The sequence below is a fragment of the Schistocerca nitens genome, chromosome 3, assembly GCF_023898315.1.
Source record: "Schistocerca nitens isolate TAMUIC-IGC-003100 chromosome 3, iqSchNite1.1, whole genome shotgun sequence".
NCBI lineage: Eukaryota > Metazoa > Arthropoda > Insecta > Orthoptera > Acrididae > Schistocerca > Schistocerca nitens.
In genome coordinates, this window is record NC_064616.1 from 791,167,679 (window position 1) to 791,456,036 (window position 288,358).

Consider the following 288,358-nt stretch of genomic DNA (forward strand, 5'->3'; position numbering starts at 1 on the left):
TGAAAAAGCAGTTCCCGTCAATGAACTATGTCAGAAGGGCTATAAATTCAGTTGGGGTCCTTCACAGGAACAGGGCTTTCCAGATGCTAAAGCAAGCATTGCAGTCAGCTCCGGTGTTGGCCATACTCGACTTTTATGATCTATTTATTTTGCAGACTGATTCTCTGGCCCAAGGAATCGTGTTGATTCTATAATAGGAGAAAGTGAGGGATAGGAAGGCAGTGGCCTATGTCTTTAGAGGATTGAATGGATTGGAAAAAACAATACTCCATTTATGGATTGCAAGCCCGTGTGGTGTTATTTGGTATGGAAAAATCTAAATATTATTTGGAAAGCCATAATTTTGCATTAGAAATGCATAACCAAGTCCTCAGCTGTGTGTTGTCTAGGTCACACATAACTGGCTGCATTGCTAGATGGGTGACCAGAATCATGGTTTTGAAGTTTGATGTATGTAATATAAGGGGTTCTCAAAATGTTTTGGTGGATGGGTTAAGCCACATGTTTCAACAGAATAAGGATATTGAAACAAAGGACCCAGATAAATAGGAACAGGAGCACACTGCCTGTATTGCTTCGATCCTTACACAGATTCCTAGTTCGTCTCGGGATATCAGTGTTCCAAACCCATGAACCATGCATTTGAGATCTTAAGCAATGTCTACACAAGGGTGATGTGACACAGTCATAGATATCATGAGATAGGGTGGTTTGTTGCAAATTGCAGCGTCAAGGCCAGCAAAAAATAGTTGCTCCTGATGAGCTGATCCCATTACAATTCAAGTATTTCAATGAATCACCAGTGGGAGGCCTCTTGAGCGTGTATAAGACTCAAGAGAAAATTCAACATCAGTTCGTGTGGCCTAGAATAGATAATGAAATTCGGAAAACAGTGATGAACTCTGAAGCTTGCGTCATTAGCAAACCCATGCAGACCAGTAATATAGGCAATTTAGCATCTCAACTGGTAGATATATCATTCCAATGCATGTTCATTGACATAGTAGGCCCATTGCAAAGGTCAAAGGCAATAAGGGTCCTTTAAAATAAGGAGACTCCGGTCACGGTGTTGTTAGGCTACTAACAAATCAGTGAAGAATTTAGAGCTCATCTCACCCAGATTAAGCTGGGTGCTAAAAGCTAAATGAGTTGCTTCGGCCTAGTGCTGAAATAAAGGGGAGGGGAAGTATGTTCCAGGGTTGGCACTGTGCACAGAGGTTGGCATTACCTTCACCTCCCTGACTCATGATATCACTGGTGAGGCAAGTTGTTTGTCAGAGAAGGGAAAGATGAAAGAGGGATCAGTTATGGAGTGGTGACCGGGAAGCACTGGTTGTTGATGCCCTAGCATTGGAAGCACGGTCCGCAGCTGGTCGGATGGATGATACTGGAGCTGTGAGTTACCTGTGTGTACTGTGGGAGTCAATAGTTCAGCAGGTCATAAGAAGGAAGAGCGTGAATGTAGACAATGTGGAATTAGCTGTGCTCTTCCTACTATCAGTGTTAAAGGTACTGATATTTGTTACATTCTGAGGAACAATAGTGAGCTATAGCCAGTTCACTGAAGAGTTTTTTGGATGTGTGAAGTTCTGTCAGCATTGCTTTAGGAGTTATTATTTGTTAACTAGTTTTGGAAGTCAAGGTAACTCATGAAACTTCCTGGCAGATTAAAACTATGTGCCGGACTGAGACTCGAACTTGGGACCTTTGCCTTTCGCGGACAAGTGCTCTACCACTGAGCTATCCAAGCACGACTCACGACCTGTCCTCACAACTTCAATTCTGCCAGTACCTTGTCTCATACCTCATTCTGGTCAAGTTAACTCATGTTATCCTATGCTCAGTATTGCATGTGAAGCTGTATACTGATTGTTATTATTGTAACTAGAAGAACTGAACTTCCTTGATAATACATTTGTCATTTCTGCATATTAATAATAGACTGTTACAGCTTACTGGTAATAATGTGTTTGAGTTTGAAGTTGCCATGTACTAAAGATCTAACTCATCTGGGAAGCAGTGTAGCACAACACAGTTCACAGTTAACCAGGTAAGCTATGTCTGGCATGTGCTTCACTACTTTTATGGCTGGTGTAGACCTGTATATCAAAAAAAATTACTGTACATCATATGATCATGATATTTTCCAAAGTTGGAATTTCATCTGTTGCCGAGGAAAGGTTTTGAACTCTGCCTTAATCTGGTTTTCAACTTATGTGTTTTAAGTTATTGTTGTAATAATGTACAATTATAAGCAGTTAGTTTTCTTAGTAAGCTGCCATTACAGATTGCTGGCCAGTTTTCTACTTGTAATATAAGGATAATCATGTTATCAGTTCGTACCAAGTTTGTTGGTGTAACTGAATGAACATTTTGGGGAAGCCATGTTAATGGGAAGTTATTATTTCCAGATTGATGCCATTGTAACTAGTGATTATAATCTTGAGCTCCTGTTCTCACATAACATTATGTTTCAGAAATCAATTACAACCTGTGTGATGCCATATTACATATGGAATCTATAGAGAAATTTGTCACTGGTGGTCGTACTCTGACACTGCGTTGGTAAAACTGAATGTCTCACTAAAGTATTCCTGCTTAATATATCCATATGAGATATTGTATTTAAGCATGTTTATTTATTTCTGGTATAGCCAGATGCTCTTGCATAGTAATGATGTATTGTACATCTTATTAATCAAGCTAAATTTAATTGCTCTTAAGAAGCATGAAAGCTAAAAATTTCTTTTAACTTGTAAATCACGTTTTCCCTTGGTGGGACTGAATCCACGAAACTGATTGTGATACAGAAATTTATGTCAATGCTAATTTGGGAAGTATTGTAATAAATGATTTGTTAAAGGTGTAACAACCCCAAGCTCAGTCAGTCACTCCACCCAGGAACCTAATGGTCTAGTTACACTGCTACACAGCTTCTCATATCTTCTAATCAGACAGTTAATATATTTTCACGTTTTGTTACTGAAATAAGGAGAGAGTGTTCCCTTGATGCTACCAGGGGACCACTGTGATGGCGGATTATTTATCGAGTTACTGACCTCCAGATTTAGCAGCCAAGGGTGAGAAGAGTGAATTTTTCTAGAACATTCAGCTGCCCACTACTCCTAATTGGAAAGTTATTCTGGCTTTATGCCACCTTATTGAAGTAAGGAGGGAGCCTTCTCTGGGTGCTGCAAGTAGCATACTGCAACAGCAAATATTTATTTAGTTATTGACCTCAGAGGTTAACAGTTGAAGGTGGTAAGTGCATATATTTGACATATTCAGCTGCAAATCATGCTAGTCCTCCAATAACTAATATAAGTATTCAGAACACAGTAGATGGTTAGGAGAAGAAATGTACTGTTTACATTTTATTTTGTTAGAGATGTGGTTTTCTTCAGATGACGACATCAGAAGAGAAGGATCAAACAATCTTGTAATGCATACTGTATACATTATTTACTGCACTGCAGCGGAACAAGTGATACAGAGCAAGACATCATATGTATCTGAATAAAAAGGCATTTTAGAACACTAGGACATTGTTATTAAAATTCTGCATAAGTGAACTAGTTGCTTTATAAAATTCTAATAATGATCCAATAAACAAGTTGGGTTCATATGAAGATGCTGCAAGTTCCTAGTACAATTATATGATACCAAACTGAGATGTAAAGCAGTAGAAAACCTGAACACCTAAACATAGCAAGAACAATTAAAACAAAGCAATTTTAACAATTCCTTTCGAGACAACATGGAAAGAATGTATAAGCATAAAAATTAAACAAAAAGAATAACTGATAATCTTAAATGCAAAGATACAAACTTCAACAGAAAAGTAAAAACTATGCTTAGGTGGTACGTGCTACAAATAACCAATACATTATATTTAACACAGTGTTGCATTTCAAGATAATGAGCCATAGGACATAAAATTTCAAATTGTCACGAGGCATATAAAAGAGTACTTGGAAACCATACAGTATTCAGACCCAGAGGAAATTGTGAATGAATATTTCAAGTCTTTAGCACATAACCAAATCACTGAGTTGAAGCCAGCTCTGTATTATGGAACCGTGATGCCAGAGAGGAATAAGTGGCCACAAAATACAAGGTTATATCTAAAATGAGAAACTAAGAAAAATCTCAATACCTTATCAACCACTGAAATGAAGAGCACAACGGCAAATGTGTTGATTGGGACCTACAACCAAAGACTGAATGTTTACAAAAGCAATCCTGTAATAGTAACCTAGAAATGTAAGATGTTGGGAAGTAAAGCACAGAGTGGAATGATACTTCTGAACAAGCCTGGAAACTTTATTAAGAAGCCTCACACTACAGGTTCCATGTTTATATTCCTTTGCTCTGTTGCATGTATGCTCCAAATGGTATCTGCACCATTAGTTTCTTTGTCAGCTGGTATAAATTTGTGCACATAATTTAACAGAAATTGTTAAACATCACCTGATTTCAAACAGAGTAATATTAACATACTTTAATTTCCTCCCTGACTTATCACTGCTTACCACCAGCAAACTTGCACCACATTGGTACTTTAAATGGAACATTTGTGTAATCTTTATGTTTTACGATTGTTAACTAATTCATTAGTAAAATGTGTATTTTAAGCAGAGTTGGGGAACTGCTCATTATTGACTAAATAAGTTAGAAAAAAACTGCCTGAAAAGCACACCTATTACACAGACAGTCAGATCGAAAGTAGGCCAAGAGTGCACCCAGTCAGTCTCAGTTAGCTACAGCACTCACACTCTTTTTAATAAATATATAAACCAGTTCTAAGTGACTGTATGGCAACAATATGAAAAGTTCAATATTTACACAACTCTGAGAAAATCACTAGATTCAAAAATTCTGAAAGTAACTCTATACAACACCCTGCAAACTGAAATATATGCTACTATTTTTCAGAAAAGTATGTTTCTCAAATTCATCCACTGTTTCATTTGCACGATGCTAGTAGAAGAGAGTAATTTACTATTAAAGACCAAACAGAACTGATCCATTTACTTTCAATGGCCCATAAATATCTGAACAAAATTTAGATAATATTCTTCAATGAATTTCTCTAGTTTGATTTCAGTATCTAATGTGACGATGAGCAACTGTTTACATGTTTATAAATATGATAAACATCTCTAATAACTCAGTTAGCAGAGACGATTTCATAACATTATACCATGACCATCTGCATAATATACGTGATTCTGAAATGAATATCACTATTGTCTAACAATATCTGGTACATAAACGGTCCAGTCATGTTTGATATCAATGTGCATTAACCACTCACAGATGCCAGAGATGCCAGGTGGCAGTACTGACAGTGTGGGGAGGGGAAGGGAATGGGGTACAGAAAACAGTGTAGCTGTTGTCATAATGCAGGAAAGGTCCGATTTATCTGAAGTCTAAAAGGGCATGACCATTTGCTTACAGGTCAAGGGTGAAAGCATTTCTGAAAAATGCTACGTTTGTTAAATATTTGTGTGCCACCATGGTTAAATTGCAAGGCAAAATGGCCCTACCCAAAACTGGCACCGAAGCAACAGTGGTGCACCACGGGCCGTAGATGACGGGGTGAATGATGGCTACGGAGATGTGTTTGGACAAGTAGATGTGCAACTTTTGAGTACCTGACCACTCAGATGAACCAAGGGGCTACCAACTGTGCCTCCTCAACGATTGTTCAGCGAATGTTGCGACGGGCCTCCGCAGCAGGCGTCTGGTTCATGCACCTGTACCGACTGCTGTCCATTGATGACCGAGGCTGGAATTTGCGTGCCAATGCTACAACTGGACATCCAATGACTGGCAACAGATGGCCTTATCAGATGAATTTTGTTTTATGCTCCACCGGACAGAAGGCCACAAGATCATCAGAAGGGGCCGGAGGAGGGAGCATTATGGTCTGGGGAATGTTCTCATGACATTCCCTGCGTGGTCTCATCATTCTCAAAGGCACAATGGGTTGATACAAGTACACATCTATGCTTAAGGACCATGTCCACCCCCTGTGCAATTTTTTTCCCTCAGCATTATGGCATCTACCAGCAAGACAATGCAATGTCACACACAGCTCTCGGTGTACGTATGTGGCTCAGAGAACACCAGCTGATTTTGCTGTACTCCCCTGGCCACCAAACTCTCTGGATTTAAAGAAAATTGAGAATTTGTGGGACTACCTCAATCAGGCTGTATGTGCCAGAGATCCTCAACTGAGAAACCTTGCAGAGCTGGGCACAGTACTGGAGTCGGCATGGCTCCATCCTTGTTGGTACCTTCCAGAATCTCACTGACACTCTTCCTGCATGTCTCACAGTGGTCCACTTTGCAAAAGGTGATTATTCAGGCTTTTGACAGGTGGTCACATTAATGTCAGACAGTGTAGTTTCATGACTATGGAAAAGTTATACTGAATTTCATGTCTTATCTTGTACTGACAGATTATAATGAAATAAAAAAATTAGCAAAACTACACAGACATTATATATCTGCCTTTCTTCTTCCAAAACCCCCTCTTTCTCACACACACACACACACACACACACACACACACTAATTTGCTACTATACCAAAATGGTCAGTAGTATGCAATAACTTACAAGTCAATGCTAAGGACATGAAATGTGAACACAGCTATACTCACGTGCCTCCACGAGGGCAGAATTTCTTGTAAGTTTGTTTTTGTTAAAAATGGTATGTACTTTTCGTTATAAAAGCACAAGCTGTCATACTTAAGCTTGACTCAAGCCATGATGGAAGTCACTTTTTAAAATTCAATGATAATTTTCCAATGATGAATTAATGTAACGAGAAGTACCCTACAAGGTACATAAAATCATAGTCACTCCACACACACAGGAATCTTAAGCATTCTTCTGTCAGAAGTCATAAGAATATTTTTTGGCTTGTCTGCCATGTACATCCACAGAAAACCAAAACTCAAGTTCTATTATAGTTTCATTTAACAGCAACTATGAAACAACAGAAACAAACACCAGGTATGCACTTCAAAAACTGCAACTAAAATTGGTTTCACCATGAATGGTGCATCACTAATATAACTGACAAGTTTCTGAATTCTGGAAGAAATAAAAATATGTCTCAAATCAGTGCACATACTTTTCACTCCAGAACATACCAGAACACTACATGAACATGTCTTTCAACTGAGAATCTGCTGGAGCAAAAAGCAAAGATACTTAAGAAATTTGCAAACACCACAATTTTTGGGTCCACTTTTTGAGTGTAATATGACTTATTGATCTTTTCAGTTCTGATATCCTTCTCTGCTGGTTACAGAAGTTTTCTTTAATGTGTAACACTCATGGAAAGATCTCTAGGAAATTGAGTTAGTTGTTGGGGAGTACTCGAGAAACTCTTCAAATGCCACAGATGAAAATTGTTAACAAAGTAAATGCCTTATAGGTGCAAGAGCATGACCCTTTCCATAGTGTATGTAGATTGCATAAACTTAAATTTTTGTTAAATTTCATATAAAAATGATTATGAAGACTACACACAAAAAATAAATGAAAACTGACACTGGGATAGTTACAAGATGTGTCAAATATGTTGATCTACAATATAGAATTTCTGAAATGAGAGCTAACAAAGTGGATACATGAAACTTAGTCAATGCAAAATGGTTGTTTATTTTGCATACCTTATACAACAATTTTAGCCAAATATGGTATACACTTGACAGTCTTATTTGATCAATGCAACTTCTGCTTCGTACAAGGACTACACTCAAGGTTCAAATTATACACGCAGAATGCAATGAATGAACTGCTACATGTACCTTAAGGGATTTTTAAACATAGTCATGGAAAAAAGGGGTCATATAACAACACAGTATTGAGTCCAGTTCTCTGAGCAGAATACATTCAACTGCAAAATACTTTTTTGTAATATTTCATAATTAGATTCTTTCCCCTACGCCTCAGCTACCATGTCATATTTTAATACCCATTCCAGTGGGAAAGCATTCTAAGGATGGAGGCTGAAATCAGCAAATGGGTACAACATAGCAATGCATTTTACTAGTGTATGTGGGGCTTGGTCTGGGGAAGAGAGATGCCCATGAAGCGCAAGGAAGTGCTGTAAAAGACATAATTTACACCCACACTGACATATGCACTGAAGTCCTGGACAGGGACAAGAAGAGAAGAGAGTTGAAGTTGAATCCACGCCACAGGAATGAAATTCTTAGCAATTATGTTAGGGAAAAATGAAGGGGCAGAGAGACTGACAACTGCAGATGTTAGGAATGAAATGGAGTGCACAAGCCAAATATTAGAATAGAGAAGAGTAGGTTAAAATGGTTCAGACAGGTAAAGGGAATGGAAGGTGGAAGAATATCAAAAATGAATGCTGGAGGCCAGGAGCAAGATGAATCGACTCAATCGAGACCCAGTTTAAGACGAAGGAACCTGGATTGGAACAACACTTATACAAGAAGAATGATGGAAAACCAAGTGAGAGTGGAGAAGTACCATACATGTGTCAACTCAACTTGATGCTGGATACAAGGGAAATGAAGATGAGAGTCTAGTGTAAAAGTGATGCAATCTTTTCAGCACATGTCCAATAGTACTGTTTAGGGCATATGCCATTTTTCCAATCAATTAATAATACTGACTTGAGAAATTATAGATGATGACCATAAATGACACTGAAAATGTTGGTTTTGGCAAACTGAGAACTCAAATGTAATTTAAGTGGCAGAAAGGGATTTGTATGTACATCTTACCTCAATGCAGAATAGTGTGACTGTTGTTGGTACTTGATAGTGTACTAAAAGGGCCACACTTAAACAGTAATGGAAGACAGAGTATACAACAGATCAGCCACATTTCAGTGAGTTCTGTTCAACTCACAGCAGACTGAAGTTACTTTCAAAATAAGAATTCTACCCGAATCACCAAAAATGGGAGGATAGAAAGGAAATTAAAGTGCTCCACTATTATGTGAATTAAACAGTTGAAATTTAGTGAACAATAAAAAGAAGAAAAAATTGGAGATGGTGAGTAATGAAGAATATGAAACTAAATTTCAGAGCAGAGCACTCACTCAAAAATAATTATGTCCATTTTGTCATTTTTCTTAATGGTAAAGGATGTTGAGAAGTACTGGTTCATCTGTAAGAAGAATAAGAAAAGAAGAAGAAGAAGAAGAAGAAAGTTTTCAATTAAATTGAGAAGGAAAACAGAAAAATAAACATAAAGAAATACAATAAAGTACACACACATGCATAAGAAAACTGATAGGATTAACTCCATTTGCAATGAGTAATATTCCCTGGCCCTATTACAAACACATAAAAGTAGGGATGAGGTCATCATCTTTGAGAATGTAACTAGCTTCTGCTGACTACTTGTCCAGCATCTTTCCAAAACTTGTCACACAGTGAGGAAATATCAGCAGAGACGATGTATAAACAACTCTGTAGGAAGCTGCATACTTTTTGTTTACATTTAATTACAGAATACCATTCCATATGACATGCTTCACAATATTTCACAGCAGAAAAACATACTCTTCTTCAAAAATACAGCACCAGTTAGATGTCGAGTACATTCAGAAAAAAGCTTATCTGTATTAAAAGTTACACACTTCTTTAAGTATACACTGTACTTGTTTTTCCATTAGGCAGAAGCATACTTGAAATTATTCATACAGTCTCTCAAATTATTCTTAATATACTTATGTCAAATAAATAGCAAAAATGCAGTAAATTAAATTGTGCAATACAGCACAGAACACTTGCTGAGAACAGTGTGTTCAAGGTATGCAATAAACACATGAAGCAATACATTCAGTACTTATCCCTCCACGAGTTCTATCAAATACTGATAACAAAGTTAGTTACCTTTAATGTCCATATGTATTAAGCTACTTTTACAGCTTCCTGGACAGCTAATGAGTACTTGTAGTATTTGGTATAAATAGGAAGAAGTAGTACACACTCAACCAACATGAGACACTCAAATATAAAAAATAATTATAACAAAACACAGTGATCTCAAACTCTTAACTCTAAACAAGTAATAATTCCTGAAACAAGCTACATTAAGACACAGCAAAACTTTGCCACTATGAAAAATCAGTCTATCTTTCTATTCTGTTCCATTAACAGTTACACAAGAGTAATGTTTACTATACATGTGCACGAAAGGATAGTATATCTTTGCAGGCTTTAATATAAAATGCCGCACACAAAGATACGAAACAGAGAAATATATATTTACATATTTGCAAAAGCTAAGCACAAAACAGTAAAAACAAAAACAAATTGTTATCTGCATATTTCCTGAAGCAATAATCACTGACAGATAAATTTGACAACAGAATTGGTTTAGCACCTGATGAGAAACAAAACACTTGAGCCTCAAGTACTAAGGAACACAGACAAGTGAAAAGCACAAATAACTACACAGCTCATATGGTAGGATGCAGCACAGATGCTTAAATCTTAGGCTGTCAATGGGCAGACAGTAGCATCTGTTCCTTTTCAGGACATTGAACTGCACGGTAATCGTGGTGACCCCATCTGTGTCAGCACCCTGTCAAGCCACTGCAGTGGTCCATTCAAATGGAGTTCAATCCAGCATGGTGTTGACGTCACTGTTTGGCGTCTGTCAAAATAGTAATTTTATTCTTAGTAAGTGATACTACTTAAATATGATCTGTGACAATATTGTTAGCATTTCTATGTTTTAAATGTTCTATATATTCTTTACAATGACTCACAATAAATAATTGTAACAAATGCGAATAGATGCTGAAAAATGTGATGTTCAGCAAGTTTAAGAACAATATTACTGTTTATGAACAACTGTGACAAAACACACAAATAAAACACTGAAACTTCAATCATAATTAAACTTAGAAGAAATACAGGGAAAAAAGTCATTGCTTTTTCATTGACAACTCATGTGCAATAGATCCTATCATGAAATATAATCTTCTAAACTGGTTAAAATGCCTCAGATTCAAAACGGTATAAAGATTGACAAATTTCATCACTGGGTAATATATCAGTACTGTTCAAAATCAAAATTTTTATTATGGTCTCTCATCTGATTAAAAACACAATTATGTATCAGTTTTTAGTTTCCATTACAATAATTTTGAAAATAATTAATGTAGTGCATATTATTTTCAGTATCTTCCATTTTATAGCCACCTCAACATCTACATCTACACCTTACGATGTGTGGCAGGGGTACTTTTTTACCACCGGCATTTCCTCCACATTCTGTTCCAGTCATCAACAATGTGCAGGAAGAAAGATTGTTGATAAATATATATAGGAGGAGCAATATACTGAATGACTCTTACTGGAACACGCATTCTTGGAATTTTAACAGTCAACCACAGCATGAGGCACAGTGCCCCTCTTGTAGCCTCTGCCACTGCAGTTGCACGAGCATCACTGTGGTGTTTTTGCATTTATTAAATGAACCTCTGATGAAACATGCTATCTTATTTGGATCTTCTCTATTTCCTCTATCAATCCCAATTGATAAGAGTCTAAGACAGATGAGTAATACTCAAGTATTGGTCAAACAATGGTCTTTTAAGTCATCTTTGTGTGTGGACAACTTTTCCTGAGGATCCTTCAAATGAATCACAATTTGTCACCCCCTTTCCTACAATTTGTTTTATGCTGTTGTTCCACTTTCAATTGCTCCATAAACATGCTCCCAGATATTTAATGCATGTGACTGCTTCCAGTGAGTGTTCAACAATTTTGTAATGATATTATAATGGATCTTTCCACTATTTATGGACAACTTTATTTTATTCAACTTGTTTTTTATTCAACACAATCACTGTAATATTGTCACATACCCATGTACTGCATCATTGCATCAATTGTTCAACAATACCAATAATAATAATAATAATAATAATAATAATAACACATACATACATATAGCAACTGTGAAGATATGGGCTGGCAAGAAACTCCCAAACTCCAAGATGGCTGGTCCTATCTGTTACCCCCAAGTCACAAAAAAGGTAACAAAACAGACCCGGGTAACTACAGGGAATATCGCTCCTAGTTTTGTGCATAGAACCACTCTCGTTGGAATATTAATAGAATTAAGACTCCACTAAAAACTCAGTAGGTTGGTGCAGGGCACCCAGTACAACACCAAATCCAACATAAAAGTTTAGAGAACAATACTCAGATAGCCTGAAACGTGGCAATAAGCTACAATTTGTTTTATGCTGCTGTTCCACTTCCAATTGCTCCATAAACATATTCCCAGATATTTAATGCAAGTGACTGCTGCCCGTGATTGTTCAGCAATTTTGTAATCATATTATAATGGATCTTTCCACTATTTATGAACAATTTTATTTTATTCATCTAGTTTTTTATTCAACAGAATCACTGTAATATTGTCACACACCAACATACTGAGTCATTACATCAAGTGTTCAACAAAACCAATAATAATAATAACAACACATACATACAAAATTGTTAAGGCTTTCGTGGCCACTTGTTGACAAACTGCCTATTGGCTTCTGTCTCGGGTTCTTCGGCCGACGTTCATCTAATGATTTTTCTGACGTTTCGCCAGCACGAGTGGCTGGCATTGTCAAAGCTTCACCCTCCATTGCCGGTGGTGAACTGGAGGCGAGCTCGCGGCCGCAGACTATATGTACCTGGCGCGCCAACGTCCGAGGGCTTCTCCGCGGTCATTTCCGGTGCGGTTCTCCTCTTGCTACCTGCGACGGTCGTTCGCTGCAGTACGGGAAGCCAGGATCCGTTTACCTTAAGGCTTTCCTCTTTCTTGTTGAAACTGTTCGCGTGTTTTTGGATTTCTACAGCTTCTCTGAACAAGCGCGTGTGATAGTGCTTCTCTACAGCCAGAACTTCCGTGTCGGCGAATTCTATTACGTGGTCGGTCTCATTCAGTGCGTGCTCTGCCACGGCCGATTTCTCCACCTGCCCCAACCTGCAATGTCGCTTATGCTCTTTGATCCTGGTGTTAATGGATCGTCCAGTCATTCCGACATAAACTTTTCCGCATGTGCAAGGTATACGGTATATTCCCGACATTGCAAGTGGGTCTCTTTTCTCCTTCGCCGATCTAAGACACTCTTTGATCTTCCTTGTCGGTTTGAAAATCGTCTTTACGCCGTGTTTGCGCAATATACGGCCGATTCTGTCCGTCACTCTGGGAATGTATGGCAGAAAGGCCGTACCCGACATTTCTTTTTCTGGTTCCTTACTTCGCCGAGTGTTTGGCTCTGTTACACTTCTAATGTAATTTGTGGAGTACCCATTGCTCCTCAGAACAGTTTCCAGGTGTTGCATTTCTCGTTTGAGGTGTTGAGGCTCACATATTCGTCCTGCTCTCGTTACGAGCGTACTAATCATGCCTCTTTTCTGGCTCGGGTGGTGGTTTGACAGTTTGTGCAGGTATCGGTCCGTGTGTGTCGGTTTTCGATACACGCTGTGTCCCAGGTTTTCGCCGTCCCTTGTGACCAGCACATCTAGAAATGGCAGTTTCTTATCCTTTTCTACTTCCATGGTAAATGTTATGTTGGCATGGAGGCTGTTCAAGTGTCTCAGGAATTCACCGAGCTGTTCTTCACCATGGCTCCACACCACGAAAGTATCATCGACGTACCTGTACCACACCTTAGGTTTGCAAGTCGCCGAGTCCAGTGCCTGTGCTTCGAATTGTTCCATGAAGAAGTTGGCCACCACTGGACTGAGAGGACTACCCATGGCGACGCCTTCCAGCTGTTCGTAGAAATCGCCATTCCACGTGAAATAGCTCGTGGTGAGGCATGCATGGAAGAGCTTTTTGATGTCTTGCGGGAACATGGAACCGATGTGCTCCAGGGCGTCGCTGAGTGGCACTTTCGTAAATAACGAAACAACATCAAAACTGACCAGGATGTCGTTTGGCGCAAGTTTCAGTTTCTTCAGCTTCTCAATGAAATGTCCTGAGTCCTTAATGTATGTGTCGGTCTTTCCCACGTGTGGCTGGAGCAGAGAGGCCAAGTGTTTCGCCAGTTTATACGTTGGTGAGCCAGGAGCGCTAACGATCGGTCTTAGTGGAACGTTGTTCTTATGGATCTTGGGTAATCCATACAGCCGAGGTGGTAGGGCTTCTGTGTTGCGCAGGTTTCTCTGTATGTCCGCCGGCAGAGAGGACGCCTTGATTAATCGATTAATCAAGGCGTCCTCTCTGCCGGCGGACATACAGAGAAACCTGCGCAACACAGAAGCCCTACCACCTCGGCTGTATGGATTACCCAAGATCCATAAGAACAACGTTCCACTAAGACCGATCGTTAGCGCTCCTGGCTCACCAACGTATAAACTGGCGAAACACTTGGCCTCTCTGCTCCAGCCACACGTGGGAAAGACCGACACATACATTAAGGACTCAGGACATTTCATTGAGAAGCTGAAGAAACTGAAACTTGCGCCAAACGACATCCTGGTCAGTTTTGATGTTGTTTCGTTATTTACGAAAGTGCCACTCAGCGACGCCCTGGAGCACATCGGTTCCATGTTCCCGCAAGACATCAAAAAGCTCTTCCATGCATGCCTCACCACGAGCTATTTCACGTGGAATGGCGATTTCTACGAACAGCTGGAAGGCGTCGCCATGGGTAGTCCTCTCAGTCCAGTGGTGGCCAACTTCTTCATGGAACAATTCGAAGCACAGGCACTGGACTCGGCGACTTGCAAACCTAAGGTGTGGTACAGGTACGTCGATGATACTTTCGTGGTGTGGAGCCATGGTGAAGAACAGCTCGGTGAATTCCTGAGACACTTGAACAGCCTCCATGCCAACATAACATTTACCATGGAAGTAGAAAAGGATAAGAAACTGCCATTTCTAGATGTGCTGGTCACAAGGGACGGCGAAAACCTGGGACACAGCGTGTATCGAAAACCGACACACACGGACCGATACCTGCACAAACTGTCAAACCACCACCCGAGCCAGAAAAGAGGCATGATTAGTACGCTCGTAACGAGAGCAGGACGAATATGTGAGCCTCAACACCTCAAACGAGAAATGCAACACCTGGAAACTGTTCTGAGGAGCAATGGGTACTCCACAAATTACATTAGAAGTGTAACAGAGCCAAACACTCGGCGAAGTAAGGAACCAGAAAAAGAAATGTCGGGTACGGCCTTTCTGCCATACATTCCCAGAGTGACGGACAGAATCGGCCGTATATTGCGCAAACACGGCGTAAAGACGATTTTCAAACCGACAAGGAAGATCAAAGAGTGTCTTAGATCGGCGAAGGAGAAAAGAGACCCACTTGCAATGTCGGGAATATACCGTATACCTTGCACATGCGGAAAAGTTTATGTCGGAATGACTGGACGATCCATTAACACCAGGATCAAAGAGCATAAGCGACATTGCAGGTTGGGGCAGGTGGAGAAATCGGCCGTGGCAGAGCACGCACTGAATGAGACCGACCACGTAATAGAATTCGCCGACACGGAAGTTCTGGCTGTAGAGAAGCACTATCACACGCGCTTGTTCAGAGAAGCTGTAGAAATCCAAAAACACGCGAACAGTTTCAACAAGAAAGAGGAAAGCCTTAAGGTAAACGGATCCTGGCTTCCCGTACTGCAGCGAACGACCGTCGCAGGTAGCAAGAGGAGAACCGCACCGGAAATGACCGCGGAGAAGCCCTCGGACGTTGGCGCGCCAGGTACATATAGTCTGCGGCCGCGAGCTCGCCTCCAGTTCACCACCGGCAATGGAGGGTGAAGCTTTGACAATGCCAGCCACTCGTGCTGGCGAAACGTCAGAAAAATCATTAGATGAACGTCGGCCGAAGAACCCGAGACAGAAGCCAATAGGCAGTTTGTCAACACATACATACATATAGCAACTGTGGAGATATGGTCTGGCAAGAAACTCCCAGATGGCTGGCCTTATCTGTTATCCCCCAAGTCACAAAAAAGGAAGCAAAACAGACCCAGGTAACTACAGGGAATATTGCTCCTGGTTTTGTGGATAGAACCACTCTCGTTGGAATATTAAGAGAACTACGACTCAACTAAAAACTCAATAGGTTGGTGCAGGGCACCCAGTACAACACCAAATCCAAGATAAAAGTTTAGAGAACAATTCTCAGAGAGCTTGAAACGTGGCAATGTGCTGTGCACGAATGACCACGCTTCAGATAAGCAATAGTTTTAAGAACTTCATTCAATAGCTAAGAATATGAGGTGGCTTCAGAAAGAAAACTGGTTGTTGTACGGGCAATGAAGCTAAAGTTCTAGCCTTTTTTAACTAAGTGAGTGCCAATTAGAAGGCAGTGGGATGGAACACAGATGGATGGCCACAGCAGAGGTAGTGTGCCAAATGGTTATGATACGTGCCGAGTCAGGCGCTGTAGGCCAACACAGTGACTTGCAAGAATGTGAAGGCGGAATGACACAAAAAAGCCATGGGTCACTTAGAAATACGACGCAGCATTCACAGGTGGGCACCCCTTGGCAATGGAGAAGGTGGACTGTTCCAGCCAGAGGCTGCCGAACGGTAAAAAAAAGTTCATTTGAAAAAACTTTAAATTAGTGCAGAGGGCCAGAGTAAAATTTGCAGAATAATGTAAGTCAAAAGTGTGTATGCACAGAAAGCAACAGGGAAAGTATATGGTAAAATGTGTCTGTTTTCAGGGAAGAGATGGTGGCTGATGTCACAAGCAGTTTAGTGGGGGAGAAGGGCACTCAACACGCCACTGTTGAGGCCTAGCTGTTTGACCAGGGAACAGTACGGATGGCTGGCAGTTGTGCTCCTGCAAGATTACCAACTAAGCTTTGCTTTTTGGCTAAATCTGAATAAGACCATGACAAAGTAACACTCGCATAGGTGGTGAAGTTATTTTGACTGTGAATGAATGTTTATCTTAATATGTGACAATTACTGAGGCATAGATGCAAATAGTTAATAGAGCAAAGCTTACTGCATGCAACAAGACAACAGTCATTGAACACTGTAAGTCAGCTGCTGTGCACACTCCTGCTGTTGCAATTCTGTTTTTGTTTTCTGCCGATGATCATTAGGACCAATTGGTTATGATGATGCTTATTTTTATGTGAGGTATCAAGTGTAAGTAAAGACTGAATTCTGTGCCATCTGGTAACACAAGATCCTGGCCTTGTGCATTAAAAGACCTGTGTGGCAGCAGAGTGAATTATATTAACACGACCACAATTAGGATTAGACTGATTGAGATGACAACCAAATGCAATTGGTATCCACAGTGGTCTTAAACCCACTTAGAGAGGCACATCCACCTGACTGCTATCTGGCTGGATTCTGGTGTGCAAACTATGAATTTGCAATTGGTTTGTAATAAATTGCATCAAAGGACTTTGAGGCCAACTTGTTTCTAGAATATAACTGTTTTTATCAGAGCTGCATTGCATTATTTAGTATCACCAGAATTCCTCCCCAAAACCTTAATTCTACGTATTTGCTAGGTCCAGAATCTGCAGGGTGCCGAATAATGTACGAGTGGCTGAAATGCAGATAAGGGCAGGTAAAATTACAAGTCGAGAAAGTGTGGAGGCTGACTGCTGCCACCGGACAGGTAAGTCAGAGAGAGAACCTGCCCCGCAACCCTGTAAATCTACTGCTCACCATACCAGACAGCGCAAGAGGTCCAGTGCATTATAAGTTAGTGTTTGTCATTCCGCAGAGGGGATGTTACAAAGTGGTACATCGGCCTAGGGAATGTTACAAGCTTCCGAATCAACACAGATGTGAGGCAAGGAAACAGTATTTCATTTAACTGTCGCCTGGAAAAAATTGTGACAGAATGGACCAGATCTATTAACAAATACCAGATTATGGTTGGAATCAAAGCAGACTACCTAAAGATTCAGTGGCTGACTTTTGCTGATGAACTGGTCTTACTGCCAAACAACATGCAAGAGCCTTTTATGCAAATCCAAGCATTGCATTTAATAAGGGAAAACCAGTATCTTGATCAACACTGGAGAGACTGAATTCATTACCAATATTAAAGACACTCCTAGAAATATCACAGTCAGTGCTGCCAAGCATAGTGAAGGAGATTAAACCATAAAGTACCTTGGACACTGGATTTCAGTGATATGGTAGCTCTTGAACACACGAAAATAAAGCTTCATAAGGCATGCTATGATTGCAGAAAAATGTATGACTCGAAACATCTTATGGTGACCGGATTCTGACAAGACTGGGAACAACTCAAGAACCAGTGAAAACTGACCGACTGGCCGAGGGCATCAACAGAGATTTGTCGAGTGTACGCAAGACGGCACAACAAAAGAAAGGCACACAATGGAGATGGTACAGTGGAATATCACGTCCAATGAGTACACCAAGATTGAAAACCCAAGATGTAGCAAATTCAGAACCAAGAACAATGTGCAGCGAGATCAATACAAGAGCATGGTGAAATAATGCCAGTGCTGCAATGGGTGCACCAGCATTCTCATGTTGTAACAGTGCAGTCTCGTGGCTATCATCGAGGTCTGTGCTTTCTGGCAGGCTCTCTGACTATCTGGGTTGGTATACCAGACATCTACTGAAGAATATAAAAATAAGACACTAAAACATAACAGTCACACCATCAGTTGTCTATGCAGCACAGTGTCTTATCTGTAAGCAAGAAGACCTCCAATAAGAATCCTTGAATTACAGGAAAGGAAATTTCTGTCAAAGATAGTGGAACCAAGGATATTACAAGATGGGAAATGATGATGCAAACCAATCATGAGCTCTACTAACACCAAGAAAACATCACTGTTGCCATCAGAAGAAGATGACTAGCTATCCATGGCCACCTGTACAGAATGGACCCCCACTGGCTGTCCTGTCAGATCTTCACAGTAAACAACAAGGGTAAAGCCACTGGATCCCTGTGGATCAAGCAAATAGAGAAAAATGTTGCAGAACTTCATATCAGGCAAGGCGCAGTAACTAACCGAGGTGACTATCATGTAGCTGTTGAGAACCTTCATAACATCCCTTAGACAAGTTAATTGGAATGGAACCAGTAAATGGTACAAGGAATGCAAGACAGAACTCAGTATGAAAATGAAGGAATACAGGAGCAACAGAAAAACTGAAGGTACTGACCAGGAAACAGCTGCTAAACTTAACCAAGAACACCTGCCAAGTAGCAGATGACAACAGGACAGCAAAAACACAATCACCATAGTCAACAGGTGGCCCAAACAAGTTTAAAAAAAAGACTGCACAAGGCAAATTACAAGCATCTGATGATGATGATGATGATGATGATGATGATGATGATTATGATGTCAACAGCCCACAAGTGTGGATGATTTTTGATTATGTCATTTATATACCACTCTTATGATTTTACAACAAATTTATAACTATTTATTCATGACATGGACACTTGCACTTAAAAAGACTTACCATATACAAGATGTTTCTGGGAGGTACACATCCAAAAAAACTAATATACAATCTAAGACGAATAAACAAAAATGATGCACCATGAAGAAGTTATGCAAATTGGTCAGAGATTGATATTCATACAGGCATCAATGTATCCATTGGCCACCAGAGTTTACAATTTTACATTGATACCTGTATGAATATCAATCTCTGACCAATTTGCATAGCTTCTTCAAGGTGTATAGTTTTCGTTTATTTGTTTTAGAGTGTATATTAGTTTTTTCGATGTGTACCTTCCAGAAACATCTTGTATATGGTAAGTCTTTTTAAGTGCAGGTGTCCATGTCATGAATAAATAGTTATAAATTTGTTGTAAAATCATAAGAGTGGTATATAAATGATGCAGCATCACACAGAGTTTACTGTATGATGCTGCAGCCCAATTTCACCACGCAGCTGCCAAGGATAGTAAACAGGGGACATGTTGATGTCAGGGTGTAAAGTCTTTGAGAATTTTATTCCCTGTACTCAGATGGACAGTAATTATGCCTCACAGACAGGCACATGAAGAATATGTGCAGGTGTCAGCATTTGAGAGAGGATTTGTGGTTGGGCTCAAAGAAGCCAGTTGGAGGAGTTGGAGAATTGCTCAACATTTTAATAGGAGCAATGCCATTATTCGACGATGTTGTTGGGAATGGGTGAACTGTGGCCAAACACAGTGTCAAGAAGGAAGTGGTTGACCTAGAGAGACGGCAGACCGTGAGGAATGAGGAATCATCAGAGAGGCACTTGGAGCCCTAGATTCACCATTGTCATCGATCTGACATGCAAAAGGTGCTTCAGTGACTACAATGAATATTATTAGGCCACTCACACAAAGGGGACCGAGCTCACAGTGTCCCTTGCACCAACTACCATTGACCTCTGTACACACACAAACTTGTCTGCGGTGGTGTCTGACACATCAGGCCTGGACCCTCACTGACTGAATTAAAATTTTCTTCAGTGATGTATGTCCTGCCTAGAACTGAACCCCAATGACCAGCGAAGACATGTCTGGAGATGCCCCAGATATCAGTCGTTTGCCATACAGCCTGAAAACCAGGAGTTATGGCCTGGAGAGCCATTTCATTTCATAGTAGGACCCTTCTGGTTGTTGTCTGCAGCCCTTACAGCACAGTGGTATGTTGACGATATTCTAGGCCCATTTTGTTGACCTTCAAGGCAAGCCATCCTGTGCTTACATTTCAGCAAGATAATGCCTGCTCACCCACAGCGAGAGTTTCTACTGCTTGCCCCAACAGAGAGAGATTTTGGAGCATTATGGGCAGGGCCCTCCAACCAGCTCAGTATTCTGATGATCCAATGTGACAATTGAACAGAATTTGGAATTTGGCACGATATCCCTCAGGAGAACATCCAACAACTCTATCAGTCAACGCCAATCTTAATAACTGTTTGCAAAAGGTCCACAGGTGGACCAACACATTATGGACTTGCTCAATTTGTGAAGCTCTTTCTCTTGAATAAATCATCCAATTTTTCTGAAATTGTAATCATTTGTTTGTCTGCATTTGTACATCACGTCTACTAATTTCTGTCCAATTCAGGTAACTCCTCCTTAGCACATCTTTTTGTCTCTGACTGTATTTATAAAACAGACTTTTTTTCCTGTCTTTCATGTGGAAATTGATACATTAGATAGATGAGTGGAAGGATGATGATAATAACTATTTGTAAATCAGCATCTTAGCAGCAGATGTTGTTAGTGCATGCTTACTGTACATTTTCAGCATTCTTTATCATAAAAACACACAGAAATGATGTTAAATATAGTTAATTTGCTTAATAATCATTTGAATTTTGTGGAATTTTATAGCACTAGCAATATGGTGTTTTGATTTTTCCCCATTCTACTGACATGGTGAAATGTTGACAACATCCCTGGATGCAGTATTAACTTCACTGAGCTAAGGTGGAGCAGGGAATCAACTACGTTTGTGATTGAGGAGACCATCCTAAAGTGTTTGAACAGTAGAATTGAAAATATGTTGCTTCAAAACACGTCCAGCACTTGATCGCTATGCAACTTTCCTCAGCATGAAAGGTGTTAGCTCCCCAAGTTTCTCTAGTGGGTATAGCTATCAGATGAAGCCCAGCACTCTCAATTTGAGACCATACTATCATCCCAGCTGACTACTGAATGAGGTAGCACTAAGGTTAACAAACTGGACTTGAATTAAGATGATGCAAAGTTTACAGAAATGTGGCAGCAGCATCTGATTCTGCAACAAGAACGGCATATTCAGAGATAGTTTGAGACACTACAGAAACAGCAGATGGATCAGCTGAAGTGTGTAGCAGAACAGAACAATGTTCCACCAACAGCACTAACACTGTTCATACTTATGTTGTCAGCATCAGTGTTTCCAGAGTTTGATGATTCAAAAATAACTTAGAACACATGGCTCCACTAATTTATGGTGTACTGCAAGGATAATAGCATTTCTGCTACTCATGTACAATCTGCTTTGTTACTGTCTTCTAGTAGTTCCATTTCTGAGTTGGTTCACGAATTATGAGCACTAGTAGAACTTTTTAGCTTGTCATTTGACATCTTGTTAGATTGGTTGGTTGGTTAGTTGGTTTTGGGGAAGGAGACCAGACAGCGTGGTCATCGGTCTCATCGGATTAGGGAAGGATGGGGAAGGAAGTCGGCCGTGCCCTTTCAGAGGAACCATCCCAGCATTTGCCTGTAGTGATTTAGGGAAATTACGGAAAACCTAAATCAGGATGGCCGGACGCGGGATTGAACCGTCGTCCTCCCGAATGCGAGTCCAGTGTCTTACCACTGTGCCACCTCGCTCGGTCTTGTTAGATTGTTTGTTCACTCATTTCGAGATGCAAATTCATGTAGTTGCTATTACACTAAATTTCAACCAGTGTCGTAAGAATGTGGACTGGTCGTATAAATTCCATTTGGCCAACCAACAGGATGTTAGCTGACAGTGGAAATTTCTGCAATCTTTAATTTGCAATACAGTTGCGCATCTAGTTCCTGAGCAGAAGGTTTGGAGCTAATGCTTTTGGCAAGCTGAAACAGAACAAGCTAGAACTATCCCACCTACAATTGTTGCACTCTTATTAATAATTAATGTTTTACCTCATTTTTCATTTTGAGTCTAGTTATACATCTACAGCTAAGTACAGACTCCATAGGCCACAGCATGGTGCATGGCAGAGGGTATCTTGTACTACTACTACTACTACTACTACTACTACTACTACTACTACTACTACTACGTCACTTCCATTCCTGTTCCATTCACAAACAAAGCAGGAAAAACAACTGTTTACATGCCTCCATATGACCCTAATTTATCTTATCTGATCTTCGTGGTCCTATATACGTTGGCGGCAGTAGAATCATTCTGCAGCCAGTTTCAAATGTTGGTTCTCTAAATTTTTGCAGTTGTTTACTACAAAAAGAACGTCATCTTTCCTCCTATTTGAGTTCACATGTATTAATTGAACCAACGCATCATACATACGTAGTGTATGCCCACATCTCTCAAAATGTTGTTCATGCCATATTTCATGCAAATCCATTATTCAGATGATAACTTAATAGAAAGATTATAGTGGTGTATTTAGTTTTTATGGAAACAGCATTAACAGTAATGAATAACTGAAATTCTCATGTTGTTGTTGTTGTGATCATCAGTCCTGAGACTGGTTTGATGCAGCTCTCCACGCTACTCTATCCTGTGCAAGCTTCTTCATCTCCCAGTACCTACTGCAACCTACATCCTTCTGAATCTGCTTAGTGTATTCATCTCTTGGTCTGCCTTTACGATTTTTACCCTCCACGCTGCCCTCCAATACTAAACTGGTGATCCCTTGATGCCTCAGAACATGTCCTACCAACAGATCCCTTCTTCAAATCAAGTTGTGCCACAAACTTCTCTTCTCCCCAATGCTATTCAATACTTCCTCATTAGTTATGTGATCTACCCATCTAATCTTCAGCATTCTTCTGTAACACCACATTTCAAAAGCTTCTATTCTCTTCTTGTCTAAACTACTTATCGTCCATGTTTCACTTACATACATGGCTACACTCCATACAAATACTTTCAGAAACGACTTCCTGACACTTAAACCTACACTCGATGTTAACAAATTTCTATTCTTCAGAAATGCTTTCCTTGCCATTGCCAGTCTACATTTTATATCCTCTCTACTTCGACCATCATCAGTTATTTTTCTCCCCAAATAGCAAAACTCCTTTACTACTTTAAGTGTCTCATTTCCTAATCTAATTCCCTCAGCATCACCCGACTTAATTCGACTACATTCCATTATCCTCGTTTTGCTTTTGTTGATGTTCGTCTTATATCCTCCTTCCAAGACACTGTCCATTCCGTTCAACTGCTCTTCCAAGTCCTTTGCTGTCTCTGACAGAATTACAATGTCTTCGGCGAACCACAAAGTTTTTATTTCTTCTCCCTGGATTTTAATACCTATTCCAAATTTTTCTTTTGTTTCCTTTACTGCTTGCTCAATATACAGATTGAATAACATCGGGGAGAGCCTACAACCCTGTCTCACTCCCTTCCCAACCACTGCTTCCTTTTCATGCCCCTCGACTCTTATAACTGCCATCTGGTTTCTGTACAAATTGTAAATAGCTTTTCGCTCCCTGTATTTTACCCCTGCCACCTTCAGAATTTGAAAGAGAGTATTCCAGTCAACATTGTCAAAAGCTTTCTCCAAGTCTACAAATGCTAGAAAAGTAGCTTTGCCTTTCCTTAATCTAGCTTCTAAGATAAGTCGTAGGGTCAGTATTGCCTCACGTGTTCCAATATTTCTATGGAATCCAAACTGATCTTCCCCAAGGTCGGCTTCTACTAGTTTTTCCATTAGTCTGTAAAGAATTCGCGTTAGTATTTTGCAGCCGTGACTTATTAAACTGATAGTTTGGTAATTTTCACATCTGTCAACACCTGCTTTCTTTGGGATTGGAATTATTATATTCTTCTTGAAGTCTGAGGCTATTTCGCCTGTCTCATACATCTTGCTCACCAGATGGTAGAGTTTTGTCAGGACTGGCTTTCCCAAGGCTGTCAGTAGTTCTAATCGAATGTTGTCTACTCCCGGAGCTTTGTTTCGACTCAGGTCTTTCTGTGCTCTGTCAAACTCTTCACGCAGTATCATATCTCCCATTTCATCTTCATCTACATCCTCTTCCATTTCCATAATATTGTCCTCAAGTACTGGGTGGCCCAAAAAGGATGGTCGGATTTGAACTGCGTAGTACCATTGAAAGGTGAGGAGGGGGTACCACTGCCGGCCGTCTGCAAGTCGGCCATTACACCCAGTTTGCCACGAGATGGCGCAGTGGACGGTCGAGCATCGTGTTTTTGCTGTGGAACAGTTTTTCAGAAATGATGAATCGTTAATTACTGTGCAACGATTGTTTCGACAACGTTTTGGTGTAGCGCGTGATGGACCCATTCCAGATCGCAGATCCATATCACGTTGGGTGACTGCATTCCGGACAACAGGGTCTGTCAAAAGTGGTAAATCTACAGGGCGTACACGTACGGCAGTTACTCCACAGAACATTGATGATGTTAGAGCGTCAGTGCTGCAAAGCCCGCGTCGTTCCACTAGGCGTCGTGCTCAAACTTTAGGCCTCAGCCGTAGTTCGTTGCAGCGTATTTTAAGCCGTGAGTTACAGTTTCACCCATACAAAATTATGATCACGCAAAAGCTGTATGATCGTGATTTTGAGCAGCGAAGACGATTTTGTGAATCAATGCTTGACATCTTGTACTCTAATAATGATGTTGTGCTTCTTATGTCAGATGAAGCCCATTTCCATTTAGACGGCTATGTCAATAAACAAAACTGCAGGTACTGGGCAGCAGATAATCCCAGAGAATTGCACCAAAAGCCTCTTCATAGTGCTAAGGTAACAGTCTGGTGTGGAATTTCAAGATTGGGGATTGTTGGTCCTTATTTTTTTGAGGAGAACAACGCTACAGTCACAGTGACCTCGAAACGTTACGTTAACATGCTACGTAGCTTTTTGGTGCCGAAACTGCGAGAGTTACATGTAAATCGAGATCGAATTTGGTTTCAACAGGACGGGGCCACGGCCCACACAGCCAATGACTCCATGTGTGTTTTAAGGCGGATGTTCCCCCACCACATCATCTCGCGTTTTGGAGATGTCCACTGGCCCGCGAGATCACCTGACCTCTCAGCCTGTGATTTTTTTCTTTGGGGATACCTAAAGTCAAAAGTCTACGTACAGAAGCCCCGAAACTTAATTGATCTGAAGGAGGCAATCAGTGCGGAAATTATGGCAATTCAAGAAGAAACAGTAGTGAAAGTGATGGAAAATTTCGAGGAAAGACTTGTGGAATGCATCACCGAGAAAGGACACCATCTTCCGGAAGTCATTTTCCGTACATGATTTTTTGTGGTTAGTTCTTGTAATTGGGTGCCTGGGAGCATTTAGTTACGTAATTGAATAAAATTAATTTGTAAAACTGATGGAGTTATAGTTATTTAAAATGTGACCATCCTTTTTGGGCCACCCTGTACATCGCCCTTGTATAGACCCTCTATATCGCCTACTCCTTCCATCTTTCTGCTTTCCCTTCTTTGTTAGAACTGGGTTCCCATCTGAGCTCTTGATATTCATACAAGTGGTTCTCTTTCCTCCAAAGGTCTCTTTAATTTTCCTGTAGGCAGTATCTTTAATGGCGTTTAATGGTAGATTTTCACTGAGCTAATTAGCATTTTTGAGAGTATTGGCACTTATTTATCATTAGGCAGCCAGGAATCCAGACTTCACAGTGATACATTCTAATTTTCAGGAAACTAACTAGTTTAAAAGATTATTAGAATTAAAGTTTAGACACTCCTAAAATTACTGTTGTCTTTTGTGCCATTATATCCATTTAATTCCCAAGTTTATCATTATACTTTTGTTGCCTTTGTTAATAAATTAAGCCACTAATTAAAAATTTGCATAATTTATCATAATTTCAAATATGGAAACCAAACTTGTAAACAGGTAATTTCTAGTATAGACATACAAAATATTTCCATAACCTTTTGTATTTTTCTAACTACTCATTACATGAATCAAATTATTGTAGTAAAGTTCATGCTAGAATATGACCATACTAACATCTTTGGGTTGGTATCCACAATTGTGTAGTAAAGTTGGTGCCTAGAAAGTGCTCATTTAACCTTTCAATGCATGTTTGTGCTCTATCGGATCAAGGTAAGTAGTGAAAGATATAAAAGTCCATCTGCCATCATATATGGAACAATTAACATTTCTGTGTTGTTTAGCTTGTTAATGAAGTGGCTGTGTGAAACTACTGCACCTACAATTTGGTTGTTGTGAGTACGACCAGACTCCAATTCGTAAGTGTTTTGATTTGTGTCACAAGCATTTCCGAGGTAGCGATGAAGCGCGGATTTTCCTGTATGACCATTTCACAAGTGTACCGTGAATATCAGGAATCTGGTAAAACATCAAATCTCTGACATTGCTGCGGCTGGAAAATGAGCCTGCAAGAATGAGACCAATGACGACTGAAAAGAATCGTTCAGCGTGACAGAAGTGCAACCCTTCCACAAATTGCTGCAGATTTCAATGCTGGACCATCAACAACTGTCGGGTGTGAATCAGTCAATGAAACATCATCGATATGGGCTTTTGAAGCTGAAGGCCCAGTCATGTGCCCTTGATGACTGCACGAAACAAAGCTTTACGCCTTGTCTGGGCCCGTCAACACCGACACATGACTGTTGATGACTGGAAGCATGTTGCGTGATCGGACAAGTCTCGTTTCAAATTGTATCAAGTGGATGGATGTATACGGGTATTTAAGCAACCTCACGAATCCATGGACCCTACATGTCAGCTGGAGTCTGTTCAAGCTGGTGGAGGCTCTGTAGTGGTATGGGGCATGTGCAGCTGGAATGATATGGGACACTTGATATATCTAGATACGACTGACAGGTGACACCTGTCTGATCACCTGCATACATTCATGTCCATTGTGCATTCCGGGGGACTTTGGCAATACCAGCAGGACAATGCAACACGCCACACGTCCAGAATTTCTGCAGGGTGGGTCCAGGAACACTTTTTTGAGTTTAGACACTTCTGCTGGAATCCAAACTCCCCAGACATGAACATAAATAAGCATATCTGGGATGCTTTGTGTCCTGTTCACAAGAGATCTCCACTCCCTCAAACCATTACGGATTTATGGACAGCCCTCCAGCATTCATGGTGTCAATTCCCTCCAGCACTACCTCGGACATTAGCAGAGTCCATGCCACGTTGTGTTGTGGCACTTCTGCGTGCTCGCTCGCGGGGGCCCTACACTATATTAGGCAGATGTACCAGTTTCTTTGGCTCTTCAGTATAACTACTGACTTAAACTGAATGGTGCTGAACTGTCTGTCTTTCTGTAAACTGTGATTTTATGAAAGGAGGAAGTTCATGACAAGAGTCACTGAATGTGTGGGCTAGCCTGATTTTTGTGCTATGTTAACACCACAATTAGGAAGCAGGTCACTGTGCAACTGATGAGTTTAAAGTTTTTTATTTATTTATTCCATGTGATCTGATGATGCACAGTGTGTTGCAGATGTCGGAGAATATAATTTAACATTGTTAACATATATTAACGTAAGCCTATAGTATCCTAATGTATTATATTGCTCAATGTTTTCAATTTAACATAAACAGCAAGTTAATACATGCATGACCATGTGAAACTAAAAACAGTGATGTTGCATCTGTTATAATTTAAAAAACACATACAAAGTATTAATCATGAAGATCACAAATCAGAGGCACTACCAAGAAGATGAGGCTCAATGATATTAATACTAATCACAAAGTCTGATCTTAATTTAAGCTAGGTTCTTCACATAGATAAGTCATTTGAAATTGCTTTTGTGACACGTGAATTCAACACTGACTCATCAGTAGCTCAATGTGCACCCAACAGACTTATATATGGCAAATGTGTGTCCTACACACTGTTAAATGACCCTTGGGTAGGCATCCGTGGAGTGTGCGATGAGATGTCAAGATGACAGTAGATCTGTTCAATCAATTTCTTTATTCCAGACCTCAGCCGTAGGACATCAAGAACAGCTTGGTGGAGGTGTCCAGTTGCCTCTCATGCAAAAAGGGGACATGTGGCACTGCTGACAGCACAAAAACCATTGCTGAGCATGGCATCATTAGAATGCTTCTGTCAGTGGCATCTGCGACTGTCATGACACCGTGGTGGTGCAGCTGACGATGGCTGTGAATTCCTCCAGCAAGCAGGCGGCTCCCTCGTGACTCGGGGAGGCTTCCCTGTCTCGTGGTCAAATAGTGGACCCCATGATGCATCCTGGGATGTCATTCCAGTGTCACATGGTGTATAGGCCATGATACTAAGACAAGACATGAATTATCTAGTACATGAATGCCTGGGTACATATACTCTCCAGACTACGTTTGTTTAGGGCTTAATGCACATACTCTCGAACACTTCCATAGCGGTGGCATGTGAGGAAAGGCTTTCTGTCCTTCCACTAGCATACTGTAGCATTGACTGTTGCTATACTGCGCCAAGCTGGCTCTGCTTTGCAATGCCAATCAGCCATGTTTTGCTTTGCAACACAAAACACCCTCACCTGCCTGTGACTGTCTCTATTGCAACTCACTTCCACTCTGACGTCATGGTGTAATGTTTTGGATTATAAACGAAATGTGAAACTTTTGTTTTTCTGTGTATAGAATTAGCTGCAAGCCATCCAATGAACTTTCAGATGACGTGATGTACACTGAGGAAAATGGCAACGGAAAAGGCACAGAAAATATGCTGCAAACAGTGACAACAATGCTAAAAAACATGCCATAACATTTAAAGAACCCACTGATGATGACGGTATTTGTCACTGAAACTAGTTTGGGGAATAAATAAGTAAACAAATAAAAAAGTGTTTTGCATCAAGGCCAACTCACAATTCCCATATTATTGTTTTTCTATGCAAACACAGACCAAATGGAAGAATTTCAACAATAAAGTTATTGAATCTGTTAATGATACATCAACTTCATGTTAGTCTCCAAGTTCATGACAGCTGCCTCCTTTGGTGTCCCTTGAGGTCAGTTAAAGCTAAATGGAAGATAACTGAGGGTAGCCAACCCAAGTTAAGTAACTTATATGACTGGTAGCAGAAAGTCTCTTAATTTCCTGTAGGTTTTTCCCCATACTTTATTTGTGAGGTGTAAACCATGTTGGAAATAATGTTCTCTTGGGGAAGTTAACGATGTTACATAGGTTATTAGGGTATCCCCCTTCTGTAGTTGATTAGGTTAAAGGTTGGAACAAGGTATTCAAGTTAATATTGATGTATCTCTTCTGTTTACATCTGTTATCATTCTATAAGCCTAGAAATCCTGATGTGATATGAACTAGAGCCCCTGTGTCTATTTATTGTGAAAGGTTATATGGGTATTGCTTCCGTAATTGTGGTTACGCTATTGCTGCATCTGCCCCTTCAAGTGCTAATACCACTACAGTTCCCACAAGAACTGGCAGAGATTGCCTGTACATAAACTTCCATCCAACCAGTGAACATGTATGTTAATATTACCTTGTGAACTATGTGTGAAAAGTGAGATGGTACCTTGCTCTTTTGCATTTGAAAGATTATTATATTTGTTCCATAGAGAAAATACCACCCTAGCTCTTTAACCTGATAACCGGCCAGCTAGTGAGTGTTGAGAAGTTTGTTCTTGCCCATGGTAAACCCAGAGATACAGGAACAGTTTTGCAATGACACGCTACTGATGAGGCACAATGTACATTCACCTAGTCTGAGAGTGCAACCACGGTGGGCGTTTGTAATTGCATGCCACCACAGTCAATTTTTAAGGCCTCCCCTTTTATTCCTTAGCCTACCACTGTATCTTTTGCTTCTATTCTATTTTTCCTTTTCTGTCACAGAGCAAACAATTGACATCATTCCGACAGTACCAATTCTACCTCTCCATCCTAGTCTACACAATGAGGTATCACCTCTCCCTTGCCACAGCATTCACCTAACTATTCTCCGAGGACCTATGAGATCAGTAGGTATGAACATAATCTTAAACAACTAGCTAGATAGGTGGTCAGTGTTACATTGCATAACATTAGAGAGAAAACCTCTACCTTCCAGTCCACACTAAGGTTTGCCATGAACTAATCTAAACATCATAACTCAGAGCTGTTTCTATCAGTCACTGTCGCTGACCACCCTCCCAATCAAGTATGTGAAGGTCACTCTGATATGTTACTCCTCAAAAACTGTGACCACATACCATTTTCACTTTTACCGTTAACTCTCCTCCAGAGTGTGCACCTAGCACAATGTGAATAGCGACCACAGAGACCCCTCAGTTGTTGGGGGCATTTATTTGATTTTCATCTTCGTGCCCTGAGCTGTCGTAGTACCTTTCCTCTATATACAGGTACACACACATCTCACGTGAACGATGAGTGCACTACTGCCTCAATCGGATGCCATGGCTCCATACACAACAATGCAAACACCTATGTTAACAACGCAGTAAATGTTCTCTTGGTTCTGCACCTTTTTCTGCCCCAATAACAAGTGCTCGTTGTTCTATCTACATCAAGATTTATACTCCGCAAGCCACCCAACGGTGTGTGGCGGAGGGCACTTTACGTGCCACTGTCATTACCTCCCTTTCCTGTTCCACTTGCGTATGGTTCGCGGGAAGAACGACTGCCGGAAAGCCTCCGTGCGCGCTCGAATCTCTCTAATTTTACATTCGTGATCTCCTTGGGAGGAATAAGTAGGGGGAAGGAATATATTCGATACCTCATCCAGAAACGCACCCTCTCGAAACCTGGACAGCAAGCTACACCGCGATGCAGAGCGCCTCTCTTGCAGAGTCTACCACTTGAGTTTGCTAAACATCTCCGAAACGCTATCACGCTTACCAAATAACCCTGTGACAAAATGTGCCGCTCTTCTTTGGCTCTTCTCCATCTCCTCCGTCAACCCGAGCTGGTACAGATCCCACACTGATAATCAATACTCAAGTGTAGGTCGAACGAGTGTTTTGTAAGCCACCTCCTTTGTTGATGGACTACATTTTCTAAGGACTCTCCCAATGAATCTCAACTTGGTACCCGCCTTACCAACAATTAATTTTATATGATCATTCCACTTCAAATCGTTCCGCACGCCTACTCCTAGGTCATTACTGTCAAAGCTATACTGGTTATTAGTGTGGAAACCCCTCCCTACTGTTTATCAATCACACTTCCCCCACCAACATATTCTCTCATCATATACTTATTTGTCCTATGCCTTACTGAGTACTCGACTGTTTCATGTTATCCTGCACAACAGGATGAACATCATTGTTTCCAAATCTTCTGTAATATAAAGCCACAGTGCTTGCTTGGCTGAGTTAATATCCACTTGTACCCAACACTGGGTCAAAACTCCAGTCTCTTTGATAACACCACTTTTCCAGTCACTTTGATAACTACTACTTTTCCAGTCACTGCCTTCCTCTTCCTGTAAGCTCATTATTTTACTGCTGCCTAGCACATGCAATAATGCTCTGCCTGTCTCTGCTCCTACTTAATTGTTGGCTATAGCCACTATTACTCTACATTATACAATCTATGTATCGCGTGTTGTGAATGCAATGATTTTTACACCAGTATCACACTACACCTGTTACAAGTCTACATCAGGCACTGTCCTTTATTGTCAGTTTGCACTGTGTTCTTCACCTTGTGCAAGGGTCAACCCCTACCCCTCGACACGTGACTCCAGGCCTCCTTCAGCTTGATTGCTACTTGGGCTGTCGGCAAGACTGACATGATCATGCCACTTTATACAAGTTACACAAGGCTACCCACTTGCATATGACTTAACAAATACCAATGTAATGTTTCCTGCCATCACTACGTACAGTTTTACCCCTCTTGCAAATCGTGAAAATTATCTACAATACTGCCTTTGTGTCCCTGGATTTGTTACATTAAATTAAAACCATCAAGCCTAGATAGATACTCCATGGAATGCCTGGTGCTCTACCTCACACCTTAGTGGACACAACTACAAATGCACGAAAGTAATATGGGACGGACCTTCTACAATGGCCCATGATCTACTTCATGGTCAAAATGTACTACTGTCACTATCTGAAGTACCCTTCCACAAATTCTCTGTTCAGGACAGTTTCACTGTCGCCATCTCCATACAATTACGTGAGAAATAGTTTATTTTTGAGAATTTTCAGGCACTTACAAACCATATTTTTGTAAGTTACCAGTTCAAGTATTTTGGAGACATAACTTATTCCATAGGAAATCAGTGTTTGTGGTTCACTGTTCTGCCAAAGAATACATCACTCCTGAATTTCATTGTATATCAATGCAAATAAATGTGAATTTTTGAGAATTATCAGAAGCTACCATTGACCTTTTCATAATCTACAAGCAATTAGTAGGCAATCGGAGCTTGTGATTTGGTTACTGTAGCAGATATTCAAACTAACATATTGTGTTACATCTAGTTTTCGCTTAAAGAGGAGTAGCCCTATATATAATCTGAATTTATTGTAAATTAACTAAGTTTTCGGTGTTCGCTAACAAGTATAATTAACCTCAAAACGTTTTAGGAAACTAGTAATTTTTACAACAGGTTTTTGTGTTGCTTTAATAGATATCTCGTTTTGTGTATTTGATTCAATTCTTACAGGAAATTAGCAAATTTTTTTCTCAAGAGATAATCAGCAGGCTTAATTTAAAGGTATTTGTTCACTGCCTAGTAATAGATTGCACCAGCCAAAATGCAGCCCCACTGTGAATGGCATTCTTGAACAAAGGACGAGTTGGTTGATGTTCGTAAGCAGCTGGAAGTCGCCCTAGCTACTGTCAAAGAATTGCCAACTGCTGTGAATCGGTGTGTTGCACGAGCTCCCGAGAGTCATGTACCTGTGATACTGGTACCACAGGTACCTCAAGTATTATTCTCTCCTGTGGATCCGTCTCCACTGCAGGGAGTACAGGATCTGTCATCATTCGTCCACTTCACCGTAAGTGGTGTTTCAATGGTAGATATGGGCATCCTGTACAGGGTGGACGGGGACCAGGAAGGACTCAGGGTGATCTACCTATCCCCTTAACCAATAAGAGTGAGGTGCTGTCTTTCACTGAAACTGAAACTGAGCCAGTGGGACTCACTTTATCTGTTTTGCGGGAACTTGTTTTGTCCAGGAGGCAAACGCAAAGTGGTTGGGGTCTAATAATTGTCAGCAGTTCAAACATATGCCGAATGAAGGTACCCCTTCTACATCTACATCTACATTTATACTCCGCAAGCCACCCAACGGTGTGTGGCGGAGGGCACTTTACGTGCCACTGTCATTACCTCCCTTTCCTGTTCCAGTCGCGTATGGTTCGCGGGAAGAACGACTGTCTGAAAGCCTCCGTGGGCGCTCGAATCTCTCTAATTTTACATTCGTGATCTCCTCGGGAGGTATAAGTAGGGGGAAGCAATATATTCGATACCTCATCCAGAAACGCACCCTCTCGAAACCTGGCGAGCAAGCTACACCACGATGCAGTGCGCCTCTCTTGCAGAGTCTGCCACTTGAGTTTATTAAACATCTCCGTAATGCTATCACGGTTACCAAATAACCCTGTGATGAAACGCGCCGCTGTTCTTTGGATCTTCTCTATCTCCTCCGTCAACCCGATCTGGTACGGATCCCACACTGATGAGCAATACTCAAGTATAGGTCGAACGAGTGTTTTGTAAGCCACCTCCTTTGTTGATGGACTACATTTTCTAAGCACTCTCCCAATGAATCTCAACCTGGTACCCGCCTTACCAACAATTAATTTTATATGATCATTCCACTTCAAATCGTTCCGCACGCATACTCCCAGTTGTGGCAAGGAACAGGAAAGGACATCAGCTGCACACAAATGTGTATGTCTGGGGACCTCATTCAACATAACAGAGAGACTCCAGCAACCCTTAGGAACCAACTGCAGATTTTGCTGTATGTTGGAACAAATGATGCCTGTTATCTGGATTCTGAGGTCATACTTGGGTCATTCCAGAGACTGGCAGAGAAGGTTGGGAAGACCAGCCTGCAGTTTCAACAAAGCTCACAATTTGTATCATTGTCCCCAGAACTGATTGTGGCCCTTTGGTTCTGAGTCGAGTAGAAAGACTGAACCAGGACCTTGAAGGTTCTGTGACAACCTAGGCTGCAACTTCCTAGAACTGCGCCCTAGGGTTGAGAACTGTAGGGCCTCTCTAAATGAATCGGGTGTGCACTACACATCAGAGTACACATAGGGCTTTTAGATTAGGTGACTCTCCATCCAATCCAGATTATGATAGCTGTAGGAAACCCAAAAGTATCAGTGTAAGATTGAAAGAAATGCCTCCCACATGTGAGAGTATTAAAATCCTATTTCTAAAATGCTGAAGCATTTGCAACAAAGTGCCAGAGTTTGAAGCGTTCATGAAAAACAGTGCAGCTCACATAATACTAGGTACAAAAAGCTGGTCGATACCTGAAATTGACAGCAGTGAGATTTTTGGAAGAATTTAAGCACACATCAGAAGGACAGGCAAATGGGAAATGGAGGTGGTGTATCTGTATCAGTAGACAAGAAACTCAAATCCCCTGAGATAGAAATTGAAGCTGCATGTGAGATTGTTTGGGCAAGACTCAGTATGAAGTGCGGGCATAAAATGGTAACTGAATCCTTCTATCGCCCACCAGACTCATCTCCTGATGTAATTGAAAACCTTAGAGAAAACCTAAATTTGCTTGTACATAAGTTCCCCAATCATACCGTAATCATCATTGGAGACTCTAAACATCCAACAATTAAATGAGAAAATTAGTTTTGTTAATGGTGGGAGTGACAAGACATCCCGTTTAATTTTACTAACTGCCTTCTCTGGAAAGTACCTAGAACAAATAGTTAGGAACCTCACTCCTGATGGAAATATATTGGATTCAATGGGAACAAATAGACCTGACCTCTCTGAGGATGTCAACATTGAAACTAGAATCAGTGACCTTGATCTGACTGAGGCAACAATGATTATCAAAGTACACAGGACAAATAAAACAAGCAGAAAGATATATATGTTTAGTAAACTAGATAGGTGTCATATCTCAATGAGAAACTCTAAACATTCAGCACAGGGCAGGAGCACATAGAGGAACTATGGCTCAAGTTCAAAAGAATAGTTGACCATGCACTGGACAGATATGTACCCAGTAGAACAGTTGATAATGAGAGGGAACATCCATGATATAGTCGCTGTTACAAAATTTCTAAAGAAACAGATTACGGCATAATAAGTGTAAAAGGAAGTGTATGGCCATTCTCGTTGTAGGTAAAGACAGTTAGAGGCACCAAAGTTAGTGTCCAGCCCTAGTGAATGAGACAAAAACTGAAATGCTTAACTCCATTTCTCAAATGTTCCTTTACAAAGGAAAACCCAAGAGAATTGCCCCAATTTAATCCAGTTGTACCACTGAAAACATGAACGAAGTAATTATTAGTGTCAGCGGTCTTGAGCAACAGCTGAAAAAATTGAAATTGAGCAAAGCTCCAGAACCTGATGGAATACCCATCAGATTCCATACTGAATTTGCGGCTGAGTTAACCCATCTTCTAACTACAATCTATCATAGAGCCCTCGAACAAAAAACTGTGCCCAGTTCTTGGAATAAAGCACAAGTTAGACCTATCTACAAGAAGGGCAGTAGAAGTGATCCACAAAACTACCATCCAATATCCCTGACAGCGATTTATTGTAGAATCTTAGAACATATTCTGAGCTTATGACTTATCTTGAACAGAATGACCTCCTCAATGCCAACCATTGTGGATTCCGAAAACATCAGTCATGTGAAACCCAATTCACACTTTTCTCAGTTTATATACTGAAAGCTCTGAATGAAGGCAGTCAGGCAGATGCAGTATTTCTTGATTTCTGAACAGCATTTGACTCAGTACCACAACCACACTAACTGTCAACAGTATGATCATATGGGATATCAAGTGAAATTTGTGGCTTGATTGAAGACATTTTGGTAGGGAGGACGCAGTGTGTTACCTCGGATGAAGAGTCATCGTCAGATATGGAAGTAATTTCAGGTGTGCCCCAGAAAGTGTGTTGGGACCCTTGCTATTCATGGTGTATGGGGTGGGACAAATAAAAGTGGCCTGGACAACGGGGTTCCAGGGTACAAAGAAACACAGGCATCACGCTCATTTGCTAGGACTCAGAAGCATTTTCTGGTGAACTACAGCTACATTTTCTGGTGCGTGGGGATGTTTCGAAATGTTTTCCAACTTCTTCAAAATAGAGCCTGTGCGACACCATTTTTGAACTAAGCATTGCATGGTTCTCTTTGCTGCCACTTTCAAACCATTAAATTTCTCAGCAAACAACTTACCACACCATTTCCATTACTTTGCTGTCACATAACTTTCCACAATGAGCACCTGTTGCTCTACTTTGAGTACCATCATCCCCTTTGCACCGCTCCAATACTGACACAGCCCGTAGTATGGATCACTTGGTTGGCATACATGTGGTGTGCAAGTCACTGGGGTGTGATTATATGCATGCATACATTCACGTCCAATTTTATCCACTCATCTGAGCCACTTGTATTTGTCTCACCCTGTATATTAATGACCTCGCAGACAATATTAATAGTCACCTCAGACTTTTTGCAGACGATGTAGTTGTCTATAATGAAGAACTATCTGAAAGAAGGTGCATAAATATTCAGTCATATCTGGATAAGGTTTCAAAGTGGTGCAAAGACTGGCAACTTGCTTTAAATTTTCAGAAATGGAAAACTGTGCACTTCACAAAATCAAATAACGCAGTATCCTATGACTATAATATCAATGAGTCACTGGTGGTATAGGTCAACTCATACAAATATCTGTGTGTAACACTTTGTAGGAGTTTGAAATGGAATGATCACAGAGACTAAGTCATGGGTAAAGCAGGGGGTAGACTTCCTTCCTACTAAGGAGATTTTTTACAAATCACTCATGCGACTGGTTCTAGAATACTGCTCAAGTGTGTGCAACCTGTACCAAATAGGACTAACAGGGGATATTCAACATATACAGAGAAGGGCAGCACAAATAGTCACAGGTTTGTTTGATCTGTGGGAGAGGGTCACAGAGATACAGAAGGAATTGAACTGGAAGACTCTTGGAGACAGGTGTAAACTATCCCGAGAAAGTCGATTAACAAAGTTTCAAGAACCGGTTTTAAATGATGACTCTCAGAATATATTACAATCCCCTATGTATTGCTCATATAGGGCTCGTGAGGACATGATTAAAACAATTACTGCATGCATAGAGGCATTCAAACAATATTCTTCCCATGCTCCATATGTGAATGAAACTGGAAGAAACCCTAATAACTGGTACAATAGAATGTACCCTCCATCCTACAGCTCAAGGTGGTTTGCAGAGTATAAATGTAGATGTAGATATTATGCTACAGTTCTCATGTCACCTCACAGTGCCAGAGTACAGTCAAGCTTAACAGGATCTTCTTTCTCCACTAATTTTTCCAAGCCCACATTCCTGGCAATGTTGTGCCACAACAGTGAATAGGAACTGCATGAATCTTGTTAATTCATTCATGTGTGTCACTCAATAGATGATAATGTACTGCTGCTACAGGCCCCCATGCTTTGGCCCCTTCTGGCGCCAGAATATTAATTAACCTTATTGATTTCTGTGGTAACCTGTTTACAGAAACATTACTTTTTACACGTACAACACACTACACACTCTTCTCCAGTGAATTAAAAGCACACTGGAAGCTGAACTTCTTCTGCTCTTCTCCTGCCACATCATAATCTCCCTGTAAACGCTATTTTTTTATATTTCTGTGCCTATCATTGTACTAATACCTTTTCAATACTGTGTTCTCTCAGAGGTTCTCTTCATCAAATTTAGACAGTGCTGAAGAGATCAGCTTCCACATCATTTTCTGTTGTGAATATCTGTTTCCAGTTTGTCATGTGATGGATAACATGATGGGGTGCGCAATACGTGGGCTAACTCAGCTGAGGTGAGGTAAGCTCAAGCAGGTTATCAAGACTCTTACCTTAGTGTGCCTTTAGATACTCATAATTTCAACTTTCAATCTGTTCGTCATGTTCATAAAGTCTTATACTCAATTATGTCCCCTTACACTAACATTAACACACACATTTTCGTCAATGTATGTGAATTACAAATGATAGAGCCCAGCAATCAGTCATCTTTTTTGCAGGTTTTATTTGGCAAATCTAGATTTTGGCTAGTGCCTAGCCATTATCGATGCTAACAAATACAAGTAGTACATAGTCAGGCATTACTAAAAAAGTTACAACTTGTGGTATAACCTATACAGCCTATACATTAGATTACACACCACTATTTTATAGTATCAATGAATAGGTTCCCAGTTGTTCAGGCATCTGTCACAGTTCTTTCAAGACTACTGTATAATGAAGGTAAACTTTGCGGAGAATTCGCTGTATGGTGCCCTCTGTAAGAACTATGTAATATATAATGCTCAGAGGAAAGCAGTTATGCTCTCTCATAAAAAAATTCAAATTTGTATGGGAATGACATAAAATAAACAAAAGTAAAATCATTTACGTTGCTGTCCGCCTTATTTCCAATTTTAACAGTAAACATACAAAATACAAAAAAATTCCAGATTCACTCCTTGTGAGTCAATTGTTTTGTTATTGTTTAAATCACATATGTAATGTCAGATTGCTTAAACTTTTTTAAAAAATACTTAAAAGGTAGAAGAAGGCATATACTATATGCTGCAACAATTAGAATTGATTTAATTTAAATATTTATATCTTTTGTACTATTTTTCTCTTTATTTAATCATCATGACAGGTATTTTGTTCCTCTTATTTACTGAATAGTTCATAGATGGCACCAAATGTCACCAAGACAGATAGTTGGTGTGATTTGGCACTCTGTTACAGATGTAGAGAGTACATGTCTCTTTGTCACTTCAAACAGATTTTAATTATAGATACAATAAAATCAATGTACTGAATTGCTGTTATTAACAATGTACATGCATCTAAACTAAAGTTCCATGGAGAAAGGTATGTAAGTTCAATGTTATAACCATTACACTTTTACAGTATTATGTTAATGGCTGCTACATATTTACAAGATGGCAGGAGCTAATTCATCCCCCCTGGGTCAAACCCTTCACTCTTTTCCAGCAACAAGGTTTCAAACAGTTCCAAGAACTGCATGTTTTTCATAATGACCTGATCATTAATCAGGTTGCAGTTGACATTTTTGTGATGACGAAAGAACTCCAGCTCTTCGAGGAGCTTCTTTCTCCTCTAATGATCAGGTCATTGTGAAAACTACACAGTTCTAAGAATCGTTTGAAAACTTGTTGCTGGGAATCAGGGGGAATGAATTAGCTCCTGCCGTCTTGACAATAGGTAGCAGACATTAACATAATACTATACAAGAACTATGGATATAACATTGAACATACATAACTTTATCCACGGTACGTTAGTTTAGACGCATGTACATTGTTAATAACAGCAATTCAGAACATTGGTTTTATTGTATCTATAATTAAAATCTGTCTGAAGTGACTCTCTACATCTGTAACAGAATGCCAAATCACACCAACTATCCATCTTGCTGACATTTGGCGCCATCTGTGAACTATTCAGTAAATAAGAGGAACAACATACACGTCACAATCATTAAACAAAGAGAAAAATAGTGCAAAAGATACAAACATTTAAATAAAATCAATAGCATTTGCCTCCTTGTGCCTTGTAAAAATTTTTTAAAAAAGTTTTACCAATCTGACATCACATGCATGTTTTAAAGCATAACAAAACAACTGACTGGAATTTTTTTTTAAATATTTTCTATGTTTACTGTTAAAATTGGAAATAAGTCTGACAGCAAATGTAAATAATTTTACTTGTACTTTATTTTATGTTATTCCCATGCAAATTTGAATTTTTGCTAGAGACCATAACTGCTTCCCTTTGAGTGCTACCAAGCGAGGTAGCACAGTGGTCAGACACTGGACTCGCATTCGGGAGGACGACGGTTCAATCCCGCGTCCGGCCATCCTGATTTAGGTTTTCCGTGATCACTCCAGGCAAATGCCGGGATGGTTCCTCTGAAAGGGCACGGCCGACTTCCTTCCCTAATCTGTTGAGACCGATGACCACGCTGTCTGGTCTCCTTCCCCAAACCAACCAACCAACCAACCTTTGAGTGCTATATATTACATAGTTCATATCGAGGGCACCATACAGCCAATCAATGTATTCTCCACAAAGTCTACCTTCATTATACAGTAGTCTTGAAAGAACTGTGACAGATGCCTGAACAACAGGGAACTGACATGCACTGACACTATGAAATAGTGGTATGTAATGTAATGTATATGCCGTACAGGTTATACCACAAGTTGTAACTTTTATAGTATCACCTGACCATGTACTTCTTGTATTTTTTAACACTGAGAGGCATTAGCCGGAATCTAGATTTGCCAATCAAAACCTGCAAAAAAGGACGACTGATTGCTGTGGTCTATCATTTGTAAATCATATAATAGTTGCTGGTGCACCTGTGTCCCTAATGGAAGGTAACCTAATTTATGTGTGCTTTGAACAAGTTCCATGAACCCACATGAACCACCTTCTATGTGCATAATTTTGACACCCCTCCACAATACCAGTAATTCTGGTGGTCTGTTTCCAAAGTCAAGACTTAACTGGATCACAGTATCCTGTTGCAATATTACTGCGCAAGTGCTGACTCTTACAGACGAAATGCCTATCTGGTGTGACAATGCTCCCTCCGCTATGCTGACTTGTTTCTTCTCCTATAAAGTCTTTGTGATGTTGTGCCAACCTGCTGTGTTATGTGTGTTCTGTTTACTACTGGAGGACCATCGTTAAAGAGTACTTGGTACCCCAGATCAGGCAGATGCCAATTGGTGGAATGAGGCCTCACTTTGCGCTACCTCATCTACTATCGAAAACTGTGACACTCTCATCTGTCAATGTGAGGGACTTACACACAGAGGACAACTTTCTCGCTACCACTAAGAAGGTCTGCAGTGTAGCCTCTGAGTTTGCACAACAATAAGAGAAGGCTAGGAACCCTCTGAGCTAGCACAATAAGAGAAGATTAGGAACCTAGTTCAGCATGATTTACTGGTCAATCGTAAACAAAGAACTAACTTGACTGCTACTTTAGAAACAATAATGACATTGCAAATTTTATCATATAGCATCTATGCAACGCAATTACACATCAGTATGCTACACGCCATAGTACAACCGGGGTATCAGCAGCCCAAATCTGCCACCAGCTGAGTCCTTCTTGAGTGTCCTAATAAATATTTCCATTTCACCTACCCACACCCACACAAATAGTTTACCCTATGAGAGACGCCAGTTTACTACACTATTACGCTACCCCTAAGGTACAATTATCTCGGCTCTCTGACGCTACAAATGCACAAATTTGTTTAACTGTTACCTACACAAATTGTGAATTTGAGTGCTATCGCCTCCACCCATTTCCTGTAGCCTGGACTGCAGTGCGCAAACATGTCAGGTGGCAACCAAGCGATTTTAGTTGTCAGTAAAGATTGTCAGTCTCACATGGCCACGCAATTCAGTGAGTTACAATGAAGTATACACGCGAATGTTTATTCATACCCATCTCTAATATCATGCAGTGGCATCCCCCGAGTGTGAAATGCCTCTATTCCTACTGGCTACACCACCTCCTGCACTCACACAATCTAGGGTTTCTGCCTGTCGGCAACAGCCTCTTGTACACTGTGCCACATCCAACTACAATAGCTCTCCTCTGCTATGATCCTACACAACAGTTCTAACTGTGAGTTAATGACGCCTAGTGTCAAATTACCAGCTCATTTAACATATGTGCAAAATGCCAGTACTAAATCCTTCTTACTGTATCTACCAGAATTACCCACTGTGCTACCACGACCTGACAGCTGGCCTTCACTGCCCAGTCAGTTGAATACCCACCTAATTTGATCAATCAATAAGCTAATGGCTTGTAAGAAGGGTCATGTCACTATTGATTGTGCCGCCTCCCATATGGCTAGTGGCATATGAAAGAATATGTAAATGACATGGTTATACTGAGTACCTTATCTGTTCCCTTTGCCTTGTTCCTATAGGGAATAGCCACATGGTTTGGGTATAAAAAAGGATACTGCAAATGACTAAAGTCGCCCATACCTGTCATCACCAAGTGGCAACCACCCGGCGAATATTGCGCCTAACCTGTGCCGGGATAGCACAAAGAATATGTCACTGTATATGCGTGGCTCTCCCCTAGTTTTAAGTCTTAAAAATACAGCATTCATGGCTGCTCTCTCAATTGTAACTTAATATATTGTGATTTGAGACACCACTTTTCCTAAAATCAATTTGTAATAAAAATAGGGTAGCTCAATACACGACTTACACAGCTGGCATTGTTCACGATAATGTGTAATTTAGATGAAGAATGATTCACTGTGATATCTGTTCAGGTAATAGTAATTACATTAAAATTCACTAATATTTTTACATCTCATTATGATCCTATTTTATTGTTAGGCAGCCAATGAAATTAGTTACTAGTGCGTATAGTGACCCCATAGAAATATTGTTGAAATAATTCCATCCCCATTCCACTGCTGAAACATACCCCTGAGCCTCAACTAATGGGCTCCTTCGACAGTGTTAGTTTTACCTGTCACGGAACTGTGAGGCTTGGCTGCCATGCCTGCCTCCCACACCTGCCAGCTGGCACTGTCACTGGCTGTGCCAGTACTCCGTCACTGCACAGGGCATCCTTGCCATGCCCCTGCACTGCTGCATCACCACAGCTACAGGGCTGCCATTGTAAACCTCAACCTGAACTACAGCCGCAACCATCCTCTACATGATTACTGTCATTCTTACTAATGTTTTACACTCCATTTGAATTACTTCTGTTACGAACCATGAAATTTCCACTTTTAACTTTCTTACCAAATTAGGTCCCATTAGATATTATCCATCTTAAAGGGGCCACTTTAAAAATGTTTTGGGCCAGATACTCGGCTCCTGTGGTAGGGGGTGGAACGTACAAGGTGGACAAGCATAATAGGCATAAAACCGATTTATTTCTTTAAATTTTTGTTCATGGATAGCTTGTAAAGTTTTTTCTAAGCCACACCAGCACTTGGGCTTGCTGATACCAGATATTAGCTGGATGCCAGCCATTTCAAACTCTGTTCACATGATGGAAGTGTGGACGCATGCTAATAATGTAACGCCACGACCTAGAACTGCTGACACTGTGAGACAACAGACTGCACTGGAGAAGCCAATCGCAGGAATGGAATTGGTCACGTGGGGGCTGGAAGTGGGCTGAGGAATGTGAGCAATTGAAGCTCAATCACCCTCTTATCAGCCAGCTTTTGGACTGTTATGACTTACCTTCTGCTCCTCTCTGCCCATGAGACCTCCATCTTGTACGAGAGATTTCAGACTTCATTTCTGTATCCCTTAGAGACAGGCAATAAATTCTGCCATGATTCAGTTTCAGTAGTGAGTTCTGGCATTTCTAATTCCACACCCTGCAACCATCTCCTAAATGCTGGATGCCCATCAGACATTTAGGGCTATTCCTTTCGAAATAATAAAGTTTATTTACTTTTCTCCCATCTGTCTCATTTTCACTTGACTGCCTCTTATTTATTTAAAATACTTCCCATAAATGATAAATATGCAATAATAAATAATTGCTGGTGGTTGGATCTGAGCTGATGACCACAGCATGCAAGCCAGCAAATGTTAACCACCAAGCAGACTGCATGTACTATGGATTGTGACCATCCCCCATCCCCTAGTGCATAGTTTCACCTTCAGCATCATGTGCGGATGGTCGTTAACCCTCTACACAAACAAAATAAGCAGATCATTGGCCACATTGGAAGTTTGAATCTCCTTGAATCTTCTTCCTGAAGTTTCTGTATGATGATTCTGGAATACAATTAGTATCTTGCTTTCTGAAATTGGGCATTGATTCAGAAGTATATGTGATTGTGTGTTGCTGTTTCAGACTTTCTGGCTTTCTGCATATATATAGATTTGAGCTCATGTTACTTGCAGTCAATATGTTCCTTTCTACTTTGGTTTTGGCCACTTATTCAGTGTAAATTTCTGTTTCCACGTGGTATGGGGCTTACGGCAGAGATCTGCCTAATGTATGCCAGGCTACAACACAAAATATAATTTGATTTGAGATGCAGCAGGTTTCCTTTCATATTTTTAAATAACATGTTTCACTTCATGTCTGGCATGGATTGCGTGATTCTTTCCTGTTTTGCTCAAGTGAAGGCAAAAATATTACATGTTGCTTGACTACAGAAGTAAATAGAGGCTGCCACAAACATTCTTGCTAAAATTGGAATCCCTCAAAGGAAATGGGAAGAATGAATGCAAATTTGGAAGATATGTCCAATAATGTATCGGCAGTAAGTGATTCAGATAGCAGAGAGATGGTGTACATGTAGGCCCAACAGTGTCCTCACTTGGGTTAGCGGCAGATTAGCTTCACACAAATCTCATTCAGTGAAGAGCCATTAAATGAAGTGGAAATATAAACACATAAACCAATGACTTATTTACATCACAACCTTATCGCCTACTGCTTCGCACGCATAGACTGTATGGCTTACAAACATTTTTTTTGTTTTCTTTAATGGAATTTTTATGTTGTTTGCAAATTGCCTCACCTTCTAAACTTTTCACACTATTTAAGGCCATAGAAGCATGATCTTTTCCCAATGTACTTCTGGCCGAAACGTGATTCTGGAAGCTGGAGTCCAAAGTGTACTTTAATCGTGTCTTTTGTATTCTTGCAGTGATTTTTCCATGCCAACTTTCATTCCCTAACACATATTTCTTTATATGTAGCCAAGAAATGAAATTTAAATTTTCACAGATTTAGCTCTGAAAATGCTTAATAGGGAAATAATTTCATAAAAGTTTTCATTCCTTATTTCTCTCCCTTAGGGTGTTGAATTTCAAAAAACACTGACACACACATCTATTTTTATTTCTAAGTGAGGTGTCAAACACCAACTTTCATAGCGGTATCTTTAAAAATGTTTTAGTAGTTCTTTCAAAAACACTTTTACCTACTATTTCACCCTATTAGTGGTCGAATTTTGTTTTGTTTTGTTATAACTACCAACTGGCAACACTCAGGTGAATTCTGACCACTCAGTTGTTTTCTCCATGTTTTGTTTGTGAGGGATCCGCAATCAAAATGGGTCTAAATGTTTCCAATCATGAGTCACCATGGAATGAAACTAACCACTCTGCCACAGAATTTATCAGGGAAAAATTTGCCTGAGAAGTAACAAAACAAATAGGAAGTTTTTTCACACATTTCATAAGTATTTGTATGATTTCTATGCCGTAATAAAACAGCAGTAAAAATTTCATTGCTGTGACAGTAGCAATTGTTGAGAAAGGGAACATTTTAGTCAGAAAAACAGAACCTTTTAGTTCTGAAACTCTTTGCCTTTACAAATGTCTGCTTGTGTCTGTATATATATGTGTGTGCGAGAGAGAGAGAGAGAGAGAGAGAGAGAGAGAGAGAGAGAGAGAGAGAGAGAGTGTACCTGTCCTTTTTTCCCCCTAAGGTAAGTCTTTCCGCTCCCGGGATTGGAATGACTCCTTACCCTCTCCCCTAAAAACCCACATCCTTTCGTCTTTCCCTCTCCTTCCCTCTTTCCTGATGAAGCAACCGTGGGTTGCGAAAGCTTGAATTGTGTGTGTGTGTGTGTGTGTGTGTGTGTGTGTGTGTCAACATACCAACGCTTTCGTTTGGTAAGTTAAATCATCTTTGTTTTTAGATATATTTTTCCCACGTGGAATGTTTCCCTCTATTATATTTGAACCTTTTAGTTCTGTTTACAAAACGGTAAAACATTCCATCTCCCATGGTATTAGAGCTGCAACAGTGAAATTTCAATTGAAAACCCATAATTAGGATGTCTAATAACATCATGTAAAACGCTGACCGAAATGCTGTTACTTTAGGGGCACATGCATATTCAACGAAATTTAGGCCTGTCCTTAAATTTTCTGCAACTGCCCCAAATGGAAAGAAGCGGAAACTACTTGCAGATGAAAGTCGTATACTTAAAAACAACAAATTGACTTATTGTTTTTCATGTTCAATGTATCAAGGAAAACCTAGTGGTCACACAGAACCTATTTATTTGGTTTCATTAAGACATTTGATCCTGTTCCAAGCATTCTTTCTCTTCCTCTTCTATTTCTCTGACATGTGTCCTTAAAGTTTTTTTCAAATGTTCTTCAAAATATCACTTAAAATGCCATGCAATATAAGTTTGTTAAAAAAGTGTACTATTTCATTATATTTTTTCAGGTTTTTACCAACAGGAGAATCTTACCCACCCATAGTATTTTCCTTCTGAATCTCTACACAATACGTCAGATGATCCGCAGAAGAAGTACTGTCTGCATTTGTCTACAAACTGTCTTCTATTTATTTCCCAGTTACTTGAACAGAAAAACTTTTGGAAAAAGCAAAGGAATTTTCAGCCAAATGGTAGTTTTCCAACCGGGACAGTGCTAGAAGAGAACACCCTTGTACTTGTGATGCTTCAAATCTAAAGACATTGATGTTGAGAGATTAACTCAGAGAATATTACTTTGTGCGAGTGTCTCATTGCAGTTTTCTTTGGCTAGACATCATGCAGCACACTAGGTAGAGCACCTCAGTCACATGGCTTTCGCTGCAGCACTGTACTGTTGACCAGTGCTGCGACAGCGTCCACACCATCTCAAACTCAAAAAGCGCACAGGTGAGCAGGCAGCTCATTTTGCTGGGTGGGGGGGGGGGGGGGGGGGGTTCTCTCACTGCTATAAGCCACTTTCACACCCTGGATGACGCACCTTTAGGGGTTGAATGTTCAACAACACTGAAACACGTATTCCTTCATTTACAACAAAGAAGTCGAAAACCAATTTTCATAGATGTAGCTTTCAAAAACTTTAGTAGTTTTTTTTAACAATGACTTATATTAAAAAAAAACTTTTTACCCACTATTTCATCCTCATAGGGGTTAAATTGCCAAAAACACAAAAACACTTGTTTCTTTAGTGTTCAGCCAGTGCTCACATTCAATTCAACATAAACTTTCTCTTTTAATCATTTTTGTTTTTATGTCAGTTTGTTGGGGGTGTTGAACCTGGTTAACTTTAGTTATTTTTCAAATTTGTTTAGAAAGTAAGTATTTCTACATTCAGTTCACATTTATCTCATATTTAAACAATGACAGGAGAGAACAGACACTCTGTCACCTACAAGATCTAAACTACACACTTTGCTGATTAAGTGACTATTTAAAATATCACTTCTGTGACCTGAACTGCAGCACTGACCTACATTTTAGTCATGTACCAAAATTTGAAACAAGTAACTCCTGCAATTGATGGTTTTAACAGCTTTTCCAATGTAAAAATTAGCCCTTGAAAACTATGAGTGGTGATAACTTAGAAACTATTACATGATAGAAATCTAATAAATGTATCTTTAATAAGGTCTGGGCCTTTCAAAGTGAAATATGTTTGGTTTAAAATAAAATAAAAATTCCGTTGTAAATGATGGATAACATTTGTTTTTCTCTACTTGCCAAACATAAATGAAGAAGTAGCCGAACAAGAATGGCTGCAAATATTACCAATATCAAAACTATAGTATTAATATGGCACACTTTGATTGAGTCTTTTTTTATTTATTTATTTATTTATTTATTTATTTTTAATATAATGCAAATACCTACATAATAAACTGAATTATGACATGTTGTCAGTAAGAAATGTGGTTGGCTTTCATTCCTTAGAAAGGCACTGGAAACTGATTGGCTATTTTCTCTTTTCCTTGGTGTCTCAAACATGAAATACAATCAAAAACAACTATGATTCCGGACATCAGGTTAAAAGTATATTCATAAAGCCACTACTGAAACAATACTCTTACAAGAAATGTAAACATTCATATGAACTGTTTCCCTTCAGCCTGAAGACAGGCTTACATTTTTTCCTGATATATGGATACAATCAAAGGAATAGCTCATTTCTATCCTGTGCAAACAGATTTTCTATGTCTCCAAAAAGGTAATCAAATGGGGTTTGGATCTTGGTGTCTAATAACACTCATCTAACTATGTGAGAACAAATATTAACATGGGAGACATGAACCACATTTTCATCCAAATACAAAAAATCATCTAATGATTCTGGTAACTTCTGCTGCAGGTATATTACATGATTTGCATGGCCATGCAGGACAAGTTCCTTGTAAATTGTTAGCAATAATTGCAGACCAAATAGTTGTTAGAAGTTGTATGTGATGGTTCTGTTGTTCTGTGAAATTAAGATTTTCTATTAATCAAGTACAAAGCTATACATTTAGAAAAAAAAAAAATGTGTGAAAAAATAGTTTTTGTCAAAGAAAAGGATGAATTTCCAGGAATAAATTATCATCTCACAGTGAAAGTTGGAACCATCCACTTTTCCTTACCATTCTTGACAGTAATATATATTTTGTTAATTTGATTTACTTGTATGGTTAGGTTAGTGTTGTTGAACGTCCCGTCGACAACGAGGTCATTAGAGACGGAGCGCAAGCTTGGATTCGGGAAGGCTGGGGAAGGAAATCGGCCATGCCCTTTCAAAGGAACCATCCCGGCATTTGCCTGAAATGATTTAGGGAAATCACGGAAAACCTAAATCAGGATGGCTGGAGACGGGATTGAACCGTCGTCCTCCCGAATGCGAGTCCAGTGTGTTTACTTGTATGAATATCTCATGCATTGCATAACTGTTACACAAATTAGCTACTTCCTAATTGAAGCAAGAGACTCTTACTGTTTTATTATTCACAGTGTAATTTACCAATAATTACTGATGCTTATAGCCTAACTGATTTACCTGGAAATGATTTTTATGAGTAAATCTCCATAATTTGAGAACTTTTACAAACATGTGGAAATGGGATTTGCAGTGAATTAACAGGCTGTTCAGACTAAAATAATATGCCTCATCTGAAAGCCACATTCATATTTTCCACATGCTATTCAAGAGTGAAACAACTGAGAAATAGTCTTAACGTGGTTCGATGGACACTCCGCCAAACACTTTGAGTGTGAATTGTACAGTAGTCATGTAATTGTAGATGTAGATGTAGATGTACAACAGTGTTGTTCCTTTACGCAAAAATTTCAAAGCCATATTTTACTTTTACAGCTTATACAATGACAAGTCATTACAGTAAAATACTTAAGCTGGTAAAAAATTGTTAAAAATAGTTTAATTGCAGATTAACTACTGGAAAGCACAGTACAAAATAAAAAGAAAAGGAAAAATAGTCATTCCTCTGGAATCGTGTCACAGAAATGATAAGATTACCAATATATTGCGAAATATATAAACCATGATGAAATGTTAAATTTCCACCATCCTGAATCCTGAATGCCTACAGCAGACTCGCACACACTACCCAAGAGAAATTTTGGATATACTGATTTATTTTTAATGTCTCTGGATTGTTAACTGGTCCAGTCATCTTGATTCAGTTTTTTTCCAAATCTCTCTAACATAATGATAAGTGATTTCTGGCAACAGCCCAAGGCCATCGTCTGCCCCATTCCATGCCCATTGTTTGTCATTTGAAATTCAGAAGTTACTGTTGTTGACAATGTTGTTATTGCCGGACTCTTCCTCAGTCCAAAGACTGGTTTGATGCAGTTCTCCACACTTCCAGGTACCATATTGACAATTCCTTGACGGCTAAGCTCCCTTCTTCTCGACAAGCTGTGACGCAAATTTCTTTTTTTTTTCCTATTTGATCCAGTAGCTTCTCATTAGTTATTCAATCTACCCCTGTATTCACATCTTACTTACTTTCCTTGTGTTGATTTACTCAATTTAAATATATTTCATTAATGTAATTTCATGCTTCACAATTGCGTGATTAATTTACAGCACTCCTATGGAACAACAATGTAAAATAAACTTTAAAAAAGAAACTATTTATGCAGCAAAGTAGCTCAACCGTGTGTAGACATTGAGGCTGAATCCAGGATTTTAGACACTGGTATCCCACTAAAATTTCGAAAGCAGAAGTTAACCAGAAATGCACCTACCGACAGATTCAGTTTATGCTAATACACAAGTCAGGAATAAAAAGCTCCCATTTCCTGGAATAACAATGCCTTCCAACTACAAAATGTGAGCTCGAGGGATGAGGGCATAATTCTTGCTGACATATCCCATAACACCAGCAAAGTCTCAACACATATGACAAGGTTCACAAATAAACAACATATAACACTGGCATTTCTACTGCGTGACTACGCAAGATATTCACAATACATATAAAACTTAAAGGTTTTACTTTACAAACATTATTAGCAAATTATCTTCTTTGCTGGGGCTTTCTCAGTCTTAGATGACTTCACAACTTGCAATATTAACTATCAAAATCTAAGAGAATAATGGAGTTGCGCTTCCTACAGTGGGGGTCTGCAAATTAAATGTGACAGATTTAAGGATTTGCTAATCATTTCTTTTATCAATGAGTGATGCAATATATTATCAAAATAAAGCTGCCTTATCACTGACTTCCGCAAGCAACTGTCACAGGTATTATATCACCACCATTTCTACACATTTCTCAGAATTCTAAAAATGGTTCAAATGGCTCTGAGCACTATGGGACTCAACATCTTAGGTCATAAGTCCCCTAGAACTTAGAACTACTTAAACCTAACTAACCTAAGGACATCACACACACCCATGCCCGAGGCAGGATTCGAACCTGCGACCGTAGCAGTCCCGCGGTTCCGGACTGCAGCGCCAGAACCGCACGGCCGGCTTTCCCAGAATTACGAACAACTTAATGTGGATCTGTGAAAAGAACAAACCTGTATTCTGCTCCCCATCCTTTGACAAAACTCATGCGTATAGTGCACATTCGAGTCAGTTGGTAAACTGCCTCAAAGCCCTGGCTCACTGACTGGGAAAGAAGTGCCGCAAATTCTTGGTTATTGAAGATCTTCAAGTTGCAACCTAAAAAACACACACATCATTTGTAACTTATTTAATATTGAGGAATAGCAATAGTTCAAGTTCAACCATACAAACTGCTCTCTCTATTCACAATCGCCAAATAAGAGCCATGTCACTTATGGGGATAGTCAAAGTTTCAATTATCACCTCAAAAATATAAAGGCAGACAGTCAATTTTTTATTTGCTTGCAGAGATATATCAAAATGCCTGTGTCACAGCGGCATAGAATGCTGACAGCGGATAAGGTGGAGACTGACAGCACCCTTTTGTTTAGCTACAGTACTGTGGCATACGGATTTCAATGCAGATATGTACCAGCAAACTAATCAGTAGCATTACTTTCTTGACAAACAATAAACAAAAATCTCTAAATAACATCTTTCATTAGGAAATTACTCTATACAATAAATTGCCCAAAAAGAGAACTAAAACAAACTCATTTAAACAGTCAGTTAATGTATAGCTCTTTAATAATACATACTATGCAGTGAGGCATTTTGTAGATTACAAGATGTAGGGATCAGTCCATACAGAACGTTTCACGTACGACACACACACATGCCTGCAGTTCATATACCTCAGCTCTCATGCTATCGCCATCAGATGAGGTGGCTCTCATATTGGCAGCAGCCCGAGTCTATGTATTGCTCCTAGTTCTGTTTATACGTAAGCACAATCTAATCTTGCATCCAATTCCTCTACTTCTTTATGTCCTCAAAAGAAATGAGTTCATCTATGGAAAACCTCGATCTGGCACCGAATGTTCATCTGATGGTGACTCGTAGGACATATGCAGACCTGGAGCTGTTTTGCAAAGCTAATGGCTGCACGGCTAACCTTGTACTTGTAACGAATAAGCACAAGGTAATGTTTCCTGCTGATAACTAGACAGAGCCTGTGATGTCGCCTCTCCTGCTTGTACAGTGGTTGCCTCTGTCACAATCAGGGTACATACGGAAGGGACAGAAGGTGGTGTCAGTAGTAGGCAGTTTGAATCCTAGGTGGTTTGTGGCCTTCTTAGGGAAATAATGTCAGAAGAGGAAACAAATCAAATATACACCCACTGGGTATCCTGGGAGAAACTGAAAATACAACTGCCTCAAACGACAAGTCCAATAATCCATATGTGAAAGCAATAGTCTAGGCCGTCTAGTTAAAAACAGCCTATCTTTTTGAGAGAGCCACCAATGGGAGGATTACTGACACTGATGTTATTACTGGAACAATGGTCACCAAAAGCAGAAAGTCTTCCTTGGTCCATTAAGGGGGGGGGGGGGGGGGATTGGCAAAAAGGTCACTGACAAAGTTAGGAGGGTATTTGTATTTGATCAAACCGATAAGAGTCTTACCTAAAACACGGGCTGAGACCATTTAGTTTAGAACTGGAAAATGTTGAAACATTGTGATTAAAGTTGAAAGACGTTATAAACTGCAGTCTGGATAGGTGTGTCAAAGTAAAGTAATAGAAGACAGCAAAGACCCATCTGGGCTTAATGGTATCATTCACAGACTGTTGCTAAAACAGAAATTACTAGACTACCGCTCTAAGGGAGATTGCAGGATTGCTGGCAGAGAAAAATTAATAGCAACTCAGGCACCTGTAAGAAGGGTTATACCTGAAGCATACAAAATTTTCACAGTCAGATCCCGGCAAAAAATTTGTCAGAAAAAACTAGGATGTTCTGGTCATTTCCATTCAGTCTTTTATGGTTCCATCTGATGTCGGAAATTGAAAACAGCAGACAGGAACTAGGAATTTTAAATTATATGTTTATAAATGTATTCACTCAAGAGGATACCACTGTACCCATGTCTGATCACCACCGAACCCTCACATCAGCAATATTGATATCAGCACCACAGGTACTGAAAAATAATTGAAACTATTCAAGCACACAAAGCAACAGGCGCTGAAAGAATTTCAGCTACGTTTTATATTGAAGACACCATGGAATTAGCTCATTTCCTAGCTCATATTTATCAAGGATCACTCGCACGGCGAATAGGTCCATGTGATTGGAAACCTACACAGGTTATTCTTGTTTGCAGAAGGGGTAATAAATCAAATACACAGAATTATACACCAAGACTTCTAACATCTATCTGTTACAGGACCCTGGAGCATATTCTAAGCTCACACATTATGATGTTCTTGGAGGAAAATAAGCTTCTTTCAAACACTCAGCACAAATTAAAAAAAAAAAAAAGTCACTAATGTGAAAAAATCTTGCTTTATTCACACGCATCTTGCAAACAAGAGACGCAGAAGAACAGGTAGACTGCATCTTCCCAGATTTCTGTTGTTCATCAACAATGAACTACATCATCAACTACTAATTGAGATACGAGTGTACAGAATATCTTCACAAATATGTGACCGCCTGGAGGAACTCAGTTTATTATACTGGACAGTGAACGTTCACCAGAAACAGAATTAATATAGGGTGTGCCCAGAGAAAGCATAACAGGACCTGTATTATTCTCAGTACACATACATAATATATAACATAGCATTATGAGTGGTGTAAGAGCCTTCACTGACATTGCTTTTGGTTACAGGAAAGTACCATCATTGGATGACTGCAAAGAATTGTAAAAAGACATTGGGCAAAATTTTTGCTTGGTGTAATGAATGGCAGCTGTTCTAACTAATGCCTGTAAGAAAGTGAATGAACAGTACAGCATCTGAATACAAGATTAATGGTGACAGCCTTGAGCACGTCACATTGTATAAATATTTAGGGCAACACTAAAAAGCAATATGAAATGGGACAATCATGTAAAATCAATATTAGGGCATCCGAATGGAAGACTTCGATTTGTTGGAAGGGTTCTGGGCAGGTGCGGTGCATCTGTAATGGAAATCATATAGAAGATGACAGTGTGACTAATTTTAGAATATCATTCCAGTGTTTTGGGTCCTTAACAAATAGGCACAACATCCAATACTGAATGAACTCTGGGACTTGTTGCTACAAATGTACCAGCTCAGAATACCCCATACAAATGTGTAACAGAAATGGTCAGAGAAAAATGGGGATGCTTTGAAGTAAGACTATGTAGTTCTAACAGAATGTTGTTTGGTAAATTTAGAGAACCTGTATTCAAATATGACTGGGACTCATTTACTGTCACCAACATACATCTCACCTAGGGATCATGAGAAATAGATAATAGAGACTATGGTGTGTACAGAGGCATTTAGACATTCATTTCTTCCTCATTCAATATGTGAATGGAATAGGAAATAAAACTGATAATATGGGTATGATGTACCCACTGCCATGCTCTGTTCAGTGGCTTGCAGAGCATTTATGTTGATGTAAATGTGCAAAAATGTTTTGTTACTGTAGTCTGGTACGCTGTATTAAAAACTGAAATATTATGCAACACTGTATGAACATTTACCGAGTTCAAATAACAATACACAATATGCATTTTGATATTGTTCATGCAGACAAAATAACTTCTTACACAATAAATAAGTCTTTAAAACATCATAATGCCTTTCTGTCTTGTTTACTTAAGATGTACTTCATTCAAGTGTTGTTTACAAGGATGGTGACATTACTCTAACATCTTATCAAGGAAACAGTGAGAAAAATTTGCTTATTCTTAGTTTGATGCACTCCAGTGTAACGATGAAGCTACAGAAATGAATACTCCAGAAACAGATGATTTTTTTAACACCACCAAATTTGGCATACGTGAATTATATCAAATGCCATCAAATATGGCGCGCGAGCCATGACGGGGCACTGGTAAGTACTTACTCCTATAACATTCTGCATCTGGCTACAATCAATGCTCACCAACTGTACAAATTTATAACGGATCTATCAGCAGTACTAAATATTTCAACTCCCGTAACACAGTACTTTGACTTCTAAGAGGTGTAAATCCAACTTGGTATCTGCTGTGGTCTGCCTGTGACATAGTAGCTACTGTATTAGTCCAAGCTTGACTTACGTTAAGAAAATCTCATCTACTAGATCCTGCTCTTCACACTTCAATGCTCGGCACTATTAAAACCTGTGTATGACATCACAAAAATAATTACGCTCCATGTTCACAATCACATTTCCGACCCATAGGATAATGGTTTAACTAGCAATCTTCAGCACATGATTCTTCCTGTGTGTGTTTCTTTGAAGTTCCTAGTGAACAAATAATATTCTTGATTGGCTTCAACTAAGTTTCTATCTGAGCAGAGAGACCATGATACTATTTCAAATAACAATTTTACTATGTCGGCAAGAACCCCTCCAACCAATCCCACTTCTTTACATAACAAACAATTCTATGTGACTGGTTTTGCATTCGTGTTCAGTTGTTCTGCTTCCCATGATTGACTTTATCACTGATGATGTTATGGCATGAAATTCCATCTTCAAATCCTTAAAGAAAATTTAGATGGATTTATCATATCAAATGTTGAGGAAAATACAAAATTTTTTAACCCTCAAATACACAAAATTATATATAACACTAAAAATATATATTACTAGCCTCTTACATTCCCTGGTTACAAAGAGGCAAGATAATTTTAGTGCAAACAAAGATCACTTTAGTATGACAGAAAGATAGTGAAAATAATAGTGCCAATGTAAATCATCACCACCACCACCACCACCACCACCAAAATCACAATATCGCTACATTAATATAAAATTGACATATTTGCTACCAACAAAACTTCCAGATATATACCGGTACTATACACACAACATAGTTTGCTATGGAGTAGAGATACTGGTAGAAGCTGACCAGTATCAACTAGTTTCTTCTCAGTGCCAGACTTAGCCAACAATACTATTTGCAACAGCACTTTATAACAAGATTTCACTTTCACCTATACAGAATCATTTCAATGACATTTACCTGTATGTGTCACCTCTGTTTTAATAGAAATGATGATGCACTTTGTTTCATATGCTACTGCCCTGTGAGAAGCAGACATCATTTACACCCACCTCTGGTGTCTAATGTGTCATGTGCCACGTTACACTGTGTGTACAGTAACACATACAAAGACAATAATAATAGTTTTAACATTTCTGTGAATACAGATATAATTACTTTAGTATAAATATGCTTTACAATTCATACCTGGTGGGATTTTGCATACAGTAGCTGGGTGCCAACCATAGCGCTGATTGCAATTTGGGGACTGCACGAAGATTGAAGAATCACTCAGACATTCAGCAAATACCTCTCCTCCAATGTAATAAAGTCGCACACCCTTGCCAATGTGGCGACGTGTCTGCTCCACCACAGTGTTCCGATTCACATTTGAAAGCAGACCAAGGCAAAATCGCTCCGAATTGCTGGGATCTGTGGAAAGGAAAAAACCCAGAATGTACAACACATACAGCAAAAACCAAATTTTCACACATAAAATTAAATCAAATTAACTTCCATTAGGAATGTGGAATGCACTCAATGACTGTGATGTGACTTTCAAAATGATGGGGAGCAGAAATCAGTCGTCCTTTCCTTTTAGGCTTTATTAAAGCACATCTAGATTTCAGCTAGTAACAAGCCTTTATCAATACAATCTTTCAAAGTTTTAATATGTGCACTAGTACATCAATCCCCTGTTGATTGATGTGCTAGGGCATGTATTAAAACTTTGAAAGACTGCACTGCTAATGGCTAGTTACTAGCCAAAATCTAGATGTGCTTTAATAAAGCCTGAAAGGAAAGGATGACTGATTGCTGTACTCCATCATTTTGAAATAAAATTAAAGTTAAAAAGAAATTATTTAGTTTACATTTTCACACAATTTGGGGCTAAACTTTCTGGTCTAAAACAGATTCTATGCAACTTTTTTCCTGCCATAACTGGTTTTTAAGTTTGTTCACAAATTGATCAAAAATTAAAATAAGTTTGTCAGTTTTTCCATAGCCACATAAAAGCTCAAGCATCTATATCTGTAATGAGTGAGTCACTATAAAGGCGCATTTCACAAGGTGTAATCCTTGTCTGTGACAACAATGGGCCAATCTGACACGTGCCATCTGTCTGCGTGTACACAGTTTGAGTTTGGACTGTAACACAGTTGATGCAGCTCCTGTCACAGCAGCATACCAACAAGCAGTGCCACAATAGTGCAATTCAGATTCTGAATGTAGTGTTGCCATGAGAAGTGTAGCCACAAGAAATAAGAAGGAGTGACAATGAGTCACTTGTCGTATGTAACACTTTGTGAGTTACTCTTGCATCAACAGTGCCTTTATTATGACTTAAGTTATCCAAATTTAGCTTTAATGCAGTTCAGGAAAATTGGAATTGCGATGTTGCCAACAACTGACCATGGCAAATCAGTGGTCGGCCACTGAAGAGATGTTGCATGCCCAAGCAGCATCTTTGGGTGTCAATCACGAAGAAGCAATAAGCCACGTCTCCCATAATTAAGAGGTGCCACTGCTTCCACATCACACTCTTCAAATACCACTGCATGGGACATGGGTGGCCAGTTCTGTTTTGTCTACAACTTGTGCCTACAGTTTGGTCCTGAGGGCAGTCATGTGTCAACATTCTACTTCCACCTCTAGAGGACAGTGTCATCATACTTTTACTCAGTCGAGTCTAGTTCAGTATTAAAATGTATGATGTATTGAGTGCTATCAATGGACACATATTCATTGCAGCAATAGTAAACATTGCAGACTTTTAGTTTAACACAGCTGTCTCTTGTGTACCTGAATAGCAAGTCATTTAATAGGATAAATAATTCCACTAGTTTTCACACAGCCAAAGCAGTGCAGAGCTAAAGGTAGGTGTATTCTTTGTGTCAATAAAGTGTTATGTGATTTGACTGTTCATTACCTAACTGTTTCATTTGTTCACTTATATGTGTATTCAAAGCAGAACACAACAGGAATGAGTTATACTGGCAAAAAATACAGGAAACTTAAAGAAAGATAACACACACATCCTATTTTTGAGCTGGTGAGCCTCAAGCAGTTGCAGGTGTAGACAGGGCACAACAAACTTTCAGCAGCAAATTGAAAAGTAAGAATGTAGGGAAATCAGTAAAGAGAAAGAAAGTGTTGTTGTTAGGTAACTCACATGGAAGAGGTGTTGGCCAACTTTTGCACGATGAATTAGGATCAGAATACCAGGTCACCAATTTTTTTAAACCTAGTGCTGGTCTGGAGCAGGTGACAGAGGATTTAGGATCACTTTGCAAAGATTTCAGTAAGGAAGACACCGTGGTTATAGTGAGTGGGCCAGATAATAGTATTGACAGAGATCCTGGGTACAGTATAGAGTGTGACCTGGAAAAGATTGTATCAGCATCAAAGCATACTAGTGTTGAGTTTGTATCTGTCCTTGGGCGCCATGACTGACCTCATTTGAACTCTTCTGTCAAGAGAGTTAATTTGGAGTTGGAACAGCTGCTTATGTCAGGTGCAGGGTGATGTGGTTCCTGTTGATTCTCTCAATAGGTGGGATTATACTAGGCATGGCCTTCACCTCAACAGAAAATGGAAGGTTAAACTGGCTGGGAAAATAGCAGGAAAGTTAAAGGTGGGAGGCACTGTCATGAGTGATAAAATACCAGTGGTTATAGGGTTCAGAAAAGACCCTTTTTTAGGGTAAGGAGGACAGAAATAAACCAAATTTTAAGAGAGGTTAGGACTGAGACAAACATTCAGTTTGAGAAAGAAACCAAAAAACATAATTCTAGCTTATTACATCAGCATAAACAGCTATTGGTTAATAATTTTCAACAGTTAGCAGGTATTTCAACCCTACCCAATTTTAACTCAGTCAATGTGAAATGCCAACTATCTTTACTGTATCAAAATATTCGAGGACTGAGAAATAAAATTAATGAATTAATTATTTGCATAGATGAATTAGAGCCTTCAAACCCAGCTGATATAATCTGCCTCTCTGAACATCATGTGACCACTGGTATAGAACTTTTAAGTGTTACAGGGTTTAGGTTAACATCTCACTTTTGTCGAGCAGAAATGGAGAAAGGAGGAGTTGCCACATTCATCAGGAGCTGTCATAAATTTAAGAACACAGACATTCATAAATTTTGCTTAGAACAGCATATGGAAGCATGTGCAACAGAAGTAGAATTTCACAAAAAATCCTTCATAATTTTAAGTGTATATCGAGCACCTGCAGGTAACTTTAATCTGTTCATAAACCAACTTGAAGCTGTACTGGCCCATTTAACAACCAAAAACAAAGAAATAGTGGTTGCTGGTGATTTCAATGTAGATTTCCTTAAAGACTCTCCCATAAAAACTTATTTGAGTTAATAACACTATCATTCAACTTAATTCCCAGTGTAAGGTTCCCCACTAAGGTAGCCAATTGCTCACAAACGGCCATTGATAATATTTTTATAGAAAAGTCCAATGAACAAAATTATATTACAAAAGCAATAGTCAGTGGCCTCTCAGACCATGACATGCCGTTCCTTCTGTTAAATGTTAATACTGAACAGGATATAAAATGTGTTAAATCTGAGCTCAAGAGGGTAATTAATAATCCAAAAATTGATTATTTTAGGACACTCTTCAGAGACATTCACTGGACTGATGTTTACAGTGCTCATGGCATGAATGAAAAATATAATACTTTTTGTAATAAACTGCTTACCTTATTTGAACACTCTTTTCCCCCAAAACTAACCAAGGTTAGAGCAAAGTCTACACAGAAGCCATGGATTACTCAAGGAATAGAGATATCTTGTAAAACAAAAAGAATACTGCACCTGTCAATCCGAAACAGTTCTGATGTTGATGCTATAGCACATTACAAGAAATACTGCAAAATATTAAAGACTGTAATACAGACATCAAAGCAAATATATTACAAGGAAAAGATAGTCATATCAGATAACAAAATAAAGAAATACAGGATATAGTGAAGGAGGAGACCGATAGAACCAGACATGAAGAGGGACAAATAGCATTGAGAGTAAATGATACATTGGTGACATATGTGTATAGTGTAGCAGAACATTTCAACAAACATTTTATAACTGTTACTGAAAAGATGGGGTTGTCAGGTGCTGCCGATGCTGCTACAGAATACCTCAGACCAGACATTTCAAGTAACTTCCATAATATGAATTTGACCCTCACTACCCCAGCAGAAATAATGTCCATCATAAAATCTTTAAAATCAAAAACATCTAGTGGGTATGATGAAATATCAGCAAAGTTAATTAAAGAATGTGGTTCTGAGTTAAGTAACATATTAAGCTATCTGTGTAACCCGTCGTTTATCAGTGGAATATTTCCTGAATGGTTGAAATATGCTGAAGTTAAGCCACTGTTTCAGAAGGGAGATAAAGAAATAGCATCAAATTTCCGTCCAATTTCACTTTTGCCAGCACTCTCAAAAATTTTAGAAAAAGTAATGTACAACTGGCTTTATAACCACCTTATCTGAAATAACATACTGTCACAGTCGCAGTTCAGATTTGTAAAGGGTTCCGATATTGAGAAGGCTATCTACACTTACAGTGAAAATGTGCTTAATTCATTAGACAAAAAATTGCAGGCAACTGGTATGTTTTGTGATCTGTCAAAGGCATTTGACTGTGCAAATCACAATATCCTTTTACGTAAATTAGAATATTATGGTGCAACAGGAAATACTGCAGAATGGTTCAAATCTTGTATGTCTGGCAGGAAACAAAGGGTGTTATTAGGAAACAGACATGTATTAAGCTATCAGGCATCATCCAACTGGGAACTAATTACATGTGGGGTCTCACAAGGTTCCATTTTAGGGCCCTTACTTTTTCTTGTGTATATCAATGACCTTTCATCAGTAACATTATCAGATGCCAAGTTCGTTTTGTTTACCGATGATACAAACATTGCGATAAATAGCAAATCAAGTATAGTCCTAGAAAGATCGGCTAGTAAAACATTTGTGGACATTAATCACTGGTTCCTAGCCAACTCTCTGTCACTAAACTTTGAAAAAACACACTACATGCAGTTCAGAACTTGTAAGGGGTGTCCCACGAGTATATGCCTAACATACAATGACAAGCAGATAGAAGAAGTGGACAGTGTTAAATTCTTCAGATTACAGCTTGACAATAAATTCAACTGGGAGGAGCACACCACAGAACTGCTGAAGCATCTTAACAAATTCCTATTTGCAATGCGAATTGTGTCAGACAAAGGGGATATAACAATGAAAAAGCTGGCATACTATGCTTACTTTCATTCCATAATGTCATGTGGGATTACTTTTTGGGGTAATTCATCAAGCCAAGCTAAAGTTTTCCGGGCACAAAAACGTGCAGTAAGAGTTATATGTGGTGTGAACTCAAGAACATCCTGCAGAAGCCTGCTTAGGGAACTAGGGATATTAACTACTGCTTCCCAATATATTTCTCCTTAATGAAATTTGTCATTAAATATATATCACTTTTTCAAACCAACAGCTCAATTCACGGAATCAATACTAGAAATAAGAATAATCTTCACAAGGATTTCAAGTCACTTAATCTTGTACAAAAAGGTGTGCATCATTCAGGAACACACATTTTCAATAACTTGCCAGCAGCCATAGAAAGCTTAACAACCAATGAAATTCAGTTTAAGAGAAGCCTAAAGGATTTATTGGTGGCCAGCTCCTGCTACTCAATTGATGAATTTCTCAGTAGGACCAACTGATTTGTGTGTGCGTGTGTGTGTGTGTGTGTGTGTGTGTGTAAGTACAATATAACTTCTGCACCATTTCAGTGCAGTAATGTGTTCATTGTAAGTATTGTAGCAGTTCTATTACATGTTTATTACCTCATAATTAAAAAAAAAACTTTTTTTATTTTAAATTCAGTGCATCAGTGTTTGTAAAATGATTCTTTTATGTAGTGTTCATATAAAAAAATGACGATCATTCCACTTGGACCTGTGGAAGGTACATTAGCTTATTTGTTTCCGTTGTAAATATTTGTCATGTATTATTGTTTTTTTCTGACATGTTCCACATCCTGGAGGGCCTCCTCACTATGGGTGAATTGGAATGAAAGTAAATCTAATCTAATCTAATCTATTTCACAGTATTGTTTTGTTTGTGACAGTATAAAATGGAAAAGACAAGTATTTTATGAAATTAACTTGCTAAGTAAAACAAGATAGTTAAACTTTCAAATTTGAATAACTGTTTTCAATTATCATAGATAGTACTTGTTTATATTTAAACTACTTCGTTCCTATGTCTATTACTGTGAAGCTGTCAATGGTGTCAGGGTTAATGGGTTACAGTATTCCATTGAAATTGCAGCAGAAGTGTCAACTTCTTGTCCTCAGACTTCTTACCTTTTCTACACAGTAGAAGCAGAGGCGAATTTTGAGTAACACCTACATTCATCTTTTGGTTATTTTACCAAAATATAACACAGTTTGTGCAACTTTACCTTACTGACATGCTATTACAGTTGCAATTGCACTGGAATACTGAAAAAGAGTGTTTGTTAAAACAGCTCATTGTTGGTATGAAATTCCACATGAAATTTATTCATTTATGTTGTTGCATACCAACACAAATTCTCTTTTCACCAGCTGTTGATTGCCCTTAACATTACATTACTCAAGTGAAAAAACTACAGTTACTTCTGTATTTCTGTATATTACGAAGGTTTGCACATTAACCACTTTGTATGTTGTTATTTGCCAAAAACGCGCTTCGATATCTTGGACTACTTATGAAATACAATGGATGTTGTGGGTAGTTCATTCCTGCTATATTGTGGTGAGTGTACATGGGACTGGGTGAATTATTTGCAATGCATTTTCTCAAGACTGAAGATACATATCTGTCTCCTATCAAGATAATAACAATATGTTGGATATGTTTCATACATAGCAATGTATGACAAGCATGCACCAAACATAAACTCATGGTGATTCCTATTTACCATAGTAAACTATTTCAATTTTGCACTGTGTGTTTCTGTCATGTGGGGCTATAAAATGCAAAAGAATAAATTAAGACAAACGGGGAAAAAAACATTGTTTGAGGAAATTTGCAAAGCAGGTACCATGTGCACACTGCCATTCTCCCTATGTAGTAATATGGACACAGTGTATTAATTCGGAGACATTGGTACTGCCTTGGTAGTGGGGCTCACGTCACAGTACAGCTGAGGGCCAGCTGCCAGGCAGATATCACCACAGTTGCAGGTCACAGCCACACCTTGGGAAATGCACATTGAAGTGCATGGTAGAGTCCTTTTTATTGCACCATACAATGTTTCTTCACAGTAAGAGTAACTGCTTATATGGCTCTACGAAAAATATTTTTCAACTAAATTCATGTTCATCACTTCTACAGAAACAATACCTGAAGGACTTGAAGAACATTCATATACATTCATGAGATATTAGGAGTCATTCTTAAAATTTCTGCCAGATAAGATTTTTCAGCTTTTCTCTTACATACTCTCACCAGTCAAATAAGCCTGCCAACACTCTTACAGTCCTCCTCTGTATAAGCTTGATGTCTACTGTTCGTTTGCACTCATATGCATCCTAGATACTTGGAGTATTACAATAGTCAGGCATTTTCAATCATGGTACATTAATAATGTAATCTGTCCTATGTGTGATGATGTTGTAATTGCCAACTCAGCTATTTATTACAGCACGTTATATGTTTGTTTACATTTCACAGTCTTTCAAACATACTTAAAGACACGTCAAACTTGTAATTTTGTGTCATCATCAATGAATTACAAATAATTCACTTCCGACGCACAATGCACATCTGCAAATGACTTCCGGTGCACAAAACATGTGCCTACTATGTTTATGAATACTTACACAAAAGAAATCATCGTCATAACGGACCCTACTTGGCAATTCCGAGTAGTGTAGTTGTTCCTTGACAACAGTATCAGAAAGTTGTACTTAGTAAATCAACCAATGTAGTTTGGGGACATTATTCTGACTAGGGAGAAATCACATATGGGGTTCCCGAAGTTTCAGTCTTAGGTCCACTATTGTTCCTCATATATGTAAACAATCTTCTGTCTAACATACAACAAGCACAATTAATTCTTTTTGCAGATGAAATTAGAATTGTAATCAGTCCAAGCATATATACAGAAACACAAGAAATAGTAAACAATGTTCTCAAAAATATCATTGCCTGGTTTTCTGAAAATGGTCTCACACTCCATTTTAAAAAGAGATAACATATTCAGTTCCGCACATCTAGAGGCACTACATCAATGATAAGCATAACACACGGTGAGGAAATAATAAATAGGCTGTAAACTTCAAAATTCTTAAGTGTTCCTATTGATGAGGATTTAAACTGGAGAAGGCACATTTTGGAACTCCTAAAACAACTTAGTTCAGCCAAATTTGCACTAAGAACAACTGCAAATCTTGGCAAAAGATAAATCAGTAAGTTGACATGTTTTACATATTTCCAGTTAATAATGTCATATGGATTAATGTTCTGGAGTAACACATCTTTAAGAAAGAGAGCTTTCATTGCTCAAAAATGTGCTGTTAGAGTAATGTGTGGTGCACACCCATGATTATTTTGTAGACCTCTGCTTAAACAGTTGGGAATTCTAACTACTACTTCCTTCACAGTATATTTATTCCCTCATGAAGTTTGATGCAAATAATCCACTGCAGAAAAGAAGATGTACATAATTACAATACCAGAAGGAAAAATCACATTTATTACGCCACATTAAGGCTGCTTTTAGCATAAAAAGGGTTGCACAATGCTGCAACAAAAATTTTTGATACCTTACCCAGTGATATAAAATGTCTGACAGATACCAAAGTAAAATTTTAAAAAAGCTAAAAATGTTTCTCCTTGCAACTCCTCCTACTCTGTAGAAGAATTTCTATTGCTGTAATGTGTAAAAGGCGGTGGGTAGAGAGAGAGAGAGAGAGAGAGAGAGAGAGAGAGAGAGAGAGTTAATAATTCCTACCCCTCTATAAATGTTCAGCATGTAGTCATATTTAAAAATGACATGTTTGTAAAATGATTCATTCCAAATCATTACAACTCATCATGCAACTGATCGATGGAATATAAAATTAACTATCCAAAGGATAGGCTTGATCTTGTGCATTGGTCATGTTGCACTGACAATAGGCACTCTTTTTATATGACAACATTTCTGACAGAACCTTCTTCTGTAGGTAGGCATATGACAAACTACAGTCCTTCAGACTATTTAATATTTTCTATTACTTGTTTATTGTCATTAAATATTACGTTGCCTGATACTTGCAACTCAGAGCAGAAAAGTAACGTTTTTATAGACCACAAATCATAAATAATTATCAGAACTTAACATAATTACACATTTTGGCAAAAGTAAAAGAAGCAATAAATGGAAGAAAAAAATTGCAGAAGAAACTGAAGATTTAACCCTAAAGCTTTGGATTTGTAGTCTTGATAATTGGACACACTTAGTCATGGGGTTATTGCTGAAGCGAAAATCTGAGTCACAATAAATTATCTCTGCAATAAGCAGGGGTTAAAATTATATTTCTCTCATGATTATTAAATTTGAACTTCTGCAAACGATAAACACACACAGCTGAAAAACTGAGTCTGTAAAATTAATATACTGTTCATTCAAAACATATCACTTAACAAATTTCCATGTAGGGAGCCACAAGCAAAGTGTACAGCTATAGACTCACACATTTTCATCTGAGAAAAAGTTTTCACACTCACCTGTGAAGCCATCAACTGTAATGGATGGCTGAGATGCATGGAAAGTCTCACCAACACGAGTGTTCAATTCATAGTAACTTATGGAGCACCAGAATGCTGGCTCACAATACATTACAGGCTGTGCATCAACAGGAGGGGTGGGCGAGAGACGTGGTAAACCTAAAACATTAATTTCCATAGGGGGCTACTAAGCTTAAAAATTAAATGTCTCTAACAAAGCAATGAGAGTGAACAAAAAAGATACAGAAATCACAAAAGAACATACTTCACATGAATTAAACGAAGCCACTCAACAAAAGGTACCGAGATGTCGATAGGTGCACATAAAAGAAAGAAAACATGCTAGCTTTGCAGATATCCTTCGATGAGCTAGAGTAAAACAAATAAACAACAAACACACACACACACACACACACACACACACACACACATATCCATACATCCCTACACGGTGCCGGTGTGACCAACAGTGGCAAAGCTGTTTTTTTGGCAGGTGAACTGCTTGTGGCAGTAGCAGTGTTGGATGGGGTTGGTAGAGGGAGGTAAATGGTCAGGGGGTAAGTAGCTAGTGGCTTAGCAGGGCATTTTCCTACCCCCCCCCCCCTTAAAGACTTGTTCCATTGCCCACCCAATCTACAGAACATCCTAATCCATCCCTAAGCCACTTCCATTCCCATACCCTTGCCACAGGAATCATATCTCTACAGTAGATCAAGTTGCAAGACCTGCCCTATCCAGCCACCAGGCACCTCCTACTCCAGTCCTGTCAGAGGCTTATTCTACCCCACCAGGGGCCGGGCCACCTGTGAAAGCAGCCATGTCATATACCAACTCTGTTGCAAAGGCCACACAGCTTTTTATGTTGGGATGACCACCACCCAGCTCTCCAACAAGGTGAATGGCCACCATCAAACTATTGTCAAGAACAAAATTGACCACCTAGTGGCACAACATTCAGCTGAGAACAACATGCTCAATTTCAATGGCTACATATCCGCATCCAGTGATGCCTATGGGCTGAGGATGATGTGGCAGCTGGTCAGTACTGTTGGGCCTTAATGGCCTGTTCGGACACAGTTTAGTTTAGTTCATCATGCGATAACTCTGAAAGCTAGCAAGTTTTCTTTCTTTTGTGTTTGTCTATCAACAAATCAATGCTCCTGCATTTTGGTGAGTGGTCTCCTTTAATCTAAAACTATTTACATTTTACAAAAACATTCCTACAACATTCACAGTTCACATGAGTGTTTTATGAGTAATCTTGGTGAAGCTACATATTGCCATCCATTCTTCTCTTTTTCATAGTAAATTATCTGTGATTTTTCTTTGTTCTCTAATTCAAAGACACACGTATAGTGTAAATAGTAGCTTTGTAATTACCAATATGAAAAATATTACTAAAAAACAAAAAGAATGTAGGCAGAAGAATTGCTAACATGAACAGTGATTTGAACTTCACATTTTAGTACAGTTTGCAATTATGTAAAAAGCTGTTGCAAATGAAGTATACTGAAGTCATGTAATGATAAACACAGGGTGTCCCAGCTATCTTGTCCACCCAAAATATATCTGGAACAATAACAGCTATTGGGAAATGACTTTCACCGGTATCAATGTAGGGGTGGGGCCCATGAATGTACATATTTGGAAACATTCTTAACGAAAGCATATGTTTTTTTTAACACAAACTTATGTTTTTTTTTAAATGGACCTCCTATATTTTTTCTTCAGCAATCCATAGCATGCTAAAGCACATACACAATGGCGTTGATTCCATCGCAATATTCCCATTACATCCCGAGATATTGAGACGCGAAGTTGACGCTTGAAACACCCGACATGCGCTGCTAGCGCACGTCCTGAGGCTTCAGGCGTGAACCCCATGCTGCCCGTAATCGCGATGTGATTGACATGCGTAATCACACTTTCATAATTATCAAGAGGTCCGAAACGAATAATATGGTCTGCTGCCATCCTGCATTAACGCCGTACATTCCAGCAGGTATTTATCCCATAGGCTAGGGGTGATGCGGTTCTGTAACATATCTGTGTGCCGCAACGTTAGTCACAAAGTTAACTTCGCTTATCGTTAATCTGTTACTAAAAAGGTAACGCCGTTCAACATTAAAACTTTAATTTACTGTAGATCTAGCGCAAGTGACAGTTAATCATTCACTCGTAATAGTAAAATTCATGTTGATGGTTTTAGTGAAACGAGCAAGTGGACTAAAAGTTTTACCGTTGTTTAGGTAAAAATGTTTTGATTTGGGAAGTTCAGGTAGGACATAGAAGATGAATGTAAACATGTTTAACCAATTAGTTTTATTATCACATAATTATCAATGTTATGTTTATGTAATGCGTTAATGACAAATTGCAAACAAATGTTTCTTAACATCACTGGGTAAAATGGCCCTTTGTAGAAACTTCCACTGTGATACCAGCACTACATACTAAACATAGCGTTCACATCTCATGCTCAAAGTGATGCCCATTGGCTTGCATACATAGGGTCACTCTGCGGATGAAGGATGCCCTACTTCGTGCTACTGTTTCCTCTTTGATGGCTGTAAAAGCATCAATAATGAGTTGCTTCATGTCCTCTGGTGTTGTTGGTTCATGTTGGTAAACAGCATCCTTCACTGCTCCCCAAAGAAAATAATCCAGCGGTGTAAGGTACGGAGATCGGGCAGGCCACCTAACTGGGTCACCTCGTCCGATCCACCTACCAGGGAACTTACAGTTCAAAAGTCGTCGTGCTCGTAAGGCATTATGTGCAGGGCATCCGTCATGCTGATACCACATGACCATTCTCCGGTTCAGAGGTACGGTGTCCAAGAGAACAGGAAGATTGTGTCGTATAAATCTGGAGTATTGTCTGCCATTTTGGATGTCATTTATAAAGAAAGATCCGATAATGGTATCTCCAAGAATCCCACACCAAACGTTAACTTTCCACGAACGTTGATGCTCTACCTGACGGAGCCATTTTGGATTGTCTGTGGACCAATAATGCATATTCCTCATATTGACAATTCCTTTGTTGGAGAATGATGCCTCGTCGGTAAAGAGAACATCTGCAAAAAAATTTGGATTAGTCGGAAGTTTTTGCTGAGCCCACCGACAAAATGTTACCCTATTGCGGAAGTCATTTCCATGAAGATCCTGGTGTAAATGAACATGGTAAGGATGAAATTTATGACGTTTAAGAATACGCTGTGCACTTGATTGTGACACACCAACTTCACGTTCAATTTGACGTGTGCTGATTTGAGGATTCACAGCTATGGTAGCAATCACAGCAACTTCAGCACGTTCATCTGTGCGTGTTCTAGGACGATGTTGAGGTCTTGGATTTAAGCTTCCCGTTTCACGTAGACGAGATGTGAGATGACCAAACATCCAGCGCGAAGGCGATGGCTTGTTAGGGAATCGTCTTCTGTACAGTCGTTCTGCCTGAACAGCATTTCGTCCACCTACAACAGGGTTTGTTGTTGTTGTGGTCTTCAGTCCTGAGACTGGTTTGATGCAGCTCTCCATGCTACTCTATCCTGTGCAAGCTTCTTCATCTCCCAGTACCTACTGCAACCTACATCCTTCTGAATCTGCTTAGTGTATTCATCTCTTGGTCTCCCCCTACGATTTTTACCCTCCATGCTGCCCTCCAATACTAAATTGGTGATCCAGGGTACAGTACAGATATGTAGAGTAGGGTAGAAAACAGACATACACTCCTGGAAATTGAAATAAGAACACCGTGAATTCATTGTCCCAGGAAGGGGAAACTTTATTGACACATTCCTGGGGTCAGATACATCACATGATCACACTGACAGAACCACAGGCACATAGACACAGGCAACAGAGCATGCACAATGTCGGCACTAGTACAGTGTATATCCACCTTTCGCAGCAATGCAGGCTGCTATTCTCCCATGGAGACGATCGTAGAGATGCTGGATGTAGTCCTGTGGAACGGCTTGCCATGCCATTTCCACCTGGCACCTCAGTTGGACCAGCATTCGTGCTGGACGTGCAGACCGCGTGAGACGACGCTTCATCCAGTCCCAAACATGCTCAATGGGGGACAGATCCGGAGATCTTGCTGGCCAGGGTAGTTGACTTACACCCTCTAGAGCACGTTGGGTGGCACGGGATACATGCGGACGTGCATTGTCCTGTTGGAACAGCAAGTTCCCTTGCCGGTCTAGGAATGGTAGAACGATGGGTTCGATGACGGTTTGGATGTACCGTGCACTATTCAGTGTCCCCTCGACGATCACCAGTGGTGTACGGCCAGTGTAGGAGATCGCTCCCCACACCATGATGCCGGGTGTTGGCCCTGTGTGCCTCGGTCGTATGCAGTCCTGATTGTGGCGCTCACCTGCACGGCGCCAAACACGCATACGACCATCATTGGCACCAAGGCAGAAGTGACTCTCATCGCTGAAGACGACACGTCTCCATTCGTCCCTCCATTCACGCCTGTCGCGACACCACTGGAGGCGGGCTGCACGATGTTGGGGCGTGAGCGGAAGACGGCCTAACGGTGTGCAGGACCGTAGCCCAGCTTCATGGAGACGGTTGCGAATGGTCCTCGCCGATACCCCAGGAGCAACAGTGTCCCTAATTTGCTGGGGGAAGTGGCGGTGCGGTCCCCTACGGCACTGCGTAGGATCCTACGGTCTTGGCGTGCATCCGTGCGTCGCTGCGGTCCGGTCCCAGGTCGACGGGCACGTGCACCTTCCGCCGACCACTGGCGACAACATCGATGTACTGTGGAGACCTCCCGCCCCACGTGTTGAGCAATTCGGCGGTACGTCCACCCGGCCTCCCGCATGCCCACTATACGCCCTCGCTCAAAGTCCGTCAACTGCACATACGGTTCACGTCCACGCTGTCGCGGCATGCTACCAGTGTTAAAGACTGCGATGGAGCTCCGTATGCCACGGCAAACTGGCTGACACTGACGGCGGCGGTGCACAAATGCTGCGCAGCTAGCGCCATTCGACGGCCAACACCGCGGTTCCTGGTGTGTCCGCTGTGCCATGCGTGTGATCATTGCTTGTACAGCCCTCTCGCAGTGTCCGGAGCAAGTATGGTGGGTCTGACACACCGGTGTCAATGTGTTCTTTTTTCCATTTCCAGGAGTGTATTAACTTAATAATCATAATGTTCGCTAACAGTACTATCAAAAAACTAGCAATCTCATAACGTATTTCCCGTCAACGTACATTCTCCATAGATCAGCAGCATTTCTACCATATCTTCATGTGTGTACATTATACTGTACAGTATAAGCTCCACAACACAACGTTTATTCACAATGTGTACTACCTCCGTGCCGTCACTAGATTACTCTGATGCACGACTACACTGGCAAGCGGTGTATTGCACGCCAAAGCAACAACAAATGGGATGCTCGGAGGGTGGTGGAGTACAGGAGTTTGCATGTGTCGCAAATCATAAACAAGGCGAAGTGGTAACTGTGGCAGTAGTGGGAACTATGTTGGACACTTGACTAGGTAGAGCCAGGCCCTGCACGACAGGCACAATGGGTCATATAACACATTAGATAAACCTTATTTTGGGTGTGCAGGATAAATAAGACAACCTGTCGGGTGTACACCGATCAGTACTGGTTCATATTGTGTACGTAGATACGTAAAACGTGCAAGAGGGAAACCATTATGTGCTTATGAGAGTTGATGGCAGCAGACCGTATTATTTGTTTCTGACCTCTTGATAAGTATGGAGGTGTGATTACACATGTCAATCACATCGCGATTACGGGCAGCATGGGGTTCACGCCTGACCCTCAGGACGTGTGCTAGCAGTGCATGTCGGGTGTTTCAATCGTCAACTTCGCGTCTCAATATCTCGGGATGTAATGGGAATATTGCGATGCAATCAACGCCATTGTGTATGTGCTTCGTCATGCTATGGATTGCTGAAGAAAAAATATAGGAGGTCCATTTAAAAAAACATAAGTTTGTGTTAAAAAACACATATGCTTTCGTTTTAGAATGTTTCCAAATATGTACATTCATGGGCCCCAGCCCTACATTGATACCGGTGAAAGTCGTTTTCCAATAGCTGTTATTGTTCCAGATATATTTTGGGTGGACAAGATAGATGGGACACCCTGTATATCAAATGAAGAACATTGAAATCACATAATATCATGAAAAAACTTTTTATAGCCAAAATTGTATTAATTAATTTTTATTATTGTTGACTGGTTCTCATATGAGAAACTTCAATCACATAATATCCATGTTTACCAGAAGAATTAATTAAATGATTTATTTATTTTCTCAGTTCCCATGGAACGATCTGAAACAAAGTTACTTAGCTTTGGAACGAGACACTTTATACATAATCCATGGAATAATATGAAGCAAAAGGATCCAAGGAGCTGCAGTGAATCACTGTACAGAATAAAAGGCATGTACCACAAGGAAGCATTTCAATATTATTTTTTAACTGGGTTTTATCACTCATGTATTTCAGTTCTGCTGGGAGCTTAATGAAAATGGAACATGTAGAATAGTATACTGCTTTCAGTGTAATGGTTAATGGAGTGGCATCAAACTGAAAACTGTATTTATACCTATTATCCACTGAGTGAGTCTTGTAGTTTCTTTTGAATGGTTCCATACAATTAACCACAAATGTCATTTGAGGATGCATGTAAAGGATGGCAGAATAAGAATTTTAAGACGCGCAAAGAATTGACTTTGCAATGTTTTTAAACTATGTTACAGATCATTCTGATTGCCCTTTCCTGGGCTACAAATAAAAGTTTTCAATGCAAAATGTAGTCGAAAACTTATTATATGACATAACAGAGTAAAAATAAACAACGATACAGTTTTTGGCATACTACTCTCTAGTAAGTAATATTTTATCATCATAAGATGATTACATAATCAGTACAATAAAAGATTAGATTAGATTCACTTTCCGTTCTATAGACACGAAAAAGAGATGATTCTTTTCAAATTATCTCAGTTGAGGAGAGATAAAAAGCTTTCTTACAAGTATCACATTTAGAATATTGTACAGACAATTATTCACTATGAGAATAATCTTTGTAACCAGTGACACAGAAATCCATAAGCTTGCTTACTTTGTAAATATTTTTGCAAGCAGCCATCCAAAGCTCTTACTTATTTAAAAAATGACACCCTGGAAGATAAAAATGCCCCTGTATAGATAATATTCTTTGCTGGTAACTATTTCCAATCATTGGAATCATCATTTAGTCAATATAGTTATTTCTTAAAAGTATAGTTGCTTGAAGTTAGATACACACACAGACGGTTAGTTTCCCCTCACAATTAAGTACGATGTATCAGTTTAAGTCTGCTGTCTCCAATATGAGCTCACATGATTGATGTCTGCAGTTAATATGAATGTAGAACAACCTGAGTTTATGTTATTATATGAACTTTTTGCTGGATATTCATATGCTAACAAATCCACCATGCTCAAGTAATGCAAAATTACCTTCTAGGTATGTACTTGACATCAAAGAACTTTCTTTTAAGCAATGATGATATTGATAATATTATATCAGGCATATGATGGTCCTAATGAACAAAATTAATTTTCAGTGAATGATATTATCTACATAACAGATTTGAGGTGGTTAAAGATAGAATTTTTAAAACATATTAAAGAGTTGTACTGCTGTCACATGACAATATTAATTCTGTAAACAGTACACTGATGCTATACACAACCTTATTTCCCAAGCAATGTATCTGATAAGACCTCAGATTTTGGAGGATGGAAGCTCACACTCTTCCTGGCATCCTGATTCAGGTTTTCTGTGGTTTTCCTAAATCACTTCAGGTAAACAACAGCACGGTTGATCCTCTTCTCATTGAACACATCTGTATATACCCATATGTTGGTATATACGGCTTATGTATTTCTTTGTCTTAAGCTGACGAGTCCCATATAATTATAAAATGATCCTTGGGCAAATTAATTATTAATAGTTAACTAATTCACAATGAAACTTGTTGCAGTAGCCATCAGAAAGATCGCGGGAGGCGCACATCGGCACGGCGCGTCGTGGACGGTAGTTGCCGCAAGTAGAGTCCCGTCCACCAGAGGGCACGCCATTCCCTCCTCCCTTTCCCCCGTATGACGAGACGGCGGAGGATTGGGACACATACGAACATCGCCGTCGGCAGCATTTCCAGGCGTTTCATGTTGCCGATGCTGAGGTATGTCATGCTCTTTTCTTGTCTTGGATATCTCCCTCGCTGTATCAAGTTTTGCGGCAGCTAGCACCGTTGCAGGAACCCTCGTCCTTGTCTTGGATATCTCCCTCGCTGTATCAAGTTTTGCGGCAGCTAGCACCGTTGCAGGAACCCTCGTCCTTGTCTTTTGACGCATTGTGTTCATTGCTGTCTTCATATTATCGCCGCCGCACGCATGTTGTGGCAGCTAGGGTCGAGTTCTATCAATGCAAGAAACAGCCCCATCAGTCTTACCGGGCATGGGCCGCTACCCTGCACGGTCTTAGTCGCAAGTGTCATTTTGTCACGGAGCAGTCGCGAGAGTCGTCTGCCCACGTTATGGTATGCGACGTCATTGTTCGTTCGGCCCCTGATAGGGAGGTCCGGCAACGGGCCCTGCAGTTAGAAGACCCTTCCCTTGAGGAAGTCCTGTCCATTGCTCAATCGTATGAAGTCTCTCACGCCGCAGGTCAACAGTCGGAAGCGTGGTGCAACATCGCGGCAGTTCAGGGCGGCGCGGCTGCGTCCACTGCTTCTGGGGTGGACGACGTGCGAGCGGTACAATCTGGCCATTACAGCCGCTCCCGCACAGCGCGTAAACAGAGTTCCGGCCGCCGACCCCTGTTACCATCCTGTGTGTCGTGCTATATACATCAAGATCGGTCAGAGTGCCCCCAGCGTTGGGCCGTTTGTCGCAAATGTAATAAAAAAGGACACATTGCTAAGGTTTGCCGCTCAGCCTCAAAAGAATCGAAGGAAGCAGGTACAGAGGACATGGACGTTGACATTCATTCAGGAAGTTTCATCACAAATTCTTTATCGAGGTGTCGGTTCGGTCGCGCCGATTACAACTGCAGGTAGATACGGGCGCGGCAGTTTCTTTGTTGAATGCACAAACTTACTCCGACCTTGGATCGCCCCCATTGGCATCAGTTTACTGGCGTCTACGCGGTTATGGTAAACAGTTCATTCTCCTACTGGGTCAATTCACTACAGACGGGACTTACAAATCGGTCACTCGGCCTATTACTTTTATTGTTGTCAGTGATGCGAGCTCCGCTAACCTTTTTGGCCTGGATGCCTTTCAAGCTTTCGGTTTTTCTATCGCTGACACCATACAGTGGGTCTCCGAAGACGTTCCCTATCAATCATTGGAATCTTTGATCTCAGACTTTCCAGATATCTTTGAGGAGGGCCTGGGGCGTGTTTCGGACTTTGAAGCTCACTTAACATTGAAGGCATCGGCTCGTCACGTTTTCTACGCGCGAGGCAGATCCCCTTGGCTCTCCGCCCTCAGGTAAAAGACGAGCTAGACCGGCTGACAGCCCTAGGAGTCGTTCTTCCCATTTCTTCTAGTGAGTGAGCTTAGCCCCTCGTTGTTGTCGGGAAACCCTCGGGAAAATTACGTCTTTGTGGCGATTTCAAGGCCACCATTAATTCCCAATTGGTGGTGGACACCTATCCTTTGCCTCGTGCTGATGAATTGTTCTCCGCCGTGGCGGAAGGCCAATATTTTTCGAAAATCCATCTTTCGGAGGCTTATCATCAGATACCACTTGATGAGGACTCCAAACGACTGGTGGTCGTCAACACCCCGTTTGGCCTTTACCAATACCAGCGGTTGGCCTTCGGAATATCCAGTGCCCCGGCAATATTCCAGCGTTATCTTGAGCATGTCACGTCGACAATCCCTCATTGCATTAATTACCCGGACGACATAATTGTCACAGGCCGCAGCACGAAGGAACACTTGCACAACCTTCGCACCCTCTTTCTCAAATTCAGGTTCGTGGGCTTGCGTTGCAACCTGCATAAGTTGAACTTCTTCCAACCGTCCATTGAGTATGTGGGCTACACCATCTCTCGGCACGGCGTCCAACTGCTAGGAAGTTTGGTCCAAGGTATCGTCGACCTCCCTCGGCCCGCTTCGCTGAAGGAGTTACAAGCTTTTTTAGGCAAGATTGCCTATTACCACCGGTTCATTCCCAGGGCTTCTACCGTAGCCCGCCCCCTGTACTGCCTTCTGCGCAAGGGTGTTCCTTTTGATTGGTCGCCTGCATGCGAGTGAGCATTCACCTCTTCGAAGGGCCTCCTCACGTCAGCGCCTTGTTTGGCTACTTTTGACCCCCATAAGCCGTTGGTCCTGGCTACAGATGCTTCGCAGTATGGGGTGGGGGCGGTCCTGGCCCATCGCAACACTGATGGTTCCGAGCAACCACTGGCGTTTGTGTTTAAAACTCTTAGTCCTGTGCAGGCCCATTACTCCCAGGTGGAAAAAGAGGCTTTGGCCATTGTCTACGCTGTTACCAAGTTTCACCCTTTCTTGAATGGCACGAAGATTCAGTTAATCACTGACCATAAGCCGTTAATATCGTTATTTGGCCCCGCCTCTCAGATTCCGGATAGGGCAGCACACAGACTACAGCGCTGGGCCTTGTTCCTCTCTAAGTACCATTATGACATTCATTTTCGCCCTACCGGACAGCATGCCAACGCTGACGCTCTTTCCCGTCTTCCGGTGGGCCCGGATCCTACGTTCGATCGAGAGGAGATAATGTGTTTTCATTTGGATGTGGCGTCCCGCCTAGCGGTTGATGGCTTCATGATCACTAGTTCTAGAGTCGCCAGGGAAACGGCAGCTGACCCGGTTCTCCAGCAAGTAGTTCGCCTCATTCAGCAGGGGTGGTCATCCCAACCTCCAGGCCGGGCCTCGGACCCTCTTCGTAATTATTTTGTTCTACGAGACCGCCTCTCGGTGTTGGAAGGAGTTCTCCTTCTGGCTACTGATGATACAGCTCCTCGCGTAGTTGTTCCTGCAAGTTTACGAAGGGAGGTGTTTCCCGTACTAAAACCTTGGCTCATAGACATGCGTACTGGCCTGGTATTGACAGAGAAATTGAGCACATGGTGGCCGCCTGTTCCCAGTGTGCGAGCCAACAGGCATCTCCCAGGGCAGCGTTCTCTTCATGGCCGCCTGCAACCCAAACATGGGAACGTGTTCACATCGATTTTGCGGGCCCGTTTCTCAATGGCTTTTGGCTCATTGTCATTTATGCTTATTCCCGATTCCCATATGTGGTTGCTGCTCCTCAACCACTTCAGAAGTTGTAATCCAGGCACTAGCAAAAAATCTTTTCTGTGGAAGGTCTGCCAGTCACCCTGGTCTCGGACAATGGACCTCAGTTTATTTCGCATACCTTCCAGGATTTTTGTAGGCGCTTTGGTATTCGGCACCTTTGCTCTCCCCCCTTTCATCCACAATCGAATGGGAAAGCCGATCGCATGGTGCGCACATTTAAGACGCAGATGAAAAAGTATGTGCACGAATTTCCTGCGGAGGAGGCATTGACGTTTATCCTGACGGCATACCGGACCACACCAATTGGAGAACGCAGCCCCGCAGAGCTCCTCCACGGGCGCCAACCTAGGACTCTGCTGCACCTCCTCCGGCCTGGTCTTCGCCAGTCTTCGCAAAATGGAGTACCTTGCTTTCCACTGGGTATGTCGGTCTGGGCACGTGGGTTTGGTCGCAATCCACGTTGGATACCGGCGGTGGTCCTGTGCCGGAATGGCAGCTGGCTCTATACCTTTCGGGCGGGGGACCGGGAGGTACGTCGTCACCAAAATCAGCTACGTCCACGTTTGGGCACCCACCCTCCGACTCCTCGGGCACCAGCTTCCCCATTTCCGGCACCTGTGTTGGTTTCTCAGGGGATGTTACCGCCTCTCCCCGCTATGACTCCGCCGCACTGCAATGGTTCTCAGCCTTGGCAGCCTCCAGTAGCTCCAGCACTGGCATCACCATCGTTAGAGATGCCCCAGCGAGAGCCGGCCCCCCTCGCAGGCCCGGTTTCTCAGCAGGCTGGTTCACCTGTGGTCGTCACTTCCCCATCGTCCCCGCCACTGGGTCTTGCCCCTCCCGAGGTGGACCAGGATTGGGAGTTCGACAGCTTGTCTCCCGTTCTGTCCCAGGCTCCAGTGGTGGGACGACGGGGGCCTCTTCGTGTGGGTCACTTGCAGCCGTATTCGAAGGTTCTGGCTCGAGGGTTGGCAGATCCTCTCGACTCCAGCCTTCCGATGGACGTGGAGGTCATCGCTCCTGCCCGACGCTCCACCTTCCGACGCAGTGGATCACAGTGGCTTCACCCCCCGAAGGAGGAGAAGTGCAGTAGCCATCAGAAAGATCGCAGGAGGCGCACATCGGCACGGCGCGTCACGGACGGTAGTTGCCGCAAGTAGAGTCCCGTCCACCAGAGGGCACACGAGAATTCGGACGCGACCTCTGCTAGGTGGAACAACAACAACAACAACAACAACTCAGTCAGCACAAGCCGTGCCCATTCAGTTCACATCGGGCATGCCTAGGACACAGTCCCGGTCTTCGCTAAGTGAAGTGCGACGGAAAATGTGAACAGTGTTACTACACTTGTCATCTAAAAACAAGAACTACTTTTGACTTATCTGCCACATTTTTGTGCCATATTAGTTGAACTGTATGGCAAATTTCTCCTGTCCATCTGTTAGACTAAAACAGAAATATTGATGAACTTTCCCCCTAATTACATAATGCTCCAGTTTATGCAAAAGAATTATATGGTCCAAACTGTATGTTCCACAAAAACACATTATGTTGGGAAATTAAAGAAGCTACTTACTGAGTGTACCACTACAAAGATGCATTAGCACGTTTGTGAAAGTAAACGATGTGTGTCTTATTTCATATTTGTCACCATTCTACTCTGTGGACATGCTCTTCCTGCCTCAACTACACACACTGAACCTATATACCTACACAATATGTTAAGTTTTCCTGACTGTGTTTCTACTAGTTTCACTCAAATTAGCCATTCAAAAAATATGGAAAACCAATTGGAATGTTTCCAGTTAAATGTGCCTTCCTTGGGAAACACTTAAACTAATAGGATTTTTGATTGTTATCTTTAAATTTAGACCACTTGAACTACACTCCAAGCAACAAGTTCAACTCCCAGTAAATTTAAGTTAGTGACAAGCCACAAATGTATTGTAACTGAAATATTAAAGCAGATAATATCATCATCATCTCTAAAACTACCTGTTGCAACAATGTGGTAAGTTACTGTATTCCTGGTCGCTTCTCACACTGAAGAAAAACACTGCACTTAAGCCCACATCTTGTAGATTACAAATGATGTAATACAGTATGTACTGATATAGTGTATGCAGCTGAATCACAGAGTACTGTAGAAATGTCAGCAGTCAGTCTCCCAATATAACATTAGCAATTTTCAATATTGACGATCAACAGATTCTCTACAGAAAAGAGGGATAGAGACTACCTTTACTCATAATTTGATATAAACTCTGGACTTTCCAGGCTAGACTACTATAGAACGTTAAAGAAATATGTCAAATACCGAGGCTCAGATATGAAATCTATAAGGTATTAAGGTGAGCACTAGCAACACAGAGAACACCAAAGGGTCTAGAAATGTAACCACAATTCCACTTATAGAATTTCTAATTAGCGACAGGAAGCTTCCAGAGCAAACACTTACTGGACACTTTAAATTGGTGAATTAATTTGGAGAGACATGTCAAAAGCAAGAAATCTCCAGTAATGTGGAACTAGTCATAATTTACATTTCCATGTTGCCGCAGCACAGATGAACTGCTTTTGTAGTGTGCACTAAAATTATCTACCATCAATGGCATTTCCTATACTCAACATGACTCATAGGAGGACTACAAAAGTTTATATGCTAACAGTTTTCATCAGCAATATAGCTCAGGAAAGTCTACAGTCACACAATGTTTTACTAAATTAGCAAAAATAGCACTACTTAAAATATGTGACCCCTTTTGATCATAACAGTCAGTTGTTGTGCTTCTACAACTAACAGTTACGAGACTATACTGAATAACGTTGAAGAATAATTGTAATATATGAATGCGCTTTTTTCTTTTTTTTTTAATAATGAAAATAGTTCTAGCAGTACTAATGTGGGTTTGCAAATCTAGAATCCCAATATTTTATGGAAGGAATGGTTAGTAATAGCTTTTAGTGTAGTTTTGATTTCCCATTTTTATCCTATGGAAATGTGTTGTTTTTACACTAACACAATAAACTCCATTTACTACCACAGACAAGAGCTATAGAGTCCATATGAGCAACATTCAGTAGTAAATGTAAAGATTATACACACATCAAAAAAAGTTTTCCATCACCCTGATATGTCATGCAGGTACTGATCATAAGGTCACCACTGACATTGTTTGTTGGCGTATGCATAGTCACCACGAGCACAATCTATGGGAGAAACAAGACATGCTAATGGATTGCAGCATTTCAGTTGAAAGAAAAGCAACAATGGGAATGCATTAGAGACGTCTGCAGAATAATAGAGTGAGCATCAATTGTGCAGCAAAGGACAATCATGACCAACAATTGGGCCCATATCACCACATTACACACAGAAGGCTTGTCAACCAGGGAAGTTGCTGGACATGTACGCAGGAGTCAAAGTAATGAGGTGCAGATGTGGAACTGGTTGCAATTGACAGGTAGTGTGGAGGACTTACACCGCATAGGCTGTCCACCTTTGATAGGTGCACAGGATGACATATTGCTTACTTTTGAGTCAAAGGAACCCTGTGCTGAATGTTCCAGAACTGAATTCTGGCATTTGAAAAGCCTACAAAACATCCCATATTGCGTCAAATTGTTAGGAGATGATTGTGTCACAGGAATATCCACCACCGACAACAGTGGCAACCACCACACCATACACTACAACAACATGGGCTCTGTTACAGATAGGCAAGAAATCGTGCATAATGGACACCCTATGACTGGCATCGGGAATAGTTACGGATGAACCTCCATTATGTCTGTACTGCGATAATTACAGACGACATACTGGAAACAACTCGCTAACATCAACCACCTCTGACAATGCATCTCACATGTGCAAGATGGTGGTGGTGGACTGATGTTCTGCCACGGCATATGTGGGGGCCACCATACACCTCTTGTGTTGCTGAGGGCAATCTACCTGCTCTATGGTAGAAGGATGGGATCTTGCAACCAATAGTGAGACCATTTGATCTTTATGGAATCAGGTGCTCATTGTGTTGGTCTCGTGAACATGTTCCTTCAGCATGCTAGGATCACCAGACTGGAGTGGAGTGGCTTGTCTGGTCCATAGATATGAACCAAATTGAACATGTATGGGATTGACTGAAATAAGCTGTTTTGGGACCACTGAAGAGCGGGACAATTCGGATCAGGGCTGAGAGCTGTGGATTCATATCATTTGTGAAAGAGTGAAGTTATAACAGCTAGCACCGTCTCTCAATGCAGTGTGTTACGTCAGAGCGAGTGTGCAGCACAACTACTGCAGAGTGAGACACGAGGGTGAGTGGACATGTGAGCAGTACATATTGTGGAAAATTAGGCCTATGCAAGGCCACATTGTTAACTGTGAGGCACAAAGGCATAACAAGTGTGGGCAGATTCATGAGGGTCTATGAACATTAAGATCCTGCCCCATAACTGGTCGTAGTTGATCAAAGTGTGCCCATATTATATGGAGCAACACGAGTACTGTCAATGACAGTCAAGACAGTGCCTCAATGGAATCATAAGTTCATTTTAGTTTCATTCACATTTTAAACATTGTGAGGCATTACGCAGCAACTATGAGTGAACTTTTAGTTCAATAATATATGATAATTGTCAAAACTTTAGATTCTCAATCTATTTATTATCCCATGACATTGTCACCTTAATAGGGTCCAAATTCTTTTCGATTATCAATTATTCTAGAGTAATTGTTTAAAGCTAAAGGGACATTTGTAAGAAAAAGCAATAACACCAGTTTGTTTCTTGTTGAAAGTATTACTGAGATTAATTATTATAGATGCCGAGCAATTATTAAATATGCCTTAATAAGTTAATTCTTCTGTTCAATAATAATTAGAGGCAAAGTTAATTCTTGCAATCCACATTAGGAGTGAAATAAATTAAATTAACTTCAATTAAAGTAGTCCAGAGCAATTAAAGATTCAAGTAAAGGGGTATCTGTGATTTATACATGAAAGTGAATTCTAAATTAGGTGAGATAGGAAACCCAAAATGAAATTCTTGTGCAAATTACATGAGTTCTGTGCATGTGAGTAGATGCTATTGTGAGTTTACATAATTATTACTAAAACAAAAACAGCATTCACTACTCAGTACTTTTCAGTAGTGAGTGTTCATTACTTCGCCAATTTATCACTTTAGATTTTACTAGCAATTGAAAACCACTGTTTGCATTTCCCATTATTACTTTGCACCATTTTGTGCTGTTGGAACTGTGTGTGTATCTTCTGTTGACACATGCTTGGCTAAATAGATACATAATCACTGTTGTTCTAATTGTCATTTAGGTGGTGAACAGATTGTCCAGTAGAACTGGCAGTTGTTTAATTACTTCTAAATTATTTCATTTAAGTTTTGTTGTGTAATATTCAAATTTCATGATACTCCTTTTTGTTTTGTACTTTAGTGTATGTGACTTGCATTTTTTAAGTATATTAATCACATTTCAAGTAAGCAGGAAGAAAGTGAAGTAACTTGCTTGTAAGGGTAACTTGTTGTCCACTTCTCCCCTAACTGGTAACTGTCTTTGGAAATAATTGCTTTATAAGAATTTCTTGTTACTATTACACTCATGTGAACACTGTTGATAAATTTGCATTAACTGATTAGTAAGAGGGAGATTAAAAGTATCTTAAATCATAACTTTGTATCCACCCGAAAGCCAACAGAACTCTAATAGAGAGAGTGTGTGTGTGTGTGTGTGTGTGTGTGGGTGTGTGTGGGTGTGGGTGGAGGAGGTGGATTGGAGGGGGGGGGGGGGCTTTGTGCACTGTGAAAAAGTATGCAAGTTCATAAGCTGTGTTACCAAATTTATGTTCTTTTTTTTTTTTAGTATTAACAGCTCAGTGCTCCCACTGTACTGTGAGATGATATGTTTGCTCATTTAATTGTTTGTGAGCAATATAACAGATAAGACATGTGAAAAAACACTTATTTGTAAATACTCACTCATATTATCACTTCGGTCAATATTGTCACCATCCTCGGACATGTAGCCAGGTGGTGGTGTTTCAGTTGCTGGTAGAGTTGGTGTAGCAGGCAGACCAGGATGTGACGGTGGAGGTGATGGTGTGAACGATGTATTCTCGGGTACTGATGAACACATCTCACCATGGTCATTTTCTGGACTAGTTACCGACAGTGGTGTAGAAACTGAAAATAATTCATCTGGTGGTGTCGGATGACGTGGTACCAAGATAGCTGGTAGGGCTAAAAAGAGATAATTAGTTATGATTTACTCACAACGCTACTTTAAAAAGAATTTTATTGCTATGTGACGGTTCTACAATGAATTGTGTAGTGCCACAAGAAAATTAGTCTTGAACAACTGTTATTCATGTCTTACTTATTGTGTCATTTTGTTCTTAGAAAAAAAATTATAACAATATCAAACTATCTACATTTCATATTGACAGTACCATGTCCAATGACCTTCCCCCAAGAACCATGGACCTTGCTGTTGGTGGGGAGTCTTGCGTGCCTCAGCGATACAGATAGCCGTACTGTAGGTTGAGAGGCCAGACAAACGTGTGGTTCCTGAAGAGGGGCAGCAGCCTTTTCAGTAGTTGCAGGGGCAACAGTCTGGATGATTGACTGATCTGGCCTTGTAACACTAGCCAAAACGGCCTTGCTGTGCTGGTACTGTGAACGGCTGAAAGCAAGGGGAAACTACAGCCGTAATTTTTCCCTAGGGCATGCAGCTTTACTGTATGGTTTAATGATGATGGCATCCTCTTGGGTAAAATATTCCGGAGGTAAAATAGTACCCCATTCGGATCTCCGGGTAGGGACTACTCAAGAGGACATCGTTATCAGGAGTAAGAAAACTGGCGTTCTACGGATCGGAGCGTGGAATGTCAGATCCCTTAATCGAGCAGGTAGGTTAGAAAACTTAAAAAGGGAAATGGATAGGTTAAAGTTAGATATAGTAGGAATTAGTGAAGTTCGCTGGCAGGAGGAACAAGACTTATGGTCAGGCGAATACAGGGTTATAAATACAAAATCAAATAGGGGTAATGCAGGAGTAGGTTTAATAATGAATAAAAAAATAGGAGTGCGGGTAAGCTACTACAAACAGCATAGTGAACGCATTATTGAGGCCAAGATAGACACGAAGCCCACGCCTACTACAGTAGTACAAGTTTATATGCCAACCAGCTCTGCACATGATGAAGAAATTGAAGAAATGTATGATGAAATAAAAGAAATTATTCAGATAGTGAAGGGAGACGAAAATTTAATAGTCATGCGTGACTGGAATTCAGTAGTAGGAAAAGGGAGAGAAGGAAACGTAGTAGGTGAATATGGATTGGGGCTAAGAAATGAAAGAGGAAGCCGCCTGGTAGAATTTTGCACAGAGCATAACTTAATCATAGCTAACACTTGGTTTATGAATCATGAAAGAAGGTTGTATACATGAAAGAACCCTGGAGATACTGACAGGTTTCAGATAGATTATATAATGGTAAGACAGAGGTTTAGGAACCAGGTTTTAAATTGTAAGACATTTCCAGGGGCAGATGTGGACTCTGACCACAATCTATTGGTTATGAACTGTAGATTAAAACTGAAGAAGCTGCAAAAGGGTGGGAATTCATGGAGATGGGACCTGTATAAACTGACTAAATCAGAGGTTATACAGAGTTACAGGGAGAGCATAACGGAACAATTGACAGGAATGGGGGAGAGAAATACAGTAGAAGAAGAATGGGTAGCTCTGAGGGATGAAGTAGTGAAGGCAGCAGAGGATCAAGTAGGTAAAAAGGTGAGGGCTAGTAGAAATACTTGGGTAACAGAAGAAATATTGAATTTAATTGATGAAAGGAGAAAATATAAAAATGCAGTAAATGAATCAGGCAAAAAGGAATACAAACGTCTCAAAAATGAGATCGAAAGGAAGTGTAAAATGGCTAAGCAGGGATGGCTAGAGGACAAATGTAAGGATGTAGAGGCTTATCTCACTAGGGGTAAGATAGATACTGCCTACAGGAAAATTAAAGAGACCTTTGGAGATAAGAGAACTACTTGTATGAATATCAAGAGCTCAGATGGAAACCCAGTTCAAAGCAAAGAAGGGAAAGCAGAAAGGTGGAAGGAGTATATAGAGGGTCTATACAAGGGTGATATACTTGAGGACAATATTATGGAAATGGAAGAGGATGTGGATGAAGATGAAATGGGAGATACGATACTGCGTGAAGAGTCTGACAGAGCACTGAAAGACCCGAGTCGAAACAAGGCCACAGGAGTAGACAACATTCCATTAGAACTACTGACGGCCTTGGGAGAGCCAATCCTGACAAAACTCTACCATCTGGTGAGCAAGATGTATGAAAGAGGCGAAATACCCTCAGACTTCAAGAAGAATATAATAATTCCAATCCCAAAGAAAACAGGTGCTGACAGATGTGAAAATGACCGAACAATCAGTTTAATAAGTCACGGATGCAAAATACTTACGCAAATTCTTTACAGACGAATGGAAAAACTGGTAGAAGCCGACCTCGGGGAAGATCAGTTTGGTTTCCGCAGAAATATAGGAACAAGTGAGGCAATACTGACCCTACAACTTATCTTAGAAGCTAGATTAAGGAAAGGCAAACTTACGTTTCTAGCATTTGTAGACTTAGAGAAAGCTTTTGACAATGTTGACTGGAATACTCTCTTTCAAATTCTGAAGGTGGCAGGGGTAAAACACAGGGAGCGAAAGGCTATTTAGAATTTGTACAGAAAACAGATGGCTGTTCTAAGAGTCGAGGGTAATGAAAGGGAAGCAGTGGTTGGGAAGGGAGTGAGACAGGGTTGTAGCCTCTCCCCGATGTTATTCAATCTGTATATTGAGCAAGCAGTGAAGGAAACAAAAAAAAAAAAATTCGGAGTAGGTATTAAAATCCATGGAGAAGAAATAAAAACCTTGAGGTTCGCCGATGACATTGTAATTCTGTCAGAGACAGCAAAGGACTTGGAAGAGCAGTTGAACGGACTGGACAGTGTCTTGAAAGGAGGGTATAAGATGAACATCAACAAAAGCAAAATGAGGATAATGGAATGTAGTCAAATTAAGTCGGGTGATGCTGAGGGAATCAGATTAGGAAATGAGACACTTAAAGTAGTAAAGGAGTTTTGCTATTTGGGGAGCAAAATAACTGATGATGGTCAAAGTAGAGAGGATATAAAATGTAGACTGGCAATGGCAAGGAAAGCATTTCTGAAGAAGAGAAATTTGTTAACATCGAGTGTAGATTTAAGTGTCAGGAAGTCGTTTCTGAAAGTATTTGTATGGAGTGTAGCCGTGTATGGAAGTGAAACGTGGACGATAAATAGTTTGGACAAGAAGAGAATAGAAGCTTTCGAAATGTGGTGCTACAGAAGAATGCTGAAGATTAGATGGGTAGATCATATAACTGATGAGGAGGTATTGAATAGGATTGGGGAGAAGAGAAGTTTGTGGCACAACTTGACTAGAAGAAGGGATCGGTTGGTAGGACATGTTCTGAGGCATAAAGGGATCACCAATTTAGTATTGGAGGGCAGCATGGAGGGTAAAAATTGTAGAGGGAGACCAAGAGATGAATACGCTAAGCAGATTCAGAAGGAGGTAGGTTGCAGTAGGTACTGGGAGATGAAGAAGCTTGCACAGGATAGAGTAGCATGGAGAGCTGCATCAAACTAGTCTCAGGACTGAAGACCACAACAACAACATGTCCAATGAATATAGCAGGAAGTCCAGAAGCTGTACTTTCTGCAAATAGTGACACTGGTCTTGTATCAATCAGTTCAATTAGAAATTAGTGTGCAACACATTATTCTCGGGAATCAAATTTTATCACACTCAAACTGAAAGCATTTCTGAATATAGACACCTTATTGCTACATGATCAATAAGTCCTGATCAGAAACATCACAAAATAATAATTTACATCATAATGTGTTTTATTTCAACCAAAACTATGGTAATATTCATAGAGTATGTGTTACAACTGAACTGTACTTGTTTTCAGCATGGTAACTGACTTTCTACATAGTGTCATAAGTTTTTTTTCCATGTGTAATGACCAGTCACAGTGATGAACAATACACCGTTACCTCAAGAGATAAAGGGTTTGAGTGCCTGTAGAAAGTAAAGTCATATGCACACAATAAATCACAGTTATTCCTGTGGTGTCACCGCTAGACACCACACTTACTAGGTGGTAACTTAAATCGGCCGCGGTCCTGTAGTACATGTCGGACCCGCGTGTCGCCACTGTGGGATCGCAAACCTAGCACCACCACAAGGCAGGTCTCGAGAGACTGAGGAGACCTCGTCCCCAGTTGTACGGACAACATAGCTAGCGATTGGATGTGCTAAGCCTTGCTCTCATTTGCCGAGAGATAGACAGTAGAATAGCCCTCTGCTAAGTTAACTGGCGACCACCTAGCAAGGCGCCATTTGCATCAGTGCCTATAGCTTACTAATATTCAAGAGAGATGTATTCCAAGGACTAATTAAAAGTTAAGTAACAAGCATCTACGTACTTTTCTTCTTATTCATTTATAAGTTCTCATGTTCCAGACTTCACGCCCGTCTGCGTTAGCCTTGCGTGCCCTATCGGCTACAGCATTGTGTCTAGGCTGTATGGTCTAGACACAACAATTCCACTCCCTTCCAAAGAAATCTTAGCTTTCATAGGAAGGCTGAAGAAATGTAGCAAGGCAAATTTTAATCATGAATGGCCAATTCTACTGTTTGCCTCTTTTTCTAAGCCACTGGAGACCTAAGAGTCTCTTAACAGAGACAAAGTGACTGGATCAAATGGAATACCTGTACAATTCTAGATTCTACATACATATTCTGCAAGTCACTATATGGTGCATGGCAGAGGGTACCTTATACCATTAATGGTCATTACCTTTCCTGTTCCACTCGCAAATAGAGCAAGGGAAAAATAAGTTTCTATATGCTTCCATATGAACCCTAATTCCTTTCATATTCCCTATGTGGTCCCTACACAAGATGTATATTGGTGGCAGTAGAAACATTTTGCCATCATTTGTAAATGCTGGTTCTTAAACTTTTCTCAACATCAATGACAGAAAACAGCCCCTTGATTTGTATTTTTATCAGAATATAGTCATAATGTCATTCTTAGATAGGACTTCTTGCACGCATAACAAGCAGTCATAGACAGTGAAAGACCAGACTGACTAAGCTATTTCAACAAGCACACATAATTGCTCTGGGTGGTTGCTTGTTGTTGAAGACATTGTTACCCTGCCATCATCAGTGAGGCGAGTTCCTGTCATCAATCCGGGTCGCCAGTTTAACTATGATGCATTTGTCAATGCCCAAAAGCTACTTAGGCTCAAAAAAGATTGGGGTGATCAAGGAGAACTTTGGATCATTATTTGTCATGAACAGACAACTCTACCCTAAAGGTATGCGTGTAGGACCAGCTGAACCAGTCTAGGACAGTCAGCTAAATGCCATCGATTTATAATCATGTTCTGGTACCACTATACACAATGCAGTGAAGGAAGCTACTATCAAACTGCCAATAGCATCTGGCTTGACTGAGGAAGAACTGAAGCAAGTGTTAGCCATTCTGCGCCCATTTTCAAGTGCTTTCAAATCCAGAGTGGAGAAAACACACACCAAGTGACCCAGGGTAAGAAACCATATCAGTAATGGAGATCATCTGCTGATTAGCCAGTGTTCACACACAGTGTTGCCGGCTGAACTACAGATAATCTTTTATAAAGTAGAGAAGATGTTGCAAGATGACATTATTGAACTTTCAAAGAGTCCTCGGTCCTCTGCTGGGATCCTCGTGAAGGATAAGAATGGCAAATGACATTTCTGTTCCAACTGCTGACAACTGAACAAAATCATGAAAAAGATATCTACTGCTGGCCGTACAGCAATGGCATCCTAGACTGCTCGAAAGGAGTAAAGTATTTCTCAGCTACGGACTTATGTTTGCAGTTATGCTATTTAGACTACGGACAACCTGCTCAGACACCTTAAATGGATGATGTCTTTGCTCTCTGGATGATACAGTCACTTTTTTTCCAGACATTTCAAGAAGATTTAAGCTGCTAGACAATCGTGTCGATGTGCATTCAAGACTGCAGGTCTCGACCTCCATCCAAAGGTTTATGCCGCTATATGCCAGCAAGCAGTTAGGATCGGTAGCAATCCCTGTGCAATAAAGCACAGATAGTCACTTAGCACATGAATGTAGATGCAAGCAGGTGCCATACTGTACCAGACGACACACAGAATACGGTGATTCACGTTGTGAAGCTCGGCGGAAAACGCACAACTTCGTTTATTAATATTAACTGTTTAAATGTTAGTATACGACTCCAACTTGACAGTTGACATTATCCACACTGACAGCTTCTTAATCATGATTTCAGTAACGTCGAGATAAAATTCACTTTTTAATTAGAATTTTATTTCATAGAATCGCTGTGAAGGTGGTACAAAACACTAAAGCTAGCTTAGCAGGCAATTTAGAATGAACTTTCAAGATGTTTACATAGACAGTCTTTGACTAGTATTCGGGCTGCCAAAATGTAGCATCTCGGTGGGGTAATATTTTATATTTTTCAAATTGAGTCAGCATCAGGAAACGTTTAACTGGCAGTCTCTGTGTAGTTTTAGGGGCTGGAGGGGACATGGACCTAGACGACAGCCGCTAGGTGAACGGTCGGCAACTGGCAGACAGTGGTCCAGAAAATTGGACAGCCAACAATATTTTTAAAGTGTATTCAAGAAAATTATTTAAAAAATTAATTTTTTGTAGATAACAATACCTTTGAGTGCCACCCTTACCACTTTTAACAGTATTTTACAAGTAACTGAGTGACTCATTTGGTTTGAGTTGTTAATGGTTAGCAGGTATATTAAATACACAGTCGCTATGCTGTGTAGCACAAGAGGGTGCCCTGGAGAGCACGCTGGCCAGCCGTCACAGTCTGTTGCGTTGATTCACACAAAAGTTCTGCACACCCGATGGCAATACAAGAATTTTATTTATTGAAATATGAAATTTTATAAATCGATTTATGACTCTGGCAACCTCAAAAGCCTCTTTTAATTGGAGCAGGCATATTCATTTTAACACAACATGAACGAAAGCTCAACGCTGCTTTACGAAACTTCGATGTGAAATGATAAATCTTTCGGGCAGGTGTACAGGGCGGCAGCGACCTGCGACATGGAAGTGGCTTCTTCCTGGCGCACCGGTAAGTGCTTTGTGCCGGGTGACGGTATCTTTAGGTTTAAATGAAGTAATAGTGTCAGACAACGGCCCTCAGTTCACAGCCCATGAGTTTGAAACATTTTGTGAATACAATGGCATACTGCATCCAACTAGTGCACCATTCCATCCACAGTCAAACAGTGAAGCAGAATGTTTTGTCAGAACATTCAAGCAGCAGATGGCCAAACTTCGCTCTGACAACACCAGGGATCAAGCCTTGCCCCCCCCCCCCCCCTCCCTCAGCATCCAGCATGAAATGAAGGCCGCAAGTATCATGTCGGGCCGCACGATATTGTCGTCTACAGGGTTTTTAGCGGCAGCAGACAATGGGCGTGAGGCGAGATCGTCCATCAACTTGGTGCTTGCATGTATCTTACTTCAGATTCTGATGGTTTGCAGAGCCACCATCAAAATCAACTTCGCCTATGTCATGTACACAATGATCTTTCAGTCTCTCTTCCCCCAGATTCACGGGTCCAGAGGACAGTGTGGCCACAGCAGCCGCCAGACGGTGTTATAACAACATCGCAGGACAATCCCATGGAGACGGAGCCTCTGCCTCCACTCGCCCTACCGATGGAGCTGGACCCGCCCACACCGCAGTAGTCGCCACCCTCTTCATCTGGTTCATGACAGCAAGAGGTGGATGTGTGCCCTCCTGGTCATTTTCTGGGGGACATTTTCACCAGAGTGCAGGCTGGATGGCGGGGTACGGCCAGAAGCTGGACGTCCTCTGCAACCACACCTTCTGGTCCATCAGAGTGGCCATGCTCCTGCATACCCCGCCATAGTCGCACTCCATACATGATCATTCTCAGTCGCTTTGGGGGGGGGGGGGGGGAGTAATGTTCTGGCATAACCACAAACGCCGGAATGAAGATGCAGAATGCAAGAGCAGAGAAGGCAGTGAGGAAACGGCGGCCAATGGTGTGCGGAAATGGACTGCACCGCACCAAGAGTGACACCTGGAAGAAGTGAATATAAACGATACTACTGCTAGCCTCAGCTGCTCAGATCAGCACCGGATTGTGGCCATTAGTTATCAGTGACGTGTGTAAACTTGCCTGAACATTTCACATACCAAGGACTGTAAATTATATTGCATGTCGCCCCTCGTTTGTGACTACTACTTGTAAATCTTCAAAGTTAAGTGTTGTCAATTTCTTTATAGACATAAAACTACTAATGTTATTTGTTTGAATTGTTGTATAGCATTCCAAGACTGCAACATCTCGTAGACACCCTATTAGCGATGAGTGGGCAAGACCCCACATATAAAGTTTGGCTGAAATCGGTCCTGTGGTTTAGAGATGTGGATTATACGTATGTACATCAGTTTTTAGAATATCTGTGGATATCTTGATGTTCTTTATGTAGGAAATTTTGCACTGTTATTTGCAACAGGCAGAAGATGTGCTTTGTTGGTGTTGCACATTTACTCAATTTTGACTGAGATAAACTCATGCTGCATCGTTCATCTTTGGCAAGCAAGTGTAGAAGTTGGCACGGAAACAGTCAAGTAAAAAAGTCCATGAAATTAACAAGTTTATTTAAAGCCAACTTTGGAATTTGCCATTGTGTGTGGCGAGGTATGCAAGATTCATAAAGCTGATCCAAAATTCTAGATTCACGTATTTTACTGTTTGCATCGCTTCTGCATAATCTTTCACAGACTGTATTGTGATACACTCCTGGAAATGGAAAAAAGAACACATTGACACCGGTGTGTCACACCCACCATACTTGCTCCGGACACTGCGAGAGGGCTGTACAAGCAATGATCACACGCACGGCACAGCGGACACACCAGGAACCGCGGTGTTGGCCGTCGAATGGCGCTAGCTGCGCAGCATTTGTGCACCGCCGCCGTCAGTGTCAGCCAGTTTGCCGTGGCATACGGAGCTCCATCGCAGTCTTTAACACTGGTAGCATGCCGCGACAGCGTGGACGTGAACCGTATGTGCAGTTGACGGACTTCGAGCGAGGGCGTATAGTGGGCATGCGGGAGGCCAGGTGGACGTACCGCCGAATTGCTCAACACGTGGGGCGTGAGGTCTCCACAGTACATCGATGTTGTCGCCAGTGGTCGGCGGAAGGTGCACGTGCCCGTCGACCTGGGACCGGACCGCAGCGACGCACGGATGCACGCCAAGACCGTAGGATCCTACGCAGTGCCGTAGGGGACCGCACCGCCACTTCCCAGCAAATTAGGGACACTGTTGCTCCTGGGGTATCGGCGAGGACCATTCGCAACCGTCTCCATGAAGCTGGGCTACGGTCCCGCACACCGTTAGGCCGTCTTCCGCTCACGCCCCAACATCGTGCAGCCCGCCTCCAGTGGTGTCGCGACAGGCGTGAATGGAGGGACGAATGGAGACGTGTCGTCTTCAGCGATGAGAGTCGCTTCTGCCTTGGTGCCAATGATGGTCGTATGCGTGTTTGGCGCCGTGCAGGTGAGCGCCACAATCAGGACTGCATACGACCGAGGCACACAGGGCCAACACCCGGCATCATGGTGTGGGGAGCGATCTCCTACACTGGCCGTACACCACTGGTGATCGTCGAGGGGACACTGAATAGTGCACGGTACATCCAAACCGTCATCGAACCCATCGTTCTACCATTCCTAGACCGGCAAGGGAACTTGCTGTTCCAACAGGACAATGCACGTCCGCATGTATCCCGTGCCACCCAACGTGCTCTAGAAGGTGTGTCAACTACCCTGGCCAGCAAGATCTCCGGATCTGTCCCCCATTGAGCATGTTTGGGACTGGATGAAGCGTCGTCTCACGCGGTCTGCACGTCCAGCACGAATGCTGGTCCAACTGAGGCGCCAGGTGGAAATGGCATGGCAAGCCGTTCCACAGGACTACATCCAGCATCTCTACGATCGTCTCCATGGGATAATAGCAGCCTGCATTGCTGCGAAAGGTGGATATACACTGTACTAGTGCCGACATTGTGCATGCTCTGTTGCCTGTGTCTATGTGCCTGTGGTTCTGTCAGTGTGATCATGTGATGTATCTGACCCCAGGAATGTGTCAATAAAGTTTCCCCTTCCTGGGACAATGAATTCACGGTGTTCTTATTTCAATTTCCAGGAGTGTATATAGTGAAATTTAAAAAAACTTGTGAGTGACGCAATAAACCCGTACTGTTTGTTATCATCAACTGTAGAATTAATCTTCTTTTTGTTCCTTTAAAATTTTTGGGAACAGTGTGGTTATCCTCATTCAAAACAATCATTCTCTAATTTCATAACATAATTACATGAGAAATAGGTTACTTTTTAGAATTTTCAGATGTTTACAAAACTACTTTTTCATAAGTTACCAGTACGAGTGTTTTGGATAACTCATATCGTAGTACATCAGCGTTTGTGGTTCACAGTTACTGCCACAGAATAGATCTCAAATTTCACTGTATATTAACACAAATAAATGTGCATTTTTGAGAATCTTTGGAAATTACTATTGGCCTGTGCATAACCTAATTTTTAGTAAATCAGCATTTGTGATTTAGTCACTGTAGCAGATATTGTAACAAACATATTGTGTTACATTTAGTTTTCTCTTAAAGAGGAGAACATATTATCTCTGCTCCTCTGCAGGAACTACGGAATCTGTCATTACTCGCCCACTTGACTGCGAGTGGTGTTTCAATGGTAGATCTAAGTGTCCTGTACAGTGTGGACAGAGACCACGGAGGACTCAGCGTTATTACGATCCCCCCAATGAACACCAATGACCAAGTTGGAGGTGCTGTCTTTCACTGAAACTGAGACAGTGGGACTCACTTCCACCTGTTTCGGGAAACCTGATTTGTCCAGCGTCAAGAGGTGGCAAATGCAAAATGGTAGGGATCTATTAATCATCAGCAGTTCAAATGTATGGCAAATGATGGCACCCTTTAGGGAAATGGCAGCAAGAGACAGGAAAGGGCACCACTTGCATTCAGTGTGTATGCCTGGGAGCCTCATTCACCTTGTTGAAGAGGCTATTCCAGCAACAACTGAGGAAACATGGTGCAACCAACTGCAGATTGTGGTGCACATCAGAGCAAATTATGCCTGTCGTGTGGGCTCCAAGGTCATACTTGGGTCATTCCAGTGACTGACAGGGAAGATTGAGAAGGCCAGCCTCACGCTTGGAGTTTCAATGAAGCTCACAATTTGCAGCACTGTCCCCAGAACTGATTGTGGCCCCTTGGTTCTGAGTTAACTGGAAGGACAATCAGAGACTTTGAAGGTTCTGTGCCCTTGGTTCTGAGTTAACTGGAAGGACAGTCAGAGACTTTGAAGGTTCTGTGACAAGTTAAGCTGTGACTTCCTGTACTTGCACCATGGAGTTGAGAATTGTAGAGTCCCCATAAATAGATCAAATGTGCACTACAGGTCAGAGGCTGCTACTCAGGTAGGTGACTTCGTGCGGGGTACACACAGGGCTTTTATATTAGGTGACTCTCCATCCAATCCAGATTATGATAGCTGTAGGAAACCCAGAAGTATCAGTGTAAGATCGAAAGAAATGCCTCACACAGCTTAGAGTATTAAGATCCTAGTGGTCAACTATTGAAGCATTCACAACAAAGTCCCAAAGTTCAAAGTGTTCCTGAAAAGCAGTGAAGCTCACATAATAATTGGTACAGAAAGCTGGTTGAAACCTAAAACTGATAGCAGTGAAAATTTTGGGGAAAATTTAAGTGTACATTGAAGGGATATGCTAATGGGAAATGGAGATGGTGTATTTGTCACAACAGACAAGAAACTCAAATCCAACATGATAGAAATTGAAGTTACATGTGAGATTGTTCGGATAAGACTCAGTATGAAGTGTGGGCATAAAATGGTTACTGAATACTTCTACTGTCCACCAGAATCATCTTCTGATATAACAGGAAACTTTAGAGAAAACTTCAGTTCACTTGTAGGTAAGTTCCCCAATCATACTGTAATCATCATTGGAGACTTTAACCATCCATCAATCACATGGGGAAATTACAGTTTTGTTAGTGGTGGGTGTGATAAGACATCTGTGAAACATTACTAAATGCCCTCTCTGAAAGCAACATAGAACAGATAGTTCAGAACACCACTCATGATGGGAATATATTAAATCTAATGACAACAAACAGACCTGACCTCTTTGAGGGTGGGCATATCGAAGCTGGTATCAGTGACCATGAACAGTCGTAGCTTCAATGATTACCAAAGTACAAAGGGCAACTAAAATGAGGAGAAAGATTTATATGTTTGGTAAACTAGATAAAGAAGCAGTAATATCATATCTCAATGAGAAATTTGAAACTTTTAGCTCGGAACAGAAGCAAGTAGTGGAATTATACATAAAATTTAAAAGAACAGTTGACCATTCACTTGATAGTTATGGACCCTACATGGTATAGAGTCACTTACAGAAACTCCCAAAGAAATAGACTACTCCATAATAGACGCAAGGTAAGGTAAAGAGCAGTATATAGAGACATAGTGAATGAAAAGCATTTGTTTATCAAGAGAGCAATGCTTGAGGTTTTCAGTGACGACCACAGCTGAATATTGTCTAATAATCTTTGACAAAACCCAAAGAAATTCTGGTTGTATGCAAAGGCAGTTAGTGGCAACAAAATTAACATTGAGTCACTAAACAGGTGAGACAGGAACTAAAATTGAGGGCAGCAAAGCAAAAGCGGAAATGCTGAACTCGGTTTTCAAATGTTCCTTTACAGAGAAAAACTTACGAGTTTTACCTAAATTTAATTCTTGTACCAGTAAAAAGCTGAGTGAATAGACATTAATGTCAGTGGTGTTGAGAAATAGCAAAATTGTTAAAATTGAACAAAGCCCCAGTGCCTGATAGAATCCTTATCAGATTTTACACTGAATTTGGAACAGAGACAGCCCCTCTTTTAACTATAATCTATTATAGCTCTCTCAAGCAAAAAACCATGCCCAGGGATTAGAAGAGAGCACAGATCACACTTGTCTACAAAAAAGGTAGCAGAAGCGATCACAAAACTACTGTCCAATATTGGGTTGACACCAATTTGTTGTAGAATCTTAGAACATATTCAGATCTCAAACATAATGAAGTATCTTTAACAGAAAGACTTCCTCCATGTCAAACAGCATTGATTTCAAAAACATGGATATTGTGAAGCCCAACTCACACTTTTCTCACATGACATATTGAAAGCTTTGGATCCAAGAAGACAGGTAGATGCAGTATTTTTTGATTTCCAAAAAGCATCTGACTCAGTACCACACCTAGCTTATTGTCAAAAGTATGGTCATATGGGGTATCAAATGAAATTAGTGACTGGATTGAGGACTATTTTGTAGGGAGGACACAGAGAGTTATCTTGGGTAGTCATCGCCAGGTGTAGAAGTAACTGCAGGTGTGCCCCAGGGAAGTGTTTTGTAACACTAGCTGTACATGTTGTATACCACTGACCTCGCAAACAATATTAATAGTAAGCTCAGAATTTTTGCAGATGATGGAGTTATCTATTATGAAATATTGTCTGAAAGAAACTGCATAAATATTCAGTCAGATCTTGATAAGATTTCAGAATCATGTAAAGAGTGGCAATTTGCTTTAAATGTTCAGAAATTTAAAATTGTGCACTTCAAAAAAATTAATAAAAAATTAGTTAATCTGTGATTATAAGTCCGCAGCTCGTGGTCGTGCGGTAGCGTTCTCGCTTCCCACGCCTGGGTTCCCGGGTTCGATTCCCGGCGGGGTCAGGGATTTTCTCTGCCTCGTGATGACTGGGTGTTGTGTGCTGTCCTTAGGTTGGTTAGGTTTAAGTAGTTCTAAGTTCTAGGGGACTGATGACCATGGATGTTAAGTCCCATAGTGCTCAGAGCCATCCATCTGTGATTATAATATCTATGAGTCACAGTTGAAACTGTTCAACTCATACAAGTACCTGGGTGTAACAAACACTGTGTACAGATATAAAATGGAATGATCACACAGCCTAAAGCAAGTGGTAGACTTTGGGTTATTGGTGCAATCAGTCTAAAATGGAGATAGCTTACAAACCACTCGTGCAACCCAAACTACAATATTGGTCAAGTGTGTGGAACCTGTAACCAAATAGGACTAACAGGGGATACTGAACATATACAGAGAAGGTCAGCAAGAATGGTCAAAGGTTTGTTTGACCTGTGTGAGAGTGTCACAGAGATGCTGAAGAAATTGAACTCTCAGACTCTTGAAGATAGATGCAGGCCATACCGAGGAAGTCAACTAACGAAGTTTCACGAGTCAGCTTTGAATGATGAATCTAGGAATACACTACGACCCACTACATATTGCTCACATAGTGATGGTGATTACAAGATTAGAGTAATTACAGCATGCGCTGAGGCTTTCAAACAATCATTCTTTTAATGCTCCATATGTGAATGAAATGGAAAGAAACCCTAGTGACTGGTACAATGGGATGTGCTCTGTGCCATGCACTTCACAGTGGTTTGCAGAGTATGCATGTAGATGTCGATAGTTGTACTACAAGCATAATAAAACAGCATGAAGATGATCTGTATAATACACTTAATTGAAATTGTGCGTTATATGTGCATGGTATGTGTTTATGCTTCATTTCGATGTTTCATTCTAGTTAGAAATATGTTTGACAAAATATTTGTGTGTGTAACTACACTGGCTTTCATTTATCTTTCTGCTTACACTGTTGCTAATATGTTTATGAGACACTTGATAATAAGAGGAGGTCCTAAAATGGGCCATGGAATTAAATAAATATGCACATGACGAAGCTGAGATGGTTTCAATGAAACTTTGATCTCCTTGTAGATATAACAGCCATAGAACTCTAGAATTAACATGCACAAAATTATGCAAAAAATCTGCATCTACATCTATATGGATACTCTGTAAATCACATGTAAGTGCCTTGCAGAGAGTTCATCGAACCACCTTCACAATAAGTCTCTATTATTTCACTCTTGAACAGTGTGCGGAAAAAATGAACACCTATATCTTTCCATGTGAGCTCTTATTTTCCTTATTTTATTATGAGCCTGATCAGTGTTTCCTTAGTGAAGGGCCTTTTAATATTGCAAACAACATTTTGTGACAAGTTTGTGAAGTTAGGAAAACAGGCCAGTACACAGAAGTGAAGCTGTGGTGATGGGTCATGAGACATACATGAATGGCTCAGCCACTTAGAACACTGCCAGCGATGTCGAGGTTCTGGCTTCAAGTCCTGTTTTTAACTTCATTATTAAGGGAGTGACTTATCAACTTACAAGTGTATAAGGAGGTACCTAAAAAAAGCTGTAATAACATTGCCATGGGTGGAGCTTTTGTAGTACACATTTCTGCCACTAGGCGTATACAGCACAACTCATTGCCAGTTCAGTGCCGCCTCTGTTGTCAACCTGGCTTTTTCTGTTTGTCTGCAGTGATTGTTTATGCTAGCACTATTTTTGTTGTTGTTTCATTCTTTATGATTTCAAATTTAAGAGAACAACATGCAGCTGTGAAATTTTGTTTTCTACTCAGTAAAAATGCTCCTGAAACTGTTTTAATATTGAAAACAGTTTACCAAGATGATCCTAAATACTCTCAAGTGTACAAGTGGTTTGCTTGATTTAGAAAAGGTAAAGTGTCGACTTTTGAAAAACCTTGTTCTGGATGTCCAACAAGAGCGTAGTTCATCCAGAGTTTGTTCCCCCAGGTCAGACCGTGATTCAAACCTTTTATTCGTGAGTTTTAAGAAGATTGCGCAACAGTGTTCATAAAAAAAGACCCCATTTGTGGTAGACAGGAGACTGGTTCTTCCACCACGACAATGCACCTGCACACACAGCCATCTCTGTTTGACAGTTTTTGGCTAAAAATGGCATGGCTCCACTGTCCCACACACCTTACTTACCTGACCTGACCTGACTCCATGTGATTTTTTGCTTATTAACACACAGGAAAAGGGGCATGAAAGGACACCGATTTGATAACACTGAAGAAGTCACGAAAAAAATGAGGGAGGAGCTGTCAGCCATATGACGACAGAAAATGTTTCCAACAGTGGAAGCACCAGTGGGACAAATATATTAGTTGTAAAGGAGAATATTTTGAAGGGGATAAGATTGTTTTGTAAACATTTTGAAAATAGATAGCTTTTAAAAAACAATTCCAGTTTTTTGAGTAACCCCCTCATATAAAGAAATACCTTTAACATATTTTTGTAAGGGAAAGTTCAGTTATATTTGACTTTGTAACACAGAGAACGGAATATGAATGGTATCTGATCACTGAGTTTCAGTTTGTTACCAACTTCTAGAGAATGTTGATAAACTACCTGTAACGAATTTATCTTTGTGTACATTAATCCATTAGACTGACATGTTTAAAAATTCTTTTACAGTGTTAAAATAAGTTTATATTACCTGGTGTCTCCACTCGCTGATAGTGATAAGGATTAACACAGACCTCATCACGTTTCAAGTTGAAGGCATATTCACACGATTCAATTGCTCTGAGCTCATGATGCGACTGTAACTCCGGCCAGCGCCACAGTCGGCAATAGATAACGTGAGGTAAACCTTTTCTATGTGATACTTGCAGTCTTCCATCCAATGACCTACAACAGTTTCAAAATTACGATATTAATCACTGCATTCCATCAATAAATGAGTATAAATGCAAATTTGCAGAAAAAATACTACAGAACTTTATCTTTACAGTTTACTATAATGGCATCACATCTGGAACAGTGTATGAATGGCAGGTAACTATTTACCACAGCCAAGTTCTCAAGTTTATCTACATTCTAGGTTCTCATGAAGGTAACTGAAATTGAAAACTTAATAGGAGTTTCATATCATCGCATCTTATAAGTTTTGAACCTAAATTTGAAAACTGAAGCAACTGCCACTAATTGTTACATTTATAATGTAGAATGTAGTAGTTGGGCACCTGGACGTGTATTTCACAGGGGGAGAATATAATTCACATAAGTGGATGACTACCACTCATTAACTTTTACAATTGCCAGGTTTTCTTCAAGTCTATAAATAAGAAAACAAAATGAACTACATATAATAATGTAGGAGGAAAATATTAAAAGTGCCCTACCTACATTGCAAAAAAGAAGCACTGTAACACAGAGGCACATGCATTGTCATAAGCCTCTTCTCCATACATTACAATCTTCAATTTTTTGCATCCAAGTTGGTCCAGTTTGTTTCGCTGTTATCAGTCCATCTTCAGTTGGGTTGTCCTCTAGGTGTTTTCTTATTTCAAGAAGTCCACCACACAATCATCTTTGTCCATTTCTATTGTTCCGTCTCACTGAATGCCCTGCCCACCTCAATTTGTGTTTCGTAATGATCACTATCATGTTCTCAACTTCTGTATTTTCTTTTATCCATTTTAACCCTCTTCTTGTTATGCCCAACATGCATCTATCCATTGCTTGTTGGGAAACACCCAAATTTTTGAACTTTCTTTGGATTTAATGTTGTGTTTCATTTCTGGCAGTTAGTACTGGCAGTATACACTTTCAGTTCAAACTACATTTGTAATTTACTTGTAAATACCACATTCAGTTTCCCGAATTAACTTCAAGTCATTTTTACCTTCATGCTTACTCCTTCAAATGTCCATTCGTTTGTTGTTTTCCTAAGCACTGAAATTTGCCAATTGTTTCTATAGTTTTATTATTAACTCACACTGTTTTCCTATGAGCATATTGATCTTACATTATTTTAGTCATACTGTAATTAATCGTCAGGCCTGGTGTTCTGCCTGCTCTGCTCTGTTCCACAACCCTTTGCTCAAGTACTTCTGGATCCACAGAAAGCAAAACACTGTCATTTGGGAACTGGTGGTGGTTCAAATAACATTTGTTTATGCATGTTCCTTCTTGATCCCAGTTTAATGATTTGAAGATCCCTTCCAAGGTTTCAGAAAACAGCCTTGTTTAACTCCTTATTTCCAAAATTTTCACTTTCTTGATGTAATCAGATGGAATGTGATGCCTTGTTGTACATATTCTTCAGCACACTGATGAAGCTAGATTTTATTCCTTGGTACTATAGGGTTTCCAGAAGACTAACACCGTCAAACAGTCTCACAGTACATAACCTCATAAAAAGTGATAACTCATACTCACTGCTTCTTTCTGCAACTCCTTTGACAACCTGCAACCAGTAGACAGTCCATCACATTACATACACTTCCAAAGCCAGCTTCTCCTCATGCCTGGTTAAAGTTCAAAGTTTATACTATAAGGATTTTGGTAAAAGTCTTGTATACTGCTAACAAAAGATGAAAGGGCATGTAGTTCTTCACATCTTCCATGTTGCCATTTTGCAGATTAGAAAAATTATAGCATTGTTTCATCTATCTGGTATCATTATGTTATGCTAGCATTCTGTGAATAATTGTGGGAGTTCTGCTTCCATTCTGGAGCTAGTAAGTTTGTTCCTCATTGCATCAGTAACAAGTAGAACACTCACTGTAATACTAGCATATGTCAAAGACTATGCCCAATCTTATCATATACTACACTTATAAGTCATAGTGAGGTATTTCCTACAGTTGACACTCTTGTGCAAAGATTTTTAATTTTTATATCTTATTTTATTAAACATTCATTTCATAATTCCTGGCTCACAGGCATTTGTGTTCCAATCTTATTTAAAATTTGAAGCTCTTCCTGAATTTTTAAATGTTGTGACAGAAGATGCACGAGTCTATGCAGCACTAAGTAGAAGTAAATGTAGCTCAATGGATGACTGGACCTTGCAATTACAACAACATTCTTGCATGTGTGTTTTCGGCAAGTCTTGGACACACATTTCCCACCCTTCCTGAAATCATAAGCTCCCTTCCTACTAGAGTAATGCAGTGAATAATATTTTTGAGTAGGATGTATTCATTTTCTGCACTAGTGAAATAACACCTCAGTCTCTTTGAAGCAATGTGATGAACTCGTCAACATATCACTTATAATACATTAATTTTCCCTTACTTCTTCAAAGAATCTTGTTTCTAATCAATTGATAAAATTTTTGCCATCATAACTAATAATTTGCCTCCTGTAATAGTTGTGAAGTAATTATATGCCAACAGGAAATCGAGCATAGCCATATGTTGAAGAGCTTTGCAAGCTGATTTTCACCTAGGAATTACATTTTTTCTTATAGCCTTGATAGCCTCCTTTAGTGAATACCAGTGTACATGGTATTGGTTTTCTATGTTTGGAGAGATTAAGATGGCATTGTTTGGGATTTCAATGTTTTTATTTTCATATGCAAAGCTGGCACTATTTTTAATGTTTAAATATATTAGATGTGTGAAGCATTCAACCAGTCTTTCCTTCCTTAAATTCAGTGCCTAATTTTATGCTGTTCACAACTGCTCTGATGAATTTATCTTCCTTGTGCACTTTTACTTGTGCCCGCAAATTTCTCTCTGTTGGGAATACAGAAGGTTGGAATTACCCATTTTCTTCTTTAACTCACTGTGGAATTATCTGTAGTCCTTTTTAAATTTCACAAAACATTTTTAAATAATCGTTTTGCAAATATGTTCCTCCTCATAAATAACTAAAACTGCAGTACCATCCTTTACTGCTTTGTTTAAAAAGGAGTTACTCCACATTTTAGTTTAGCCACTGGTTATAAAGTTTTGCTTTCCTATATAAGGTAGTAACTACTTTGACAACCCACACACAATGAAAATATTTTAGAACCTGTAGCCACAGACAGGCTGGATCTTTTCAACAGTGTCAGAACAGAGACAGTGATTAGTAATCATAATCTCATCATAGTGACAATGGTTACTAAAGTTAATAAATTCATCAAGAAGGGCAGGAGAGTTTTTATGCTGGAAAGAGCAGATAAGCAGTTGTTAGCACCCTACTTAGACAATGAATGGACATCATTTGGTCCCAATATGATGGACACAGAAGAATTATGAGCAAAGTTTAAACTGAATGAAAATTGCGATCTGCAGAAGTATGTGCCAAGTAAGTGGATTATGACAGAAAAGAGCCACCATGATTTAATAACCACATTCCAGAAACACTGAGGAAACAGTGATTGTTGCACTCCCGGTTAAAAAACAATGCATGAATATCAACAGTTAAGAGTCAGAAGATGTTTGCATACAAAAAAGATTGACGGGTGGAGCACACAACAACGTCCACCATCATATGTCAGTGAAAGATCTTGCCACAAACCTTAGAGAATTAAGATCGTATGTAAATTTGCTAAGTGGGTCAAGGGCTTCTATTTAGTCACTTGCCACCTATGCTGGTGAGACAGTAGATGACAGCAAAAGGAAAGCTGAAATTTTAAAGTTTGTGTTTAAAAAAATCATTCACACTGGAGGATTGTACAGACATCCAATCATCGACTGTTGCACAGACTCCTGTATGGAAGCCATAGTAATGGGAAGCCCTGGTACTGAAAAGCAACTAAAAAGAGTTGAAAATAAATTACTTCTCAGGTCCAGATGGAATCTAAATTAGCTTTTACAAAGAGTACTCACTGCCACTGGCCCCTTACTTAGCTTACATTTATCATGAATCTTTCACTCAGCGCAAAGCCCCAAGTGACTGGAAAAAAGCACAGGTGTCTTCCATAAATAAGAAGAGTAAAAGAAAAAAACTGTAAAATTACATACCAATATAATGCTGGTGTGCTGCAGAATTACTGAGCATATTTCATGTTCAAATATAATAAATTTCCTTGAGAGAGGAAAACATCTGTAGACAAATCAACATGAATTTAGAAAGCATCACTCAGGTAAAACTCAGTTTGCCCTTTTCTGACATGACATCCTGGGAATGGTGGATGAAAGGCAACAGGCAGACTCCATATTCCTACATTTCCAGAAAGTGTTCGACACTGTGCGCAATGACAGACCATTAACACAGGTCCCAGCATATGGAGTAGGTTCTAGATATGCGAGTGGTTCAAAGTAGTAGAACCCAGTTCATTGTCCCAGATGGCGAATGTTCATTAACAGACAAGGTTGGCTGGTTGGTTGGTTTTAAAGGGACCAAATTGCGAGATCATCCTACATGTATTGAACCAGAAATAATCCTTAGAGGAAGGATACAAACGCCAACGGAAGCTAGACTGTAACCAAGATACAATAAAACAGAGAGAAAATCAAGGAGAAGTAAGAGGGGAGTGAGAGGGGCAGGTAAGGTGGGCGAGCCGCTCTGCCCAGAATGCAGATGGAGGCAAGACAAATCATGAAAAATGGCAAACATAAAAGAATAAGGAAAACAAAAAGATGGAAAGGGTAGGGGCAAGGTCAGATCATTGAGCAAGAGCTTGCACGAGACACCTGCGTCAGAGCAGGCAAGGAGTGCCCCTCCAACCCTTCAGGTGGTCAATGAGGTCACAGTGGCTTACAGAGACAAGTAAAAACCATTTTTGTGGTTGAAATGTAAAATCCAGTCAGCTGCATTGGCGTTGCCTGCTAGCAACAGAGGTAGCACGTCAGAAAGGTTGAACCATCATCGCAACACAGCCAAATTTGGGCAGCCTAGTAGGATGTGGGTCACCGTCAGATGGGCACCAATTGACAGGTTAGGTGGACCATCATGTCAGAGAATGTGGCCATGGGTCAGCAAAGGGGGTCCAATGCACAGCTGACAAACAACAGTGGATTCCCTGTGAGAAGCCCAAAGTGCCACGTGGTCGTGGTCGCTTTTACTGCCATCAGTTTGTTTGACAGTCCACAATGGACCATTCTGAGTTCCATACCTACAACAAGTGATGGTGTAGAGTCAAGCAAAGGTCTAGTTCTGAGACCCCTATTTCCAAAATCATCACTGTGGTAGTCAACTTTGCCAATTGGTCGGCATGTTCATTCCCTGAGATCCCAACATATCCAGGGTTCCAAACAAACACAACTGGCCACCCATCTTGATGGAGGTCAGAAAAAAGATCCTGGATAGTTGTGACTAATGGGTGACAAGGGTAGCACTGGTCTATAGCCTGAAGGGAGCTCAGGGAATTGCAGCAGACTAGAAGAAGGTTGCCAGTGAAAGAACAAGCATGGCTGAGGGCTCATTTGATGGCCACCAATTCAGCTGCATCCATCTGGCAGGGAGCATAGTTCACAACACCTTGTCTGTATGTATGCAAAACTGGTATATCCATTGACTGTTGAACCGTCAGTATATACCACTACCGAAACAAGAAATGCATCAAGGACAGCCAGGTACAGGTGGCAAAATACCATGGGGTCAACTGAATCCTTCAGTTCAAAGGATAAACTGAGACAGAACTGAGGTCAGGGTACATGCCGTAGGGGCATAAGGGATTGCTCCCTGACAACAGGCAACAGTGGGGTAAGTTCAAGTTCAGAGCAGAGACACTAGTCCAACCGCACCTGTGACCCCAGTTCTGGGTCTCTGTTGTGGGAGGTGGATCTCCCTAATAGGAAAAAGAATGTGGTCGTTTGGACGCTTTGGGGAGCTGCAAACTTGTGCAGCATAACTGAGTAGCTGTTGTTGGCACCTGATCCTTAGTGGAGGGACCACATCCTCCACTAGTAGGATATTCACAGGACTAGTCTGAAAGGCTCCTGTTGCAAGTCGGACCCCACAGTGATGTATCCGGTCCAGTGACCATAGTGCTAAGGGCTATGCCAAACCATATGCCAGGCTTCCATAATCAAGGTGGGATAGGATCAGGGCTTTGTAAAGGAACATAAGGATAGTGTGGTCTGCACCCCAGCTGGTGTTACTGAGGCTGTGAAAACATATTAAGGTGTAGCCCGCACCTTTGCTGAAGTTGGTGAAGATAGGGAAGGCATGTCAGGTGGGCATCGAAGACCAGTCCCAAAAAGCAATAAGTCTCCACCACAATGAGTAAATGACCATCAAGGTAAAGTTCTGGTTGTGGATGAACAGTACAACAGCAACAGAAGTGTATGACGTGAGTCTTGGCAGCTGAAAACGGAAAGAAGTGGGTGAGGGCCCATGACTGAGCCTTTCGAATGGCACTCTGTGGTTGGCGTTCAGCAACACCCTCACTAGAGGAGCAATAGTGAAAGCAAAAATCGTTGGCATACAAGGAGGGTGATACTGAATACCCCACAGCTGCTAGATTGTTGAATGCCACTAGAAAGAGCAGGGACACTCAATACACAGCCATGTGGGACCCCATTCTCTTGGATATGGGGATACTGGGAAACACCAACTTGAACCTGAAAAGTATGGTGCAACAAGAAGCTCTGGACAAAAATCGGAATCGGGCCTCTGAGATCCCACTCATATAAGGTAGCTAAGATGTGGTGTCGCTATGTGATGTTGTAAGCCTTTTGCAAGTTGAAGAAGATAGCAATAAAGTGTTTCTGTCGGTCAAAAGCTGTCCGGATAGCAGATTCCAGGAAAATCAAATTAACAGCAGTGGAACAGCTTTGGCGAAAACTTCCCTGGGATGGATCCAGAAGGCCGTGAGACCGAAGGAGCCAACACAGTTACCAGCTCACCATGCACCGAAGCAACTTCCAGAGAACATTTGTAAGGCTAACTGGCCGATAGCTGTCCATCTCTAGGGGATGCTTACCCGATTTCAGTACCAGGACAATAATGATGTTCTCGCCATTGAGATGGGAACTCGCCCTTGCTCCTGATATGGTTGAAGATGGTAATGAGATGATGCTGACAATCCACTGACAGATATTTGAGCATTTGGTTATGGATACAGTCTGGCCCTGGGGCTGTATCAGGTCAAAGGGCTAGGGCACTGAAGAATTTCCACTCACTGAATGGAGCGTTATAGGGCTCCAGGTGGCAAGTAGTCAAAGATAAGTGCAACTGCTCCACCTGCTATTTAAGGACATGAAAGGTAGGATGATAGTTCTCAGATGCAGAGGCTAGAGCATATTGCGGATCAAAAAGTTCCGTTATGGCGTCTGGGTCAGCGACAACAGCACCTCTCAAGGAAATACCAAGTACACCTGCTGAGGACATATCCACAGAGGCATGTGATCTTCACCCAAACCTGCAAAGGCTGTGTACATGGTCCAATGGTTAAAACATACCGTTCCCAGCATTCTTACTTCAATCGTTTTATTAAGTGACACAATTGGGCATGAAGCCGTTTCAAGGTAATAAGGCACTTGACGGATGGATGCCACCTATGGTGTTGAAGAGCTCACCAGAGATCTCTAATGGCCTCAGCAATTTCCGAGGTCCACCAAGGTACTATCCTGATGGGAAGATCCCGAAGAATAGAGGATCGGTATGTTAGCTCCTGATAGAATGGTTGCTGTTGCAATCTGGACAGCCATGTCAATGCCTCAGTGTAGTGGGGAGCTAAGAATGACAGTGGAGGTGAAAGCATCCCAGTCAGCATTGTGGAGAGCCCATCTGCGTGTGTGCCCAGGGGAGTGAAACTGAAGAAGGGACAGAAAGATAGTGAAGTGGTCACTACCACACAGATCATTGTGGACCCTCCAGTGGATGGATGGGAGAAGATCAGGGCTGCAAATGGAAAGATCAATAGCCGAGTAAGTTACACGTGCCACAATGAAGTGTGTGGAGGGACCAGTATTCAAGAGACAAAGGTCAAAATCTGCCAGTAAGTTTTGATGTCGTTACCGCAGCCAGTGATCATAGTTCCACCCCACAAAGGGTTATGGCCATTGAAGTCGCCCAGGAAAGATGGAGGGAGCTGAGAATCAATGCAGACAATGCATTGAGACACTCCACCATCAGGAGGGACGTTAAAATCATGAAATGCCCTTGCCAGAACAGCCACAGCCTCCAAAGTTGTATCAAGAGGCACAAGTTCGCTATATACAGAGTTCAGAACACAGGTGCAAACTCCACCTGACACCCTATCACAATCGGCACAATTCTTAAAATATTAATATTGTGAATATTCTCACACCCGTACCTGAAATTCTGGACATCCACACAGCACAGACGTCTGTTAGGATCATCATACTGTAACAGCTGCAGTGGCAGATCGTACAGCTACCACAGCACAGACAAGAGGGCTTGTGAGTCCAGATGTATCAAAACGAACTGTTGCAAAATGGTTATTAGCAGTGGGACTATGGGCATGCACATCTCTAGCCCGTCTTCCACTCACCCCACAGGCTCGACGGGGGATGTCAGAGGATCATTTGGAAGATGGAAAGGCATGCTGTGGTCTCAACATGCTTATTGTAGTCATGACACACTGTTACTTATTTCACGATAATACAAAATGAGCTGCCCTTCTTTGGACTTCTTCGATATCCTCCATCAATCCTGTCTGGTAGGGCTCACACGGCACAACAGTACTCTAGCAGAGGACAGACAAGAGTAGTGTAGGCACTCTTTTTTAGTAGACCTGTTGCATCTTTTAAGCGTTCTGCCAATGTAACGCAGTCTTCTGTATGCTTTTCCCGCAACGCTATCTATGTGACCGTTCCATTTAAGTTGCTTGTAATTGTAATTCTTAGGTATTTAGTTTAGATTTGTGTGATTTATCGTATATCCAAAATTTAAAGTATTCCTTTTAGTATTCATGTGGATGGTCTCACACTTTTTATCATTTAAGGTCAACTGGCACTTTTCGCACACTACAGATATCTTGTCTAAATCATTTCGTAATTGGTTTTGATCTGATGATGACTTTACAGAAGGTAAATGACAGCATTATCAGCAAACAATCTAAGAGAGCTGCTCAGATTGCTGTTCCTAATCTTTATAAATGATGTGGGAGACAGAGTGCTTATAACAGTTCCTTGGGGAACGCCAAATAGCAATTCTATTTTACTCAATGACTTCCTTGTCAATTACTATGGACTGTGGCCTTTCTGACAGGAAATTACGAATCCAGTCGCACAACTGAGACGATATTCCATAGGCACGTAATCCGATTAGAAGTCACTTGTGAGGAATGGTATCGAAAGCCTCTTGAAAATCTAGAAATCTAGAAATATAGAATCAATTTGTGATCCTCTGTCGACAGGACTCATTACTTCGTGAGAATAAGGAACTATTTGTGTTTCATAAGAACAATATTTTCTGAATTCGTACTGACTGTGTGACAACAGATCGTTTTCATCGTGGTAATTCATAATGTTCGAACAGCGTGTATGTTCCAAAATCCAACAGCAAATCGACGTCAGTGATATGGATCTGTCACTCATCGGATTACTCCTATTTGCTTTCTTGAGTATTGGTGTGACCTGTGCAACTTTTAAGTCCTTAGGTACAGACCTTTCGTTGAACGAGTGTTTGTATATGTTGTTGAAGTAATTGGTATACGATCTGGACCGGAGGACCTGCCTTTAATAAGTGATTTAAGCCGCTTTGCTAGGAATATCTACTTTAAGTTGTCATGAGCACAGGAGTTCTTAATTTGAATTCTAGAATATTTACTTCGTCATCTTTGGAGACAGAATTTCGGAAAACCGTATTTAGTAACTCCGCTGTCACTGGTAACATTACGATCGCTGTTGCGCATTGAGGGTATTTACACTGCAGAGCCAAAGAAACTGGTACAACTGCCTAAAATCGTGTAGGGCTCCCGCGGGCACGCAGAACTGCCGCAACACGACGTGGCAGGGACTCGATTAATGTCTGAAGTAGTGCAGGAGGGAATTGACACTTTGAATCATGGAAAGCTATCCATAAATCCGTAAGAGTACGAGGGGATGGAGATCTCTTCTGAACAGCACGTTGCAGGGCATTCCGGTTATGATCAATAATGTGCATATCTGGCGAGTCTGGTGGCCAGCGGAAGTGTTTAAACTCAGAAGAGTGTTCCTGGAGCCACTCTGTAGCAATTCTGGACGTGTGGAGTGTCGTACTGTCCTGTTGGAATTGCCAAAGTACGTCGGAATGCACAATGAACAGTAGCTGATCAGACAGGATACTTACGTACGTGTCACCTGTCAGAGTCGTATCTAGACGTACCAGGAGTCCCATATCACACCAATAACACACGCCCCCACACAATTACAGAGCCTCCATCAGCTTGAACAGCCCCCTGCTGACATGCAGGGTCCACGGATTCATGAGCTTGTCTCCATACCCTACACGTCCATCTACTCGATAAATTTGAAACGAGACTCGTCTGACAGGCAACATGTTTCCAGTCATCAACAGTCCAATATCGGTGTTGAATGGCCCAGGCGAGACGTAAAACTGTGTCGTGCAGTCATCAACGGTACACGAACGGGCCTTCGGCTCCAAAAGCACACATCGATGATGTTTTTATTTATTTCTTTTACTTACACGTCAAGTTCCGTAGGACCAAACTGAGGAGCAAATCCCTAAGGACATGGAACGTCTCAGTACATGAAATTACAACATAAAAGTAATAACAGATAAAAATAAAATGTTTACGAACCCGAAAAAAACGCAATCAACAATACAACAAGAATCAGCTTACTTTTTTCAAGGAACTCCTCGACAGAATAGGAGGAGTGACCTATGAGGAAACTTCAGTTTCGATTAAAAGCGCGTGGATTACTGCTAATATTTTTGAATTCGAGTGGTAGCTTATTGAAAATGGATGCAGCACTATACTGCACACCTTTTCGCACAAGAGTTAAGGAAGTCCGATCCAAATGCAGGTTTGATTTCTGCCGAGTATTAACTGAGTGAAAGCTGCTTATTCTTGGGAATAAGCTAATACTGCTAACAAGAAATGACAGTAAGGAATATATATATATATATATATATATATATATATATATATATATATATATATATATATATATTGAGAGGCCAATGTCAAAATACCCAGGCTCGTGTGAACAGGGATCGACAAGGGGTTCGTAAACTTACAACACTTATTGCCCGAACCGCAAGTTTCTGAGCCAAAAATATCCTTTTAGAACGGGAAGAGCTACCCCAAAACATAATACCATACGACATAAGCGAATGAAAATAAGCAAAGTAGACTAATTTTCTTGTCTAACGATCACCATCACCCACTTCAGATAACGTTCGAAGCAGCATTAAGTCTTTGAACAAGATCCTGAACGTGGGCTTTCCACGACAGTTTACTATCTATTTGAACACCTAGAAATTCGAACTGTTCAGTTTCCCTAATCATATCCCCATTCTGTGAAATTAAAACGTCAGGTTTTGTTGCATTGTCTGTTAGAAACTGTAAAAACGGAGTCTTACTGTGATTTAGCGTTAGTTTATTTTCTACAAGCCATGGACTTAAGTCATGTACTGCACTATTTCAATCCGAGCCAATGTCGTACACAACATCCTTTACTACCAAGCTACTGTCATCAGCAAACAGAAATATTTTAGAGTTACCCGTAATACTAGAGGGGATATCATTTATACAAATAAGGAACAGGCGTGCCCCCCCCCCCCCCCCCCCCCACTTGACAGTACCCCACTCAGACCTCACATCACAGCCATTCTCTACATCGTGAATAACGACCTTTTGCTGTCTGTTGCTAAAGTAAGAGGTGAACCAATTATTAGCTACTCCCCTTATTCCGTAATGGTCCAACTTCTGGAGCAATATTTTGTGATCAACACAATCAAACGCCTGTTAAATAAATAAAAAATACGCCTATCGTTCGAAACCTTTTGTTTAACCAGTACCTCACAAAGAAAAGAGGATATAGCATTTTCAGTTGTTAAGCAACTTCTAAAGCCGAACTGTACACTTGATAGCAAATCGTGTGATATAAAAGGATCAATTATCCTTACATACACAGCCATTTCAATAACTTTAGCAAACACTGATGGCATTGAAATAGGTCTAAAATTGTCTACATTATACCTTTCTCCATTTTTATAAAGCGGCTTTACTATTGAGTACTTTAATCATTCCGGAAACTGGCCATTCCTAAAGGAAAAATTACAAATATGGGTAAATACAGGGCTAACATGTGCAGCACAGTACTTTAATATTCTGCTAGGCACCCCATCATATCCATGAGAGTCCTTAGTCTTCAGTGATTTAATTATTGAGTCAATCTCCCACTTGTCTGTATCACAGAGGGTATTTCAGACATCAATCTCGGGAAGGCATTTGCCAAGAAAGTTATATGATTCCCTGTTGAAACTAAATTTTTATTTAATTCACCAGCAATGCTCAGAAAAAGATTGTTAAATACTGTATATATATCTGATTTATCAGTAACAAAAACATTTTTACTATGAAGTGATTTTATATCGCCCACCTTGTGCTGCTGACCAGACACTTCCTTCACAACTGACCATATGCTTTTAATTTTATCCTGTGAATTAGCAATTCTATTTTGCATACCACATACTCTTTGCCTTCCTAATAACATTTTTAAGCGCCTTGCAATACTGTTTGTAATAGGCTACTGCAGCTTGATTGTGACTACTTCTAACATTTTGATATAATTCCTGCTTTGTTCTACATGACACCCTTATCCCACAAGTAAGGCACCCGAGCTGCCTAAACTACAAGTCACATTTGTTTGAGTACAAAAGCCTTTTAGTGTTAAAATTTGTGCGTCATGGTCTGAAAGGCCATTTACACTTTTACTAACAGAATGCCCATCTAGTAATGAAGAATGAATAAAAATACTGTCTATGGCTGGGCTATTGTTCCCCTGCACCCTAGCTGGAAAAAACACAATCTACATCAAATCATATGAATTTAGGAGATCTACCAAAATCCTTTTTCTTGCACCATCGTACACAAAATATATATTTAAGTCACCACATATAATTAATTTCTGGTACTTCCTACAAAGTGTATCAGGAGCCCTCTCTAGCTTGAGCAGAAATGCTCTGAAGTCAGAGTTACAGGACCTATAAACAATAACAATTAGAAGTTTAGTTTCAGTAATTTCAACTGCCCCTGCACAACATTCAAATATCTGTTCAGTGCAGTGTCGTGATACGTCTTTGGACTCAAATGGAATACTGTTATTACATACATAGCTACTCCCCCGCCCCACAAGGAACTCCTTGAAAAACGGCCAGCTAATCTGCATCCTGGTAAAGGAAGCCTCTGAATTGTCAATTTCTTTAAGTGGTGCTCCGACATACCAATAATTTCAGAGTCAAAATGTATAAGCAGTTCACAAACTTTATCTCTAATGCCTCTTATATTTTGATGAAATATTCTAACTCCTTCTCTACTTGGAATCATGGCGTCCTCTGAAGGCGAGTCCTTAGTCAGAAGGAATTCCTTTGAGCAGATATACCTATCAGTTGACTTCAATCTAAAAAAGGTGCAGCTCTAACACCAACTACAACAGGAATTTTTCCATGAGTGATCCCACCACCACCCACTACACTGTCACCTATAAGCTTTGCCAGCTCCCCCTTCACATACCTATTGAGGTGCAGGCCATGACTAGTGAAACCCGATCTACTTATAGACCCAACTGGGACCACTGAAATGTGACCCATGCCCTCTGCCATTTGTGCCCTCCCTAGCCCCAAGTTAACGCGCCTAACAGCCGTATTAAGATGACGCCGATCATGATGCTGAAACAGTTGCACGAAATACACATTAGTGCCACCAGTTTGAGTAGCTATCTGTACCAGGTAACCGCCTACCTCATATTCCCTGTCCCTATCAAGACTGTTCCCTGCTCCAACCACTATCACTACCTGAACCTCCTTTGTAAAATTCCTACATCTCCCCTATGCTGTCAGTCATCTGATCCAACCCTGCACTATGCTCCACAGTGCTGGTGACCTGGTACTCACTCCTCAACACTTCCTGCAACTGCTGGCCCACACCTCTACCATGCGAACAATCTAGCAACGGAACCTTCTTCTTTTTGTTTGACTTTGTAATTATCCTAGGCCTCCTAACTGCTGTGGTCTGCTGCATGATCCCTACATCTGCAACTAGAAAAGGCGCCTCTCCACTCAACTGCCCTCCACTAGTTCCACGCTGAACTGTCACAAGTTGCAACTAATTTTAAACACACTATAGTTCGACAGAAACGGAGGCTGTCCCTTAAGAAGGTGTCACGAAAATTTTTTCTGCTTTTTTTTTAGACATATGTCTTGCTTTTATTTTTGGTGAGTTTGTATGCTACGGTATTCAGTCTCGCTGCAACGACCTTTTGGTCACTAATCCCTGCATCTGTCACAATGCTCCCCATTTGCTCGGGATTATTTATTGCTACGAGGTAGAGTATGTTTTTGCAACCACTTACACTTCGAGTGGACTCCTGAACTAACTGTTCAAAATAATTTTCGGAAAACCATTAAGTACGATTTTGGACGTAGTTTTATGCTTACCACCGACTTTAAATATATATATTCACCAACATATCGAGGGTACATTGAAGTCACTACGAGGTATGCGTGCGACAGCACGGTTACTAATATGTTCCAAAACGCCGCGCTTACAAACGGAATCTTACGGTGCTCGGGTTCTATTAGTGATTAAAAGGTAAGGTTAAGTGTCTTGGATAGCCCTTGGGCTAGTGACCATTTGTATACCCAACAGAATGATCGTCTTAAGTGTCACTATCCTACGATACAGGATCAAATTGTCAATATTACACACTTTCTCTTGCTTAGGTAAATGGAGAAAATCGGTTCGTTCTTTTTCCACTCTATGTGGTCTACACTGGACTTATGGGACTTACAGAGGCACCATTCATTCGTGGGCTATTCCTCGGAAAATCCAAAAAAGGGTTTTTTTGCTGTATTTTCCACGTCACCAGCCAACCGAAACCCAGCCGAAGATTCCAAGATGGCTATACATAGCAATTGAGTGAAATTTTTACAATTTATACCTAAGATCCCGCTCTCTACTTATTTTGAAAATTTTCTCGGTATCTTTATCTCTTTCCCAGATACAGAGGTTCAAACTTACCATACTTGTAAATGTAAAATGCGGTGTGAGTCGAAAACGTAGTTTATAATGTGACGTAGCATGGAGACATATGAGTAGAGTGTCTCCGCTACTACCAGAAGCTTCTGGGAATTCCACAGCCGGCCGCTGGTGACCGAGCGGTTCTGGCGCTACAGTCTGGAACCGCGCGACCGCTACGGTCGCAGGTTCGAATCCTGCCTCGGGCATGGATGTGTGTGTTGTCCTTAGGTTAGTTAGGTTTAAGTAGTTCTAAGTTCTAGGGGACTTATGACCTCAGCAGTTGACTCCCATAGTGCTCAGAACCATTTGAACCATTTTTTTGAATTCCACATTGCAGTAATAAAGGACATGCAAAATTTCTGTGCACGTAAAATCCGGTCTGAGGTGTAAAATTAGTATTGCATTATTTCAATATTCTTCCTTCCTGAGCACCTTTAAATCGTCGCAAAAATATTGGCACGCGAACATATTTGCATTTTTTTTATCTACATCTACATATATACTCCGCTAGCCACCAAGCGGTGTGTGGCGGAGGGCACAATTCGCGCCAAAGTCATAATCCCCCCTCTCTGTTCCACTCGCGGATCGCGCGAGAGAAAAACGACTGTCTGAACGCCTCAGTACGAGCTCTAATTTCCCTTATCTTTGAATGGTGATCATTGCGCGATTTGAAAGTTGGAGGTAATAATATATGCTCTGCTCTACATCCTCGGCGAAGATCGGATTTCGGAATTTAGTGAGCAGCCCCTTCCGTTTAGCGAGTCGTCTATCTGCAAGCGTATCCAACTACAAACTTTCTATGAGATTTGTAACGCTCTCGCGATCGCTCAATGTACCAGTCACGAATCTTGCAGCTCTTCTTTGGACCTTCTCAATCTCTTGAATCAGACCCAACCGGTAAGGGTCCCATACAGACGAACAATACTTTAAGACTGGACGAACTAACGTATTGTAAGCTATTTCCTTTGTTGAAGGACTGCATCGCTTCAGGATTCTACCAATAAACCGCAATCTAGAGTTCGCCTTACCCGTTACTTGTGTAATCTGATCATTCCATTTGAGATCATTGCGAATAGTCACACCCAGATACTTGACGGATGTTACCGCTTCCAATGACTGGGCATTTATTTTGTACTCTTACATTAATGGGGATTTTCGCCTTGTCATGCGCAGTAGGTTACACTTACTAATATTGAGAGATAACTGCCAGTCATTACACCACGCATTTATTTTCTGCATATCCTCATTGATTTGTTCACAACTTTCCTGTGATACTACACTCCTGGAAATGGAAAAAAGAACACATTGACACCGGTGTGTCAGACCCACCATACTTGCTCCGGACACTGCGAGAGGGCTGTACAAGCAATGATCACACGCACGGCACAGAGGACACACGAGGAACCGTGGTGTTGGCCGTCGAATGGCGCTAGCTGCGCAGCATTTGTGCACCGCCGCCGTCAGTGTCAGCCAGTTTGCCGTGGCATACGGAGCTCCATCGCAGTCTTTAACACTGGTAGCATGCCGCGACAGCGTGGACGTGAACCGTATGTGCAGTTGACGGACTTTGAGCGAGGGCGTATAGTGGGCATGCGGGAGGCCGGGTGGACGTACCGCCGAATTGCTCAACACGTGGGGCGTGAGGTCTCCACAGTACATCGATGTTGTCGCCAGTGGTCGGCGGAAGGTGCACGTGCCCGTCGACCTGGGACCGGACCGCAGCGACGCACGGATGCACGCCAAGACCGTAGGATCCTACGGAGTGCCGTAGGGGACCGCACCGCCACTTCCCAGCAAATTAGGGACACTGTTGCTCCTGGGGTATCGGCGAGGACCATTCGCAACCGTCTCCATGAAGCTGGGCTACGGTCCCGCACACCGTTAGGCCGTCTTCCGCTCACGCCCCAACATCGTGCAGCCCGCCTCCAGTGGTGTCGCGACAGGCGTGAATGGAGGGACGAATGGAGACGTGTCGTCTTCAGCGATGAGAGTCGCTTCTGCCTTGGTGCCAATGATGGTCGTATGCGTGTTTGGCGCCGTGCAGGTGAGCGCCACAATCAGGACTGCATACGACCGAGGCACACAGGGCCAACACTCGGCATCATGGTGTGGGGAGCGATCTCCTACACTGGCCGTACACCACTGGTGATCGTCGAGGGGACACTGAATAGTGCACGGTACATCCAAACCGTCATCGAACCCATCGTTCTACCATTCCTAGACCGGCAAGGGAACGTGCTGTTCCAACAGGACAATGCACGTCCGCATGTATCCCGTGCCACCCAACGTGCTCTAGAAGGTGTAAGTCAACTACCCTGGCCAGCAAGATCTCCGGATCTGTCCCCCATTGAGCATGTTTGGGACTGGATGAAGCGTCGTCTCACGCGGTCTGCACGTCCAGCACGAACGCTGGTCCAACTGAGGCGCCAGGTGGAAATGGCATGGCAAGCCGTTCCACAGGACTACATCCAGCATCTCTACGATCGTCTCCATGGGAGAATAGCAGCCTGCATTGCTGCGAAAGGTGGATATACACTGTACTAGTGCCGACATTGTGCATGCTCTGTTGCCTGTGTCTATGTGCCTGTGGTTCTGTCAGTGTGATCATGTGATGTATCTGACCCCAGGAATGTGTCAATAAAGTTTCCCCTTCCTGGGACAATGAATTCACGGTGTTCTTATTTCAATTTCCAGGAGTGTACTTTCCTGTAGACTACAGCATCATCGGTAAACAGTCTCATGCTGCTGTCAATACCATCAACCACATCGTTTATGTAAATCGTAAAAAGCAGAGGACCTATTACGCTGCCCTGGGGCACATCTGAAGTTATGCTTGTTTCTGTTGAAGTCACCCCGTTCAGGACGACATACTGCTCCCTGTCTGTTAGAAAACTTTCTATCCAACCACATATATCACCGGACAGACAGTAAGCGCATACTTTTTGGAGCAAGCGACAGTGCGGAACTGAGTTGAACACCTTTTAAAAATTGAGGAATATGGCATCAACCTAAGCCTGTTGTATACAATGCACAAAAAGGGCCAGCTGTGTTTCGCATGACCACTGTTTCCTAAAACCGTGCTGGTTTCAGCAGATGAGCTTCTCAGAGTCTAGAAACGTCATTATGTCTGAACACACAATATGTTCCATGATTCTACAAAAAATCGACGTCAGTGCAACTGGCCCGTAATTATGTGCATCCGATTTTCTACCCTTTTTATAGATTGCTATGACCTGGGCCTTCTTCCAGTCCCGTGGAACTTTCCGCTGTTCCAATGATCTCTGATAGATGATGGATAAGAATGGTGGTATATTTGTAGCATAGTCAACATATAATCTTACGGGGATACAGTCTGGGCCAGATGCCTTCCTGGCGTCTAAGGATCTTAACTGTTTTACAATCCCAGATACACTAAACACTATGTCAGCCATCCTTGCGTTTGTTCGATAACTGAAAGAGGGAATAGTGCTGCAGTCCTCTACCGCACACGAGTTTTTGAAAGCTGGGTTTATAATTTCTGCCTTCTGTTTATCATCATCAGTTACATTAACCGTACTGTCAGCAATAGAAGGTATTGAATTATTTGTAGGGTTCATGGATTTTACGTACTACCAAAATTTTTTGTGGTTATTTTTAGAATCTGCAGATAAAATATTGCTTTCAAATTCGTTAAAAGAATCTCTCATTGTCCTTCTGACAGCTGCTTTCATTTCGCATAATTTCTGTTTGTCAGCGGGGTAGTGACTACGTTTAAAACGACTGTGCAACATTTTCTGCTTTCTCAGAAACTTCCTAATATGTTTGTTGTACCAAGGTGGATCCTTTCCCTCCCTGTATTTTTGCTAGGCACATACTTCTCTAGGACACGATGGACAATATCCTTAAATTCCGACCAAAGATGTTTAATATCTTTGTGTGCCGTGGTGAATGCTTGGAGCTTACCATGAAGATATTCATTAATGACACTTTTATTTGCTTTCCCAAACAAGAAAACTCCACGCCGTTTCTTCTAGATTAACTTCCTCAACAAGATCAGGTCTGTTTGTCGCCAAAGATATCTAATATGTTCCCATCTCAAATTGGTTTTCTAACCAATTGCTCAAGGTTGTATGTTGAGAGCGCTACTAGAAACTTCACACGAATCTTTGCTTCCGCCCCCTGTGATAAACGTGTAATTTTCCCAGCCAATGGATGTCAGATTAAAGTCTCCACCTATAATTAATGGATAATTTGGATATTTATTTCCTATGTACTCAAGACATTCCGTGAAACGTTCTGCTACGTTTGTTGCGGATGCTGGTGGTCTATAAAAACATCCTAATACAATGGTCAATCTTTGATTGGCAGCTTTATCCAGACTATTTCACAGTCCGACCCAGTATCGATCTCAACTGCGTTTAAACAGCTTTTAATTGCAAAGAGCTGCTGAGAGAGGAGACAGTGGCAGTGGGATAGAGAAGTAATAAATACTGGAAGATAGTAAACAGGGTTGTGGCATAGGAAGAGGGAAGGAGACAGACAGTGTGTGAGAAACAAAGGGACAGAAGGGCAGACGTGAGAGATCAGTGCTAGGAAAAGAGTGATGGAGACTGTGGCAGTGGGAGAGGAATAAAGTAAAGGAGAAAGTGGATGTGGGCGAGCGCCAGTGATAATGGGAGACAGAGTCGATGACAAATGAAAACGAGCAAGAGAGAGTGACAGTGAGAAGAGAGACAAGCAGTGGGAAGGAAGGAATGAGACTGTGGCAGTAAGAGAACGCCAGAGGGGGAAATAGTTACAGAGAGAGGAAACAGCAGTAGCAGGACAGAACGAAAGCGACAGTGGTTGTGAGACAGATTACAGTGGCGGTCGGTGAGCCAAAAAGAGATAATGACAATGAATTGGGGGTACATGAGTGAGTGAGATTTGGCAATTGGGAGTGAACAGGCACGAGAGACTTACAGCGATGGACTAGTGAGTGTGAGCAAGTTGCAGTTAGGGCAGCTTGTGGTAGTGGGAGGTGACTTGCATGTTAAAAAGAGCTCGAATATGTTCACATGCCAATAATTTTGCGAAAAGCTTTGAAGGTGCCGAGGAAAGCAGAAAATGGCAGGTGGTACCCTGAGAAAGAGCAACATATCTGCCTTCTTTGTGATCCGACAGAAGCATTTTTCCGCTGGTAATTGTATGAGTGGGTATCTATGTGAAAAGACTCTAGTCTTCTTTGAACTATTCAGCAACTCTATCATCTGAGTCGGGAGGTCGGTAAAAGGAACCAGTCATTAATTTAATTCGGTTGTCAAGTATGACCTCCACCCCTACTGACTCACAGGAACTATCTCAATTTCGCTACAAGATAGACTACTTCTAATAGCAACAAACACGTCACCACCAACTGTATCTAACCTATCCTTTTTTTCTGAATACCATAAGGCCTTCTGTAAAAATTCCGGCTGCAGCCAACTTTCAGTACCTATATGTAGACACATCAAAAAGTTATTCATCACCCCGGTTCCCAGAACGCCTGAAGATAGACGTTCACTGTGGATATTGTATCACAGACACAGTCCCTTTGACTGTTCAGAGATGTCACTAAACCCGAACAAACAACCAAGCATGAGCAGCGCCTATTAAACGGAGGGGGTCCGACACCCGATCAGTTCCAGTCATTCCACCAGGAAGGAGGTAACCGGCTCTTGTTGTCTGTAGTTCAACCATGCCTAGACGGTCAATGCCGCAGTTCGATGGCGTCTGCATAGTTACTTTGTGCCAGGAAGGGCTCTCAACAAGAGAAGTGTCCAGGCGTATCGGAGTGAACCAAAGCGATGTTGTTCGGACATGGAGGAGATACAGAGAGACAGGAACTGTCCATGACATGCCTCGCTCAGGCCGCCCAACGGTTACTACTGCACTGGATGCCCGCTACCTACGGATTATGGCTCGGAGGAACCCTGACAGTAACTCCACCATGTTGAATAATGATTTTCGTGCAGCCACAGGACGTCGTGTTACGACTCAAACCTTGCGTAAAAGGCTGCATGATGCGCAACTTCACTCCCGACGTCCATGGCGAGGTCCATCTTTCCAACCACGACACAATGCAGCATGGTACAGATGGGCCCAACAACATGCCGAATGGACCGCTCAGGATTGGCATCACGTTCTCTTCACCGATGAGTGTCACACATGCCTTCAACCAGACAATCGTCGGAGACGTGTTTGGAAGCAACCCGGTCATGCTGAACGCCTTAGACACACTGTCCAGCGAGTGCAGCAAGGTGGATGTTCCCTGCTGTATTGGGATGGCACTATGTGAGGCCGACCTACGCCGCTGGTGGTTATGGACTATACGATACGTGAATTAGAGATGGGCAAAACTGTTCTTTTCAGAGATTGGATCAGAACTGTTCACTCCCTGAAATGAATTAGCTCTTTTTCATGACTCACCACTCATTTACAATAGAAAATAAATGGAAGGCACATTGCCCTTTAAACTTGGTTTATTCCAGTACTACACCTGTATTTTGATCTTATTTGATCCTATTTTGAAGTAACACAGATAATGAGTAAGAATTTTGTATTGTTTATTGAAATTTCCACGATATGACAAAGTTTTTGATTATTGATTTATTTTGCACTATCGTGGTTTTTTGGGTGATCGGAAAATGTTGTAACTTGAGATTTACATTAACAATATATTTGGCTATAATGTATTAAAATTTCATTAACCTCATACAAATACATCGCAAGCCATATATTTTTAAAGTGAACGTTTCCTTCCGAAGACGCCTAAAATCGCAAAATCCGTAGCAGAATAAGAAAAAAATATATAAAACGAAAGTGCTGCATATAGCCGTACGCAGAATAAAACAAGGAAAATATTGGTGTATCACATTTTGCGATACGTTTATCGGTTCGCTCGTAATTAAAGCGTATTTTCGAGTGTCCATAATAAAAATCCTATGGTAAGAGGAGTCATCAGCAACCTAATCTAATCAGTTTAAACAAATAAAAATAAAATAAAAACGATTGATGTATACATAACATAATAATGTAATATACATAGCGGTATTACTACGAAGAACAATATCCAGTGGGGACGAACTCCGATGCAGAGGCGCTGAGTCGAGCAGGTCGAGCCGCGAGCTGTATTGCTGCATGAGCTGAGACCGCAGAGACCAGAGTGACACCTGAGTCGCTTTGCTCAACGCTCTGGCTAGAGTCGAGACGGTGGGGTGAGCGTTGAGCGGGCGAGTTCCGAGGGTGGGGGGAGCTCACCCGCTCGGAGCCAAATCGTCCGTTCCCTTGCGAGCAGGTTTTTGCAAGTAGTTCCTATGTTATCCGCTAGGTGGCTCTCTGTCCTGTTGCTCGCATCAACTGCCCAGAGGGCAGGACGTGCGACTGAAACGATCGCCGACAGAGTGCGATGCGAAGTTAAGCTGCGCCAGACACTACACGCGGCAGACGACGCACAGAGACGGCACGGCATATGTGAAACACAAAATCCAATGGGGCACTGCACAATGCAGGCAGCCAAGGTAGAAGCAGGGCAGAGGCCGGCGCTGGCTGTGTTGTGTGGCGTGCAGTGTGCTCTGACCAGCAGACGCGCTGCTGATATGCTCCGTCTCTCTCTCTCTCTCTCTCTCTCTCTCTCTCTCTCTCTCTCTCTCTCTCTCTCTCTCTGCCGTGGGAAACGTTTGGAGCTACCGTTCTTTTTTTCTGAATCACTGATTGTTCACTCCTTTGAAAGATTCAACTCTATGAATTAGTTCAAGAGCGGATCCCCCATCTCTAACGTGAATGCCATCATCAGACCGAAAGTCAACCATATCGGCAGCATATTGACGAGGCATTCGTCTTCATGGACGACAAAAAAAATGGTTCAAATGGCTCTGAGCACTATGGGACTCAACTGCTGAGGTCATTAGTCCCCTAGAACTTAGAACTAGTTAAACCTAACTAACCTAAGGACATCACAAACAACCATGCCCGAGGCAGGATTCGAACCTGCGACCGTAGCGGTCTCGCGGTTCCAGACTGCAGCGCCTTTAACCGCACGGCCACTTCGGCCGGCTCATGGACGACACTTCGCACCCCCATCGTGCACATCTTGTGAATGACTTCCCTCAGGATAACGACATCGCTCGACTACAGAGGCCAACCTGTTCTCCTGACATGAACCCCATCGAACATACCTGGGATGGATTGAAAAGGGCTGTTCATGGACGACGTGACCCACCAACCACTCTGAGGGATCTACGCCGAATCATCGTTGAGGAGTAGGACAATCTGGACCAACAGCGCTTTGATGAACTTGTGGATAGTATGTCACGACGAATACAGGCATGCATCAACGCAAGACGACATGCTGCTGGGTATTAGAGGTACCGGTGCGTACAGCAATCTGGACCACCACCTCTGAAGGTCTCGCTGTATGGTGGTACAACATGCAATGTGTGGTTTTCATGAGCATTAAAAAGAGCGGAAACGGGGCTTATGTTGATCTCTATTCCAATTTTCAGTACAGATTCCGGAATTCTCGGAATCGGGGTGATGCAAAACTTTTTTTGATGTGTGTTCTATGGGACCAAAAGTATCCGGACACCTGGCTGAAAATGACTTACAAGTTCGTGGTGCCCTCCATCGGTAATGCTGGAATTCAATATGGTGTTGGCCCACCCTTAGCCTTGATGACAGCTTCCACTCTCACAGGCATACGTTCAGTCTGGTGCTGGAAGGTTTCTTGGGGAATGGCATCCCATTGTCCACGGAGTGCTGCACGGAGGATAGGTATCGATGTCAGTCAGTGAGGCCTGGCACGAAGTCGGCGTTCCAAAACATCCCTAAGATGTTCTATAGGAATCAGGTCAGGACTCTGTGCAGACCAGTCCACTACAGGGATATTGTTATCGTATAATCACTCCGCCACAGGCCGTGCGTTATGAACAGGTGCTCGATCGTGTTGAAAGATGCAATCGCCATGCCCAAATTAACTCTTCAACAGTGGGAAGCAACAAGGTGCTTAAAACATCAATGTAGGCCTGGGCTGTGATAGTGCCACGTAAAACAAGAGTTGCAAGCCCCCTCCAAGAAAAACACGACCACACCATAACACTACCGCCTCCGAATTTTACTGTTGGCACTACACACGCTGGCAGATGACGCTGACCGGGCATTCGCCATACCCACACCCTGCCATCAGATCGCCACATTGTGTACCGTGATTCATCACTCCACACAACGTTTTTCCACTGTTCAATCGTCCAATGTTTACGCTCCTTACACCAAGCGAGGCATCGTTTGCATTTACCGGTGTGATTTAGGGCTTATGAGCAGATGCTCGACCATGAAATACAAGTTTTCAAACGTCTCGCCTAACTGTCATAGTACTCGCAGTGGATCCTGAAGCAGTTAGGAATTCCTGTGTGATGGTCTGGATAGATGTCTGCCTATTACACATTATGACCCTCTTCAACTGTCGACGGTCTCTGTCAGTCAACAGACGAGATCGGCCTGTACGGTTTTGTGCTGTACGTGTCCCTTCACGTTTCCACTTCACTGCCACATCGGAAACAGTGGATCTAGTGATGTTTAGGAGTGTGGAAATCTCGCGTACAGATTTATGACACAAGTGACACCCAATCATCTGACCACGTTCGAAGTCTATGAGTTCCGCGGAGAGCCTCATTCTGCTCTCTCACGATGTGTAATGACTATTGAGGTCGCTGATATGGAGTACCTGGCAGTAGGTGGCAGCACAAAGCACCTAACATGAAAAAAGTATGTTTTTGGGGGTGTCCGGATAATTTTGATCACATGGTGTAACTATTTGCGCTTCAGTGCTTTCTATTAGCACCTGGAGCTTGGTTATTTCACAACACAGCTACGAAAATTGACTACTATAGTAACTATGGTTCTTAGATCAACCCTTGTCCTGTGGTTGACATGTACCCTTTGAGACAGAGTCTTTTCGTTTTTTGCTGAGACCCTCTTACCTAAAAAAAAACACCGATTCCGTTCTACACAGCCCCGTTACCCGTGTAGCCATCTACGGTGTCTTTAGTACCGGTAACGAACTACAGCTGGCTGTAACTTGTGCTCTTTATGGCATCTGGAAGAATTCGTTGCACAACTCTGATGACTCCCCCCGATATGCACACAGAGCGCACACTGTACTTCTTCGCCTCCTTGATAGCCATATGCCTAAAGAGCCTCATTACACGCATAATGTTAGAGCATCCAACTACCAATCATCCCACCCCCTGTGACTGCAGTCTAAGACGCTTCCTCTAAAACGGGAAAAGCAACTTCATTTGGGTCAGGATCTTTAATCTTTATCAGCCACAGATAATGTCTTAAAGAGAGTTAGAGAGATGAGGGGGGGGGGGGGGTGCTCTGCTGGCGGTAGCGTTGCTGATTGGCTGAGAGCTGGCGAGAACGGAAACGACACAGAGTTTTGCACTATCCCCATCACGTCCGTCCCAGCTCTAATCAAGCAACCAATGAAAGGTCAGAACGGGAAGTCCAGTGGGAAAGCGCTATGTTTCAACAGCGTACATGCAGACTCCAGATTGGAAACAGTTCATTTTTGTTGACCATCTAAAGCACTGTTGCTTCTTTGAAAATTTGCCTACTTTTGTGTGAAAAATGTTTTCTCTGAAAGTTCAGTGTCTTTTTCGTACTGTTTTATACAGTGAAATCAGATGAACCTGAGCGCGTAGGGAGTGAAATTTGCAGCTTCTAGAATGGTTTCTACCAGAAATGTTTCGTTTACTTTACACTGCACTGGTAGAAACAAGCCCTATATCGTGAATGCTATCAAATGGACACCAAACATACAACATGAAGTGCAGCTATTTCCTACAGGGTGTAAATGTATGCCGGCCGGTTTTTTTTTTTTTTTTTTTTTTGTGGTTTTAGGGCGCACAACTACAGTGGTCATTAGCGCCCAGACTAAATTATGAATGCACTGCGAGGCACAATGTTAAAACAGCAACTAAAAAGGACAACACTATCAAAGGCACATTAACAGGCAAGGGATTAAAAGAAAACAGCAGAATCAAATGTCCTTAGAAAGGTTTGTCAAGTGGAGAAAACGAAGAACGCGAGCAGCTGCTCCTGGGTCATCCGCTAAAATTTCATCCACAATACATGGCAGGCCAAGATCAATGCGCAGCGTATTAAAATTCGGACAGGACGTTAAAATGTGGCGTACCGTTAGCAATTGCCCACATGGGCACAACGGCGCCGGCGCAGCCGTCAGCAGATGGCGGTGGCTAAACCGGCAGTGTCCAATCCGTAACCGGGCCAAAACGATCTCCTCCCGCCGAGAAGGGTGTGAAGAGGTCGTCCAAGCCGTGGGAAGAGGTTTCAGGACCTGAAGCTTGTTTTCAGTATGTGTAGACCAGTAGGCATGCCACAGCGATAAAATGCGCTGACAAATTACGCTGCTAAAATCAGATGAAGGCACACAACAAGAAGCTGTCTGAGGCTGGAGGACCACAGCCTTGGCCGCGGCATCTGCAGCTTCGTTCCCAGGGATACCGACATGACCAGGAACCCACATAAAGGTAACCGGAGAACCGTCGTCCGCCAGCTGCTGAAGAGAGCGTTGGATCCTATGCACGAAAGGGTGAACCGGATACGGATCACTGAGGCTCTGGATGGCGCTCAGGGAATCAGAACAGATGACATAAGCAGAATGTCGGTGGCGGCGGATGTAAAGAACAGCCTGATAGAGGGCAAATAGTTCAGCTGTGAAGACCGAACAATGGCCATGGAGCCGGTATTTGAAACTGTGTGCCCCGACAATAAAAGAACACCGGACACCGTCACTGGTCTTAGAGCCATCTATATAAATGAAGATCATGTTAATGAACTTCGAACGAAGTTCGACAAACCGCGGGCGGTATACCGAAGCTGGGGTAACCTCCTTTGGGAGCGAGCTGAGGTCAAGTTGAACGCGAGCCTGAGCCTGGAGCCAAGGTAACGTTTGGCTCTCGCCCACTCTAAAGGTTGCAGGGAGTGGAAAATCAAGTTGCTGAAGGAGGCGACGAAAGCGAACTCCAGGGGGTAGCAGGGCAGATACATACAACCCGTATTGACGGCCGAGAGAGTCGTCAAATAAGGAACGATAAGATGCGTGGTCGGGCATTGATAATAGCCGACAGGCATACTGACAAAGCAGTATATCGCGCCGGTAGGTGAGTGGCAACTCACCGGCTTCAGCATGAAGACTCTCGACGGGACTAGTATAGAACGCTCCGATCGCAAGACGTAACCCCCGATGTTGTACAGAGTTGAGGCGGCGTAAGATGGACAGCCGTGCAGAGGAGTATACAAAGCTGCCATAATCCAGCTTTGAGCGGACGATCGACCGATATAGGCGAAGTAGGACGGTTCGATCCGCTCCCCACGACGTACCGCTGAGAACACGGAGGACATTTAGGGAACGGGTACAACGAGCAGCCAAATATGACATGTGGAGACCAGCTAAGTTTCCTGTCAAATGTGTGACCTAAAAATTTTGTTGTCTCCACGAATGGGAGAGCAACGGGACCGAGATGTAAGGACGGTGGGAGAAACTCTTTGTAGCGCCAGAAGTTAATACATACCGTCTTCTCGGCAGAAAAACCGAAGCCATTGGCGACACTCCAGGAGTAAAGACAGCGCTGAAGACAGCGCTGAAGACAGCGCTGAAGACAGCGCTGAAGACAGCGCTGAAGACAGCGCTGAAGACAGCGCTGAAGACAGCGCTGAAGACAGCGCTGAAGACAGCGCTGAAGACAGCGCTGAAGACAGCGCTCCTGGAAACATGTACGCTGCGCGCTGCAGTAGATGGTAAAATCGTCCACGAAAAGGGAGCCTGATACATCAGCGGGGAGGCAATCCATTACTGGATTGATCGCTATGGCGAAGAGGGCGACGCTCAAAACTGAGCCCTGTGGCACCCCATTCTCCAGGCGAAAGGCGTCGGACAGGACAGAACCCACACGTACCCTGAACTTTCGATCCCTTAAAAATGCACGAATAAAAAAGAGGGAGGCGACCGCGAAGGCCCCATGTATGCATGGTGCGGAGAATGCCCGGCCTCCAACAGGTGTCGTAAGCCTTCTCCAAATCAAAGAACACAGCCACTGTCTGGCGTTTCCGCAAGAAGTTATTCATAATGAAGGTCGACAAGGTAACCAGATGGTCAACAGCAGAGCGGCGCCTACGAAATCCACATTGTACATTGGTAAGTAGGCGTCGAGATTCGAGCAGCCAAACCAAACGAGACTTAACCATTCGTTCCATCACCTAACAGACACAGCTGGTAAGGGTTGGTTGGTTGGTTGGTTTTGGGGAAGGAGACCAGACAGCGTGGTCATCGGTCTCATTGGATTAGGGAAGGATGGGGAAGGAAGTCGGCCGTGCCCTTTTAGAGGAACCATCCCGGCATTTGCCTGGAGTGATTTAGGGAAATCACGGAAAACCTAAGTCAGGATGGCCGGACGCGGGATTGAACCGTCGTCCTCCCGAACGCGAGTCCAGTGTCTTACCACTGCGCCACCTCGCTAACTGGTAAGGGAAATGGGTCGATAACTGGAAGGTAAGTACTTGTCCTTCCCCGGCTTAGGAATCGGGACAACAATAGATTCGCGCCAGCATGTGGGAACATGACCCTCAATCCAGATGCGATTATAAGTACGAAGAAGAAAACCTTTACCCGCAGGAGAAAGGTTCTTCAGCATCTGAATATGAATAGAATCAGGCCCCAGAGCGGAGGACTGTGACTGGGCAAGTGCACTTTCGAGTTCCCGCATGGCGAATGAGGCATTATAACTTTCATGAATCGAGGAGCAGAAGTTAGGTGGCCTTGCCTCCTCTGCCTGTTTTCGGGGGAGGAAGGCAGGGTGGTAATGAGCGGAGCTCGAAACCTCTGCGAAAAATCGGCCAAAGGCATTGGAGACGTCCTCAGGGGCCACAAGGACGTCATTCGCGACCGTCAAGCCAGAAACTGGTGAGTGGACCATAGCGCCAGATAGCCGGCGCAGGCTACCCAAGACAACAGAAGGAGGAGTAAAACTGTTGAAGGAGCTTGTGAAAGCAGCCCAGCTGGCTTTCTTGCTGTCTTTAATAACACGACGACACTGCGCACGTAATCGTTTATAATTAATACAATTCGCCATAGTAGGGTGGCGTTTAAAGGTGCGTAAAGCACGTCGACGAGCACGTATAGCGTCTCTACATGCTGCGGTCCACCAGGGGACCGGTACGCGACGTGGAGAAGAAATAGTATGAGGGATGGAATATTCAGCAGCAGTGGGAATGACTTCCGTGAGGTGTGCGACCTGACTATCGCAGCTTGCGAAGTTTTGATCCTGAAATGTCGCCCTGGAAGAGAAGAGCCCGCAGTCTGCTTTGGAGATGTTCCAACTAGTTGAGCATGGAGATAGGGTATGATGCAGGAAATGGATAACACAAGGGAAGTGGTCGCTCGAATACCTATCAGAAAGAGCGTACCACTCAAACCGACGTGCAACTTGGGTAGTACATATAGAGAGGTCTAAACGGGAATAGGTGTGAGTTGTGTCCGAAAGAAAAATAGGGGAGCCAGTATTGAGGCAGACAAGATTCAGGTGGTTGAAAAGGTCTGCTAACAGGGATCATCTCTGGCAGGATGCTGGAGAGCCCCAAAGGGGATGGTGGGCACTGAAGTCTCCAGTCAACAAAAATGGTGCAGGTAACTGAGCAATAATTTGCATCCTGTCTGCCCTAGTAACAGCAGACGACGATGGAGTGTAAACAGTACAAATGGAAAATGTGAAAGTGGGGAGAGTAATTCGGACGGCAACTGCCTGCAGATCGGTGTGCAATGTGATGGGATCGTAGTAGATATCATCCCGGACCAGCAACATAACCCCTCCATGAGCCTGAATACCTGCCACAGGAGGTAGGTCAAAACGCACAGAGGTATAGTGTGCAAAGTCAATACGATCGTATGGGCGTAGCTTCGTTTCCTGGAGAGCTACTAAGAGCGGACAGTGCAGGCGTAGCAGCAACTTTAAGTTCTCTCGGTTGGAACGAATGCCGCGAATATTCCAATGAAGAAGTGCCATGTTGTTGTTGTTGTTGTTGTTGTGTTCTTCAGTCCTGAGACTGGTTTGATGCAGCTCTCCATGCTACCTCATCCTGTGCAAGCTTCTTCATCTCCCAGTACTTACTGCAACCTACATCCTTCTGAATCTGCTTAGTGTATTCATCTCTTGATCTCCCTCTACGATTTTTACCCTCCACGCTGCCCTCCAATGCTAAATTTGTGATCCCTTGATGCCTCAGAACATGTCCTACTAACCGGTCCCTTCTTTTTGTCAAGTTGTGCCACAAATATCTCTTCTCCCCAATTCTATTCAATACCTCCTCATTAGTTATGTGGTCTATCCATCTAATCTTCAGCATTCTTCTGTAGCACCACATTTCGAAAGCTTCTATTCTCTTCTTGTCTAAACTATTTATCGTCCACGTTTCACTTCCATACACGGCTACACTCCATACAAATACTTTCAGAAACGACTTCCTGACACTTAAATCTACACTCGATGTTAACAAATTTTTCTTCTTCAGAAACTCTTTCCTTGCCATTGCCAGTCTACATTTTATATCCTCTCTACGTCGACCATCATCAGTTATTTTGCTCCCCAAATAGCAAAACTCCTTTACTACTTTAAGTGTCTCATTTCCTAATCTAATTCCCTCAGCATCACCCGATTTAATTCGACTACATTCCATTATTCTCGTTTAGCTTTTTTTGATGTTCATCTTATACCCTCCTTTCAAGACAGTGTCCATTCCATTCAACTGCTCTTCCAAGTCCTTTGCTGTCTCTGACAGGCCGCCCGCTGGTGGCCGAGCGGTTCTGGCGCTACAGTCTGGAACCGCGCGACCGCGACGGTCGCAGGTTCGAATCCAGCCTCGGGCATGGATGTGTGTGTTGTCCTTAGGTTAGTTAGGTTTAAGTAGTTCTAAGTTCTAGGGGACTTATGACCTCAGCAGTTGAGTCCCATAGTGCTCAGAGCCATTTGAACCATTTTTTGTCTCTGACAGAATTACAATGTCATCGGCGAACCTCAAGGTTTTTATTTCTTCTCCATGGATTGTAATTTCTACTCCGAAATTTTCTTTTGTTTCCTTTATTGCTTACTCAATATACAGATTGAATAACATCGGGAAGAGGCTACAACCCTGTCTCACTCCTTTCCCAACCACTGCTTCCCTTTCATGTCCCTCGACTCTTATAACTGCCATCTGCTTTCTGTACAAATTGTAAATAGCCTTTCGCTCCCTGTATTTTACCCCTGCCACCTTCAGAATTTGAAAGAGAGTATTCCAATCAACATTGTCAAAAGCTTTCTCTAAGTCTACAAATGCTAGAAACGTAGCTTTGCCTTTCCTTAATCTTTCTTCTAAGATAAGTCGTAGGGTCAGTATTGCCTCACGTGTTCCAACATTTCTACGGAATCCAAACTGATCTTCCCCGAGGTCGGCTTCCATCAGTTTTTCCATTCGTCTGTAAAGAATTCGCGTTAGTAGTTTGCAGCTGTGACTTATTAAACTGATAGTTTGGTAATTTTCACATCTGCCAACACCTGCTTTCTTTGGGATTGGAATTATTATATTCTGCTTATCCATTACGGATATTTTAGAACCGTGACTGTATATTAAATGTAAATAAGTTATACACAACTGCAACCAGTCACTTTTTTTCAATAATAATGCTTTATTACATGAACCGGTTTTCGAACCCTTTCAGGTTCATCTTCAGATGATTTCGGGGGGATCCGGGAAGTTACATCATTATTGGTAGTAGCATAATGCTGGGTGCTGGTTTGCGACAGTATAGGCGGCTTTTTTCGTATCTGTCTGCCTTCATTTTGATGGCCAGCACCCAGCATTATGCTACTACCAGTAATTATGTAACTTCCCGGATCCTCCCGAAATCATCTGAAGATGAACCTCAAAGGGTTCGAAAACCGGTTCATGTAATAAAGCATTATTATTGAAAAAAGTGACTGGTTGCAGTTGTGTATAGCTTATTTACATTTATTATATTCTTCTTGAAGTCTGAGGGTATTTCGCCTGTCTCATACATCTTGCTCACCAGATGGTAGAGTTTTGTCAGGACTGGCTCTCCCAAGGCTGTCAGTAGTTCTAATCGAATGTTGTCTACTCCCGGAGCTTTGTTTCGACTCAGGTCTTTCAGTGCTCTGTCAAACTCTTCACGCAGTATCATATCTCCCATTTCATCTTCATCTACATCCTCTTCCATTTCCATAATATTGTCCTCAAGTATATCACCCTTGTATAGACCCTCTATATACTCCTTCCACCTTTCTGCTTTCCCTTCTTTGCTTTGAACTGGGTTTCCATCTGAGCTCTTGATATCCATACAAGTGGTTCTCTTTTCTCCAAAGGTCTCTTTAATTTTCCTGTAGGCAGTATCTATCTTACCCCTAGTGAGATAACCCTCTACATCTTTACATTTGTCCTCTAGCCATCCCTGCTTAGCCATTTTACACTACCTGTCGATCTCATTTTTGAGACGTTTGTATTCCGTTTTGCCTGCTTCATTTACTGCATTTTTATATTTTCTCCTTTCATCAATTGAATTCAATATTTCTTCTGTTACCCAAGGATTTCTACCAGCCCTCGTCTTTTTACCTACTTGATTCTCTGCTGCCTTCACTACTTCATCCCTCAAAGTTACCCATTCTTCTTCTACTGTATTTCTTTCCCCCATTCCTGTCAATCGTTTCCTTATGCTCTCCCTGAAACTCTGTACAACCTCTGGTTCTTTCAGTTTATCCAGGTCCCATCTCCTTAAATTCCCACCTTTTTGCAGTTTCTTCAGTTTTAATCTACAGTTCATAACCAATAGATTGTGGTCAGAGTCCACATCTGCCCCTGGAAATGTCTTACAATTTAAAACCTGGTTCCTAAACCTCTGTCTTACCATTATATAATCTATCTGAAACCTGTCAATATCTCCAGGGTTCTTTCATGTATACAACCTTCTTTCATGATTCTTAAACCAAGTGTTAGCTATGATTAAGTTATGCTCTGCGCAAAATTCTACCAGGCGGCTTCCTCTTTCATTTCTTAGCCCCAATCCATATTCACCTACTATGTTTCCTTCTCTCCCTTTTCCTACTACTGAATTCCAGTCACCCATGACTATTAAATTTTCGTCTCCCTTCACTATTTGAATAATTTCTTTTATCTCCTCATACATTTCATCAATTTCTACGTCATCTGCAGAGCTAGTTGGCATATAAACTTGTACTACTGCAATAGGCGTGGGCTTCGTGTCTATCTTGGCCACAATAATGCGTTCACTATACTGTTTGTAGTAGCTTACCCGTACTCCAATTTTTTTACTGATTATTAAACCTCCTCCTGCATTACCCCTATTTGATTTTGTGTTTATAACCCTGTATTCACCTGACCAAAAGTCTTGTTCATCCTGCCACCGAACTTCACTAATTCCTACTATATCTAACTTTAACCTATCCATTTCCCTTTTTAAATTTTCTAACCTACCTGCCCGATTAAGGGATCTGACATTCCACGCTCCGATCCGTAGAATGCCAGTTTTCTTTCTCCTGATAACAACGTCCTCCTGAGTAGTCCCCGCCCGGAGATCCGAATGGGGGACCATTTTACCTCCGGAATATTTTACCCAAGAGGACGCCATCATCATTTAATCATGCAGTAAAGCTGCATGCCCTCGGGAAAAATTACGGCTGTAGTTTCCCCTTGCTTTCAGCCGTTCGTATTACCAGAACAGCAAGGCAATTTTGGTTAGTGTTACAAGGCCAGATCAGTCAGTCATCCAGACTGTTGCCCCTGCAACTACTGAAAAGGCTGCTGCCCCTCTTCAGGAAACACACGTTTGTCTGGCCTCTCAACAGATACCCCTCCGTTGTGGTTGCACCTACGGTACGGCTATCTGTATCGTTGAGGCACGCAAGCCTCCCCACCAATGCTGAGGTCCGTGGTTCATGGGAAGGGGGGGGGGGGGAGAAGTGCCATCGTGAGAAGAAAAAGAAAAAGGAGAAGCAAGAAGGGGTCACCTCGAAGGCCGCTGAGGGCCTGGCTTCGAGCGAGCACTGCCGCCGCTATCAGTAGGCGGACAGTCATCGTCCATTGGGTCTATAGGTTCATCGGCCATCTTGGAAAGATGGCCGGGAGGGGGAGCTTCCTCCGCCGGTGAACGGCCAGATGTTTTGCTACCAGCGGTGCGGCCAGGCGAAACGGATGACGGCCTGGGGCGGCAACCGCTGGGTGGCGCAGGAGAAGAAACGCGCTGTGGCGGAGAACTTTTCTTCCTATAAGCCTTCTTGGAAGGTCGTTTAGTCGAAGTACTGGTCGATGGCTGGGAGGTCGGGGTACGTAAGTAGTCTTCACGGGACGGTTCCTTCTTGAAGGCCCGTGCATCTGACTTCTGAGTCTTAGTCTTGGCAGAAGCTGATGAAGGTACTGGTGTCTTAGGGGTGACGTTGACCGGGCGATCTTGGCACTGGCCGAACGGACGACCGTAGCGCTAAAGGTCAGATCGCATGTCTGCGTCGATACCTCCCTGGTAGGCCGAGGAGAGGCGAGGACGGTACTGTATTACCCCGCTGGGAGCAGCGTGGGCTTCCTACTAGCAAAACGCTTGCGAGCAGCCGAGGTGGACACTTTCTATCTGACCCGAATTTCCTGTATACAGCGTTCATCCATGTAGATGGGACAGTTGCGGGAGGACGATGCATGGTCACCCTGACAGTTCACGCAACGAGGAGACCGAGGAGGAGGACAGTCACCCTCATGGGCGTCCCTGCCACAAGTGACGCATTTAGCTGCATTAGAACAAGACTGACGGGTGTGGATAAAACGCTGACACTGGTAGCAGCGCGTAGGTGTCGGGACATAGGGGCGAACAGAAATAACCTCATAGCCCGCTTTGATGCGCGACGGCAGCTGAACACTATCAAACGTCAAGAAAAGTGTCCGGGTCGGTACAAGTTCATTGTCGGCCTTTTTCATGACCCTATGGACAGCCGTCACGCCCTGCTCAGCGAGGAAAGACTGAATCTCCTCGTCAGTCAATTCGCCGAGTGATTAGTAGATACGACACCACGCGACGGATTCAAAGTGCGGTGAGCCTCCACCCGGACAGGGAACGTGTGGAGGAGTGTGGCCTAAAGGAGTTTTTGTGCCTGAAAGGCGCTCTCAGTTTCCAACAATAAGGTACCGTTACGCATCCTGGTACAAGACTTGAGAGGTCCGGCTATGGCATCTACGCCCTTCTGAATAACGAAACGGTTGACGGATGAAAAATCCTTTCCGTCCTCAGATCTAGAAACTACGAGGAACTTTGGGGCAGGCGGTAGTACTTTTGTCACTGGTGGCTGGTCAAGTTTCCGTTTTTGGGCAGAAGTCGAGAGAGAGAGAGAGAGAGAGAGAGAGAGAGAGAGAGAGAGAGAGAGAGAAGAAGAAGAAGAAGAAGAAGAAGAAGAGAAATCCATTGCGGATGAATCCCCCATGATTGCCAGCGTCTCCGATGGCGCGCTCCTTCCTTGTGGGGACCCTCTCAGAGGGCGCTCCCTCCTTAGGTGAACGTTTACATCTCAGGTCACACCTCCCGAGAAACGGACGGAGGGACCAATCGGCATGGTCGGAAGGTGTCAGCTTGGGCAACCACCCCTCCCCGGGCCTGGTCTTTACTAGGGGGTACGCACGGGCCCTACTTGCCTACCCAGGGCGGGGAATTACGCTTTACCCCGTCACCGGCTACGCGTGCGAACGCGTGGGTCGGCCTTCAGGCACACACAGGGAGGAAAGACGAATAGGAAAAAAAAGGGAGAGAAAGGACAGACTGTCTCAAACGCCGAGGCGGAGACCATAGGGTGGACAAGAAGGCAAGGTAAAAAGTAAGGAACGCAGTGAGAGAGGGAGAAGGACACAGAAAGGAAACAAACAAAGGAAGGAAGGAAGGAAGGAAGGAAGAAACCAGAATAAGCGAAAAACCAAAATGACCACAAATGTAAGTCGTTGAACCGTCCGTCTCCGGACGCAGGCGCAAACTACCCCCTTGAGGGGGAGGGACTCCTTTTAGTTGCCTCTTACGACAGGCAGGAATACCTCGGGCCTATTCTTACCCCGGACCCGCAGGGGGAGCCGGCCGCGGTGGACGAGCGGTTCTAGGCGCTACAATCTGGAACCGCGCGATCGCTACGGTCGCAGGTTCGAATCCTGCCACGGGCATGGATGTGTGTTACGTCCTTAGGTTAGTTAGGTTTAAGTAGTTCTACGTTCTAGGGGACTGATGACCTCAGAAGTGCTCAGAGCCATTTGAGTTTTTTGTAAATGCATAGCACTTTTTTGAAAACTTGTATTTTCGTCTTCATGTTTGATACAGTATTCACACATGGTGTATCTGTCGTACGTTGACGCATTTGTTATATCAAACCTTTTCACATTTTGATTTAGCTGTCTGGTTAAAAAATTATTCTGTTATCAAATGCAGGCTTTAGTCACGTAAACTGGACCTTCTAAAGTTGCTTGAACTGAAACACCTTTTTTACGTTTAAACTGCCCCTGTATTACTACACACATTTATTCTCTTGCTGATTCCAAAAGGGTAACAGTAAGGGTTGATCAAAGAAAGTGGAGTCTGCCTAAAATGACTACAGCTATTGATGTAGTTCAAAAGTGGTGAGTTGGAAGAAGGCTAGTGAGCAGTTTAATGTTGCAAAAACAACTCATATGAGGGTGTCCTACAAGAAGTACAGTACACCTGAAGAGGCAGAAAAAACAAAAGAGCCAGACCAACACTTTTGGGTAAAGATCTTGAAGAGGAGCTGGTTTAGTACAGTACTGTCTAGCTATGGAAGCATCTTCCTTCACGCTTACTCGCAATGACTTGTGAAGTACGGCTAGAGAGAAATAACACTGAACACCCTTTCAAAGACGAAATTGTTCGTGAAATGTGGGTAGTTCTTGAACGGCATAAAGCCAAACTGTCAGAAATAAATTCTGCACGAATATCCTATAGCGGGACTCTTTGGTTAAGCAAAGAAAACACACAGCAATTCTATAACTTCCTGGTGGATGTTATATTATACCTACTTTGCAACTAGATGATGTTTCTTTCGATTTAATACATCTTCAAATTTTGCTTGGTGCTATTCTGATTTAGGCAGCTATTTTTGGAATTAGCTAATTGCAAATTTTTTCAAACTGTTTTTCACAGTAACTTTTCGTTTATCTCCTACTACAAAAATGTAAATGGTGCATAACATTATAAAGTAAACATTACATGCTTTTGAAATACAATTTTTTGCTCTTTCTAATTGTGAAGTAAAAACGAAATAGATGTCCGCTTTTAGGCACTTTCCTCTCAAAATGTCATTGCTGCTTGTTTGCTCATAGCTATTTAAGATGTAGTCTTGGGTTCCTCCCTAACCACATCCACGAAAGTCGCGACATAATCGAAAGACAGTCAAATATTTATGACAAGTAAGAATACAAATACCATTGCTAGTTTCAGAATCCGTTACAAACGCAAAGATGGAAAAAAATAATAAGTTGGATACAAGGAGCCTTTGACCATTCACACGCTACAACGATGCATTTAACCACACTGAACGTTGATCATAAGAGAAAAAGTTATTGTTCATGTAGGTGTCTCCTGATGACTTACTGTACATGCGTCGTTAACTGACATTTAATTATATGAAATCCTACCAACGGTAATATGTTTGTGATAAATCTCCAATGTGCCAAAAACTACTTTTAGTAAGAAAACGAAAATAAACCTGCACACGAGCAAGGTGTATACACGGACAAGGGAAAAAATTTCCGGATTTCCCGGTTAAAAATACCGTTTCTCCCGGGTGAAAACACACTTTTTCCATGTTAAATGACAGTAGATTTTCCCTCGGATTTGTAAAACTTATCAATCCCTTGAATGGTTATGTTTTAATACACGGGCGTAGACTTCCCCGTCACTTTAGAAAGCGAAACTCAGGGGGAAAAAACATGTTTCGGAAAGATCTTTGATGGGCAGCAACATGTACGCTGCATATTTTCGTATTACGAAAGTATAAATTCGAATTCCACCAAACACCGCATGTTACTTTCCGAACCATTGGAATCGAGATTGCGATGCGCTCTTGTACGCCGGTCATAGCTCATGTCACGTGATCTCGCCAGCCGATGACAGCGCATATTTAGACTAGAAGACACGTGATGTACTCAGCCAATAGCAACATCATTGTTAAGTAGCGCGAATACACAAACAGGAAAAGTTAATGTTTTAAATTAACATACGTAGTGTTGCTTTAACATACTGCAAGAGAAGCTAAGCTTTCATATATAATGTTGATCTTTTCTGCGCGTGTTACACTTTAGGATATATCACACAAATGTGCCTGCAAAACTTTTAGCCGAGTCCAGTAACTTTTCCTCGAAGTTTTCCACAAATAAAGTAGTTACCAGAGAGGAGAGAGGGCATCCCGTAGCACTGTATTAATTTGCTCATAATAACGACATAGATGTCTGATCTTCTGGGTTCGAAATTCCTCTAAATGGCTCGTCACCAAAGAATTGATTTTTAATTGAGAGTCAAACGCACTGGGATTTAAAAAGTTCATTGTACATTCTTGCACATAGTACAACTTGTGTAAAAGGAAATTTACTCTTAAAGTAACGCTTTTCAAACCACCATTCGCAATATTTTCCCGCGACATGTTAGAAAAGGGTTCGTTCCAGTAGTTGTCAGAGAGCGCCAGATAACTGGCGCCACCGCGCTTGCACACCTACGATGACGTAGGAAGCCCGTATGTTCGTACGTGTAAAACATTAAAAGATCTTAAATGATGTCATAAAAGAAACAAGACCTCAGAAGATACTCCAAAACCATCGGAATTTCGTGAACCATACTAAAACGTGCACATTTAAATTGCATACTAAAAGTGCACATTCGTATGTCCAGATTCCCAATGAAGTAGGTCTCGACCTGATATTAAGCTTTTCAGTGTTGTTTTCGGGATGGAAATTTTCTTGGAGTAACGGTACTGTATTGTCTAATGTTTGGTTCTTTATTATGGCATAATGTCATACGTGCTAGAAGATGAAAACGTGCACCTTAAATGTAGCGAGCAGTTGAAACTAGCCAATAGTGTGGAATTAAACACTTCGTTTCAAATGCATTGACTGCCTCAGCGGGAAAGATTAATAAAAGCCAAATTTCTTTAGCAAACCGACAAAAATAACCTCATTGTTCTGCAATGCGATTAATTCTTGACTGTCAGAAAGGCGCTTCAGTCTGCCTCGGGCATGGATGCGTGTGATGCCCTTAGGTTAGTTAGGTTTAAGTAGTTTTAAGTTCTAGGGGACTGATGACCTCAGATATTAAGTCCCATAGTGCTCAGAGCTTTTTTTTTTGTCAGAAAGGTGTAAATAAAATAAAATCTGAAACTAATAACTTATTTTAGCCTTCTGTAATTATGTGAGTGTATTTTAATTCACTCAATAGCTCCCAGCCACAGAAATCCGCTTTGTTTTCATTTGACGAGACAGCAGTAAAGGAAGAGGAAACAGCAAAATCACTAAATGTAAACACTGGTCACGTGGAGACTACACACTTCCCCACTATAACTCACTCTGCTCTGCGCATCAGCTCCGGATCCGGATCTACGATATTTCCGCACCTGCCCCCCCCCCCCCCCCCCCCCCCGCGCGCTCCGCCATCGAGCGTTTGAAATAGGATGCCAAAAATTAAAAATAAAATAAAATACTTAAACATATGTGCTCGAGGAAATGTAAGGCTTGTTATTTGGTCTTAAGTATGCCAAAGTGCAGTGCCACGCCTTTTTACACAGCATTCTTCTATCGCACGTCACTGTATTTCGCTCTGTGGAATTGGATGCCATCAAACTATATTCAGGACGGTGGAAATTAAAACGTCCTGTGGTGCCTCTCCTGCTCCCAGTCGGCCGGTTTGAAATCCAGCACCTCTTGAAAAAAAACCTCGCAATTAATAGTTGATGGGATTATTTTTAATCGGTAGAACAAGAGCTCAGAATATTTGCCCTCTTTATTGACTATTAGACAATAACTTTCTCTTTTGCTTGATATAAAACTAAACATAGGATGCATAAAACCAGTAAACACAGGAGACAAGCAAGACAGAACACACTTCTTCAATCCTTATCTCCTAGCATTTTCTCTCTCTAATCTTGCTACAGCTTTACATGGCGTGTTTTCCTTTCAGAGAAAGAATCTATTACCTCAACAAAGTTCGTCAAACGTTTTGCTACAAGAAAAATCAAATTGTCGTTGTCTAATACTGCAAAAGCTGTTAATACAAATAGTACCGAAGACTGGTGTGGATTCTCAAACTGATTACGTCTATTTTGTCACTGTCTGCTAATAAGACAAAATAGGCTCTCTAAAATTGCAGCAATTATAACACATCAAATAAACCAGGCTGTTTTGGCACAAACGGTCATTTTTATAACACGACAGAATATAATTCACGAAGTACCAATATCAAATGCCTATTAGGCCTACTACAAGGAAAAAGCTATATGTTAGTTTCACATTTCATTTCATTCATACGCTCCAGTTTCTCAAGTATGAGATCGAAACCTAGTAGTACGAAATTTTTATATAAATTTGATATCGTCTCATCTTCCATAATTTGTGTGATGTCCCTGTTCCTTATGCTTCCTCATTCTAACAAAAAATCTCGTCAGCGCTATTTCCGGAACTATTCCTGCCACTGTCAAAACTTATTTGCCGGTAACTTCACTAACCCTGTCAGATCACCGGTTTAGTTATCGCGCGATTATTCTCCGGTTAGGCGTTTTTACATTTTTCTACAACGCGTTTTCCGCGCTACTTCCAGAATAGAACTTAAGCGACTGTTAACCGGGGACTGTGCAACTGGCCCTTATTACTGTAGCGATCTGACTAAAAATTTTCTGTCAAAATTTCATTTTCTTGAATACACCAAGGAGACAATACGTAATGTTTCTTACCTGTTATTGCTGTTAGTTGTTTATTTCCACTCTTCGCAAACCCAATCAACCACATAATCAGACAGCGATTGGCATTCAACCGTTCGGCTTTACTCCGCTCAGCTCGTGTAGCCCGATCCCCTTTTACCAGCGGGAAAGTTTATTTCTAGACACGACGAGGATTCCTCTGACACAGACATCACGCACACTATGTACGCATTCAAAAATCAACTTATGATTCATTCAGAAATCAGCTTAGAATGTGTTCAAAAACCAACAGGGATACGTTTCAAAATAATATGAGTAATCTATAGTCCAACGTGCGCTGGATGCTAGGCGCTTTGTGAAAAAGTTTTTTTTCCTCAAGAATATCTTCTGCCGCAAGAAAGAGCCACTGGCTCCAAAAACTTGGTTAGATTAGATTAGATTAGATTAATACTACTTCCATGGATCATGAATACGATATTTCGTAATGATGTGGAACGAATCAAATTTTCCAATACATGACATAATTAAGTTAATATAACAACTTTTTATTTTGTGTTTTTTAATTTTTTTTATTTTTTTATAATTTTTTTTTTCTTAATTTATATCTAAAAATTCCTCTATGGAGTAGAAGGAGTTGTCATTCAGAAATTCTTTTAATTTCTTCTTAAATACTTGTTGGTTATCTGCCAGACTTTTGATACTATTTGGTAAGTGACCAACGACTTTAGTGGAAGTATAATTCACCCCTTTCTGCGCCAAAGTTAGATTTAATCTTGAATAGTGAAGATCATCCTTTCTCCTAGTATTGTAGTTATGCACACTGCTATTACTTTTGAATTGGGTTTGGTTGTTAATAACAAATTTCATGAGAGAGTAAATATACTGAGAAGCTACTGTGAATATCCCTAGATCCTTAAATAAATGTCTGCAGGATGATCTTGGGTGGACTCCAGCTATTATTCTGATTACACGCTTTTGTGCAATAAATACTTTATTCCTCAGTGATGAATTACCCCAAAATATGATACCATATGAAAGCAATGAGTGAAAATAGGCGTAGTAAGCTAATTTACTAAGATGTTTATCACCAAAATTTGCAATGACCCTTATTGCATAAGTAGCTGAACTCAAACGTTTCAGCAGATCATCAATGTGTTTCTTTCAATTTAATCTCTCATTAATGGACACACCTAAAAATTTGGAATATTCTACCTTAGCTATATGCTTCTGATTAAGGTCTATCTTTATTAATGGCATCATACCATTCACTGTACGGAACTGTATGTACTGTGTCTTATCAAAATTTAGTGAGAGTCCGTTTACAAGGAACCACTTAGTAATTTTCTGAAAGACAGTATTAACAATTTCATCAGTTAATTCTTGTTTGTCAGGTGTGATTACTATACTTGTATCATCAGCAAAGAGAACTAACTTTGCCTCTTCATGAATACAGAATGGCAAGTCATTAATATATATTAAGAACAACAAAGGACCCAAGACTGACCCTTGTGGAACCCCATTCTTGATAGTTCCCCAGTTTGAGGAATGTGTTGATCTTTGCATATTATGAGAACGGCTTATTTCAACTTTCTGCACTCGTCCAGTTAGGTACGAATTGAACCATTTGTGCACTGTCCCACTCATGCCACAATATTTGAGCTTGTCTAGCAAAATTTCATGATTTACACAATCAAAAGCCTTTGAGAGATCACAAAAAATCCCAATGGGTGGTGTTCGGTTATTCAGATCATTCAAAATTTGATTGGTGAAGGCATATATGGCATTTTCTGTCGAAAAACCTTTCTGGAAACCAAACTGACATTTTGTTAGTACATTTTTACAGATATGTGATGCTGCCTCTGAATACATTACTTTCTCAAAAATTTTGGATAAAGCTGTTAGAAGGGAGATTGGATGGTAATTGTTGACATCAGATCTATCCCCCTTTTTATGCAAAGGTATAACAATAGCATATTTCAGTCTATCAGGGAAAATGCCCTGTTCCAGAGAGCTATTACACAGGTGGCTGAGAATCTTACTTATCTGTTGAGAACAAGCTTTTAGTATTTTGCTGGAAATGCCATCAATTCCATGTGAGTTTTTGCTTTTAAGCAAGTTTATTATTTTCCTAATTTCAGAGGGAGAAGTGGGTGAAATTTCAATTGTATCAAATTGCATAGGTATGGCCTCTTCCATTAACAGCCTAGGAACTTCTAATGAACACCTGGATCCTACTATATCCACAACATTTAGAAAATGATTATTAAAAACATTTTCGACTTCTGACTTTTTGTTCGTAAAGTTTTCATTCAATTTGATGGTAATACTGTCTTCCTGTGCTCTTGGTTGACCTGTTTCTCTTTTAATAATATTCCAAATTGTTTTAATTTTATTATCAGAGTTGCTGATTTCGGACATGATACACATACTTCTGGATTTTTTAATAACTTTTCTTAATATAACACAGTAGTTTTTATAATGTTTGATAGTTTCTGGGTAACTACTCTTTCTTGCTGTCAGATACATTTCCCTTTTCCGGTTACAAGATATTTTTATACCCTTAGTAAGCCATGGTTTGTTACAAGGTTTCTTACGAGTACATTTAACTATTTTCCTGGGGAAGCAGTTTTCAAATGCATTTACAAAAATGTCACGAAATAAATTATATTTTAAATTGGCATCAGGTTCACGGTACACCTCATCCCAGTCTAACTGCTGTAGGCTTTCCCTGAAATTTGCAATTGTTAAATCGTTGACTGAACGTACTACTTTGGAGGACTGTTTAGTATTGCTGAATGGAGCTATGTCATATATTGTAACTAGCTGTGCACCATGATCAGATAGACCATTCTCAACAGGCTGAGCATTTATCTGGTTAAACTTATCTTGGTCTATAAAGAAGTTATCTATCAGTGAGCTGCTGTCCTTTACCACACGAGTAGGAAAATCAATAACGGGTGTTAAATTGAAAGAACCGAGTAATACTTCAAGATCATTTTTCCTATTACCCTCTTTCAGAGAATCTACATTGAAGTCCCCACAAATAATAATTTGCTTCCTCCTGTCTGACAGATAGCACAACAAGGAGTCCAAATTTTTCAGAAATAGATGAAAATTTCCTGATGGGGACCTATATACAGTTACAATTATAAATGTGCCTTTATTTAATTTAAGCTCACAGGCACATGCTTCTATATGTTTCTCTACAACTTTTGACATATATGGCAACTCCTCCTTTCTCCATATTTTCTCTCATTACATGTGCAGAGAGCTTATATCCACTTACATTTACCTTATCCATATAAGTAACAATGTGATGCTCAGACAGGCATAGTATATCTATTTCATCCTCAACTTCTAAATATTCTAAACAAACAAGAAGCTCATCTATTTTATTCTTTAAACTCCCAATATTTTGATGAAATATACTTACATTATTTTTAATTATACTTTTATGAGAACCTTTCCTTATTCTAACATTTGCAGTACTCTCCTGTCTGAGTTTCTCACTGTGCTTAGGCCTAGTTCCTATACCAGTGGTCACATGGTGTTCAGAGAGGCAGATTATGTCAACTGGGTTGGGTGACTTTAATTCATCAATGCAATTACCTAGGACTGAGATACAACTTGGTGGAGATAAAATTTCTGGTGATTGGTGAAAATTTATAATTGACAGCTGTGATTGGTGATCCAATGTGCTAGAATTGTGCTGTTTAATTTCTTTCCTAAACTGAAGATTTGTTTCAATCCTGACCTTTCGTAGAACTTGACATCTTTCTGTCTTACCTATCCTAAAAAAGGTGCTGCTCCAACACCTGTAACCACTGGTATTTTACCATTCATGGCAGTGCCTCTCCCCCCCCCCCCCTTAAATTTCCTGCTATTACCCCAGCCAGTTTCCCCTTCCCTTTCCTGTTGAGATGAGGCCGTGCCTGGTATAGTCCCACCTACTGAGCGAATCAACAGGAACCAAAACCAATATGAGCCCCCGCACCCGACCCAAGCAGCCGTTCCAACTCAAAATTAACTCTCCCAACAGAAGAGTTCAAATGAGGCCGGTCATGGCGTCTCAGGACAGATACAAATTCAACATTGGTGTGTCTCGATGCCGACGCAATCTTTACCAGGTCACACTCTATACTGTACCCAGGATCTCTGTCGATGCTGTTCCCTGGCCCTCCCACAATAACCACGGTGTTTTCCCTGGTAAATCCTTTACAGAGTGAACCTAAATCCTCTGTCACCTGATCCAGGCTAGCACTTGGTTTAAAAAAATTTGTGACCTGGTATTCTGGTCCTAATTCCTCCTGCAGAAGTTGGCTTACACCTCTGCATAAGTATAACCTCCTTTTCTATGTGTGTTCTCCTGCCGCTGCTTGTTGAACAGTTTTTTTATCTGTCCAATTACATTATATTGTACTAAATTCATTATTTTTGTTGTTATATTAGCCCATGGGGCTGTAAGTTTCTTCTGACTGGACGAATTACTCACGACTTCCTTGAAATTTTGTTTTCTTGGATTAGGGGTCTTCAGAGGGTGCCTACTGCACTACAATTTAGAAACAACCTTAAGTTATTGTGTGTGGCCCAGTACTTAACAGACGTATCCATATCTAGTTATGGAAAGAGTGAAGGATTTTATCTGACACAATACTTAGAACATCCAGGACGCAAAACATCTGCATATTGCATAAATACATCCATATTAAAACTTCCAAACTGTTGGAATGAGCAGGACAACGGATCAGTTGGTGAACTAAACTGCATGGAGAGCAATGCACTCTTTAATACTGCTGGATACATTATAGGAAGAGTCATGAAATATGACCAAACTTGTGAGAAGTGTTTTACTGATTCAGTTTCTAGAGAAACTGCACTTTAGTTAATTTGAAATAGTATAAGAAGGACTAAGATAGCCTTCTGTCTGCTCCCAACACGTTTTCAGTTTTTTTTTTTTTTTGTACGCATGGAACTATTCAGAAAACTGTCCCCTGTTCCTGATGGTGAAAAACAGTTCAACTGTTTTAGTTTTTTAATCAATAATGTGATCAAGTGTTATGTTACTGAATTCATTTCAGTACCTAATATAATAACAATATTTTTTTAGATTGTTACTCATTACATATTTCAGTGAAAAGACAGCAAGTGTTAGTTATGGTCTCACTCCACCCATTTGGCTTAGAATCAGTATAGGGGAGAGTGTTGTACCTTGCACCAGGTCCACTTCGGTTGATTAAGTGTAGTTCTGCCGTCTGGTGTGATGTAAATGAACTATTGCCATGAAGTTAACTATTATGTATACTTTTTGCTCACCAGTTCATTTGTAATCTTTGAAGAGCAAACTACACTCGTTTATTTTAATTGTCAATTTTCTTGGTGCGAAAGTATTTTTCTACCTCCTCGTATTTACTGAACTGAGAGAACAAAAGAAGACCTTTCGAGACGATTATCATCCAGGTAAGTAGTGAATATTATCATATTTTCAATTAATTGTGTAACATTACTCTAAGCTATAACCCTGAAGTACGGATTATTATTTATTGATGAACTACTGGTTGTTGTACCTTGGTCCATGGGCCAAGATACAACATAACATTTTTGTTTTTTTTATTTGTAGGAAAATGCCGAGAAGTAAAACACGGTTAAAGAGGATAGTGATACGCTCTCTGAAGCTGTAATGGATGTTTAATCCAATAAAACTATGGTTAGTTCTGCAGCAAAGCAATGTGGACTTTCAAGAACTACCTTGACTAGACTTTTATTAACTATGAAAGATAATTAAGAAGACATTTGTAGACGTATCCAGTAACGATGTGAACAGAGTGCTTTCGGACAAACAAGGAATGGAACATATTTCATGCAAGCAACAGGACTGAAACAGTGACTGACAAAAGGGAAGGCATTGGTTCAAAATGGTTCAAATGGTTCTGAGCACTATGGGACTTAACATCTGTGGTCATCAGTCCCCTAGAACTTAGAACCACTTAAACCTAACTAACCTAAGGACATCACACACATCCATGCCCGAGGCAGGATTCGAACCTGCGACCGTAGCAGTCGCGCGGTTCCGGACTGAGCGCCTAGAACCGCTAGACCACCGCGGCCAGCGGCACTCCGGCCGGCAGGAAAATATTGAAAAGAGCTTTAAGGTTGCTATAATTTATCCAATAGATGAGAATATTTTTGGTGCCTTTGAATTTTTACCTGCCAGTATTACCAAGAGACTATGATTCTGATGAACCAAAGAAAAACGAAGAAGCTGCCCACACTGCAGTCTCTCAGATAACATCAGAAGATAATCATTTATCTCCCGAAATATTGCTTCCATATCCAAAAGCACAGGGCCACGGAAGAAAACTGGCAGACGAAGAGCAGGAAAATACTAGAATCCTAACGGATACACCAGAGCGAAATCAAATTGAAAACAAGAAAAAACGCAAGAAAAAGAATAAAGCCTCAGTCACGTGTCGTCTGGAATTTCCAGACCTATCCTCAGAAGAAGAAAACTGTGAAATAAATTTGAATGATACAAGTGATGGTCTGGAAACTGTAACAACACAGTCCCTCGAAATAGAAATTGATTATGATGATTTTGAAAATGGAACAGAACTGAAAAGAGATTATGCTGTGACCTATCTTTCTGGAAAAAAGAACATTTCATGCTGTGTCTCGAGACTCTTAAGTCAATGGTGATGACTACGAAGTTCAGTACCTAAATAAAATTGAGAAAACCAATAAATTCTCTACGCTAGGTACGGAAACCTACAGTCTACCTATGGAAGATGATGTACTGAAGTCTCCACTGTTGGAACATCTCGGAGGCAAAGATCATGGTTGTATTTCCCTATTGATTTCAACACAATGTACGACGTAAAGTGACGCATAAAAGAGTGGTATAATGTATTCCACTACATACTAATTAAATGTATGGTGTTGATCTAACGAAAGACTGTATTTTTGTGTTTTATTTCAAAATATATTTTATTGGGCCAACGTACAATCCATAGTTGTACCTCGGGCCACTTTGCAGGCTGCTTCTGAGAGTGTTGTATCAACTTACAAACTTATAATAAATCTGTTTTCAGAACATTATCTTATTCAGACGGAAGCATATATTAATCTCCAATATTGAACAAGTCCAATAGTTGAACAAATTAGGTTATAGAAAACAAAAATAAAAATAAAAATTTGGCTCGACGTACAACAACTTCTCCTAAATATCGTTTCCTTCTGTATGTAAGTAACAAAAGTTCAACAGCACTGAAATGACACCAGTGAACCCCACATTCCATGGCTGACAGATAATATCCAATTAATGAAACACACAGCAAAACTGGATATTAATACATTGTTATTTGGATTAAGCAGTTCTGTTAAGCTCCTGGCATGTTGTGGGGGTCTGTAGCTGATGATTCTCTGATGCCATCTGAAGGAGTGGGGTCTGAAGCTATTGTCAGACTCAGTAGGTACTGCTGCACAGAGAGTGAATTAAAAGCGTGATTTGCAATATTCACTTGCCGATGTGCATTTGAAACTTAATTTTTAAAGTAAGGTATAGCCCTTGGGGGCAATAAGTTGTATTATATGGATACAGTATGAAGGCAGGCAGGACCACTTCATCAAATACCTGTTGACAGATACAAGCAGGTTATGCAAGTAAGCGTTCTCCATCGCTTAATTACTATTTGTAAAGCATGTATGTTGCTGTACACCAAATTTGCAGAGATCAGAATGTTTTTGTATAGTTTGCAATTGGTACCGCAACTTTTTAGCGTTCTGTAGTAATTACAAGGAACTCTTCCAGTCTTGACATGTCCGTATACCACATGCATTTTACTCACTGGTTGCAACTGTTAGCAAGCTCAGGTTGTCTTCATTATAGATATTTACAGTGCTTAAAACGGAAAAAAAATACGGAAACATCTTCACTATGATAAAAGTAAATGAATACAGTTATACACCTGAAGTGACAGAGTCTAGAGGGAGAGTACCAACTTCGTGATCCGAGGGTCGCGAGTTCAAATCCGGTGGACTACAACTAATTTTTCTTTCTTTTTGATAATTATTTTCCAGATTTTTAATAGTTCATGATTTTGGTTTGTGACAAATCATGCTATATGATATGATTTAGCATGTCTACGGAACCCTAAGTCTACGCACAGCAGACTGCGAGTCGCATTTGGCTGTATATTGTTTGCTATCACACACCGATAAATCGTTACCGTATGTATCATGAAAAAAAAGGGGGGGCTGCGTTCTCGACTTGTTATCTCCTTTGTCTATATAATGTGGATATTCAGTTACCTGTTTTGAATTACTTTCTGCTGTTTCAGTGGAGAAAGTATTGACATTTTCCCGGTTTTCTGTGGTACAGCTTTCTTGAAAGTACGTACAGAATTACGTTTTTGGCAGTTCTCAGGGTAAGAAAATGTTATATCTACATCTGCATGATTACTGTGCAATTCAAATTAAGTGCGAGGTAGAGGGTTCATCGAACCACCTTCAAGCTATTTCTCTACGGTTCCACTCTCTAATAGCGCGGGAAAAACGAGCAAATATCTTTCTGCGCGAGCTCTGATTTCTCTCATTTTATGATCATTTCTAGCTATGTAGGGGGGAGCCAACAGAATATTTTCGCATTCGGAGGAGAAAATTGGTGATTGAAATTTCACGAGAAGATTGTGCGGCAACGAAAAACGCCTTTGCTTTAACGACTGACACCCTAATTCAAGCATCATGTCCACTGCACTGTCTCCTCTATTTCGCGATAATACAAAACGAGATGCTCCTCGTTGAAGTTTTTCGATGTCATCCGTCAGTCCTACCTGAAGTGGATCCCACACCGGACAGCAGTACTCAAAATGAGGGCGCACAAGTATGGTGTACACAGTCTCTTTAGTCGATCTGTTGCATTTTATAAGTGTTCTACCAATAAATCGCAGCCTTTGGTTTGCTTTACCCAGAACATTATCTATGTGATTGGTCCAATTTAAATTATTCGTAACTGTAATCTCTCTTAAGTTGAATTCTGAGCCTTCAGATTTGTGTGATTTATTGTGTGACCGAAATTTAACGAGTTTCTTTTAGTTCTCATGCGGATAACTTCAGACTTTTCATTATTTAGAGTCAATTGCCACTTTTTGCACCATACAGATGTCTTGTCTAAGTCATTTTGCAGTTAGTTTTGATCATCTGCAAACAATCTAAGAGGGCTTCTCAGATTGTTTCCTACGTCATTTTGTAGATCAGGAACAGCAGAGGGCCTACAACAATTCCTTGGGGAACGCCAGATATTACTTCTGTTTTTCTCGATTACTTTCGGTCGATTACTACGAAGTGCGACCTACCTCACAGGAACTCACGAATCCAGCCATCCAGTCGCACAGTTGAGGAGATACTCTATAGACATGCAATTTGATTAGAAGACGCTTATAAGGAACGGTGTCGAAAACCTTCTGGAAATCTAAATATACGGAATCAATTTGACAACCCCTGTCGATAGCACTCATTATTTCGTCAGAACGGGGTGCTAGTTGTGTTTCACAAGAACGATTTTTCCTGAATCCGTGCTATTAGTCAATAAATCGTTTGCTTCGGGATAATTCATTATGTTCGAACACAGAATATGTTCCGGAACCCTACACTCGAATTCTAGAATATATACTTGGTCCTCTTTGATGAACGAGTATTGGAAAACCATGTTTAGTAACTCTGCTTTAGTGGTACTGTAATCAGTGACATAACCATTGTTATCGAGCAGTGAAGGTAGTGATCGCGTCTTGCCGTCACCAGAATCCCTTTGAATTTTCTGCCAGATTTCGAGATACAGTTTCGTTGTGGAAACTCGTAAAAGCATCTCGCATTGAAGCTCGAGCTAAATTTCGAGTTTCTGTACAATTTCGTCAATCTTGTGGATTTTGCGTTCTTTTAAATCTCGCATGATTTTTTCGTTGCTTCTGCAAGTGTTCTGACCAGTTTAGTGTACCAGAGGCGATCAGTATCGTCGCTTATTACTTTATGTGGTATATATATATATCTCTCTCTCAACTGTGACCGACACAATTTCTCTGAACTCAAACCACATCTGGTCTATGCTCACATGGTCAGATCGAAAGGAGTCGAAACTCTCTCTTAAATAGGCGTATAGCGTATTTTTAACTTTTTTTTTAACAGACGTACTTTGCTTTTATTTTTGGTCGTTTTTGATGTTAACGTGCCGCGCGGGATTAGCCGAGCGGTCTGGGGCGCTGCAGTCATGGACTGTGCGGCTGGTCTCGACGGAGGTTCGAGTCCGCCCTCGAGCACGGGTGTGTGTGTGTGTGTGTGTGTGTGTGTGTGTGTGTGTGTGTGTGTGTGTGTGTGTGTGTGTGTGTCCTTAGGATAATTTAGGTTACGTAGTGTGTAAGCTAAGGGACTGATGACCTTAGCAGTTAAGTCCCGTAAGATTTCACACACATCTGAACTTTTTTTTTTATGTTAACGTATTCAGTCTCGCTTCAACTGTCTTGGGGTCACCAACCCCTGTATCCGTCATGATGCTCTCTATCTGTTCAGAATTATTTGTTCCTAATACGTCAAGTATGTTTTCGCAACCATTTACACTTCGAGTCGCCTCCTGAACTAATTGTTCGAAATAATTTTCTGAGAAAGCATTCAGTACAATTTCAGACGACGTTTTATGCCTACCGCCGACTTTAAACATGTATTTTTCCCAGCAGATTGAAGTCACCACCAACCAAAATTATATGACCGGGGTACCTATTTGAAATGAGACTCAAATTTTCTTTGAACTGTTCAGCAACTGCTTCATCTGAGTCAGAGGGTCGGTAAAACGAACCAATTCTTAATTTATTCTGGTTGTAAAGTATAACATCTATCGATATTAACTGACAGAAACTATATACTTCAATTTCACTACAAGGTAAACTACTTCTGACAGCAATAAACACTCCACCACAGACTGTATTTAATCTGTCCTTTCTGAACACGATTAGGGCCTTTGAAAAAATTTCGGTCGAACTTACATCCGGCTTTAGCCAGCTTTCTGTACTTGAGCTTCAGTGCTTCGCCACCACAGCTACGACAATTTACAACAATATCAATTTTTGGTATCTCTACCTTATGGTGTTTGCCCTGCGCCCTTTTAGACTGACATCCTTTCTATAGTTTCCCGAGACACTCTGCGTAAAGGGGGAAAGAAAAAAAAAAAACGCCTAGTCCCTTCCACGCAGCTTCCCACTACCCGTGTAACCGTTTCATGTGTTTAGTAGACTCCTGGGACCCTATTCTACATCGTTCATACCGATCAGTGCAGTAAGTTAGTCTCGATAGTGACATTATTTTTGATTCTTTATCCGAATATCCTATTCAGTAAACTTCTGAGACTTGTTTCCGAACAGTCCTCCCGCCAATTTTTCGACAACTGTGCCGAGAGGTTTTGTATTTCGGTATGGCCCTGCCTATCGGTTTGCTGTGGTTTACTTACACCTATAAGTTGTTATTTTAAACTTATTGAGCGGTTTTAGCTTTGGATTTAACGATATGAATGATTACAAGTAAAAAAAAAGTTTTCGGTCAATATTCTCTCAAAATACCTGTTATTTTTATGCAATTAAGAGTTTAAAGACCATTAAATATCAAGATACCGGCTCTGCTTACGTATATTACATGAGTGTTAGCTGAAATAACTAGTGACTTTGAGTACCCTTTTCCGCAAATAGTTTACGTCTTAATTATCGAAACGCGTTTAAAACTTTTAAGTAACAATCCAAAGGAATTTTGTGAAGTCTGATAGAGGAAACTTCCAAAATTTCGTGCATTTACGGCTCACGCCCGTATCATTCGGCAACGAAGTCAGCCTGCGTCTAATTGCTATGGCAAAGGACGTAGGTTCGTATACCGCTAGATGCGAAATCCCCCCCCCCCCTCCCTCTTGTGTTTGCAACGCATTCTGAGACTTCGTTAATAGTCAAAGTTAAGCATTTTTCTGAAATATTCGTTGTGAGCCCGCATCTCGTGGTCGTGCGGTAGCGTTCTCGCTTCCCACGCCCGGGTTCCCGGGTTCGATTCCCGGCGGGGTCAGGGATTTTCTCTGCCTCGTGATGGCTGGGTGTTGTGTGCTGTCCTTAGGTTAGTTAGGCTTAAGTAGTTCTAAGTTCTAGGGGACTTATGACCACAGCAGTTGAGTCCCATAGTGCTCAGAGCCATTTGAACCATTCGTTGTGATTTACACGTAAGAGCGCGCTTTCTCAGTAACGAGTATCTCCGATTTGGTGACTTCCATATGTTTAAGAAATGAAAGATGAAATTACTGCGCGTGAAACAACTGACAGTGGCATTTAAACCACTTCTTGTCACAAATAATTCACCATATTTATTTATTTGTTTGTTTTTTCGGAATACGTAGCGCTTTCCGAGAGTGTGGTCAGACAGAAATCTTAGAGCACAACGTAAATTACTGCGAATGAAACTAGCAGCAATCTTCTTTAGCTTCTTACAAGTGTTTATCTGCGATCGAATCCTTAACAACAGTAGAGAGAGATGAAAGGTTCCGCCGCGATATTTTCAGACTAACACCATATATGAAACATTTTGATTCATCAGATGCATGTTATAAACTGCAACGAACTTCTATTGCTGCATTCGCCACATCCTATCGACAATGCGATTTTTTAAATTTTGTTTTTATGAACCAAATCTTTGATGCATCAAATAAGGAAGTAGGCTACTTCATCATTTGGATCTCTAGTAGCGAGCCACAACCACATTATATGCATCTTCTTATTCTTTGACACTCTCTTAAACAATTTTTCGGGTTCGTAGAGATGTGTTCTGTCTATGCAACTAACTGAAGGCAGTTTATTCACATACGTGTTTCGCTTCTTTTATTTGTTAAGCATCATCATGAATAAAGGAAGAGAAACGCGTACGGCAATAAACAAACTGGCTTCAATTAGTTGCATAGACGGAACGTACCTCTATGAATTTTGAAGCAACTAAGGAACGACGGAAAATAGAAAAAATGACGAATTTTTCGGGTGTTTCTATAGATGTATTTATACAATGTGGTAGTACAGTCCAGTCCTAACTCATATTCCGAACCGTAAATACCAAAACAAGACGTCGACGTGAATGAGAATAAAATGACATAGTGTGACATTTACGACAGTTTCCAGAACGCAGTCAGTAATCTATCGTTATCATACATTCATGGAAGCCTGTGATAAGCGAAATTTGAACAGTATTACGTACTCTAACCACACTTTTCGGTACAGTGAGGAATGGTAATGCCCGTGTCGGCTGCTAGCCGCTTCGAGTACGTGCCGCTGTGGCGCTTGGTTGGCGCGAGGAGAACTGATAACAGCGTTTCGGTTCGCTAGAACCGTTCGGCATCGCTTTCGAAATGCTTACTGAATAATGTTAGGGCTCTGTTTCGAAAACAAGACCGTTCGGTGCGCTCGCGTACCGAAACGATCGGCAAAATGGCGGAAAGATACAGAAGAGGGTCCCTGGTCTACGAAGCGGAAACCGGAAATCCGCCATCCAATCGCGCAAGTCGAGAAATCTGCGGCCTACACGGTCGCAGAACCGCCTGTGTGTCTGATTCAGACCCTCCACTCGGCTCTGCACCAAAGGACCACAGTCGGTCCTTTTGACGATGCTGCAGATGGTGAGCTCTGCCTTCATCTCCCAAGCAAGACTGGCGGTTAATACCAATTCAGCTAGCCCGCCGAAGCCACATAGAATCTATTCTGATCCATAACGACCCACATCGTTGGTACCGACACGAGCCACCACTGACAGCTGGCTGCACCATGTGCTCTTAGTGGCGTCCGGAAGAACTCTTCCATATCTGGAATGACTCCACCTGGTATAACATCGACACTCATTCAAAATGCATGATGTGGTGATGGAAAGAGACAAGAGTTTACTAACTTCAGTGATGAATATCCAGGCACAAAAATCTGAAATAGCATCATGTTCTTTGAGGCACATCAAATAAAATTTCTTTTTCTTATTTAGCAATTGTCGATGTTTCCAGATCATCGTTAAATACATCTGACATTCGGCAGATCTACACACTGCTTAACGACACCCATTTGCTCACAAATCTATTTAGCCTACGTAAACACAGACAAATGGCATTTATTTTAAGCAAGTACTGAATATTTCGCTAGAGGATCTTTTGGTCACTCACGTCAAACATATACCTTATTTTACTCGTTAGGTGGCTGCATGTCTGTTTACGCTGTTACCTAATTGCATGTCCCGCGCGAAGGCTGATGACAGAAACATGCGGCCACTGGCCACTGGCCTCTCCCTCTCTCTCTCTCTCTCTCTCTCTCTCTCTCTCTCTCTCTAGCTCTCTAGTTTGTCAGATGAACTGGGGAGTAGAGATCAGAAATGGAGGGAGTATGAGTCTAATGTACGGGTTTCAAGCTTCACAAACCAAGGCGCCGCTGTTACATCACTGCTGACAGGCTTCATTCCTGCTATAGTTCCGCGAGTATGATAGGGCAGAATTGTGGCACTGCGGTCGCCTCATACTCGTCGACCCTTTCCCTCTTACTGAAGCGTGCAGGGGTGTAAGGCTAGTGGTGCCTTCTCGTTAGTATGGAACAGGAGTGCACGATCTTGCTGTTTAAAGTAACACAGCTAAGGTGAAATGACCGACTGTCGTTATCAGATGGCCATTAACGAAGCAGTGTTTTGTGAGACCGTGGACGGTGCAAGACGAAAATTAATTAATGCAAAGTCCACAATTGCAAATGTGTTCCATTAGAGAAGGAGCGCTATCTGGAGTAAGTTTCATGCTTTCGGCCATGCTTCGGACGAAAAACATACAAAGTTCGTCCAGTGCAAACAAAATGGTTGTATTCTCGTTTATTCCACCTTCACCGAGAGAAAACGTGTGCTGCGTAAAATGAAAACTGGGCACAGAATAACTTCACGGTTATACCCCTGCAATAAAAAAAGTGCACTAATTCTGTGTTCATTTAATCGTGGTAGCTTCTGCTAATGGGCTAATAGCGAGTTGTGTGGCTTATCATTCACTTCTGTAATTTGTTTTAATAATTAATCACCATTTGGAGACTGCACTTCATCCTCATGTCATGCTTTTTGGTACTGCCGTTAAAGACTCTAAAGACCTGGAAAAGTGTGTGTGTATATGTTAATGTAATTGTTAGACATTCTCTGAACAGATATTAAATATTAAAATAAATTTACAGCAGTCTTCGAAAAAGTTTCATTTACAAAAATGTGTATATAAACTGAGTCCGCGGTTATACTTGCGAACTCTCCTTTCCGACCACCTGTACCGCGAAACGTGGCGCGCGTTTGGAAATTGTTTTCTTTATTTTTATAAGAAGCGTTGTAGCTACTGTTACGTTCTTTACGACTGAAAAATACAGAATTCGTTTTGCGGGAGTCGAGACTGATGAGATGCACTTTTATTGCTTTCGCTAACCGCGAAAATAGAGGCGCGTCCCAATTTGTTGTAACATTGGAAAAATATTCTTCGGTGTTTAACAGCGATAATAAATTTCCTGGGTCATCCTTTGAGAGGAAGTACAAATACACTCTTTCGGTGTGACAACGGAAACATCTCGAAACTCTTTGAATTATTCGGAAAGTTCGACGCCGTGATGATTGAGCACCTGTACAGAACAAGGCAAGGGGGAGATGTTCAAAAATGTTCAAATGTGTGTGAAATCTTATAGGACTTAACTGCTAAGGTCATCAGTCCCTAAATCTTACACACTACTTAACCTAAATTATCCTAAGGACAAACACACACACACACACACACACACACACACACACACACACACACACACACACACGCCCGAGGGAGAACTCGAACCTCCACCGGGACCAGCCGCCCAATTCACGGCTGCAGCGCCCTAGACGGCTCGGCTAATCCCGCGCGGCAAGGGCGAGAACAAGGGTTATCATTATCTCGGAAATGGCACACAGAACGAAATACTTCGTCTTATTGGGTAATCTACAACCGACAACATATCAATGATGAAATCTGAAAGGTATTACAGTATCATTCTGGACTGCACACCAGATATTTCAGAAGCTGAGCAGACAACTATGGTACGCTTTGCACGACTCTAAGGGATATACGAATCCGAATTCGCGAGAGAATTTCCTGGGATTTCTTCAAATGCACAATTCTTGAAGCTCTAATTTGACACACGTCGCACTGAAGTTGTTGGAAGATAAAACAAAAAACCGTTGTTTACTGTGAAAGGTCAAGGGTACGACAGTGGGGTGAACATAAATGGAAAGCTTTTTGATATCCATACAACAATTTTATTTTAGATTTCAACATGAGAGCAATCTACAGGAGACAGGCAAAATAATGTGAACAGTGGTAGTAATGGGATGGTTGTAAATGTGTGACTAGGGCCTCCCGTCGGGTAGACCGTTCGCCAGGTGCAAGTCTTTCGATTTGACGCCACTTCAGCGACTTGCACGTCGATCGGGATGAAATAATGATGATTAGGACAACACAACACCCAATCCCTGAGCGGAGAAAATCTCCGACCCAGCCGGGAATCGAATCCGAGCCCTAAGGATTAACATATTGTCGCGCAGACCACTCAGCTACCGGGGGCGGACATGGGATGGTTGTATTTGATGGTCAACAACGCAGGTAAGGCACGTGTCGCGCTGGATTGTGCGTATTCAGTACGGACTAGGCATCAGAGCAGGTTGTTTGAGTAGTGTACACTTCGTATTTGTATTCAGAAGCTGAGGTCGACGTAATGAAAGACCTTACAGAACTCCAAAGAGGGCAGATAGTGGGGGCCTGATTAGCTGGAGCAATAGTAATGAACACAGCCAACTTACTGAATGTTTCAAGAGCAACTGTTTCAACAGTCATGGCAACCTACACAAGACATGGAAAGACATCATCGTGTCAACGTAATAGTGGGCGCAAATCAAAACTAAATGAAACAGATCGTCGTACGCTAACACGAATTGAGTAAAAACAACACAAAACTACGGCGGCTAAAGTGACTGCAGATATTAATAGCCATCTTCAAGATCCCATGTCTATCGACACTGTCCGCCGAGAACTCCATAAAGCGAATATTCATGGACGAGCTGCTATACCCAAATAATTAGTGACGACAAGCAAGGCAAAGAAGCGTAAAACATGGTGTCAGGGACATAAATCATGGACGGCTGATCAGTGGAAAAACACATATGATCCGACGAGTCAACGTTTTCGTTTTCCAACATCGGGACGGGTTTACGTCTGGAGAACGCCAAAAGAAGCATACCATCCTGATTGCTTGATTCTAACGATTAAGCATGGAGGTGGCAGTGAGATGGTGTTGGCAGCCATATCATGGTATTCTGCTGGTCCAATCATTACTCTCAAAGACTGTGTTACAGCCAACGATTATGTGAACATTTTAGGTGATCAGGAGCACCCAATGATTCAAATGTTGTTCCCCAACAATGATGCCATAGTTCAGGACGATAATGCACCCATTCAAACAGCCAGGACAGTACAATCGTGGTACGAGGAGCATGCAACTGAACTGCAGCGTCTTCATTGGCCGGTACAGATCGAACCCTTGTGGACGGTATTGGAGCACAGACTCCGGAGCAGACTTCCGCCTCCCTCGTCACTACAGGAGTCAGAAGAGGTTCTGATCGAAGAGTAGCATAACAATCTACTGAAGACTATAAAATCATTATATGCAAGTATTCCAAGAAGAATCGCAGCTGTATTACGGGCAAATGGGGGTCCAACCCCCTTATTAATAGCCGGCCGCAGTGGCCGTGCGGTTAAAGGCGCTGCAGTCTGGAACCGCAAGACCGCTACGGTCGCAGGTTCGAATCCTGCCTCGGGCATGGATGTTTGTGACGTCCTTAGGTTAGTTAGGTTTACCTAGTTCTAAGTTCTAGGGGACTAATGACCTCAGCAGTTGAGTCCCATAGTGCTCAGAGCCATTTGAACCATTTTTGAACCTTATTAATAAACCATTCCCACGTAAGTACAGGTGTTCACATTAGTTTCCCACCCCCTGCACGTGCCGTGTAGCAGTAGCTTATTGAATCTTGTTGTAAAAGATTCCGCTATGTCTTCCCAATATGCTGTTTCCATGTTTTTGACATGAAGAGCTTCTACAATTTCTTTTCGTCCTCAGTTCGGCGTTGGGATGTCTGTAACAAGTATCTGCCTCCCCTGACTCTGAAGTCGCTGAGCGATACAAGGTGGGAAAGCCCCATCGATGCACTTACTCCCCTGCGGTTTCAAACTGAAGGAGTTTACGTTCACGTATCAGAAGAATTCTATGGCATAGCGCTCACGAAGCCACAGCACTTGCGAATCACATAAGGAATTACCCCCTACTTACTTCTTTCATAATCTGGTACGACGCACAGCTTCACATCAGTGTAAGTCCTCCAAAGCTCTGACGTAAATGTTCCTGAGGCCATGGAAATGCTTGAAAGTACGAAAGCATATTTTGACAACTGTAGAAGAAAAGTTTGTGTCTTTCTTGACGGATTCCAAAGAACCGGCAAGAGAATTAGAGCTAGAAGATCTAACGTTACTGCAGATAAGTGTTTCCCGGCAGCAAAGCAAGAAATCACGATACTTTACCTACTAAGGAAGGGATGAGACAATAGAGGATCCAACGAAACGCTACGAGACTGAATCCTGCCATTATCTTTTAGACGTACTCACCACATTTTTGGACAAGAGATTCTCTCAGTTGATATTTCATTGCGACCATTTTAATTTTCTGTAAGACATCGGCAGCTGAAGAATACGCCTTCTGATAGCCTGGACAAAAAGTTTAGAAACCTCGCAGCGGTTTTGCAAGACAAGCAAGACAACGAGTCAAGTGACGCTGATGCGCTGGGGTTGAGGGATGAACTTAAAAATGCTTTCAACGCTGGAGAAACCAGGAATAAGTTCAACAGTAACTTCGAAGTTTATAAGAAGACATAATTTTTGCTTCAATGTTAAGATTGCTCTAAGAGTTCTCCGAACACTCCTGGTGACAGCTGCTAGTGGGGAGAGGTTTCCCAAAGCTGAAGTAGATAAAAACATTTATCGCATCAACGATGAGCCAAACTCGTTTAAGTGAAGTTGCAACGATGTCGATTGACCACGAGCTTGCAGAGGACTTAAATACGCGGATCGAGAGAGAGAGAGAGAGAGAGAGAGAGAGAGAGTTGGCACAAGCGGAAGCCAGGAAGGCTCGATTTGTCTAGTTTTTTTTTAAATGTAGAATTACTTATTTACAGTTTTTTTTATTTTGTTTAACGCAAAATAAATTGTTATTGTACACATTACTGTTCAAAGAAAATTAACACGTGATTTTAAATTGTGCTATAATTACATATTGTTTTCCGCAGAATACATTACCAGTACACAACCGTAAAAAATATTCAATTATGTTAACCGTAAATCCGCATGGTTTATTAGAACTATTTTTAAGAACTAGATTTGTTTCAATCATATGACTTAACTTTTCAAGTGAAGTTTCTACACATATCAAAAGATTGGCAGATTCTAACATTACAAAAACTTAAAAAAAAAGAAAAAAAAGAAAACAGGAGGGGCGGCAGTTAGGTCTGCAACACGTATCTGCTTCAAATGGAAGTGATGTAAGAAGCACCTCACTTTGCGCCTGCTCAAACTGCTCTCCCCTCCTCTTCTCAAACAACTAATGGACAAAAATAATAATTAATGCAGAGTAATGAAATTGTGGGAATACATTTGTCTGGATAACATATTTAAGTCATTAACATTGCAAGATCACTGGTTAGTGTAAGCGCGAGATAAGCCATTGCGAATTTGAAATGCTAGTACATTAATAACCGGTGTAACCACCTGACTGTTGAATGCAATCGTGCAAACGTGCATGCAATGTGTTGTACAGGTGCCGGATGTCAGTTTGGAGTTCCATGCCTGTTGCAACTGGTCGGTCAAACAGGGACGTTTAATGCTGTTTGTGGATGACGTTGGAGTTGTCCAATGATGTCCCATATGCGCTCGATTGCATCCTGTTCGAGCAGGCCTAGGCAACATGTCGACACTCTGAAGAGCATGTTGGGTTACAACAGCGGTATTTGGGCGAGCGTTATCCTGTTGGAAAAATCCTCTGGAATACCGTTCACGAATGGCAGCACTCGAATCATCAGACAGACAATTTTGCAGTCAGGGTGCGTGCGATAATCACGAGAGAGCTCCTGCTGTCATACGAATTCGCACCCCAAACCCTAACTCGAGGTGTAGATCGAGTGTGTCTAGCATGCAGACAGGTTGATTGCAGGTCCTAAACTGGCCTCCTCCTAACCAACACACGGCCATCACTGGCACAGCGGCAGAACCAGTTTTCATCAGAGAACACAATAAACCTACACCCGGCCATCCAATGAAATGTCGCTTGACACAACTTGAAGTCGGAAATGGCGGTGGTTTGGGGTCGGTGGAATGCACGCTAAAGGGCGTCTGGATCGGAGCTGTCCTTTAAGTAAACAATTTGTTAACAGTTCGTTGTGTCACTGTGGCACCAACAGCTATTCAAACTGCTGCTGCAAATGCGGTTCGATGCGATGGAGCCATACGCCGAACACGATGGTCTTCCCTCTCGGTAGTGCCACATGAGCGCCCAGAGCCCGGTCTTTTGCAATTGTACACTACTGGCCATTAAAATTGCTACACCAAGAAGAAATGCAGATGATAAAAGGGTATTCATTGGACAAATATATTATACTAGATCTGACATGTGATTACATTTTCACGCAATTTTGGTGCATAGATCCTGAGAAATCAGTACCCAGAACAACCACCTCTGGCCGTAACAACGGCCTTGATAAACCTGGGCATTGAGTTAAACAGAGCTTGGATGGCATGTACAGGTACAGCTGCCCATGCAGCTTCAACACGATACCACAGTTCATCAAGAGTAGTGACTGGCGTATTGTGACGAGCCAGTTGCTCGGCCACCATTGACCAGACGTTTTCAATTGGTGAGAGATCTGGAGAATGTGCTGGCCAGGGCAGCAGTCGAACATTTTCTGTATCCAGAAAGGCCCGTACAGGACCTGCAACATGCGGTCGTGCATTATCCTGCTGAAATATAGGTTTTCGCAGGGATCGAATGAAGCGTAGGGCCACGGGTCGTAACACATCTGAAATGTAACGTCCACGGTTCAAAGTGCCGTCAATGTGAACAAGAGGTGACCGAGACGTGTAACCAATGGCATCCCATACCATCACGCCGGGTGATACGCCAGTATGGCGATGACGAATACACGCTTCCAATGTGCGTTCGCCGCGATGTCGCCAAACACTGATGCGACCAGCATGATGCTGTAAATTGAACCTGGATTCACCCGAAAAAATGACGTTTTGCCATTCGTGCACCCAGGTTCGTCGTTGAGTACACCATCGCAGGCGCTTCTGTCTGGGATGCAGCGTCAAGGGTAACCGCAGCCATGGTCTCCGAGCTGATAGTCCATGTTGCTGCAAACGTCGTCGAGCTGTTCGTGCAGATCGTTGTTGTCTTGCGAACGTCCCCATCTGTTGACTCAGGGATCGACATGTGGCTGCACAATCCGTTACAGCCATGCGGATAAGATGCCTGTCATCTCGACTGCTAGTGATACGAGGCCGTTGGGATCCAGCACGGCGTTCCGTATTACCCTCCTGAACCCACCGATTCCATATTATGCTAACAGTCATTGGATCTCGACCAACGCGAGCAGCAATGTCGCGATACGATAAACCGCAATAGCGATAGGCTACAATCCTACGTTTATCAAAGTCGGAAACGTGATGGTACGCGTTTGTCCTCCTTACGCGAGGCATCACAACAACGTTTCACCAGGCAACGCCGGTCAACTGCTGTTTGTGTATGAGAAATCGGTTGGAAACTTTCCTCATGTCAGCACGTTGTAGGTGTCGCCACCGGCGCCAACCTTGTGTGAATGCTCTGGAAAGCTAATCATTTGCATATCACAGCATCTTCTTCCTGTCGGTTAAATTTCGCGTCTGTAGCACGTCATCTTCGTGGTGTAGCAATTTTAATGGCCAGTAGTGTACATTCCCGTGACCACCGCTGCAACCAATCATGTACCATGGCTCAAAGACATTCTTGACTAACATCAACTCGCCACGCCCAGTCTCAAAGGTAACTAACGCTCACGACCGTTACAGTGTGTATTTAAAGCAAACCTGATTTGCATACTCATAGTGGCACTACTAGCACCATTCTTACGCGATTCGTGCGAAATTTGAATAGACATCTTTCAGATGTAGAAACAGGCCTACCGATTTTCGTTTTGTCGCACAAATCCTTCCTGGAGTTGCAATTTTTTTTAAGTGTATTTGTGACTACGATGAAATAAACAGCCAAATATTTATTTCATTCTTCGTTTTATAATCGATTTCGGGTTTTTATCGTGGGTATCATAGTGCCTCTCTAAGGCTTATATCGCTGATGCCTCATTAACTGATATTTGATGATAAGAGTGACGTGTTTGAGATAAATGCGCAAGGCGCTATTATCTTCAAACGGCATACCGCAAGTTATTATGCAAAGCAGCTAAATATGTGAAAATAAATAGCGCGTCGCCCACATCGAGCCACTTCCGTTTGGAGCAGATGCGTGCTGTATGCTTAACGTCTTCAGTTTATAGCGAGTATACAGAGCTCATTTCTGGTCTCTACCAGGGAGGTCTTTCGATCTCCCCTGTTTGGGACAATCTCCCACTCGACAACTGGCGAGGAGTCAACCTCAGTGCAGGCAGTAACCGGGTCATCGACAGTAGTGGAACGATCGGGGGATACGTGGGACGTGCTGGACGTCCCTCGGAATCGGATCCCCAAGTCTGGTTTCCCTCAGTGTTGCCCATGATAACGGCCTCAAGCTGCGTGGCCTGGAGACGTGAGCAAAGCGTCACCAACTCAGTCTGCATCCTAACACTGCAATCACAATCTTTATACGAGATGGCGGAAATCTACACTATAGTTATTAAAACGCTTGACTGTGCGTAGTCAGCACACGAACACGCAAGGAATTAATAAATTAAACTAGTAATCACACAGGTAATTGAAAATAAGTCGCTCCTGTTTCGAGTTCGTAAAAATAATTCACAAACGAACGCTGTCCTCGACTGCCGGCCGAAGTGGCCGTGCGGTTAAAGGCGCTGCAGTCTGGAACCGCAAGACCGCTACGGTCGCAGGTTCGAATCCTGCCTCGGGCATGGATGTTTGTGATGTCCTTAGGTTAGTTAGGTTTAACTAGTTCTAAGTTCTAGGGGACTAATGACCTCAGCAGTTGAGTCCCATAATGCTCAGAGCCATTTGAACCATTTTTTTTGTCCTCGACTGTCCTCAACTGTCCTGCTGCAGGAACGGAGGAAACCACCTTACTGTCTAACCGATAATAGATGGCCTTTTAATTACACTTATATTTTTGCAAACATTATTTATTACTGTTATTGCAAATGAAACACACTTATGTTTAAGCTAAAACGAAAAAAATCAGCTAAAATTTAAACACATCTGTACTGCCATTCTAATTCCCCTTCTGGTGAAACATGTAATCTGTAAATTAATTTCGCACTTCCTTGGGTTTGGTGGCCAATGGCACATTTGTTTAGTCCCATCTGTCTTTGCGCCATTCTCCTTCTGGACACTTGACATTTTCATGTCGGCATTGAACACACAAAAGCGCTAGTTCGAGAGAAACGACCAGGAACTTGCAAGTTCGACAAGTACTTACAGCAGGATGCAAAAAACTGTTTCCACTATCTTGCGGAAATCGACTTGCTGGGTATGTTTCCACGTCAACAACTTGTAGAAGTAGCTTCTGCAAGCGGAAGTTTACTTGCTAGTGGACACACACCTTTAAATTTACTCCATTACGGGCACTGGCGAATGTCACGGATGAAAGCCCAATATGCTTACTGGCGAGGTTTCAACAATGACATAGAGGCCACTGCGTGCAATTGTTCAGCTTGCGCCCGGCAGCGGGTAACGCCACCCCAATCTCTCGCCTCCTGGCCCAATCCTTGTTGCCCTTGGGACTGCATTCATTTGGAATTTGTGGAGCCTATTTCTGGGCTCAACGTGGCTAACAGTCATGGACGCCTACTCTAAATATCCCTATGTGGTAAGCATTGCGTCCATCACAACAGAAATAACATTAAACACGCCAGTACAATCGAACGGCTTCCTAGAACTATAGTATCAGAGAATAGGCCCCAATTCACGGCTACGGCTTTCGAACAATTCTGCACACCTGATGGTAGAAAATACCTTTCCAGTTCGCCACTTCACCCATCCTCCAACGGCAAAGTGGAATGTATGGTGCGGATGCTGAAGCATCAGGTAATACTAAGTACAGAAAGCTGGTTAAAACAAAAACTGATGGCAGTAAGATTTCTGGGGAAAATTCAAGCATACATCGAAAAACAATGCTGATGGTAAATGAGGCAGTATATTTGCGCAATAGACAAGAAACTAAAATGCATCGATGTAGAATGCGAGATTGTCTGGAAAAAAATCAATATCAAGGATAGATTTATAATCAAATCCTTCTATCGATCACCAGACTCACTACCACATGTAACCAAAAATTTTAGAGAAAACGTAAGTTCATTAGTATGGAAGTTCCCTAATATTACTGTCATCACTGGAGGAGACTTTAATCATCCATCAATCAATTGGGAAAATTATAGTTCTGTAGGTAGTGGGCGTGGCAAGACGTCCTGCGAAACATTACTACATGTGTTCTCTGAGAACACCTAAAAGAGATTGTTCGAAAGCCCACTCATGATAGAAATATGACATTCCGCTGCTTAGTCACCTACCATCGGAGTTTAAGAAGGCCAAGATAATATCTATTTTGAAACCTACAGGAAGAAAGCTACTGTCCATAGCCCTTCTTAGCTGCAGTTACAAGTTATCTGAAAGATTTGAAAGGCATGCCTATAAAATAATAAATAATACTATCCTACAACATATTACCAGGGCATACCTACTGCGAGCAAGTGCTGTCTCTTACAACCTTCATAGAAGCAGAATTGTAAATGAAGCGCAACATATCAGCAGAATTTTCTGATCTTACTGCTGGCTTCGACAGTACGAGGCGGGAAGATGTAATCTATTAACTTTAAATTATACCCTGCACAATGATAGCGTGACTTGTTAGCAGTATCTTAACTGATCGAAAGTTTCCTGGTAATAACTGGAGGCAACATAAGCAAGGAGAGGAAGCTCAACAATGGATTGCCCAAAGAATCAGTTCCCTAACCATTACTGTTTAACTCTTACATAACTGACCTTCCCGAAACTTCATCGAAAAATTCTGCTATGCCGACAACTTGGTTCCTGCCATGAAACATAAAGAACTGGAGCAGATGTAAGATATGCTGATCAAAGACTTGTCTATGCTGGGAACTAGTTTCAAATTCTGGAGGCTCCAACCCAGTGTGAACAAAACATTTTCTTCCATTTGTATAAGCATATGGCAAAGTGAAACTGAAAATAAGTTTCAGAGACGGAGTTCTTCATCATAATTGGCACCCAAAATATCTAGCCATCATTTTGGACTAAATACTGTTCTCCAAGCAATATCTTCTGAACCTAGCTCAGAAATTGCAGACTCTTAACAGTATCCTCCATAAGGTACGTGGATCTACCTGGAGATCCTCAGCAGCCGCCCTGTGTTCTTCAGCCTTAGGTTTGGTACACTCAAGTGTTGAATATGGTGCACCTGTCTGGATGAATAACCATCATACCAAGCTATGTACAGGGTGGTCCACTGATTGCCGGCCGGAGTGGCCGTGCGGTTCTAAGCGCTACAGTCTGGAACCGAGCTACCGCTACGGTCGCAGGTTCGAATCCTGCCTCGGCCATGGATGTGTGTGATGTCCTTAGGTTAGTTAGGTTTAATTAGTTCTAAGTTCTAGGCGACTGATGACCTCAGAACTTAAGTCGCATAGTGCTCAGAGCCATTTGAACCATTTGGTCCACTGATCGTGACCGGGCCAAATATCTCACGATATAAGGGTCAAACTAAAAATCTACAAAGGACGAAACTTTTCTAGCTTGAAGGGATAAACCAGATGGCGCTATGGTTGGCCCGCTAGATGGCGCTGGCATAGGTCAAACGGATATCAACTGCTTTTTTTTAAAATAAGAACCCCGATTTTTATTACATATTCGTGTAGTACGTAAAGAAATATGAATGTTTCAGTTGGACCACTTTTTTCGCTTTGTGATAGATGGCGCTGTAATAGTCAAAAACATATGGCTCACAATTTTAGACGAACAGTTGGTAATAGGTAGGTTTTTTAAATTAAAATACAGAACGTAGGTAGGTTCGAACATTTTATTTCGGTTGTTCTAATGTGATCCATGTACCGTTGTGAACTTACCATTTCTGAGAACGCATGCTGTTACAGCGTGATTACCGGTAAATACCACATTAATGCAATAAATGATCAAAATGATGTCAGTCAACCTCAATGCATTTGGCAATACGTGTAACGACATTCCTCTCAACAGCGAGTAGTTCGCCTTCCGTAATGTACGCACATGCATTGACAATGCGCTGACACATGTTGTCAGGCGTTGTCGGTGGATCACGATAGCAAATATCCTTCAACTTTCCCCACAGAGAGAAATCCGGGGACGTCAGATCCGGTGAACGGGCGGGACAAGGTACGGAGCTTTGACGACCAATCCACCTGTCATTAAATATGCTATTCAATACCGCTTAAACCGCACGCGAGCTATGTGCCGAACACCCATCATGTTGGAAGTACATCGCCATTCTGTCATGCAGTGAAACATCTTGTAGTAACATCGGTAGAACATTACGTAGGAAATCAGCATACATTGCAATATTTAGATTGTCATCGATAAAATGGGGCCAATTATCCTTCCTTCCATAATGCCGCACCATACATTAACCCGCCAAGGTCGCTGATGTTCCACTTGTCGCAGCCATCGTGGATTTTCCGTTACCCAATAGCGCATATTATGCCGGTTTACGTTACCGCTGTTGGTGAATGACGCTTCGTCGCTAAATAGAACGCGTGCAAAATATCTGTCATCGTCCCGTAATTTCTCTTGTTCCCAGTGGCAGAACTGTACACGACGTTCAAAGTCGTCGCCGTGCAATTCCTGGTGCATAGAAATATGGTACGGGTGCAATCGATGTTGATGTAGCATTCTCAACACCGACGTTTTTGAGATTCCCTATTCTAGCGCAATTTGTCTGCTACTGATGTGCGGATTAGCCTCAACAGCAGCTAAAACACCTACTTGGGCATCATCATTTGTGGCAGGTCGTGGTTGACGTTTCACATGTGGCTGAACACTTCCTGTTTCCTTAAATAACGTAATTATCCGGCGAACGGTCCGGACACTTGGATGTCGTCGTCCAGGTTACCGAGCAGCATACATAGCACACGCCCGGTGGGCATTTTGATCACAAAAGCCATGCAACAACACGATATCGACCTTTTCCGAAATTGGTAAACGGTCAATTTTAACACGGGTATTGTATCACGAAGCAAATACCGTACGCACTGGCGGAATGTTACGTGATACCACGTACTTATACGTTTGTGACTATTACAGCGCCATCTATCAAAAAGCGAAAAAAGTGGTCCAACTAAAACATTCATATTTCTTTACATACTGCAAGAATATGTAATAAAAATGGGGGTTCCTATTTAAAAAACGGCAGTTGATATCCGTTTGACCTATGGCAGCGCCATCTAGCGGGCCAACCATAGCGCCATCTGGTTTCGCCCTTCAAGCTAGACGAGTTTCGTTCTTTGTAGTTTTTTCGTTTGACGCTTATTTCGTGAGATATTTGGCCCGGTCACTATCAATGGACCATACTGTATATAAAGATAGTAACTGTTCTCGAAAGCCGGTCGGAGTGGCCGAGCGGTTCTAGGCGCTACAGTCTGGAACCGCGCGACCGCTACGGTCGCAGATTCGAATCCTGCCTCGGATATGGATGTGTGTGATGTCGTTAGGTTAGTTAGGTTTAAGTAGTTCTAAGTTCTAGGGGACTGATGACCTCAGATGTTAAGTCCCATAGTGCTCAGAGCCATTTGAACCTTTTTTTTTTTTTTGTTCTCGAAAGAACAGGTACCAGTGATGACCGTGCAGCTTCTCTAGAAGCTGTTCTTTCGAGAACAGTTACTATCTTCATATATATAGTTAAAGGCTACCCAACCATTGACCTTCGTCTGTGCGAATGCGCACAGGTTGCCCGAACTCTTACGAAAATCGTCACCTTAGTGTGCGCGAGTAATGAGTGGATGTGCAAATATCTATTACGTACATTACGTATGTATATTGTGGACAGTTGGGAATGTGGGTCTCATGGGAAGCATGCAAGGGGTAAGTCCCTGCAGTCGCGCTATTCATCTGTGTCCTCGGTGGCTCAGACGGGTAGAGCGTCTGCCATGTACGCAGGAGATCCCAGGTTCGAGTCCCGGAAGGGGCACACATTTTTAGCTGTCCCCATCCAGGTATATCAACAACACCTGTCGGCAGCTGAGGGTTTCAATTAATTATCATCATACAAAGCTCGTCGACGCCCAACTGAATACTACCACTGCGTGCATAACACGTGGAACTATAAGATGTAGAGCAGTTAATTGGCACCTGCAACCAACGGGTATTGTGCAACCCGATTTGCACATATCTACTGCTCTTATGAGGGAATTCAACAAGATCTCCAGGTACCCTATTCTACCCATGTATAGGGAGGGACTTTTAGTAAGGACAACCTACTCTGTGTGATGCTTTTGACACGCTTACCAGAGCTTTTAAACCTTTTGAAGAATGGAAAGGTCGGCGAGAAACCGTAACAAATGTGCATCCGCACAATATAATTCACACGTGCTAAGCTCCCATGTGGATCTCACCTATCACGTAAGACTTGGGACTGCCCAAATCGCATCCGAACGGGCAATGGCATGTGCAAAGATGCAGTTCACAAGTGGAACATGCTGTCCAATGCGGACTGTGACTGTGGTACCTTATGCCAGACTGTACATCACATCGTCAGTGACTGCTGGATTCAAGCATATCACGATAGTGAAGATTTCCTGCTAGCAACATCAGAGTCTATAGAGTGAAGAACTGGACATTCAGTTATGAAACACACATAACCTCATCAAGATATCTCTCTCTCTCTCTCTCTCTCTCTCTCTCTCTCTCTCTCTCTCTCTCTCTCTGTGTGTGTGTGTGTGTGTGTGTGTGTGTGTGTGTGTGTGTGTGTAGTACAACACCCTTCGTATGGCCCCACTCTCCATTGTTGCCAAATTTATTCAATATGGCGGACCCAAGATGGTGGCGATAGGTATGGCAACGTTGCAATGTCGTCATGGCGGGAAGTTCAAATTTTGGTGGGAAGATAGATCAATTGGGCTACCTCCACTAACCTAACCCTTCCCCTCTCCTAGAAAATGGCGGGAAGTTCAAATTTTGTTGGGGAAAAAAGGTCAATTGGGCTACCTCCAAAAACCTAAGTCATCCGACCGCAAATTCCTAGGAATTGTTGGGAAAAGGACTAGGCCTGTGCTGGATAGGATGTGCATAAGTCTTTATTCTGCAGGCAGTCTTTATTTAAAGAATTAGAGGCAGTACCTTCATCCAGTGTGTTCAGCACGAGGTCCAGAGTCCAACTGACCTAGTACACAGTACCGGCACCAGAGGGCACAGTAGCGTGACCAGAGGGCACCATCGTCCCTCCCATGATGTAAACCAAGATGGCGGTCGGGGGGGGGGGGGAGGGGGATGGACTGGCAGGCCTGTGTTGGGCTGCTGGAGAGAGGAACAAGTGTACTTTATTTATTTTTGGAACAATTTATTTAGAGACGAACTCCATGTAGTTTATTACACTGGTACAAAACACTCGCCCTGGCGTGCTAGAGGTCACAGTAAATAGTCTTCAGACCGGCAAACTACTCGTAAACTGTCGAAATAATGCAGTACACTGATGTACAGACACGCAAACTACTCGTAAATCACCGAAATAATGCAGTACACTGATGTACAGACACGTAAACAACTCGCAAATTGTCGAAAATAATGCATGTATAACGCTCTGCAAACATGCTTGCTAATTGTAAACTGTCGAAATAATGCATTGCACAGCCTACAGACATGCAAACAACTAGTAAATTGCGGTCTAAGGCGCTGCAGTCATGGACTGTGCGGCTGGTCCCGGCGGAGGTTCGAGTCCTCCCTCGGGTACGGGTGTGTGTGTTTGTTCTTACGATACTTTAGGTTAAGTACTGTGTAAGCTTAGGGACTGATGACCTTAGCAGTTAAGTCCCATAAGATCTCACACATTTTGAACTAGTAAATTGTCAAAATAATCCATGTAAAACGCTCTGCAGATAAGCTCACAAAGCATAAACAGCCGAAAATAAAGCAGTACACAAACGTTCAGTGCGCGTAAGAAACGCAACATACCAGCGAACTGTTCCAATGCGTGCACATGCTTTGCACGACCAGCCGGACGTAAGCCAGCGCAGGAGCGCGAGCCATCGCTCTCACACCGCTGCCGACGGCAGGTGAAAGTCGCGTCTACACTGAGAGTTCTTCGAGTGTTATACTGACATCGTATGTCTACGTAAATAGGCGCCAAGTCACCCTCTGGGCTGCGTGTGCATGTTTACTGTTGCTGGCGCGAAACCTCTCTACCTGTGGATACTAACGTCATAGGTCACGCTATAGAAATCTGTTCCAATGCTTCCCAGAATAACATCGACTACTTCTCCCTCGCGATCCTAACGGGACACCCCGTCCATTACTTTCAGTCCCTTCTCGGAATTGGTAAAGTGTAATAGAAATAGTTAACCGTCGCTTTTGTTGTAGCTTTCGTGACGCCTCAGCTTATCTGAAAGGAAATTCCAGTCCTAACAGGACCTGTTAACGAAAATAGCCCAGAATAGCACCGATTGCATTCTTCCTGATGGTCCTAACGAGGCATCATGTGTTACCCTTTCCGGAAATCGTAATATCAAGCTTTCAGGCTTTCAACATACGTCTCAGAAACAGTAAAATTCTCACCACTAAAAGCCTTAATCATGTACGTGCACGCTTGAGAAAACACAGTTGATCATAAAAGCATTCTTGTTAATTAGAGAGAGAGAGAGAGAGAGAGAGAGAGAGAGAGAGAGAGAGAGCGTTTCCAGAAATAGTGATGTTCGATAATAGCTTCTGATTGGCTGAACATTCAAATGAAGCTCTCTCATTGGTCACCTTGGTCTATATACACTCCTGGAAATGGAAAAAAGAACACATTGACACCGGTGTGTCAGACCAACCATACTTGCTCCGGACACTGCGAGAGGGCTGTACAAGCAATGATCACACGCACGGCACAGCGGACACACCAGGAACCGCGGTGTTGGCCGTCGAATGGCGCTAGCTGCGCAGCATTTGTGCACCGCCGCCGTCAGTGTCAGCCAGTTTGCCGTGGCATACGGAGCTCCATCGCAGTCTTTAACACTGGTAGCATGCCGCGACAGCGTGGACGTGAACCGTATGTGCAGTTGACGGACTTTGAGCGAGGGCGTATAGTGGGCATGCGGGAGGCCGGGTGGACGTACCGCCGAATTGCTCAACACGTGGGGCGTGAGGTCTCCACAGTACATCGATGTTGTCGCCAGTGGTCGCCGGAAGGTGCACGTGCCCGTCGACCTGGGACCGGACCGCAGCGACGCACGGATGCACGCCAAGACCGTAGGATCCTACGCAGTGCCGTAGGGGACCGCACCGCCACTTCCTAGCAAATTAGGGACACTGTTGCTCCTGGGGTATCGGCGAGGACCATTCGCAACCGTCTCCATGAAGCTGGGCTACGGTCCCGCACACCGTTAGGCCGTCTTCCGCTCACGCCCCAACATCGTGCAGCCCGCCTCCAGTGGTGTCGCGACAGGCGTGAATGGAGGGACGAATGGAGACGTGTCGTCTTCAGCGATGAGAGTCGCTTCTGCCTTGGTGCCAATGATGGTCGTATGCGTGTTTGGCGCCGTGCAGGTGAGCGCCACAATCAGGACTGCATACGACCGAGGCACACAGGGCCAACACCCGGCATCATGGTGTGGGGAGCGATCTCCTACACTGGCCGTACACCACTGGTGATCGTCGAGGGGACACTGAATAGTGCACGGTACATCCAAACCGTCATCGAACCCATCGTTCTACCATTCCTAGACCGGCAAGGGAACTTGCTGTTCCAACAGGACAATGCACGTCCGCATGTATCCCGTGCCACCCAACGTGCTCTAGAAGGTGTAAGTCAACTACCCTGGCCAGCAAGATCTCCGGATCTGTCCCCCATTGAGCATGTTTGGGACTGGATGAAGCGTCGTCTCACGCAGTCTGCACGTCCAGCACGAACGCTGGTCCAACTGAGGCGCCAGGTGAAAATGGCATGGCAAGCCGTTCCACAGGACAACATCCAGCATCTCTACGATCGTCTCCATGGGAGAATAGCAGCCTGCATTACTGCGAAAGGTGGATATACACTGTACTAGTGCCGACATTGTGCATGCTCTGTTGCCTGTGTCTATGTGCCTGTGGTTCTGTCAGTGTGATCATGTGATGTATCTGACCCCAGGAATGTGTCAGTAAAGTTTCCCCTTCCTGGGACAATGAATTCACGGTGTTCTTATTTCAATTTCCAGGAGTGTATAAACCCACAACCAACCTCCATTGTCCTCGGTCCACTGCTGACCGCCTTGGTGTGCGTTCCATCGTCCTTGTGTGTGTACTTGTTCTTTTCTCTCCGCGAGATGAAGAGAGGTAGCTGCAGCAACGCATTTTCATCGTAATTAGTTCTTGTATAGCACAGATTCAAAATTTTCTTATTTAATACTTTTCTTTTGTTCCTCTAGCTCACTTGAAGCATATGCAAACTGAGCTGGAGGCAGAGTTGGGGCTGAAAACATCTATCTACTGCAGCAGCAGCAGCAGCAGCAGCAACGCTACATGGAACAGCCTCCAGCTGTGGATAACCAGCAACATCACTCACGTAATTATAGGAAAAAATATACATGTGTGATCGCCGGCCGAAGTGACCGTGCGGTTAAAGGCGCTGCAGTCTGGAACCGCAAGACCGCTACGGTCGCAGGTTCGAATCCTGCCTCGGGCATGGATGTTTGTGATGTCCTTAGGTTAGTTAGGTTTAACTAGTTCTAAGTTATAGGGGACTAATGACCTCAGCAGTTGAGTCCCATAGTGCTCAGAGCCATTTGAACCATTTGAACATGTGTGATCTTTCTGTGTAATTCGACATGCAAAATAACTAAAATTACGTCTCGTCCTGTTTCAGGAACAGCTCTAGAGGAGTTAAGATTTGTTGGACAGGCCGCTGGAGGCTGCTCAACAGCAGATGCAGGAACAGCCTCCAGTAAATAATGAGATGCCCAAGCAGGATACTTGTAAGCTTAAAAAAAAGATTACGTTTGTACGCGTCTCTAGTAGTAGTGGTAGTAGTATAGAAAGTTTTTTCTGTAACAAATTGGTTTATATATCTTGTTTGTTGATGACTTTTTTGAGGGTGCAGTGGAGTTGGCTGATTAAGTGTTAATGCCCTGGAGCCAGAGCGCAATAGGGTAATTACTCACTGCTTCACTCTGCTTGTAACCATGTGATCGTCAGAGTTATTTCTTTCACCGTGCCAGCAGCAGTAAGCAATGTACTTAACTATTATTTATTTTATCTCTTCTTCTACAGCAGCCGCGTCTCAGTAACCTCAACACGATGCGACGCGCCCTGTAAGGCGCGCCTCGCCTATAGGGGCACTGCTACTCGCTGCGCGGGAAGCTGCTGCCCCGGTACCCCCGCTCTGGCGTCCGTGGGCCGAGCAACGAACCACCACCCCTCAAGTTACCGTGTCAGCTCTACAACAGCATCGGGAGCCATCGTTGCAGCCTCACCCGGTAGCACCGTAACATTCTACTCCATCGTCGTCGTCATCATCGTATGAGCCATGTTGGAATCGGAGTAAACGTAAGGTATGTGTCCCTCACCGCATACCGATTTGCCCCTCCCCAACACCATCATCAGCGGGGTGGATTCAAAACAGCATTAATACTATTATATGTGATCCTGTGGCTAGTGGCAGTTCTATCCCCCCGTCCTTTAATTGGAGGACATCAGGTCAGCAATACCATACGGCTGTCAGAATACTCGGTGATTGCAGCCGCTTTTGAGGAGCGAAACTCGTTCACGAGGATCGGGAACCTGGCAGGAGGGTACCGCAACCCTGTTGGTTTTCTAAGGCTGTGCCTTCCTGTCATGGAAACAGAGCTCCTCAAGCTGGTCAACGATCCACAATATCCCGCCATTCAATGCAGTGCGTTGCTTTGCATCGAATTATCGCACTGCCCCAAAGTTGAGTCTGGTGTTGAAGAGACAACTCTTCATTATCTTTGAGGGGAAAATGGCGTGATAACGTGGAGCACGTCAATCGCTGAGTGGTTTCGTAAATCCACCTTGAGTGCTATAGTGGCCCGGTTTTCCAAGATGGAGGTCAGAGGGGCAGGTAAAGCACTCAGCCGAATACTACACCTGGACATCCATACACATGTCTATGGTCCGGTAAATGGAGGGTCAAGCTATATCAAGCGTCCAACAGATAGAGCTGACAAGAGGGCATGCATTAATGAAGAAAATAGAAATGATCAGGCTTGTTTTGTGTGGTCTATCCTGGCTGGCGAAAGAAAGTACGATCGAAGGGACCATCCTGAGCGTCCGAGTACACACCATGTAGGTGGTAATATTCGTGGGTCAAGATCCAGGACATACCTAAATTTGAGGCGCATAATACCAGCATATCAGTTCATGTTTATGCAGAAGAAACGCAAGTCCAATGAGCAAGGCAAGCGTACTATCGTCGGCCCCCTCCATTTCTCAAAATTTGCCGGTGAACATGAGCTGCATGTAAACGTGCTGCTCTTCTCTGAAGGTGATAATTGGTTCAAATGGCTCTGAGAACTATGGGACTCAACTGCTGTGGTCATAAGTCCCCTAGAACTTAGAACTACTTAAACCTAACTAACCTAAGGACATCACAAACATCCATGCCCGAGGCAGGATTCGAACCTGCGACCGTAGCAGTCGCACGGTTCCGGACTGCGCGCCTAGAACCGCGAGACCACCGCGGCCGGCGAAGGTGATAATTATCACTATGTTTGGATCAATGACATGTCCTGACTCCTTTCCTCCCAACTATCATCTGATCATCGTGTAAAACATATTTGTTTAAGGTGCCTCAATTATTTCTCCTCAGACGAATTATTAGCAGTGCATCTAGCAGACTGTGCTTCCAAGGACCCGCTACATATTACTATGCCTACTGAGGAACACAATTTCATAAAGTTCAACAATGCTCACCACCAGGAGCGATGCCTGTTTGTAGTGCACGCTGACTTTGAATGCCTCCTTGCTCCTGTTACCTGTTGTGAAGGTGACCCTACAGCTTAACACATCACCTTCACAGAAAAACACGTACCACATGGGGCAGCGTACCAAACTGTATCATCATATAATTCCAGTCTTAACCGCTTCAAATCTTATGTCGGGGATCGCTACAAGTCTTATGTGGGGATAATCCTGCAGTTTAGCTGCTCACTGACATCTAAAAATTTTCAGGGGAGGTTAATAGGCTTTAATGCAACAATGTGCCCATGACCAAATCGAAGGAGAATGAAGATTTGTATAATAACGCGGTTGATTGTGATATTTGTGGACTGTCGTTAGACAGAAAAGCGGAAAGTTCTGGCAGGACCACTGTCATCTTACGGGGAAGTTCCGTGGCGCAGTTCGCAACGCGCGCAATTTAAAGTGCCAGCTACCACGACATTTGCCCATTTTCTTTTATAATTTAAGTGGGTATGACACTCACTTTCTAGATGAGCACTTGGGTGATTTCGGTTGGGAGAAAAACCGGGTCAGTGTCCTACCTGAGTGTTCTACCTGAGTGTCCTACCTGAGTGTCCTACCTGAGTGTCCTACCTGAGAAATACATTTCATTCTCCAAATGAATGACGCCAAGAATTACGATCCACTTCCTTGATACGCTACTTTTATGCAGGCGCCACTCCAGAAACTCTACCTCGGGAGGATATGCACATCACTCGAGCTGCATTTCCCGAAATGGAAAAGTTTCAACTTGTGACTAGGAAGAGGGTTTTCCCCATATAAGTATGCAGATAGTATGGGAAACTCAACGAAACTAGGCTACCCCACATAACTGCATTCTCCACTAACCTTACAGGTGATGCCATAATGGATGCGCAGAGTATCAGCAGGCCGTGAATGTCTGGTAGGAATTCAATACTTCAACTTTAGAAGAGTATGCACGGCAGAAGTGCGCTTGCTTGTGGACATTTTCGAGAAATTCAAGAGTCTATGCAAGACCACGTATTCTCTGGATCCCGCCTTTTATTATACGGCACCTGGTTTGTCTTGGGACGCAATGCTCAAGAAAATGAAGTGCAGCATTGAATTACTGACCGATGCTGACATGGTTCTTTTGTTTGAGCGAGGGATCTGTGGGGGACTTTGCCAACGTGTCCATAGGGACGCGAAGGCAAATAACCCGCAGATGGGTGACAGGTTCAACGCATCCCTTGAACTTTGTTGCAGTGAAGTTGGCAAAGACTGCAGTAGAGTTTACAAAACCTATTTATGTGGGGATGTGCATACTAAACCTGTCCAAACTCTACATGTACTGCTTTCATTGTGAGTTTGCGAAAACTCATTTCGCAGATCGTAAATTACCTAACATGGATACAGATAGCTTCATCTATTTGGTGACAAACTGCGATCCATATGATGTAATGAGGTGCTACGGTAATGAATTAGACGTGTCCTCATACACGGCCGATAATCCTTATGGTATTATTCCACAGAACAAGAAGTTAATCGGTCTTATGAAGGACGAGACGAATGGATTGTCAGTTTTGGAATTTGTGGGTCTACACTCAAAACTGTCTACGTATTGCACATTGGAAGGTGCCACCCAGAGGCAGGCTAAGGGTGTGTGTCATATGGCAGAGAGAGCCCTCTCTATCGAAGACTACTTGTAGTGTCTGTACAATGATGTTCAAGGTGCTCTATCGCAGCCACCGCCCATGGTACAGCAGACCAGTATTTCATCGAGAGGACACAAGGTGTACACTGTGCTGCAGTCTAAAATCAGTCTGTCGCCTCATGACGATAAAAGGGTCATTTGTGATGATGCGGTTGAAACTCTCACACTACTCACTTGTAGTGAGAGAAGGGGTGGGGGCTCTGAGTTACAGGGAGTGGGAGAGGGGGGAGGGAGGGAGGGAGGGAGGGAGAGAGAGAGAGAGAGAGAGAGAGAGAGAGAGAGAGTGAGTCTGCAGAGTAGTAGTATGACCAGATAAGAAGAAAAAGAACAATATTTACATTTATATATGCACACCATGTGTGTGAAAGAAAGAAAAATTTTAAAGTATAGAAAAAAGCAAAAACAGAAAAAAGTTATACATTGATGTATTTGTTCATACACAACATATATATATATATATATATATATATATATATATATATATATATATATATATATATAATCAGCTCACAGTAAATCAGAATTGTTATTGTAAAAACACTTGCTATTGGGGACAGTTGAAATTAGATTCTAAGCATGCGAGGTCCATCAGAATTATTGTAAAAGCTATGCTACTGGGGCTGTGGAATTTAGTTGTAGTAAAGAAAGTGTCTCCGCATTAGTTTTTAGCGTAGATTTATAAACAAAACATTTTCTACCAGTGTTACTGTTGTAGCGAGTAAGTTAAAAGTATTTCTGCAATGGAATAGCAGAGTCAATTTATACCTCAAGAATACTATATTGTACCTCAAAAACTACATTGTACCTCAAGAAGTTTACTGTACCTCAAGAACTATACTGTATTTGTGTGAACTGAATAAACAAAGAAAAATTATTCACCATACGTCTTTGTTGCTGTTGTTGTTGTTGCTGTTATTTACAAAAAGCCCTATCCCCTCTAGCATTATGTATGTATATGTATATAAAGTTAGATATAGTGAGATATAATAGGAATTAGTGAAGTTCGGTGGCAGGAGGAACAAGACTTCTGGTCAAGTGAATACAGGGTTATAAATACAAAATCAAATAGGGGTAATGCAGGAGTAGCTTTCTTAATGAATAGGAAAAAAGGAATAGGAGTGCGTGTAAGCTACTACAAACAGCATAGTGAGCGCATTATGGTGGCCAAGATAGATAAGAAGCCCACGCCTAACACAGTAGTATATGTTTATACGCCAACTAGCTCCGCAGATGACGAAGAGATTGATAAAATGTATGATGAGATAAAAGAAATTATTGAGATAGTGAAGGGAGACAAAAAATTAATAGTCATGGGTGACTGGAACTCAATAGTAGGAAACGTAATAGGTGAATATGGAATGAGGTTAAGGAATGAAAGAGGAAGCCGCCTTGTCGAATTTTGTACAGAGCATAACTTGGTTCAAGAATCATAAACGAAGGTTGTATACATGGAAGAAGCCTGGACATACTGGAAGGTCTCAAAAATGGTTCAAATGGCTCTGAGCACTATGGGACTCAACTGCTGAGGTCATTAGTCCCCGAGAACTTAGAACTAGTTAAACCTAACTAACCTAAGGACATCACAAACATCCATGCCCGAGGCAGGATTCGAACCTGCGACCGTAGCGGTCTTGCGGTTCCAGACTGCAGCGCCTTTAACCGCACGGCCACTTCGGCCGGCGGAAGGTCTCAGATACATTATATAATGGTAGAGATTCAGGAACCAGGTTTTAAATTGTAAGACATTTCCAGGTGCAGATGTGGACTCTGATCACAATCTATTGGTTATGAACTGTACATTAAAACTGAAGAAACCGGAAAAAGATGGGAATTTGAGGAGATGGGACCTGGATAAACTGAAAGAACCAGAGGTTGTAGACAGCTTCAGGGAGAGCATAAGGGAAAAGTTGACAAGAATGGGGGAAAGAAATACAGTAGAAGAAGAATGGGTAGCTTTGAGAGAGGAAATAGTGAAGGTAGCAGAGGATCAAGTAGGTAAAAAGATGAGGGCTAATAGAAATCCTTGGGTAAGAAGAAATCTTGAATTTAATTGATGAAAGGAGAAAAATATAAAAATACAGTAAATGAAGCAGGCAAAAAGGAATACAAACGTCTCAAAAATGAGATCGACAGGAAGTGCAAAATGGCTAGGCAGGGATGGCTAGAGGACAAATGTAAGGATGTAGAGGTGCATATCACTAGGGGTAAGATAGATACTGCCTACAGGAAAATTAAGGAGACCTTTGGAGAAAAGAGAACCACTTGTATGAATATCAAGAGCTCAGATGGAAACCCAGTTCAAAGCAAAGAAGGGAAAGCAGAAAGGTGGAAGGAGTATGTAGAGGGTCTATACAAGGGCGATGTTCCTGAGGACAATATTATGGAAATGGAAGAGAATGTAGGTGAAGGTGAAACAGGAGATACGATACTACGTGAAGAGTTCGACAGAGCACTGAACGACCTAAGTCGAAACAAGGCCCCGGGAGTAGACAATATTTCATTAGAACTAATGACAGTCTTGGGAGAGCCAGGCCTAACAAAACTCTACCGTCTAGTGAGCAAGATGCATGAGACAGGCGAAATACCCTTTTTAGGTTAGAGAATTCCCTCCCTAGGTCCGACAAGACGCCTCCTGAGACGCGGCAAGGTAGGAGTAGGCAAAATGCAACAGGGAATAACAATATTAATGTGCTAATAGTAAACTGCAGGAGCGTCTATAGAAAGGTCCCAGAACTGCTCTCATTAATAAACAGTCACAACACCCATTTAGTACTAGGGACAGAAAGTTGGCTGAAACCAGACGTAAAAAGTAATGAAATCCTAAACTCAGATTGGAATGTATACCACAGAGACAGGCTGGACAGTGAAGGAGGAGGCGTGTTTATAGCGATAAGAAGTGCAATAGTATCGAAGGAAATTGACGGAGATCCGCAATGTGAAATGATTTGGGTGAAGGTCACGGTTAAAGGAGGCTCAGACATGGTAATTGGATGTCTTTATAGGCCCCCTGGCTCAGCAGCTGTTGTGGCTGAGCACCTGAAGGATAATTTGGTTAATATTTCGAGTAGATTTCCCCACCATGTTATAGTTCTGGGTGGAGATTTTAATTTGCCGGACATAGACTGGGAGACTCAAACGTTCATAAAGGGTGGCAGGGACAAAGAATCCAGTGAAATTTTTTAAAGTGCTTTATCTGAAAACTACCTTGAGCAGTTAAACAGAGAACCGACTCGTGGCGATAACATATTAGACGTTCTGGTGACAAACAGACCCGAACTATTTGAAACAGTTAACGCAGAACAGGGAATCAGCGATCATAAAGCGGTTACGGCATCGATGATTTCAGCCGTAAATAGAAATATTAAAAAGGGTAGGAAGATTTTTCTGTTTAGCAAAAGTGACAAAAAGCAGATTACAGAGTACCTGACGGCTCAACACAAAAGTTTTGTCTCAAGTACAGATAGTGTTGAGGATCAGTGGACAAAGTTCAAAACCATCGTACAATATTCGTTAGATGAGTATGTGCCAAGCAAGATCGTGAGAGATGGAAAAGAGCCACCGTGGTACAACAACCGAGTTAGAAAACTGCTGCGGAAGCAAAGGGAACTTCACAGCAAACAAACATAGCCAAAGCCTTGCAGACAAACAAAAATTACGCGAAGCGAAATGTAGTGTGAGGAGGGCTATGCGAGAGGCGTTCAATGAATTCGAAAGTAAAGTTCTATGTACTGACTTGGCAGGAAATCCTAAGAAATTCTAGTCTTATGTTAAAGCGGTATGGGGATCAAAACAAAATGTCCAGACACTGTGACCACAATGGTACTGAAACAGAGGATGACAGACTAAAGGCCGAAATACTAAATGTCTTTTTCCAAAGCTGTTTCACAGAGGAAGACTGCACTGTAGTTCCTTCTCTAGATTGTCGCAGAGATGACAATATGGTAGATATCGAAACAGACGACAGAGGGATAGAGAAACAATTAAAATCGCTCAAAAGATGAAAGGCCGCTGGACCTGACGGGATACCAGTTCGATTTTACACAGAGTACGCCAAGGAACTTGCCCCCCTTCTTGCAGCGGTGTACCATAGGTCTCTAGAACAGCGTAGCGTTCCAAAGGATTGGAAAAGGGCATAGGTCATCCCCGTTTTCAAGAAAGGACATCGAACAGATGTGCAGACCTATAGACCTATATCTCTAACGTCGATCAATTGTAGAATTTTGGAACACGTATTATGTTCGAGTATAATGACTTTTCTGGAGACTAGAAATCTACTCTGTAGGAATCAGCATGGGTTTCGAAAGAGACGGTCGTGTGAAACCCAGCTCGCGCTATTCGTTCACGAGACTCAGAAGGCCATAGACACGGGTTCACAAGTAGATGCCGTGTTTCTTGACTTCCGCAAGGCGTTCGATACAGTTCCCCACAGTCGTTTAATGAACAAAGTAAGAGCATATGGATTATCAGACCAATTGTGTGATTGGATTGAGGAGTTCCTAGATAACAGAACGCAGCATGTCATTCTCAATGGAGAGAAGTCTTCCGAAGTAAGAGTGATTTCAGGTGTGCCGCAGGGGAGTGTCATGGGACCGTTGCTGTTCACAATATACATAAATGACCTGGTGGATGACATCGGAAGTTCACTGAGGCTTTTTGCAGATGATGCTGTGCTGTATCGAGAGGTTGTAACAATGGAAAATTGTACTGAAATGCAGGAGGATCTGCAGCGAATTGATGCATGGTGCAGGGAATGGCAATTGAATCTCAATGTAGACAAGTGTAACGTGCTGCGAATACATAGAAAGATAGTTCCCTTATCATTTAGCTACAAAATAGCAGGTCAGCAACTGGAAGCAGTTAATTCCATAAATTATCTGGGAGTAGGCATTAGGAGTGATTTAAAATGGAATGATCATATAAAGTTGATCGTCGGTAAAGCAGATGCCAGACTGAGGTTCATTGGAAGTATCCTAAGGAAATGCAATCCGAAAACAAAGGAAGTTGGTTACAGTACGCTTGTTCGCCCACTGTTTGAATACTGCTCAGCGGTGTGGGATCCGTGCCAGATAGGGTTGATAGAAGAGATAGAGAAGATCCAACGGAGAACAGCGCGCTTCGTTACAGGATGATTTAGTAATCGCGAAAGCGTTACGGAGATGATAGATAAACTCCAGTGGAAGACTCTGCAGGAGAGACGCTCAGTAGCTCGGTACGGGCTTTTGTTAAAGTTTCGAGAACATACCTTCACCGACGAGTCCAGCAGTATATTGCTCCCTCCTACGTATATCTCGCGAAGAGACCATGAGGATAAAATCAGAGAGATTAGAGCTGACACAGAAGCATACTGACAATCCTTTCCACGAACAATACGAGACTGGAATAGAAGGGAGAACCAATAGAGGTACTCAGGGTACCCTCCACCACACACCGTCAGGTGGCTTGCGGAGTATGGATGTAGATGTAGACTCCAAGAAGAATATAATAATTCCAATCCCAAAGAAAGCAGGTATTGACAGATGTGAAAATGACCAAACTATCAATAAGCCACAGTTGCAAAATACTAACACGAATTCTTTACAGACTAATGGAAAAACTAGTAGAAGCTGACCTCGGGGAAGATCAGTTTGGATTCCGTAGAAATGTTGGAACACGTGAGGCATTAGAGGCAATACTGACCCTATGACTTATCTTAGAAAATAGATTAAGGAAAGGCAAACCTACATTTCTAGCATTTGTAGACTTAGAGAAAGCTTTTGACAATGTTGACTGGAATACTCTCTTTCAAATTCTGAAGGTGGCAGGGGTAAAACACAGGGAGCGAAAGGCTATTTACAATTTGTACAGAAACCAGATGGCAGTTATAAGAGTCGAGGGTAATGAAAGGGAAGCAGTGGTTGGGAAGGGAGTGAGACAGGGTTGTAACCTCTTCCCTATGTTATTCAATCTGTATATTGAGCAAGCAATAAAGGAAACAAAAGAAAAGTTCGGAGTAGGGATTAAAACCCATGGAGAAGAAATAAAAACTTTGAGGTTCTTGATGACATTGTAATTTTGTCAGAGACAGTAAAGGACCTGGAAGACCAGCTGAACGGAATGGACAGTGTCTTTAAAGGAGGATGTAAGATGAAAATCAACAAAAGCAAAACGAGGATAATTGAATGTAGTCTAATTAAATCGGGTGATGCTGCCGGGATTAGATTAGTAAATGAGACGCTTAAAGTAGTAAATGAGTTTTGCTATTTGGGGAGAAAAATAACTGATGATGGTCGAAGTAAAGAGGATATAAAATGTAGACTGGCAACGGCAAGGAAAGCGTTTCTGAAGAAGAGAAATTTGTTAACATCGAGTACAGATTTAAGTGTCACGAAGTCATTTCTGAAAGTATTTGTATGGAGTGTAGCCATGTATGGAAGTGAAACGTGGACGATAAAGAGTTTAGACAAGCAGAGAACAAAAGCTTTCGAGATGTGGTGCTACAGAATAATGCTGAAGATTAGATGGGTTTACGTTCACTTAGAATGGATCCTGATATTGTTATTTTACCTGCGGACAAGGGTAACGCCACCGCTTTGTTGAACAAGCACGATTACATTCAAAAGATGCAGTGTCTACTTTCTGATTCGGCGTATCGCAAAATCGGTGCTGACCCTACTAAGAGTGTTGAGAGAAAGACAAATAGCCTCCTGAAGAGAAGTTCTTTGTCACAGGAGACTATCAAGAGACTTAATTCTTATTGTGCTGTACCACCTAGATTATATGGCCTCCCTAAGGTCCATAAAGAGGATGTCCCGTTAAGGCCTATTGTTTCTAATATTGGTGCTCCAATATATCGTGTAGCTAAACATCTTGCTAGTTTGTTGAGCCCACTAGTAGATAGGTGTGAACACCACATTAAGAACTCTGCAGATTTCTTACGTCGATTGCAGGGATTGCGTTTGAATGACTCTGATATTTTAGTCAGTTTTGATGTGGTTTCTCTTTTCACTCGCGTTCCTCTCTCTGATTCGTTGCAGCTAATTGAGGTTAAGTTTGGTGTCGAATTAACAAATTTGTTTCGACATGTTCTGACTTCCACTTACTTTTTATTCAATGGTCAGTACTACGAACAGACTGATGGAGTTGCAACGGGAAGCCCGTTGTCACCTATTGTGGCCAATTTGTTTATGGAGGACTTTGAGGAACGTGCATTGGAGTCAGCGACCTTGAAACCTGCGTGTTTTTTCAGATATGTAGATGATACTTTTGTTGTGTGGCCTCATGGTAGTGAGAATTTAAAGCGGTATTTGGGACATCTGAATTCAATCCACCCGAATATTCAGTTCACTAAGGCGGCGGAAAAGAATGGATGCCTTCCCTTCCTTGATGTGTTGGTCAAAAGGAAGACTGATGGTACGTTGGGACATTCCGTTTATAGGAAGCCCACCCACACTGACTTGTATCTGCGAGCTGATAGTTGTCACCATCCAGCTCAGCGTGAAGGAGTACTTCGCACCTTGGTCCACAGGGCTCACGTTATCTCAGACCCTGAAAGTTTGGCAGCTGAGCTAGCACATCTCGAAGTCACCTTTCGTCAGAATGGTTATAGTGAGAGGCAGATCAAACGTGCGTTGCGCCATCAGCCTTCTGTGCAACGGGTGAGTGACGATAGCAACGAAGTGGCACCTAAGTCTACGGCCTTTTTGCCTTACGCAGGAAGCATTTCCAACAGGATTGGCCGTATTTTACGGAAATATGATGTGAAATGTGTTTTTCGACCACCTTCCAAGATTAAGGCCCTGTTGGCGTCCGTAAAAGGTGATCTTGGTTTGCGTAAGGCTTGGGTCTATCGGATTCCTTGCAGTTGTGGCATGTCATATATTGGTCAGACAATCAGGACTGTGGAAGACCGATGTATTGAACATAAGCGTCACACACGCTTACAACAGCCGAGCAAATCCGCTATTGCAGAACATTGCCTTGACACCGGTCATCCTATGGAATACAACAACACGGAGATTCTGGCCTGCACGTCAAACTATTGGGATAGCGTTATTAAGGAAGCTGTTGAAATCAGACTATCAAGCAACCTTATTAACAGAGATGGTGGATTTTGTTTAAATGCTGCTTGGAATCCGGCTTTGTCTCTCCTCAAAAAAACAGAGGGACAAAATTAGTGCTACCTCACCTGTTGATTAATAGTTACCATCCATATTTCTGATGTTGGTTATCTTTGGTTGTGTTGACACTTGTTCTGTGTGTGGTATCTTCCTTTTTCTCCTCTATGAACTGAGGTATTAAATTTGCTTGCACATTTTTTCTTCCTTGCATTTGTGCCTTGAGAATGGAAGGGTGTGCAGCTGTCGAAATATCGGCGGTGTCCGACGACGTCACCCGGCAGCAAACCCGTAAGTTATTTGAACATAATGAGGAGGTATTGAATAGAATTGGAGAGAAGAGAGATTTGTGGCACAACTTGACTAGAAGAAGGGATCGATTGGTAGGGCATATTCTGAGACATCAAGGGATCACCAATTTCGTATTGGAGGGCAGCGTGGAGGGTAAAAATCGTAGAGGGAGACCAAGAGATGAATACACTAAGCAGATTCAGAAGGATGTAGGTTGCAGTAGGTACTGGGAGATGAAGAAGCTTGCACAGATTAGAGTAGCATGGAGAGCTGCATCAAACCAGTCTCTGGACTGAAGAACCCCCCCCCCCCCCCCACACACACACACATGTATATAAAGGCTGTGCATGTCTCAAATGACATTAGTTTTGCTGAAAATGAATGCTATTATGGAAATGAAGTTTAAGATGGAAGATAACAGAATATATAGAATGGCTGCAGGGAATTACGCCTATCGTGCAGCACGAATTGGGTTATGGGAGCAGGAGGCACTTGATCGTGTCCACTTCCAAAGATATATAGCAGACATGTCTAAAATTATATGTCTTGTGCTTGAAGAAAACCACAGACATAGCATGTGGTTAAGACTGTACACTGTTGAAGTGAGAACAGGGTTGCAAAAATAAAAAAAAAGAACACAAAGGTCGTGAGGTAAAAATTCATTTATTTCTTATTCAACTTAAAAGTAATTTTACATTTTTATAAGCAGACGCAGCAACACTATTCTTACACATCTTTTTCGTGATCAAATAATTTAAGTGCCGTCACCATATCTTTATAGGGTATGCCAGGATCTTCCCAGTGAATTCCATGGTAGAAATGTGTTAACCACTTTACACTCTTCCATGTCTTAGCACACTTCACATACTTGAAGGACCTCAGTGATGCAAGGTTTCCTGAGGATGTCTCTATTACTCCCACTTCTTGTGTGTACGCTACGAATGCAACATCTTTCATTATGAACTGTCTACGCTCACCATCATAGAAACCCTGCACGCCTGCAATGATGTTCAAGCCTTGAGATGCCATTGTGAAATGCTCTAGGTATGATGCAGCACCTGTTCATTTATACAGCTCGTTGTACAACACTGGTGAGCAGGCAGTAGTTGAACACACTGTCATATAGAACTAAAGCATGCATGGCAGTGTGCTTTGGGAAATTTGTCAAAGATTCAAATTCAATTCTCACATCTATAGGCCCAGACTTAATTATCTCATTCTGTTTCAAGCAGTCTATTACGATGATCAGTGAACGCTCCAGGAACTTCTGTGGACTGAGTAGCCACCCTCCTCCCTCTCCTTCAGCAATTTCATAGTACGAAGCAGGAAACCTTGCATACATGTCATATGGGTAGAAGTCTGAATTCACGTAGACTTTGGCATTAGTTATCTTGCAATTGTTGAACACTGTGGAATGATTTGCTATATTTCTGCTTCTATCAGTCTCAAATGCAAGTATGATGAATCTAGGTGTCTCTAGCTGTGGGGAGGTTTCAATAGCCATGTTTGTCTACTAGCAGTCAGTAACACCAGGCACTCGAAAACCTCCCACGAGCAAAATGTCAGTGACAGAAATTTAACAGAATTCGGACTTTTAAAAGCTTCCAACGCTCCTCATCTGATACACTGATGTGGGGCATTTTCCATATTATCTTGCTAATTGTGATCACATTCTCTTCTTGAGCTCCTTTAATGTACGAGTTCCTGTTCAGCATTCTTAATAAGCCATCTCATGTCCTCAAAATAGCCCATAAGCATTTTTAGACGTACACATGTAGTAAATCACTTGTACTCTGCAACTGTTCTATCCTCCAGATCGTCAATGAACCACCACATATTTTATTAACTATGCAAATCTGCGGGTGATGCAGAGACATATGTTTTCAGGGTTGATGTTATGCCGACATTGTGTATACGGTCAATTTCACACCCTTTGAGTTCATAGCTTATCTCTTGGAACAGGAATGCTAAAGAGTTACGCATAAGCTTGGATCCCACTGTATCGCTACCACCGGTTTTCTTGAATGACCCCTCTAGATATATGAAACTCTTGCATCTAAACATCAGTGCGTCTTGGTGCTGGATGACAATGCTAATTTCATCATTCTTTTTAAATGTGGTTGAAGCATAAGGTTTATGAGAGAAGTATTCCTGACACATAATTCTCTCATCATACTCTACTGGAATGGTTATATTGAGTGAGATATCATTACGAGGTTTCAAGCTAACTGATTTAAGAAACTCTTAGTTTGCACGTGTTATCACTTTGGGGTTCAGTAGCGAAGTGACGTGCAGTGGATTGCGTGCACTTGTTTTATACCATACGCCCATCCTGCCTTAGATGTAATCGCATAATTATTTCCTCACTGCGAAAGTCAACAAGCTGATTACTCTGGTCCACAATACGCAGCTACAAATAGTTCAATAACTGAGCTGTCACTGGCAGGTGTCTCAAGAATCTTATACCCCGCTGCAACTGAGGAGAAGAATCTGTAAATAATATGAATCAGACTATCATTGAGATAGGAGTTCGTTGCAATGTTACACTTGACTCGGATTGTGCTGACGGAAAATATGTTCAGTCTTATCTGACTTGTACAATTTACTTGGATTCTTCTTCAAAACCTGCCCTTTAGTGAAACACAATAGACGCCCTATTTAACCTTCTTGGTTAAAGTCAATCGTTGCATTTACAGCCCTCATTTCAGATTTAAGTGTATTGATGTTTGCATGTGGCTCAATACATTTTCCAGACTGTTTTAAGACTTTGTTTAAATCATCAATATTGTCTGCACCTGGTTCTATTTCCACCATTAATATCCAGATGTAGTTTGTTGTTAGTCTCAGTGATATTTGGGATGCTGTTGTAGATCTCCAGTCCAATCAATGCAATACTCCATTCACCAATGCTCAAATCAATTGGCGGGAACTAATTTGCATGCAATACAGATGATCGTTCTTTTAATGTCAAGATGTTGCTGGAAGCCCCGGCACCCACTGGGTATCATATGTTATGGAGAATGCGGAAACCATCTACTATTTCGACTCATTTGGTGACCTGCAACCACCAGAACAATTACAATGATACTTCACCTACACAACACTTGTGTTCTATAACTATCAGCGTTATCATGACAGGTGTACATTGCATCTGAACCTGAACTGATGAAGGAATGTTTAAACCACCTCCTTATATAGCATGCTGCTGCTTCTTTGTAAATTTCAAGAGAAACATGATGCATAGATGTTTACATGGGTAAGTATTAGTCATGATAACGCTGATAGTTATAGAACACAAGTGTTGTGTAGGTGAAGTATCATTGTAATTCTTCTGGTGGTTGCAGGTCACCAAATGAGTCGAAATAGTAGATGGTTTCCGCATTCTCCATAACATATGATACCCAGTGGGTGCCGGGGCTTCCAGCAACATCTAAATTCACAATGCTCATTCACCTGTTTTCCGCACAGTTTTCAGTACTGTATCCTGCATAAACACACCACAGAATGTTGAATTTGTTTCTAACACAATTTAGATCAGTATTTGTGATTGGTCGATCTGGTAGAACTGCAAATGGGCTTCTGTTTAATGTATGAATAGACCAAGCCCTTTCCGATACAGTTTCAAGTATAGTCCTCTTCCGATGGCTGCGGCTTCCGTCATATGGTTATGCCTTCTTGCCTCTTCTAACTGCGCTTGGTAGTTTTGCGCGTTCTTAACCGTTCAAGTAATAGCTGCAGCAGCACCAGCGAGAGACCCTACCGTCGAGAGCATGGAGAGGGCTGGTAGGAGAAATGGAAGAAAACTGCCAGATGTCATGGTTATTGATAGAACTCGAGGTGCTTTAACCGATCCTCCTCTTCTTCTTCCGCCGCCTTTCTGCTTAAGTGCGTTTTAAGCTGCATACATCGCTGTCAGGATACAGTTCTTCAAACAGCTCTGCTTCCCGCCCTTTTCCTCCTTGTTTAGTGCCCAACGTGCAGCATTGATAACTTCCTTGAAATTCATCACTCCTACGCCCAACTTAATTTTTCCTTGCACAGTTTTATCAACTGCAAATGCTGCGATGCACTGACCTATACCAATATCCTTTCTTCTCTGTATCGCCTTAGCCTTACCAGTTAAAATCCTCTGTGCAATGTGACGACTTGACAGATCTTCATTTGCGGCGTATACAATGTGATGTTCCATACACGCTTCGTCGAGCACATTAACTCCCTTATAACCTTGTGCCAAGTGTTTCTGAAGCTGTGTCCAAGTCCACAGTAGTTATACCCAGGGATGTGTAATTCCACTGGCAGTTTGTCTAGAATACCACAATCTCCTCTAATGCTTCTCCTATTACGCATGTTATGCTACTACAGTCGTTGTGGACTGTGTGCCCCATTATATAGCAAATCGTTAGCGTCAATCCAACTGTTTTGTGCAGCAGGAATACCAAGCCATTTGACTATTGCTTTATTTCCCTGACATCTTATGACTCTCTCCACAAGAAACACATCCGGTTCTGAGCTTTTCTGCAACTCCTCAGTGTAGAAGCAGCCTGCAATTTCTTCACCTTTACTATCCTTCAATATACAAGTTCTAGGATTCGTTCTTTGCACCTTTGAAACTGTAAATATCTGTGTTGAACAGTTCAGTAGGTATGAATTCTCAAATGCCGTCTTGTGTTTTGAGATAGTTACCAAATCACCTACATTAAATTTCTGTCTGCGTGGATCCAGCATTTTAATGCGATAGTACATCGTATCCATGAGTCCATTATCATGAACGTCGATTGGTCTCATTTTTATTGTGGTATGTTTGGTTCGATTATACTGAGCAATTATTTCTGGGAGGATATCTGTCCATTTGTATGAGCTGCGAAGGTTAAAACACACCCAAATTCGACCTTTTATTGTTCTGTTCAGATGCTGCATGATACTTGCCTTCAGGCGAGTGAATGTTGAGTAGTGATGTATTCCATACCGGTGCATCACGGTCTTGAAATACCTATTGTAAAACTCCCTGCTGTGATCGGTTTGGAGGTTGTCTGGGCATCGATTCGTCTCTGTCTGTAGCAAACGCTCAAAAACCATCTGCGACATTTCTACCCGTTTTTAACAGGTAATGCCCACGCAAATTTTAAGTATGTATCAATAACCATTAAAATATATTTGAATCCATTATTCTCGTGTGAAAATACCCTCATATCTACAAAATTAGCTTGCCATAAGGCATCCAAACCTTTAATCGTAACATGCCTACGAGGGTATGTTTTGCAAGCTGGTTTGTGCAGTTCTCAAACTACTGTCTCCATACTCTCTCTCTAAGCTCAGAGATGATTGAAACAGCTTCATTCGAATGAGCTGTATTACCTGCAGAAGCTGATGCCATGAGCACCCACAGTCTATCTATTAGCTTGTTGGTGTCGTCATAATATATATACTGCAGGATTCGACTGTTCGCTGCTTTATGCTCAATGTGAATACTATCACCGCTGCTGCTGCTTCTTTCGCCGTCAAGTATTGGTTTTACAATGGTTTTATATTTCTTGTTGCTCAGGCTTTTCCCGATCTTGTGTAGATCAGTCATGTGCAGTATTTCACGGTAGATTTCCCTATCATTAACTGAATAATTTATAGGTTTTTTGGTAGGTCTTAAGAAAATGAGATTCATTAAGCTAGGTGTTAAACCGCCTATCACCAATCTGTATTGTGTAACATGTACAGTCTTCCCCTGCTAATGCCGAGTGTTCTACCTATCTGACCGGGAGAGTGACGGATAATGAATTTGTCAAAGGCAACACCATTGTTATCGCATGTTTTTGTTTTTGCTGAGAGCTGTCAGAGATTCAGTAACTGGCTTAAAGGTCTCTCTTTGTGTTTGCTGTCTATCCATATGCCCTAACCTCATGTTCATCCCTGGTAGCTGAGTGGTCAGTACGACAATGTCAATCCTAAGGGGCCGGGTTCGATTCCTGGCTGCGTCAGAGATTTTCTCCGCTCAGGGACTGGGTGTTGTGTTGTCCTTAATCAGCATCATTTCATCCTCATCGACACGCAAGTCACCGAAGTGGCGTCAAATCTAAAGAATTGCACCTAGCGAACGGTCTACCCGACAGGAGGCCCTAGTCACATGACTTTTTTTATCTCAGCAACCATAATTTCTCACAAACTGCTCTCCGTGCTTAAATCACTTTCTGCTTCATTGACATCTCGGTGTATACTAGTCAGACATCTCCGCAGCGTGAGGATTTATATATCTACTCTTCTTCTTCCTCCTCTTACTATGTGCCTGCTCCCCCTTCTCAACAACAAGGAACTCTGCATCTATTTTCCCCTCAATAGCTTCGACATTTCCAGTTAAGTCAGCTATTTTCTTACTGACTTCATTAACTAACTCGTTTAACGCATTCACCATTCTCAGAAGAGTCTGGTAATACGTGCCTAGTTCCCTGAGCATACCTCCAACTTTATGCACAATAGCCTGAATTTTCGCATCCACGTACAGGCAAATGTTCTGTCTGTGTATACCCATCATCTCGGGTTATGAGCTAGAAATGCGCACTAATTTGTCCACAATGCAGTGTATAATGATGTACTAACCTCTCTTACTATGCTATATACGCAGAAACTCTTGAAAGTTTTGCCTGTACCTACCATCACTCAGTTTTCTTGTATTATCAGTAACGAGAAACCCATACTGTGAATGATTCCAGCAATCACCACATATCTTTACCAAATCATTGAATGACATGTCAGTTCCAAGATGTGACTGGTAAATGTGTTTTAAATTCAGATCGTCTTGTTTTAAGACTATAATGAGGTTTGCATTATCCGTAACCAACTGTTTCAGGACTCTGGAAAATGTTTGGTTTAAATAAAATATATAAGCACCCATATGATGACCAAAACGGAAATATTTTCGAATTTGGTCATGCTTTTCCACAGCAACTTCGTCAAATATGAAGACAGTGTTTGGCTTTGCTTTTTCAGGTGGGGGGATATCACCACTTTCACTGAATGTCGTGTATGTAACACCATCTACACCACACAATATCTCCTGTAATAGCTGATACTTGGGTTAAAACAGCGGTTTTGAGAATACACAAACATGTTCAAATCGGACTCCATCTAAATGTGTAAGCAGGGTCATGAGGACATTAGTCTTTCCACAATTGGATGGACTTACAATAATTGCTCATATATTATCAGGAAGGAGAATTCCGTTCTTCTTCTTTCTAAAGTCTTCTTTTGCATCTTCACAGGACCAGTCACCGACAACAAAGCCCTTGTGATGAGGTGGTTTCACCCACCCTGCCATGATACTTAATATGCCAGGTACTGACATGTAATTGGCAGATATAGAAAGATACACTTGAAGGGACAGTAATAGTATTTGTAGCCACTATAGCTCAACTGACTGAGCTATATTGGTTACACAGAGAAATCATATTTTACCCACGAAGAGTAACTTCATCATTCATTTTGTGAATAACTGGTGTAACATTGAAAAAATAAGGATATTAATAAGCACAATACTTTGACTATAATGAGAGAGATATGGAATAAAACACAAACACGTTTTGAGATTGCATATACATACATTATTTTTTTATCATACATAGGATGCAGTATTTCAAGAAAATCATCAGACTCTTTCTTTATCTTCTTCTTTGCACCTGAACAGTATTTCCAAACAAAGTTTTTGACAAGCAATAAATTCCGCACGTATCTCCCTCAAGCCAATGAGTGCCTCACAGTACTCAGGTTTTTCACACATACATTTAATCTGTTTCTCTTTCGATTCAGTGTTCATGTGCAAACAAAGGTACTGCTTCAAACCATCAACATGCACACATAGGAAGCTTACATCATCATTGTATGCACAGTCTATGCTCGACATCAAACGGTTCAACCTCTCCAAAGCAAGACGTAGCACAGTATCCAGATCGTATAACTTCATAACTGAGGCGTGCCTTAGATAATCACACATGTCACCCAATTTCACATTCATCATACACTATTGTAATAGATAATGTCACACCAGTAAGGCGAATGTCTTGGGGAGAACAGGTAGAATAATATTCTGTAGTCATCTGCTGATTGATGCAGCGCTCTCCACGACATATTTTGTCCCAGTAGAACTCTGTAAAGAGCACTTTAACACCCTTCAATGCATTTTCAATTTCTATTCTTGCATGCAAGCCCCAGACCTGATGTGCTTCTATACCAACGTTTACACATTTCATTCCACTGGGAGTTAAATTCTATATGGAACCGAAAAATATGAGTACACTTGATGCCTCCTTATCCACAGCATCTGCACTCTGTGGCTGCACTAGCACAGGGATGTTCTGCTGGGATGGATCATATGTTGGTGACCAGTACTGTCCTTCATCTTGCTGTTGTTTAGGACCACCAGCAGCATTTGATGTGTTGGGAGCAGATCATCACACAAATCGATGAGTGGGAAAGACAACTACAGTTCCTTGTCCTGCTCCAGCAAGTGGGCTATGTGCGTTACAGGATCCCACGTGGTCGTTACAGGTTGAGACATGGAGGTTGCTGCTGCCGCAGGTCCAGACATCGGTGCAGGTCTTGACAACATGGCAGCTGAGGTTGCAACAGGTCTGGACGCGGCAGAGATTGGCATGTTGGCTCTCGAGCCTGCAGGCTTGGACGCGTCGACGGATATTGCTGAACAAAGATGAGGAAGCATTACATATGAACCAAGACGCGAAAATAACCAATAATAATAATAATAATAATAGTAATAACTCTAACCACAGAGAAAGATGTGATATGTGATACTTACTTTTCCGTTTCTTCCTGTTCTGCAGGGCTGTGTTGGATTGCGACTGCTGTTGACGCTTCATGGTTCTTCTTCTTCTTCTTCTGCTGCTGCTGCTGCTGCTGGCTGGCTGACTGAGCAAGACTGAGGTCCCAGAGCTGCTGACATTACCAGATACCGCCATCCTACTGGCTGAAGTCAAAAACGTGACTGGATTGAGGGTCCCTATTGGTTCCCACCATTTCCCCCACCCCAGACCGCAATCTTGGATTATGTCACGGGAGGGATGCAGCACCCTCTGGTGGTAGTACTGTGTACTTGGTCAGTTGGACTCTGGACCCCACGGTCAACACACTGGATGGAGGTACTGCCTCAAATGGTTGAAATAAAGACTGTTTAAATAAAGACTTATGTCCATCCTATCCAGCAGAGGCCGAGTCCTTTTCCCACCAATTCCTATGAAGAGGTGGTGGTCAGATGACTTAGGTTAGTGGAGGTAGCCCAAGTGACCTATATTCCCGCCTAAATTTGAACTTCTCGCCATGATGTCATTGTGACGTTGCCATATCCATCGTCGCCATCTTGAATAAATTTGGCGACAATGGAGAGTGGAGCCATACGAAGGTCGTTCTACAACTTGTGTGTGCGTGTGTGTGTGGGGGGGGGGGGGAATGCGCAATTTTGTTGATAATTTTGTGTAGTAGAACACACTAAAAAAATAATTAGATATAATAGCAACAAACAGATCTGATCTCTTTGAGGACGTCCACACCACATAGAAACTGGTATGTGACCACGACAATTGTAGCAACAATGATTACCAAAGTACAAAGGGCAATTAAAACAAGTAGAAAGATTTATAAGTTCTGCAGACTAGATAACGAGGCAGTACTGTCGTATCTCCATAGGTAACTTAAAAACATTTAGATCTGGAGAGCAGCATGTAGAACTGTGACTTAGATTTAGAAGAATAGTTGACAGTGCACTTGATAGAGAAACATGAGGTAGAGCAGTTCATAATGGAAAGGGCCTTCCTGGATGGACAGTCACTGTAAAGAAACACAGTCTATGGCACAATATGTGTAAAACAGAGCATGGGGCTATAGATATGGAGAAGCTGAATGAAATGCCTTTGGCTGACAAGAGGGCAATGCATGAAACTTTCAGTAACTACCATAACAGAGTATTACTGAATGACCTCTCAAAAAACCCAAAGAATTCTTGTCATATGTATAGAATGTTACTTGTACCAAAGTTCGTGTGCAGAAATTCATGAACGAAACAGTAACTGAAATTGGGGGTAGTAAAGCAAAAGCAAAAATATTTAACAATGTAGGTGTACTGAACCCGAATTAATTCTCGCACCACTGCAATGATGACTGATATAGATGTTAGTGTCAGTAATGTTGTGAAAAAGCTGAAATTGCTAAAATTGAACTAAGCTTCACGGCGCGATGGAATCCCTTTCACATTCTACACTGAATTTGTGGCTGAACTTGCTCCTCTTTTAACCATAATCTACCACTGATCCCTTGAACACAAGACCATGCCTAGTAGTTGGAAGAAAGTACAGATCACACTCGCCTACAAGAAGGGTTGCAGAAGTGATTCACAAAATTACCATCAAATATCCTTAACATCCATTTGTTGTAGATTCTTTGAACATATTTTGAGCTCAAATGTAATGAGTGATATAGAACAAAATGACCTCCCCATGCCAACCAGCATGAATTCTAAAAACCTTGATCACGTGAAACTCAACTCACAGCCTTTTCGCATGACATTCCGAAATCCATATATCAGGGCAGTTAGATAGATGCAGTATTTCTTGACTTCCGAAAAGCGTTTGACTTAATACCACATTTATGGTTCAAATGGCTCTGAGCTCTATGGGACTTAACATCTGAGTTCATCAGTCCCCTAGAACATAGAACTACTTAAACCTAACTAACCTAAGGATATCACACAAAAACATGCCCGAGGCAGGATTCGAACCTGCGACCGTAGCGGTCGCGCGGTTCCAGACTGAAGCGCCTAGAAGCGCTCGGCCACACCGGCCGGCAATACCACATTTATGCTTATTATCAAATGTAAAATTGTATAGGGTAAACTTTGAACAACTAGGGAAATTCCCTTCTTGCAGAGTGTCCTAACACATCATTTTGCTAAGGCGATTAAAAGAAAAAACATTTTAAATCTAGCAACATTTGCAAAGAACAACCCAACATCCTTTATGTTTTTACTACAAGCTTTCTCAGTAACCAAACTTATTTGGTGCCTAACAGTGATGTACTTGGCATATGCCTAAGTATTCTGCATCAGAGACTGTACACCACAATTGTCGCTCATTACTGGGGCACCATTGTATGCAAGAGCAACAAGTTTTTCTTGAACACTGAAAGGTTTCAACTTCTTTTTAGACCCTCACTAAATCCACATGCTGTGCTATAAGTGGCATTTTCAAAGGAAAGGAGGTAAAAGTTACGAATTGGACCCCTTGCATTTTTCTATATGGTGTGGATGTAAACATGAAGCTTTGGTACCAGTCAATTTGTTACCATAACCATATTTTATGCTTTCACATTCACTGGCTTTACCAAATCACAACCGCATTGTCACCTTCCAACCTAAACTAGACCTCTGGCTCCGCTACAGATCAGTCTATCATCACAACCCAGATTTAGAGGCGGGGGGTGGGGGGGTGGGGGGGATAGGGGGGAGGGGGGGATTCAGTACATAACTTTAGCCAGAAAGGAATCTTACAACAGGTTTCTTTTCCTTAATATGCCACAGTATAAAGACACATTGACTTTCACAAGTAATATCTGTTGTTTTGCCTGCCTGTACAGAAACAAAAGTGACAGCGTTAATGTCTTTAATCAGTTCTTTAATGTAAACTTGATACATTCGTTTTGTATAATGTGTGATCTGTATTTACAGACAGAAGTACTAGAACTGTTTTCGTGGTCAGCTAACACACTGTCCTAGAAGAGTTATCAAATCTAAGAAATCACCAAGGTTTGCCGACTCCTGTTTTTCATTGTGAGCCCTCACGAGTTGCACAAAACATTAAGCACTCTACTATTCTGTTCAACATGTGTCCGTTCTTCATAGCTAACTCCATCATATTTCTGAATTGACATTTTATATTCTGAACCAATCTGAGCACTAATGTTAATGATGCCAAACATTCTTATTTACAAACATTTTCTAAACATAGTCCATTTTTCTCACATTTCTTAATTCGTTCACTTAAATGCTTGAAATTCTTACAGCCAGCTGCTGTCCATAATCCTTCTCCACCAAATAACACTCAATAGAAACAAAATAACTTTCGTTTCTCTTCAAAAGACTATTAACCACAGCTTTTTGTCGAAACATTTATTGCAAGAAGTTCTGTTCTCCCCATCAAGTTGAGACATAATGAAATATTTTGGCTGATGTGAGCCTACCTGCTTGATTTCTAGTTTCTCTTTCATACTTAATAAATTAATGGGTCTTTTTAGTAAAAAATCTATTTCGTTCATTTTAAAATCACATTAAGAATACTTGAGTACAACCACACTGCTCCATAATGAAGAACACTACTAAGAGGTAAACTCGTTTGCTGTTTGCGACATTTCCCGTTGATTAATGGCATTAATCACATTAAGAATACTTGAGTACAACCACACTGCTCCAGAATAAAGAACACTACTAGGAGGTAGACTCGTTTGCTGTTTGCGACATTTCCCGTTGATTAATGGCAGTTGGAGGCGAAAGCAGTGCAGTAAGGCATTTGACAGCAGCATTAATCACATTAAGAATACTTGAGTGCAACCACACTGCTCCAGAATAAAGAACACTACTAAGAGGTAAACTCGTTTGCTGTTTGCGACATTTCCCGTTGATTAATGGCATTAATCACATTAAGAATACTTGAGTACAACCACACTGCTCCAGAATAAAGAACACTACTAGGAGGTAGACTCGTTTGCTGTTTGCGACATTTCCCGTTGATTAATGGCAGTTGGAGGCGAAAGCAGTGCAGTAAGGCATTTGACAGCAGCATTAATCACATTAAGAATACTTGAGTGCAACCACACTGCTCCAGAATAAAGAACACTACTAAGAGGTAAACTCATTTGCTGTTTGCGACATTTCCCGTTGATTAATGGCAGTTGGAGGCGAAAGCAGTGCAGTAAGGCATTTGACAGCAGCTACAGGTAGGTACTGCGGACCCAAGCTGGCTGGCCCCAAACATTCTGTATGGTTGTGGACAGGTGGGCAAGGGCGGAAGAATTGGAATGCAACACAGAAAAAGCAGGATTCGCTGGGCTGCAGTGAAAGAGGGGTATGTGTGTGCTGGTCCTGAGACAGTCCGGAGCTGAGCTATGGAGAGAAGTGAGGTGAGGAAGGGAAACAGCTAGGTCACATCACTGTGCCAGACTTCTCTAATGAGTATGAACCACCTGTTGCTGGTGCTCTGTGTTGGGTGGGAAAGGGGAAACAGGTCATCACTGTGGAAGAAAGAGCTGAGGGGAGGGATGACAGAAGAGTAGTACACGCTCGGAAAGGTACAAATTGGGCCCAATTTCCTCTAGTCTCTGTCACTCGTACTACACCAAAATCATAGCATACTCAAACTGTTTGATACAATACTGAAAAAATACACAGAATAAAATATTATAACATTTCTTGTGGAGATGGGCCCCTCTAGCCTTTAATAAAGAGTCGCCCCTGATGACAAGACTGCTGTGCTCACGTCTGTTCCCACCCTTGTAAAAAGCTACAAAGGGATGAATGTTGTTTGTGTGTTCGTCCAATGGTAACCTCAAGATTCATCTAGTACAACAAAGGTGTAATTCACAGCAAAATCACAAATCACCGAGAAGTCACCTTCTTTATGCTCATTTTTCAAACTTTTTCAAAGTTTGATTGTTGATGGCTACAAAGAAATGATATGGAAATGATGTCCCAAACCAGGTTCTCATCTGCTAAAGCCATCGGAATTGCAACTTATGATGCAGTTCTTATAATTAATTATGTGAACAAAGGGAGGATGAAGTTATTCGAGAGAATGAGCTTTAATGTAGGAAATTTCACTCGAGATATCTTGTGAGAAATAGATTTACAGCATCTCTCTGCAGCTAAAAGGCCAGTTGAAGACCTTATAAAGGAAAGAAGGTGGGGGGGGGGGGAGAAAAGAGAGAGAGAGAGAGAGAGAGAGAGAGAGAGAGAGAGAAGAGAAGAGAAGCCTTGAAGGGAAAGAGGATCACGAGTATAAATCTGGGGCCTTCTTAAGTGGTGACAAGGGAAAAATGTTAGGGTGAACTTCAAATTGCATTTTCTTCAAACTATGTTTTTTTAACATTTATGTACCCGTTTCCCAGAATCTGCAAAGAATAGAATTATAAAATTTTGTACACTTATTTCTATGAAGCAAAGAAATGTTATTTCAATACAAAATTTTGGAATTCTGAGCACATGGTGAGATATGGGACAAAGCGCTTGGAATTTTGCATGTATTTTATATTACACTTATCGAATTCAAACTTAAAAATATTAAAATTCACCTATTTGATACATTCAAACAACCTCACGAGAGAAGCTTACTATATGCAAAGAGATTAAACAGAGAAAATTTTGTAAAAATATCTCTAATAGTTTGAGAAAAATGTACATATATTATTTTTTAAAAATACAATTTTTAAATTTCATAAAAAGTTACATATATTTAACTTGAGGAACTTAACAGTGAATGTGTTAATTTCATGTAAAGCACAAACTAAGAATAAGTTCAAGGATTCTGTAGCAAACTGACGTCAGGGATACTGGTCTGTAATTTTGATGATCTGTTCTTTTGCCCTTCTTACACACAGGAGTCAACTGCACTTTTTTGCACTGCTAGGGACTTTGCGCTGGGCGAGAGATTTGTGATAACGCAAGGTATGTAAGGTGACAACACTGTAGAGTTCTCTTTCGAAAACCGAATTGGAAGTCCATTCAGACCTGGTGACTTATTTGTTTTCAACTCCTTCAGTTGTTTCTCTATACCAGCAATGCTTATTACTATGTCGTCGATATGGAAGCCTGTTCAATGGTCATATGGTATGTTTGTACGACTCTCCTGCGCGAACGATTTCTCAAACATAAAATTTAAAACTTTGGCTGTCGTAGTTATGCCATGGTTGGATGGATTTCACATTAAAACACAATGTGTTGTGGTCGTAGCTACTTTGAGTGTCTAATTCACACACTGGCTTGCTACTGACTGCAGCAAAATTCCGTCTACATGTGCTCCTGCACAGTTGTGTAACGTCATATGCTTTGAATACCCCTGCGCAATTGGCCATTATTGGTTGAACTCATCCACTGTTGCTACCACCCCAGGATGGAAGAGTAGTACACATAATCTTCAGCACCAGGATCCATATGTATATTCAATTTCATGCCCTCTTCCTTCTTATTAAACTTTCTGGGATGTTTAACAATCTCTATAGCATCTCTTTATGGCCTTTCGTGGTACTGCTTATGGCTGCCAGTACCCGAGTCCTATCAAAATGAATGTGGTGGTCTCCTGGATGCAAAGCATGTTCCACAACAGCTGATCTGTCAAATCTTCCCCATCTCAAGTTGCCCTTGAGCTCTTCTAGTCATTTTTTGACCATTCTTTTTATAGTGTCCAGACACCTCCCTACAATTGCAAGGAATCTTACAAATTAATACATTTTTCAGCAGCATCCTTGGATAATTTTAGGTGGTCCTGTATCTTTCGAGGTGAGTCTGTAGATTACCCTGATGAAGAAGATGAGTACTAGTCTTCCATCACAGGTGGTAGCAATAGTTGACAACGGCAACCGACAACAGCTAATTGTGCTCGGGTATTCAAAGCACGTGACGTCACACCACTGCATGGGAGCACCCGTAAAACAGAATTTTGCTGCAGTCAGTAGTGAGCCAGGGTGTGAACTGGACACCTGAAGCTACACTCACCCCTTAAAAATGTCCTCTGGAGATGGGAAGGAAATGGGCTTTAACGTGAAAGCCATCCGACCGTGGTATAATAGCATGGATTATTTTATTAATTGTGACATTCCCAACTCTGAAAGTTTACTTTTTACAATTCAATATAGTTTATCATGGACAGTAAGTACAAAAGTAGTGGACCATCAACATAGTCCTGATGTAAATTATAAAAGATGTCTCCCGTCCACGGTTGAGAGCATTGGGGACAAAGTGAGGGAGGATTGCCACTTAAAAGATGTCTATGGCTAAAAAAGCAGTGCCCTATCCCTAGTTAAAATTACCTCATCCCTATGACAAGGCCAGGAGGAAGAAGTCCACGCACAGAGAAGAGATTTGACATCAGGTAATTTACTATTGGGAATTGCTGACCAATGTGTGTGCCTTTAAGGAGCAACACGATGACATAAAATACTCTGTAGATCGACAAAGGGAACCATGCGAACAGCGAGCCGAAGAAGAGAGACTGCAGCCATGGCTGCTATATCGACTGCCTCGTTTCCGCGGATACCAACGTGCCCTGGGATCCCGAGGAATGCCATAGAGACGCCCCCCAAGTCGAGCAAGTGGAGGCAGTCCTGAATCCGGTGGACCAGATGGTGGATGGAATAAAGAGTTTAAAGGTTGAGAAGTGAGCTGAGCGAATCCGAGTATATAATATACTGTATCCGCTTATGGCAACATTTGTGTTGGACAACCTGGAGAACAGCGTAAAGCTCCACAGTAAAAACCGAACACTGGTCGGGAAGCTGAAATCTAATAGGGGTGTCGCCAACAATAAAGGCACTCCCAACACCAAATGTGGTCTTTGATCCGTAAGTGTAAATAAATATGCCATCCTCCATTTGTGCACATAGAGCAACAAATTCCCATTGATAAACTATAGGAGGGGTACTAACCTTGGGAAGCCGACAAGAGGTCATGGAGAATACAGGTCTAGGGGCGAAACCAAGGTGGTGCCATATCCCCATTTGTCAAGAAAGATTTAGGAAATTGGAAGGAAAGAGAATGTAACAGTTGATGGAAGCAAACTCCCGGTGGTAGTAGAGAGGAAGGGTGGCCTGCATACCCTAAATCCTAGGAGGCGTCGACAAAAAATGCATAGGTCAGATGAGATGGAAGACAGATGACTAGCGTAACAACTCAGTAGGACAGCTCACCAATTGGACAGCGGAGGTTTAGCAGTCTCAGTGTAAAGTCTCTCCACAGGGCTGGTGCAAAAGCTCCAGATGCTAAACGCAATCCACGGTCGTGGACAGAGTTGAGACACCAAAGAATCGACAGAGATGCAGAAACTATGTTTCCATAGTCCAATTTCGAGTGTACTAACACGTGATATAGGGGGATAAGGACCACTCGGCCCGCTTCCCAGGAGTTACCAGTCTGAACACAGAGGGTGTTCAGGGATTGCAGACAGCGAGCCGAAAGATATGAAACGTGGGAAGACCAGCATATTTTTCGGTAAAACTTAAGTCCTAAGAATTTGTCAATGCCCACAAACAGAAGATCGACAAGGCCTCGATGTAGGGAAGCCATAGGAAACTCCGTACGACCCCAAATATTTACACAGATGGTTTTACTGGGAGAAAACCAGAAGCCGGTTTTGATGCTCCATGAGTGGAGGCGATAGAGACATCCTTGGAGACTTCGTTCAAAAAGGCTGGTCCGTTGAGAGCTTTAGTGGATCGCAAAATCGTCGACAAAGAGGGAGCCTGAGACATCGGGAAGGAGACAATCCATAATTGGATTTATGGCTATGGCAAACAGTACAACACTCAGCACCGAGCCGTAGGGCACCCCATTTTCTTCGGAGAAAGTATGGGAGAGGGCAGTTTTCACCCGCACCTTAAATGTGTACTCTGTCATAAATTCACGAATTAAAGGAGTAACCAACCTTGAAAGCCTCAAGAGAACAGTTTGCGGAGAATGCCTGTCCTCCAACAGGTACCGTATGCCCTCTCGAGATGTAAAAATATTCTACATCTACATCTACATCTACATCCATACTCCACAAGCCACCTGACGGTGTGTGGCGGAGGGTACCCTGAGTACCTCTATTGGTCTCCCTTCTATTCCAGTCTCGTATTGTTCGTGGAAAGAAGGATTGTCAGTATGCTTCTGTGTGGGCTCTAATCTCTCTGATTTTATCCTCATGGTCTCTTCGCGAGATATACGTAGGAGGGAGCAATATACTGCTTGACTCTTCGGTAAAGGTATGTTCTCGAAACTTTAATAAAAGCCCGTACCGAGCTACTGAGCGTCTCTCCTGTAGAGTCTTCCACTGGAGTTTATCTATCATCTCCGTAACGCTTTCGCGATTACTAAATCATCTGTAACGAAGTGCGCTGCTCTCCATTGGATCTTCTCTATCTCCTCTATCAACCCTATCTGGCACGGATCCCACACTGTTGAGCAGCACTCAAGCAGTGGTCGAACAAATGTACTGTAACCTACTTCCTTTGTTTTCGGATGGCATTTCCTTAGGATTCTTCTGATGAACCTCAGTCTGGCATCTGCTTTACCGACGATCAACTTTATATGATCATTCCATTTTAAATTACGCCTAATGCCTATTCCCAGATAATTTATGGAATTAACTGCTTCCAGTTGCTGACCTGCTATTTTGTAGCTAAATGATAAGGGAACTATCTTTCTATATATTCGCAGCACATTACACTTGTCTACATTGAGATCCAATTGCCATTCCTGCACCATGTGTCAATTTTCTGCAGATCCTCCTGCATTTCAGTACAATTTTCCATTGTTACAACCTCTCGATACAGCACAGCATCATCTGCAAAAAGCCTCAGTGAACTTCCGATGTCATCCACAAGGTCATTTATGTATATTGTGAACAGCAACGGTCCCATGACACTCCCCTGCGGCACACCTGAAATCACTCTTACTTCGGAAGACTTCTCTCCATTGAGAATGACATGCTGCGTTCTGTTATCTAGGAACTCTTCAATCCAATCACAAAATTGGTCTGATAGTCCATATGCTCTTACTTTGTTCATTAAACGACTGTGGGGAACTGTATCGAACGCCTTGCGGAAGTCAAGAAATACGGCATCTACCTGTGAACCCGTGTCTATGGCCCTCTGAGTCTCGTGGACGAATAGCGCGAGCTGGGTTTCACACGACGATCTTTTTCGAAACCCATGCTGATTCCTACAGAGTAGATTTCTAGTCTCCAGAAAAGTCATTATACTCGAAAATAATACGTGTTCCAAAAATCTACAACTGATCGACATTAGAGATATAGGTCTATAGTTCTGCACATCTGTTCGAAGTTCCTTCTTGAAAACAGGGATGACCTGTGCCCTTTCCCAATCTTTTTGAAATGCTATGCTCTTCTAGATATCTACGGTACACCGCTGCAAGAAGAGGGGGCAAGTTACTTCACGTACTCTGTGTGGTATCAAACTGGTATCCCATCAGGTCCAGCAGCCTTTCCTCTTTTGAGTGATTTTAATTGTTTTTCTATCCCTCTGTCATCTATTTCGATATCTACCATTTTGTCATCTGTGCAACAATCTAGAGAAGGAACTACAGTGCAGTCTTCCTCTGTGAAACAGCTTTGGAAAAAAGACATTTAGTATTTCAGCCTTTAGTCTGTCATCCTCTGTTTCAGTACCATTTTGGTCACAGTGGCTGGACATTTTGTTTTGATCACCATACCGCTTTGACATAAGACCAAAATTTCTTAGGATTTTCTGCCAAGTCAGTACATAGAACTTTACTTTCGAATTCATTGAATGCCTCTTGCATAGCCCTCCTCAAACTACATTTTGCTTTGCGTAATTTTTCTTTGTCTGCAAGGCTTTGGCTATGTTTATGTTTGCTGTGAAGTTCCCTTTGCTTCTGCAGCAGATTCCTAAATTGGTTGTTGTACCACGGTGGCTCTTTTCCCTATCTTATGATCTTGCTTGGCACATACTCATCTAACGCATATTGTACGATGGTTTTGAACTTTGTCCACTGATCCTCAACACTATCTGTACTTGAGACAAAACTTTTGTGTTGAGCCGTCAGGTACTCTGTAATCTGCTTTTTGTCACTTTTGCTAAACAGAAAAATCTTCCTACCTTTTTTAATATTTCTATTTACGGCTGAAATCATCGATGCAGTAACCACTGTATGATCGCCGATTCCCAGTTCTACGTTAACTGTTTCAAACAGTTCGGGTCTGTTTGTCACCAGAACGTCTAATATGTTATCGCCACGAGTCAGTTCTCTGTTTAACTGCTCAAGGTAGTTTTCAGATAAAGCACTTTAAAAAATTTCACTGCCGCCTGCCACCCTTTATGAACATTTGAGTCTCCCAGTCTATATCCAGCAAATTAAAATCTCCACCCAGAACTATAACATGGTGGGGAAATCTACTCGAAGTATTAACCAAATTATCCTTCAGGTGCTCAGCCACAACAGCTGCTGAGCCAGGGGGCCTATAAAGACATCCAATTACCATGTCTGAGCCTGCTTTAACCGTGACCTTAACCCAAATTATTTCACGTTTCGGATCTCCGTCAATTTTCTTCGATACTATTGCACTTCTTATCGCTATAAACACGCCTCCCCCTTCACTGTTCAGCCTGTCTCTGTGGTATACATTCCAATCTGAGTTTAGGATTTCATTACTGTTTACATCTGGTTTCAGCCAACTTTCTGTCCCTAGTACTAAATGGGACCTTTCTATAGACGCTCCTGCAGTTTACTATTAGCACATTAATATTGTTATTCCCTGTTGCATTTTACGTACTTCTACCTTGCCGCGTCTCAGGAGGCGTCTTGTCGGGCCTAGGGAGGGAATTCTCTAACCTAAAAAACCAACATGTGCACTCCACACGTACTCCGCTACCCTTGTAGCCACTTCCGGCGTGTAGTGCACGCCTGACCTATTCAGGGGGGGACCCTATATTTCTCCACCCCATAGCGGAGGTCGAGAAATTTGCACCCCAGATCTCCGCAGAATCGTCTGAGCCTCTGGTTTAAGCCTTCCACTCGGCTCCAAACCAGAGGACCGCGATCGGTTCTGGGAACGATACTACAAATAGTTAGCTCTGATTCCACCCTGCGAGTGAGGCTTTCCGCCTTCACCAATTCTGCCAACCGCCTGAACGAACTGAGGATGACCTCTGAACCCAGACGGCAAGAGTCATTGGTGCCGACATGAGCAACAATTTGCAGTCGGGTGCACCCAGTGCTCTATATCGCCGCCGGCAGGGCCTCCTCCACATCTCGGATGAGACCCCCCCAGCAAGCAGACAGAGTGAACACTGGCCTTCTTCCCCGACCTTTCCGCTATTTCCCTAAGGGGCTCCATCGCCCGCCTAACGTTGGAGCTCCTAATAACTAATAAACCCCTCCCCCCATGTGCCTGCTCGGACCTTGCTGAAGGAGCGGCCACATGTCAACTCACGGGCAGAGCGGGCGATGCCGCACGGCCAGCCTCCACATTGACCCTCCGCCTCGTGCGCCGTGAACGCTGCTGAACCCGCCACTCCCCTTGGGGAGAGGGTGGGCCAACCGCGCCCGGTACCCGCGAAGATGTCTCGACAGCAGGGACAGTGGGTGAAGCATGTAACACCTGGGGTATACCATGCGACACAGCAGACTCCCCACTGCCGCTACACTCCGAGGCAGCAGACTGAAGACAGCTGACTGCGACCATCAACACGTTCAATGGTTTGGTATTTCCTGAGAAAATTGTTATCGATACAAGTGGAGAGAGAAACAAGATGGTCACCTGCGGAACAATGCTTTCAGAAACCGCATTGGACAGGTGTTAAAAGGTTTCGAGACTCCAACCACCAGCCTAAACGGCAATTTACCATACGCTCCAAAACCTTACATACTCTACTCGTATGAGAGATGGGGCGATAGCTAGAGGGAAGATGTTTGTCCTTTCCAGGTTTCGGAAAAGGAATGATGATAGCTTTCCGCAACATTCTGTGAAAGGCACTGTCAGTCCAAATTCGATTATAAAGGCGAAGGACGGTCCTGGGGCGGAAGAGCATGAGGAAGAGAATTGTTGGAGTTCCCGCATAGAGAAAACGGTATTACAGCTTTCACGATTTTGAGAGGAGAAAGCAAGAGGTCCCACTTCCGCTGTTCGTTTCTTCGGGAGAAAAGCTGGCGGGTCATTTGACGAGCTCGAAATCTCAGCAAAGTGTTGACACTATGAGTTAGAAATTGTGATTGGGACTATTAAAGTATCTTGCGCGACAGTTAGCCCAGAGATCAGGGAGAAACTACACATGCTGAATAACCGTCAAATTCGACTCCAAATTACAGATGAGGGAGTGAAGGTGTTAAAGGAGCTGGTAAAGAAATCCCAGTTTGCCTTCTTGCTACTGCAGCTGATGCGACGGAATTGTGCACGTAACTGCTTATAGCGGATACAGTTACCCAACTCAAGATGCTGGCGGAAAATGCGAAGAACACGTCTTCATTCAAGTATTGCGTCATGGCATGCCTTGTTCCACCAAGGAACTGGGGGGCGCCAGGGCGAAGGGAAGGTACAAGGTATTGGATGTTCTGCAAATGTAAGAATAACTTCCATAACATGAGTGACCTGATTGTCGATGCTAAGACATTGACAGTCATCGAATTTTGCTAGAGAGGAGATAAATGGATGGCTGTCCAATCAGCTTGGGAAAACTTCCAGCATCTTGGATGCATATATAGCAGTTGTGGCTGTAATCTAAGGACATATGGAAAATGGTCACTTGAGAGTGTATCAGCAAGAGCGAACCATTCAAAGCGCCAAGATAGGTGAACAGTACCAACCGAAAGGTCCAAATGAGAGAAGGTTGACATGGAGACAGACAAAAAAGTAGGTTCCCCAGTGCTGAGGCAAACAAGATCCACTTGGAAGAGGTCAATCAAGAGGGAGCCTCGCGGACAAGGACGTGGAGATCCCCAAAGCAGATGTTAGGCATCCAAGTCCCCAACCAGCAAATAGGGAGGGTGGGAGATGACCAAGGAGATGAGGGAGATCGGCTCTTGCCATTGGTGTGAATGATGGAATGTAGGTTCCCCAGTGTTGAGGCAAACAAGATCCACTTGGAAGAGGTCAATCAAGAGGGAGCCTCGCGGACAAGGACGTGGAGATCCCCAAAGCAGATGTTAGGCATCCAAGTCCCCAACCAGCAAATATGGAGGGTGGGAGCTGACCAAGGAGATGAGGGAGATCGGCTCTTGCCATTGGTGTGAATGATGGAATGTATACGGTACAGAGACAAAAGGTGTAGCCAGAAAGGGAGAGACAATGACAGCTTGGAAGGAACTGTTTACGGGGATTAGGTGACAATGGATAGTACAGGGAGAAGAATTATAAGTCCCCCCCCCCCCCCCCATGTGCCGGAGTGCCATAAACAGAGGGGAGATCAAACCAGGCCAAATGGAAATGAGGGAAGACAAAGCGATCATGGGGATGTAGCTTTGTTTCCTGAAGAAAGAAGATGAGCATGGAGTAGGATCGTAAGAGGATTGACAATTCATTCCAACTGGAGCGAATTCCCCAGATATTCCAATGGACAACTGACATAGGGTGGACAGAAAAGGGAAAAGCTCACCATGGTTGCTGTCAATTCAACGACCGCTGAGAGCCGGCGGCTGATGGCATGGAACGGCATTCAGTCAAAGGCAGAAGATCCTGATCCATAGAATGTTCGGGGGCAGCTCCTGCACCAATGATTGGCCAGTTGATCGGCTGCCAGCGGTGCGTCTTGGTGACACTGAAGACAGCCGAGAGCGGCTGACACTGGGTGGTACTGTAGATGAGACATGCCATGGCAGAGAGGGAGAGGAACTTTGTTTCTTATGCACCTCCTTGGAAGCACGACGTTGAGAAGAGGGAGGAGTCGATGGTTGTGAGGTCAGGGTACATAAAAAATCTTTGCGAGTAGGCTCTTTTTTGGAACTCCAGGCATCTTATTTTGGGGCCCGTGATTTAGCAGGAGCCAATGAAGATTGAGCCTTCGAGTGAGCGGGTGATAGTGTGGAGGTTGAATGGGCGAGCTTTGGGATGGCTGATGTGACGACCATGGTGTTGACGGTGAGATCGCAAGTCTGCGTGGCTACCTCCATAGTAGGCCGAGGAGAGGCAAGGACAGTGCTATATTTACCTGCTGGGAGCACAGAGGGCTTTCTACTGGCAAGCAGCGAAGGTAGACACCTTTGCCTTCACTCGGATTTCCTGAATAATTTTTTCATCTTTGAAAATAGGGCAATCACTAGAGGAAGCAGCATAGTCGCCCACACAGTTGATGCAACGAGGGGATGGAGGTGGACAATCACCCTCACGGGAATCCCTGCCACATGTAAAGCATTTGTCCATATTGGAACACGACTGCCTGGTATCATTAAACCGTGACACTGACAGCAACGTTTAGGGTTTGGGATGTAAGGGTGAACTGAAATGATCTAATATCCCGCTAATGTTTGATGGAAGTTGAACTCTGTCAAACTTCAAGAAGAGAGTAGGGGTCAGTACCTAGTTCTTGTCAACCCTTTTCAGGACTTGATATACAGGCATTACGCCCTGGTCAGACAGGTAATTTTGAATATCCTCATTGGATAATCCATCAAGTGATAGTGTATAAAGCACCCCCCATGATGAAGTTGAAGTACAGTGCACTTCCACCCGGACAGGGAAGGTGTTTAGTAGTGTAGTTCAAAGCAATTTATGTGCCTGGAGGGCACTGACTGTTTCTAACAACAAGGTACAATTTCATAACCAGGAACAAGACTTTACAGGACCTGCAATTATGTCGACACTTTTCTGAATAATGAAAGGGTTGACTGTGGAGAAGTCTTGACCTTCATCAGACTGAGAAACAACTAAGCAACTTTGGCAATGATGGAAAAATTGTCCATGGCTGAGACTCATCTGGCTTTCTCTTGTGGGCAGAAGTTGTAGAAGTATCCCACATGATTACCGGCATCTCCGATGGTGCGCTCCTTCCTAGTGGGGGCCCTCTCTATGGGTACTCCTGCCACAGGTATTGTCCACACCTCAGGTCACACATCCTGAGAAATGGACAGAGGGACCAATCTGTAAGTTCAGAAGGTACCATCTCGGGTAATCACCCCTCCCTGGGCCTGGCCTTTACCAGGAGTACATACATGTCTCACTTGTCTACCCGGAGCTGGTAATTACTCGTTACCCTGTCACTGGCTACACGTGGGAACGCTTGGGTCCACCTTCAGGCATGCACAGGGAGGAAAGAAAGAGAAAGGGAGGAACAAAGAAAAGGAAACAAGAGGAAAGGTCTCAAGAGAAGGACAAAGTGAGGACAGACTTTCCAGCATAGAGAGCAAAGAAGAGAAACTACATATACAGTCACAATCATAGGTTGGTTGGTTGGTTTGTTTGTTTGTTTAAAGGAGGGGGGAGGGAGGAAGGGACCAAACTGCGAGGTCACTGGTCCTTTGTTCCTAGTAAAATAATTGCACAAGGCAAAGAAGAAAAGAAAGGAGACGTACAACACAATAACAGGAGAATGGAAGAACCAGAAGAATGACAGGAGGACAACCAATGCTACTATGGACGAAACAGGAAAAGAAAACCACAGAGAGAAGCAAGAAACAGGTAGAAAGGATAAAAACATGAGAGCAGATGACCGTGGCTGGCCGACCACGAGAATAAAAAGGAAAAGCCAGCCACTCTGCGACACATTAAAACATCCAACCTAAAAGCATTAGAGTGGAGAACACAAAGGGACAAAGGACATGTGCGAAAACATAGAATGATAAAACCCACCATCACATATAAAACATAAAACTTAATTAGCCAATGAGGTGTTGTCAGCTAAAATTTATGGCAACGCGTCCATTAACTGAAGAGTCCGTCACAGGGCAGCCAAAGGAGGACAGCTCAGCAAGATATGGACCACTGTCGGCCAGGCACCGCACCGACACTGAGGTGGGTCAGCATGACGCAGGAGGTAGGCGTGTGTCACCCAAGCATGGCCAATGAGGAGCCGACAGAGAACCACAGAATCCCTAAGAGAGGCACACGTTGAGGTCTTCCACACATTCTTAGTCTCCTTAATGGCACACAGTTTGTTGTGCGTATTGAGGTTATGCCATTCTGTCTCCCAAAGCCGCAAAACCTTGCGGCATAGCACTGAACGCAGGTCAGTTGCAGAGAAGCTAATCTCCATAAGCGGTTTCCGTGTAGCCTGTCAGCAAGTTTCTTGTCTGGGATTCCAACGGGACCTGGGGTCCAGACAAACACCATTGAACGACTGGACCATTCCGGGGCATAGATGGACTCCTGGATGGTCGCTACCAAAGTGTGATGAGGGTAGCACTGGTTGACAGCTTGTAGGCTGCTCAAGGAGTCAGTACACAGAAGAAACTACTCCCCAGGGCATGAACGGATGTGCTCAAGAGCACGAGATATAAGCACCAGCTCAGCAGTGAAAACACTGCAGCCGTCGAGCAAGGAATGCTGTTCAATATGTCCACCATGGACATACACGAAGCCAACATGATCATCAGACATCGAGCCATAGGTGTAAACCACTTCATGGCCTCGGTACATGTCAAGAATCAAGAGGAAGTGGAAGCGGAGAGCTGCGGGGTTAACTGAGTCCTTAGGGCCATGTGAAAGGTCCAGGGGAAGCTGCGGCCTAGGTGCACACCATGGAGGTGTATGTGAATGGACCTCAAGTATACGTGGTAAAGGCAAAAACTCTAGTTTGGAAAGAAGGGATCGGACACAAACTGCAATTGGAAGCCCTGACCTGGGCCGCCGATGCGGGAGATGAACCGTCGTGGGTGAGAAAAGGAGACGGTAATTCGGATGCGCAGGAGAACTATGAACATGTGCAATGTAACTGGCCAGCAGTTGTGCATGCCTAACCTGCAATGGAGGGACTCCTGCCACCACCAGGACGCTGGTCACCTGACTCTTCCTAAAAGCTCCTGTCACTAGGCGAACGCCACAGTGGTGCACTGGGTCGAGTAAATGCAATGCTGAGGGCACCATCGAACCATAAACCACACTCCCATAGTCAAGGCAGCATTGAACAAGGGCTCTGTAGAGCTGCACCAGTGTAGAGCGATCTGCAGCCACACTGGTGTTGCTCAGGCAGTGGAGGGCATTGACGTGCTGCCAGCACTTCCACTTAAGTTGGTGAAGATGAGGAAGCCAAGTCAATCAGGTGTTGAAAAGCAGTCCTAAGAATCGATATGTCTCCACTACAGTGAGTGGATCGTCATTAAGGTAAAGTTCTGGTTCTGGATAAACGGTGCGATGCCGACACAAATGCATGACACAAAACTTCGCGGCTGAAAACTGGAAACCATGGGCTAGAGCCCATGACTGCGCCTTTTAGATCGCTCCCTGTAGGCACTGCTCAGCAACACCAGTACTGGTCGAGCAGTACAAAATGCAGAAGTCATCTGCATATGGAGAAGGGGAGACGGATGGCCCTACAGCTGCTGCTAGACCATTAATGGCCACTAAAAATAGAGATATACTCGATACAGAGCCCTGTGGGACCCCATTCTCCTGTATATGGGGGGAACTATGGGAGGCACCAACTTAGACATGGAAAGTACGAAGCCACAGGAAATTTTGGACAAAAATCAGGAGCGGGCCTCAGAGTCGCCACTTGTATAATGTGGCAAGGATATGATGTTGCCAGGTCGTGTCATACGCTTTTCGTAAATCAAAACAGACGGTAACCAGGTGATGGTGTCTGGAAAAGGCTGTTCGGATGGCAGACTCGGGGAACACAAGATTATCAGTGGTAGAGCGATCCTGGCGGAAGCCGCCCTGACATGGAGCCAGTAGGCCATGTGACTCGAGGACCAAACCCAACCACCAACACACCATACGTTCCAGCAGCTTACAAAGAATGTTGGTGAGACTGATGGGACGATAGCTATCCACATCAAGCAGGTTTTTACCGGGTTGATGGTGCTCTCCTGCCATTGCGACGGAAAGACACCATCGCACCAGATGCGGTTGACAACGACAAGGAGATGTTGCTTGTAGGCAGATGAGAGATATTTAATCATCTGACAATGGATCCGATCTTGTCCAAGATCTGTCTCACGACAATGTGCAGGGGTACTGAGGAGCTCCCACTCTGTAAATGGGGCATTATAGGATTCACTGTGGAGTGTAGTGAGTGAGAGGACTTTCCCTTCCAGCCGCTGTTTGAGAGTGCGATGTCGAGGCTCGAGTAGTAGTAGTAGTAGTAGTAGTAGAGGGGTGTTTTGGGCGCCCGACAGCAAGGTCTTCAGCACCCGTTCAGTAACTGAGTGAGACGGTTGTCAAGAAGAAAACTCAGAACATTTATATAAAACAGAACACGGGGAACACTCATTGAAAAATATGTGCTCACCCACACCGAAGCGTGGCATGAAGCAGGGCGTCAGCAGTAAAACATGGACAACACAGGAAGAAAATGAGAGAGGGAGCTAAAACAATGTAGCAGATGGAAGTGGCTGGCTGACCGCAAGGAAAAAAAGGGAGGAGTCAGCCACTCTGCAATACACTAAAACCTCCAGCCTAAAAGTTTAGGCCAGAGTCCAGACACATCACAAAACTTAAAAACCCTAGACACACACGCCTCATCATTTGCTAAAACACAAGGCAGATCCCCATCAACTTGTGCTTCTGCCCTTGCGTCACGGTATAAAATGCAGTCTGTTAAAATATGCCGGACAGAGATGCGCACACCACAAGCATCACAAAACGGAGGATCCTCCCGCCGTAATAAATAGCTATGCGTCAGAGGACAGTGCTCGATCTGAAGACGTGTGAGGGCCACCTCTTCCCGCCTGAGCAACCGGCAGGACGAGGCTCGAGCATAGTGGTCAGCAAAGTGCTTGGCAACTGCGATTGTGTCTGTAGAAAACATGCCATTTGTGTTAACACCAGGAACACCTGTTGGGTCTGGTACCCAAAAACACATTTTATCCTTGCCCAGACTTGGGAAGGTGACATATGGCACCCAATGGTCAAGACGTATCTCTCCCAACACTACTGCTTCCGTCGTTTGACAAGTTGGCGAACACGGGCACAGAGCCGCTTAAAGACTATGAGGTGCTCCAGGGACAGGTGCTGCTTATGCTGCTGTAGAGCTCACTTATGCTGCTGTAGAGCTCGTCAATGCTCCTTAATTGCCTAAGCGACTTCCAGCGACCACAAAGGGACTGCCTAACGCCGGGAGCACCCTAAAGAGCAAGGGATCGCATTTTCTGTCACAGAAAGGATTGTTGTAGTCACCTGCTCAACCATCACATCAATGTGCCCTTGTGGGGGAGATTCAACAGCGACAGCAGAGGTGAAAGTTTCCCAGTCCGCCTTGTTTAAAGCCCATCTGGGCAGGCGTCTGTGTGCCTGATGCCGGGGCAGTGACAGGAAGATTGGGATATGGTCACCACCACACAGGTCGTCATGTGCTCTCCAGTGGATAGATGGGACAAGTTCTGGGCTGCAAATTGCTAAATCAATGGCCGAGTAACTTCCATGAGCCACACTGAAATGTGTTGCGGCCCCAGTATTTAAGAAGCAGAGGTCGACCTGAGACAGTAAAGTTTCGACATCTCTGCCTCGGCCAGTAAGCACGGTGCCACCCCACAAAGTCTATATCCATTGTGTCCGAGGGTCTGGCAAGATTTAGGTCCTCAGTGGACGCCAGAATCTCCACCTCATTCCCAGACGCAGAGGTTGTAGGTAGCAGTGGTGTGGGTGCCACTGCAATTCCCTTGGCCTTGGGGATCTTCTTTTTGGATTTCTCTCGCTGCTCCTTGGGTTTCCCTGGCTGGGAGGACTTCACTGATTCAGTCTCCGGGACTGAGGATGAGAGTGAAGCCATACAACCAGCTGCTTTTGGGCTCTTCAGCGCCTGGCGGGTGTCATCTTTCCCACTAGCAGAAACCTTGGAAGGGAGGGACCCAAGGCACCCCTTCCTAGCGAGAGGAGCCAAAGAAGAGTTACACTCTCCGGCTCAGAAGTGGGGACTGATATCCCTAATGGTTGGGGCGGTGTTGCTCCAGAACTAGGTGGTGCAGGAGTAACAGGGAGGGAAGTGCCCCCTACCATCAAGGGGGAAGGTGTAGTCTTCTGGTTCTGAGAGGCGACAGGAGTGCAAGGAACTGATGGGGCTACAATTGTTCTCGAGCGGTGGCATAAGAGAAGGTCAAAGCCACAGGATGTAGGTGCTAAAATTTCCTCTTAGCTCAGTGTAGGTCAGTTGGTTCAAGTTCTTTCTGGAGAATCCTGCAGTCTGGCGAGCAAGGTGAACAATGCTCTCCGCAGCTGACACAGGTGGGAGGTGGGGCACATGCAGTATTGGGATGTGATAGACGTCTACAATCTCGACATGTGACGCTGGGAGTACAGCGGGAAGACATATGGCCAAACTTCCAGCACTTAAAGCACCGCACTGGGGGAGGGATATATGGATTGACATAACAGCAGTAGACCATGAACTTGACCTTCGGGCAATGTGTCACCCTCGAAGGCCAAGATGAAGGTACCGGTGGCAACCTGATTATCCCTTTGAACCCGATGGGCATGCTGCACGAAATGAACACCTCGCCGCTCGAAATTGGTGCGCAGCTCGTCAGACTGCAAAAGAAGGTCCCAGTGAAACATAATATCAAGGACCATATTTAAGCTCTTATGCGGCGGCATGATGGTAACAGAAACATTCCCCAACTTGTCACAAGTGAGTAATGCCCGTGACTGAGCAGAGGAAGCTGTTTTTATCAAGACTGACCCAGAGCGCATTTTGGACAAGCACTCCATCTCCCCTAACTTGTCCTCCAAATGCTCCACAAAAAGTTTATGCTTTGTGGGCATGAAAGATTTCCATCAACTCTCATACATACGAGGTACCAGGGTGAATAAGCTTCACTGCCATCCTTAGCCTGGCGTTGCTCCCATGGTGTGGCTAAGGAGGGGAACGATTTGGGATCATATTTCTTAGCACTGAAGTTAGATTTTGCCCGCTTAGAGACTGCTGGTGGCAGACCACCAGCAAGAGATGACGTACTACGCTTTATAGCGTGTCATCCATCCTGATGCCAGCCACTCTGGCCAGGGGCCCTCCAACAGGCACCACTCAGCCTCAGCAAAGGCTACCTGGCAGGATGGCCATTGCCGGGAGTCCCAATGCCCCAGGGCGATGGGCATCTACTCCATGGCATACCTGGGGAGTTAATGACGCAGGCATCAGCAGAGCGATCCCTGCGATGTCAGGGGGCTACAACGAACAGGGTACATGGCAGCCCCACCGCAACGGACTGGCTACCATGCTGAATGTGAGGTGCTAGGAAGTCCATGGTCATCGTCGGCGCAGAAAGCGACACTGCATAGTGCATGGTGGAAAACGCACACAGGAAGGTGTCCTCGCCCAAGAGATGGAGAATGAGTGGGACTGCAATGCGACGAAGAAAAAGTGGGCTAAAGATCTCAATGCACAATGGACTGATGCACGATGTAAGGCAACCTTCCCCAGTTGGCTTGCTCTTCGGGAAAATTTAGAAAGGTGGAGGTCAAACCCAACACGGGACCATCACATAAAGGCCAAAACGTGCGAGACTCCTTTAAGTCGCCTCTTATGACAGGCAGGAATACCTCGGGCCATTTGTAACACACGGACCTGCAAGGGGGGAGGGGTGGGGGGGGAGGAGGGGGGGAGGAGGGGAGGGCAGGGGGAGGGATAGGGAGGGATGTGAAAAGGAAGGCATGCAGCCTGGAAAGGAAAGAGAGCTGCACTAGTTCAGGGTCCTGTGCTCATCACACACATATCCACAAAAGAGTTGTGGACCCCTGGGAGGGATCTATTTGATGCATACATTAATAAGTTTTTCATTTTATTTATTTATATTCTTTTTTATTTCAGAAAAATGTATAATTTCCATTACGGCAGAGAGAAGCTCAGACCCTAATGTTTGTGGCCAGATGAATACGATACAGGAGAACAACTTCTCAACTGCGATAATAACATTAGTGACTGTGATAGTGAAAATCTAGTATTAGAAAATCATAGCTCTCAGACAAAACAGGGGTAAGTGAATGATAAGAGAAAGGTGAGGATATTGATTTAAAGGAATTCATAGAAATTGCAGGAACCACTAATTGGAGTAAAAAAATCTGATAATGCGATCACATAATATAATAAGTTACTTACCAAGACTCAAAGACAAAGGTAATGATGTTAAAACAAAAATAACACACACTGTGACTATTTGTTGATGATGGAATAATCAATATTCAGAAAATGAAGAATAATTTCTCCAGACACACAAATGCTAATCTGACACTTGAAATTGAAATTATCGCCCAGATTCAATTCATTTTTCTTACCGGTTCTTGCTGTTCTAGCAGTACAAGTGCTAAAACGTATGATTTATAAAGAATTTTCAGCACAATTTCACACTAAGCGAATGCCTCACAGTTGATGAACAATGCTTTCTTTTAGGGAGAAGTGTTCCTTCTGGCAGCTTGTTTCAAGCAAACCTCTTGGTAAGGTATTCGCAGTTATACACTGTAAAACAATTAAATAACAGAATAAATAATAATAATAGAAAAACAATTAAAATTGCTCAAAAGAGTAAAGGCCGCTGAGCCTGAGGGGATACCACCTGCCGCCCCCCCCCCCCCCCTCTTGCAGCGGTGTACTGCAGGTCTCTAGAAGAGTGTAGCGTTCCAAAGGATTGGAAAAGGGCACAGGTAATCCCCATTTTCAAGAAGGGACGCAGAACTATAGACCTATATCTCTAACGTCTATCAGTTGTAGAATTTTGGAACACGTATTATGTTCGAGTATAATGACTTTTCTGGAGACTAGAAATCTACTCTGTAGGAATCAGCATGGGTTTCAAAAAAGACGATCGTGTGAAACCCTGCTTGCGCTATTCGTCCACAAGACTCAGAGGGCCATAGACAGGGGTTCCCAGGTAGATGCAGTGTTTCTTGACTTCAGCAAGGCATTCGATACAGTTCCCCACAGTCATATAATGAAAAAAGTAAGAGCATATGGACTATCAGACCAATTGTGTGATTGGATTGAAGAGTTCCTAGATAACAGAACGCAGCATGTCATTCTCAATGGAGAGAAGTCTTCCGAAGTAAGAGTGTTGTAGGACTGTTGCTATTCACAATATACATAAATGACCTTGTGGATGACATTGGAAGTTCACTGAGGCTTTTTGCAGATGATGCTGTAGTATATCGAGAGGTTGTAACAATGGAAAATTGTACCGAAATGCAGGAGGATCTGCAATGAATTGACGCATGGTGCAGGGAGTGGCAATTGAATCTCAATGTAGACAAGTGTAATGTGCTGCAAATAATAGAAAGAAATATCCTTTATCATTTAGCTACAATATAGCAGGTCAGCAACTGGAAGCAGTTAATTCCATAAATTATCTGGGAATAGGCATTAGCAGTGATTTAAATTGGAATGACCATATAAAGTTGATCGTCGGTAAAGCAGATGCCAGACTGAGATTCATTGGAAGAATCCTCAGGAAATGCAATCCGAAAACAAAGGAAGTAGGTTACAGTACTCTTGTTCGCCCACTGCTTGAATACTGCTCAGCGGTGTGGGATCCGTACCAGATAGGGTTGATAGAAGAGATAGAGAAGATCCAACGGAGAACAGCGCGCTTCGTTACAGGATGATTTAGTAATCGCGAAAGCGTTACGGAGATGATAGATAAACTCCAGTGGAAGACTCTGCAGGAGAGACGCTCAGTAGCTCGGTACGGGCTTTTGTTTCGAGAACATACCTTCACCGACGAGTCCAGCAGTATATTGCTCCCTCCTACGTATATCTCGCGAAGAGACCATGAGGATAAAATCAGAGAGATTAGAGCCCACACAGAGGCATACCAACAATCTTTCTTTCCACGAACAATACGAGACTGGAATAGAAGGGAGAACCGATAGAGGTACTCAAAGTACCCTCCGCCACACACAGTCAGGTGGCTTGCGGAGTTTGAATGTAGATGTAAAATGACGTACACAATCAATTTTGAGTGTATTGTGGAAAACAGGAATCGGGGTGTAATTTAGTCAGCAATGCCGCAAAAGATGATGTCCTTCACCCTGAAAAATCAATTTGTGGCTCTAATAGGAATATTACTAGTAATAACTGGTTTTCCAGCATTCTTCGGGTGAAAGCATTATTTGAAAAAATATATATAGGGTAAAGCAAAATTTGTGAACTCAGGCTTCGCAGTGCGACTCCTCACATGCCAGCGATAAAAAAATCTCGCTCACAAAATTTCGTCTGGCAGGTACATCTGGCAGAAAAAGGACAAAGAGTGGCAATCTGGCAACACTATAATCACATGTAGGGTAACTACCTCTGCCCACAGATGTTAGTACTGCTGTACAGTTGGTGCAGTGGATAGAGTTTTAGATTAGCATGCTGGAAGTCGTTGGTTCGATCCTGGGTTGAGGCATATGTTTTTTGTTTGGTAAATGTAGTCCAGATGGTACGGTATCTGGCATCTTGATCATCAACAGTGATTGCAGTGGGTCCTCTAGAAAACATTTTCACTTCCTACAATTGTAGAAATGGAAGATTGGTCAGCTTTGAAAGAAGCCCTTTCCACGTCGTGGGCATGAACTTATCCACAACACTTCATCTACTATGTAGATGCGAAACCTGTTTTCTTTGTATCCTCCTTCAATTGTCCCATAGATTAGTACCAACTATTATTATTCTTGCCTCATTCAGGTCCATTATGTTTTGCTAAGGCCTTACGTTACCAGTGGGACTTGCAACATGCTTTGCGAATAATGTACAAACTCTGTTACTATTTGTGTGTGTTATCACCATGGTCCCTCTAATTATGCCTTTCAGCACTGAGTCAGGTAACTGCATGTTGTTTAGTATGTATCTCAATGGATTATTATTACTGTTTTTATTATTCTATTGATGGGATTGTGGAAACATGCTGTCTGTTACCATTAGGGAAACAGTGTACTTCGAAACCAAACATTTCACACTTAGCGGTGTCGGGATGGATCATTCAGAACAATATCTGTCAGAGGGGTAAAGCGCATTAGGTGGAACAGCACAGAGAACTGACGGCGTGTTTATACTGTATTCGCTGTGCACCAGACAGGGACTAGTTGCGAGCAGAGTAACACGTTCATGACAGAATCCAATGGTTCCAACAACAGGAAGCCAACGGTGACTACGTGAACACCGTAATTTGGTCGGATGAAGCATTCACTCACGAGGGTGTCTCCAATATGCACAATGCCCACCACTGGTGTGTCGTTAACTCAAACAACGTCACCTGCGACCGTGAATATCACGTTCGCTTTGCTATCAACGTCTGGGCCGTAATATTTTGCGACTGGTGTTAGGGCCCCTACATGTTGCCTGACAGGTTGACTGCACAAAGATATCCTGCATTTTTCTAAAACTATCTGCCCAATGCGCTGGAATATATTCCACTACACATTCGGCAGAGGACACAGTTCCAACACTATTGTGCACCTCTGCACTCTGTAATTAATGTGTGACAGTATTTGGACACAACATTTCCAGGGAAATTGCTTGGGCATGGAGGTCCAGTTGCATGGCTACCGTGTTCATCTGACCTAAATCCCCTGGATTTCTTCCCGTGGGGACACCTGAAGGAGCACATGTACTCTACTCTGCCGACGACTGTGGAGGAATTGGTAGCGCATGTTTGTGCTGCTCTTGTTACTTTGCAGCTTTGCTGCAAAAGGTCTAGAGCTGTATGATCTGGCGGATTGTGCAATGTTTGAACGTGCTGGGAGGTCGCTTTGAGCTTCTGTTGTTCTGAGGACAACGTATTCTGTTGTGAAGGTCATACTGTCATTAAAATGGGACATTATTATTGTCACTCATTGCTAATGTGCGACATCTGAGCACTCACATTACATGTAGTATAAATCACAAGTAGATGGTGTGTTATTGTACTGTGCTGTCTGTCTTTAGCATCTCGAAATTGATATTATTTTTGTAGTTATCCTGTCCTATGACAGGTCATTTGTTTCAACTGTCTATTTCTTATTTGTCTAACCAAGTATTTGTTATGTTCAGCATTACAAAATGTTGTAAATGAAGGATACATGTTACCTAAGAAACATTGTATATTACAGTATGAAATGTCAGAATGAAATCAGCAAATTAAAAAATGCAGTGTAACCCGGGATCGAACCCTAGACCTCCTGCATGCCAACCTAAAACTTTATCCACTGTGCCAATTGTACAGCATAACTAATTCCTGCTGACAGAGGTAGTTACCATACATGTGGGTACAGTGTTGCCAGATTGCCACTCTTTAACGCACTTTTTTCTGCCAGATGTACTACCCACACAAAATTTTGAGAGAGAAATTTTGTTATTGCTAAATAAATAAATGTCATGTGACTAGGGCCTCCCATCGGGTAGACCGTTTGCCGGAAGCAAATATTTCAATTTGACGCCACTTCGGCTACTTGCGCATCGATGGGGATGAAATGATGATGATGATTAGGACAACACAATAGCCAGTCCCTAAGTGGAGAAAATCTCCAACTCAGCCAGGAATCGACCCTGGGCCATTAGGATTGACATCCTGTCGCGCTGTCCACTCAGCTACCGGGGGCGGACTTTTTATTGCTGGTATGGGAGGAGTCGTGCTGCGAAGTCCGAGTGCGCGAATTTCGCTTCACCCTGTGTATAAGAGGGAGCTGCCAAAAGATTTCCTCCAAAATAAAAACAAAACTACTGAACACTTCAGTTTTTGGTCTTCAAAAAAAGTAAGGCTCTGTAAACCCAAAAGACGAACAAATCCTTTCAGCTTCATTTTCGCATGCGGGAATAGTGCAGAGTTACAGGGACCAAGTTCTTGACTGTAAGGAGGGTGTTCAAGAAGTTTCATTCCTCTACCCTACAAATATTTGGTGTACACTTTGGTGTGGTGAGCTGAAGTGTCATCACGATGAAGGAACCAAGGGTCCATTCTTGACTTCAGTCGCAGGTTCTTCAAAGATTGGATTACTTTGGGCAGGCACTGCTCAGTGTACTACTCAGCTGTGGCTGTGTTCTGTGTGTCCAAAACAACATGTTCCTTAATTCCATTCAATTTGGGGAAAAAAAAGTTATCATTTTCTTCTTTAATGATCAGGATTTTCTGACAGTTAATGGCTGTGTTGTCACCTTCAAAGACCCAAGCTTTTTGAGTCTTAGTCGGCACATCATAATAGTACAGCCAAGTCTCGTCACCTGTCATGATGTTATACACATACTGAAGAGTGTCCTCTAGAAAACTTCTTTAACATCCCTCGGCACCAAGTCACATGTCAGCACCCAGAGACAACAAAGTTTCTTTACTTGCAAATGACCACACAGAATAGAACAAATTGCTAGTGCATTTAGTCCTAAGTTATTCTCTACCTGCTTATAGGTCACTTGCCTGTGTTCATCTAGCATTTTCCTCACAGCATCAACATATTCCTCTGTAACTGATGATTGTGGCCTTCCTGTCCTTTCGGCATCCTCCAGAGTGAAAGTTCCTCTTTGGAATTCTGTGAACCACATGAATATAGTTGTACAATGTGGACACACATCACCGAGTGCAAGTGTCATTTCTTCAAAGCACTGGTCTACGTTCAGACCGTGCACAAAGTTGTACCGCTAAACTGCCCAAATCTCACTTCGTGACGACGATGCCATAAAAAGCACTTCATACTAACCGCATACTAACCCTACTAGTGAATATCAGTAAACTCTTCCGGGCTAAGTTGCCGTGGTCAATATGTAGAAATTCTTCTCCCTGACGTTTCGTTCTCAACTACGGAGAACATCTTCCGAGGTGAGTCGACGACTGGCTGCTAGGAGCTGGGGCCGCCGCTTATATAGAGATAAAGACGCCGGCCGTGAAAGCCTACATGGAATGATCCTACTAGTGAATGACTGCACTTATAGACTTGGCACAGCAGCTACAATGCAAGTATGAAATATTCTCAGAGCACAACAGCAATTAGCTTCCTGCGACTTACAATTGCATCATATTGCAAAACTTTCGTAGTACCCTTTGTATTTATGGGAATTGTATATACACCCTGATCTCCTCCTCCCCCTCCCCCCTCCCTCTCACTGTCCATCTCCTCCTCTTCCCCCCTTTCACCATCCATCTCCTCACATCTCTCTCTCTCTCTCTCTCTCTCTCTCTCTCTCTCTCTCTCTCTGAGCTAGAGCCTTGTTTACTGTTACTGCACGTGAAACCTTGATTGGGAAATAATGAACTCACTTAAAATGAATGGGTAAATTGGTAGGGATTATTAACCCTCCAGTGGTCGTGCCTAAAAAAGTTACATGATAGGTCATGTCCTTGACAATAGTCATCCATTGAGTTCTTCCAATGTTATATGACTACAATCTATTATCTTTATATTGTTGTACTACTGCCATAATATGTAATTTAAAAAAAGCGAATTATATCTTAAAATGCTTCACTGTTAAACAAATATTAATCTTAGTTTGTATAAAAATGAGTACAGATATGAAATATAAAATATTAGTAAAACATAAATTTGATGATATACCAGTTGAATTTTACAAAATTAATAAATGAAAATACAATCTTTTGAAACAGTCATTCCACACATCTAAACAATGATCTTAGCATATCCACTTGAGACAGTTTGAGCAAGACCTCCTTGTATTTTTGCTTTTCATTTGGCCACAGAACTGGCATCTTCCCCTAGAACCTACAGGCCAGTGTTCAGTTTGACTGAATTTTGGTACATCTGTCTCGAGTAAAAGGGTACTTCTTTTCCCAATTTCAACTGTGACCTTAAAATGTTTGATGTGCCTTTGAATCTAGGATGAAACCAGCTCTCATCGAAATGATTGTGTAAAATTATCTCGTTTGAATGTTTTATAGCCACTATTCATTAAGTATATGCACAATGCATCTTATCCCCGACAAGTTCAGAAGATCAAAGAAAATAACGGCATACCATCTCCTTGCATTCCTCACCAAAGAATAGAGTACACAGAGCTGTTCCACTACATCATCACCAACTTTTGTCTGATTGTAAAAAGAGGCTATTTTGGGTTTCTTTATATCTCCAGTAGATGCATCAATTGAATCATCCTTGACCATTGAAGATATCAAAATCACAGATTTGTCCTTTCAAACAATGGAAAATCCAGGATGGAAGGTAACAGTATTGTGAAAAGGAAAGTTGCCACTCACCAAATAGCGGAGATGCTGAGACGCAAAAAAAAAAAAAAAAACAGACTGTCACAAATATAGCTTTCAGTGGTTTCAGACGATGGAGAGGTGTATTCAATGTGGCAGTACTTACTTCGAAAAAATTAAATACATAAAGTTGTATTGCAAAACCTCCGTGATACCCTTTGTATTTAGTAATCATGATGCATTGCTGGGTTCATTACTACAAAGTACTGTTCTAATCTCCTGTCTTGTTGACTGGTTGAGAGACCTATCTTGAGGCTGAAAAGATATAGGCTGAAAAGATATATTTGGGGAAGTTCTCTTATTAAGTCTGCACTACGTAGCCAGGTACAAGTACCATAAGCACATGTGGAGATGTACAATGAGAAGGTGAAGGGAACTATAGTGCCATCTTAGATAAAAGCAACATAAGTGAACAATATGTAGAGACTTCTGTGTTCCATCATGTTCTATGTAGCATATATGCATTAATGTAACAAAAATGGCTGTCAAAACACTACAACATTTTCCATTTACAAAACAACAGAAATATAACATAATTTAACACAACAGTTGCAGATAATACAGTGTACGTAGAACAAATTCTATGTTATTATGTTGGCGGAGGAAGATATGTGTATACCACTAAAATTCCACACATTACAAATGCTCAGGACATACACGATGCAAGAGTCTACATAATTCGAAGAGAATGTCAAAAAATTTATTTATTAACACAAGGCACAGATATCTGTTAAGTGAAAAAAAATATGGAGAGGTTATATAATATTAATTTACAGTACTGATCTAATCTTCAGTCGTATCGTAAAAAAAGTAAAACCATTGAGGGACCTATTCTGAACTTAAGAAGATCCCATCTGAGAAAGTTGTTTTCTGAAGTATGCTCTTTGTAGCTTGATGTCTATGTTAATAACTTGTAATCGAAGTATAATAATATGTGGCCCATTCTCCGTACGATAATATTCACTTTTATTATTACAATGTCTGTTCTTTCAGACATGCACACACATTGGTGGCTATCTGCAGCTGTAGTAATATTATGGAATTTAGCTGCAACTGCAAATAATTTTGACATCACCTGTATCAGGCATGCAGATAATTCCTTTTGGTGATACACAAAAAATTGTGCTGGCACAAATGTTCATGTCCAAGGAATGATTTCCACACTTAATACAGCTGATTATATATATACACCATTTCATTGTGCAGTATAACAGAGTGAATAGTACAAAATTTCTTCCCAATTGTGAATATTTTTGATATCAGCTGTATTAAGTGTTGGAAATCATTCCTTGGACATGAACATTTGTGCCAGCACAATTATATATATATATATATATATATATATATATATATATATATATATATATATATATATATATATATATATATATATATATATATATATATATATACGCTGCTGACAAATGATCAGGGAAGTGACTCAATAATTGTAGTTACAATTGTAGTGTTCAATTTTATCTTGCCATTTGGAATTGTAAACGTGACTATGACAAAGCATTTCACTCTATTAACTGATGTAGACACTGGTTTCTATTACATGGCATGCACTCTTACAACTATTTTGGAACAAGTAATTTTATCTGTTCTTCATTTTATGAACACTGGTCTGTAGCCTTCTGCATAACTATGTTTCATTCAGTTGGTATATTAGTTCTGTCAATATTACAAGTTCCAGTTTACTGTAATGTAATCACGTATCTTGACACACTGCTGACAAATGATCAAGGAAGTGAATATTGTATTCAAATGTTCTACTTTTTTATTTTATACTTTCTGACACATTCCACACCCACAAGAATGATCTCATTTTTGGGTCCACAGAATGAGAACTGAATATAATCTAATTTCTCTTCAGATCTGAAGATGGGCCTACAACTGGCTGAAACCAGTAATCTATCCTTACTTGTGATCCTGGAAAAGAAAAAGTTTTCCAAAACAAGACCACAACACTTTACTTAAGAACTTACTTGTCAAAGAATTTTACAAATTTGAGACTTAATGTACCATAATTAACAGAAACACTGCTACTCTATTAAAAACAAGTTTATTTTCTTAATATGTTATTCAGCTGTTTTTCAAGTAATGTAACCACTTCCCGCCTCCAAAGCTGACGTCGCGAATGCACACTCGTGCTGTGGCACTCGACTCTGATGTACGCCAGTGAGAATCCTAGTGGTGGAAATTTTCACTGCCAGTGTTTGGCCAGCAATGGAGGAGGGCCAGTGCGTAAAGTTCTCAACAAAAATTCTCTGTGTCACTGTCCAGGATATCATCTACATCGACATCTACATCTACATACACACTCCACAATCCGCTGTCACGTGCATGGCAGAAGGTATTTTGTACCACCACCAGTCATTTCCTTTCCTGTTCCACTCGCAAATGGAGGGAAGGAAAAACCACTGTCTACAGGGGGTTACAAAAAGGTACGGCCAAACTTTCAGGAAACATTCCTCACACACAAAGAAAGAAAATATGTTATGTGGACATGTGTCCAGAAACGCTTACTTTCCATGTTAGAGCTCATTTTATTACTTCTCTTCAAATCACATTAACCATGGAATGGAAACACACAGCAACAGAACGTACCAGCGTGACTTCAAACGCTTTGTTACAGGAAATGTTCAAAATGTCCTCCGTTAGCGAGGATACATGCATCCACCCTCTGTCACATGGAATCCCTGATGCGCTGATGCAGCCCTGGAGAATGGCGTATTGTATCACAGCCGTCCACAATACGAGCAGGAAGAGTCTCTAGATTTGGTACCGGGGTTGCGTAGACAAGAGCTTTCAAATGCCCCCATAAATGAAAGTCACGAGGGTTGAGGTCAGGAGAGCGTGGAGGCCATAGAATTGGTCCGCCTCTACCAATCCATCGGTCACCGAATCTGTTGTTGAGAAGCGTACGAACACTTCGACTGAAATGTGCAGGAGATCCATCGTGCATGAACCACATGTTGTGTCATACTTGTAAAGGCACATGTTCTAGCAGCACAGGTAGAGTATCTCGTATGAAGTCATGATAACGTGCTCCATTGAGCGTAGGTGGAAGAAACTAAAATGAGCTCTAACATGGAAATTAAGCATTTCCGGACACATGTCCACATAACGTATTTTCTTTATTTGTGTGTGAGGAATGTTTCCTGAAAGTTTGGCCGTACCTTTTTGTAACACCCTGTAAGTGCCTCCATACGAGCGCTAATTTCTCTTACATTTGCGGTCTTTACATTGGTGGCAGTAGAAACGTTATGCAGTCAGCTTCAATGTCAGTTATCTAAATTTTCTGAATAGTGCCTCATAACACAAGCATCATTGTCCCTCATTACATGTGATTTTACGAAGCACTGATCGGATCTACAAGTAACAAATCTAGCAGCACCCCTCTGAATTGCTTTAATGCCTTCCTTTAATGTGACCTGGTGTGGATTCCGCACACTAGAGCAGTACCCGAGAATGGGTAGCACTAGCGTTCTATACGTGGTCCTTATGTAGATGAGCTGCACTTTCCTACAATTCTCTCAATAAACTGAAGTCAACCATTCACCTTCCCTACAACTGTCCTGGTATGCCCATTCCCTTTCCTATGCCCAGATATTTAATTGACATGAGTGTGTCATGCAGCACACAGAATTTATTTGTATTAACATACATTTCCCTACATTTAGAGCACAATGCCATTGTTCACTGCTAGTAGTGTGGACTTAAACAAGATGTATTTTCTAAGGTTAGGTTGAATTTGGTGTGAACCATTTTAAACCTGATCAGTTATTGTCTTTGGCAGAATGTTGTTGTTGTTATAGTCTTCAGTCCTAAGACTGTTCTGATGTGGCTCTCCACATCATTAATCTCTCCTGTGCAAGTCTCTTCATTCCGTGCATCTGCTGCAGCGTACATCGATTTGCAACTGCTTGCTGTATTCAAGCTTCGGACTCCATCTACATTTTAACTCCATCCTGTCTTCTAGTGACAAACTGGTGACCCCTTTATGCCTCAGGATGTTCTATGAATAATCCCCTTCCTTCAGTCAAGCTGTGGCATAAATTTCTTTTCTTTCCAAGTTGATTCAATATGTTCTCATTAGTTATCCAGTCTTGCAGTAGAAAAGAAACATAAAACAAACACCGCATGTTGTTGTTGTTTTGGCAGTGGTGGTCATACAGATACAACGATCATAATTGTTGGAGAACACAGTTTCTTTGACAACATCCTGACAAAGATCAAAAGGTTATAGTTGGTAGCTTGAATTTTTATCATAATTTGATGTGGCAAGGAAATGGAGGCCATTTTACATATACATCACTGTTTTCACTTCTATTTCTACATTCTCATTTACCTCTGTTAGGGAATTGAAAATTGACGATCTGCTCGTACCTGACAAGAATTCAAAGAAGGGGTTATCAGCAGCTGTGGTTTTTGTAAACAATCATTGTAATGTAGCATGAATATTCTATGGAGGAAACAGAAAAATCTGATTGCAGAGTGAACAGTGTCACAGATCTCATGATTTACAATTCAGCATGGAACTGATACAGAACTCCAGGAAAAGACAGGTGCAGATAAAAAGTATGTTTCCTTACGTTTGACTATGGCTGACCCTATCGATTGCTCTAGATCTATCCTAATATAGAAACACTGAAGTTCAAAATAGGTACAAGGATCTAACCTTTGAAGGATCATTCCAATTTAGAGGCACAAAAATTCAATAGACAAGGCACTGTGTGAAACTCCTAACACAGAGACCATAATGTTACAATTCCTGTGTAAAATCACGATCGAACTAATATGCAACATAAGTTTAGTTTCATATCACTCGCTAACCGTCACACTGTGCAGACAATACCACAATTGACAGAATCTTGCATAGTTTATGACATAGCTCAATAGACACATCAGGCTTTTAAAAACAGTTAATTGTGATTTTTTTATTAATTTTATTAGAGCCAATCCACAAGTAATGAACATGATTGGCAACACCCAAAGAGAGAAGAAATTCTCGTTAATGGTATTGTTTGACAAGGTTGTCCACCTCATAGCAAATATGGTGTGCCCAGTCTGTGATAAGCTATTGTTGATTTTCTAGGAATACAGATCTCAGTCACTTACAATTAAACAAAGAGAACATTCTTATTTATAAACATATATTAATACAGCAGTCTACTTTTCAAACAGTTTTAAAAATTCCCCAAGCATTCCTATATGCAGTTGTCTCAACTTGTCTCACCAACTTAACTTGTTTCACCATTCGTCATTTAGAGTTCCTACAGAAAAACTTCAATTGTCACTTTTATAACACAAGAAGCAAAAGTTAGTTATAGAGCTTCCCACTCAATAACAAAATTATCAGAAAAAAAAACCAAGCAGATATCAAATCATATAACTATATCCAAAAAGACCCGATTTCCATTAGATCAACGAAAGAAATTAATGTTACATCGAAAAATACTTTATTTATACCATTTCTTGCTAGGCCCCAGATTTTTCAATAGACTTCTGAAAGCTGTTCATTCTGTTCCCTACAGTACATTTAAAATTATTTTTGCAGTGGTTTACGAAAAAAGCATACTACTCGCTAAAAGTGTAGGAGAAATCACATTTAAGTGACAAAGTTCTGACTATTTACTGTTGTAGTAAGTTGTAATAAATGGTTGGTTAAAAAGTTTATGCATACATAATTGTCACATTACCAGTAGTAATGTGTCACTGATGTCAATATTATGAAATTTTACATGCCTTATGTCTCTTAGCATAAACTCTATAAAGAATTTCTAGAAACAAAGTTCCAACGCTTTAAATTCATATAATTTGTTTGTGTATATGTACCTTAAGCATAGCTATTTAGGGTCTGCATGCTGTAGCCCACAAACCAGAATTCATATGACTACAAACATTTTAATTTTTTAGATATTACAAACTTTGTTATGTTTGTTCATTTTGTAAATAGTTGATCTCTCCCTCATATTTATGTTTATTTTGCAATGACACATCCTACACATCCCATACAAACTGTACAAAAATGTACTGATATACTCAATAGGATGAATAAATAATCAATCAATTCAAAAACTTCACACTGAAATTGACATTTATGAGCAATAATGGGACTCTTTACTGGACCAATTTATTTTAGTCTTACACTTTGTAATGTCTTCCAGGTTACAGGATCACATTTACGGAAAACATCAAAGCCACAAATGCCCCCTTTTATAAAATAAATTGCAACATCTCTCAGCTTTTAAACAACAAATAATATGAAATTCACTAACACTAAACACTTAGAAATAAATAGAGAAATATAGCAGCATGCCAGTATAACAAGAGTTGTGATGCATAACACTTGTATGCAAAAACTCAATTCTGGTTTATGAATTTATGGAACCTTTGTTGCATCTGTACTATAAACACTTCATTACGATGCACAAGACACAAAGGTCCTACACTATTATACAGTAGATATTCCTTCATCCTTCCAAACATGGAAAATCTGTCTTAATGAAGATATTGTTTAAGCTTAAACAAACAATTTTTGTTGTGTTACCACAGTTTTGGTTATTTGTTTGATTTTAAGAAGCACAATGATAAGAGAATAAATTTCTTATTGATCACTATATCCCTTTCCGATATCAATGCAGTACATGTAGGTGACACAATTAATGTATAAAGCATGAATATTTCTTTTTGGAGCCTCTCTAAACACAGTGTTTAATGTAATCAATGAAACATGCTATCTTCCATTTCAAAATAACACAACATATGATCAGTTTTTAGTATCTCATACTAGATTTTTAAACCAAAATTCAAAACCTTCATTAGTACATTATGCTTACCTAATTTCTAGCATACATCCCATGACACTTCCCTCGTGGTAATTACAATCCGTTTGTGACAATTGTACATGTGTTTGAATGATACAATAGACAGTTTACTCAAATACATACACATTATACTATCTTTATGGATGGCATGCTCTTCTGTTCTTTACTTGGATCTATTAATATACAAGGATATTTTCGGTAGTAGAGTTATTGAGTACAATTGTCAAAGAACATTTTAGAGAGATCTGTTACAGCATGATAATATAGTGCACAAGTTCCAAGTAGTAACAATAATATAAACTGTATTGTGTTCAACTGCAAAATAAAATGAATAATTTATTTTTTTTCTTTTACAATGCCGTCCAAACATCGAGTTTTATGAGCGTAAGGGTGGAGAGGGCTTACAGCATCCAGTGAATTTTGTAAATACACTTCACAGTCCACAAATAACAAGAACCTTTAAAGTAGTCTGAGGGGCAGATAGCTTAGAGATTTACTATCTACAAGCGATCAAGTAGTACCTTCAAAGAGACGACGAAGGAGTTAAAAAGTCACGTTTTACTTCAGAAAGATTGTTTGGCATTTATAAACAAATTATGAGAAAAGTACCGAAAACAGAAAATTTCTCAATTGCGACACGATTGCTGAAGACTTCACAAGTTATATGTTGTTTGTAAGTCATATTCTGTAACTGAAACTTTCTCGGCTATACTTACCTAGGGATGGTGATGCATCTGGTATTGATGTCTTGTGTTGTAATTGCTTTCTCGAGTTCTTCCAATCCTCCTGTCTTTTTCAGTTTCTTCACTAAACTTTTCACTGCTTTCTCGCTCCACTTATCCTCGCCTTCCCCTTTCTTCCACCCTAATAATCTTTTCACAATTGGAGGTGTAAACGGGAGCATAGACGTCATAGTCACACTCGGTCCTGGTGTCGGAATTCCAAACTTGTGTTTCTAATCAACACCGCGGAACAAATGTCATCAGGCATATCCTGCATTCACGTTATTTTATGAAACATTTTTGCATAAAATAAATGCATTACTGTGACACAAACTAAATTCGACAAGTGGTTTATTTATAGTGCGTAAGAGATACAACAAAAACGAATTGTGAACGCGACCGTAGAAAAAAAAGAAGAAAAAAAACAACAGTCTTTCGCAGCACTGGTTCTTTTTCCAGCAACACGCATCTACCCTCTCAACACACGAAAATATACACTACAGCCTACACCTTCTGCCTTAGCTTACTAACAGACGATTGGCAGCAAAACATACAGCCAACATTGACAAACTGAAATTGGCCCTAATTGTTTTTGCATAAACACGAACTTTCACTGTGACAAACAGCACGGTACTTTGGTTATATGATCCATATTTAAAAATACATTGTGATTAAAGTTCCTCGTAAAGAAAGAAGTTTTCACATACAGATGTAGAAATGCGTTATGGGTCATGTTATGCACCTTGAGAGACGTATGACAAATCATTGTTGCCTCGCTTTGTGGTTATCGCGATCCATTGACTACGAAAACAGGATCCACTTAATGGCTATGAAACGTTATCAAAAATATACGGTTGAATGTTGTGAATAATTCTTCACTGAACTGGTCCAAAACTGGTTAACTCTCGGAGCAGTATCCGCAAAGGATAGTTTAAGTACACAACTGTAGCTTCGGCTACACCCTAAGTAAAGGATATGAATACTAAGATCTATCTGTGTTTTAGTCTTATTCTCTTATGTGCATACGCAGGCAGGTGTAGAGGACTTCTGATGCCGACGGGGAAAAAAATATCCTCCCCCACACCACCATCCGACTAGAAATACACGTATTTCTTAAAGTCTGCCTAACATTCGGACATACTTTTTGTTTGTGCAATACTTAACCACCACTACCATTAACTATAAAGTTAGATTATGAGGATTAGGAGAAACCTCTACTACAATCAAAAGAAGACTGTGATCATCTGTTCTTCTTTCATATAAACATACAGTCAGTGAGAAATAAACTGTATGAACTTGAACTAGTTTTAGAAGACTTGTTCTGTGATATTCTGTGCCTAAATGACCACTGACTTAAAGCACATGGATCCACGATGTACACTCCTGTTGGTTTTAAATTTTTGATTGCTTGTTTTAGATCAGTTATGGAAAATGGAGGAGTGTAAATACTAATGAAAAGTGATCTTAAACATACAGTTAAGATAACAGACCTCAAGGATTTAGTGCATGAAGGAGACATTGAAATTGCTGCTGTTTACTTCCCAAAAAGCAAGATTGTCGTAGTATCTATGTACTGTGTCCCCAAAACTGGTGCCAATGTTATTGCCAAACATGTAGATAATCTCTTTGTGTATTTCCTTAGATATAAGAATCATAAAATTTTAATATTTGGTGACATTAATATAGATGTGATGGTGCGAAATTCTAAAAGTAGATTACTGCTAGATACCCTCAAGTCATACAGTTACAATTGCCTTAACTATAAGCCTACCAGGCAAAACGCCTGGCCGGCAAGAGTGGCCGAGCGGTTCTAGACGCTACAGTCCGGAACCGCGCGACCGCTACGGTCGCAGGTACGAATCCTGCCTCGGGCATGGATGTGTGTGATGTCCTTAGGTTAGTTAGGTTTGAGTAGTTCTAAGTTCTAGGGGACTGATGACCTCAGAAGTTAAGTCCCATAGTGCTCAGAGCCAGAACGCCTGTATAGATAATTTTATATCAAACATTGACAAAGATGATGTAGTCTTAAATGTTGTTAAAACAGTGCCCTCAAACCATTTTTTGAATTTTCATAAAGTTGATGGAGTTCAAAACAAATCACGCTCGACCAATAGAACCCTAGACAGTTAAACCATTCCAAACCTGTCGTTTTAGTCAAAGAGATCAGAGTGGAAATTGGAAAGCTGTCTCAATTCCTAAAATTTCCTTATGACGTTGATGCATCGCAAGAATGGACTGATGTGGCTGCTAAGTTGTTCAGCATTTCAAAGTCTTCAGTTCAAGTAGAGATAATTGACTTGCAAGAAGATATTTCTTTGCAAATGTATGAAACTGTATCCACTGAAGAATTTTGGGGTAAACATGTTTCAGAAAAATATGAAAATTGTAAGAAAGTAGCTATCAATCTGGCCACTATGTTTGGTTCGACATATACACTCCTGGAAATTGAAATAAGAACACCGTGAATTCATTGTCCCAGGAAGGGGACACTTTATTGACACATTCCTGGGGTCAGATACATCACATGATCACACTGACAGAACCACAGGCACATAGACACAGGCAACAGAGCATGCACAATGTCGGCACTAGTACAGTGTATATCCACCTTTCGCAGCAATGCAGGCTGCTATTCTCCCATGGAGACGATCGTAGAGATGCTGGATGTAGTCCTGTGGAACGGCTTGCCATGCCATTTCCACCTGGCGCCTCAGTTGGACCAGCGTTCGTGCTGGACATGCAGACCGCGTGAGACGACGCTTCATCCAGTCCCAAACATGCTCAATGGGGGACAGATCCGGAGATCTTGCTGGCCAGGGTAGTTGACTTACACCTTCTAGAGCATGTTGGGTGGCACGGGATACATGCGGACGTGCATTGTCCTGTTGGAACAGCAAGTTCCCTTGCTGGTCTAGGAATGGTAGAACGATGGGTTCGATGACGGTTTGGATGTACCGTGCACTATTCAGTGTCCCATCGACGATCACCAGTGGTGTACGGCCAGTGTAGGAGATCGCTCCCCACACCATGATGCCGGGTGTTGGCCCTGTGTGCCTCGGTCGTATGCAGTCCTGATTGTGGCGCTCACCTGCACGGCGCCAAACACGCATACGACCATCATTGGCACCAAGGCAGAAGCGACTCTCATCGCTGAAGACGACACGTCTCCATTCGTCCCTCCATTCACGCCTGTCGCGATACCACTGGAGGCGGGCTGCACGATGTTGGGGCGTGAGCGGAAGACGGCCTAACGGTGTGCGGGACCGTAGCCCAGCTTCATGGAGACGGTTGCGAATGGTCCTCGCCGATACCCCAGGAGCAACAGTGTCCCTAATTTGCTTGGAAGTGGCGGTGCGGCCCCTACGGCACTGCGTAGGATCCTACGGTCTTGGCGTGCATCCGTGCGTCGCTGCGGTCCGGTCCCAGGTCGACGGGCACGTGCACCTTCCGCCGACCACTGGCGACAACATCGATGTACTGTGGAGACCTCACGCCCCACGTGTTGAGCAATTCGGCGGTACGTCCACCCGGCCTCCCGCATGCCCACTATACGCCTTCGGTCAAAGTCCGTCAACTGCACATACGGTTCACGTCCACGCTGTCGCGGCATGCTACCAGTGTTAAAGACTGCGATGGAGCTCCGTATGCCACGGCAAACTGGCTGACACTGACGGCGGCGGTGCACAAATGCTGCGCAGCTAGCGCCATTCGACGGCCAACACCGCGGTTCCTGGTGTGTCCGCTGTGCCGTGCGTGTGATCATTGCTTGTACAGCACTCTCGCAGTGTCCGGAGCAAGTATGGTGGGTCTGACACACCGGTGTCAATGTGTTCTTTTTTCCATTTCCAGGAGTGTATATGCGAATCGTCGTTCTTGAAAATGAATTTTTCGAAGAACACATATCGGTGAAGGTTGACGGATGACCACCTCGAAGACATACTTTGCAATTTGCTGTACCCCTTATACATCAAACTTTAAAAAGTGCCTCAAGAGCATCGACGTAATTTCTCACATTGAATATATTACAATATTAACTGAGAACAACTTGTTTTATTTGGCTTACCCTTTTTTTGGAAACTAACTGGACTTGAAAACACAATAAAAAACAGTACGTTTTCATTATTAGTTTTTTTCTGGACCTCCATAAAATTTTTACACCGAATCCGTACCTCACTGAAATCTACTTGCCGACCCCTGATATAGGTGTTTGTTCTTTCCGCACACTATACAAGATTGGAATAATAGAGAGTTGTGAAGGTGGTTCGATGAACCCTCTGCCAGACACTTCAATGCGATTTGCAGAGTAACCATTTAGATGTAGGTGTAGATGATTGCTTATTAATCCTTTTTATGATACACCTGAACAAGTTTGGGTTGCAGGAGGGTTGCTCTAATGAGAATGCCATTTATACTTTCTCTCCCGAGATTTTACAAGCATTAAATAATAAAATAGTGCCAGCAGGTATTTTCTGCGACTTCTCTAAGGTATTTGACTGTGTGAATCACAGTATTCTCCCAGATAAGTAGACGTTTTATGCAACTGATGGTACAGCCAACCAATTTATAATGTCATATCTAACCAAAAGAAAGCAGAAAGTTGTACTTAGTAATTCAAGCAATATAGTTCAGGGACATAATTCTGACTAGGGAGAAATCACATATGGGGTTCCCCAAGGCTCAATCTTAGATCCACTACTGTTCCTCATATATTAAATCATTTTCAGTCTAGTATACAAGAAGCAGAAGTAGTTCTTTTTACAAATGACACTCGTATTTTAATCAATCCTAGCATACATACAGAAACAAAAGCAATGGTAAACAAAGTTCTTAGAAATATCATTGACTGGTTTTCTGAAAATGGTCTCACTCTCAATTATAAAAAGACACAAAATATTCAGTTCTATACATCAACAGGCACTACACCAATGACAAGTGTAACACATGGTGAGGAGTTAATAAATAGGGTGGAAACTTAAAAATTCTTCGGGTCCATATCTATAAGAATTTAAAATTGGAAAAACACATTTTGGAACTCCTAAAACAACTTAGTTAAGCCATCATTGTGCTTAGATTCATTGTAAATCTTGGGGATAGACAAATCAGTAAGTTTTATTGAATAGGTGCATTTTTCGTTTATTTTTGGAAGACTTGGGAGTTACAATATTCAATATCGCTACCGCAAACCTGTGTTCACTAATCCCTGTATCCGTTTTGATGCTCGTTATTAACTCAGGATTATTTGTTGCTAAGAGATCAAGTGTCTTTTCACAACCATTTACTATTCGTGTGGGCTAATGAACTAACTGCTCGAAATAATTTTCAGAGAGTGCATTTTGCACAATTTCGGATGAAGTTTTATGTGTACCTCCAGAATTAAACATGTATTTTCGCCAGAATATCGAGGGTGAATTAAAGTCACCACCAACTACAATACAATGGCTCGGGTATGAGTTTGAAATCAAACTCAAGTTTCTTTTGAACCTTTCAGCAACTGTAACATCTGAATTGGAAGGTCGGTAAAAGGATCCAATCATTATTTTATTCCGGTTGCCAACAACGATCTCTGCCCATACTAACTCACAGGAACTATCTACTTCAATTCCGCGACAAGATAAACTGCTTCTAACAGCAACAAACACGCCACCACCAACCGTGTTTAGCCTCTCCTTTCGGAACACCGTTAGGTTCTTCGTAAAGATTTTGGCTGAGCTTATTTCCGGCTTTAGTAAGCTTTCAGTGCCTATAATGATTTGCACATCAGTGCTTTCTATTAGCTCTTGTAGCTCTGGTACTTTCACAACACAGCTACGACAATTTACACTATTATACCGATGGTTCCTGTATCTACGTTCTTCCTGTTTTGAGCCTGCACACTTTGTGACTGAAGCCCATATTGTGTTTTCCTGAGGCCCTCTAACCTAGAAAAAACGCCCAGTCCACGCCACACAGCCCCTGCTATCCTTGTAGCCGTTTCCTTCGTATAGTGGACACCTGACCTATTCAGCGGAACCCGAAACCCAAACACCCTTTGAGGAATCTGCAGCCTACACAGTGTCGCAGAACTGTCTGAGCCTCTGATTCAGACCCTCTACTCGGATCTGTACCAGAGGTCCACAATCGGTCCTGTCGACTATGCTGCAAATGATCAGCTCTGCTTTCATCTTGCAAGCAAGACTGGCAGCCTTTAATACTTCTGTTAGCCACTCGAAACCAAATAGAATCTCTTCCGATCCAAAGTGAAACACATCATTGGTACCAACATGGGCAACCACCTGCAGTTGGCTGCACCCTGTGCTCTTCATGGCATCTGGGAGGACCCGTTCATCTGGAATGACTCCACACGGTATGCATACAGAGTGCACATTGGTTTTCTTTCCCATATTGGCAGCCATGTCCCTAAGGGGCCCCCTAACACACCTAACATTGGAGCTCCCAATTATCAATAATCCCACCCTCTGTGATTGTCCGGATCTTGCAGGCTGAGAGGTTTCCTCTGAAACAGGACAGGCGACAGCATCTGGCTCAGTGACAGTGTCAGCCACAGACAGCACCTGGAACCTATTTGTCAGACAAACAGGGAAGGCCTTATGTGCGGCTGCCTGGGAAGTCTTTCGCCACCTGCTATGACCCTGGGTGGCCTCCCACTCGACCACAGGTGAGGGGTGAAACTCAGTGCAAGCAGTAACTGGGCTGGCCACTGGTAAGGACCGATCGGAGGACTCAGACGTGCTGGAAGTCTGTTGGATCCCCACGGCTGGCCCACAACAGTGGTGCCTATCCACTACAGCCTGAAGCTGTGTAACCAAAGCCATCACAGCCTTCAGTTCAGAGCAAAGTGTCACCAACTCGGCTCGCATCGGCACACAACAGTCACAGTCTCTGTCCATACTAAAGACCGTGGAAAACTAAACTAGGCAGATAAACAGAGTATCGGCACATGCCGCTCAACTCTTCTGTAAACCCTGATGAAAACGCAGGAACTGGGTCTAATAAATTAGATTAATACGCAGAGATTCAAAAAACTAACTACCGAAGCACTCAGGTGAAACTAAAGAAGTCGTCCCTGATTAGGAACTTTCAATGTCACAAAATCGGTTTACTTTCCGATGCAAACGAAAACGCGAGAACTGTGGCTCTTAGATATTAAATAAACACCAGGAACTCAAGAAACTAAACTATGAAAGCACACATATGATATTATAAAATTCGCTAATGCTTAGGAACTCGTAAAAGTCACAAAATCGGTTACTTCCCTGTTGATGCTTGTGTCTCGGCCGGCTACTGTTTCCTGACTGACTGGCTGTTTAACACGTTTAATGACTTACTTCTGAAGCTAGTTAGTTGAGCCGACTGAGCGGAAAATGGAAATTTATGAAATATTCTTAAGCTATTGATTAGATTGCAATTTCATGTTCTTGCCAGCCTGTGCCAAGTGTAATATTTCTGGCTTATTCAGCCATCATATTAGGCTCCAGGAAGCTATTCCCAGGGCAGTGGAGATGCAAGAAGCATAGAGATGAAGCAATGTGGGATGAGATACCGGTGTCAGATGTTAGATTCGGTACCATTCCCGTGAGAAAGACCGCCTGAGTGATGCTGCTGCTCTGAGGTTGGCTGCTGTGTCGGCGGTAGGGCTCCAAAACGTTAAACTATAGTTGCTATTATTAATTAAACCTGTCATCCAAATTACTTCATTTTTAAAATAAACATCTCTCAACAGCCAGCTATCAATCAGTCATTTCAAAATTATTAAAATCAAAGTATTACTAAAACAAAAGACTGACGATATTACTGCCGATGCACTTTGGTGGCGTTCGGGTCACGCCTTGCTGGCTTGGCGCGCGAAGTGTCTCGTGCAGTCCGGCTCTCCAGTTCTGACCGTTCCAGTAGACAGACATGTTGTCTGTTATAGCAGTATTTGTTTCATGCAATTTTATTTACTACAGTTCCGACCGTCGCTAGGTACAGACATGTTTGTTGTAATAGTAGTATCGGATTCATGTAATTTTATTCTCCAGTTCTGACGGTTCCAGTAGACAGACATGTTGTCTGTGGCAGGATGTATTTCATGTTATTTTAGCCATATATAATGACTTTGGAAAGATATGTTCAATATGTTGTGATCAAGAATAGTTTCTCGTGTCTATATCAATAAAAACGCGAGTGGCATCTCAAATGAGTTATAGTTTATTCGTAGCAGCAGTTCCTTGCGAAGTTAATTTCAGCCTCAAGAAAAAGAATCCACGACCTGCGTGCTGTTTTCTGCGCTGGGGACATCATCATCATGAAGACATCGGGTTAGTGAAGTGTACAAGAACTTATGTATTCCACACAGGGCAGTAGAAACAACTAGGCACCTGACGTGTACTGCATGCACAGTACAAATGTGCTCAGTGACACGTCATCTGCAGTAACGCAGAGGAAGTAAAGAAGGATGAAAGTATTAACACTATCTCACTTTTATTCCTTTTTTCTTGCCGTACAAGGTGAATCTAATTTTATTTTGCATCGAGTGTTATGGTGGTGCATGTTTTTCCCCATTTCGAAATTCGCCATATCGTTTTTTACATACAGTGCCGAGATGTAGATATGGAGATTAATTTCTGTTAATATTTTGAGCTGTATGAAAAGTGGCCAGCAGGGCTCTCATCTATCAGCATTGCTCAATGCCCATACCACCTTCTTTTAAATTTTTTAAATTTCGCTGACGTGAGGAGAATAGCCTTATATCGGCAGTCCATACTCTATATGTGACTGAAATAGTCCAAAATAAATAATTTTCAAATATTATTTTGTTACTACGCCTCTCAGTTTCCACATTAAATAAGTAACTGGAGATAGTTGTACACAGGTATGGTTTATGTGTGTTCTCCAAGTTAACTTTGAGACTACATCAATTCTAAGAATTTCAAATCCTTTCATCTCTACCTCTTTTGACAATCCTAACATAATTATCTGGTCGTTATCACGGATCAGGTAACTACATACCCTCCATGACCCACATAGAGGCATGATATTTGTTGGCAGGAAAATATGTGTCCTCTGGGCACAGAAACATTCGCATTTCGATCACATCCAGCGGGACTCGAATGTAGCCGGCAGCCGTTTGCTCCACAAATCGCATGATGTCGTGTGAAGAGCCGCAGGGCATACGGTGGTCATTAGTATCAAGTTGTCGGCAGAGGAGACAAAGATGACAATCTGACAAACTGATGTTGTGCAGTCGCTGTTTCGTGGCAAGTTTCCTGTTGACTGTGTGGTACCACATTACTCACACATCCATAGGGAGGAAGGGCTGGTGGATGGTACTCCACACTACAGGGCAACAAATGGGGGGGATATTTGATCTCCAGAACTTTACAGGGAACACGGGACAATAGTAGGCTGTAAAAATCCTTGTTTCTGGGTGGACACTTGTCTGGGAGCCTGGTATGTGCATAACTGTTATCTACAAAAATGCCAAAAAGTGATAAAGAGGAGGTGTGATGTTGCCAACAGACACTGGTTGTGACGCAGGCGCAAGTAAGAGAACCTCAAGCATACTGAGTGTTAGGGACGTGCCCCATCTAGCCCATTGTTTCCTCATAGTACTCATACAAGGCCACATCTCGCATCCAGACGTCGATGAGTCAGAGGTCACCATTCCATGCAGTGTAAGAGTATTATAACGAACTTTAAACATGGAACCAGACATTAGATAATAGCCCCAGCTTGCGCCTAATCACCGCTGGTAGAGAGATCACTTGGGGTGCAGTGGAGCAATTTTGATACCACTTAACGATTAAGGATCTCAGTGCACTAAAGTGTGTCCTGGTGATGCAGGAGTTTCTGCTGGTCGTTGTTGCAGGTGATGTGTAACAGGCAAAACAGGAAATCGTCACACCTGTGTATGTGAGAGGGGGGTAAAGGTAATGCCCTGGTAATGGAATGTTGTCACGAGTGGCAGGGGTGCCACTTCACCTTCCTGGAGGCCTGGTCAGATGTACATTGCAGAAGATTTGGCCACATTAATGGGACTGATTGCAGCAACCCTGTAATATGTAATCAATTCGAGGACTGCTAGTATCTTGGAGCCAGAGAGGATGATGAGGAGAAGGTCGTTAGCATATACCCGGCAGCGAAAGTTGGGATGGTGAATGGTGAGTCCGGAGACAACGGTCGACAGGCCCTCAACGAGGGGCTCCATGGCAATAGTATCCAGGATGGTAGAGAGGGGAAACCCTTGCCAAATTGAGTGGCTGATGGGTACTGAACCTGCCAAATGTCTATTGACTTGGACTCGTGCACTGGCACAACTGCAAAGGCGCTGGAGGATCTCGATGAACGGAGGTGGGATGCCTATGCGGGCTGCCATCAAAAATATAGAACAGTGGCGTACTTTATGGAAGGCGCTATAGAAATCTGTAGCGACGACAACTGCACGGAGTCTGCAAGTCGCGGTCATCGCAATTAAGTCGCAGTATTCGCCTATGGCAGTCTGTATGTCAACCTGTCCCCCAGACGCTGTTTGCTCCAGGGAGAGGACGCGAGGAAGTATCGTCCAGAGACACATTGTCAGTAAGTGGGTGACGGTGTTGTATCTGCATTGAGTAGGGTGAGCGTTTGTGACTGTCGAACATGGGCTGGTTTGTGGACTGGAATGATGACGCCTCAACAAAAGCAGGTGGGATTGCTTGGTCAGATGGCATCAGTTCTTCTAACATAGTCATCCATGAGATTGCTGTGAGCCACCAGAAAGCTCAGTAAAACACAGTCCATAAGCCTCCAGTGCCGTGTAATCTGTTCACTGCAATCTTACTGATTTCTTCATCGACATCATCTCATGTGACCACTACTGTTAAACTATTCGGAGCACGTGACGTAATGCAGGATGGAGCCATCTGCACTGGCGTCAGTATCTTCTTCCCTGTAAATACGCAGGTAGTGTGCACTGAACGCGCTAACAATTTCATTATGTTTGGCCACGTGCTGATCGCGAGGCATGGCCAGAGTGTCAATGAGGTGTCTACGACGTCGTTTGTCGGACACTACATGATACATAAATGGAATTTCCAATCCTGCCTGGTCATTGAGTCACATGCATATCACCACCAACTGTAATTTGCAGTGTGCCAGAGCAATTATTCTCGTCTTAGTTCTGTGCGGTTCCATCTGCTTGTCTGGGGTTGGCGGCTAGGTGTCCAGAACTCAGAGGATCGAACAGTAGAAGTTCAGGGTGTTGTGACGCCATTTGCCCACGTCCTTTGCGTATCTCATCAGTGCCCTCCGGATCGCCGTTAGTTGGGAAGGCATCATCTGCCCAAGGTGCAGTGATTTTCTGGTGACAAGTCAGGTCGGGCAGGTGAGAGGCATTCAGTTTACACAGCTCACGGCTGCACCGTAGAGGCTGGGCCGGAGGCAGAGCCACGCAGATCTAAGGGCAATGGTCGGAAAAAGCCAGCGTTTGGCGTTTGGAGTCTCGTATCACAGATGTAAGAGCCTCTGAAACATATCCTGTTTAGACGGCTTGCAGAATGGCTTGTAAGAAAAGTATGGCCATAAATGTCGCCATGTTGGACTTCATCTACATCTACATTGACAATCCGCAAGCCACCTTACGGTGCGTGGCGGAGGGTACCCTGTACCACTACCCTGTACCACTACTAATCATTTCCTTTCCTGTTCCATTCGAAAAACTGTTGTCTATATGCCTCCATATGAGCCCTAATTTCTCGACTCTTATCTTCATGGCCCTTATGTGCAATATATGTTGGAGGCAGCTGAATCGTGAGGCAGTCAGCTTCAAATGCCGGTTCTCTAAATTTTCCCAATAGTGTTTCTCGAAAAGAATGTCTCCCTCACTCCTGTGATACCCATTGGAGTTCCTGAAGCATATCTATAACACTTACGTGATGTTCCAACCTACCGGTAACAAATCCAGCAGCCTGCCTCTGATTTGCTTCAGTGTCTCTCTTCAATCCAACTTGATGCAGATCCCAAACACTAGAGCCATACTCAAGAATAGGTCGCACCATCATCCTAAATGTGGTCTCCATTACAGGTGAACCACACTCTCCTAAAATTCTCTCAATAAACCGAAGTCGACTATTCGCCTTTCCTATCGCAGTTCTCACAAGCTCGTTTCATTTCATACTGCTTTGCAACATTATGGCCTGATTGACCCTGCAGCTTCTCAAAGATGATAGTTTAAGGAAAGATAAACCTACATTTATAGACTTTGTAGACTTAGAGAAAGCTTTTGACAATGTTGACTGGAACACTTTCTTCCACATTATAGAGATGGCAGGGGTAAAATACAGACAGTGAACGGCTATTTTCAATTTGTACTGAAAGCAGATGGCAGTTATAAGAATCGATGGTCATGAAAGGGAAGCAGTGGTTGACAAGGGAGTGAGTCAGGGTTGTAGCCTATCCCCGATGTTATTCAATCTGTATGTACATCTACATCTACGTGTATACTCTGCTATTCACAGTAAAGTGGCTGGCGGAAGGTTCAATGAACCACCTTCAAGCTGTCTCTCTACCGTTCCACTCTCGAACGGCGCGCGGGAAAAATGAGCACCTAAATTTTTCTGTGCGAGCCCTGATTTCTCTTATTTTATCGTGATGATCATTTATCCCTATGTAGATGGGTGCCAACAGAATGTTTTCGCAATCGGAGGAGAAAATTGGTGATTGAAATGTCATGAGAAGATCCTGTCGAAACGAAAACCGCCTTTTTCTTAATGATTGCCACTTCAATTCAAGTATCATGACTGTGGGACTATCTTCTCTATTTCGTGATAATACAAAACGGGCCGCTCTTGTTTGTACTTTTTCGATGTCATTCGTCATTCCCACCTGATGCGGATCCCACACCACAGAGCAATACTCCAGAATAGGGAGGTCAAGCGTAGCGTGGTGTAAGCTGTCTCTTTGGTAGACCTGTTGCACATTCTAAGTGTTCTGCCAATGAATCGCAGCCTGGCCTGTCAGCTGGTACAGCTAGCCTGCAGTGACGTGGCCAGCTGCAGTTCACACGTATAAGGGGACGAGCAGAGGAGCAATACAGCTTCGAATGTCATTTAATTTTTAAGCAGGATGAAATAATACACTGCAAATCTCCCACTATACGCTCCTTAGACGACTAGACGAAACCCGTAACACGTTATTGTTTTTAGCTAACCTAGTATTGTAATTAAAAACAAGAATGATGAAAATTCATTTGCATAACCTGTGTGCAGCGTAAGAGAGAACTGAAGGATTTCATCATATAGGTAACTATTGAAGCCACTGAAGGAATTACCTACAGTCAGTCGTCTGGTAATCTCTTAGCTCCTTCCTTATCCGAATCCGAGAAATACATGTCAGTTCTGGTAGTGCAACCTGCTACGTTGATAACAAGCCTATCAACAACAGGATCCACGAAGCCAACCAGGCGCAGCGTTTTCTCTCTTTCTTTTATGACGAGCCGTTCTATATCCCGCCAGCGTTCGGCAGTGGCGTGTGGAAAAAACGAGTGCGTTAGGCTAAATTTACTCTGGCCGCGATGCGATGCGATGCCGAGCCGAGCGGAGCGATGAGGCGCTGAAATCGCGTGACAATGGGGAGGCTTGGTTTAACAGTGGCAACAGAGCGGTGCCCGTTTAGACAGCAGGCTGGCCCGAGCGATGTGATGTGGTGCAATGCGATGAGTCCGCTGTAGTCGCAACCGAGTTTGCGTTTCGCATGAGTGTTTGGAGCGATTGCTTGATTGCGCTTGCGTCTGGAGTAATTGCTTGCTTGCGATGGACATCAATGGCCCCCACACAATTCGGAAAATTCCAGTCGGCATACAATTGTTTTGCAGCGGTTTGAAGCAGTGGTATAGTAGGAGCAGGCAGGTGTACAGGTCTCAGAATTTCACGTAGCGTTTCGATGCCTCCTCCCTCACCCACCCTACACACAAACCAAAACAAGAGATCCAAGAAATCGACAAACTCTGAGTTGCTAAATATAGAGAAGCAAAAGTTGAAGCTAATTGAGCAACAAATGTCGAAATCAGAAACGCAAGATGACAGCTATCATTTTGTAGTGAGTTTGCTGCCAGCAATGCGAAAACTATCACCAGCAGCCGGGATAAAAATTCAGCAGGTTCTTTTGGAAGAATTGGACAATCAACCACTTCCACTGCACATTCGTTGATGTCACCCTATGCATCTGCAAATCCAGTTGAAATCGTAATTGCTGGAAATCCGCAAAATGAAATAATCATTTCTGAAATTCAACCTGATGACATTGTTATTTCAAGCCACCAAGATTCTGAAAACTTTGATACTTAAGTGAGTGAACTGTGATGTATTTTACTTCTCATTATCAACTACGTCAAAATTTATTAAAAGAAAGTTTGAATCTATCACAATTTGTAAATTTTTCATAATAAAATGATTGCTGTAAACTTAATATTGTGTACTTACCTGATGGTGATCATAACTTTCTCTTCAGGGGTTATAGCCATTCTGAAATTTGTGTGTTGCTTCTGTAATCTATTTGAAACAGACGACACTATATAATCAAATGTCTCTGTACTCATTCTGAAATAATTCCAAAATTTATCCTAATCTTTTCTCAAGTCACTGTACAAATGATGAAATTCTCCTAAAGCCCTCCTCTCCTTGTTGATTTCATGCACCCATTCACAACTGCGTTGAATTCTCAGAGCACTGTTTTCTAATAAAAAAGAATTTACTGGGTCGAGGAAAAACGACATCGTGCCGAGACTGCTCAATTGTTGTCCAGATCGCGCGCGCTGTATCGTGTGCAATGTGAACGCTCCATGGCATTGCATCGCTTTGGCCATTATGCCTCGCATCGCGTCGCGTCGCGTCGCATCGCATCACAGTCAGTGTAAACGTACACTTAGTTCCACTACGCCCGACAGCTTAACAGTCGTGTTACTTCTCGGACCAAACCCCACAGCTTGGCTCCAGAGCAGTTCTGTTGGGTTCATACTCTAATAGTACAGTAGCAAACGTAAAATACAGCATTTGTATCCTGTGCTCGCTGCAGTGAAAATTATTTTATTTTCTTGTTTCTATGATACTTACTCTACCTCTGTGGTAAAAAAAACGATGGACATAGTCCAAATGAAGGGGATTTAGTGTTTAATTTTTGTTTAAAAAGTAAATTGTTATGGATTCTTAATTTAAACAACTTTTACGAACTGTTTTTCATAACATATCGATAATTAAGAATATGTATTTGAAATGGAAACAGGAATTTCATGTCCAATACGTAATTAGAAACAAGAAGAAATGCATTATTCATAAAAAATGATGATGTGTTTTGTAATTACGAGATGTAGATATTTCAGACTGAACGAAAAAAGAAGGATACTTGGGAGTTGTAAACAAATGCACAAATAGCCGCATTTAGTTCCATTCCTTTGTGCTACCAACTACGCTACCTGTTCAATGTGGGTTTGTGTGTCAACTGCATTATATACAACGCTGGGAAAACTTCAAAGCCGATTATCTCCGTAAATATATGAAAAACGTTAAGAAGAGCTATTTCTCGGCACTTTTTAATCGTGTTCCGCGCGCGTGTTTCACTACGGAGCAGAAAACAGCCTCAGACATTCTCATACTGCACACTAACAGCGGGACAACCAGACCACAAGGCTGCAGAGGCTGTGACTGTACACGATTTTTGAAATAAAAACTACCTAGCTAAAGCGCGATTAAGAAAAACGTTGATGGCGTTAATACATTTGAATATCTTAAAGTTTCATCTAACGTAACTTACTAATAACATATCTAATACATCAGCAGGGCCCGCTTCCAAGAGCGTAACAACACCAGTGTACGTGTGCTACGGCTTCTGACCAGTCGTCGCGTTCGTGTTTGTTTAATCAGGTTTATTCTTATGATGAACGGATTATATAAATGTATGAGTTAGGTACTTACTTTAAATGAGACTCAAGTTTTCTTTGTTCAGCAACTATATCCTCTGAGTCAGGGGGCAGGTAAATCGATCCAATTAATAGTTTAGTCCGATTGTCAAGTATAACCTCTACCCATACTATTTCGCAGGAACTATCTACTTCAATTTCACTACATAGCAAACTACTTCTGACAGCAATAAATACTCTACCACCAACTGTATTTAATCTATCCTTCCTGAACATTGTTGGATCGTTTGAAAAAATTTTGCCTGAACTTATTTCCGGCTTTAGCCAGCTTTCTGCACCTAAAACTATTTGAGCTTGAGTGCTTTCTCTTAGGACTTGTAGCTCTGGTTCTACCCCAACACAGCTACGACAATTTACAACTACAATGTCGACCGTTTCTATAACTAACTTACTGTGTTTTACCTGTCCCCTTTCAGATGGACGCCCTTTCTGTGGTTCCCTGAGGCCCTCTAATCTGAAACCGCCCAGTCCCTTCCACACAGTCCCCACTACCCATGTAGCCACTTCCTGTGTATAGTGGTCTCCTGACTTATTAAGTGGAACCCGGAAACCCACCACCTGATGGCCCAAGTCAAGGAATCTGTAGCCTACACGGTGACAGAACCACCCGAGTCTATGATTCATACCTTCCACTCGGCTCTGCACCAAAGGACCACAGTCGGTTCTATCGACGATGCTTCAGATGGTGAGTTCTGCCTTAATCTCGTAAGCAAGACTGTCAGTCCTTACCATTTCCGCTAGCTGCCCAAAACTAGAGAGAATCTCCTCCGATTCAAAGTGACACATGTCATTGGTACCGACAAGCCACCACCTGCAGTTGGCTGCACCCTGTACTCTTCATTGTATCCAGAAGTACCATTTCCACATCCAGAATAACTCCCCCTGGTATGCACATGGAGTGCACGCTGGCTTCCTTCCCCTCCTGGCAGCCACGTTCCTAAGGGGCCCAATTACGCGTCTAACGTTGGAGCTCCCAACTACCAGCAAACCCAACCTCTGTGAATGCCCAAACCATGCGGGCTAAGAAACTTCCTCTGGAACACGGTGGACGACTGCATCCAGCTCAGAGACATCGTCAGCCACAGATAACGCCCATAACTTGTTTGTCAAACGAACCGGGGAGGCCCTACGATCGGCCCCTTGGAAAGTTTTTCGCTGCCTGCCAGACTTAGGAATGATCTCCCACTCGACCACAGGTGAGGGGTCAGCCTCAATGCAGGCAGTACCTGGTGTGGCCACAGCAGTGGACTGACTGGGGAAACATGTGGGATGTGCTTGACGTCCCTCACATCCCTGCGTCTGACCCCCCACAGCGATGCCCTTTGGCAGCAGCTCAAGCTGTGTGACGGAAGCCAACGCAGACTGGAGCTGTGAGCGAAGGGTCGCCAACTCACATCTGTACATGGCAATCACAGTCCTATCCATTACTGCAGTCGCTCCTGTTTGAAGCTTGTAAAAATATGTAACAAACGAACGGTGTACTCAGCTTATTAGCAGCAGGAACAGGAGGTGCTCTGTCTCTGATGGTCTATCCGACACTGAGCTATACTAACCAAAACAAATAAAAGCATGTACGAGTAAGTAGTAAAGGAAACAAAAGAAACAACTGGAGTAGGAATTAAAGTCCAGGGAGAAAAAATAAAATCTTTGACATTTGCCGATGACATTGTTATTCTGTCAGAGACAGCAAAGGACCTGAAAGAGCAGTTGAATGGAATGGACAGTGTCTTGAAAGGAGGATATAAGATGAACATCAACAAAAGCAAAACTATGATAATGGAATGTAGTCGAACTAAATCTGGTGATGCTGAGGAAATTAGATTAGGACATGAGACATTTAAAATAGTAGATGGGTTTTGCTGTTTGGGATGCAGAATAACTAATGATGGCCAAAGTAGGGAGGATGTAAAATGTAGACTGGCAATGGCAAGAAAAGCGTTTCTGAAGAAGAGAGATTTGTTAACATTGAATACAGATTTAAGTGTCAGGAGTTCCTTTCTGAAAGTATGTTTGTGGATTGTAGCCATATATGAAAGTGAAACAGAGACGATAAACAGTTTAGACAAGAAGAGAATAGAAGCTTTTGAGATGTGTTGCTACAGAAGAATGCTGAAGATTAGACAGGAAGATGATGTAGCTAATGAAGAGGTACTGGATAGAATTGGGGAGAAGAGGCACTTGTCGTACAACCTAACTATAAGAAGGGATCGATTGGTGTGACACATTTTGAAGCATCAAGGAATCACCAATTTAGTACTAGAGGGAAGTTTCGGGGGTGGGGGTAAAAATCGTAGGGGGAGACCAAGAGATGGATACAGCAAGCAGATTCAGATGGACGTAGGTTGCAGTAGTTACTTGGAGAGGGAGAGGCTTGCACAGGATAGAGTAGCATGGAGAGCTGCATCAAACCAGTCTTTGGTCCACAACAACAACTACATTAAAACGTCTTGACTGTGGCAGCACACTAGTAATACTGTATCCGAACATTACAAGTTTGTTCTTCTTACTCATCTGAATTAACTTACAATTTTCCACATTTGGAGCTAGCTGGCATTCATCACACCAACTGGAAATTTTGTCTACATCATCTAGTGTCCTCCTACAGTCGCTCAACTTCGACAGCTTGCCGTACACCATAGTATAATCAGCAAACCACCACAGATGGCCGTCCCTGTACGCCAAATCATTTATGTATATAGAGAAGAAGAGAGGTACTATCACACTTCTCTGGGGAACTCCTGATGATACCCTCGTCTCTGATGAACATTGGCCGTCGAGGACAACGTACTGTGTTCTATTACCTAAGAAGTTGTTAACCCACTCTCATATCTGTGAACTTATTCCATATACTCCTTTCTTTGTTAACTGGCTGCAATGGGGTACTGTGCCAAACGCCTTCTGGAAATCTAGAAATAGGGAATCTGCCTGTTGCCCTTCTTCCACAGTGCTTTGGAGCAGGAAGTCCTGCATCATTATATGTAGTTTCTGGCATGTAATATAGTGGGCTGCTAACTTTCAGGAGCAGAATGCAGTTAAAAATCACCTCCCAGATATTAGTGTTTATATCGCCCTAAGAACAGGGGGTGATGTCCTCTAGAATAAAACTGGGCCCATTCATGGCGGTGGTTGGTGCCAGGTGAGGTGTAGATATTAATGAAGTGTGTCACCATGGTAGTGATTGCCATACACTGAGCTGAAGGAAGGAAGGTGGAATTGGTGACAGGAATCCCTACGTAGACATATACGGGCATTCCACGGCCCATGGGATCACCTGCAGAAGGATGAGCACTACAGCCATTGATATCCGGACACGGGCCATGTGAACTTCCTGGAGGTGTGCGAAATGAATCTCAGGAGCCCAGAACATATCCTGCATAAGGTGGATTTTCACCTGTGATCCGATGTTGTTGATGTTAATTGTTGCCATCTGATAGGTCTGGTGGCAGGCTGCTGGAGATTCAGCCACTGTGGCTTCAGCAGAAAGATGTGGGTATTGCAGTGGAAAGTCATCCCACTCACCCCTGGGGGGTTCAAGGGAGAGTATAAGTGGAGCAGCGCCGACGACACAGGGTCTCATAATGGATCCTGCTCCTTGATCTCCTCTTTGTGCCAGGCACTGCTGTATCGTCCATTTGGTCCTCCAAAGATGGAGTAGTTGTCTGTGATGTAGTTTTGGCAGTGTTAAGTCCGTTAAATAGATCAGCATCCTCATGGTGTTCTGGGAGAACAGACGCATCAAAATCGGTAGATGTCGCCGCATTCACATTGTCTCCTTCAATTGTGGCGGTTTTGTGGGCATCATATCATATGCTTGCATAGGCCTGCATGGTCTACGGTCATTGCCCTGACATTTCTGTCATCATGACAGAACCAGAGCCCGTGTCGGTCTTGCATATGATGTCTTCATAGACCATGTCATTATCGATTTTAAATAGACCATGTTGTTTACAATCTGCAAGAGTATTGCTATGACGTCGATCGCCAAGATCTTGACTTCATCTCGCGGAAAATGTTCTACCTCAAGTGGCTTGGATTTTACAAAGTCGTTGCAGAAAGTAAACTGGAGTGCATATTTGCAGTAACTGTTCGCCATGTATTGTAGGCGCTAAGCCAGCACTTAAGCAATGGAGCTCTCACTCCACATATAGAAACACTGCAGTGTGTCCACACTGCTGCCCTGTCTAAAGCAGACTCACCATTGGGTCACAGTGGCACTCCGGTCATCATAGCTGCACAGATTACCCTAGTATGTCTCCCTCCCTGATGCAAATTCCAATTCATACCTCAGCCCATTACCATTCCTCTTCTAAACTCGCATCAGTATTGCTAAGGCCCTCTGTACGGTCTCTGACATTTTCATAGCACCTTATCAATGCGCAAAATGTGGTCAATCATGCCTGTACCTAAGGTATAGGTCATTTATTATTCATATATAGTTTATGGTCCTGAGAGATACTGAGTCTCGCCTTTACCTACAACAATGATGTATCCTGAAACAATGAATTAATATTTGTTCCAGTGATAGAGGTTACACCCATGTCATGTACTTACAAGGCAGATGTGCTACCCATTAGGCCATAGTACGACTCCAACTATTATAGTTGCAGGAGCTACCCTAGTACATCCTCTTCCTTGACACAGATTTCAATTCATACGTCAGTCCACTGCTATTCCTCTTCTAAATTCGCATCAGTATTACTGAGGCTCTCTGCTGTTAGGCAAAATGGGTTAATCCTACCTGAACCTGAGGCATAGGTGATATATTAATCCTATATAGTTCATGGTCCTGAGGTATATTGAATATTGAGTCTCACCTTTATCTAAGGTGTATTGGAGAGCCTTGGCAATACTGTTGTGATCTGAGAAGGGGAACAGCAATGGGATGAATCATGAATGGGAATTTATATCAGGGAGGGAGACATGCTAGTGCTATATACCAACCATATATGATTAATATATCAAACTTAATTAGTTTGAAAGATATTGTTAATTGTTGTTGTTCTTGTTGTTGTGGTCTTCAGTCCTGAGACTGTCTCCATGCCATACAGTAAAGCTGCATGCCCTCGGGAAAAATTACAGCTGTAGTTTCCCCTTACTTTCAGCCGTTTGCAGTACCAAAACAGCAAGGCCGTTTTGGTTAGTGTTACAGGGCCAGATCAGTCAATCATCCAGACTGTTGCCCTGCAACTACTGAAAAGGCTGCTGTCCCTCTTCAGGAACCACACGTTTGTCTGGCCTTTCAACAGATACCCCTCCGTTGTGGTTGCACCTACGGTGCGGCTATCTGTATCGTTGAGGCATGCACGCCTCCCCACCAACGGCAAGGTCCATGGTTCATCTAAAGTTTTAAAATTGTCTAAACTTGAGTCCTAAGAATAGCAAAACCACTGTAAATTGCTGGTATCTGTTGATATGCTTTTGATTACCTTATTTTTCTGAAGTAGTTTACACTAATATTAGTCCCTAATTAAAAATTACTAAATTTTTAATAAATAAATTGTAATATACAATCTGGTTCCAATTGTCATAAGCCTACAATTCGAACTGAGTACTCCATATTTTAATAGAGGCCACTCGTGATAAATAATATGCAAACAAAATATAGAGACATGATAAAAGATGAGCAGTCAAACCTGTAGAATTTATAAACTATTTTAAATTAATAAATTTCTTTAATACTAGAGAGAAAATCTTTATAAGGCCAACACTGGTACCAAATCTATCAATCTTCTCTGATTCTCCCCTCAGGCCTGCTTTAGTTTTCATTCATTCTGATCTTAGTCTTCATTTAGTATAGTTTGAGTCTAGCTAATTAACCCAGCCTTGGGAACCATTTGTGTTGCTTTGCTGAGCGTTTAATTCAGGCTGAGAGAACGTATCTTATAGTTACGACGAGTATATATGAAAATGTAAGAGCGTTGATTCAGTTGAATAATATTTGTGACTTTAGTAACAGTTCTGTACCTTTTTTATTTAACTGCATGTGCAGCAACTGATGATCATTTCTTTTGTACTGTGTGGACTTTTACCTTCTGAAGAGATAAGAACTATTAGGCTCTGCACATTTCCATACTATCTGTTTGTGAACATTATTAGAGATTTTAAGAAACCTAGTCAACACTGGCAGGGTGAGCCAGCTGGTGATCCAGCAAAGCTGTGCAACTACTGAAGACATATACGAAAATACGTAGGTTTAGTTAAGTGGCATTTTGTGTGCACAGGTAAGGACACCTTCTTGTTTTGGGCACAGTGTTCCAGTTCAAGAAATTTTAAATATGTATGACAAGGTGACATATAGCAGACGAAAGTATGAGGATACTTTTACATCCTGACACTGTATTTGTGAACTTATGGGTGATAAAACAATAGACAGTGAAGCGTTAAAACTGTATAAGCGTCAAAACGTTATGTAGAGCAGAATGCAAACAATATTTTGTGCAGTGAAGTGACATACACAGTGATTAGAGCACATAAACATTGTGGTGTCAATGTGGCTAACTGAAATGCAATGGGAAAAGAAAAGAACACAAGAACATAGTAGTGGCATCTTGAGTACCGGATTGGCACGCAATGAGAAACGTGTGGACCAATGGAACAGCAGAAGGCTGTCACTATTTTCTTCAGCCATCAGTCAACCCACCCAGAATGTCCAAGGGTGAACTTCATGGCAGTGCAATATGGCAGATAGGAGCAGTAGTGGCAGACGACAGCTGCTTTCATTGGCAGTAATCAACGACAGCTGCAGATAACAACAGGACTCAGCCAAGGTAAAAGAATTTATATTATAATGTGATGTAATAAAACTGACAGAATGGGAGTATGGAAGGTGTTGGTTATATGGACAAAAATACTGAAACTTTAATGGCTGTAGTTCATTATTTAAATGCGAATATGAAGGCTCGAAACACTGAACTAATCCAGATTAATAACCAGTTTAGTGTAAACAATGAGGATATTGTAAAAGGTTGTGAAGAAAAATTGGAGACCAAAGCCATGGAATGTTAGGATGCACACACAGTCCAGTTATGAACATCACCTATCCCATCAAAGGCAGGACTGGAGTCTGGTCATGAACATCATCTATCCCATCAAAGGCAGGGCTTCCTGTGAAAACAGTCATGTCATATACCAGCTAAGCTGCAACCACTATGCTGCATTCTATGTTGGCATGACAACCAACAAGTTGTCTGTCCGCGTGAGTGGCCACCAAGAAACAAGTGGACCACACTGTGGCTGGACACGCTGCCAAACATGATATCCTTTATTTCAATGACTGCTTCACATCCTGTGCCATAAGTATCTTTCCCACCAACACCAGCTCTTCTGCATTGCACAGGTGGGAACCTTCCCTGCAATACGTCTTATGTTCCCGTAACCCTCCTGGCCTCAACCTTAATTAGTTACTGTCCTCACCTATCCAGCCCCTTCCCTGTTCCCATTCCAGCACTACTCAGCCATCATTCCACCAAAACACCAAGTCTCTTTTTATTTCTCTCCTTTTTCGCCATCCCCCCCTCCCCACCTCGCCCCTGCCCACCATCTATCATGCAGCACTTCACTGTTCGTCACCCCCACCATACTACACCTCCCCCTCCCTACCCCAGCCTCCTCCTTACCCCCACCGAGTCGCCACTCCCATCATGCACTGCTGCTGCTGCTTGAAGTGTGGTTTCAGTTGCCTGAGACTGCAGTTGTGTGTGTGAGATGCGTTTGCGTGAGTGTGTGTGCGTGTGTGTGTGTGTGTGTGTGAGAGAGAGAGAGAGAGTGTATGTGTACCTGCTGTTGAAGAAGGCCTTAATGGCCGAAAGCTATAATTTTGTTGCACCTATCTGTGACTCAGCATCTTTGCTATGTGGTGAGTAGCAACTTTCCTTCTCATAATATTATTTTTCCATTAAATAATCCTTTAAAAGTTTTTGGAATGCCTTTTTGCTCACATTGTCCTGCAAACTCTTTGGAAGACACTTTATGAGTTTGCCACCCGAGTATTGACGACATTTTTCAGCAACTCTCAGTCAGTGTTGTATGCTTCTCAGCTGGCCTGTATTTCTTGTTTCATATGTATGAACGCCTGCATTTCTTTCGATTAGTGCATTTCCTTTTATTAATGTTATTACTGTTTTGTATATGTATAGAGATGGAAATGACAGTATTTTTAGACTATGGAAAACAGTTATGCATGAGTCTCTTTGTTTCTTGTTCTATTTCTGATTTCAGATCTGCAACCAGTTTCTGTTTCCACATATTGCATTCTGTTGCTGATGTATGATTTTATCCACTTTGCTGCATGTCCACGAATACCATAGCTTTCAAGTTTTTCAATAAGTGTAGTATGAGTGAGTGTGTCAAATGCTTTGGACAAATCCAGAAACTTAGCAGACATATTACCTGTCTGAAGGAAAAAATGTGTGAGACACATTTGCAGATGGTGAGGCTGAATGTAATTATGCAAAAAAGGTATTATTAATAATTGGTTTATGCTAAAGAAGGAGGTGTTTCTGGAAAGTGAAAAGTTTAAAAGTTTCATTGTGTCTTGCAATGGAACTGAAAGTGTTTTGAAGATTAACGATAATTATGCACAGAATAATGCAAAAAGAATTATGTATGAAGGGAGTCAGATTTGTCATGAACCTACCAGTATGTAGGGCATCTACCCCATTTTAATGGATACAACAAATGGCGATTTTTCCCTCTCCAGCTGGGTGAAGCCTTCCTTCCTTTCCTGATAACTTTTCCTTGTCTACTGTTCTGTCTAGTTGATAAGTGCAGTCAATTGTCTTCTACAGTCCTTATGTAATTATGCTGAATAATTTAATTTTGTTGGTCTATAAACAGTGTCATTCTCTGAATTATTATTTTGAGAAATGGTAGAATGGAAGATTGTGTTATGTTGGAAATGTTTATTCCGATTATAAAAAACATCGCAATGATTAAAACTGTGAATGCAGATAATAAGCCTTATGGGGTGAAAATATAAATTAAAAATATAGTTGAACAAGTACTCGCTTACATAGTCTTGTAAGCCATCATTTTTGCAAATGGCAGTAGTTGTAATAAGTTATAAGTCATGTGAGGGATTCAGCGTCAATTCTAAGAATATGGAAAAGTTATTAAAGTCATCAGTGTGCTATCTGAAATGAAATATAGTTGCTTGTTGAAACATGTTGTTTTTAAAGTTTTTCAGAGTAATGATTTGCCTGAACATTAACATTATTGAGTGTTAAATGATCAGTGAATTATCAATTTTGCAGTACTGGAGTTTTGTTTGTTAAGTAATGGTGTCAGTGGATTGTAACCATGGAATGCTTTTCTTTTAAATTAATTTGATGACTAATGAAGACAAAGAAGGGGATTAATTATTAATAATGAGAGCTTTCATGATAATGATGTCAAAAAAAACGTCAAAAAGTAATGTGAAACTTGAGAAATGAAGAGAGATAATTGTTAGTGAATGCACTAGGGACTCTGTCTTTGTTGTACTCAATTTTTTTTGTATGAATGCACTTCCGTTATTTACATTTATTAAAAGGAAGCTATGGAAAGAAATATGTTAATGGCACAATCAAAATCTGAGTAAGTACATATACAAGTAACATCTGTATAGTTCAAGTCAACCAAATGTTCTTCTTCTATAGAGTTATAGCATTCATGTGGAAATATTCAACATTTTGGCATACAAACAGTAATGCCTTTAAGAATATAAAATGAAGTAATTAATATTTAACATCTAATGCTGTTTTGTACTGCTGTTAAGTAATTGTCAGAAAATATAAGTATTCTTATGTCTCTTTACCATGTCAGTGTTAAGTAACAAAGTTTTTGTACTAGTAGTTTTGAAGAGTCATGAATTATGCTAATGAATCTCAAATAATTGACTTTAAGGTAAAGGTAAACCTGATACAGAAAAGTAAGAGAGGTGGCAAAATTTGAAACATGCTTTGTTTTGATCTTGTTCCGAGACTGTTACTCTCAGTGGGGGCTTCCATCTGATCTGTATGACACATCCCGCTAGTATGATAAACACGTCCAACAAAATAAACTTCTTTGATTATTTTATACACTCCTGGAAATTGAAATAAGAACACCGTGAATTCATTGTCCCAGGAAGGGGAAACTTTATTGACACATTCCTGGGGTCAGATACATCACATGATCACACTGACAGAACCACAGGCACATAGACACAGGCAACAGAGCATGCACAATGTCGGCACTAGTACAGTGTATATCCACCTTTCGCAGCAATGCAGGCTGCTATTCTCCCATGGAGACGATCGTAGAGATGCTGGATGTAGTCCTGTGGAACGGCTTGCCATGCCATTTCCACCTGGCGCCTCAGTTGGACCAGCGTTCGTGCTGGACGTGCAGACCGCGTGAGACGACGCTTCATCCAGTCCCAAACATGCTCAATGGGGGACAGATCCGGAGATCTTGCTGGCCAGGGTAGTTGACTTACACCTTCTAGAGCACGTTGGGTGGCACGGGATACATGCGGACGTGCATTGTCCTGTTGGAACAGCAAGTTCCCTTGCCGGTCTAGGAATGGTAGAACGATGGGTTCGATGACGGTTTGGATGTACCGTGCACTATTCAGAGTCCCCTCGACGATCACCAGTGGTGTACGGCCAGTGTAGGAGATCGCTCCCCACACCATGATGCCGGGTGTTGGCCCTGTGTGCCTCGGTCGTATGCAGTCCTGATTGTGGCGCTCACCTGCACGGCGCCAAACACGCATACGACCATCATTGGCACCAAGGCAGAAGCGACTCTCATCGCTGAAGACGACACGTCTCCATTCATCCCTCCATTCACGCCTGTCGCGACACCACTGGAGGCGGGCTGCACGATGTTGGGGCGTGAGCGGAAGACGACCTAACGGTGTGCGGGACCGTAGCCCAGCTTCATGGAGACGGTTGCGAATGGTCCTCCCCGATACCCCAGGAGCAACAGTGTCCCTAATTTGCTGGGAAGTGGCGGTGCGGTCCCCTACGGCACTGCGTAGGATCCTACGGTCTTGGCGTGCATCCGTGCGTCGCTGCGGTCCGGTCCCAGGTCGACGGGCACGTGCACCTTCCGCCGACCACTGGCGACAACATCGATGTACTGTGGAGACCCCACGCCCCACGTGTTGAGCAATTCGGCGGTACGTCCACCCGGCCTCCCGCATGCCCACTATACGCCCTCGCTCAAAGTCCGTCAACTGCACGTCCACGCTGTCGCGGCATGCTACCAGTATTAAAGACTGCGATGGAGCTCCGTATGCCACGGCAAGCTGGCTGACACTGACGGCGGCGGTGCACAAATGCTGCGCAGCTAGCGCCATTCGACGGCCAACACCGCGGTTCCTGGTGTGTCCGCTGTGCCGTGCGTGTGATCATTGCTTGTACAGCCCTCTCGCAGTGTCCGGAGCAAGTATGGTGGGTCTGACACACCGGTGTCAATGTGTTCTTTTTTCCATTTCCAGGAGTGTATTTGGCTGTCTCTAATGCCGTCTCCTCCAATCTCTTCATAAACATGTCGGCAAACTACCATCAAAAACCACAACAATTGTATGCTCTGACATGATAAAAAAAAAATGATATAGATGTCAGCAATAGCCACCACTACTCCCAAGCTATTTTACTATCATAACTCTGTTATTCTACTATATTAATTCTAACTTTACCTTATAATCACTCTTAATTTTAATTTGTATCAATAATTGTTCAATCAGAAACAATGAACAGCGCAAGACTTAAGTCCCCAAAAGACACACACACCTGAAAGTTCCGTAGTTACAATATGTAATATGCTATGTTTGTATTAAATTTACTATATGTTATCCTAAACAAAGTAATGTAACTTTCAACAAATATAATCACTGTTTTCCTTTTCCTCCTCTTCTTTCTCTTTCTCTTTTTTCTTCTGTGTAAAATGAGTTTAATATGTAGAATAAGTAAGATTGGAAAATTAATTGTAATCAATGAAAAATTTTCACTGATGCAATAAATAAAATGTACTAAAATAATAAAATGTACCCCACATCCACAAAGGCTGAAAAGGGTATTGTAGGCCCACCATTCCCCCTCAGGGATGGGAATGAAAAAAAAAAAAAAAAAAAAAAACAGAGGAGCAGTCTCAGGTCGCACCTGATGAAAGTTACGAGCTACGTTACGGAAATATCGTGCAAGTACAACACTGATATCCAGCAAGACACCCAACAACCCAAGACGTCAGTGCCATTGTTGACTCTAGGCTGATGGATCCGCTGTTACAGATTTTCTTTCTCGATTTCTGAGCACAAGCATTTCTGTTTTGCCGCATTTATTTTGAATCCGTATACGGCACTGTAATCTTTCATATCGTTTATTGCTTCTTGCTGCTTTTCAATGTCCTTTGAGCCTATTACAATATTGTCTACGTATGCATACGAGATTACACCCACCCTATGGGGTATTCTTACAGTTTCTTTCATTGTAAAGATAAATAACAGAAGATTCAGTGGGTCACTCTCAAGTACTCCATTTGATTGTTGTATAGGCTCTGATAGGGAGAGGGTGGATGACATCCTAATTTAGTTCCATCACAATATTACACTTATGATTTGTTTCTGTATGTTGTTTTTATTTAGGGTTTCCTCTAGCTTTTTTTCACTAGCTTTCTGTTTATGAAGACAAAGGCTTTTGTGAAGTCTATAAACATTACACAAAACTTTAATCTCTTTTCAAGAGGGCTCCCCATACACTCTTTAGCAGGAGTTCTCGTGCAGTCAGAGTCGATCTTCCCTTCCTGAATTCCATTTGGCATTTGGGTAGGTGTTCTTCAGTTATTTGGTTTATTTTTCCATTATTATTTTTGTGAATACTTTGAAAGGTAAGTTTTCTTGGGCTATGCCTCTGTATTTGTTAGGGTCCTTGGCGTCTCCTTTCCCTTTATATAGCCCTTTTATTATTATCCCCACTGTTCTGGAATGGAAGCTGTCTCTATGCACTTATTGTAGAGATTTGTCCACATTGGCGTTAGTATTTGGGCAGTATCTTTTAAATAGTCGCTATACAATCTGTTAGGGCCTGCAGCTCTTTTGTTCTAATGCCATTAATGGCATTTTTGACCTTTTCTGTAGTCTACGGTACCCGTTCTTTAGTTGTTGGTGGCTTTTTCTCCTGTCTGCCCTTTGGTCTGCTTTTTGGTCTCTCCTTGTTCAGTATGGTGTCGAAGTGCATCTCCCATTCTTTCATATTGATGTAATGTGTTTTGGCTCTTTTTCTGGGGCATCGTACCATATATGGGGCTCTTGTGGCTTCCTCTACTAGTTTATTTCCTTTGTTTCTCAGAGTGTTCTTTCGTTTGCTTTAAGAGTTTTCTTATAGATATACCGTTTTTCGGCGTAAGTGCTGACAAATGTAGGGTCCTCTGTGCACCGTTTTAATTGGTGTAGTCTTTCTAGCACATATTTTCTTAGCCTGTAACACTCTGTGTCGAATCATTGGTTCCTGCGATTGGCGGCTTGTTATAGGAGTTCTCCTAATCACTTCTGTTGATTCCTCTAATTGCGAATTAGCTATTAGCATTTCGATTTGTTTAATATCGTCTGATTTTGCTCTCACTTTCCCGATGTCTATTGCTCTCGAAAGTGCTAGTTATTCCTTTTCTTGTGCTTCTCGACGTTTACCGTAGGTATTTATTTCTAGAGAAACATGTTCCCGAAGTTGAGGGATCCTGCCCAGTCGTCTCTTATAGGGCGCCTAGAAAGGTGTATTCTCGGATAACTAGACAACATACAAGCAAATCATATTAATTGACAGAATGAGATGTTCACTCTGCAGCGGAATGTTCGCTGATTAAAACAATGTGCCGGACTGAGACTCGAACTCGGGACCTTTGCCTTTCGCGGGCAAGTGCTCTACCAGCTGAGCTACCCAAGCACGACTCACGCCCTGTCCTCACAGCTTTACTTCCGCCAGTACCTCGTCTCCTACCTTCCAAACTTTACAGAAGCTCTCCTGCGAACCTTGCAGAACTAGCACTCCTGAAAGAAAGGATATTGCGGAGACATGGCTTAGCCTTGCCCGCGAAAGGCGAAGGTCCCGAGTTCGAGTCTCGTCCGGCACACAGTTTTAATCTGCCAGGAAGTTTCATATCAGCGCACACTCCGGTGCAGAGTGAAAATCTCATTCTGGAAACATCCCCAAGGCTGTGGCTAAGCCATGGCTCCGCAATATCCTTTCTTTCAGGAGTTCTAGTTCTGCAAGGTTCGCAGGAGAGCTTCTGTAAAGTTTGGAAGGTAGGAGACGAGGTACTGGCGGAAGTAAAGCTGTGAGGACGGGGCGTGAGTCGTGCTTGGGTAGCTCAGTTGGTAGATCGCTTGTCCGCGAAAGGCAAAGGTCCCGAGTTCGAGTCTCGATCCGGCACACAGTTTTAATCTGCCAGGAAGTTTCACATTAACTGAGTTTATTACAATAAACTGAACTGACAGAACTTAACTTTGAAGCAATTGACGACATGCAGATAATCACTGTCCTTCGAAATATACAATTTTCATGCAAGATAATTACACAAGTTCATAAGTCACTGCTATCGTTAATGTCACTGCTCGTCTTATAGTCCGGCTCTTCTAGTGCAGGTATACCAACGCCTATCTTCTAGCGCGGCCGCGACGAGGCGGCGTGTCGCTTTTATTCTCTTCATGTAGATGCCACTCCAGTCGTGAAGTAATCCTAGTCAGCGTACTATTGGCTGACGTTGTCTCACAGCCCTCTATGCTCTTGCGTTCTTGATCTTCGTGTCGACGCTTGTCGTTACGCCGGAACATTCTTCCCCACAAAGCGACAGACCGTCGTCGTGTAGTTAGCGCGACAACGGAGGGGGAGGCCGGAGGGTGGACACTGCGCTGGACTGGAAGCTGTTGCTGCAGGGAATGTCCCCCAGAAAACGACCAAAAGGGTACGCGTCCACCGCCGGAGGCCAAGTACCAGATGTGGAAGGCGACGACTGCTGCGGTGTGGGCGGGTCCAGCTCCATCGGTAGGACGAGAGGAGGCGAAGGCTCCGTCTCCATGGGGTCGTCCTGCGGTGTCGTGATGACAACCTCTGGCAGCTGCTGTGGCCACGCTGTCCTCTTTATCCGTGAATCTGGAGGAAGAGACACTGAAATATCATCGTGCACGTGACAGTGGCGAAGCTGATTGTGATGGCGCTGCATCCCATCTGGACTTGAAATAAGATACATGCAAGCGCCAAGTCGACGCACGATCTTTCCTCGCGACCACCGTCTGCTGCCGCTAAAAACCCTGTAAAAGACAATATCGTGCGGCGCGAAGCGATAGTTGCGGCCTTCCTTCGGCGCTAAATGCTGAGGCGGGTGGAGCAGTGTCCGATGGCAGCGGCCGCGAAGCGATTCCGCCGGCGATGGTCCATCTCGGGGGTGCGAGCGATAGGAGGAGAGAAACAGTTGCAATGATTGATCCCTGGTGTGGGCGGAACGAAATTTGGCCATCTGCTACTTGAATGTTCTGATAAAACTTCCGTTTTGCGGGTTGACTGTGGATGGAACGGTGCACCAGTTAGCTGCTGTGTGCCATTGCATTCACAAAATGTTTCAAATTCATTTGCCAGGAATTGAGGTCCGTTGTCTGACTCTATGACTTCAGGTGAACCTTCGAGGCGACACATAGAGAACAACACCGGAATTGTGTTAGGTGACGTTGTCGAGTCCATTGGCACAGCAAAAGGAAGCTTGCTATATGAGTCTACCACCATCAACCAACGAGTGTTCCAAAAAGGGGGACCTATGTGCACACGTTGCCACGCTGACTGAAACTTAGGCCAATCAGAGAATTTTTGTGGCGGAGCGGACTGATTTCCCGCACATGCATGATACTGTGAAGTCATCTGTTCTCTTTGGTTGTCCATGCCCTACCACGTACGGTGTCGACGCGCTAACTGTTTCGTACGAACAATTCCCCAGTGTCCTTGGTGAAGTTACTGCAACACTTCTTTTTGCAAAGCTTTAGGGATCAACACACGTGACTTTCCCCTGTCATTTTGAACAAGAATCACACCTTCCTATACAGCGAAGCTATGCCGACGGCAAAGTACCAGCGCACTACAGAGTTCGTTATGCTATGCAAGGAGTGAGGCCTAGATGTGAGAATGTATTTTAGAAAAATGTTTAAATCTGAATCAGCTTCCGTGGCCTGAGCAATTATCCTATAGTTCAGAGGAAAAGACTGAAGGAATTCAGAATCCTGAGCATCGATGTGACAACAAGATGCAGCAGAAGCGTCAACGTCTGTATCAGGGCCAATCGGAAGACGTGAGAGTGTGTCCGCATTACTATGTTGAGCTGTCGGACGATATACAATCTTGTACTAGTATTGAGACAACAACAAAGCCCATCTTTGCAGTTTTTGGCAGTTCATAAAGGAACCGGTTTCGTCGGATGAAACAAGGACTGCAAAGGTTTGTGACCTGTTACAAAGTAGAATTTTCTGCCATACAGATAGTGGTGGAATTTGGTGACACCATACACAATAGCCACAGCCTCTTTCTCAAAGTGTGAATAGTTACATAGCGCTTTGGACAACACTTTTGATGCGAAAGCGATAGGCCTGTCTTTACCACCAATTCTGTGCGAAAGCGCTGCACCGATTCCATAAGAGGAAGCGTCAACTTGCAATACAACTGGTTTGTCAGGATCAAAGTGACCTAAGCATCGATCACTGAGCAATGCATCTTTAAGTTTTGAAAAGCTACTTGGCACTCATCTGTCCAAACAAATGAGACATTGTTGCGACGCAAACGATGCAATGGAATCACTATTTCCGCAGCATTCTGTATGAACCGAATATAATAGTTCGTTTTCCCTAAGACGTACTGCAATTTTGTGACATTGCAAGGAACTGGCAAATCTCGTATAGCTAACAAATGCGACTGAAGAGGTTGTACACGTTGACTGTTTATGACATGACCAAGATACTGCAACTCAGGTTTAGAAGAATGACACTTGTCCAATCTACGCTTTAATCCTGCATCAGATAACACACGAAAGAAAGAACACAAATTTGCAATACGTTCTTTAGGTGTACGATCTGCCACTATAATATCGTCCAAATACACTATTGGCCATTAAAATTGCTACACCAAGAAAAAATGCAGATGATAAACGGGTATTCATTGGACAAATATATTATACTAGCACTGACATGTGATTACATTTTCACTCAATTTGGGTGCATAGATCCTGAGAAATCAGTACCCAGAACAACCAACTCTGGCCATAATAATGGCCATGATATACCTGGGCATTGAATCAAACAGAGCTTGGATGGCATGTACAGGTACAGCTGCCCATGTAGCTTCAACACGATACCACAGTTCATCAAGAGTAGTGACTGGCGTATTGTGACGAGCCAGTTGCTCGGCCACCATTGACCAGACGTTCTCAATTGGTGAGAGATCTGGAGAATATGCTGGCCAGGGCAGCAGTCGAACATTTTCTGTATCCAGAAACCTGCAACATGCGGTCGTGCATTATCCTGCTGAAATGTAGGGTTTCGCAGGGATCGAGTGAAGGGTAGATCCACGGGTCGTAACACATCTGAAATGTAATGTCCACTATTCAAAGTGCCGTCAATGCGAACAAGAGGTGACCGAGACGTGTATCCAATGTCAACCCATACCATCATGCCGGGTGATACGCCAGTATGGCGATGACAAATACACGCTTCCAATGTGCATTCACTTCGATGTCGCCAAACACGGATGCGACCATCATGATGCTGTAAACAGAACCTGGATTCATCCGAAAAAATGACGTTTTGCCATTCGTGCACCCAGGTTCGTCGTTGAGTACACCATCGCAGGCGCTCCTGTCTGTGATGCAGCGTCAAGGCTAACAGCAGCCTTGGTCTCCGAGCTGAGAGTCCATGCTGCTGCAAACGTCGTCGAACTGTTCGTGCAGATGGTTGTTGTCTTGCAAACGTCCCCATCTGTTGACTCAGGGATCGAGACGTGGCTGCACGATCCTTTACAGCCATGCGGATAAGATGCCTGTCATCTCGACTGCTAGTGATACGAGGGCGTTGGGATCCAGCACGGGGTTCCGTATTACACTCCTGAGCCCACCGATTCCATATTCTGCTAACAGTCATTGGATCTCGACCAACGCAAGCAGCAATGTCGCGATACGATAAACCGCAATCGCGATAAGCTACAATCCGACCTTTATCAAAGACGGAAACGTGATGGTACGCATTTCTCCTTCTTACACGAGGCATCACAACAACGTTTCACCAGGCAACGCCGGTCAACTGCTGTTTGTGTATGAGTAATCGGTTGGAAACTTTCCTCGTGTCAGCACGTTGTAGGTGTCGCCACTGGCGCCAACCTTGTGTGAATGCTCTGAAAAGCTAATCATTTGCATATCACAGCATCTTCTTCCTCTCGGTTAAATTTCCCGTGTGTAGCACGTCATCTTAATGGCCAGTAGTGTAGTTTAAACAGTCTGGCACTGCCGCAGTCAGGTGTTCCAAATTCCATTGGAAAATGGCGGGTGCGGAAGCACTGTCGAGGCAAACGCAAATACTGAAACAAGCCCAAATGAGTATTTACTACACACACTGTTTGAGTTTCTTCATAGAGCGGTATTTGAAGATACGCTTCGCGCAAATCAATTTTTGAAAAACAGCGTCCAGCGCCTAATCTGTTCATGAGATCCTCTGGGCATGACAATGGATAAGTATCAATGACTGTTTGTGGGTTGACTGTAGACTTAAAGTCAACACAGAGGCGAATGCGACCTGAAGGTTTGGGGAGCAAAACTAATGGAATTGCCCATTGACTAGTTTGTATGGGTGCAAAAGCTCCGCTATCTTGCAATTCTATAAGTTCAGCTGCGACTTTGTCCCGTAATGCTGAGAGGTGGCATGAGCCCCCTCTCATATTTCTATCTTACGATTCTCCTCTCTAGTTGCATGCGGTGGAGGGTTGCTTTTCCTTAACACGCGTACTTCCCACGCAGCGTCTCTCGTCACCCGGGTGGGCCGGTGACAGGCGGGCTCTGTGGAACGGGAGAGAGTTAAGCCGACGTGTGTGAGGCAGTCGAGTGAATGCTTTTCAGACGCCGACATTGTCAAGAGACACGCCCGCTGGGGTGTGAAGTAGCGGCTGGGCTAGAGGTTCCGTTACTTCAGAGAAACTTTGCGAAAACACTTTCTGGCGGGCTACCAGCGAGGCGTGGGAATGACTTGTGTACCCACGCAGTTGCGGCGGGAAAATTCCCGCACTTTCTGCAAAATCAGCACAGAAATTGGCGCCAAGTATCTCCATTGGTGGAAAGGTAGTGCTCCGGCAATGGAGTGGAATTTCCGCCGGTTTTCGAGTTGCTGATTGGAACGTAACCACGGCCACTGTCGTGGGGGCGGGAATGTTCGGTGTTCGGCCTGTACGGGTGCTCTGGGGAGTCGGCAGTCGCCTTTCGGTCGAGGACATCGGAGCAACCAGCCCTCGCCTGCGGTACGCCAGATCGTGTTCTGGGAGATAAGAAGACTGTTGGTAATGTACGTCCGCAGCACCGGCAGATAGGGATTTTCCTAGGTGATAATCAGAGCTCAGCAGAGCGCGCCTGTTCATCCTTTTCTAACTTTGTTCAGTTTCGAGTAGCAGCAATTACTATTGGGTTAGCTGTGTGTCTCTCTTGAGATTTGAGTGGAAAGGAATTGGCTCCACATACCACTTCGTCTTAAACCTCACGATCTAAGTTAGGGACAACTTCACCTTTACTGTGTTTGTATGAATCTCCAATTTTAGCCAATTTGATGTTTTATATTTCCTGTGTCTCTTTTACTATTCTGCGTTTAATCTTAATAAATCATATTGTTATTTTGGACAGAACTTTCTTTCTGTTAATCAATAGAGCAACCCTATCATTCCTCACTATGCTAATGAAACCTTTGTTTATTTAACTTATTTATCAAATTAAATTATTGCAGGTGCCAAACTCTCTTCTACTCCACTAGCAGGGTTGATTAGAGTCAGTTCGCGTATTTGTTTTATCCTTGTGCAACAGCAAAAGTCGGAGTTAGAATAGGGGGGGCTTAGAGCATGATTTACACATGTGGATTCTAGTAGAATTTAGTGATAAATACACTACTAGCCCCGGCACCTCGCATAATATGGCGACCCTTGGCCTCGGATCTTTCCTGTGAATCTCTGATAAACAAACAGGATTCTTAGTAGGAACATTCAATTTTTTTTCTCTATTTTTTTTTAATGATTAATACCCAAGTTTTTTTTGGTAGTTCCGCGTTTAGTTTTAAGTAGCGGCGCATGACTACAGTTTTTGTTTTCAGTGTATATATTTTTTGTTCATTGTTTTTTTTGTGTTTCGCTGATGTGGTGTCTGTACCGCATCGCACTTTGTCGGATTTGTGTGCGGTTTCTGTACCACATCAAATTGTGTTTGTGATTACAGCGTTGGAACAGCGTTGTTGAAATTTTATGTTTATGTGTAAAAAATATATGGAGTAGATTAATTTTATTGTGCATTTTAGATGAATTTGTTTTTATGAATGATAACGAGGAGTAAGGCACGACTATTATCGGGCGATGCTAAAACAAAAGAGGATAGCATAATGGATAAGGGGCAGTTTACTGACGGGGATAGGTGCGGAGATGAGATGGGCACATTTTTTGCAGGACAGGACGACAGGGTCATTGATGAGGAAAGTGATTTGGACGCGATATTAGAGCAACGTCGCGGCCGTGATTATGATAGTGAGGTAGAGGATGAAACGGAGACAGGCACACAGGTCGAGACGGTAGTAGAGGTTTATAATCAAACGAACGAGAGCAGACAGGGGCCAGCTCGGCCACGTCAGAGCTCTAGCGCCCAGGTGTCCAGAGTTACATCACCCATGTGTGACGAGGATCAAAATGATGACATTAACCCAATACTGAGCTTCCTACGATCAATGAAAGAAGAAGCTGACGAACAGCGTAAGAAGGACAAAGAAGAAGCTGACGAACAGCGTAAGAGGGAGAAGGAAGAAGAGGAGAAACAACGTAAGAAGGAGAAGGAAGAAGCTGACGAACAGCGTAAGAAGGACACGGAGGCAATAATTTCGCATATAGGAGAAATTCGTGGGGAATTATTAACAATAAAGAAAGAATGTGGAGAAGCAAAACAAATATCAATGGTAGCACAAAAAGCAGCAGGCCTAGCCAAAACTGCAGCAACAGGGGCAATGAAAGTCGCGGAAGCAACTTCTAAACTCGCAGGGCGCTTGCGACGTACAACACAATCCCACTCAAAATCCCTAGCATTCTTAAAAACTCAAGGTAATATCGCGGTTGCAAACACCACGAAACGAATGGAAGAAGTAGAGAGTCGGATAGCAAAACTAGAGCAAAACGGGCACACGAGCACTGCGCGTTCGGATACCAATGATGGAATACACAGAATTGTGTCTCCGAGGAAAAGCCCGCCGTGCTCTAGCCCATTGACCGAGTGCGGAACTAACACTGCACACGCAGAAACAGCGAGTAATAGCTCCAATAATTATAGCCCACTTAGGAGAGTGAATTCTGAGTGCCACTTCCACTGTGATACAGAGGTAGCACATCACAGTTATCAGCAAGATAGAGCAGGACACTCAGCAGACGTGCAAGTATCGGAAACGAGTGACAACAACAGTGCGAGGATCGGAACGGATTTTGATCACAATCACTTCCTGTCGATACTAAAATTCCAAAAGTTCAGAGATAATGGAGGGTCGATGCATCCGAAGAGCTGGGTGACGCAGTTTACTAATTCATTACCGTCATCATGGCCAACCCACGCAAAATTAGAATTCATGTGTGGACACATCGAAGGCCAAGCCGCGGAAAAGATGCGGGGTGTGGCAGCGACGTGTCGGACCTATCAGGAATTTGTTGGTGCATTCCTGCGTACCTACTGGTCAAAGGAAACGCAAGACAGGATTAAAGAGGAAATAATATTTTGTCCTGAACTGGAAGTGTCCGGGCATAGGAGCGCAACCAAATTTCTTGATGATTTACTCAAGAAGAATCAATTTTTAGATAGTCCATATAGTAACGGAGAAATCATTAAATTTTGCTTTTCCAAATTGCCAGTTAGGTACCAACAGACACTTGTCGGCAAGTGTGGATCTGACATAGAAGCATTCAAGAGTCTATTGCGCGAACTCGAAGTAGTCTTTGATAAACAAGACGCAAAGGACAGGAAGAAGGGGCAAAGTAACAAATACCACCGGCCAGGAACAGAAGACGACAACAGATCGCATAATCGCACTGGTCAGTTAGGAAACCAGGGTTATGGAAGTCAAGGTTACGCTATTCAAGGTTATGGAAACCAAAGACACGGAAACCAGAACGTCAGGGAGCAGGGTCAATCTAGACAAGGAATCTGGGATAGGAGGAATAACGAACGGCAAAGCGACCGTAATTGGAGAGAGCGAAACCAAGGACATCAGTGGAACCAGGAGATTGAAACTAGACCCGCAAATCCTAATGCACGTCAGAGGAGGGGGAGCTTAACAAGGGATTGACGCCAGACTAGTGCGAACACAGGCCGCCGGAATTTCGCACGTAATCTCGGACCTGGCCAACTACGGATGATACATTACGAAGATTTATCAGAAATCCTGCTCGAGGAACATAAAGCAACTCCTCGACAAGATCGGCAGCCTCTTATCACAGTAGCAATAGCTGAAAAGAGTATGAATGCGATAATAGATAGTGGAAGCTACATAACAGCAATATCTGAGGCAGCCTACAAGAGGTGCTCTCAGGAGATGGACTGGCCTGTCCTATCGGTTAAGAAAACCAAAATAAAAGGGGCATTAGCGGGTAAATGTACGGAGGTCACCCAACAAACAAGACTGGAATTCTCCTGCCAAGGACACAAAATAGAGTCTAACTTCTGGATCGTGCCAAATCTGGCGATCGACATGATAATAGGAACGGACTTCCTAAATGAACATGATGCGATAGTTGATCTAGGACGAGGTGAAGTGGTTTTGAGGAAAGGGAATCCCGTCCACATTAAGTTCGACGACCAGCTGATCCCAGCTCAACTACCGTCTAACTGTGTACGGATAAACTATGCGTGTCTGAAAGACAGAAAGGAAGAACAGGTCGACGTTGCGGGTACGGGAGAGGACACGGATGAGAATGAAGTCGGAATAATGGGAGAAATAAAGGAGAAAATAGGAGAAAAAGTGGAAGCAATAAAGAATATAAGGAGCGACCACCGCAAAGAACTTCATAAATTACTAGTAGAACATGCGGAGGTCTTCCTTCCCAAGACAGGATCAATAAAGAACTTCCAATATGAATTTCGTGTTCGTCCGCACAACCAGTTTCGTGTGCCACCCTATCCAATCCCCTTGGCATATCGACAGAAAGTAGCAGCTGAAATTACGCGAATGCTGAGTGAAGGAATAATAGAACCTACGGCTTCAGCCTATAATAACCCGTTAAGAGTAGTCGAGAAGGCAGATGGTAGTATTCGTTTAGTCTTGGACTCGCGACAAATTAATACCATAATAGAACCCGAAACAGACAGACCGGAACGATTAGAGGAACTCTTACAAAACTTCCATGGAATATCAATCTTCTCATCAGTTGATCTAAAATCGAGTTTCTGGCAGATCGAGCTCCATCCAAATTGCAGACAGTACACAGCCTTTTTAGCATTTGGAAGATGTTACCGGTTTCGTCGTCTACCATTTGGTTTGAACGTTTCATCTGCCGCATTCATTCGGGGGCTGGACGGCATACTAAGCGATAATTTGAAACGTCATGTCACCAGCTATGTGGACGATTTGCTGATCGCGGAGAAATCTTGGGGAGAGCACAATGCGGTCCTCGGTGAACTCCTAGCGACATTCAAGGAATACGGAGTGACTATCAATATCGAAAAATCGAATTTTGGGACGTCCTCTGTGAAATTTCTAGGACATATCATCACGGGTGAGGGCATTGCGCCAAATCCCGAAAAGATCGAAGCGATTGAAAAGTTTCCCATTCCTACGACAAAGAAGCAGTTAAGGGGGTTCTTGGGGATCATAAATTTTTACAACCGCTTTATACATGTCAAAACTCAGAGCAGTCCTCGGTTGCATCAACTTACAGGAAAGAAGATTCCTTGGGAATGGGATGAGGCGGCCGAATCCGAATGGAAAGCATTAAAATTCGCATTATTACAAGCACCCATCCTATCACACCCTAATTTAGCAGAAGAGCTTTGCATAGTAACGGACAGTTCATACTCCGGTCTGGGTGTCATGGTGTTCCAAGACTATGTACACGAAGGAAACAGGGTGTGGAAGACAATTGCGTTTGCTAGCAGAGTACTAGCCAAGAGTGAGAGGAATTACTCAGTAACCGAGTTAGAGGCGCTGGCCATTGTATGGGCGTTTGAAAAATTCAGATACCTTCTGTTTGGTCGCCAGACGAAAGTCTACACAGACCACAAGGCACTCGAGTTCTTGATGACTGCAAAGCTTAATCACAGGCGGCTCATTAGGTGGGCATCATATCTACAGCAGTACAACTTTTCGATAGAATATATCCCCGGCAGTCAGAACATTATTGCAGACGCCTTATCACGGTCACCGATCGGATTTGAGCACAACATGGAGGAAGATCTAGAGGAAAATCACTACTGCCTTTACTATATGCAGAAAGTAGCCTTTGAGAATTTTATTACCTGTAGTATGCAGGACATCAAGAAGGAGCAAGACAAGGACCCTGCCCTAGTGTTATTGAAGCAGAAATGGATAGACAGAAGACACGCCACCATCAGGCAGTTCTACCTCTTGCGTAAAGGCATAATTTTCCACCGAAATTATACCAATGACACTGAATGGGGGGTATGCATCCCTGAACACCTAATAAACAAGGTTATATGGCATACTCACCTTAGCTATGGACACTTCGGACCACGCAAGTGCAATCTCAAGCTAAGGACCATGTGTTACTTTCGAAACATGGAGCGTCGAATTCGGAGGGTACTGTCGGTGTGTAAAGACTGCCAAAAGGCTAAGCACACCACTGTGAGCATGCAGGCACCATTATACCCAATCGTACCGACCAAATTAAGACAATTAGCAGCAACAGATTTGATGGGACCTTTGCCAAGAACAAGAAGAGGATATACTTACGTATTAGTGTTTGTTGAACTAACGTCCAAATACGTTACCTTTACGCCACTGAAGAGGGCGACAGGACGAACTGTATCACGAGCCCTCATCCGGGATTTCCTACCACAGGTTGGTCATGTGAGTAGAATCATTTCTGATAACGGGCCACAGTTTAAGTCAAAAACATGGAAGGAGACGTTGCGTCGATGTAAAATTGATCCCATTTTTATATCTTCACACCATCCGAGCTCGAATGCTGCAGAACGGGTTATTAAAGAACTCGGAAACTTGTGCCGGTTGTACTGTAACAAACAGCACACGACATGGGACGTTTTCCTTAAAGACTTCCAGGAGGTGATCAATGAGGCACCCCATGGGATAACAAAATTGGCACCCATTACAGTACTAAAAAACTGGATTCCTAAGGACTTGATAACCAAGGTCGTAAACTTCCCACCAAGGGCGCGAACGCAGCACCAAGCCATAGTGGATTTGGCTCTCAAGAGGATACGGGCTGCAGCAGAGGTCAGGAAGAGACGTGCCGACAGGGGAGCTCGTCTACGACACTTCCAAGTTGGACAAAAGGTGCTCGTTAAGTCTTTCCGACTTTCGAACAAACAAAAAATGAAATGCCAAAAATTCTATTCTGTTTACAACGGCCCGTACCGTATAAGGAGAGCAGCTCACCACAATGCTTATGAATTGGAGACGCTGAAAGGAAAGAAGTCCATAGGACTCCACCACATATCTCACATAAAGGAGTTCGTAGAATAGTAGTAGTGTAAGAAATGTACATAGTAGAATAGGCAAATATATGAACCTTTGTTCGGGGAACAATAATCGTTACATTAATAGATTAAGATTGCTAAAGTATTAACACGCTGCGTTGTCTTGCATAAGAATTTACTGCTGCTATCCTCTTTTTGTTTATGTTTGCGATCTCCAATGTCGATGGAGTAGGAGACACTACCTTTTCATGAGCAATGTTTTTGTCCTTTCCTATCTGGTGTCCATGTTAAGGGATAAGGATGAGTGATGAGACGTCGCACAAACGGGCGCATACAAGAACGTGCTCTTAGAAGCGTTCTGAGAGGTCGTGATACGCTCCATAGCGGCCACAACCAGTTCGTGAGACGTTCATACCAATGCTTGCAGGCACGCGTCAGTGCACTGCACGATTGTGGTATATTGCGCGATTTCGAGGGTGAATATGGGCAGTATAGTTTTTGCAGAGCTGCGCCGGTATCGTTGTCTTGCAAGTCGGGGTGAACCTGTGAGCATTTGACTCTAATGGTGCCCTAGACGAGAGAAATGAGGGCATAAAAGCCTACCATGCTAATGTGCTGGTTGGGGATTTAGCGTGCTGCTCGTTTTTGTCACAGATGAATCACCAAGGAATTGTACTTGGATATTCGTGACATACTGTGTAGCTGGCGTGTGTTGGGTGTCTGAATCCTCAACAGGAACCAGTCCTGGCTTGGTCATATTACATTGCTTCTGGAAAGGTGTACTTCGATCGCGAAAACCGCTTCACATAGAGAAGGAAGTTGCAACTATAAATTTATTGTCGTGTATAGCCATGGCTAACCCAGTCTCTGGAGTTTCAGTGAGGCGTAATGAAAACTCGGAGGTCATGTCGTACGGCGCGCACATCACTGTCGTCAATAGCGGCGAGCAGCAAGACATCTCAGCGTAACAGGAACTATGTAAGGGTATTGTATAAGGTAAATAAAAAAAATAAATAAATAAATAAATAAATAAATAAATAAATAAAATAAAATAAATAAATAAATAAATAAAAGGGAAAGTACGATACTAGGATAAGTTAAACTGTAGGATTTAACAATAACTAGATTAATATTGTGGGGGTTTTCTACCACAAGTGTGGCGCGCGCCTGTTGAGTTGCTATTTTTCAGGTCACCAAACCACAGACCCGAGATGGAGGGACGACGGGCGAGCGAAAGTAGCGTAGTTGCATGTTCTTTATAGCACAGTAAAACTTAGACCTGCATAACAACATAATTTAATTAAAAGACGTAGAATGTAGATCGTTGGGATATGGTAGTTAATTCTTGAAGCATGTCTACTGTCGATCTATATAATTAATAGTAATATTAGTGCGGGCCCGCACATTTAGTTGTTCATCCATTACAAAGCATCAGTTATCACACACCATGTACATACTGAGATCGGTCTCTACACATATATCAAAATAAATTATTTCCATGTCTAGATTAGATGTTATAATGATTGCCATAGATTAATAACTATAAAAGTAAAATAAGAGTGTCTGAAATGACAGACCATCAATGTTTCATTATGTAAATTTATTATAACATAGAAGGTCATGGGAAAAAGTTAGGCATAAGACTTTTGTAAGAATTGTACAGATGACGAGGAACGTGGCAATGCAGAGGCCAGCCAGCGCAAAAACAAGAGGTCTTCGGCTACCTGCTAGAGGGCGAGCGTCCCGTCCTACACGCTGACAGTCACCCAGCTGCCTACCTGAGGGATTACACGGGACCCTCGCCCCGCCACAAGCGAAAGTGGGGCTGGCCGTTGACCCTGACACGCGACAGCCTGCTAGCTCTCCGGACGCGGCAGCCGCTTGGAGGGATTCCCTGCGGCAGACCACGTTGTCGTGAGTACACGAAGAACATCACATATCGTGTCAGAACCTGCGCATCATGTGCCTCAGGACAGAAAGGGACGCTCTATACTCACCTGTTTGGGTTTTTACAACTCACTAGCATTGGCCGATCTGCATACACAAAGCAGTATCGTGCCACACTAACAAATGTATGGTCTCATGTCTTACTTCTCCTCTCTATTAGAGAGCAGTTTTTAACAATAGTCGCTCCTAGTTCGATCCTGTATGGATGACCTCACACACTTGTGGAGTCACTCCACGTGCCATCATCCCTCGTCGAACTGCAATATTGGGAAACATAAAGTTCTGTCCAGCGAGAGAAGAGACCTAGACTAGTGATGTATCCCAACGAGTAGACCTCAGAGACAATTTAATCGACGTGAGGAGAGCCTATCACTGTGTCTTCCTACCATACGGCCGTGATCATATGCGTGGGTCTGACTACAATCTCAACAGCGTACTGCAGACACTCCAGAACTCCCTATTGCTGTTGCCACAACGTAGCAACTACAACCGACGTTTAGCCTTATGTGATGTCAGTACAGTGGAATCAGTGAAGTGCCACGGATATTTCTAACAATGTGATTTAGTGCCTCATTCTCAGCACAGTCGTGAACTTTGTGCAATGTGCACGCACAATTTGATGCCCCATGAACCTTGTTTTTTTTGTTTTTTCTTAAATTTCTTTCTCTTATGTTGTTTCTGTAATGTATGTTATACCTTGTATGCGTTTGTGTTTTACACTGTAATTCTTATTACAGATTACTGTATTGTTCTCCACATCATGTTTTTTTTGTATTTTGTGTTTATTGTTGTGTGTATGCTAACAGTGTGCCTGAAGTCCCCATAAACTGAAGCAGATACCACCACTGTCATTGTGAATGGACCATCAGTTCAGGGAACATTTTGTAAAGGTTATTCTTGCTGCAGGGAGACAGAATGAATCGGAGGTTGTAACTAGATTCTGAAAACTCACATAGAGATTGTTAACTTAAATATTATCATGTGTGAGTGAGGTCAGGTTAGTTTAATGATTAAAATTGTTGTAACATCTTGGGCATTTAATTGCGGAGCACTCCAACTCTGATTGTAAAGAATAAACTGCTCCATATTCGGCTCAGATGCCCGGGCCATGTTTAGAGCGTGAATGTCTGCGTGAATCGGTGTTTGGAAGGGGCTCCCTGGGTATGGATGTGTGATGTGAGTGTTAGTGTTCCATATTAAGAAGGTGAAGTTGGCTACATCATAAATAATCCTCCCTCTATGAGTTGCATTTTACAGTTGCAATGATCTTTTTTATAGAGTGCGGTATGTGGAGTCACTTTGTAAGATTGTTCTTGGGCGATTGACTCACTACCTTGCTCCTAAGTGAGCCAACCGCTCACCAATTACAATCTAAAATGGCGTAGGGGCAATGAGAGGTGGCATGAGCCCCCTCTCATATTTCTATCTTACGATTCTCCTCTCTAGTTGCATGCGGTGGAGGGTTGCTTTTCCTTAACACGCGTACTTCCCACGCAGCGTCTCTCGTCACCCGGGTGGGCCGGTGACAGGCGGGCTCTGTGGAACGGGAGAGAGTTAAGCCGACGTGTGTGAGGCAGTCGAGTGAATGCTTTTCAGACGCCGACATTGTCAAGAGACACGCCCGCTGGGGTGTGAAGTAGCGGCTGGGCTAGAGGTTCCGTTACTTCAGAGAAACTTTGCGAAAACACTTTCTGGCGGGCTACCAGCGAGGCGTGGGAATGACTTGTGTACCCACGCAGTTGCGGCGGGAAAATTCCCGCACTTTCTGCAAAATCAGCACAGAAATTGGCGCCAAGTATCTCCATTGGTGGAAAGGTAGTGCTCCGGCAATGGAGTGGAATTTCCGCCGGTTTTCGAGTTGCTGATTGGAACGTAACCACGGCCACTGTCGTGGGGGCGGGAATGTTCGGTGTTCGGCCTGTACGGGTGCTCTGGGGAGTCGGCAGTCGCCTTTCGGTCGAGGACATCGGAGCAACCAGCCCTCGCCTGCGGTACGCCAGATCGTGTTCTGGGAGATAAGAAGACTGTTGGTAATGTACGTCCGCAGCACCGGCAGATAGGGATTTTCCTAGGTGATAATCAGAGCTCAGCAGAGCGCGCCTGTTCATCCTTTTCTAACTTTGTTCAGTTTCGAGTAGCAGCAATTACTATTGGGTTAGCTGTGTGTCTCTCTTGAGATTTGAGTGGAAAGGAATTGGCTCCACATACCACTTCGTCTTAAACCTCACGATCTAAGTTAGGGACAACTTCACCTTTACTGTGTTTGTATGAATCTCCAATTTTAGCCAATTTGATGTTTTATATTTCCTGTGTCTCTTTTACTATTCTGCGTTTAATCTTAATAAATCATATTGTTATTTTGGACAGAACTTTCTTTCTGTTAATCAATAGAGCAACCCTATCATTCCTCACTATGCTAATGAAACCTTTGTTTATTTAACTTATTTATCAAATTAAATTATTGCAGGTGCCAAACTCTCTTCTACTCCACTAGCAGGGTTGATTAGAGTCAGTTCGCGTATTTGTTTTATCCTTGTGCAACAGCAAAAGTCGGAGTTAGAATAGGGGGGGCTTAGAGCATGATTTACACATGTGGATTCTAGTAGAATTTAGTGATAAATACACTACTAGCCCCGGCACCTCGCAATGCAGTGGGAACAGTTTTGGCCCGCAAAATGTCGGCTGAGCATTGTCTTTGAGAGTAATACGTGCAACAAAATTGTTAGCCTCACCTAAACCTTCAGGAAAGAGTTCCGGGAATCCTTTTAGCAAGCTAGCGACACTGACTTTCGCATGGAATGCAGACACTGACAGAGCATCGTCCTGAATGTTAAAGCAAAACAAATCAAATGAATCGAGAGCAAATATGTTTGCACAATCGCGTGATTGTAGCACCTTAAAAGTCACAGTTCGCGTATGCAAGCGATACATGGTAGGGAAAGTATTTTTTCCAAGAACAGGATATCTTGTCCATTATAAGCCATCAGTTGCGTGCTAGTTTCAGACTGGTGTGGGGAGCCTAACAGTTCATATGTGTGACGATTTAGCAATGTGACAGAGGCACCCGTGTCCAACTGTAATTTCCCACGTTTCCCACAAAGAAGCAATTGAACAAAAAGTTTGTTGGTCTGGAGTATCACTGAAGAAACTTGCGTGCTTGCTACTTTTGCTAATGCCTGTTGCAGACTTGGAATATACTGCATTAGTGACATGGGCGTTTTGTTCAAAAATGGTTCAAATGGCTCTGAGCACTATGGGACTTAACTGCTGAGGCCATCAGTCCCCTAGAACTTAGAACTACTTAAACCTAACTAACCTAAGGACATCACATACATCCATGCCCGAGGCAGGATTCGAACCTGCGACCGTAGCGGTCGCGCGGTTCCAGACTGTAGCGCCTAGAACCGCTCGGCCACTCTGGCCGGCCTACACTTTTGTGAGTGGGCCAAATTCTTATGTTCGTTCCATTGCAAACATACATATTGTACATGTCCTTTCTTACCACAAGCGTAACACTGAGCTTGTTGGGAGGGGCAGTCTGCATTTGTGCCGTGAATAACACTGAAGGCAAGATTTAATTATGTTCACCTGTGTAGCCACCTGTTTTAGAGAACTGCTTACACAGTGTGAAGTGTTGCTTACTCGGCGTGGTGAGCGCAAGCCGCCGCTGAATGGGCCAATCGCAAACAAGGGACTCCACCTGACGAATAGCTAGCTGCTCATATTTATCGGCTGACAGGGCACCTGAAATGTACTGATCTAGTATTTGCACTACCTGCTGAAATAATGGATCAAACTGTTTCAAAATTTGTTGTCTCAGTTTGACATCAGGTACACTGTACACAATTGCAAAAAAATGGTTCAAATGGCTCTGAGCACAATTGGACTTAACATCTGAGGTCATCAGTCCCCTAGACTTAGAACTACTTACACCTAACTAACCTAAGGACATCACACACATCCATGCCCGAGGGAGGATTCGAACCTGCGACCGTAGCAGCAGCGCGGTTCCGGAATGAAGCGCCTAGAACCGCTCGGCCACAACGACCGGCACACAATTGCATCATGCAACATAAAATTTGAATATAAAGCACTGCAAGCACATTTGAATTTGCATTTCCTTTTCATACCCTGCAAATCTGTTACCCACTCGCAATGAGTGTGTTCTGAACTTTGTATTGATACCTAGCTGCTACCACATTCACTTGTTGTTCATAACAGTTGTTAGCGAATCTACAACCTGTTCATAAGTTAGTTCATTTGGAGTGGCGTTAGCAAATAACTTCTGAGTTAATCAGAACACTGCACTTCCTACTGTGAATAATAGATAGGGAAGTTTCACAATACCTGGTACATTGCGGGTTAGTATGTGGGCTTCGAATTTTTGCAACCACTCGAGCTATTTCTCTTCTTGTTCATGAAACTGGCGAAAAGGCAGTATTGCTGTAGGTGGTGCCTTTTCCATCGGGTGCACAGCATTGGCCAGTAGCCTCTGCACCATGTTGAGCAGGGTAGAGATTTGCTGTGTCTCGAACTGACATCTGCATTAGCTGTGTTGCATCTAAAACTGGTGGCTGTGGCGCCTGAGAGGGGGCGGGATAGGTGGGGTGGGTATTTTGGAAGAGACAAATGTAACAAACAGACAAGGAAAGCAAGAAAAATAAGTACACAAGCAAAGAAAATTTCTGCAACGCCCATCTGCAAACACTGATTAGCAAAAGAGACTGTTAAACCAAGTAAACGCCCCTGCAAAGAAAGGACAAGAGAGAATTAAGGCACCAGCAAATCATAAACGAAAATTCCATGGCCGCGAGGCGCGGGTTTATTTGTAAAACCTCGTCGCCAATGTGGGATCCTGCCCGCTCGTCTCTCATAGGGTGCTTAGGAAGCTGTTTTCTCGGATAGCTAGACAACGTACAAGCAAATCATATTAACTGAGTTTATTGAATAAATTGAATTGACAATACTTAACTTCCAAGCAATTGACGATACGCAAATAGTCTGTGTTTTTCGAAATATACAATTTCCATGTAAACAAATCACGCAAGTTCATAACTCACTGCTATCGTTAATGCCACTGCTCGTCTTCTAGTTCGGCTCTTCTAGTGTGGCTTTTCTAGTGCGGGTCTACTAGTGCCTCTCTTCAAGTGTGGTCGCGGCTAGGCGGTATGTCGTTTTTATTCTCCTATTCTCCTCATGTAAATGCCGCTCCGTACTACTGACTGACCTCATCTCACAGCCCTCTCTGCTGATGCGTTCTTGATCTTCGTGCCGGCGCTTGTTGTTACGCTGGAAAGAAGTTGTGTGTGATCTGCAGTCCCGAGAGGAGTTATATTGCCCCTGGTGTTGTTTTACATTTCAGTGTCTATTGTGCGTTTGCCATTGTGGGAAATATATGTGGGTATGTTGGAATTGGTTCAAATGGCTCTGAGCACTATGGGACTTAACTTCTGTGGTCATCAGTCCCCTAGAACTTAGAACTACTTAAACCTAACTAACCTAAGGACATCACACACACCCATGCCCGAGGCAGGACTCGAACCTGCGAACGTAGCGGTCACGCGGTTCCAGATTGAAGCGCCCAGAACCGCACGGCCACACTGGCCGCTGTGTGGAATTGTTTAATAGGATAAAGCTTTCTTCCTGTTACTTTTCCACTATTACTTTCACTTTGCAGTATTGAATAACCATTCTGCAGTACAAATCTCTGGCAATAATCAGCGGTTTTTTATACTCTGGGTGATCAGCTGGCCTGTTTAATCTATTACACTGAACGCCAAAGAAACTGTTATAGGCATGCGTATTCATATACAGAGATATGTCAACAGGCAGAATACAGCACTGTGGCCAGCAACACCAATATACACTCCTGGAAATTGAAATAAGAACACCGTGAATTCATTGTCCCAGGAAGGGGAAACTTTATTGACACATTCCTGGGGTCAGATACATCACATGATCACACTGACAGAACCACAGGCACATAGACACAGGCAACAGAGCATGCACAATGTCGGCACTAGTACAGTGTATATCCACCTTTCGCAGCAATGCAGGCTGCTATTCTCCCATGGAGACGATCGTAGAGATGCTGGATGTAGTCCTGTGGAACGGCTTGCCATGCCATTTCCACCTGGCGCCTCAGTTGGACCAGCGTTCGTGCTGGACGTGCAGACCGCGTGAGACGACGCTTCATCCAGTCCCAAACATGCTCAATGGGGGACAGATCCGGAGATCTTGCTGGCCAGGGTAGTTGACTTACACCTTCTAGAGCACGTTGGTTGGCACGGGATACATGCGGACGTGCATTGTCCTGTTGGAACAGCAAGTTCCCTTGCCGGTCTAGGAATGGTAGAACGATGGGTTCGATGACGGTTTGGATGTACCGTGCACTATCCAGTGTCCCCTCGACGATCACCAGTGGTGTACGGCCAGTGTAGGAGATCGCTCCCCACACCATGATGCCGGGTGTTGGCCCTGTGTGCCTCGGTCGTATGCAGTCCTGATTGTGGCGCTCACCTGCACGGCGCCAAACACGCATACGACCATCATTGGCACCAAGGCAGAAGCGACTCTCATCGCTGAAGACGACACGTCTCCATTCGTCCCTCCATTCACGCCTGTCGCGACACCACTGGAGGCGGGCTGCACGATGTTGGGGCGTGAGCGGAAGACGGCCTAACGGTGTGCGGGACCGTAGCCCAGCTTCATGGAGACGGTTGCGAATGGTCCTCGCCGATACCCCAGGAGCAACAGTGTCCCTAATTTGCTGGGAAGTGGCGGTGCGGTCCCCTACGGCACTGCGTAGGATCCTACGGTCTTGGCGTGCATCCGTGCGTCGCTGCGGTCCGGTCCCAGGTCGACGGGCACGTGCACCTTCCGCCGACCACTGGCGACAACATCGATGTACTGTGGAGACCTCACGCCCCACGTGTTGAGCAATTCGGCGGTACGTCCACCCGGCCTCCCGCATGCCCACTATACGCCTTCGCTCAAAGTCCGTCAACTGCACATACGGTTCACGTCCACGCTGTCGCGGCATGCTACCAGTGTTAAAGACTGCGATGGAGCTCCGTATGCCACGGCAAACTGGCTGACACTGACGGCGGCGGTGCACAAATGCTGCGCAGCTAGCGCCATTCGACGGCCAACACCGCGGTTCCTGGTGTGTCCGCTGTGCCGTGCGTGTGATCATTGCTTGTACAGCCCTCTCGCAGTGTCCGGAGCAAGTATGGTGGGTCTGACACACCGGTGTCAATGTGTTCTTTTTTCCATTTCCAGGAGTGTATAATGCTTTTCTCAAGACTTTTCTCGTGCTCTTTGAAAATTGCTTTCCGTTAGAACGTTCAAAACAGGGTACTAGCACAAACAGGCAGCCTGGGTGGCTGACTAGAGGGATAAGAATATCTTGTAGAACAAAGTGACAATTATATCAAAACGTTAGAAACAGTCAAAATCTAAATGCTGCAGCCCATTACAAACAGTATTGTAAGGTGCTTAAAAATGTTATTAGGAAGGCAAAAAGTATGTGGTATTCAGATAGAATAGCTAAGTCTCAGGATAAAATTAAAACCATATGGTCAGTCGTAAAGGAAGTGGCTGGTCTGCAGAGACAGGTCGAGGATATAGAATCAGTGCGTAGTGGGAATGTCTGTGTTACTGATAAGTCGCATATATGTACAGTATTTAATAATCACTTTCTGAATATAGCAGGTGAACTAAATAGAAACCTAGTCCCAACAGGGAATCATATAGCGCTCTTAGAAAAAAGTGTTCCGCGACTGTTACCTGAAATGCTCCTCCATGATACTGACAAGAGGGAGATTGAGTTAATAATTAAATCACTAAAGACCAAGAACTCTCATGGATATGACGGGGTATCTAGCAGAATACTGAAGTATTGTTCTATATATGTTAGCCCAGTACTTAGCCGTTTCTGTAACTTTTCCTGCCGGCCGAAGTGGCCGCGCGGTTCTGGCGCTGCAGTCTGGAACCGCGAGACCGCTACGGTCGCAGGTTCGAATCCTCCCTCGGGCATGGATGTGTGTGATGTCCTTAGGTTAGTTAGGTTTAACTAGTTCTAAGTTCTAGGGGACTAATGACCTCAGCAGTTGAGTCCCATAGTGCTCAGAGCCATTTTTTTTGTAACTTTTCCCTTAGGAGTGGTCGGTTTCCTGACCGACTTAAGTACTCGGTAGTGAAGCCACTTTATAAAAAGGGAGACATTGATAATGTTGACAATTTTAGACCTATTTCTATGCCATCGGTTTTTGCTAAAGTTATCGAGAAGGTTGTATATACAAGGTTACTGGAGCATTTAAATTCACGTAATTTCCTGTCAAATGTTCAGTTTGGTTTCAGAAATGGTTTAACAACTGAAAATGCTATATTCTCTTTTCTCTATGAGGTTTTGGACGGATTAAATAAAAGGTTGAGAACGCTAGGTGTTTTCTTTGATTTAACGAAGGCTTTTGACTGTGTTGACAACAAAATATTACTGCAGAAGTTGGACCATTATGGAGTAAGGGGAGTAGCTTAAAATTGGTTCGCCTCTTACTTTAAGAACAGAAAGCAGAAGATAATTCTCCACAATATTGAGAGTGGTAGTAATGTTCAGTCCCAATGGGGCACTTTTAAGTGGGGCATTCCCCAAGGGTCAGTGCTGGGGCTACTGCTGTTTCTTATTTATATAAATGATATGCCTTCTAGTATTACAGGTGATTCAAAAATATTTCTGTTTGCTGATGACACCAGCTTGATAGTGAAGGATCTTGTGTGTAATATTGAAACAGTATCAAATAATGTAGTTCATGAAATAAGTTCATGGCTTGTGGAAAATAATTTGATGCTAAATCACAGTAAGACTCAGTTTTTACAGTTTCTAACTCACAAGTCAACAAGAACCGTTATTTTGATCAGACAGAATGGGCATATTATAAGCGAGACGGAACAGTTCAAGTTCCTAGGCGTTCGGATAGATAGTAAGCTGTTGTGGAAAGCCCATGTCCAGGATCTTGTTCAGAAACTAAACGCTGCTTTATTTACCATTAGAACAGTATCTGAAATAAGTGACACTTCAACACGAAAACTAGTCTACTTCGCATATTTTCATACCTTTATGTCATATGGTATTATTTTTTGGGGTAATTCTTCTGATTCAAAAAGGGTATTTTTCGCTTAAAAACGGGCTGTTCGAGCTATATGTGGTGTAAGTTCGAGAACCTCTTGTCGACCCGAATTCAATAGTCTGGGAATTCCGACATTGCCCTCACAGTATATATTTTCTTTAATGTCGTTTGTTGTTAGCAATATTAGCCTATTCCCAAGAGTTAGCAGCTTTCACTCAGTTAATACTAGGCAGAAATCCAATCTGCATGTGGAATGCACTTCCTTGACTCTTGTGCAGAAAGGGGTGCAGTATTCTGCTGCATCCATTTCCAATAAGCTACCACAAGAACTCAAAATGTTAGCAGTAGCCCAAACTCTTTTAAGTCTAAACTGAAGAGTTTCCTCATGGCTCACTCCTTCTATTCTGTCGAGGAGCTCCTGGAAGAGCTAAAAAATTAAGCAAATTCCAGTGTTACATTGTTGATTTTCTTTATTTAAACCTATGACTTGTCACCTGAATATGTTTTTTTATGTTTCATTTTATCTGTTTCTAATATCGTGTTATAATTTTATGTATTGGCTCGTTCCATGACCATGGAGACTTCTCCTTAATTTGGTCCCACAGAACAATAAATAAATAAATAAATAAATGTGGGACCCCTGATACGTCTACATACGACTCTGGCAGGTGATGTGTATGTAAGCACCCTTTCTGATCACCTGTATCCATTCATGTCCAGTGTGCATTCTGATGGACTTGGGCAGTTCCAGCAGGACAATGTGACACCCAGCATAATTGTTACAGAGTGGCTCCAGGAACACTCTTCTGAGTGTAGACACTTCCGCTGGCCACCAGGCTTCCCAGACATGAACATTATTGCGCATATCTGGGATGCCTTGTAAAGTGTGCTTCAGAAGAAATCTCCACCCCCTCGTACTCTTACCAATTTATGGACAGCCCTGCAGGATTCACGGTGTCAGTTCCCTCCAACACTACTTCAGACATTTGTAGAGTCCATGCCACGTCGTGTTACGGCACTCCTGCGTGCTCGTGGGGACACTACACGACATTAGGCCGGTGTACTAGTTCTTTTGCCTCTTCATTGTATATCAACAGCTGTTTAGTTCAGTTGGAAGTATGCTGATATTATTGTAATGTGTTTTTTTTCAATCAGGAGTGTATGGTGCTGATTTCGGTTTATGGGGACAGTTATTCCAACCATGGGTGTTCCACTGTCGCCTTGTTTTGCTTGGAGATAAGTGCAGTAAAATTACGGGTGTTGCCAGTTTTCGGTTAAAAATGTTTCTGTTTGGATTGCTGTGTCATATCCCTGTAGAAATTCTCTTGGATCCATATTCCCTACACTTTTTAGACCTTCTACACTCCATAAGAGGATCTTTAAGATTCCTACTGATTCTACTTCTTTGCATTTTTAGGCAGTGTTCTTGTCCCT

The 288,358-nt window shown here is 42.4% G+C and overlaps 2 protein-coding genes across 3 annotated transcripts; both read right to left on the reverse strand.

The window, feature by feature from the left end:
• Window positions 1–7,264: 7,264 nt before the first annotated feature.
• LOC126248807 (mothers against decapentaplegic homolog 3-like) lies at window positions 7,265–234,696 on the reverse strand. 2 transcript variants are annotated; one of them, XM_049950209.1, is made up of 7 exons: window positions 234,044–234,696; window positions 100,569–100,762; window positions 83,856–84,059; window positions 66,528–66,686; window positions 56,927–57,151; window positions 51,672–51,816; window positions 7,265–10,664 (listed from the first exon to the last, which is right to left on the reverse strand). In XM_049950209.1, exons 1-7 carry the CDS (start codon window positions 234,238–234,240, stop codon window positions 10,541–10,543), a joined length of 1,248 nt encoding a protein of 415 aa, XP_049806166.1. In that variant the 5' UTR covers window positions 234,241–234,696; the 3' UTR covers window positions 7,265–10,540. The 2 variants fall into 2 exon arrangements, with proteins under 2 accessions (XP_049806166.1, XP_049806165.1); XM_049950208.1 differs by having other exon boundaries at window positions 7,267–10,664; window positions 83,856–84,116; window positions 234,044–234,691.
• LOC126248808 (uncharacterized) lies at window positions 195,689–196,590 on the reverse strand. Its single transcript, XM_049950210.1, has 2 exons — window positions 196,291–196,590; window positions 195,689–196,172 (listed from the first exon to the last, which is right to left on the reverse strand). The coding sequence occupies exons 1-2, from the start codon at window positions 196,448–196,450 to the stop codon at window positions 195,955–195,957; spliced, it is 378 nt and encodes a 125-aa protein (XP_049806167.1). The 5' UTR covers window positions 196,451–196,590; the 3' UTR covers window positions 195,689–195,954.
• Window positions 234,697–288,358: the final 53,662 nt, after the last annotated feature.

Bases quoted from the DNA above. Each gene is read 5' to 3' on its own strand.
- LOC126248808 (XM_049950210.1), bottom strand. From the start codon at position 196,450: ATGGCGGTATCTGGTAATGTCAGCAGCTCTGGGACCTCAGTCTTGCTC. The intron at 196,173-196,290 runs GTAAGTATCACA...ATCTTTGTTCAG, and splicing joins GAACAGGAAGAAACGGAAAA to CAATATCCGTCGACGCGTCC.
- LOC126248807 (XM_049950208.1), bottom strand. From the start codon at position 234,240: ATGACGTCTATGCTCCCGTTTACACCTCCAATTGTGAAAAGATTATTA. The intron at 84,117-100,568 runs GTAATATAAACT...ATCTCTTTTTAG, and splicing joins TCAGCGAGTGGAGACACCAG to CCCTACCAGCTATCTTGGTA. The intron at 66,687-83,855 runs GTGAGTATTTAC...TTAATGTTTTAG, and splicing joins TGACCGAAGTGATAATATGA to GTTTACCACGTCTCTCGCCC.